This window comes from Camelus ferus, chromosome 29 (assembly GCF_009834535.1).
Source record: "Camelus ferus isolate YT-003-E chromosome 29, BCGSAC_Cfer_1.0, whole genome shotgun sequence".
Lineage (NCBI taxonomy): Eukaryota > Metazoa > Chordata > Mammalia > Artiodactyla > Camelidae > Camelus > Camelus ferus.
In genome coordinates this window covers 18352668-18641025 of record NC_045724.1, presented here as the reverse complement: position 1 = coordinate 18641025, position 288358 = coordinate 18352668, and the positions used below count along the sequence as shown (strand labels likewise).

The window sequence follows — 288358 nt, the reverse complement described above, 5'->3', positions numbered from 1 at the left end:
TGCTAGAGATTCTGAGTCAGTTTTGTGGTGTCAGAGGTGTGTATTGACTTCATTCTAGGAGAAATCTGCCCTCAACCAGAGCCCTTAATTAGGGAAAGCTGCTGTTACTTATCAGCTTGGTAATTAAAAATACGTGATCCCTTCCTTTCCTTAATAAACTACTCCATCCTCTAAAGATATTTACTCAATAGGCGTTGCCCAACTCATACCCTATTAGAAAGTGGGATCTACATCTTTTTCTAGAACCTATTTTTTTCCACCCCTTCTTGCCTATTTCCCTGTTCCTCTAGTTTAACTAAATGTGCATCTTGAGTAACAAGTTCTTAACCTCCCACTTGGGGAAATTCATTTATTCTCCCAGGATGCTCTGTTTCCTTTCAACAGGGAAAGGAATGCAGCCATGTAATCACAGTATATATCTCTGAAGTAGCCATGAGTCTGGTGGGGCTTGAATGGGTTGGGGGAAGGGAGAGCCAGCAATGTTTTAAGGTGACAGGAAGTCTGCTGTCTTGGGTCAAGCTGTTCCCACCACCACCATTACCCTCTCAGCTGTCTGACCAGAGAGGGAGTAGAGCCACCTGGGCCTTGGTGTTCCTGAGACCTGGTGTGGCTGCTCTCTGGACCTCTCAGGCCAGGTGTGTCCAGGTGTAGCAGCCTTTTTCCTTCTGTTCTTGGCCTGAAGTCAGGTCTCCTCTCCAAGGCAGTCTCTCCTCTGTATCCCAGAACATCACACCTGTAGCCTGACTGGACACTGGTGGGCCAGGCCTCCCCTTTCTGAAAGGAGGATCTGGAAATTGCTTCCCACTTCTCTCTTTCCTTCCCTCCTTAACTCTCCTCTCTCTGCCACCGCACCCCACTTTTTCCACTTGGTTATTGCCCATGTTTCAAGAGGACTCTGACATAGGGGCTACGGTCAGCAAGAGGCACAGATATGCTGTACACAGAGTAGAAACAATCTTTCATGGGCCCTTAAAATACATATAACTTAATTTTTGAAATTTGGCCCTCATGATATACCCATCTATGTAAAGTATTAAGATGCCTTATAATAGCACATATTTAAAATTTTTTAAATTGAGTGGTTTCAGAGCTTATCAGAAAATAAGGATGTTTAAAATCAGTTCTTATTTAGACCTCACATTGTTTTTAATGGCCCTCAGTTTTCAATGGCCATAAAAACAGAGACAAGTGATTTAAGTTCATCCCCAGACCTCCCCATAGACATACTTTTTGGTCCTGAGAGGGCAGAAATGCATGAGTTTCTTCAGTAACATTCATGTGCACAGGAAATGACTATTGACATAATCTTTAAGCCTAATAGTTAAGATTTTTCTTCAATTTATAATTTAAAAGCTTCTGACAGCTAAATGCTATGGTATAATTTATAATGAAAGAGTTTGAGTGATTGAGGTATATTTCACTGAGCTGGTTTCTCCTATGAGTTGAAACTAAGACTTGTGTAAACATAGGAAGGGAAGCCTTTCCCTGGTTTATGTAGTTAGGCGAGAATATTTAATGTCCCTCATTCCCAACTGTGTTGCGGTAACATCTGTGCTATACTCAAAGTTTATAGGAAGCAAATCTATAGGATTTAAGGGGCATTTATTTTTTTTTTCAGTAGAACAGTCACATATAAGACCACCAGCTACTAGTACGTAACAATATAGAAGTATATATTAATTTTTTGAGATAAACAATTTTATATTATTTCCCTAGTGTTCCCTTAAAAATTTTGGACTCTTAGCTTTTGTATATTTTTAAAGTTACAATAACAAGAAAAACAAAACTAAAAAATCAGAAGTGTGTACCATGGAGAAAGACAGCAATGGTATACTACTGGTTGTAAACCATCCGGGAAACTGTAGATACCACATCCTCCAGCAATGATTTAAAAAAAAAAATGTCACCAGACTAAAACAGAATCTGCCAGTGCGAGAAGAGTAAAAAATCATAGCTTTTCAAATAAAATACGTGATTGATATAATTTGCAATTACCTGTACACAGTTGGGTACAGGTATTTAGATTAAACCACCCTCTCAAAACAGGGTATCTAATATATGAATTTGGATCAGAAGCAATCTGTTTATCATTTCTTCTCCCTGCCAGCTAAGAATACCATTTTATAAAAGCCAGCAAGCAACTTGTCTTAAATGATGCCAAATACAATTCATGTGTTGATTTCTAAGGGAGTCATGTTGGCCACTGTGGACATGTTTTGTCTCTATTGGATTATTTCCTCAGAATGGCACTATGATACCAAGGACTAAAAAAATGATTAAAAAATGTGCTGAAAAAAATATATAAAATTACCTCTATACCCCACCGTGCCCTCCCCCACAAAAAAACCCACAACCAACCAAACAAAAACAAAAAACAAAAAAGAGACCTTACTAGAGCTTGAATACTTTCTTTGATAATGACTGGTTCGTTGCTTTCATGAATATAAAATGAAGCCCTTTGAGAGAAAGAAAAATTACTGAATAACTTAACCTAAAAAGCAATTTCACCTATAATAATTATGATGCATTTCAGTGAGGTCAATCAGCATTTATTTTCTTTTTGCACAGCTTCTTCTAAGTAAATAAAGTCTCCGTGAATAGATAAGAAAACTACTGTTTAGGGTATCTGTAACTGCACATTAAAGTAGTTGGGTCAAAAAGCCTTATAAACATGCAGAACCAGTCTTTTTATTACCAAGTAACATGTGGAACAGATACCCTCACCTTTATTCTCTCCTAGACACCCACCTCCACTGTGGGACTTTTACTTCCCATTTCATTCCTTTTTGTTAAGTTTATTTTTAAAAACAGGCACATATGTACTTTTTAATGTAGCTTTACTGATATATAATCATAGAAATAAACAATATAATCATAGAAATAAACAATACATTTTTAAAAGTCTGTTGGAACCATGGCGCTTCTAAAAATGTATTTCCTTATCCCCCCAAATTATCATGATAGAGGAATTTTAAATGTAATGCCTATTACTGAGAGAGTGAGTGAACTGACAGAAATTTAAGTGAGGATTTCCCTTGCAGATGATAGGATAACACCATGATCCAAATATACCCCCTTCCCTACCCATTTGTGTATTCCACTAAGGGCAGCATGGTGAAGCAGCTAATACCAAGCAGGTATCTGTCTTCTAGAAGAATTTTCAAGTGTACCTTCATTATTTGTTAAATAATCACAGAGACCGATGCAAATTTAACAGACTGAATTACTTTTCAAATCAGTGCTTTATTTTGTTTCAGGAATACCCCTTATATTGACCATGCACCATTTAAATAGCATGCGCCTTTGAACCTTTGGATGAAATTTGCCAACCTACCAAAAGCTGTTAGCAAATTTAGCAATTTAATTAAATGTTTTGAAAACCTATGACAGAAACATAGTTCTTTGGCATTAAAACATTTGTAACTGGACAAGAAGTAATAAAAAGTAATACCCTTCAAGGCAGTGATTAACAATTTAACAGGAAGATTTAGACAAGTCTGATAATTCAACAAAAGTCATAATTTTTCCCCAATTAATGCTTTAAAAACTGTAACCAGATAGATTCTTAGCAATAAAACCATTATTTTTCTGAAATGCTATCAAATTTAGCATTTACAGTTCAATTCCAGGTAACTTTAAAGAAGTTCTGATTTCGTTGCTTAAGATAAAAGATTATTCTTAGCACTTTTTATTCCAATAATTTATAACAGTGAATGGCTGAATCCATATCTCATTTTACTTTTTATTCCTTTCAATGGTACATGAATGGGTACATACACTCACAAATATTCAAATTCACAAATAATTTTTGCTACATATTAATATATAGAAAGCTTTATTATAAGCCTTTTCTTTTAAAGGCATGTTTTGGTCACATTACAAGGAGTATATTCACATTAAAATAATAAAAATGACAACCTATCAGATATGAGACAAAACATGGTCATGCTTGACTGAATCCAGTGAAAGACAGTTTCTGCCTTCAAATGATCTTTTACTTCATTTCATTGCCAAAAGCTGGAATTAAATGGAGGATAAAGTGAAATGGTGGTTCAGCTGCTATATTAATTCAACCAAGTCCATTCATAACACCTTTCTGTTTGCTAATCTTGGATCAAACTCAGCAGCTTTAAAACTCTGGGTTATTGGGAAATGAATGAACTTTACACTTGCACACTGGAATAGTAAAGACTGAGGAGAAAAACAAGAAAAGGAGACAAAAGGGAATCTAAATTAGCAAAGATATGACAAGAGACGGATGATTTTTTTCAGGTGTCTCTATTGCACCCTGTAGTTTTGAGATCAGTGTACTCCCTGACAATTCCCTGACAGTGTGCTCCATTTCATAGCTAGGACCCCCCAAGCTCCTTTTGAAACTGAAGCCTCTGGTGCAATCAGGCAGAATAGTTGTTCCCTGGGCACTTCATGTGCAGGGCAGTGGGAGAGACCCATAGCAGAGGGCCTTCCCGGGTTGTGGGTCCAAATCAGAGCAGACTCAGGAGTCTGCTCTGGCCTGATGCATCAGAAGTCCCAAATCTGACTGGATTTCTCCCATTTCATAATGGCCAAGTAGGTAGATTGTGAACAGCAACTGACAAGGAGAGAAGGAAGCTGGCCAAAGTTGTGACTGTGAAGGTCACGGGGGTTCCCTGGAGGCGCCCTGACAGGCCTGAATATGCAGCTGTCTCTAGGAGGCTGCAGCTGCACCTGTTCACCTAGTTCAGGACCTGAAAGAGTGGGGTGGATATGGAGTTACCAGGGAGGAGGGTGACACGCCCTGCTGCCCAGTGATACCCATCTCCTGTTCACTCAGAGCTGCAGGGATTCCCTTTGCCTTCCACAGCGTGGAAACATAAAGATATTTAATAATCCTCTAGGAAGGAGGCCAAGTCCTGTCCTATGAAACAAATCATTTCTAATACTCCAAATAAGTTTGCTAACGGGGAAAAATAACTAGTTATAGAAGTTGCTACATCGTCATACTACCTCAACAGTCTTTTCACACATATTCAGCTAAAACTGAATGAATGATTTCCTACCTTCCAGCTGGTTTTCAAAAACGAAATATTGGTGAATTACAAAAACATTTTATTTTTTTAAACCAGGAAGATTGTATAGATAGATACTAGATTTTTAGTTTGTTAAATAGATACGCTACAGAAAATGTGTACATTCTTTGGATAGAAACACAATTCTTTGCTTTTCTATGTCTTTTTCTTTTTTCCAATAGTTTCTTCTGCACTATATAGTAGTAATTCTCTCATACTGAATAGATAAGCTGTGTGTTTTGCACTAGACTGATTATTTCATTCCATATTTACTTAGATTAGACAGATAAATCTGAACACCCAACTATGGATTCATATGTAAACTTTCAGAAATGATGTTTGTTATGTCTGATGTAATAAATATAGAGCTATTTCACATCATTTAGAAACAACAGGCATCACTTTCTACCAGCCCCCACCAGGGGAGAGCCTAAGGCTGTGAGTCTGTTGGAAAACTGTCATGATTTGTTTTCTCTCCAGAGACAGAATGCTTCAGAAACTGGCCAGTAGCACCAATGTACAATCTTGATCGCATCGGCCATTTCTGAAAAAGAATATTTAAACAAGAATCCAAAAGTTAGTATTAATGACAGGTATAGTCTGTGATAATAATATTAAAAATTCCAAGTACCTCAATGCAAATGCAGTATTATGTAGCAAGTAACAACTGTAATCATGAAGTCTAAGCAGTGACATGAGAAAATGCTTATTAATGCTAACATTAAAAGTAAAAGCATACCCAGATTTTGATTATAACTGTATGAAATAATATGTGTGCATGTGGACCAGAAATGCAAGAAATCATGGAGAATGAATATATTTAAAGGAAGGAAAATATATCTACCCACAATTTTAAATTTCAAGCTAAACCTAAGACAAAATTAAGCCTAAAACAAGATCCCTAGCTTTAAAAATATTTTTAAAAGTTATATATGGTAAATATTATGTGTCTACACTTGTCAAAGAACTTCAATGAAAAGTGACCAATTCAATAATCTAAACATTTTATCTAGCTAAGAGCAATATCTAGAAGCTGCAAATATGAGAATGTTTGGTGTTACATAGCTGGAACAGCCAGATTAAATGTCTGCTTGTACTGGCATCTCACAGCCTCTAGCCTTTCAGCAATCATCACATTTGTATTCTGGTCGGGATTTTTCTAAATTCACCTTTAAAATGGTCAGCCTCTCAAACAATACAGTTCATTTGCAAATAGGTATGATGATGAAAAGATATGCTACATAAGTAGTATTTTCAGAATGAACTTATTTTTTAGGGGGTGGTCATATAATATGTTTAGTTCTAAGGTCCTTGGAATATTAATCAGAGAAATACTGCTGTTTTTTTTTTTTTAATACAAAGATAAGTCCTTAAGCTAAAAAAGTGCAACACCTAAAGGTCAGCAATGGGGTCCCACGCTCTCCAGAGAGTAAATCCTGCTGTGAGCAGGAGGCTGTTTTCACCAGCAAACATTCATGGGCAGACTGCCAGTTACACAGCACCATGAAATGTTCTTAAATGCCTGGCAGATAATCCACAGTGCTCAAATAGAGGTACAGTTATTAACAATTCAAAGTCCATAAGAGCTCTGGATTTTCAACACAAATTGCATATTAGAATCACAGGGTAGCTTTAAAAAAGACTGATGGCCAAGTCACACTCCAGGCCAATTAAATCAGAATGGACCTCTTTGGAGAAGTGTAAGGTAGAGTCAGTTCTTACCTGGAATAATATAAGCTTTCGTTGTACTTCTGAATATAGTTACTGTCACCTGCACTAGGATTCCAGATGTTTACATGTAGCCATAAGGAATAGGAAGTAGGCATGTGATTTTTATGCCTCCAGATGTGATAAGTGAATTTGCTCCTACGTAGTTTAGGTTACTTAAGAGTCTTAGATTCAGATTATTTTGCTGGGAATTTACACTTTAACACAGATAAAATATAACATTTGTTTTACTTGGATTTTAAAATGGTCCATTTAAAATGGATTCCTGCATAATCTTCCTATAAGTAAACTTGCATTTTGTTTGATACAGTAATAAGACTGACACAGTGCTACTCACTTTTGCAAATGCATTTCAGGTTTTGTGTTTTATTTATTTTTTATTTTGTTTAAAACTTTTTTCCAGGTTTTGCATTTTTAAATCACAGATGTGCATTCTTATATTTTCTGGGTGTATCATGTCACTGATCCTGTTCTTGGGATCCCTGTTACCAGTTGGTAACATGAAGTGTTTCAGAAACTAGCCTGGGATTTTTTTTTTATATGTATGCTTCTGGCATTGTTAGATCAGACTTAAGGCCTGCACTATACTGTAGAATCCAGTGTCATGGTACCGCACACTGGATGTTTGTGTCCCTCACAAACTCATTTGTTGATGCTCTGACTCTCACTGTGATAGTATTTGGGGAGGTGATTACGGTTAGATGAGGTCATGAGGGTGAGTAGCTCATGATAGGATTAGTGGCTTTTTAAGGAGAGCTCCTCTTCTTTGAGAAAGAGTGAAGTTGGCCAGCTGCAAGACAGAAAGAGAGCTCTCACCAGGAACAGAATTGGCCAATACCTTGATCTTGGACTTTTGAGCCTCTGGGACTGTGAGAAAATAAATTTCTGTTGTTATAATCCACCCAATCTATGGTATTTCATTATTGCAGCCTGAGCAGTCTAATATTAACATGTAGTGAACAGTGTAAGGCATAAATCATCAATTTCAAGTGGAAAATTTTAGGCATGTTATAAACCAGTGCTTTTTCATTTTTACACTCCTGCCCCATTTTCATGAGCATAAAAATCTCATGCTCAAACCTCAAATGTAATTTGAGACTTCTACGTTTGAGAATGTAGATAGTAATAATTTGACAATGTGAATTAAACACATCTAAAATAAAGTCAAAATACTACTGAATGCTCCCTGTTAGTTCTGATATGTGCTACCTGGGATGCACTGTTTTGAGAATCACTCTAAATCATGCAACCACGAGTGGAGACAAATGAAGGTATCTGTTTTTTGTTTTCTGGGTTTTTTGTTTTTTTCGGAAATGGTAAATTTTAATGTATCACATCAGATGACAAGAACATTCGTGATTTCTAGGTATGTCTTCCTCAGTCCAAGATCAATGTTTTGGATAAATCTTAGGCTCCCGGGCTTTTTGCCACTATAGCTTGTGCAGGGATGCTCTCAAATGCCTTCCTAAGCCAGAAGGCATCTGTTCTTTACCGCCTTGCTAGTATTTAAGTACTTTATGAAGCACTTAAAAATGTATATGTGGGGTTTTGCCTGATTTCTCATGGACTTAATTAAACTTCCCTTTTTTAATAACTTTGAATCCCTGAATTTTCAAAAAGGCTTCTAATGATTTTATTCAAATGAATTTAATATAGACACATAAATAGTTTTAAGAGTCAGAAATTAAAATATAAATAAAATGTTGGTTGGGTTGCATGTCAGCATCATGCCAAAAAGGCTGACTGATTTAGATCTCACTTTTCAATGGTCTGTTTTAGCATTGTGTAGATTAACACAATCTTGACCTCTACTTTACCTAATAGGGCATATTTAAAATTCTGTAGTTTCATTAGGTTCAGAACAATCTAGCAAACTCATACAAGTAACCAGAACTGAACCTGAAGACTTAAAAAAATGTATCGTTGATTTTTGGAGTTAAATGACTCCAAAATAACAAAATTTTGTATTAAAAAAATTATTGCACAACATTGTAAAATGACTATAACTCAATAAAAAAGGTTTAAAAAATTATTGTTTATCTGTGTTATTAACAATGATTCTCCAAGGGTAATGCAACTAATAAAGCCATCTGTGCTTTTATTCCAGTCTAAGAATCTGAAATATACTCCTGTTATCCTGGAGAATCACTGCTCTTTCACACACTGGTGCTGATCAGAATTGCTCACAACTCAAAGGGATAAAAACTGTTGCTTTAGGCTATGCCCCAGGATCTCAGTCCTCTAAACCTTCCAGTTTCATTTGAGGTACTCTTAATGTAAATTCCCAACAATGCTGACAATGCTGAATCCCCAGTCCTAATCATAAGAACTGAAGATTCAAAATTATAGCCATGAAATATTTGTTAACAGATCTTTTGATCATCAAAGTAAGACTTAGTAACATTATACTGCATGGTGGCAAAATAAAGTCATTTTGGAACACTATTTAACTAAGGGTTACAATACCTTTAGTAAACCAAAAAGTACAAAAATCAGAATATCTTTATTTCTTTGGCACTAGATTAATCAATGATAGACTTAATATTTAAGTCACCTTGGTAGTGTCTGTAAAATAATGTGTTACAGGCAGTTTTAATTATGTATAGAAAATCTTTTCCCTCTACACCTCCACAGCACATGGTTATAGCTCTCCTATGGCACATACAACATTCTCCTACTGTACCTACTCCTATTTGTATTTCTGTCTTTGTCTCTATTATATGTCTCATTTAGGGCAGAGACTGAGTCTCACCAGCAGTTGTATTCACTCTCCTAACACAGTGCTTTGCACACAGCAGGCACTCAGTAAATGATTTAAAAATAGACTAGACACTTGTTCAACCATCATCAATTTCATTTTAAAGAGGTATCTTTGGCCTTCTTTCATTATCCCCAGGATTGTCTTTTAAAATCAAAAGTTGATTCAGAGGATGAATGAGATTTAATTTTTCTTTAAGGAGTTATAAGACTACAAAAACATTTGACATGGGAATCAGGGCAAAAAAATCTTGGTAAGCTTATTGTTACATGAAAATTATGGTTCTAACACTACTCATTCAAAAAAGCACTGTAAGAAACTAAGGTGAAAAACAACTGGATTTCCCATCTGATTTACATCTCCCATAAAGAGGCATTTAATAGATGTTTTTTGTATTAAAGTCTATGTTAAAATAAACTTTCTTATAGTATCTGTCAAGTCAAAAGAAATCTAATGTTAATAATATATTTGACTAGCAATCTGATGTACCTAATAGTAATCTTCCATTAATAATAGATTAATGGCACCTGATAGTAATACAAAACCCCTTAATTAATAATGAATGACTTTTTGGCTGAAATATAACACACGAATGGAAGGGAGTAGTCTATAATAATTATAAATAAGTGATATTTGAAATTTTTATATTTAGTTTGAATTAGAGTCTGTCATCATGTTGATTAAATTTCCAAAGTAAATTTCTTAAACCTCACCACAGAATTTTAACTTCAGTTAACATTAGAGTGGGTACTTTACCACATTTCAATAATGATTATTCAATAATTTATTGAACATCGATATACTTAGGACAAAGTCCTAATTTTGTATTGGTGTGTCTGTCAAAATGCTTCAGAATGGTGGAATAAAAAAATGAATATTTAGGTCTAGATAATATAGGGAAGGAGATGCATTTTGAAAAGAAAGCCATATCAATGCAGGATATAAAAACAATCAAATTTAGGAGAAAGGATGATGAAAGTATAAATACTGCAATATAGGTAATAAATCATAATCATATATACCATATAAACAAAACCCCTGACCATTCTACCTATATATAATGTAAAAAAATATTATACAAGACGGAGTCTCTTGGCTAATTTTGTACATTACAGAATTTGAATGTAGTATTTAATCACTCAACATATATGCCAATTTACTATGAAAATTACATAAATTCATTAAAGTTTTTCTAACTTTCTTGGTAGTGGTCTATTCCGTGATTGTTAAGGTTTTTTTGAAACGGACTGAAAATTTGCTCCGTGGCGATGCAGAACGGTCTCATTTTATTCTTACCAGCTTTACAAAAAATGTGCAACATTGGTTTCCTAGGATTACTTAGGGTCAGATAACTGCATCACCCCATTTAATACGTGAAACTTTTCAAGTATCTGATAAAACCACAAAGGAAACATGGTTAAACGAGAAGATACTTCTCACCTAGGAAGGTCATCCTGTAGGCAGCAGCCTATATGGGGCATGGGACACTTCTACCCAAGCCACCAGGAGCTTAAACCCACACCTGCAAACCGTTTAGGAGTATCCTTTTGTGGTGGGGACCTCGCTACCGGTGCCTTCGCGGGCCAAGGTCACTCTTCGAATCTGTTCCCCGCCTCACCCAGGAGGATGAGAGTTCGGTGGCATCTGCCCAGGCGGTGGCCGACCCAGCGGGTCAAGTGCCTTGCTCCTGTCCCTGGGGCCGCAGTGCGCCCTGCCCGCCTACCTTGACAGGATGCAGGTAGCCATCGCCCCGTAGGGCGCCCAGCCCGGGGTCCACCGGCGCCTCGGCGTCGTCCTGCAAGCTGCGGGTAAGGTGTGCGATGTAGGTGGTGGCCAGCAGCAGCACGTCCAGCTTGGACAGCTTGGTGTCGGGTGGCACGGATGGCAGCGTGCGCTGCAGCTCCAGGAAAGCGTGCCGCAGAGTCTGCACACGGCTGCGCTCCCGAGCAGCATTAGCTGCCGCCGGCCGCCCGCCCCCGGAGCGTGCGCCGCCGCCTCCCGGTCCCGCCGGGCCCGACCCGGTCCGCCTGGGACTGGAGTCTCGGGTGGCGGCTGTCGGGGGCGTGGGTTCGTCGTTCAGGGGGCTGCCTGCGGGGCCGCTGCGGTCCATGGAGGCTTCCCGCGCCGCGCGCCCTGCAAAGGAGGGAAGGCGCGGTGAAGCCCGCGCGCGAGTAGACCTTAACCCGGGAAGGCGCAGGCCTCTCGCCCCGCCGCGCGCGGGGATCGGCCGTCCGACGTGGCTCGGGGCAATCTCAGAGTTGTGCTTGTTTTGACTGGGACACGTTTGCCTCCCGGAGTCTGGGAGAGTGGTGGGGTCTGAGGGTTCCTGGGCTGTTTAGAAGGCTGAGGACTGGCGCGGTGCCGGCTTTACTTTCCAACGACAAATTAATCGAAAGGGCTACGCTACCGGGGAAGGAAGATTTCGGAAGCACAGCTCCGGTTCGGAACTTGTTCGCACTTCTGGAACGTTACCCCGCCCGTCCAGCAGGAAAGATGGAGCGGGTCATCTCGTAGAGCGCGGCAGGAAGCCCTACCTCGCCACCGCCCACCTTGCCCACGCCGGCCGCCCTCGTACCATTGGCTCCCGAGACCTGGGACTCCGGGGCGGCAGCAGGAGCCCAGAGGAGTGGAGGACCCATGGCCTCACCTCGGACTAAGGCACCCGCTACTACTCCAAGCCCGAGAACGGCGCGGCGGGGCTCGGACCGGGGCCCTCACCTTTCCTGAAGTGGCCGTGCGGGGATCGGCTCCGCTGCGGGAGCAGGCGAGGAGCTTCGAGCCGGGTCTGCGAGGCCAGGATGGCTCGGGTCACTCCATCCTCGTCCAGCCGAAGGCTACAGGCGCTTCCAGCCCGGGCCGGCCGCGTCTTCTATTTGGGCGCCTCTGAGGCGAGGCGTGAGTGCGGGGCGAGCCCGGTGTGGGTTCACCGCAGCAGGACCCGCAGACGTCCGCGGGCACCTGAGAACCTGTGCTGGGGACAGCGTCCTGCCGGAGCCGCCCCTCGGCCCAGGGAGGGTCATTAATCAAACCATCCGGCGGGGCGGGGCCAGAGGCGGGGCGTCCTCATGGCCCCGCCCCCCGCGTCCAGGTTCCCCTCAGCGGGACTCCCAGAGCCGCACGTCAAGCGTCCGCGGTGTTGGCGACCGACTGGGCCAGAGCCGCTGTCTGGGCTCTAGGACCTCAGCGCGGCCTCGTGAGTTACCGCCTCGCCTCCACCCTTCTTCTTCGAGCCCTTTCTGAGCCCTGGCACCTTCCAGGCGGGCACCGAGCCGAGGCGGGAACGCGGCCGTTTTGTTGAGCGTGACTTAACTCTCTGAGGAAATGTGGAGTGTGCCGCCTCGATGCGCTCACCTTTTATTCTCCCACAAGGTAAATGTTTCCTGCTGTCCTAACTACTTGAAACGGTAGTCCCTCAACTCGGGACTCGGTGGCGCGTTAATTGAGCCGCCCGGAGATGAAGTGCACTTAGCTCGACCTCACCCGCCGTCTGCGGTCCTTTAGGAAGTTCCCCAAGTCGCAGTCGCTTCTCCTCGAGGCGCAGACCCTCGCCGGCCACCCCCGTTGCCCCCGCGGGGCCGTCGCTCTGTTTCTTCTTTTCGACCGATTTGAGTTTCCCTGTGGGGAACTCCGCTGAGGTTTTTACCTTCGTGGAGCCCGGGGAGCGCGGCTGGCGGCTGGGCTGGAGAGACCCTATCCCGGCTCCTTTCGAAAGGGGGCGCTGCCCCGCGAGGCCCGTTCCCAGACGCCCGGGAAGCCGGGCCCCGGACGCCCCGACCCTCCGAGGCTTCCGCTCGTTTGGACCCGTTGCCTTCCGGGGTGAAATCTGAGCGGACGCCCAATATTGCCTAGTAACATAGTTGGTACATCCTTGAAACAATGCGATAGGGAGAGCAGGACATTTAAAAATCTTCTTTGAGGTCAAGATGGCATACCACTTTTAAAATATCATTAATGAGCCGCTCTTGTTTATGGGACATAATTTCATCCTTTCCCATCCTCCATTTTTAAATTGGAGCTACCATCTAGTACATAATGATGGTGGCGGCACTTGATGTTGAGTATCTCGTTCCACACTTGTAGTATATTAGGGAGTCAGAATAATCCTCAGGCTTTCATCTCAATTCCCATTCAATAACAGTAGTTAGATTTGCACTTTAGAAAGAAGCCTACCAAAATACCATTGGTTCAAAGAAGGACTTTCTTTTGATGAATTGAAAAAGCACATCTTTTTTTCTCCAGTAAATTGTATGTAATGAGGAATAAAGTAGTTGGAAAGCAGTGTTTCAGATTCTGTAAATAATCAAATCAAACAAGAATTCAAAGGTTTTTCTTATATAATGAGATACCGTAAAGTACAAATCGCAAAAGATGATGATGTCTCGTACTATAGACGTAGAGTCAAACTTTTCGGATATTTAAGACTGAATTTACTCGTTTTTTACAGATTTTCTTTTACTTTTGAATTAAGAAGAGGGTGAGGTTCATGTACATCATTTTTTGTCAGCAAGCTTTCACATTCTTTCAAAGAGATTCCTGTATTAATAGAGAAAAAAAGGGTTTAAATTATTTCAGAAATGAAAGTTATCCAAAACAGGTAGCAAACATATACAAATCTAGGACACAATAATAGTGAAGGCTGATGATTACTAAACCGTGTGAATATCCTCACGCTTTAAAGGAAGCAGAAACAAAGACTTCCCCCTGAGTTAGGGAAGAATGTGGAAACTCTATGAGTTGGGAGAAGTATGGAAATAAGAATGGAGGGAATGTGGGCCAAGACTAGGGTGAGGCACATTAGGTGCCCAGGGCTCCTTATATTTTGCACTCTTGGCATCTCACATGCCTCACCCTAGCCTAGCCTGGTAGAGTCTCCTTTTACTTAAGGATGTGGATGAAGGTGGAGGCTCGAAGGAGACACTTCACTGCTGACAATGGCTGACCAATGGCCCGCTGTGTTACCTAACTGTCTGGTTGGAAAGAAAGGACTGATGTAACAAGATCGACCACTGCAGGTCACCCTCTTGTCCTATCTGCCGCCACTCTAAATAGCCTCTCTGAATCCTCTAAAGTAGTCCTAATTCCTGCAAGAAACCAGTATTTGCAGTAAAATTTAAAATGGAAGATGAAACTCTTCAAATCATAGTATTACATAAATTAGTAGCAGGTACCTTGTTTAGCTCTTTATATGTGCTAAGTGCTTTACAAAAAAGCACTTTATTTTCGCATTTAGTCTTTACAAAAACCCTTTGAGGCTTTTACATTTACAGTTGAGAAAATAGAGCTCAGAGGGTTGAAGCAGAGCTAGGATTCAAGCCAGGCACAGATAGATCCTAACACTTGGGCTTTTTACTATATTATTTTATATAATATTTGTAGGATTCTTCATTATTTGCAAAACATTTTTTTGTATCTATTAGTTCAATAAAGGGCATACTTAAACTTGGATCCCTATTAGCAATCCAAATACTATTTTCATAGTGTGTCATTCTTTAGAGTTCTTGTCTAATCTGGCTTTAGAGTGCTGTAGATTTTATTTCACTGAGTGTGATGTAGGTTTTAAAATCATATCGTCTTTTTTCTAAATGTGTCAAATAGTTTGCCATCTTATTGTCCTCATAATGTAAAATAATCACATGTCAGTGAAGAAAATATATTGCTATGTTACAGGTCTATGTATCAATAGGTTTTATATAGTTGGTGCTTTCTTTCACTTTTCAACTATTTCCCTTGTAATTTAATTAAAGTGTAATTTACATAAATTGACTTTTGCATATATAGTTCAGCAAGTTTTGATAAACATATATAGTCATGTAATTACTACCATGATAAAGATATGCAACATTTCATCACTCTCCCTCCCCCACGTTCCCTTACTCTCCCTCCCCCACATTCCCTTGTGCTGACCCTTTGTAGTCAACCCCTAGTCCTTGGCAACTACTGATGTTTTCATCTCCGTAGTTTTGCCTTTTCCAGAATGTCATGGAATCGTATGGTAGGTAGCCTTTTAAGTCTGGCTTCTTTCGTTTAGCATAATGCTTTTGAGATCTATCCATGTTGTTTCATATATTGCTAGTTCATTCCTTTTTAATGCTGAATAATATTCCATTGTATGGATGTATTACAGTTTGTTTATCCAGTTGAGAGACTTTTGGGTTGTTTTCAATTTTTGGTGATTATGAATATACCACTAAAAACATTTGGGTTCAGATATTTGTGTGTGAGTATAGGTTTTCATTTCACCTGGGAAAATATCTAGGGGTGGGACTGCTAAATGTAGTAAGTATATGTTCAACTTTGTAAGAATATGTCAAACTATTTTCCAAAGTGGCTGAACATTTTTTGCATTCCCATCAGTAGTACATGAGAGTTCCATTTGCTCCATTTTCTTGCTAGCATTGATTTTTTTTCTTTTTATCCACTTTAATATTTCTAAAGAAATAAATGGATCCAATATTTTAAAATCAGACAATTTCACAATCTAGATATTGCTTGCCAGCTAGTCTGATTTCTCCAGTTCAGCATGTCTGCCTGGCTATACTGTTTTGGAGCTGCGTAGCTGCAGTTGTCTTTAGTTGGACATGTGCTCTAAATTCACCTCAGTCACATTCTCACCTGCTTCCCTTACTTAATTTACTGGCCTGCACCTTAGGGCGTTTTTGAGACCCCCTTTGCAGAGTAGTTAAGAGCTTGGCCTTGGGAGTCAGTGACCTGGATTCAATTTCTAGCTCTGCCTCATGGCAATCCTGTGGCTTTGGGGCCCTCTGACTGGGCCTCTCCAATGCTCATCTTCCCCATCTGTAAAATGGGGCTGATAGTATTCTTATCTCAAAGGGTCCTACTGCTTTTATAAAATTTGTTTGTGTAATGAAGACTAAGCTTTCAAATTGACATTTTAATATGGAAAATAACTAATATAATTCATATAACTTAGATCTTACATAACTGTTGTTCACAGAGTAAGCCATTGACAGAGTTGAGACTAGAAGTCACAAAAGCTAGCTTAGACTGCTAAAAAACTTTGCTGCTTATCACTATTGATTTTTTTTTGAGGGAGAGGGCTTGTCCTAATTTCAAAAGAGTTCTTTGAGAATTTCAAATAAAAATCCTAATATTATATCTACATTATTAATACATATGTTTATTTTGCATATAAAAATTAGACTGAGGTTAGGTTTAATACAGCAAAATTAAGGCATTTAGAGCTTTGCAAATGAGTTTATATAAGATCATCCCAGAATTTCATGACTAAAAATATTATCTAAGTTTTAAAAAATTCTTCTTGAAGCACATAGGAGAACTGTTGTTGTTACAACTGTTCAAACATAACCTTAACAGTGGTGAAAGCAAATTATTTTTACTGTTCTTAATGTTCGCCTTTTAACTTAAATAAACCTAATGCTTCCATATTCTAACTAAAGATAATAGGTATTTTATAAATAGTTAAATAACACACAGTGAATTATGGGTCCCAGAGAGTCATATCCCTTAAAGGTATCTGAAGCTAAGGGTATGCTAACCCAGCTAGAAAGTTATTATTTTTGCATTAACAAATGAGATGGATTGACTCTATTGACATTGCTTAGGCTTGAAAGATAGTTAATCAAGTAACAGTTTGTTTTTTTTCATTGTATAGTGCTGTACAGCATTCTCAGTGGATATTATTATCAATATGTAAATGCATTTAATGTCTGTTTTTAAATTACTAAGGCTCAAGTACCTCCTAGCATGTTTGAAAAGAGAGGAAACATCTGTCAGAAGTATTTACTGTGACAAACATAGAAAGAAGCAATAATGTGTACGTTTTTGTTTAATACCATGTATTATTTTTAATTAAATAGTGAAGGCATTTGTTCAGAATCAGCCTTTAAATAAAAAATAGTGCTGAACTAAACTTTAATTAAAGTGTACATTGATAGTATCAAGTTCAGTTTGAGGGTCAAAAGCAACGTCAATGAGTCTGACTTTTTCCTCCCTGTAGGGAAAGCAGGCTTGTGTAAATATACATGAGCACAGACTGCACGCATTTATAAAAGAGGTGGAAAACATTCCCCTGTCATTGGACAGATGTTGCTTCACTGTGTTCCGCATAGGATACAGGCACAGCTCTCACTGTGCAGAACCTTAAAGGAGCGTGGGGCACATAGTTTCAGCGTTTTGAAATAAGCCTCTAAGCTCCTTTCCATCTCTAAGCAGGCTCCCCACCTCGAATTTTAAATGTAAACTGTAGGAGACTCCTCTGCTGATGCCAGCTCATTCTCCTCCTTAAAGTAATTAAGGGAAGAAGTTACTTTAATCAACTTTTCATGTAAAAAATCTGTTCTTTACATTTGGGCTGTATATTTTGATTTTAATACTTTACTTTCTAGGGTTTTTTTAAAATTGAAGTTTAGTTGATTTACAATGTTGTGTTAATTTTTGTTGTACAGCATAGTGATTTAGTCATACATTTATATTCTTTTTCATTATAAATTATTACAAGATATTGAATGTAGTTCCCTGTGTGATACATTAAGGACCTTGTTGTTTATCTATTTTATGTATATAGCAGTTTGTATCTGCTAATCCCAAAGTCTTAATTTATCCCTCCCCTCCTTTCCCCTTTGGTAACCAAAAGTTTATTTTCTATGTCTGTGGGTCTCTTTCTGTTTTGTAAATTAGTTCATTTATGTCATTTTTTAAAGATTCTACATATAAATTGTATCATATAATATTTGTCTTTCTCTGTCTAACTTACTTCACTTAATATGATAATCTATAGACTCTTCCATGTTGCTGCAAGTGGTATTTCATTTTTTATGGCTGAGTAGTGTTCCATTGTGTGTGTGTGTGTGTGTGTGTGTGTGTGTGTGTGTGTGTGTGTGGTGTGTGTTGGTAAATTCTGTACATTGCTACACACACCATTAGACCAGTTGTGAGCTGTGGCACATACCGCATATGCTACAGCCCCAAGCAAAACTCACTAGGGCTGCACTGATGAAACAGCAAGCAAGTCACTATATCCTCATTTTCCAAACTGGGAACACTAAACACAGAGCTAAATGCATTTTTAACTACTATGTGCTGTAAAGACAGGGTACCCTAAAGAAACCAGCAGAATAGAGGGTTCCTGTGAGAACATAATGTCCTCCTTCTGCCACAACTTCTTTATCCAGTCATCTGTCTACAGACATTTAGGTTGTTTGTATATCTTGGCTATTGTAAATAGTCTTGCTGTGAATATTAGGGTGCATGTCTCTTTTTGAATTAGTTTTCTTCAGATATACTTAGTAGTGGGATTGCTGGATCATATGGTAACTCTTATTTTTTTTTTTTAAAGGAATCTCCGTACTGTTTTCCATAGTGACTGCACCAAATTACATTCCTACCAACAGTGTAGGAGAGTTTCCTTTTATCCACACCCTCTCCAGCATTTATTGTTAGTTGACTTTTTAATGATGGCCATTCTAATCGGTGTGAGGTGATACCTCATTGTAGTTTTGATTTGTATTTCCTTAGTAATTAGCCATGTGGAGCAACTTCTCATGTGCCTGCTGGCCATCTGTATGTCTTCTTTGGAGAAATGTCTGTTTAGGTCTCCTGCCCATTTTGTTTTTATTGGTTTGACCTTCTAGCTTTATTTTCATTGTCTCTTAGCTTTATACTAAATTAAAGATGTAAGCAATAGGCACACCCTAAAAAATCTATTATCAAGAGCTTAATGAAATTCCATAATATATTTGGTCACCTTTTATTAAAGCGAGGTTAACTGATATTCGTATTTACTAAGACAAATCATTTGTGATACTAAAACATATTTTGGCATGACTTCAGTGAAATTACCTGAGAAAATAAAAAATGTTTAAAAGAGAAATATTTAATACTTTTTGACACTACAGAACTTCAGACTCAGGATTGAACATCAACTTCACTGATAGTGGCAGAAGCAGGACGTTCTTTATGTTCTCACAGGAACCCCTCTATTCTGCTGGTTTCTTTAGGGTACCGTGTCTGTGCACTATATAGTAGTTAAAAATGCATTTAGCTCTGTGTTTAGCGTTCTTAGTTTGGAAAGTGAGGATATAGTGACTTGTTTGCTGTTTCATCAGTACAGCCCTAATGAGTTTTGCTTGGGGCTGTAGCATATGTGGTGTGTGCCACAGCTCACAACTGATCTAACAGTGTGTGTGGTAATGTACAGAATTTACCAATATTGTTTTCTGAGGCTGTGTCCATTTTTATTGTTTTCCCTTTCACCTTGATGATATGCCATCAAGACCTTTTAAAATGCTTGGCAAAAAAACAAAACTCAAGAACACTCTTGTGGAACTGACACTAGTTACGTTCATCTTTAAGAGACTATTGGGGTGCTATGGATAAACTGGCTATGGCTTTGATGATAATGATAATGGACATAAGCAGTAAGACAAATTCTCACACAGCTTCTGTTTTGTTTTGTATGTGAATGGTAAGGAGGCAAGACCAGAAGTAGGACTCCTTACATATTCTATCTCCTCTCCCCAAATAAAACATTTTCCCGACTCATAGGACTCTCTCTTCTTTAAGCCTCCATCTCAACAAGCCTAAGCCACTCTTCAGGGAATGGGGGTAGGGCAATGCAGCGCTGTTGTTCTTGGGTTTTCTTCAGGTGGGCTGCATTAAGAAGTGCTAAGTTACTATCCCTACATTAGACCTTGTAAAGAGGGTCTCATGACAAACTCACCTGACCTTCACTAGGCAATTCTGGAAAAGGGAAATCTATTCCAAAGTACATTCACTGGCTCTGATTACTTTCCAGTGAAATATGCTATTGCCCTTCGTTATACTGTAGTGTCTACTATAATATGATTGGAAAGATCAATAAAGCAATCATTTTATTGATTATACATGAAAAAAGTTGAATGAATAATTTATAGGATATATCAGTATCTGGTTTATAATGCCCATAGCATTTATTACACTATACAGTAATGGTATCTCACATTTGACTCTCAAAATAGGTTTTTGCAAGATCTTTGAGATCAAGACAATCTCATTTCAGTTTTTATATTCAGTATTGACTGGCATATAGCAGGTGCCTATTAGTTTTATGAATAAAGGAAGTTATTTTCTGGTATGGTTTATCTTTACATAAAAAAGTAACATCTTTTTAAAACTGAAAAAGCAATTTTCTTCTCATCAGGAGACTTAGAGCTGGTTGATAATGAGCTAAATTATGTGTGTACTCAAGGTTTAGAATAGTGATTCTTAAACTGTTTTTTTTTAATCATAAGTCTCTTTGAGAATCTAATGAAGCTTCTAATGTCTCCTTCAGGGACACCAGATTAGGAACCTTTGGTTTGGAGAAGTGGTGAGAGTAGCCTGTCTCAGGTATTCTGGGCTTCCCCTCCTTTCTGCCACCAGATGCCCTTGCTGTAACCATTCATCGTCATCTGGGTCTGGGGCTCCTTTGATATGATCCCTGCTCATTCAGATATCTTTACCTGATGCTTCTGGGACTTTCCTGAGTCACCTGCCCTACCTCAGTGGGTGTATCTAGTCTGTGACTTCCAGATCTTCCTGAACCAACCCTCCCACTACAACTTTATGACTGAGCAGATGAACAATTAACTTTTGCGTGTGTGTGCTTCGCCAAGAACTGAGAACAGATAACTAGGAGCCAGATGGACAGTCTCTCTTCCTCTATGTTGTTGACAGTGAGGGTGTCTCATCCTACCCCCAAAAAGATGTTGCATAAATATTTGAAAGAACCTACCCCGACTCTTCAATAATTTTAGGGTTATCTTCTTGGGAGCCTTCTGGAAGTGCATTTCCATTTGCAAGGTATTTTGGTACATCAGAGAAAAAAACTAATTTTGGCTTACCCACCTGTGGGTAATAAACAGGAACTATGTGATGTGTTGTTTCAAAGTTACCTGTAGCGTGCAAAAAATTAAAAGCATTCTGCTTTGAAACTAATAACTTAATTGTGAACATGACATATAACAGCATTTAGACTGTCTAAAATTATATTTTATGAAATGGAATTAAATAAGGTTAAATAGATCCACATTAAAACCAATACAAATTAATATCACAGATAAAATATCACAGACTTTCATACATGAGAACCTACACAGGAAAGTTTATGGTCAACTCTCATGGACAAAGTGGGTATACCGACATTAATATAAATATTAACTGCCCTTACATTTTGCTGTTATCAGTTTAGTTTTTCAGAGTGTTCAATCTTTATGGTGTAGATTAGGCAAGCAAAGTTATTGTACTATGTTTATACCTTTATTTCCATACTTAACATTCCATATCATTTCTCTGGGCACATCCATGTTGCTCGACTAGTGTTTATTAAATGAATAAACTAATTTTTCCATCAAAACACTACAAAAGTAAATACTAAAAGATACTCAGATATTTTGAATTTTGTTAAAGTGTTTGATTCTGCTTCTAATTTTGAGCTATATAGTTGTGTGACTGTATTTTGGACAAGATTTTTAATTGTAAGATAAAGATTTTTTATTGAAGTCTTGAGGTCATAAACCCTATAATTTTACCATTATAGAGCTCCAAATTTACAGGGCTATCAAAAATATGTAAAAGGCATGAAATACAAAAAATGACTATCTTCCTAAGACTCTCTGTTCACTTACAATGTAATTTGATTGTACAGAGGTATCTTTAAATGGTTCATCTTAGCTCTTCAAAAGACCTGAAGGTATATTGTAGATTTTTAAAAATACACATTATAACTTCTAGACTTTAATTCATACTTTCCATTTTTCTTGATCAGCGATGACAGAGACTTTACATAAAGACCAAAGTGTAAGCTATTGACCACATACCTAAGGATAGAGTTATTGCATGTTACATACATGTATCGAGGATGTCACTGGTTGTGAGCCTGGGAGGCTCAGAACTACATAATTTGTTGGATGGGGATGGCAATGTGTGCAGGCTGCAAAAAAGAAGGATATCTACAAGTGGCCAAGAGAGAATAACTAAGTACTCCTGAGGAAAACTCAGATAATTTCTATTGCAACCAGTCAGCTTTAAATTTCAATTTTATCTTAATATAATGGACCTTAGAGTCTATTTTTCAATGTAATAAATCATATAATCTATTTGAATACTTCTAAAATTTCAAAGTTCTTTCATGGTATATTGTCTTATTTTCCTCCCTGCTTCCTTTTTATTTATAAAAATTATTTGTTTACATATCACATATTTACACATTTGCAGATTTTTCTAAATTCCCACCAAACTGAAGAAAATTTCTGAGTAGAGCAGACATTATTATGCTTACATCATGTACTTTTGCCAGATATAAAGTTATACATTTTCCCACCCTCACAGCTCTCTGTTTACATAGGTGACATAGTCATACTCAATATAAACGAAACAACTTTTTTTGGCAGTAGCTAACATTTTCATATACAAACATAATAGTTAAAATTTCCTAGGAATTGTAAATAAGTTTTTTTAAAAAGTACAAAAATCCTTAAACAAAAAATCTAAATGAAAATCTCCTTATTTTTGATATTTTTTGGTTGAGTAGAATATTCCATTCACTAAAGTAGAAGTGATCAACTAATGAATGACAGCTTGCTTACTTATGTATGAGTTACTTGTATCCTCGTTTTTACTGTTCCTTTTCTTGCTGATTTTCTTGGCATCTTTGGATGCTTTCCAATTCATTAGAAATTGTCTTTCCATATTTTTAATTGCTTTTCCATCAAGAAACTCTAGAGAAAAACATATACATTAAAAATATATACATATTATACATATAATACAACATATAAATGTTAAAATATAATATGTAAATATTATATATACACATAAAATATATATACTTCTGGTTTAGGGCACATGAACTTAAGTTACATCATAGGCTGAAATAAAATTTATTTTTAAAAATACCTTAATATCTTATTTATACAACTCCTATACTTTGCTGGGCTTTTATTTATTTTAAATCATTTTTTTCTGAACAACTGAAATATGATGAAAAGTATAAAAAGGTTCTCTATCCATATCTGTTTTTCCTATCACTGACAAACATAATCACTGTAAACAATTTGGTGTTATCCTTCTTGGGTCATAAATAAATTATATTGTTATTTTCAAAAACAAAAATGTCATACTCAACAAAAATTAAATATTACCTATTCATTTGAATAATATTATGGTTATTCTTAGGAAAAAGCAACATATATTTTAGGTTGCTGAGACTAAGAAGTTTTATATATGTAACATGTTATTTTAAAAGTACATATATTAATAATGCTTATTATATCCTAGGACATACAATATAATAGGAACAACCCACATAGCTATCCTTTTGGTTCTATGAAGTGAAACTGCAGCTATCTCTACATTCTGTTCCTTTTAAAAAAAGTTTTGAAGATTGAGCATCTTAAATTATGCAAATAATTTTTGTATGTTGTAAGATATTTGGAAAATACAAAGAAATGGAAGAAACAAAACCTTTCCTGTATTCCACAATCAGAAATAATTAATGAAAACCACTGTTAACACTTTAATATATTTCTTAGCATTTTTTTCTAGGTATGTATTGTGTATATATGTGTGTATTAAATAAATTAGAATTCCCTATTTATACAATATTACATCCTACATTGTACTGTAAGCATTTTACCATGTATTTCTTTGAACACAATTTTTAATGGCTAGTAGTATTCCAAGTACAAATATACAAGTAATTTATCTTTAGAAATATTCTTGACTGTTTTTCCTGTGTATTCCCTGTTTCCTACTCTTGGCTGGTGGGGGCAGGGTGTGACCCTCACATATGTGTTTTGAAAAATTGTCTTGGATATTTCTGATATGTCCTCTATCAGCCCCTCTTCCCCACAAGAGAACCAATGCACTAGCATTATAATTAACCAAGGTTTACTATAGCTATGAGCTTTGAAATGGTTTTGTCATACGTTAGTTTTTATACCCAAGTACAGCATGTCACAGAAACCCTCTCACAAATCTCCTTTGTGAGAGGGCAGTGCTTATCTCTCTGATGCTGTGTAACGTGGTCCCTGTTGCAGGGCGTTGGTCCATTTCACCTTATATTGTGCATGTTCAGGAATGTTATTATTTGTAGGGATCTCATAAAGGGACTCCCTACCTTGCTCCCCTTTCAAATGAAAAGAACTGCTGTATGCTCTTAGGGTGTCATTTGGCAAGTGTCAAGCAATGAAAACCTTGATCAGTTTTATCTACAAAGCCAAGAGTCTCTCAGGATCTTCAGAGAATTTGTGCCAATGAAAAGTTGGCAAGAGGTCAGCAAATTCTATACATTTATGACCAACCATTTTTGTTGCTAACAGACACATTTTCTTTTTAAAGAAGGAGCATCTGGTGTCCTAATTATTTCTGAACAGCAAGTATTTTTCATGTTTTATTTTTCAATTTTAACTTTTGCTTTTAGTAAAATATCAAATTTAAAGTTGACCATTTTTGTGGATCCAGGTGTTATATTTATATTTCTGAAGGCTTGCTGATTAGTTAACTAAAAAGTTAACCAGGTCTCTTTCTCTAAGAAAATTATACTAATATAAACGTGTACCCAGTGATTTGGACCCCAGTATCAGTCTATCTCTGTATTTTGGTTTGAGACAAACAGGATTTCTATTTAGATCCATTTTCCACAGCTTCGTCAACTTGTTCAGTAAAAACTCCAAATCCTATAATTAAAGAAGAAAAAAGCAAGACACAAGTATTTCATACTTATCAGTATTTATTTCATATCAGTTAACTGTTTCTAAAAGTAAATACTGTTTTTCGTGAGTTCTAGCTCAGTACCAGGTACTTAGAAAGTATACAATATATCTTTTTTTTTTTTTTAAATAGAATTGTCTATGCTAATAATAGAGGAGGCTAAAGATGAGGCAAAAAGTAAGGTCCTGAGTTGGGGACCACAGAACTGGTCTCTATCACACTCCCCTAAATGGACCCAATCTGCAGTTCAGAAAACACTGCCTCTCTGGCCATCTATGCTGTAGAAGATGCACTGATCTTAGTGGAGCTTATGGAAGTTTACAGATTAAGGCTATTATGGAGACTGAGTAAGCAGTCCCTTCACATTGCAAGAAATATATTCTGTTGCCTTTTATAAAGACTGCATATTCATTTTTAAAATCTATAAAAAAACATATCAAAGGGGAAAAGAAAGAAGAAAAAAATCACGTGTGCTTATCACCAACAGATCACATTTAATATGTTATATATCCTTCTGACCTTCTTTTTTGAGCATAGGCATTTCTTTTTTAATTGTCATCATACTGTGAGTATAGTTTTGTTTTATGTGTGCCATAAACATTTGCGTATTTTAATAGCTTACAAGAAAATCGGCTTATAGATATTTCAGGGAATAATTAAATTATTCCATGGTCTACAATCCAAGTGAATGTGAGAAAAACAGATTAATAGCCTTTAAGAACCAGATCTCTCAGTTTGCCGTCTTCTCCTCCTCTTTCTCTTTATTTGGGTTTTTTTTTTTCCATCCCATGTTCTATCTTTCTCCAGTGCCTTAACTTCTTTCTGTCATTCCTTTTCTTGCTTTCTCCCCTTCTGCATTTTTTATGTGTGTATTTTATTTTAGCTACTGTTTAATGGAAGTGAAATATACTTTATACTTTGATTATTTCTTATCTATGCTCCAAATTTATCTGGTAAAAATCAAATCTGTAATGAATTACTCAAAGCAAGTAATGGAAAAACTTTTTTTCTACTTTGTAGCCTGTGATTGATTTTTAAAAATTCGATGGCCATAGGCAAAAAAAATAATAATAATAATAACAAAGTACCTTCAATAGAGCAAAAGCATTCTTTTAAAGCATGTTTTGCTGATAATAGTAGTAAATACTGATAATGACTAATTCTGTGGAGAAAGAGCTTTCTGGTTTTCAGAGCACTGCCGTTTTTGTGATGTTGTACATATCTAGAGGGATTGCTTTTCTTTAGAATATGGGTATGAGGATTACAAAGTTAACTAACATTCCAAAGGATAACAGCAGGCAAACACCTATTATTATTCCATTTGTTTTCTTTAAAACAAGACCAAACTTATCATAGGATATAAGGGAAAATTAGGAAATACAAATTATAGATTGCAAACCCAAAAGTAATTGATAATGCATTTCCTGGTATTTTTAGTCCCTCTAGCATTTCCTCACCTTCACAGCTTGGTACCTTTCATCTTTGTATATCTACTTAATCTAACTATTTGTACCTTCCATCTTATTCTCTGCTTGACCCATATTTATTTTTGCTTAGACATTTCATTTTTTCATTTTTGGAAAAGTTTCTTATAATTAGACTGAGTTTATTTTTCAGGCTTTAGAAAAAAATTTTTACTATGAAGCTTTGATAAAACCTTTTACATATTAAATCCTCCCAAAACTGTCATATCAAGGAGGTAACAAACATGGGACATCCAAGTATATGCCTGCATTTTCATGAAGAAATGATGTCTTGGGGGAATAATCAGAAGGTGTCCAGGTGTCCAGAACCCACTATACAGCACCTTGTAGGTCCTTTAATCTTCCTGAGGCCACTGTCTTCCTACATAAAGTAGTATTTCGAGTTCTGCCTACTTCATTATTCACCAGATATTTATTGAATCATGAGCTAAGTTTTGTACTAGACTCTGATGTATTAAAAAATAATTTATGTGAAAAATATAAAGAATTATTTAAAATATATATAGGCAACCCTAAACTTCCTGACACTGCTACTTACTATTCGATCTTAGGCAAGTCTGTCCTCATTTATAAAGTAAGGATAATTAGGATTAGTTGTGGTGGCATATAAAGTACTTGGAACAAAGCACATAGGGAAAAAAATGTGTTAATTCTCTGCTTCTTTGCCTGTACTGTCACCCCTCAGCTTTTCTTTTAATTTTGGTCAACAGAGAGCAAAAATTGTTGTAAGTAAGAATAAGCTTCTGATCCACTGACAAGTAGTTGATTTCTTTATAAGAAAGCTCTCTTCAATAGTTATAACTTCACCCTTCAGTCCTGGGCCCTGGATTATGCCCTCTTCACAGCATTTGTTCAAAAGCTTTAACACAGCCATGGTTATTTTATGTGAGAGTTTCACTGTATTCCTCTTAGTTTAAAAACCTCTAAGAATGGAATTGGGCATTGCATTTTTGAATTTATATGATAAAGAGAGTCCTGTACAGTTTTGTTAATTGTTCCTCGCTTGATAAATGACCCTCAACATACTCCTTCCAGTGTATGTTTATTTAAGACTAAACTAATCCTGTGCTGAAATATGATTACCCTTTGGATACGCTCTGGTTGTTTATTGCCTTCCTGTCTTTAATAAAATGCTTTCACTTTCCTGCCCTTCAATAAATTCCTAAAGGGAGCAGACACTTTTCTGGACAGTCTCTGTATGATAAATGATCATGTCATGCTATCACTTAGATGAGCACTGCAAAACACTGAGGAGCCAAGTCTATTTCCCATGCAGGGCTGGTGCCTGAGCTCCCGCACAGGCGCCTGCTGCACTGGCAGGGCTCTCTCTACAATTAACGATGGCCGCTGATCAACCTGTATTTGACCAGTGTGCTCCAATCTTTATCGGAAACGTCTAGCCCAACTGTCCTAACTAAATCTAAAGACAGCCATTTGTCATCCCCTTGACTGCCTGTCATCATCTGCCTGAGAAAATCTATAATTTTTGGCTTGTTCCTGACTAAACTGTGGAGTGAATAAATTTATCTTTGGGTTACTCTGCTTGTCAGGATCAATATTGAGCAGAGGTTGAATACATTAGAAACTAGAGAAAACACAACAGGCCATAGTGGTTTGTTCTTTTGTGTCTTATAAATCAAATATTAGGTTATATAAGAGGCAGCAAGCACGTCAAATTTTTTATTTCCACCATTCATTCTAAGATGCTTTACTTCATGATAAATGGTCATCAGAAAACCAATGAAGTAAATCACTAATATATTTGACTGTGAGATGAACTTTTCAGATCACTTTATTGATTTAGCAAACTTTGCAGATATAAAAACTGTAGGTAAAGATTAAAATCTTTTGTTCTTTCAAGTTTTTATATGTTTTTGCAACCATGATATTTATTTGACTTAATAGTGTCAGTAAACTAATGTTGGCTGTAGTAAAGTTCGTGGCTTGTCGAGCTACTTGCAGAAATCCAAGTTTTATTATAAATGGTCTTCAAGAATTTAATATTTTAATACACTGCTGCATTCTTATTTAAAGGAGAAAAATACAAAGAAATATTAGTCAAAAGTAAATATCATTTAAACTAGAGCCTTATGAGATAGAGAAAGGAGTTTCTTAAGTATGGACTATTTTTAATTTAAAAGGTCTCTCCTCAGTGACTGATTTTGCTACCCGTTTTAGTGGGGAGAACTGGGTCATCAAGCAGAGAGTTTCCTCAGTTATCTGCCTTTGGTCTCATACTTCCTCTTCCATTCCCATTTCTGATTTTAATCAACAAAGGAAAAGACCCACCTCTCTTCCCAAATTAATCAGTTCTCTCGATCCCTTCCCCTCTCCACAGGCCTCCTTCTTTTGGGATCATCTTTCTCTTGCATTTCCAGTCTCTCCCTCTGCAGCCTTTATTCCTATCTCTTACTTAACCATTGCTACACTTCTTGAAAGAGTAGTCCAGACCAGTGCTTCTCAAACTTTTATGTGTTTACAAATCACCTAGGGATCTTGTTTAAATGCAGGTTCTGATTTATTAGGTCTGGGGCATAAACTGAGAGTCTGCATTTCTGATGCTGATGCTGCTGGTCCTAGGACCACATCTGGAGTTATAAGGGTCTAGGTCACTGCCTCTGTTCCTCAGTCACGGGGTACTCCTGAAGCCTGGTGCTTTTGAACAGGCAGTGCTAGCATTATCACTGAGCCATACACTGATAATTTCAGACTTAGTCTCAGTTCTTTGGAGCAGCTTATCCTGCTGACCTCACTGTTTAGGACTCTGTGATTCCACATTCTTGCAGGATCCCTGGATCCTGCATAAATCTTTGACCCCACAAATGAAAAACCTCTGACCACAGAAATCCCTGGTATATAAACAGACTGCTTTCTAAGACTGGCTTTTGAGAATGGAGAAAACATCTCATTAAAAAAAACAAACACTGCTATACCTGGTGGACTGTTGCATGAATTAGCCCATAACAATAATCTATCTAGTCAAGAAAAAGCCCAAAGCCCTGAGCACCCAACCCCTACATCTCATGACCTTTCTCTTGCCTTTTGAAACAGCCTACACTCTAAGCAGTGTGTATCTCTCTAAATAAATCTACCTTTACTCAAAAACAAAAACAAACAGAAAACAAACAAAAACAAAAACAAAAAGAAGAAGAAAAGAAAAGGAAAAAGCCCAAAGAATATCTGTGCAGTGTTAGTGCTATAAAACCTCTCTGTAATTCATCACCATGTTTCCCCAGCACTGGAGCTCCCTCTGGGGATCAGGAGCAGGTGTCCCTGCAGCAGACCATCAGGGATCAATTCTCTTGCTTCCTTTTCTATAATCTACATTTATTCCTTTCAGACAGGGTTCTCCTTCAGTAGATCACAGCAGAATGTAAAGCCATGGCTAGAAAAACTCTTTTTCTCCTGTAACCCACTACCTTCTCTATTTATACACAGACCCTTTACAGAAAAAGAATGGCTATGCTGATGGAAATAGTAAAACATCTGTTACACCAAGGAAGGAAAGGTCATCTGTATGTGAGAGGAAGAATCAGATATTGTGGGAAGCCACACTGAGCATTTTATCATACACTCTGTCCTCCCATATGTCTCACTATAGTGTAAATTCCTTGAGGGTAGAGACCTTTTCTGTCTTATTTATCATGGTATCTTCAGTGCCTAGAACATGTTTCTCCAACAGCCTAGAACACTGCCTGCCATACATAATATAATAAATATTTTTGAATAGATTAACTTGATGGTGAGGTTCAGGAAAAGCTACACAGAGGAGGTGACATCAAAGTCAGTCTTAAAAAATAAGGGTTTGATTATTTAGTCATTAATCGTTAGACTGAATAATCAACAGTAATGAAGTCATTTATTTTGGTTACACATTTATCCTGGTTGTGCATTGTTAACATGGCCTAAGAATAATCATTGTAGGCAAAATTGCTTGGTCTTAATGTCATCAGAAAACTTCCTTTGTGATCATTTAGAGGTTAACATTTTTGTCCTGTTAAACTCTCCTTTTCTATTCAGAGTTAAAAGCATAATAGAATAAGACTTTAAAAGTAATGATGATACTGAATTGAATCTTGGTAACTATGATAATTACCCAACAACCAGATCTTTCAAGATATATTCATATATTCCCCACTTGTTGCTGAACATTTATTTGCCAAGCACTGTGCTTAGAACCTGGGCTTCAAAAACATTTAGGAAAAATACTTATCTTGCCAATTTGGGAAGCTGAAATTCTTCACCATTCTCTTTCCAGAAAAGTGAGCTTCTGTGCTTAGCCACTCTGTTCCCATTTCCCATGGGGTGAATGTAGAACACTGTGCACATTCCAAGTCTTCTCTACTTACTTAAGGACCTAAGCTCCAGGCTTTGTCACATTGATAGGATCACATGTACAATATATCTTATATAAGACTACCCATCTATCACAAAATCATATTATTGATACAAATACTGAAAAATCATAGAAAAATTAAATAATTCTGATGAATAGAAAATGCCAAATGAAAAGAAATATAGAAAAGCAGTCTAAAATTTAAAATATTTTTGAATGCAGACGTTATCCCATGAACTTCTTAATTCCTTCATGTTGTAAATTGAAACTGCTGATGGAATCATGCTTCCTTATTTGTCTTTTTATTTTAAGCATCTACCATGATTATTCAATGGCACTTCAGATATTTGGGGGAATTCATTTGTAGTAGAATAATATTTCTTTTCATAATTATCTGCTGCTTACAGTAGTTATGAGACAAGCCAGGTAATAACTCTGAATTTGGAAACAAGGCCAGGGGTAAATTTTTAGGGTCAGCAGGTAGTTGTCTGGAAGTGCTTTTGCAACAAGAGCTCAGTTTATGGGGGAAAGAAGCCTATTCTTCCTCCTGCTGTCCTATGTAAAGAAATTATATCACAGCTCACCCCATTGCCAAAACAAAACTGGTCATGGCAACGGTTCAGCTCACGGATGTCTGTTTCTGGGAAGTCTTCACCAGGCTAAGTTAGCAATCCCACAATACTTAGGAAAACAAGATCATACTGTAGTCTCATCACTTGTTCACCACAGGTTTTTTGACCCCTGGGACTGTTTCTCTCTTCCTCTGTTCTACATGGAGTAGTATAGTGCCTGGCAAATATGGAAGTGCCAGATACATGTTTGAATGAATGAATAATTGAATGAATATGGCATGATATGGTGTAATATGACATGAATATAGCTAGTGCAAATCAGAATAAGTTAAAGATCCTTATTTGTGTTTCCCCAAGGACAAGCAGCCAGGAGAGAGTTCAGGTCTTGTCACGGTTACTAGAAGAAACTCATTCATCGAGAGATCAGAGTTAAGGGGCAAGAAATATAGCCTCTAGAGTGAAAAATTTGATGGAAACATTCTTCTCAGAGAAACATTTTTCTGTTGTGAGGGATGGAAGCATTGGGGTATGGAAGAGAAAAGCAGGTAAGACAGGAGAATTATGAAAGTAAATATATTAAGAAGTAAAGATTCATAAACTAGTTTTAGAACAAATTCAGAATAGTTTTAAAAGTAATGCATTTTATAGCTGTTTAGCAAAATAAGTATTTTTCAATCACAATTTCATGTAAAAATTTAAAATTAATTTTTTTATCTTACCTTCACATGCAGAAGTTGGTTGTCAACTGCTATGAGCTGATTAAGATTCTCCAGTATTTCCAAGTCTCTTATGTCATCAATATTATTATTGCTGATATTCAATATAGAGAGGGACTTCTGTAAGAAAAATAACTGAATTAGCATTAATAAATAGTTTAATTAAATATTGTGTAAATAAACCAGAAATCCTAATCTGTGAAAAATTTAAAATTTAGCAGTTCAGGCTGTTTTGCTCTTTAGGCAAGAAAATAAAAATCATTGGAGATTTTGTTTTTATGCCATATTTTTTTCAGATGGAACTTTTAGGACTATAGTAATTGTAATGTAACTTACTATTTTTGCCTAAAGTTCCTTCACAAATCTGATTTTCCTCTTCCAGGATATAAAAGAAATTTATAGGAAGAAGCCAAGAATCAAGAAGCAAAGAGAAAAAAGGTGTCCCAACAAACAAGTGATAATGTAATATAGAAAAAATGCTTATTTCAGTTTAAGCAAATTATCATTTTGTGTTAAGTATCAGTAAGATTAGTACTTACCTAGGAAGAAATAATTTTTATCTTTGTTTTTCTAAAGAGGAAACATGACCAACAATGAAAGAATATCTGGTTTTTATTTTTATCTCTATCTTTCCATATAGTTTTCTCTTAATAATCCATATGTTCAGAAACCACTTAAAATAATAATTATCTAATTAACAAGAAGTTCAACATCAGCTGTTAATGAGGACATAAATATACAATAGGCAACACTAAATCAAAGCCATCTTAAAATCGAAGGCCCAGGAATCTCAACCAAGATGGAGATTAGCCACCCAGGTGCCCACACACAACCAATCTTTAGAGAATATACTTCCTGATACTTTTTAAGACTTGAAGTACAGCTAAAAAAGTTCGCTTTATATTTAGAATTTCAGAATCTGCTTTAATCTATGCATAAATGAGCAAGCAAAAATGTTTTCAGTGGCATTTTGTAATAAAACTAGCCATCCCCACAGTGGGGTCAATCTGCTTGGATCAGTTGAGGTTGAGCTGAGAAACAGTTGATTCTATGGGATGGTAGAGAGGGTGGGATAGAAATCAGATCAATTCTTTCTTTTCTGATTTAAAGCACTACTCAGTTGTTACAAATTTGTTTTAAAAAAGTCTACTGCCCTCCATTTCTGGGCCCTCTGAAATAAAACCAATGAGATGTATTCCATTTACATCCATTGCCCCAGAATTGAAGGTAGCAAATCCTAACAAATCTTGGTTTTGAGGATTAGTAAAAGCTTCCATGGTACTCTCTGGCTCCCTGGCGTCTCAACTCATTGTGAAACCTCTCTTTTATGTAACTGGGTGATGTCAGGTGACAGCTGGAGCATCCAGTTGGTGCTCCCAGATCTGTGTGCTTCGGACCGGGCAGAGCTGTATGTAGCACAACCTACAAACATCAGAATCCCAGCAAGAAAACAACTTTTCATTGTAATGATTCTTTACGTTTTTAAAATTTTTTCCAAATAATTGTGCACTCCTCTTTCCTTAGGCTTTTTTTCCCTAAAATTTAAAATTTTGAGTCATGATAGTCACACCAAAGTCAAAATTTTGAATGAATTAACATCTGTATTAGAACTTCATACTCTACATACTCTACCTTTTTACACTTTTCTCTTGATCCTTCCAGTTACCCTAGAGGCAGGCATTATTATTTCTACCTTATAGCTGCTTAGTCTCCGAGAAATTATATAGGAAAAATTAGTTTTAGCTCTCAAATTCTCAACTGGCCGTATAAACATGCAGAATGTGTACAATATCCAAATATACCTTCACCACCTTCCTTTTTTCATTATAACTGTTAATCACTATATTCTTTGTCAGAATACTCCAATGTGGCCTTACTGCCAGAGAATGAAGAGTTCTTGGATCAAACAGGAGCTTTTCTCCAAGGGGAAGCCTCTGACTCTCAACATGAAGCTCTCTTAGTCCGTTTAATCCTTCTAAACCTTCTATGACAGCAATGTAATTGCCTCCCAGATACCTGCAGAATATAAAACGTATTTTTAAATAGGCATTCTGAGAATGTCATGGTCTGTAAATGTGATAAAAACGTAACAACTAAAAACATAACAACATGTGAAAATTATACAGTTGACCCTCAAACATTGTGGTGGGTGGTGTGGTTAGGGGCGCTAACCTCCATGTAATAGAAAAGCTGCATGTAACTTATAGTGGGCACTCTGTATTCCTGGTTACTCTGCATTCATTGATTCCACCAACCATGGATCCACCAACTATGGATCATGGATCATGTAATACTGTAGTATTCACTATTGAAAAAAAATCCATGTGTAAGTGGATCTGCACTGTTCAAACCCCTGTTGTTCAAGGGTCAACTGTACATGCAGAATATTCTCTTTATATTGAATCAATGAAAACTTTTTTTACATGATTCTAACACTGAATTAAATCTAAGAAATAAGTTTTTTTTTTTAAGTGAGAGAATTGGGATAGTTCTATCTGTCAGTGTTCCTCTTATGTTAAGAGTGCAGAAGAATCATCTGGGTTATGGGTTTTTATAATGAAGATTCCTGAGCCTAATCCCCAGAGATTCTGACTTGGTTACCTACGTTGGAACCCAGCAGTCTACACTTTTTATTGTTGATGTGTAGTTATTTACAATATTGTATTAGTTTCAGGTGTACAGTAAAGTGTTTCAGTTATATATATTTTTTTCCATTGTAGGTTATTATAAGATATTGAATATAATTTCCTGTGTTATACAGTAGATCCTTGAAGCTCTCTTGTTTATATAGCAATCTGCGATTTTAATAAGTATTTCCCACCCCACTGTTTCTCCCCATTCTGAGGCCCTTGGCCTACTTTTTGAAAAGCCTGACAGTTTCTTCCAGTCTGGGAAAATTAAATCCACTGGGCCTCACTGTTTAACTAAAATCATTATAGGCAGTAAATGCCTTTTACAGTCAAATCTACATCAACATTATCCATTCTATGACCCTGCCCTTTTGAGATGTGTGAATCTGAAAGGCATAGAACTCATCTGGGTTTCATGGAAACTTTTTTCACCAGTTGAGCCTACATAAGTATGCTTTAGGTATTCCTACAAGCCCTTAAGACAACTCACCCTCCTGCAAAATAAAAGTTTATCAGGGTTAATAAAACACAAATTGCTGAGTATTATAGGTATAATAATTTATTTAGTATTAATAATACTGCAAAAAAGAATAAAAATAAGGCCTGGTCCACAAAACTGCAGACAATGGAAATGCCTGCATACAAAAATATTACTGTAATGATGACAGACAATTACATTACTTAAAAATAAAAGCACTTACAGTTTTTCCAGTTTCTTTAATGACCTGAGGTTCTCTATACATGAAATACAATTGTTTTGTAGGTATAAATGGGTCAGATTTGTGGCATAATTCAAGTTAGTGATTTGACTAATACGGTTATCATACAAATATAAAACACTAAGATTTTTGCAAAGAGAGAGGTCTTCCTAAAAGGAAAACAAAAACAGGTCATACTTAGTTTCACCTGAAAACTTAGAGGTTTGTTTTTAATAAAGTTTTTCACTTAATTACTTTACACATTTTATTAAGGTAAATATAAAAAAACAGTATTTCTCTGTTCTTAGCACAGTCAAAACGAGACTAGAATTAATGGAAACTAATATTGTAAATCAACTATACTACAATAAAAATGTTTGTTGAATAATGAAAAAAAGACTAGAATGATTACAAAATTAGTTCTAGGTTTTAGTATTCTGTAACCGTATCAATAAAATTGTGTTTATTAAGAAAGATTTTCCCAGCGCAAGCCATTTTCCTTGGAAGCAATTAGGCTCCTCTGGAAGTTGAAGCATCTAACAAATTACTGCTTCAACACTGTGTAATCTTTCTGTAGGATTGGAATAAACCGTGGTTTATAAATCTGAAAATTGTAAGTCATCTGGATATTCAACAACACTGAATTAATAAAGAAACTATGATAATGCTGTTGAAGGGAATACCATATAACCATTAAATATCCTTTAATTTCTTTAGTAATAGCTTATAGATCTCATAATAAAATGAAAACAGTACATTCAACATGACCCATTATCATAAAACATGCCTAGAAAAAAGAATGAAAGGACATCACCTAAATGTTAATAGTGGTTTTCTCTGCATGGAAGGATTAGAAGTCAATTTCTTTTTTTTTATATGTATTTTATACAAATGAACATCACATGCTTTTGAGATAAGAAAATAAAGGTATTTATAGAAGTCATTTCTTGTTTGGTGGTATAGTTAGTCTAGAGTAAGTAGGCAAGAGGTAGAGTGAAATTCTGCTCAAAAATATCTCAGCTTTTATTAACAAGATCTTTGAAAATACAGCCACATCTTAAGAACTTTAAATCTACAAGTTATTCTTAGTGTGAATTACTTTAACCAGTTTGCTTTCCTCCTAACAAAAGTCATCCATACTGAAGGAGCACTGACTGAGGGGACAAAAGAACATTAAATGAAGAGTCTCTGGAGAAAGCAGTCTGTGATAGTATGATGCGGCAGAGAGTTCTCTGGGCAACAAAAGAGAAACATGAATTTTGGGCAGCTGGGGATAAGGCTAACCTGAAAACTGGAAAGGAATATAGAAGGGGGGCCGACTAGGGTCACTGTGAAAAAAGCCAGTTTGTCTCAACTGACAGTTTTGCTTGGGGCTTCGATGTTTTTTTTAATTCATTCATTCATTCATTCATTCATTGAATTAATATTTATTTAAGCACTTAATATGAGTTGTGCACTGTACTGGAGGGGGTTTTAGAGTGATGTGAACAAAACAGACATGATCCCTGCCCTCATGTACCTTATGCTTCCAAGAAAATTTCTCTCTTCTATAGACTTTAACATTTTGTTGTAGACAACGGATACTGTACAATGGCCTAAAAGGGTTATTGCTGCCTTAGAAGTTTCCAACGTTAAACTCAAGAATTAGCTTAGCAAAGAGAAAATTAGCTTTACACAGAGTACATACCCAAGTAAACATAATTTTGTCTGATATAACTGACATAGTATAACCTACATTTATGTAACTAGTCAAATTCTATGCAAAAACAGATTTCACTGTTAATGTTTTGAAATATGGTACTTACGTATTGATTCTTAACATTTTGTTATGTTAAAAAATTCATATTTAAAGACAGTGGAATTATACAAAAGTAATTATCTTTGAAATTATGGACATATACTTCCAAGTCTAGTATGCTACACTAAAAAGTATTTTAGGTGAACATACATATTTAACACATGTTTAACAGTCACAGTGGTATATTTTATAGAGACTTAATTTTTAAAGTTTAACATCACAAGCAGGAAATTAAAATAAAAACATAATATAAAGCTGTCTAATCAAAATACAGTTAATAAGTATAATCAAAATAAAGTTAATAAGAAGGTATGCCCTGACACCAGTTTTTAAACTTTACATTGTTAATTATATAAAAAATAGGAAATAATTTCAGCATTCTTACAATTGCATCTATATTTTTGTCTGAAAAGTTTATATGAGTTATTTTCTTCAAGTATTGTGAAGTGGTTTCTTCTTTCCGGAGTTTAAGATTGCTGTTTTTGGCAATTAGATCCAAGGTCAGTCGAACCATGGTTTCTCTATAAATCAGACTTTCAGCAATAGCTCTCTTCTGATAACCATGTTAAGAAGCAGATCTAGGTATTGTTTTATGCCCACTTTCTAAAAATTAAAGGAAAAAAGGAGTATTATGTATATAACAATTTAGGAAAAATTATTTTGACTAGCTCTTTAATTTTCTTATATAAAACTATTTGATAAACTAATTCATAGACATTTTTAGGGACATTTAGGTTTTTTCTAAGTTTTTCCCCTAATTCTTTTTATGAAAAGATTTAAAACACCAAAATTAATTAAATATACAATGCACATTCACTTTAATCTTTAAATCTTTTCCTCTCCCTAGTGTTACTGTGGATATCTTTTGAACGATTATTTTTCTCTCTTGGAGTTGCAAAGGACCTCGGTATCATCTAGTGTTCTCACGTGGAGAAATTAAGGCCCAGAGATTTGTCTCAAACTACTCCACTTAGTGACAGTTGAAAATGAGACCAGGTCTCCTGGCTCCATTCTCAATAATACCATGGTGATCATATTTATTAACCTCCCAAATCAGAACACATAGTGTGAAGACCTTAAGTGTATACACAAGAAGTGGTGCAAAATACTTGAAAATGGAGCTGGCCTTGGCATTTTATGTTACTACAACTGTAATCCAGAAAGAGGCAACATAATGCAGTATTTCTCAGCTCAAACTACCTGGGTTCATATTTTGGCTGCACTGCTCACTGGTTAGGGAATCTTGGGCATGTTACCTCAGTTTCTTACAAAATTAGAAAAATAATGATACCTACTTCTAAGGGATATCGTGAGGATTACATGAGATAATCAAGTGTAGACTACCTGGTATATAAATCAATAAACGTTTGCTGTCATCATTATGCTACTACTGTTGTGCTCACAGATCAGGCCAACACTGTTCAGTTTCACCTAGAATAATTAGGGCTGTTAAATAAGGAAAACATGCTATTATTAAAATATTGCTTTATATGAGATATCCATATGTGGTCCATAAGTTTGAGATAACCAATTTTTTAAAAGTCATCCAGAAAGTATAGCTATTTAAGTGATAAATATTCCAGTTTCTCCAGTTGTGTTTTATATTCTCTTCTTAAACCAAACACCTCAATTTTTGTGGTATTCTGGACATGAAATTAATGCTTAGGAGGGAAAAATGAATTCAGCGAAAGATAATTTGTGTTCTTACACATTGGCATATAACTACCCAGGCTATATATTTAAAATGACCACAATAAAATATTTGAAGATATATAATGTACCCTTAGATCTTCAGAATGCAAAATATAATCTACAGAATAAAATTATGAAATCTTCATATAATTTTTGAGATTTGCATAAATTCATCATTTTCATAACAAGAATTTAAGCTTATTACCTACAGATCAAATTTCAAACAAGACACAATAATATTCTGAACAAAGTTTATAGTTAAGTATAAGTAACTTTTCCTAATCTTAAAAATATTTCATAAAATATTTCATGATAAAAGTGTAAAGAATAACACCACACCCATGGATCCACAGGTCAGTTTAAAATATAAAACATTATAAGTACATTTGGAACCCTTCTGTACCTTTCTCTCTCTCTATTCTCTTAAATTTAGTGTATCCTAAATTTAGACATCCCTTTTCAGGTCTTTATACTGTTGCTACAGATATGTATCTAAACAATATATAGTATTTTTTTTACATTTTTAGATTCATAAATGCTATTATTTTGATTCCAACTTTTAAAAAATGTTTTGTTTGTGAGAATCATCAGAGTTGATGTGTGTAGCTCTAGAAAATTTGCACTGCTGTATAATATCCCATTGTAAGAAATTTAGTTCTGATGATGATAGTTTTTTTAGTGTTTTAATTTTTTGCTTTTATAGTGCTGCCTTTATGGTTCTTGCGTATATGACATTTTTAGCACATGTGCAAGCACTTCTTAGGTTTAAAACTAGGGATGGCTATTTCTGCATTGAACATTTTCAACTTTACCGTACATATATTCTAAATTGTTCTCCAAAAGAGTCACTGGTAGTTAAGAGAATTTCTACTGCTCTAGTGCCTTTTACACCATTGTCAACCTTGATACTGGTAATCTTTTAACTTTTTGCCAATCTGATGGATGTAAAATGATGTCTCATTGTTTTTGTTTACTTATTTCTCAGAGCTTTTCATTTATAAAAATGAAACAAAAAATGGATGAATATATCCAAATCAGTAGCCTTAACTCCCCATTGTGCTTTTTTAAAAAAATTATTTATTTATTGATTGATTGATTGATTGATTGATTGATGTACAGTTACAGTGTGTCAATTTCTGGTGTACAGCACAATGTTCCAGTCATGCATATACATATATATATTTGTTTCATGTTCTTTTTCACTAAAGATTATTACAAATATTGAATATAGTTACCTGTGCTATACAGAAGAAACTTTTTTAAAATCTATTTTTACATATAGTGGCTAACATCTTGTGTTTTTTGTTTATTTTAGGGGGGGAGGTAATTGGGTTTGTTTATTTATTTTTCAATGGAAGTACTGGGGATTGAACCCAGGACCTTGTGCATGCTAACTAAGCATGTGTTCTACCACTGAGCTATACCTTTCACCCCTTCCTCACTGTGTTTTAATTTGCCATTAGATGAGAGTCTTTTCCTGTTTATTGACCATGTGGAATTCCTTTTTTGTTAATTGTGGTTTCTTATATTTCTCCTATTTTTCCTTTTGGGTTCTGTTTTTATAAGCAATTTTTAGATACATGTGTATTTCTATCAGATACTAATATTTTGTTGATTATGTATGTAGCAAATATATATTTCCAGGCTGTAGCTTATCTTTTCTCCTTTATTTTCCAGTTTGTTTTTAATAGAATCTTATAAAAACTGTAGGCTATATTTTTTTAATGTAGTCAAATGTATCAAAAATGCTTTGCTCATGTTTTATGCTTTTTGTAGCTTTAGTAACACCTTCTCTATCCTAATTTTAAGGGAAAGACCTATATTTTCTTCTAAATATATTAAAGTTTTGCTTTGCAAATTATGGTCTTTATCTAGAATTGATTAATGTGCAAAAGGTGAGATAGAGATTTAATTTTATTTTTTCTTATAGAGAACCAGTTATCCCAGCACTGTATGCATGATTCTTTTCTCATCTATTCATTTATGTACCTACCCCCAGGTCAACACTGTCTAAGTTAGTACAGCTTAGTAATATCTCCCCACTTTGGTTATTCTTGGTTCTAAGTCTTTTTTACTTTCTAATTTTTTTATTATGGTAAAATATAAAATTTACCATCTTAATCACTTTATAACTCTACAGTTCAGTAGTACTAAATACATTTTATACAATGTATATAATATATTCATAATATTATAACAACATTCAGTGGTACTAAACATATTTATAATATTATACAACCAACATCTACTTCCAGTACTCTTTTCATCTTGCAAAACTGAAACTCTATCCCCATTAAACAATAACTCCCCAACCCTCTCCCTCCCACGCTGGCCCAGGCAACCACCATTCTATATTGTCTCTGATTTTGATGACTCTGAGAACCTCATATAAGTGGAATGACATTTTGTTTTTGTGACTGACTCACTTCACTTAGCATAATGTTGTCCTCAAGGTTCCTTCTTGTTGTAGCATAAGTCAGAATTTTCTTCCTTTTTAAGATTGAATAATATTCCATTGTATGTATATACCAGATTTTCCTGACCATTCACCCATCTATGGACTCTTGGGTTGCTCCCATGTTTTAGCTATTGTGAATAATGCTCATGTGAACATGGTGTACAAATATCTCTTTGAGACTCTGTTTTCACTTCTTTTGGGTATATATACAGAAGTAGAATTGCTGGATTATATGGTAATTCTACTTTTAACTTTTTAAGTAACTGCCATATTTTTTTCTATAGCAGCTTTACCATTGTACATTCCAACCAACAGTGCACAAGAGTTTCAATAACCCTACATCCTCGCTAACACTTGTTATCATCTGTATTTTTAATAGTAACCATCATAACGGGTGTGGTATCTCATTTTAGTTTTGATACATATTTCCCTAATGATTAGTGATATTGAGCATCTTTTCATGTGTTTATTAGCCATTTGTATATCTTCTTCAGAGAAATGTCTATTTAAGGTCCTTTGCCCATTTTTTAATCAAGTTGTTTCCACATTGTTGAATTGTAGACCCCTATCAGATATTTGTTTGCAAATATTTTCAAATTCTTTGCCCATTTGAGGTTTAAGAGTTCTCTGTATATTCTGGATATCAATCCCTTATCAGATATATGATTTGCAAATATTTCTTTCCATCCTCTGTGTTGTCTTTTTACTCTGCTGATGGTGCCTTTTGATGTGCAAATTAAAAAATTTTCATGAAATATCATTTACCCATTTTTAATTTTGTTGCCTGTGTAATTGGTGTCATTGCCAAATCCAATATTGTGAAGCTTTGGCTCTATGTTTTATTCTAAGTGCTTTATAGTTTTAGGTCTTACATTGACGCCTTTAATCCACTTTGAGTTAATCTTTATATATGGTGTTAAGGATCCAAATACATTCTTTATATATGGACATCCAACTTTCCCAGCCTCATTTGTTGAAGAAAAGACTATCCTTTCCTCCTTGAATGGTCTTGACACTGTTGTCAAAAATCATTTGACTATGTATGTGAAGGTCTATTTCTATGCTTTGTATTTTATTCCATTGGTCTATATGTCTGTCTTTGGGTTTGGTTTGTGTGTGTGTGTGAAGAGGGTAGATAACTAGGTTTATTCATTTATTTTTTTTAATGGAGGTACTGGGGATTGAACCCAAGACCTTGTGTGTGCATGGTCTGAATTTTGCTGAATTCATTTCTTAGTTCTGCAAACATATAATTTTACTTCTTCCTTTCCATTTTGGATGCTTTTTATTTCTTTTTCCTGGCAGATGTTTCTGGCTAGAACTTCCAGTGTGATGTTGAATAGAAGTGGTGGAAGTGAGCATTCCTGCCTTAGAGGAAAAGCTTTCAGTCTTTCACCATTAAGTCTGATGTTCAATTTGGGTTTTTCATCTATGGCTTTTATTATGTTGAGGTAGTTTCTTTCTATTACTAGTTAGTTGAGTATTTTATCATGAAAATTCAGGTTGTTGAGTTTTGTCAAATGTTTTTTTCTGCACTGTGTGTTTTTTCCCTTCATTCTGTTAATGTAGTGTGTTATATTGATCAGTTTTTCTATGAATAAATCCCACTTACTCAATGGTGTATAATCCTTTTAATATGCTGGTGAATTTGGGTTTTAGTATTTTGTGGAGGATTTTTGCATTAGTTTTCATTAGGGATATTTGTCTGTAGTTTTCTTGTAGTGTCTTTGTCTGATTTTGGTATCACAGTAATGCTGGCCTCACAGAATGAGTAAGGATGTGTTCCTTTCTCTTCAAGGTTTTGGAAAAGTTGAAGGATTGGTCTTTTACTTAAAATGTATGGTAGCACTGACCAGTGAAGCCACAGGAGCAGGGCTTTTCTTTGTTGGGATAGTCTTGATTACTGATTCAATTTCCTTCCTAGTTATATATCAGATTGTCTATTTCTTTATGATTTAGTATTGATAGAACCTGTGTTTCTAGAATTTTTTCATTTCATCTAGGTTATCCAATTTTTGGCCTACCATTCATCATACTCTCTTATAATCCTTTTCATTTCTGTACAACTGGTAGTAATGCCCACTTTCACTTCTCATTTTAGTTAATTGCATATTTTTTTCTTAGTCCATATAATAAAAATTTGTCAATTTTGTTGATCTTTTCAAAGAACCAGTTTTTGGTTTCATCGCTTTTCTCTATATTCAGAATATATTCTATATTCTCTCTTTCGTTTATCTATGCTCTAATCATTATTTTCCCTTCTTTCTGCTAGCCTTGGTTGAGTTATTTTTCTAGTTCCTTAAGCTGTGAAGTTAGCTTGTTGATTTGAGATCTTTCTTGTTTCTTCTGTCAGCATATATAGCTATAAATTTCCCTCTTAGTATTGCTTTTGGTGTGTCCCATAAGTTTTGGTGTATTTTGTTTTCATTTTCATTTATCTCTAAATATTTTCTAATTTCTCTTTTCTTTTTTGATCCAATGCTTATTAAGAGTGTGTTGCTTAAAGTTGGAATTTTACAATTTTATTTTTACTGATTTTTAACTTTATCTCATTGTGGTCAGAGAAAATATTTTGTATGATATCTATCTTTTAAAATCTGTTGATATTTGATTTGTGGCCTAACATATGATCTATTCTGGAAAATGTTCCATGTGCACTTTAGAAGGTGCTTGCTGTTGTTGGGTAGAATATTCTGTATATGTCTTAGATTTAGTTCTTCTATTATGTTATTTAAGACCACCTGTGTTTCTTTACTTTTGTCTGGTTGTTTTATCCAGTACTGAGAGTAGAATATTAAAGTCTACAATTATTATTGTATAACTGTTTCTTTCTTCAACTGTCAGTTTTTGCTTCATATATTTCGATGGTCTTTCATTAGGTGCATAAATGTTTATCAACTCATAACACACAATACTAAAGACTGTTAACTCAAAAGAATGTGCATTGTAGCAGTCAGATCCACAACAGAGGGCCTGGTTTCATCAAACCATCGCCATTTATCTTGTTAATATAAAATTAAACTTCATTGACATTGGTACTATAGTTTGTTTTAGAGAAATTATAAGCTTCAGGAGTTTAAACTGAACCTAATTCAGATTTGGCTACATTTTAGAACAGTATAATAAAAATAATTATGCCAACATTTGGGAGATATCCTTGATTTTCTTTAGAAGAGATTCATTATTTTCTAAAGTTTGAGAAATTGCTTTTTCTTAATTTTTCCCTGCTACATAGTTCTGTTATCGCAGGACTCCACTTGCTAGGATATCTCTGTCTCTCCAGATTGCCAGTGGGGACAGCTTAGAGCTGCTATACAGGCGCTTTGGGAATCAATTTTAGTAGACCCCTTGACTTTCATCATTTGGGGCTCCTACAGGCTAGACGCGGGAGCGTTTCCAAAGTCAGTTTGTATGTTTTCCTGAAGTAGCCCCACACTCAGGGCTTCCATATGCTCTAAATCGCCGGCTATGAGGCTTTCCCCTTTCCAAACTCGCAAATCCCGCTCCCTCAGCTTTCCGGCTACCCCTCCAGCCAGTGTCTCCTTCCTCTGGAGCTGTTTTCCAGCCTTGCCAGATTCTAGCCCTTTGTTTAAAATACAGACTTTCAGACTTTTCCTGGAAATTCTAGATGTCTGGAGATAAGGCTTAGGAATTTGCATTTAAACAAGTGCCCCAGGAAAGTTTTACTGGCAGGTATGTTTGAGAAACATAGCTCTAGGGATTCCTCGGTCCCTTCATTTCTCCCCTGAAGGCAACTCACCTTTCGCGGGATGAGCCGGGTCAGTAACTCAGGTTTGGTAGATTTCGCTGATGCTGGGCTCCTAAAGCAGCCCAGGTGCGGTTGCTGGGCGACCAGAAAGACGCTCTTGGTCGGCCGCGGCTCACGGTAAATCTCGCGAGGTCTCGGAAAGGGCTTTCTGTGGCCTCGCGTGGGTACAGCCTTATATGACGTGGCGGCTAGAGGCTGATGGTAGCCACTAGGCAGGGTCCCGGTGGAGGTCGGTTAGCTTGATGAGGCCTCAAGGCATCGGTCAGATTATCGTTTTAGGGGGCTAACCAGTAGCCAGAACAATTTTTGGCAGGCCACCATTTCCCCCTACTGGATTATCCTGCCATTATCCTTGCCATCAGCTTTGAACGTTTCAGTGCCCAGCTACCACGTTTTCCCAGTAGTAGATGTCTGAATCAAAGTACAGCCCATACTCCACCTTTTCTCGGATAAAATTAAAACTCCTTAGGTTGACATTCCAGTCCGTTTATAATGACCAGCCTCACTCCTTGCCTCTTGCCCTCTATACTTAAGTATTTCCAATCTGACACTTGACCCAGAATGCCGCTCTAAAAAAAATTTACCTTCTCTTCCCCGCTCCTCAAGGTGGCAAGAGGACTCGCCTTCTTTCCTCCTTAATTCTTATTTTTTATTTTAAGATTGAAGGACTCGTTTTGGATTTAGTGCATTTTCTTCTGAAGTCTTCCTAGGTTCTCAGTCTTGTTAAGTGATGCTCTTTTCTGCCCCCCAAACAACTCGGAAATGTAACTGCTTTAGCATAGCACTTAACACACTACTATGTTTGTTACTTACTCATATCTCTAATAAGAGGGTAAATTCTTGAAAGGCAAGGATTATATCTTACCTGGTTATTCCCAGGACCTAGCAAAGTGCCTCGTACATTAGCAGTCACTCCTAAGTTTTTTAGGAAATGCATAATTACAAATGAAGGAGAAGAACAATAGAACAAGGAACTGATATTTACACTGGAAAGACTAGGACTCATTAGGGATATGGTAAAGTGAACAATATGGATTAAGGTTCAGTACAAGCTGGAAAACAGTAATAGCTATGATCTTGAGGGTAGGGGCGTGCTGGAAAAGTCACTGCTGTTCCTTGTACAAAGAAATGTCAGAGTAGAAGAGTTACAAGGTGGCTTAGAGCCCATACGTCTAGGTGGCTTAGAGCCCACAGTCCAACTTGGCATTTTGCAGGTAAGAAAGTTTCCAGGCCTAGAGAGAGGAGAGAAATATGCTGAAGGTGACACCTGAGGTGGCAGAGAATTTACCCTTGGGCTCCTAATTTCAAGCATAGGCCCCCCTTCCTTTTATCTTCTGTCTGTTACAGTAAGAGTAGCCTAGAAAGAGGGACAGGGGGATGGGGACAGATGAATCCTAACCCAATTCAGAACATTGTTGCTGATGTCCAACTGTGAAGCAATGTTGGCCTGAGTTAGGGTGAAGGCAAATAAAGTGACAGGGAATAAACAGATTTAGGAGGCATCTTGAAGTATGATTTAATAGAGATTAGACAGGATAAAGGGGGGGAGAAGTTGAAGATAATTCCTGGGTATTGGCTAGGATAAAGGAACAATATTGGAGAAAGAGGAGAGCACAGCAAGTAATTTGAGGGGAAGTGAATGAGTTTCGTTTACACGTGTTAAGTGTGAAGTGAGATAGGCTTAATAGTTTCCAGAATAGAACTCATCATTGAAACCATGAGGTCATAAATGGTGGTGAGGGAGAAAGTGGAGAAAAGAGAAATAGCAAGTCACTGACTATGCCAATTAGTTTGGATGGAAGAGGCAAGAAAAGCTAGTTAAGACGTCAGAGAAAGAGCCATCAGAGGTGAGATTTGTTCTGAGAAGAACAAATAATTATTCAATGATTCAGAAACCAATAAATTAGATTCAGACACTGGGGAAAGAATTTGAGGAAGAGGGTACCTAACAGAATAAACAGCTACAGAAGGATTTAAAGAAGTAAAAGAATAATCAAAAAAATATGGCTTGACATGACAGCACAAATCAGATGCCCTTCTCATCTATTTTATAGGTCATTAATTTGGGAATGACAGATTCAGCTAAATATAAGCAGGGCCATCCCATTGCTCGGTGTATCCCTCACTTAACTTGCTGCTAACATTACCTTACTAGAAACGTGTTGAGCAATGCCACATTGAAAACCACTTGCTCTGTTAATCTTTGTCTTGTAACAGCTTCATATGTCATTATAAAAAGGAGTATGATCTCATTTGTGGTAAAATTATATACATATTTGTGTCTAAAAGGATATACCTGTGTCTATAGCTATACATGTATAGATTTAGATGTAGATCTTTACATATATCTATATCTCAAAATATTTAATGCTGGTTTTTTTTTTTGGTGGTGGGATTATGACTGTTTACTTTTCCTTCTTTTTTAGTAATCAACTTTTAAAAAAATGATAAAATATATTCTGAAAGTCCATTTTGGATTCTGTTTTCATAGAAGTGAAAATCTCTTTGTGACTGCTAGTATTTAAAATAGGCTAAAATGGTTGAATCACTAATTAGTTTTTTAATGCAACAAGTTAAGTTTAAGAGACAGTATTTTCTCATTAAGATGTGAAGTATAATTCCCGTCTAGTGACACGCAGTGTTAAACAATCAACTGAATTTTCTGATATGGCAGAAATTTGGCAGACTACAAGAAATACTTTCTTCAGTGCCACATTTGTAAGTTCAGCATAAAATACTGTAAAATTTACACTTTGATAGATATTGAGAAATTTGTATTTGTAAAAAGAAATTGTTGTGAGGTCTTGAGAATAATTTTAAAAGACACTCTTGGAAGAATATGCTAAATAGCATATTGAGAGTTTCATGGCTTTTTAATGACTTGGCATACATACTATGGGCCCCAATGATAATTTCTTAAAAACTTAGTAACTGATTTGTATCATTTATTACATACTGTATTCTATACATGTAAATGATGATTACATAGGTTCTGTATAAAACCAGTCGAAGGTATTTCTCCTGAGTTCCAGACCTATGCATCCAGTCAGCTGCTAGACATTCATTCCACCTAGCTGTGAATGTCCTAGAGGCAAAAAAACCCCTGAACCTGTCAAGAACCGAACTCATTTCTATTCTGCACAAATCTAATCTGCCTCCTCTAGTTCCTGTCTTGCCCACAGTCCAACCTGCTACGCAAAGTAGAACCTGAGGCCATCTCCACTACTCTCTCACATGCCCACATTCATTCTACTTAATCTCAGAAATGACTTTCAAATCCAGCAGTCTCACCATGCTCCCATCACCACTTAAGAATGGATGTGAAAAGATTTTGTCAAAGTCTATTTATTTTTTAAAAGTTCTATTAATTTTAATATACAAAGCTTTCTCAAGTTGTATTTTTAAAGTTATACCATGTTTAATACACAAAAACTCTTTCCTAAAATGGTTCACTTTCACCCTCCACTAGTGGGTCAAATTGTAATAAATATAGCAGGTATGAGATGTGACTAACTTAAGGGATCTAAGCTGGAAATCAGTTCATTATCTTAAAGTCACACTTATGTCATACAGCTAATATATTTTAGAGTAAAAGTGTTTTCTGAAAAGTACTTTTGTAAACATTGCCACAAATGTTCTAATTCAAGTAATGTTTTATCTTTATCCCTGAAACGTCTGTTGTCAATTGAGGCTAATACTTTGGTTTGAGTCTTTCAGGAAGCATTTGCAAGAAAAGGACTTAGAATTTTGGAAAATTTTTAGATTAGATTTCAGGAAAAGTTCATTGCTTATGATTTAGGAATTTAAAAAATTGTCTTTCCAACCAAGGGTGGGGAACCTCTGTCTTCTAACAGAGATCTAAGACACTGCTTAAGTTTATCAGGCCAATAATAAGTTCAGCAAAAGTTTAATTAGTTGGTGATGGATTAAGGCTAAGAGCCAAAATCACAGTGTAAATACACTGTATCTTTCAAAACAATTTGTTAAAATCAGTGAAAACATCTTGTATATTTGCATTTAATTGCTTAATTTTTTTGGCTCCTGTCTGCTTTTTTCAGTTAGCTTGTTTGAAAAGAGTTCCATTCCTTCATGCTTGTTTTTGAGAATGGCTGGTGCTTTTATAGTAATGTGTACGGCTGTTTGCATATTTCTGCAATAGTAACCCTTGATTGAAAAATTAAAAAAACTTTTTTCATTCTTGTTTTAAATATGTTAAGAAGTTTGGAGAAAGATTTTCATTTTATAATAATCTTATGGTGAAATAAGTCAGTTTCCCATAAAAAGGCATAAACAGTTAATTTTGTCATCCTAAAAACACATATTGTTAATGTTTCTTAAAAGCAAATTGAAATGTCCATCAGATTTATTTCTTCATTGAACAGGTATTTACCAGTTGCCTACCATGTGCCGTTGTTCAAGGTGCCAAGGAAGCAGGAGGTAGTTAGACCAAGTCCCCATCCCTGTGGTATTTACCTTCTGGTAAGGGAGACAGTGAAAACTAAGTAAATCAGTGGCCAGGATGATTTCAGGTTATAGTACATTCTGTGAAGGAAATAAATAGAATAAAATGAGTGTGTGGAAGGTAAAGAAGTTGGAGAGAAGGAGGGAGATGGAGAGGTGTTTTCTTGAGATGAGAGAGACAGGTTAGTCCTCTCTGTAGATGCAGAATTTGAGCTGAGACTTGAAAAATGAGGACCCTGAGGAGCCAGGACTGTGAGCGCCTGGGAGAAAATGTTCCAGGCCCAGGAAGCAGCCAGTGTGAGGGCTTGGATGGGGGAAAGAGCTGGATGAGCATAACATCCCAGGAAACAGTGGCTGGAGCATAGTGTGGAGGGAGGAGAACAGAAAGAGAGGAAAACAGGAACTAGATCAGCCTTTAGGCAACAGTGGGCAATTTGGATTTTGGTTTATAGCAGGATTTAAGCTCATAAGGCAGAATGCACATTTTCTTTTTCTTAGTGGGAAAAACTAACTTTATTATATTTAGAGTTCCACTTATAAGTTGAAATTCAAAATCTTGGTTGAAATGTAATGTTCTTATAGTGTGATATTAATGTGATGAATATAGTATTATCAAAGATGCTCTTAGAAATCTGGTAGCAGGAGCCTGAGAATTAGAAAATATACTTTCTACTTGTGCTCCCAAATCTCATATTTAATATAGCTTTTGTTTTAGTTTTGCTCTTTACTGAAAAGATAAAATACTTTTTTATTGAGTTATAGTTCATGTACAGTATTATGTAAGTTATGGGTGTATAACATAGTGATTCACAATTTTTAAAGATTACACGCCATTTATAGTTACTATAAAATATTGGCTGTATTCCTTATGTTGTACAATATATCTTGGTAGCTAATTTTATACATAATAGTTTATATGTCTTACTCCCCTATCACTAATTGCCCCTCCCCCTTCCCTCTCCCCACTGGTAACTGCTAGTTTGTTCTCTGTATCTGTGAGTCTGCTACTTCTTGTTTTATTCACTAGTTTGTTGTATTTTTTAGATTCTACATATAAGTGATATTTTACAGTATTTGTCTTTCTCTGTCTGACTTATTTCACTTAGCATAATACCCTCCAAGTCCAGCCATGTTGTTGCAAATGACAAAATTGCATTCTTTTTAATGGCTGAGTATCTTCTTTATCTATTTATTTACTGATGGACACTTAGGTTGCTTCCATACCTTGGCAATTATAAATAGTGCTGCTATGAACATTGGGGTGCATGTATCTTTTCTAATTAGTGTTTTGGTTTTTTTTTTTTTTTTTTTGGATATATAACCAGAAGTGGAATTGCTGCATCCTATAGTAGTTCTATTGTTAGTTTTTTGAGAAATCTCCATACTGTTTTCCACAGTGGGGTCAAGCACTGTTAGTGAACTATTTTTAGGTCTTGAGCTAACTAGAAGTCCATAATGTTTATGTCTGTCTAAATGCATTACCCTTCCAACAGTTCATAGTTCCCTAGTTTTAAGTAATGTGGTGTTTTACCTTAAATATTAAGACTAGTTAGAAAATTTAAAAACAATCCCCCCTGAAAAGTGGTGTTCATGTATAATTCTCACATTAGCAGCATATCAAATTCACTTCTTTGAAGCTATAGAGCTTTTCAGATGGTTTTAATTATTCACATGGTGTGCTCTCATATATAAGATCATAAATTAATTTCCTATTTATTCTAATTTGTGTAACTTTATTTAAGCCCAGAATCTTAATAGCCTTAAGTATATTGGAAACACATGAAGAAATGATAGAAGGATTACATAGAAGTTGTGGTAAAAGATGAAAGCTAAACACAGTCATGTTTTAAAGGACTGATTTAGTATCATCAATAATACAAATAATAAAATTGAAGTTTATTCAAATAAAAAATTGAGGTACAGTTGGTTACTGTACTTCAATTTAAAAAATTATACTTCAATTTAAAAAAAGAAATTAAAACATAATTATAAATTGAGAAGGGAGTATAAAGTAACAACTTCTAGGAACAAAAATGAATCATGTAAATAAAACATTTATTTGGAGATGAGCTTATACCAGCAAGTTTTTAGGAAGGTAAATAGTTTAAAGTTATGGCTTGTGATGTTAAACATATTCATAGTTATGTGATAGGTATTTATAATCCTCTTAAAAATCTAACATAAAGGTCACAGAGCTCTATTCTTGATGCATTCATCTCTTAGGTTATGAAAAGTACAACTGTAGTTCATCAAAATGTGCCCCAAGGCACAATACCATTTTACTCAGTCATTAGAAAGTTTAGCATAATTGCTTAGTATAATCCAAAGAAAATATGAGTACCGACATCAGGGACTCTCCAATTTGTTAGGCAATTGTTCCATAATTTTTGGCACCAGGATAATCCACATGTTGAAAAAGCAATTAATCATTGGTGTTAGTTATCAAGCTGTGATTTTAGCTGTTTCCTCCCAAATTTGACCTGAAGTGACAGAGTTCCTTATTTTATTTTTATAATATTCTGATTCCTGAGATCAAAAGTTTAAATACGCCAATCTGGTTACAGTTGACCTGAGTTTTGTGTTACTAGTTTCCTAAAGTAAGTAGATCATAACTTTATATTTACAAAGATAAATGGCATTTCTTCCAGTAATATTTGGATAAAAGGTTTAGAAATTTGTAGAAACTTACAGACTGATTACCTCAGAACAAATTACTTGAAGTCCTTAAATTAGCATTTGGCTCCAAGAAGGTAAATGTATTTGATGTTAAAAGTTATATTGAAAATAGACCATAATGAGAGAACACACAATTAGATTTTCAATTTTCTAACTAACAAATGCAATGACATAAACACATCAATTATTAAACAATGAATGAAATAATTACCCCATCATAATTTGAACATGATCAACTTTTACTTATATCATATGGATGAGCAAAAATAAGAGGCATCATTCTATGTAGTATGCTTCTCTCTTAAAAAAAATAAACTAAAAAACAAAAAACCACATTGCTCACCCATGTGTGTGTGTTTGGAGTTTATAGTTAAAACAACCCAGAAATTTAGAAAGAAACCTTGGAAACTCAGCAGTCTATGTTCAGTTCAGATTAGTCAGCTACATGTGGATACAGTGCAGGCTTAGCAATATAAATGAACTCTTCTCTGCATGCATGACTTATGCATCTGTACCTCATCACTCACAGAACAGTTTTTGGAAAGTCTGAACCTCTGCAGTATGCAGCACTCCAACTCCCAAACAGTTCCTCCGATTCATTGTAAAGTTACTTATGCTCCTGCTCTTCTGTGTTTATTTTCAAGTGGCTGTACTATAGGGTAGTTTATTATTCTATTGTGCAATGCAGTGATTTTTCAAAATCCTGAATACCAGGTCGTCACACTAATTTGTGACGACAATCTTCAGACTTGATCCCTCAAATGGAGCATGTGATGTTTGGTCTCAGAGCTTATTTTCCAGTTTCAGAAACAATGGAGCACAAATGATTTCTCTGCCCCTGTTGGCTCTCTGTTCTTGGCAGTACTACTGATTTCAAAATAACTTGTGTGGTGTCTTAGCATTAATCAATGAATAAAGTGTGTAGAAAGGAGTACTCATATAACTGGACAGTGTAACCTAAAAGTGGTACTAAATGCATACATTCTCAACTATATATATATATATAGAGAGAGAAGTTAATGTTGAATTGTTTGGAACTAGGACCTTAAAACAATCTGGAAAATTTGGAACACCCTTGATTCTGGGATCTCACTGTATCCTTAACTGGTCCCAATCCCTATTCCGTATGCATTGACTTCTTTCCATCTCTGCTCCAGTCTGTGCTTCTGGCTCCAGTTTTATTACTTGGACATTGGGATTTAGTTTTTGATGATGACTGACATTTCCTGTATATTATCACCAAAGAACTTGAGAAATTATCTCTGAAAAAATTTGAAGCTGAACAAAAAACAGACTTCACTTAGAAAACGGCCTTTTTAGCTCCTGAATAGCTCAAGGCTGTAAGATAATATTCTGCTGGAAAAGGCAACCCCAATTCATGATTTAGTTTCTGAATAATGGCTGAAAATTGAACCTTGATTTACTAAAAATCTCAATATTATGAATTGGAGCACTTATACCAAAAGCAATCATGACAATATATTAACATTTAATATACTTTAGAAATATTTGTAAAGGAGCTTGCTTTTAATAAAGTTACTGCATATATAGTATAATGCAAATGCTCTTTTCTGGGGCTATTTTTGCCTGGGCTGGACCATTGAGCAGAGGGGAGGGACATTGTTGTCCCTGTAGTATCCATTTAGCCTTAGTGTGTAGCAGTCATGCATTTTGGGTGTCATTGGCCCCACTCCCAGCTCCAGGAGTTGCCCTTAATTGGTCTACACCAGTCACTATATATATATATAATCCCAGGGTTGGGCTCATGACCCCAAGTTAGACCTATCAGAGTGAAATCAGAACCTTATTTTGAAAATTGTGAGTAGCTTTTCCCTGTAACTGGATGGTGTGGTGTGCAGCTATTTCGGAGGGATCCAACTTGAGGTTTACATCAACATGTGGAGGGCAGAGCTGAGAACCATTACAGGAAGCCTAATCCAACTATACCTAAGCCAAGTATGATTTTGGACTCTGAAGTTAGGTCAGCCAACAGTTGTTTTTAATTGTTTAAATTTGTTGTCCTTCTTGTTGTTACTGCAACCAAGGCATCATAACTGACATACTGAGTCCAATGATGTTAGGACTGACAAGTCTTTTTCTGGCAGTTCCGTCAGTTATTAGCATAGGCATTTCCATCACACCAAGAATGCAATTGATTAGCTCACCAATGTCAGATTAAACATGGGTAGCAGTATTCATGTCTTGGAATGAAAACTCCTAGTATGTTTTCATGGTGACTTCAGTGACTCCTTACTCTTTCATGTTAAAACCTTAACCATTCAGCCATGTCTGAGAAACCTCAAGGAGTTTGTCATTGTTCCTAATTGAATGGCTCCGTATGTGTTGGTGTTGCTGAAGGGTGTGGCAGTAAATACAGATTTTGGCTGCTCATTGGGGACAGTCATTTTTTAAGAATGGAGGTCTTTTTTTTTAATGGCCTAAAAATGGAGGTCAGCCATCTAAATGAGCCATCTCAAACTGGGATGCCTGCTTTTATTTAAAAGGATATAAAGTGAGATAAAAAATAGTTCATTATCAACTGAGAAAGTATTTGGATACAATGTTAATTGGCTTCCTTATCTTACCAAAGAACACCTCATTGGTAAAAATAATAAAATTTTAGGCTTTGTTTTCCTTGTCTTCAGGACAGCATGTGAAGTCACTCATAAAGTAATTCTTTTAACTTTTCTTACCTCTCTGCTCTTGTGGTCTCCTCCTCCTCTGACCATTCTTAAATTTGATGTTTGCCATGGTTCATCTTGGGCCCTCTTCTCACTCTTGGACAGATCATCTCATCTGATCTCACCAGCCCTTGCCCACAACTTTCTTAACCAGAGTGCTCTTAGAAACATTTAGTACATTTCTGTTGTTTAAAACTCTTTAACTCCTTATTGCTGTTAGGATAAAGCCCAAAAGGCCCCTGCAGGATCTATGCTCATCCTGCCCACTAAAGTGGTCTCTTCTCACTCCTGAAGTCCTACTTGACACTCTTAAGTCTAACTGAAATCTCAAGTTTTTGCAGGTTCTAGGTTCTTGCTCTCTGCTTTAGGCCTTCCACACATTGCTGTTCTCTATGCCTATAAAAGTAATTGCCTCCCCATTATGCTTTTTCTGGCTAGTCTTTCTATCTTTCAAATTTCAGCTTAATGTCAGGTCACTTCCTTCAGGAAGCCTACCTGGGTAACTCTTCTCTGGGGTAAGTGTTCCTCTTGAGTGTTTCCCAGCACACTTATTTCCCCCTTCGTAGCAGTATACTGAGATTCTTGTTAACTTAGCTTTTTCCTTCATTGTAAGTTCTGTGAGGACAGTGGCCAGGTCTATCTTGTTCAGAATATCCCCAGAGAGTAAAACTGGGCTGGTTCAGTAAAGGTATTTGGTGAATATCTGAATGACTAGATACCTTGTGGCAGGCTCTGTCTGAAATAGGGTATTTGATTTTCATGAAAATAAGTTATGGTGTGATTTGGTTAATGTTTCATAGGAATATAAAATATTATATTAAATTGTATTTTTACCAATAGATTGTTCAAAAGAAGGTTTAGGCAAATTGAAAAGTGGCTCTTACAGTATGGCAAGTGAAATGATGACATCTTTTGACTGATTTAGATAGGCAAGAATTCTTTAAAAAGGGAAAGGTTCTAATAAATATTTATTTCCCTCATTTTTTTTTCACATTTTATTTTATTATTATTTTTTTAATTTCCCTCATATTTAAGAACATTAAAGGATACTAGAAAAATAATGTAACCCCTCCCACAAAACAATGAAGGAACAATTTCATTTTAAAGAATTTTATTATAGGATGTTAATATTCAGGACACTTCAGAGCACCTTATTCTTCTAATTAGATTTTTGGTAACTGGTTTTAAACTGTTATTTGAGTATTTTCTCATACTGGCTTTCAGGCAAAAATACTACTTAGTGATTGTTTAAGAGATGTTAATTTGATTAAACAGTTTATCCTTAATAACCTGAGACATCAATCCATGGATAGCTTCTATGGTAGTTTTACAGCTGGAAAGAAAAAACACATCACATAATATCATAAGAACTGAAAACTGTTTCAAACGTGCAAGTCCCCTCCCCCTCATTTCCATCCTTTGCACCCCCAATAATGATTTTTGGTTCTATTCATACTCCCCAAACCACACCAATTTATAGTTTATGCTAAAGTTTACTATTGTAACTTTCAGCCTCCTACATTTCTTTTGACCATTTCACTACTTACTAGCATCTTCACAAGAGAATGACAATGTAAAATTTGATATAATTCATAATAGTTAATTTTGTTACTTGTCACAAGGTTTGGGAAAAGTTATGTTTTAGAAGGTTACTGAAGTTGTGTATAATTCAGAATTATAGATGAATTCCAATATTACATTAAAATCTGCTATTCCTTATTGTTCATTACTTAGAATAATTTTAAAAATCTTACGCTTTTTTTCCCTGAAATAATCACAAACACCCTTCAAACAATTCAAAGTCAAAATTAGGCTAGTGAGTGAAGGACTTTGATTTTAGAATTGATAAAGGAAAAACAAAACAAAACAAAAAAATGATAAAAACCCTACCAATATTCAGAAGAGATGCAATTCTTGTAAAGTTACCCCAAAAAAGGAAAATTCTGCTTTTGTATTACTACTTTTAGCCTTCCTACTTCTCTTCTTATATAACTACACATTCCCACAGTGAAATTTTTTGCTTCATAAGAAACTGAGATGTAAAGGCAGATAAAATTATAAATCAGACATACAAAGACAGATGAGCAAAATGACACACTTAGAGCAAGTATCAAAAGTAAGACCTGCTGTCAAATAAAAATTTAATTCTTATTCAGGCTACTAGCCCTGTGCCTTTTAAAAACCCACGGAGAAGAAAGGAATGAGATAATTCTAACTCAGCATAGCTGCTACTCCTAATACACTTCACCTTCCCTTCTCTCTCCTCTTTCCTAGTCTAGTTTTCCTTCACGTGGATACCAAGGTATCTGTTTACATAGATGTCCACATAGTTTTCCCTTCCTCTTTACCTCTATCACATTCAAATGCAAATTTTTGTGAAAGTAAATGTTATTTAGTAGTCTTCCCAATCCTGTGTGCATCTGAAGGACCACGTAATTATTTCATAAGTTATCAGAGAATGTATTCCAAGTTTGTTCCTAAAAATTCTTGGTAGTGAAATTTGAGATACTAAATTACTGTATAGTGTAAAGGATTTTTAGTATAAATGATTATTTCAGACAAATACTTTAAGAGAGATACAACTATTTCTCTGATATTTAGGGGTTTAAAACTTTATAAAAATTTGAAATTGGTTAATTTAAGAAATCCTAATTTAATCCTCCTAAAGATGACTAAGTCAGAGTAGATTAGGACATCCTTTTGAATTCTTTTTTTTTTTAAAAGATCCAGCAGTGGACCTGTTTTGTTAGTTATACTTTCTAGCTGAACCTAGAAAAGGTGATGAAAATTTTCATATTACCTAGACCTTTAAGCATTTAATATTCTTACCTAATATGCCCTAAATTTTCAAAGTTAAAACTTGCATTTGACAACTCTTAAAGGTCCAAAGAAGTAATATTCAGATACCACCTAAGTTATAAGTAAATTGAACTATATGGAATTTGAATCCTGTTATTTGCAAATCTTGAAAGAAAAAGAGGAGCAGGAATAGGTTTGTTCTCACCTGTCTCGCGTAGCTTTGGCAAGTTTGTCTTCTGATTTTCGGTCATGTGTTTCTAAACCCAACATGAAACTCCCCCGTCCCAGCTGGGCTTCTGACTGTTCTAATTTTTCAGACAGATCAAAGACCTGACCAGTGGTATAGTCTGCATTCTGTGGGGAAAATGATATTATGTCAATATACAAAGTCTATCACTTGAAAAATATACATGTATGTAGATTCTCTTCTGTATAGAACATTTCATTTACAAAGTTCCACTATGAAATCTAAGTGGACAGTCAGTGAAGAAGTCAAATTGTACTTGTAAAGACTGATTCCAAAGCTCAGGCAATTCAAGTGTAGAGTTTTTCCCCTTTTATAATTTCAAGATTAAATTTGGAATTTTTCTTTCTGACTGCTTAAATCTAATATTTGTTATTATGAGAGGCTTTGAAGTACACAGATCTGAGTCCAGGTTCTGGCCCTGCTGTAGATTAGGTGGGAGGCCTTGGGAGAACTCCTTTACTTTTCTGAGCCTTCAAGTCTTCTTGTGAAAATGGGGGAGGAAGGTGATACTTTCTACCTTAAAGCTATTCTGAAGATTAAATTAAGTAATGTATATAAAGTTCTTAGGACTGTCCATGGCACCCGGTAAAGGGTTAATAATTGTTAGCTAATTTTGTTATTTTTTGTTGTTGAACTCCTAGAATTAGTATTTATGACAATATTTAAAATATTATATTTGTTTTAGCTTTTCTGATTATAAAACTAAGTTATATACAAAATTTGGAACATGTAGAATATAAAGAAAAAAGGAAATACCTAGAACCCCTCCACTTAGCGATAACTAAAGTTATACTTTGGAGCATTTCTATATGCTCACACACACACTCACATGTAGTAAGCTGGAACATGATATATACTGTTAATATTTCATACATTTAAAAGAATTTTAATAATTACATATGTACACTTAACTGTAATATTTTAAAAAGATTTTTATGGATCTTTACGTTATTCTATTTGCAGTTTATAAGACTGTACAGGAAATATATTTCGACTACAAGACACTTTAAAAAAGTTATTTGCTGTCATCATAGTTACTACAAAGAGCCCTTTAAAATGCTACCGATGACTTTACAAACTCGGGATATTTTTAAACGATGCAATTATATTCACTTTGTCTGAATCTACATGGTTTAGGTCACCAATACATTCCCTCCCAACAGATTTGGAGACAACCCTAAGGTTTGTAGACCACTTCGCATTTGGAAGATTTAGCTCAAGCTGTAAAAATGTAAGATGGGAGAAACAGTCATACTATTAAAATGGGAAAAAAAAACCAGTTACAGTTCAAACACACAGAGAATTAACATAAATCAGAAAATAACTTTTTTTCTGGTAGCTTTTAGATTACATGCCTTAGCTGGGGAAAGAGATGAAATGAACATGTATTTATATATTTTTTCTTAAAATGCTGCAATGTACTAGGTATAGAATCACAAAAAGAGGAAATATAATTTGACATTTTCTTTATTATTGTCTTCAATATATGCAGTGCTGGAATACAGGGACAGCCATAGGTTGAGTAAGTAGAGCTGTACATGCTTTTATACGAAAGTCAAGACTGCTCTGGTCTTAAGTCCTCCCCTTGCCACCATGTGTTACTTCTGGCTGCTATTAGTAAACTTGCCTCTAAGGAACTACCACATATAAGGCATTTAGCAGTGTCTGATACATAGAAAGCATTTAATAAATGTTTGCTATTATGATCATTCACCTTCCTTCTAATTTGCTACTTTTGACTGTTGAGGATAAGAAATAGGAACAGAAAGCTTGTCAGAACTGTATTTAAAATCATAGTAAATATGCTCAAGTGAGGTCTTTTCCCATGAATACAATGACCCAAAGAAACAAAAAAATAATTTATTGAGGCTTTATTGTATGCCAAGCACTTTGCTAACTGTTTAATTTATAGAGTATTTCATGTAATTCTCAGTGTACTTAACAATGTAGGTACTATTATCATTGAGCCCAAGAAAGACTCAGTCACATTAAGTTAAGTTCTGAAGGTCACACACAGCTAGTAAAGGGGCAGGTATTTCTGAACTGAGTTTATTTTATTCTAAATTTTGTGGTTCTAACCACTATACTATACTGCTGTACTATATAAAGTGACTTACTTAAAAAAAAAAAGGTAAAACAAAATAAAAAAACGGTTCCTTGCTAAGCTCTAGATAGAAGCTTGTTAAATAAATATCCTTCTAAATGTTAGAATCATTGCCTTTTTTCCTTCCCACCTGTTCAGCTTTAAGGTAGTGATATTCTGATTTCCTTCTGCGGACATTCTTAGTCCACATGCTCCTGAAGGAGTTTCTTCTACCCCAGCCCAGCACTGAAGCTCTTGCCCTGGCCCATTGTGTGTGTGTGTGTGTGTGTGTGTGTGTGTGTGTGTGTGTGTGTGTGTGTGTGTGTGTGTGTGTGTGTGTGTGTGTGTGTGTGTGTGTGTGTGTGTGTGTGTGTGTGTGTGTGTGTGTGTGTGTGTGTGTGTGTGTGTGTGTGTGTGTGTGTGTGTGTGTGTGTGTGTGTGTGTGTGTGTGTGTGCGCGCGTGTGTGTGCGTGCGTGCGTGTGTGCGTGTGCGTGCGTGCGTGCGTGCGCGTGTGCGCGTGCGCGCCCGCGCCTGGAAACATGCAGGCAGGCAGGTAGGTAGGTAGGCGTGTGTGTGTGCGTGCGTGCGTGCGTGCCTGTGTGTATGAAGTTTGAAACTTAAGCTAACTGACCTGAAATTAAAGCTGACAGAGAAAGACTGAGACCTCATAATATTGTTTGCATGCAAACTTAGGCTGTGGCTGAAGTAAGCCCTACTCCTGGACTTTTCAGTTTACAGGATTCTCTTTTCTGTTTAAGCCAGTTTGGTTGGGTCTCTTGTCACTTGTAATCAGAGTCCTACCTGAGACACACAACAAAAAACATTACCTATATTTTTCTCTCTCTAAGTCTGTTTAAGGCAGGGGCAGATATTACCCTCATCTGGCCACTGTATTTGTCATCTAGACTTGGTCTCATTGGTATATGACACAGATTTTGGCTTGGCCTAGTACCCCAATCCACCTCTGGTTATGTAGTCTATGACCCCACCTGCTACCTTGGCCAGAGCAGATATAGCCTTTCCATAAAAAAGGAACTTATATAGATTAGATAAAATTCAAACACATTTCTTGCAAGCACAGTACTTACAGTAAGCAAGCTAGAGGAACTCAGCGTATTCACCCAGTATTTATTCCACAAAAGCTCAAGCAATTTGCGATCCAAAGAAGATTTGAAATATGAGACTTCTAAGGCATAATATCTATGAAACAAAAGCACATATTTAGTAGGTAAAAAAAATTCAACAGCATCATATAAAAGTTAAATATAAGTGAATTACATTTAAATCCAAATAGTCATGTTTTAATTTTTAGTCCAATAGAACAATAGGTAAACATGGTTTCCTTACTCTTCAGGGGTGTAGTTTCAAATCTTCCATTAACTATAAACAATCTTGTGTTACATTTCTTCCCTCTGTAGAGTCCAGTAATTCCTAAGGAGTTATCAAGAACTAATCAAAACTTCTCAGTGATACATGTTTATCCATGTCATTGAGTTCATAAATTCCAGCCAATAGCACATAAACTTAATGAACTGCCTCTCTAGGGTCTACTGTAACTTTTGTTAGGCTTTTAAAAATACTGAAAATGACACGTTGATTCCCCATTCCTCACTTTCTAATCCCAATTAGGGCCTACTGCTTTTTGGAAAAGTAAACTTCAAAATAGGTCCTTAAAGCATGAAAAATAATTTCTGCTTCCAAAGGTGCCTAATTTATAATAAGGGGTAGCAAGAAAAATTTGGTTAAATGTATGAAAAACATATATATTTTTTAAAGTAATAAATATTTGAATATCTCACTATGTTCTGTAAATCAATGGATACAAAGAAACACAAGGGACTTCTTTACCTTAAGGAGCTTACCATTTTTATGGGAAATTTGGAATGAATCTACAAAAAGTGAAATATTAATGATGTATGTTGAATAACAATAAGTGATGCTATAGTGCACATTTAATCACCCACCAATTAAATGGTAGAAATGAGTACTCATGTATAGACAGAACTACCTGAGAAGTCCCAGGACTTAAGAGTAACTCTTGCATGAGTCTACAGTGTGGTTATGTTTAGAGCACGAAGGGCATTACGCAGAGAGCTCTGACTCACAAAAAGGAAAGTCATGAAAGGGCTAATACGTTAACCAGTTTGCCTGGACAGTTTGGCAGTAGCAGAATTATGTGAGGGAAACCTAGAAAGCTATGTTGGGGTCGAGTTGGCAGAGGACATTACAAAAAAGGCTAAGAAATTATCTTCTAGGTACTTGGGACTCATGGAAGGTGTCTGAGCAGGTCAAGGATATAGCCAAAGAAGTGTTTTAGAAAGCTGCCTGTGGTAGAATGTGTTAAAGGAGAGAAAGTGGAGGCAAAGATAACTCAAAGGATGGCGCCGCAGTGGGGCAGATGTAAGGAGAAAAGGCTGACTCAGGTTAGTGATGCAAAAGATAAAGACACATGGATACAACCAAAAAATGCTTGTTGATTCAATTAAAGAGTGAAGAAATTGGAATATGAATTTAAAGACATCAGAATTAAGTAATAGCCTTTTCAATATTAAGATACTCATGCGTATGTGTAGATAAAAAGGACATAGCTAGTGAAATGTAGAAGTGGAATAAAATATTTCTTGAGCACCTATTATGTCCTAGTGCTTTGCATACATTCTCATTTAATCTTCCCCGCAATTATACAAGGAAGGATTTATTATTCCCATTCTACAGACAAAGAAATAGCTCTAGAGAGTAAAGGCCTTGTTCAAAGCCTCACAGAAAGTGGCAGCAAAAGGATGTAAGTTATGTCTGTTACGAAAACTTTAGTCTTTACTGTTACATCCAGAGTGTAGACATTTAAGACATTATTTAAGAAGTGAGGCCCTAGGAGTTGAATGGGTTAGGCATGGGGAAGGGGGGCAGGGGCTCCAGTGGACAGATTAGCTTTAGAAAGGAGGGGTTGTACCTGACAATTTAGAAAAAAGAGGTGAGAGGATGAGCACAGCAGCAGATATTTAGATCTACAGAGGATGGAAAATAAGGGAACTCAAACTTGAGGGTCTAGAATAGACTTTTATGTTTTAAAACTTATGGATCACCTTAATGTAATTACTGTTTTAATTCCATAGGTTGATGCAATGAAATTTTTTGGTCTAATATGTAGTGATTAGCTGCAAATCTCAGTAGCAGAGTTGAAAACAAGAAGAATATTCAAAATTACTCGTGGAGCTAAATCCTCATCTTCTTTACAGGATGTCAATAATAGATACTGCCTAGAACTGAAAATCAAGAAGTAGCACTATCAGCATGCTGTCTGAAGTTATGGGGGTAAATACTTAAATGGAATAACTATCACAGTTTAAGGGACTGTCTCTGGGGAATGGGAAAGGGAACGGTACAAGATTGTTGTTTATTTTATAATAAATTTCATAGAACCATTTGACTCTATAACACTGATAATATACAAGCTAATTTACAAAATAGTTTGTGTCCTATTTTCTCTCTTCAAAGTTAAGTATATTTAATATCTACATTATATTTTATGTTTAAAACAAACTTTGGACTATGATCTGGGGTTTAAGGTAGGAAAGAAAAAAGAAAGGTCAATATAAATTGCAAATAATAGCTCACTGTCAAATAATTTCGGAAATGGCTCTGTAACCAGCCTGCACAAAACCCCTGATCTTTCAACTTGGCACTATGTTTCATTAAAGATTTGAAATAAAAATAAATTAAGCCATTTATTTGCCCTTTGAAAAAGTTTACTCTTTATTTAGGAACTCGTCCTAAGTAAGGAAGTATCTGTGAATATCCTGTAACTGCAGGTTCAAAATTCTAGGCTCTAGCAATGCAGTAGCTAGAAAGCACTACTCCTCTTGGATAGGCTCATATTTCAGGAAAACAGGAAATGCAGGCTTGTTTGGATACAGAAAGCATAGACTGCCTCAGTTTTTTTTTGTTTGTCTCAAAAGTTGCTGCTGCTGGTGAAAAAAGGCAGAGTAGATATTAAAGGTATAAGCTTTTGATACCGTAACTCAATATAAATGAAAAAAAAAGGATTGTTAACTCTGAAAATTGAAGAATCACAGCAAAGGTGTTTCCATGCTTAGAAGCAATTCTCTCAAAGAGAAATGGCTTAAATTCTTTTCAGTAGGACCGATTAAGTGATTTAATCCCAAACCTCTAATTGAAAAATAAAATAGAATCTTTTTTTTCCAGACGTATGTCAGGGATGACTGAAAACCAGAAGTATTTAAAAACTCATTTTTAGAAATTCTGGAATTTTCTAAGAATTTTGAAACAGAAAAATAAGAGCAGTAGTAGCATAGGCGATATGGCGAAAAGGGACACTATATAGTCATTTAGGCCACATTTTTTTTGAGGGGGTGCCCACCCTACTGTGTGCCATACCCCGTTTTAAATGATAGGACAGAGCAGTGAATTGATTCTACCCTCATGAAGTTCACACTCTAACGTGGTCAATAACAAGGAAGCAAAAACACAGCAGATGGTGACAGGTGCTAAGAAGAAAAATAAAGCCTGGAAAGGGAACACTGAGTGACAGGAAGGTGCTATTTTAAATAGCATGACCAATGAACATTCTCTGTTAAGGTATCCTTTAAAGAGACACTCACTGATTAAAATAGTGAGTCACATGGAAATAAGGAATAATGTTCCAGGCAGAGGGACTAGCAAGTGCAAAGGCCCTGAGGCAGGAGCCTGCCTAGTACATCTGACAAACTATAAAAAGGCTACTATGGCTGGAGTGGAGACAGCAAAAGCTCAGTGACAGGAGATAGTGTCAGAGAGGTTTTAGGGGCCAGACTACAAAGGGTTGGTAAGGTAAGGTATGGTTGGTTCATGGTAAGGACTATGGATCTTATTCTTTGTGAGACGGGATGTCACTCTGAGAAGGAGGAACATGATCTGACTTACATTTTGACAGAATCTGTTTGGCTAACAAAAGACCTTTAAGGGGTGAAGGGCAGAAGCAGGAAGACTAGCTAGAAGGCTAGTGCTTTGATTTAGGTTTCAGATGGCTGTGACTTGGGTCAAGGTGATAATTAAGAGAGGTGGCAAGATATATTTAGAAGGTGGAGAAAACTGTCTTCATTGGTTTCTTTACCAATTTAAAAAACTGAGACATAATTCACATACCATAAAATTCACTATTTTAAAGGAATATGCAATTAAGTAGTTTTTAGTATGGCTTCTTTAACTTTTGGAGTGAAAATGTTTAGGAAGAATTTCTACTATGTGGAAGTTGGGTACATTGAGGGCTGCAGAAACGCTAGTGTCAGGCTGGTGCTGAATACTTCCCTTGACTGTTAATTTCATTAATGGGCCAAATACCTTATACATTCATAAAATGTTTATGGTTGTATGAAAGGCAAATAACATGTTAGATTAAAACAATTATTAATAAAAATTGAAACATTATCCTAAATTTTTATAGTTTTACAATTATTTTAAAAGGTATTATGAAATACATTTCATCTGAACTTTTTTTCTCATCTATAAAATTAGGCACTTGGTCTGGATGATCTCTAAGGTTTCTTATGCTTATTTCAGCATCAGATACATTTTAAAATTACTTACTGTTTGCAGTGTACACCAAAGTCTTCTATTTTATTAAGTGGGATAGTCTGGTACTCAGAAGGTCCTTCATCAGGAGGTTTGTAGCCCTAAACAAAAATGAAGAAAATAGAAGATTTAAATAAAACAGAGGAAAAAATGTATGTTTCTCTATGCAGCTTTCTATTTATAGAAACATTAATTTGGGGGAGCCAAATACTGAACAGAAACATTCTAATTAAAAAAAAGTATATTGCTTACACCCTTCCTCAATATCACTGGTGGCTGAAGGCTGGATTTGGCTTACAGATTCATTTTTCTTGTCCTTAGATGCTGTACACTTGTGCTCGTATCTATTCTAGATTGTAGGGAAGGAAGTAGATGTATTTAATTTGTTTCTCTAGTACTTGTCAGAATGCCATGGGCATACAGATAATTATTAACAAATGAAGACTGTTTTTCTAGTAAAATTAACAATATGCAGCACAAATGTACTGTCTTGTGCTAAGGACAATTTGTGGTAGTTTGACTGCCATTTTGAAAATATTAAATTGTTTTAGAACAGAATGAGACACTAACCATAACACACCTCTAAAAGTAAATTAAATATTTGGAATTTAAAAAATTATAGGGGCTTATAATTTTTAAAATTACCTTTGGGTATGTCCTAAGGCTCCAAGATTCACTTTCCCTGCAGATATTGTTCTTGTTGGGTCAATCTACAAGAAAAGTATATTTAATATCTGCTGATTATAAAATCATTATATACTTCCATTTGTCTAAACATTGTAAGCCTAGAAATACATATGTATGTATAACACTATATGCACACACACAATTAAAATAAACAAATAATAGGGAAAAAATAACCAAATGGAAAAAAATTAAAGTGGTTAAATGTAGAATTCTCATAGTTAATTTAGGGATTAGATCTTATTATTATACTATTTAAAAATACCAGTGGAAGATCTGCCCCACTCTGAGCATAGCAAGAGATGCTCTAGCAATTTCAGACTTAGTCAAATCAGTCAACACTGACCGAATGCCTACTGTGTGCAGGGAACTGAGACACAGGTGCTGTAAACACCCTCATCTTACAGAGTGGGGGAAGGCTGAGTAAGCTGTTCAAAGTTTCAGCTTCAAAGAGGTAGAATTAAGATTCAAACCTAAACAGATTGACACCAGAGCCTTGCTTTTTACCACACAGTTTTTTCCTCTGTATACTTGCTTTAGTAAATCTTCATGAAAAATTAATTAAAACTGGTTGTAAAAATACTTACTACCACTGCTACGAATGGTTCCTGGAACTGCTGATTGAGCATCTGAGTACTAACATCAATCCCAGAAAGCCAGCAGCCATAGCCAGGGTGGCTGTGATACCAGCCAATTGCATTTTCAAGGCGGCCAACCTAACAAATGATGAGAGCAAAGGAGCTTGAGGTTCCTGTTTAATCTTTCAGAGATGCTTGTCATTTACTTGTTTACACAGCCTTATGGTAAAATAACAGTATGCAGAGCAGTCAAAGCATATGCTGCTTTCAGGGAAAAAAAAAAGGGTATTTTAGATAACACATGCCCAAAGCACAAAATAATAATGTACAATAAGGGCATTCAGTTTCCTTCCCACCTCTTTCCCCTCAACTAGTTTCTAAGCCCAGAAGTTACCACTATAGCCAGCTGCTTACATATGTCTTCCAGAAATATTCTTTGCATATATGTAGATTAATAAAAACACACACAATGGCATACCACATATGGCATTCTACAGTTTGCTTTTTCACTTAACAAAATATTCTGGGGTTTGTTTCATATAAATAAATACATAAAGGCTGACTAGCCTTTCATTATATGGATGACTACTTCATTATATTAGATATACCATAATTTAATCAGTTTTATATTCAGGGACATTTAGGTTGTTTCCAAATTTTTGGTTTTAAACACATACAACTAATGTGTCAGAATTTTTTAAAAAATTTAATTGAGATATAATTGACACATATTAATTCAGGTGTACAACATAATGATTTGTTATCTGTATATACTGTGAAATGATCACCACCATAAGTGTAGTTAACAACCATCACCACACAGAGTTACGTATTTTTCTTCTTTTAAGATCTACTCTTGAGTGAGAATTTATTTTAAAAAAATCCATGCTAATCTCATATACATTTTATATAGCAATCGTTGAAAACAAGTTAAGATACAAACTTTAATGTAAAAAGGATAACTTTAAGTTTAGAAAAGTCACAATGAGACTCTTAACTTGCAGTTACCAAATTTTAAGGAACAGCATTTTTACCTGTTTGGCGTTTTCTATGTATGCGGCCATGTACTCATATGCAGCAGCCTGAGCATTTACTCGGGTTTCAGTGCCCTCTACAGGCAAAGCAAAACTGTCCATAATGATCATGGTTTCACCATCCACCTTTCCCAGCATCAAGCCCATCACTTCCAAGTTGCCTCCTGATCTGGCATGCATCACCATTTTCAGTAGAGCCAATGCTGAGATTTTGCAGTACTTAAAGTAATGGTGACTACAAAACAAAAGCATGGTGTAATTAACTTTCTTACATAAGGTACAATTTCAAGACAGTTTTTGCAGAGATTAAGTATTGAAGGAGTTTACACTGGTAGATTGGGGAGAATGTAAAATGTGGGAAATAAAAAGGAAGTATAAAAGGACAGTTTCTGAAGGGGGATGGAAATGATACACATGTAAAAAGACTACGGGGTATTTCCCACTGGGGGAAGGGAAAAGGAGGAAATAGTTTTTTAATATGATACTTAAGTAGAAAGGAAGAAAATATGTGACCAGTTCAATAGACTTCTCCATTAATTTTGGAACCACCAAATCTTGGTTTCTAACTCTGGATGGATGGTTGTGCCTCAGTATTCTCAGCCTCAACCTTCTGGACTAACCATAAAGAATGTGGGCTCTGACATCCATCTACCTAGGTTTGAATCCTTGCACTGCTATGTCCTAGCTGCGGCCTTGAGACAACCACTTAATGTCTGTGCCTGTTTCCTTACCTATAAATAGGGATAGTTCATAGAGTTGTTGTTAGGAAGAAATAAAGTAAATGAAATAATGAGTGCCTGACAATATTAAAACTTTTTAAGTGCTAGCTGTTATTAGCATCATTAACCTATATTTTACAGTACTCTCAAAGAACAGTGTGTTGATGGTTGAGGCTTCTCTGTGGTATCAGCCTCAAAATTGAAAATGTAGCCCTAAAATCTTCAGTTCTACTATGATAACTATTTCAGTTTGTCATCTGTGGTTGTGACTAAACTATTGTTGAATAAAATTACATTTCAGTCTCACTGATGCAGCCCAAGACAGCTAGGATGCATATAATCAAAGACACAGACAGTGAGGCAAGCTGATAGTTTCCAAATATTTAATAGGCTGCATCAACCTAAAATGCACAGTCCTCTGTGGAAATAGGAGATGGCCAGGCAAACTAACCAGTCTGTAATGAATGGTCAGTTAGTGTCTTTGAGAAGCTTTTTAAAGATGTCTGCTCACAGATTTAGATCACAACTGAAAAATATGGAGACCTGGTCTTGGAAGTCAAGATAGAAATTACAATCTTTGCTTCTCTATCTACTGGGAAAAGAAAAGACAGTTATTGTGCTTCTATTACATATGTTCTAGACCATTTTTTATACATGATTTCATCTAATCTTTATGACATCACCAAGAGATAGGTCTTTTTTTCTGTTTTATAAATAAAAAAAGAAGATAAGTAATTTTCCTAGAGTCAGTGACAGTTGTGAGATTTGTTCCTAGGTCTATTGCTCACTTCAGAGTTCACTGCCTCAGTGTAAACATGAAACAAGTTATTCACTATATTTGCTTGTTTTCATATATGCAAAGAAGGAATAAAAATATAGTACTAGTTGTCATGAAGATTGAATGACATATGGGAACTCCTAGCTCAGTAGTAAGTACTCAATAAGCATTGCTGAATCTGAATACTGACAGTTAAAGCTTGCCTTGTAAAAACCGTGAGACAGATGAAGTACGGTTTTTGCTGTTGACCATCCTTTTCCTGTCTATCTCTCCATTAGAGAGACTGAGTAACAGTATCTGCTCTCAGGAAAGGATAAATGCTGAGAATTTATTGCAAAGAATCCTTGACCTGTCATCACTCCCAGGGACACAAGGGTTTTGCTAAGGGGCAAAGGGCCTTAAGCTCTACTGATATAATTTCCAGATTATGTGAAATGGTGGAGTAACATTTTGGAAGACTGAGTAGAGCCTCGTTGTGTTTCTGAAATAATTACCAGCAACCAAAATTAGTTATAGATCTAAAAGTTGGCTCAATTATTTTAGAGACCCTTGGGCTGACTCAATTTCTGAAGATAGCTGTAGTCTTCAGTCTGAGATGAGCTGAAGGTCCCAACAAAGTGTATATCGACAACAGGGTTCAAGGCAGAGTGTGTAGCATATATGACAATACTGGATGTTGAAAAGTGGAAACCCAAATCATGGCCTGTTATTTTCCTCTTCCATTCTCCCGAAACAAACGGGTTAGAGACATAATGGGGAGTCAAGCAAGCCCCTGTGGAGGGGCTTCGCTCTACTTAAGGGGGTAAAAAGGTAAAGGAAAATTTCTCAGCCACTTATTCTTTCTCCTCCCTGCCCATGGTAAGACAAGCTCTATATTCCCTTCACTCCTACTCCCACTACCCCTGGGTCTCCCGCCACCCCTCCCCTCCCCTGCGTTTCGCCAGGGACCTCCTCACTCCTTAGTCCAGGGCTTCGCCGCCAGGATTTCTTGCTGCTGTTTCTTGTCGTATTTGTAGATTTCATCGATACTCTGGGCTTCCTGCATGTTGTTGGCTAATTCCCACGTTTTCTGGGCCATACCACTCCCGGAAGCCGCCATCGCCGAGGAATCGGAGAGGTTGTCGCCTCCACAACCAAGACGCAACTTTACCTCGCTAGGTTTCCGGGTGTGGGCTTCGGACCCACCCCACCACAGGTGCAAACTCGTACTAGACCCCCGAGGCAGCCATGACACCTAGAACCGGAGATGAAGTTGGTTCAGACCATTCGAGGATGGCGGGGGTCCTTCGCGGACGCGACCATATAAACAGCAGTTACACAATAGTTTGAGACAGAGAAATCTTCTTATGGCTGAAATACTATCTTGGGAACATATTATCTTGGAAAATCATCGGTGTGAGTTAGGACAAACACAAGGATCACGTAGGGAATGGTATAGCCTTCCGCACCGGAAGAAGGGCATGTAACGTTATGCCAGGAACTGTAATGACCTTCTTTGTTCATACTGCGCAGGCCCGGCCTCCGCCATATTGAAAACGGGTAAGATCTTAAGCTCGGATGGGTGGGGAAGTTTTTACGCGGCTGTTAGTACTTTGAAGTAAGTTTGCTGAAAGACTTAAAAAAAATAAGGATATCTGTCAAAAAACTGAGATATAACTAGTTCTGGATGCTGGTTTTGAGAGACTAGTAACATGGCATCCTAGTTTACGTCCAGAAGAATCACTGCACATGCGTAAAATCTTACGGTCTCGTGGGGGTTTGGCACTAAGCTGCTCTAGAGGGGTGTTCTCTAGCTTTCAGAGGAGGGTGTGGAAACTCGTGAATGGCTACGGTCATGCCTTTTGGGTGTTTCTAAAAATTAATGTCTAGATGAGCTGTGAGTGTCCTGAAAATGTCCAGTATCTAGTTCTTATAATGGTTTACAGTTTAATCTTCTGCAGTGCTCTGTGAAATCACCTATCCCGAAGCCGAATTAATCTCAAGGAGACTATTTGTTTTCTTCCAAGAGTTAATATAGTGTTTAATTATTTCTTTTATTTGCGTGTTTGGGTATTCTTCCGTCTCCTCCCCAACTCCACACTAGATTTTAAATTCCAAAACAGGGACCAGTTCTGTATTGTTTTACCCCTAATACCTACCATAACTATTCAATAATGTTTTTGCTGGGACAAAGGGAAAAAAAAGCATCACAGCTCCCCTCTCCAGCCTCATCTTTCTTTAGTTACCCTGAAACTTTGCATGAGTAGTCAGCATTGCCTAAAATGCTCTCCCTTAACTTTTCTGTGAGCTTATATTAATATTTAAAAACACAGCTCAGAGATCTCTACCATGCACTCTTTCTTAACTTCCTCCTCTCTCCAGTAATCTTGTTTCCACGGTGTCTTTAAATGTCTGCCGGTGCTTCTGTAACTGTTACATTGCATTGGAATAATGTATTTGTTTACTTGAAAGTTTTTCTTTTCACTGTAAGCCTCAGAATGCAAGACACTCCACTCTGAGATGTATCCTCCACTTTTAGAAAGGTGACATATAGCTAAAACAAAAACGTTAGGGCTATGGAATCCACACCTCCGCCTGTGGTTTTGACTTTAACTTCCATTTGAAGAAAATCTGTCTTTCAAACCCTCTTACAAAGTAACTTAAGATGAAGAACTCTTAGTTCCACTGTCCTGGGAAGCTAGAGATCTCTTTTCTAGTGGTAGCACATGGCCGCTAAGTATTGGGGTGAACCGAATCTGTTGATTAGTAATAGAAGCCTAGGACAAAACGTAGACCAGGCTTCTGGGAGAGCATTAATGCCCCGAAGAGGTGTGCCAACAGTTTTTCTATCACTGCCAACCCCCGTCCCCCGCCTTTTTTTCCCCCCAGGCTCTGACCCAGGCCGGCTAGAGCTTTGAGAGCTTGGAGGCGACGGAGTTAATTTATCCTGGGAAGTGGCTCCTACGGTTTAATACCTCCCAGGCGGAGCAGGGGAACCAGGTGGCCGTGTACCCAGCCCAGGTACTTAAAAGCCCTGCGAACCGCCTGGCTTCCGTGCGGCCTCCGGGGCGGCAGGGGGCGCCGCAGGCCGCAAGGCCTTGCCCCGCGGCCGTAGAGGGGGCGGGGCCGCGCTGGGCCGTTGGCGAAGGGCGGGCAGAGGACTTGAAAGGTGGAGCCCGGGCCGGGCGGACCGTCACACTGTTCCCGCGCCAGGCGACGGCTGCCACCTCTTCGGGCCGCGAAGAGCCTGGCTAGAGCTTAGTGCGTCTCCCCCGACGCGAGGCCGTTTTCCTGAGTAAGCGTCCGCCGGCGGCGTGTGGGGAGCGGGCCTGGCGGGGTGTGGCCGTGGCTGGGGGGCGTCCCAGAGCTGGGTTCGCGGCCCCGGGGCGAGGGCAGGGGCTCCCTGAGGGCGGAGGTCTCGCGGCGGCCAGGCTGGCCGAGGTGCCGGGGTTCCCGGCGTCGGGGGCAGGGGTCCCCTGCCAACTGAGGTCTCGCGGCCGCCCGGCTAAGGGCGGTGCCCCAGTTACGGGCTTGCGGTCTAGCGGCAGCAGGGACGGGGGGCGGTGCGGGGTCTCTCAGTGGGTGAGGGTCTCGCCGTTGCGGGGCCAGCCTGGCGGCGATGCCTTGGTTACGCGGTCTGGACTCCGGGCCGCAGGTCCCGCCGCCGCCGCGGGTGCTGTTGAGACCCGGTTGCCTGACGACGCGTTGACGCTTCCTAACGGCGCCGCCGCCCGCAGCGCCCGGAGACCAGCTGTGCCTCCGCTCTCGTCCCTGCCCTCCCCATCGGCCGCTCTCTGCTGCTCGGCTAAGCCAGCCGAAGCACCTTTTCCTCGGAGCTGGTTAATGGTTAACGTTTTTTGAGTGCATGTGCGCTCAACGTTGTTCTCAGTGTTTTGCTTTGCCAAGTAAAATGTATTTGATTACCCCAGCGCTGTGAGTTCGGTGCTGCTGTTGTCCTGTTTCCCTTTGGCCCCTTGAGCTTGAGCCTCTTCTTTCTAATTGCCTTGATTTTAGAATTGTTATCTGGGATTTGGATACAGTTTTCAGTAAATGTTAGCAATGGGACTTATCTTTTGAGAGAGGCTGATTCTCGAGATTATAGGATTGAGAAGTATAGCTTGGATTTTCGGGGAGGCTAATTTCTAAAGTAAGCCACTACCTAGTTTCCAGACGCCTCGGGAAATGCACAAGCCTAAGATTAACCAATATGAGTTTGTAGAAAGTCATACATGTAGAGAGGTTCAACTTTATATGAAAGGATGGCTTTTCATATTGACAAGCAAAAAGGAATCCCATGGTAACCAGTGAGATGCTGCTTGCTTTTCTGCGTATTTCTTCTTAGTAGGCGTACACTGACTTTTTGCCTGTTAAGTATATGCTGAAATGCTCCCCAGGGATGAAATTTGGGGTCCGCTGCAGTACAGATGATCTTCTGGTAGGGTGCAAGTGGTTTTAGATAGGATAAATTGAAACAGGATGCTTTCAGTACAGTATTTCTCAAATGAAGTTTTTAGACATGTGATTTAACTATTACAAACTTTGAGCAGATTATCTTTTAACATCATTCGACTTAAGTTCTGATTGCTTTCCCGAGTGGGAGACAAATGTTTGAATAAACACTTTGGAAATTTTGCATAACCAAAAGGTTATCTAATTTATGCTACTGTCCTTCGTCATCATTAATGATGTATTATGAACAGCTGCTAACAGACTTAGTGCCTTTATATATTTGTACTCTCTGTGTTGTGACCCCCAGCCTCCTTTCTACCCCCAGTAATATTTGCTTCTTAGCAACGTTTAGAGGCATTTGTCAAAATTTGGATGTGCTTTTGGAAGTTGCTCATGTGGATGTCATCTACCAAGAGAAAAAGACTGAGCACCTTTTATTTGGTGGAAAGGTTTCCAGAGCAATGGGAAATGAGGAACATTTTCCTGGTTCATGTCATCCCACCCTCTTTCTTCTAAGGCTTTTTCACAGGCTTCCCTCAGCATCTCACACCCGTATGTAATCACTCTCTGCTAGTCTGTCCTCAGTCCTGTTCTCCTACGCTAGGGTCTTTTTTCCCTAACAGCCTCTTCTTTACCTTTAAGGATCATTTTTAAAACTGCTAACCCTTTTTCCTCCTGCTCTATTCTAAGCTCCAGACATAATCAAATTATTTTCTTGATACAGCCACTGGATCCTTTATGGGTGGGCCCCTCACATCAATTACCTAACCCCCATTCTGGCTAGACTGAGCCACTGTGGCAGGGGGCATAATCTTGAGGCCAAGGATTGTATTTTAAACTTTTCATCTCCCTAGCATCTAGAACAGTGTCCTTTGGGAAGGGAGTTGTTTTCCATTCCTCATGCTTCCATAGAGGGAGAAAATTTTCACTTCACTGAAGAGGGAAAAGGATGGGAGCCACATTTTCCCTTCTCTTTGTGATTGATGAAATTGGGGGAAGGAATTGGGCATACTCAGTTCTTTTTGGAGCCTCTCTTTTTTAGATTCGCTTAAGGTTTGCAGAATAAGTATATTTGGGTCTGTTTATATTTCTATCTACGTGATAAACATAGAGGACCTAAGTTTAAGATTTAAAAATGTTGCTTTGGATTATGATAAACAAGTATCAGTTATTGGTAATTTGAATGCAGTGTACTTTGGAAGCTTTAAAAAAAACAAAAAAAATGAGTAGTGATGTATACAAAGACTATGAAAAAACAATGAGGACTAATAAAATAGCTCTGATTTATTGATTTTTAAGCGTCAGCTGTGCCGTACATTTGTGTGTATCATTTCATATTTTTCTTCATAGCAGCTGGGAAGTAGATATTTCCATTTTACAGGTGAGGAAACAGAGATAGAGAGGTTAAGGAACATACTGAGGTCAGTCACATAGAGTCAATTAGTGATGGAATTGGGTTTCAAATCCATGTCTTTCAGTTAAATTGATTTTCTGAAAACTATCATCTACATGCTATGTACACAGCAACTAGGAGTGAAAAACCTGGTAATAATACCTAGGAAAAAGTGTGACTGGTGTTACATTGTAGAGCGAAGGAAGACTGAAGAATCCCATTTAGGTTGATTTAAGCTGATCTTTCTTGTAACTTACTCTTTAAATTGTAAATATTCTTATTCTATTTTGTACTTAGGCTATATCCATTAATTCAGTCTCTGTGATTCATTAAGTAATTCTTGAATAATTTTGTTGTTGAAATATGTTTTATATAAGTTGTCACATGCTTTTAGGACTGAGAGGGAGAAAAATGGCTGTGACAGCAGGAAGCTGGCCTTTACTATCACCAGGGCCCTGGTGTTGCTAGGAACTGGCCTGACAATACTGCTTGGGCTTGGTGTTCTTCTGTTGAATTGTTTAATTCCATAGAATATCAACATCAGACAAAGCAGCTCTGTGTTCATGGTGGATCAAGAGAAAAACAATACCACTCCACAGTCATGTCCAAACACAGATGAAACATGTTGTCCCGGCCACAAAATGCCAGACGTCTCTCCCAGCTGATTATGACTGCTGCCTCTTCACTAGTTGCCTCTTTAGCCTCTCTGTGGATAAGACTCACTAAGATGTCCAATCACAGAATTACCCTCACTTCCTGACAGTATCTAATCCTGGGCAAGGCTCTGCTTCCTTAAACCCTCCCCCAAATCATCTCAAATCCTGTAATTCTTTTTCTGACACCTTCTTAATAAGATATTCCAGGGTACCCCTTGGTGGGTGGGCACTGAGAATATATCTCTCCATGCAATGAGTAATAAACCCAACTAGTTTAACTATAGCAGTGTTCCTGGTGTACTTTGTCTGGAGGGCATTGCCAGGAGAATGCTTATTAGTATCTCTGACTCTTTGATTTAGTATTAAACATACTATATTCTAATCAGGTTAGATAGTAGGACAGAATTAGAATTAAACATATACTTACATCTGATAAATCTTATGTTTTAGCTATGACGTATTTTATGCTCACTACCATTGTTTTAAAATGTTTAATTTCTGTGATTGCTGTTGTATAAAATCAATTCTAGAGTTTATAATTTATGTTAAATTATTATAGCAAAGGGAAATTCAAGTATCTGTAAATTCAAGTGAGAGCTTTCAAAGCCTAATTAAAATAAGTGAACATGTTAAACTAATGTTAACAGATCTTAGGTAGCTCAGAGTGAAAGAGGTTTGTTACTTTTTTTTTTTTAATTAATGACATTTCTGCTTAAATTCTTTATAAAATCCTATAGCAAATTATATTATAACATATGTATTATCCCATCATTATCTTCTATTTCTTTCAGACAAAAAGGGAATTTAGCAGATTTTAAGAACTGATTTTTTTTAACTTGAAAACTACTGTTTACTATTGAACTGTTTTGAATTTTTACTAGGAAAAAAATCTCTTGTGACAAATTGGACTTTAAAAGTGGCTAAAATAAGTTAACTTTTGTTGGTTTTCAGTATGTTTTGCTAGGGCCGTATTTTAAAATCAGTGTTCTTTTTGGAAGTAAATAATGGAATGAAATTCATGTTATGTACTACTCAACTGATACAAGTTTCAACATATTTCTTTTAGGTAAAGCTTGCTTTTCTATGTTTTTACAAATTATCATTGTCCCCCAAACATTCAAGTCAGTGGATGGTTTTTTTCTTTAGCTCTCTTGTATTTCATATTGCTTACCACTTTTTTTCTCATATTTTTCTTTTCCTCTACAAAATATGTTGACTGGGTTTTCTTTATATTCTCTTTTAATTATTCCTTCTTTGTGTTTTTTTTTTTTTCCTAGCTTCTATTCTTCTGTCACCCCCTCAAGTGAACACTGTCCATTATTTTAGTTCTGGGTCATCTTTTTTCCCTGTCTGAGCTCATTTACCACAGCTTCAATTATTATCTTTAAAATTGTTTATTTTAAAATAAACATTTCTCATCTGGTCCTCTTGACTACTGAGTCTTGAATCTGCTGGAAATTTCTGTTATCGTATCTTACTAGCTCCAACTTAACATAGCTAAACCAAACCTTTCCAATCCAGCCACCTTATTCTGACTTATTTCTGTATAGGATTCCATTCACGTTTAGTTTCCAGGACTTAAAACTGTGGTCATCACTGGCTCCTTTCTTGCCAGATGTTGAAATTGTCATTAAGTTTTATGGGTTTTTGAAAAATGTATTACAAAAATTAACTTCGATGAGGAAAAGGATAGTCTTTTCAAGAAATGGTGCTGGAATAATTTTGTATCCATCTATAAATAATTTATAAACTTGATGACCCTTACATTGTTTGCAAAAATTAACTCAAAATGGATCATAGATATAAGATATAAGAAATAATAGGTGTAATAGAGAAAATGATAAAATTTCTAAAAGAAAACAGAAGAAAATATTTGTGATTTTAGGCTAGGCAAAACATTACGTGTGACACAAAAAGCATAATTGATTAAAAATTGATGAAAAATGGTTGAATTGGACTTCATAAAAATTAAAAACTTTTGCTTTTAAGAAGACATCACCACACATGTTTATAGCAACTCCATTTATAATTGCCAAAACCCGAAAACTACCAAGTTAACCTTCAGTAGGGCAAAAGATTGGATAAATTGTGGTACATCCAGACAATGGAGTATTATTTAGTGCTAAAAAGAAATGAGCTATCAAGCCATGAAAAGACAATGAGAAACCTTAGTAGTACATATTAGTAAGTGAAAGAAGCCAGTCTGAATAGGCTACATATTGTATGATTATAACCATACTACATTCTGGAAAGGGCAAAACTATGGAGACAGTAGAAAGATAAGTGATTGCCAGAGGTTAGAGGGGAGGGAGGAATGAATAGGTGGAACACACAGTACTATTAGGGCAATGAAACTACTCTATATGATACTTTAAAAGTGGATACATATTGTTATACATATGTCCAAACCCGCAGAATGTACAACACCAAGAGTGAGCCTTGATATAAACTATGGACTTAAGGTGATAATGTGTCAGTGTAGGTTCATTAATTGTAATAAGTGGACCAGGAGGGTAGAGGGTGTTGATAATGGAGAAGACCATGCATGGGTCAGGGCAAGGGATTTATGGGAAACCTGTACCTTAGGCTCAGTTTTGCTGTGAACCTAAAACTGCTCTAAAAAATAAATTATTGAAAAAAGACATTATTAGGGAAATTTAAAAGCAAACCACAGACTGTGAGGAAATATGTACAAAACATGTTCAGTGAAGGACAGGTATCCAGCATGTATAAAAGTTTTTTACAACTCAAGAAGAAAACAATTTAATTTTAAAAATGGACAGAAAATTTGAAGACAGTGTGCCAGTGGTTATATATATGGATATATGAATGGCAAATAAGGACATTAAAAGATGCTCAACAACATAGTCAGTAGAGAAGTGCAAATTAAAAACCACAATGAGATTCTTCTACACACCCTGACTATCAAAAAGACCAAAAATACCAAGTATTGGTGAAGATATATAGAAATTGCAATCCTCATACACAGCTGGTTGGAATGAAAGAGTTTGGCAGTTCCTTAAAATGTTAAACATAGTTACAGATGAGTCAGCAATTCTACCCCTAGGTATTATCACAGAGAACTGAAAACACACTGAATCTACACAAATATTCACAGCAGCAGCATTCTTAAATAAGCCAAACAACGGAAACAACCCAGATGTCTAGCAGTGTGTGACTAGATAAACAAAATATGGTAGTTCCATATAATTGAGTACTATTTGGCAATTTAAAAAAAACCAACTAATTTTACAACTACTTACTGATAGATGTAACTATAAGGATGAATCTCAGAAATGTTATGTTAAGTGAAAGAAGCCAGACATGAAAGACACATATCGTATGATCCATTTATATGACATTTCCAGATTAGGCAAAATGATAGACACAGAAAACAGATCTATGGTTGCCTGAGTGAGAGGTGGGAGTGAGTGAGGATTGAATACAAAGGGGCATGAGAGAGTTTTTTGGGTGATGGAAGCATTATAAAGTGTAATTGTGATAATTGCACAACTGTGTAAATTTACTAAAATTTATGGAACTGGTCACCAAAATGGGTGATTTTATGGTGTATAAGTTATTCCTCCAAAAATCAACAACATTTTAAAAACAATCTCAGGACTTACTGAAAAAAATTTAAAATTCATGAGTTCATACTGATAATAAGCCGAAAAGTAAAAATAAGCAAAAGCAGGCTCTTAGAATAGAATGATAAATGTATATGCAGGGAGTTGTGGAATTGGAAAATTAGCATTTTGCAGGCATCTAAAATCAAAGATTGGATCAATTGAGAATCACCAATTGATACTTCATCTTGGAAATTTTGATCAGGAGCAGGGTGTTTGCATGATCTAAAAATATCTTTTTATAGACTACTTATTAGTTATAAGGAAACAGTAGTGCAGAAATCAGTCTTGACCACCACATGATAGAAAATAACATCAGTAGTAAAGAGCAGGTGGACGTGTGTGCAAGTATTGACACCTTTAGAACACATCGTCACCTATGTAATAGTTCTCCTGAGAATGCATAATCTGAATTTAGTCATGAAGAAACATCAGGCAAACTCCACATGAGGACTAATCTATTAAAAAGAGTAGGTGATGGGTGGCCTATGTTAAAAAAAAAACAACTCAGTATTACAAAAGACAAAGTAAGGTTGTAGAAATATTCCAAATTGAAGAAGGCTAAAGAGACAACGTTGAAATGCTGTACCTAAGCTAGACTGCATCCTGAACTGGAGAGAGAAAAATATGCTATAGAGGACACTAGTAGGTCAGGTGATAACAATGAAACATGGACGTAGATTAAAAAGTCAGTGTTACTGAACCTGGTAATTATATTGAGATTATGTAAGAAAATAAATCTAATTCTAAATACACAATGGAATGTTTAAGAGTAAAGGGCTATGTTATATGTATTTCACCCTCTGAATAACTTTAGAAAAGATTGTGTAAAGAGAACAAACTTGTGTGCACGAAAGCAAAGCAAGTGGTGCAAAATCATAACAGTAGGGAATAGATGAAGAGTATACAGGTGTTCTTGTACTATTCATGTTGTAACTTGTTATTTCCAAATTTTGTCCAAATAGTTAAAAAAAAAACAACTTTAAAGTGCTTTGACTTTAAGGTTTAAGGGGTTTTTTTGGTGTGTATGTGTGGATGGTGGTGGTTGCTCATTTTCTTTTTTATTTCTTTTCAGATATTTTAAGATATGTTGTAGGTTTTGGGGGGGAGTTGGGATTAAAAGCAGGTAGAGAAATTTTACTCGTTTAAGTTCTCAGTTTGATAATAGTGATTGAATACTAAGTGTAGAATGAGCCTGCATGTTAATAATTAGCCTAAAGATACTCTGATATGGCTGCACTCATTGAAGGGTTTTAAAAATCTTATTTAAAAAATTTTTTTTTAGTATCTGCAAAATGGCTGATAATTTGGATGAATTTATTGAAGAACGAAAAGCCAAATTGGCTGAAGACAAAGCGGAATTGGAAAGTGATCCACCTTACATGGAAATGAAGGTAAAGTTAATCACTTTCTTCTAACATGTTTTACTAAAATTGTCTCTGAAGATTAGCCCTCTTTAAATGCAAAACATTCTCTTCTATGAGTGAGAAATCTTTTGTTTCCTACTTTAGGTTAGCTGTGCTGTCATTCTAACTCTGTGAGTCTGCCTGTGGACAAGATTCAGTAATTTTGGATGCAGTTTTTCTTTTGTGGTGTTTTGTATCTCGCAGTTTCTCCTCTCTCTTACTAGAGTTTTAATTAATAATTTATGTGCTTCCTAAAATAATTAGGAGACTAGTTCTAGTACAAGGAACTTTCAGAATATAAACAGAATAGATATAAAAGCAAGTTCTCATATTCTGTGTGAAAAGGTTCAATTTTTAAATGAATCAATATCTTAAACATTTTTGAAATCTGCAAAAGTGAATTTGTTACAGTAGCTTCCTTTGTTTTGTGTATTTACTTTCCAGAATATAAATTTATTAAAATGTTTCTGAAAGCAGTGTCTAAAAAAGCTTTTTTAAAGCTTTCCTAATTTTAATTGAAGAGTCATTCATTCATTTAGCAAATACTTACTGAGACTGTGCTGGGTACTGTGCTAGGGTCTGAGAATATAGCACTGATCTAGACAGATGTGGCACTTTGTCTCATGGGTTCAGTGTATGTAATAAGATACAGGATGTAGATTAATCTGTCCCATATGGTCCATCCTAATTAGAGTAACCGTATATATTGGTTTGCCCAAGACAGTTCTGCTTTGCTTGTCCCAGTGTCTCATCTGGTTTAGCATTTGTCCTGGACAAGGTGTTCTGATTGAAATGATAAGTAATATGGACATCCTAATTATAAAGGAATTTTACTTATATAGCTAACATTTATTGTATGCTAACTGTGGATGAGATTGCATTGATACTTTGTATGAATCTGTGAGATAAGTACTGTTACTATTGTCATTTTTCAAATGAGTAAACTGAGACATGGTGAAGTAAAGTAATGAGACCTAGGTGATAGAGTCAGTAGAACTAGGCTTTGATCCCTGACAACCTGAATCTAGTGCTTATTCTCTTAACCATCACTCTAGTTTGCCTTCCTTCCATAATATCTGCCATGTAAAAGGAGTTGTGCCAATGACTTTACATGTATTATCTCATTTAATCATAATATCCCTATTAAGTAGGCCAAATTTTTGTTGTTGTTGTTATACAGATCCAGAAAATGAAGCTTACAGGGGTTAAGTAATTTGTCCAGGTACAGACAGTCTTGGATTCCAGGTTGGAACCTTCATGTGTCAACTCTACAGTTTATGCTCTTAACCATTCTCCAGTGGTTAGGACTGACTGACAGTGTTCGGTGAAAGTTATTAAATAGCTTTAAATACAGCTTTATTGTAATTTCTAATATTAAATAGTAGATAGATAATAATCTTAGTTCAAGTATCACCCACTCAGTGAGATCTTGCAATCCCTCCCCCATCATTTCTTGGCTTCCTTACACTGTTCTACTTTTTTCTATCACTACACATTACATAATCTACATATTATGTAACCTAATTACACATTATATTTATTGTTTGTCTCCATTGTAGTTTATAAGTTATATGATGGCAGAGATTTTTGTGTATTTTTTTCACTCATGTTTCCAGTGTCTGGGACAGTGCCTGGTAGGAACTCAGTGACTATCTGTTGACAAAGAAATGAGCTAAATGATAGAACACTGCAGTGTTAAATACCTTTGGTTGACTCCTCAAGCCTTACACTTATTCTTCTATGGAGCACTGTGTAATTTCATCAAGTTTAATACAAGTGCTGAGGTTAATTGTACATTTTGTAGGGTTTTTTCCCCCCTCTGCTTTGGTAAATATTATGTCTCTTTCAGGGAAAGCCATCAGAGAAGCTTTCTGAAAACAGTAAAATACTAATCTCCATGGCTAAGGAAAACATACCACCAAACAGTCAACAGACCAGGGGTTCCTTAGGTATGTCATTAGGTATGCTAAACTGATTTTAAGATATTCTTAGAACGCTGTCGTGAAAAAGCTTTGTCTTGTCAGAAAAAAAGATAATTTTGGAATCCTGGTAATTCCTTTCTGGAATCTTAGATGTGACAGTATGGTCTACATATGAAATATAATGTATACTGAGAACCTTGCACCCATTTTAGCTGTTATTGCCTTGGTTATGATTTGTGGAAATCATAGCAGTAAGTATATATCAAAGTTGAAAATTTTGAGTGGAATTTGTGTGTGTGTGAGAAAGTGTGTTAATTGTTGAATAAAAATGCTAGACTTGATTTATCAAAGAAATGTGCTTAAAGGATGCAGAGTGCTATATAGTAAAAGACCATTTTAATTATTGATGACTGTACTGGAATTATAAAGAAGTTAGTACTTAGCTGTATTGATTCTTTGATTATGGTTTGGTATGAAAATATTTGAAAACTTTTTACCTCATTTTGGTTTATTGGTAGGTATACTTTTTTTAAAAGAAAATATGTGAATATTTAAAAGGTATATCGTGAATTATTGATGACATCAAACTTTTTCACATTAGGAAGTCAAATATGATGAGTTCATTTGGTTAAAACATTGTTCTCATGTGGACTGTTTTTCATGGCTGTGGATTTACTTCTAAATTGTTGGCTACTTTGGGTTGGTATTCCATTGGAAATGCAATGGGATGTTGGCCAAGAGACTGAATAGTTAGTGGGCTCTCTGTCTTTACTATAAAAACAGTAACAATTTCAGAGGCAAAGTTTACCCATTTTTCAGGGAAAGAGCATTTCAATTTTGTACACTTCCAAAAAATAGATAAAAATAAATACTGTTTCACTAATTAATCCAGAATAATCTTGCTACAACATTGATAAAACACAATATAAGAAAGAAAAAGTTCTGAATATATGTGTGTGTGTGTGTGTGTGTGTGTGTGCATGACTGGAACATTGTGCTGTACACCAGAAATTGACACATTGTAACTGATGGTACTTAAATAAAAAAAATTAAAAAATAAGAAAAAAGAAAGAAAGAAAAAAACCCAGCTCAAAGTGAATGCCATACTTTCAGTATCAGGTATATAAATAACACTTGTTCTGATTCTGTTACAAATTGCTGTGTAATATACAGCTTTAGTGAATTTAAACATTATATTTTGGTTAAGTGCCCTACTCTCTAAGGCCCTCAATTTCTTTATCTGTCAGGTGAGAATTCTACCACTGAACTACCAATGCCAAGCATTCAGTTTCTTTATCTGTAACATAAAGAAGCTAGATTATCTTCTGGCTCTAAATTTTTATGGTAAAAGTAATAAAAGGGTAAAATTGTCCTACAGAAAACAAGAAGCCTTTTTAGCTCCCTCACTTCTAAACTTTTGGTACTCCCGGAATCTGTCTATAACATTTGCAGTCCCTAGGTGTTTTTATCCACTCACCATTTCCAGGCAATATCTCTCACTCATATCAAAATGCCATTTGGTCAGCGTTTCAGCATTCCAGGCTCTAGAATGCACTAGATTTATTTTAGCTTTCATGCTCTGAAGTCATATTTTGGAAATCTGCAAGCAAAGATTACAGATTAAAAAAGTAAGGTAAAGAGATTTTATTCTTGTTACTAGAAATTATTTGGTACCATTTTGAAAAATTCATTTAAAATACAATATGCTTATGGAAATTTGGAAAAGAATTTTAAGAAAGGAAAATTATATTGTTTTAATTTAAAAATATCAGAAAGGAAGCAACAGAAGAATTTCACATTGCAGAGTTGCTCTAGAGTTTAGACTAAGCTAAAAAGTGAGTTAATTTAAAGATTTTGGAAAATAGACAAAAGGAAGTTGATTTGTTTATTAATTTTTAATTGTGCTTTTAATTGTCCATCCTTTTAGTCTTAGTTTTCTCTTACTACAAACTAAATTAGACATTTTACCTCTTTTGTTCAGTTTGTACAAGTCAAATGAGTCCTTTGTAATAATATCTTCATAGCTAAAATTTGAACAATGTTCTCAGTTAAAGTAGCCACATCTCTTGACAAGTCACCTGCTTATGGAAAGGCTTATGATTATTTCCTATAATTTGTCCTTTGATTATTTTTACATAATACTCCCTCCTGGTAATATAATAATGAAAAGGAGAAACTAAGTGTTCCATGGTAATTTGTTTTGTAAAATATTTATTATGAGTACTATGCTAGAAGATACATTTTTAAAAAATGATACACTATAGTTTAAAATATTTAACCCACAGTCACTGTAGAAACCAAATACTTCCAATTGATGTAGTTCTGAAGCATAATGTTAACTGTCTTAGAGTCACTGATGTTGTACTTGGTGAAGTGACATCACTTCAAATGACCCTAAGATGACACTAATGCTTTACTTGCCACTAGAACCATCAGAAGACAGCTGCTCTGAAAAAGTAAGTCTCACCATGTTTCTCAGCTCATTTTTAGTTAGGATGCCATTGTTAATGCATAGTTTAAAGTGAACAGAATATTTAAATAGTTCCATACAGTTCTTAATTTTATTTCTATGACCTACCTCTAATACCATACAATATTGGTACCAGATGACAAAAATAATTAAAAAGTTAGTATTTTCTGTTGATTAAACCTTAATAAAGGGTTAAGTACTTCTGAAGGCATTATGTATTCTTATTTGTCTTTTAAGACAGTTATTACAAATACTATTTGAATCTCTAGTTAAAAGCAGATAACTCTTGATAAATAAAATTGAACTTCATATGAACAGTAATTATAAATGAAAATGAACCAGATTTTCGTTTCTTTTCTTCCACATAAACCCACCAAGCAGAGTTGAAAATCAGCAGTAAAAGCCACACATGGCTTTTCAAGAAGCTGTAAATAACTTGTTCCCTGAGCGGGATAGCTGAGCATATTGGGAGGCATCAGACTTGTAGCATTGTTTTCTTTTCCTCCTTGACACAATAGAGCATCCATTGTGACTCTGTGTAGCTAGAGATACATAACTCTGGTTACTAGTTATTATGCCTGCTCTTTCTATGCAATCAGACCGCTAAAAGCAGAAATGAAATACTAAGAATAGTGTTTTCTCCCGATCCTTCCTCTTACTCAGGCATTCATTCATATGCTCATTTACACATTTATTCAGTGGACATTTTTTGGCTATCAGTTTTGTGCCAGGCATTATAAAATTGAATAAAGCATGGACCTTGCCTTCATTGATTTTATAGTTTAATTTCATATGTGATATTCCATTCTGTGTGTGAGAATCAACACTATTTTTCTCCATAGGCTTAAATTCTGCATCTTTAAAAATAAGATTTTTAACTTCCTTTGTGAGGAAAGAATGCCTTTCTAGGATGATTTAAAGTCCCAAGCATATAGAATGCTTTAGATTCTTTTGAAGGAGAGTTGGGAGCATGAGTGAGAGGTGTCCCTGAGGAACCCTCTGTTGTACTCTCTGTCATTAGGGGTTAAGTAGGCCAGAAGTGTTATCAGGAGAATTCAGGTGTTCATGGTGGAAAAGGGAATTTATTATTACACAAAAATCAGTAGCCACCCATTTATATTTATACTTTCTGAAATATTTTAGTGATGTAATAAAGCAGTGATATGGCACTTTCATAAGTTCCCATCATTTAGGTACATTGTGAGGAATAAGGCTCAAAAAATGGTGATATCCTTATTGGTTTATTACCTATAGTCAGTTGTTTCATCTATATTTTTTGTAGCTGACTCTCTAAGGAAACTTTATTTTGTTTAGAAATAATTTTTTATACTGTAGTATTGCACAGTAGGACTGAAAAAAGGAAGAGGGGCTTCAGAAGTCGAAATACTTACCTCTGTGCTTCTTGACATAGTATTTTACTATTAAAATATTCAAAAAGTATATACTTTGATTTTAACAGTTTTATTGAGATATAATTTACATACCATAAAATTTACCCATTTAAATTGTACAACTCAGTGGTTTTCAGTATATTTACAAGTTGTGCAGCCATCACTGTTGTCATCACCCGAAAATGTGATTTGATTTGTGGAGTCTTGAGTAAGGAAACCTTACCCAAAATGGAAGTTTTTCTTAAAAAATTAAGATTATTTTACATAGTTTCTGTTTGGGATGATGCAAAAACTCTGGAAATGGATAGTGGCGGTGGTTGCACAACATTTTGAATGTCCTTAATGCCAGTGAATTGTATGCTTAAAAATGGTTAAAATAGGAAATTTAATATTTGTATATTTTATCACAATAAAAATTAATATTCATTTATATGACATCAGAATTGGTAGCTTAACTTTAAAAGTTTTTGGAAATTTCAGCCTATAAGCCATGCATGGCCCTGATAATTTTTTTTAAAACATGTTATGACAAGATAGATATTAAAAAAATCACATTATTTTCACAGATTTAAAAACAGACATTAAAATTGTTTTAGGTATTTTAAGAGAAATTTTAGTAGAACTAAGTGAAGAAGTAAAGGTAATTGACTTTAATTTTACTTTCTTTCAAAACGCAAAATGCCAAACAATGCAGAACCATTTATCGAAAGGGAGAAGTAAATATAATACACGCCTATCTGTTTATACATGTATAAAAAGTCTCTGTAAGAAGACACAGATACAGTAATGTTGGTTGTTCTGGGCAGGAGAACTGGGTGGCTGGGATTCATGGGTGGGGGGGGATATTTTCCATTATGTGAATATATTACATGTTGAAACAGTTCAAATAAAAAATTTATTGCCCTGATCCAAGTCTCAGAATCAACATGACTGTGTTCCTTCCTACTGTGGTTCGTTACAGGAGATTGTACTGAAATTGAGATTGGTTTGAAAATGAGCTATGTTGCTTAAGAAGTTGTTTTCTTTGTAGGAATTGATTATGGATTAAGTTTACCACTTGGGGAAGACTATGAACGGAAGAAACATAAACTGAAAGAAGAATTGCGGCAAGATTATAGACGCTATCTTACTCAGGTAATGAGTTCTACTAATTAGTTTGGTTTTATGCTTCAGAATTTACCTCCTGAGTTTGTTTTCCTAAGGTTTTAGTCATATGCATTAGGTTTTAGGCTTTTAATGGTATCTAGCAATGGGGTATTGTAATTAATTGACATATATGGCATCTATCAATGCCATATAGATAGAGAAAAAAATGATGCTGAGAGTCGGTGCCAGGGAATAACACAGACTCTTGACCTTTGAAGTGGGGCAGTGGGTTCTAATTTCAAATGAGATTTTAACTTCTGGTGGTTTGTGTTTTCTATAAAGTTGTCATGGTTTAAAATAGCCCAGTTATGATTTCTTACTACTCTACTCCCCTCAGCCGTATATTAAAAGGACATGTGGAGTTCTAGTTGCTAATTATTTTCCTGTGAGCTAAGTTTATAAAACTTCATTTAGCGTATTTACATAACCACCAAAGTCTTTGCTTTATGATTTAATGTGGTTACTTAGAGAAACTCTTGTTTTAAGTATATTTTTAAAATTATAATAGTTAAGCTAATGATTTATTGTAAATTTTAAAATGCAGTTTACTTATTAGGTTATAAATTTATTTTAAACAGTCATCATGTTTCTAGTCACCCCAAGATATTCTATAGTTATTTTACTACTTTATAATGTTTATTCCAAATGTTTAAATGGTCTCTAATTCTGATTTGCACATGGAAAGAAAGAACTTCGAATACATTTTATCAATGATTTGTTTCCCTTGACTTTTAGGGTATTACACAAGCAAAAAAAAAGGTAGGGTTGCCTGCAAACTGTTCTTCTTTAATTTTTTTTGTTTGTTTTAGGTGTAGTGGCTTGTAATCATTTGCATTTTTGATTGTTACTCTCAAACTAATAAGAAAAGTAGCTTCATTTTATGGTTCAGAGACTTTTGAATGGTACCGTTTTGTATCCTTGCTTTTAGCAAAATGACCATCTATATGAGTTTCCATAGATACAGTCAAGCATTCTTTTTGATTCCTGCTTTGCATTTGTTTTTGTTACTTTCTTATGCATCCTTCAGAAATATTCTGCAGCTGTTGTAAATCCATTTGTTTTCACCATGCCAGCTTTTGTTCTTTAAAATAATTATAATTATGCTAATCACAGTAAGATTAGTAAAATACTAGAATATTCAAGATATTCTAAGATATTTTTGCACTGTGTGTTGTCAGTTTGGATTACTTGATATTTTTGCACCCAAACCTGTGGATTACATTTGTAAATTTATATTGGAGAACAAAGAGAAACAGTTAAAATTATAAAACTGTTTCTAAAAAGAATCCCACACATCCATTCATCATTCAACCAACACTTTTTTAAACACTTATCATGAAGATGAATCCAGTATGAATCCTGTCTTCAAGGGGCTTAGAATTGAGAATCTAGTTGTAGAAATAACATTCATACAATTCAGAAAGTGATAACTCTAACAGGACAGACATAATGCTCTGGAAAGACCTCAGGGTCTAATTTTGTAAGACATAGGATAGGTAGAATTTGGATATTCTGGAATGTGAATTGGGGAGAGGAGGCTTTTCAGATAGAGAGCAGTAGAATGAAGAAGGATTTGGAGGGCAGACCAGCTGTGTATGAATGAGATAGATTAGGTTTACCAGCCTAACTGAGTTACAGTAGATTTTTTTGAGAGTAGTAAGAAATAATGTAGATAGGTAGGATAGGATCAGATTAGAAGGCAGCAGATTTTTAACTTGATATGTGTAATCAGCATTGGTGACCCATTATACCCCCTTACACAGCTTGTGAGGAGCTTGATAAATTTGCTTTAGGCCAGCTGGTTCTGTGTGTTAGACACTCTTATCTTTTTGTCTTAAATTAATGCTACGGATTTTTAAGGGATCTCCTTGTACTAACTCTCAGTCCATTCCAATGCTGCTTTCCAGAATGATCCTGTCCCTTACCAATTTAAATACTTCAGTGTCTTCTCAGTGCCTTCAGGGTAAAAATCCAAATCCCTTAGCATGACGCATGAAGCCTTTCATAGTCCAGACCGCTTCGCTGGCCTTGTACTTCATTACCACCCCTTCCCCGCTGCTCATTACTGGGTGGGGTTTTCCTCTAGGATCTGTCATGTTCACTTATGGACTTCACAGTACTTTATAGATACAAGGTTTTAGAAAAGAATGGAGGTGGCAGGTATAAGAAGAAATTGCCTTTTATGAAAGAGAAAGAATCAAGGAGCACAAATCTTTAAATACAAAGGGATGTGAAAGAGTTTTTGGTGTTGGATTATCAAGAATATAGTTGTGGTGGAGGAACAAAAGTTCCTTAATATGAAAAAGACAATTTTTGAGAAGGTGGGAGTGAACAGGAGAGCAGGCGAAAAAGAAAATTATGTAGGATATTGGGAGGTGGCTGCAGTGGCTTCTTTGACCCCTGGAATATATAGTTTCCAAGTTCCATTCTTTCTGGATTTCTTGTGACTTCCAGACTTTTGGGTTGTATGGACATTTAAATAAAAAAATAATCAAATCTTAGAATTTTGCCAAGGAGAGCTACTAAAACAAACAACTACTATCTTCTTTCTAGTTTTTAAAATAAAAGACACTTGACCATCTAACACAAAAAGGACATATTCTCAGAACTGATTCTTTTTAAGGAGTCAGTAAATTTGTATTTCCAGCCCAGACCTCTCTCCTGAATCTCAAACTCTTCTAGTTGGCAGCCTGTTTGACATTTTCACTTAGAAATCATGTGGGTATCCTGTGTTAAACATGTATAAAGGGAACTCCAGGTTTCTGTTCTTCCCACTCCCATTTCCCAGAAGCTATACTGCCTGTAGTCTGGTCTTTTCTTTTTTTTTTGTCACAGCACTTACCACCTTTTAACATACCATATAATTACTCTTCATTATGTTTATTATTTCCTGTCAGTTTCCCCTGTTGGAATATAAGCTTCAGGAAGGCAAGGATATTTTATTTTCTTCACTGATGAGTCCCAGGTGTACCAATCTGTTTGGATGTACTAGGCACTCTATATTTATTAAATGAATGAATGAATGACTGAAATTCAGCTTTTTGAAAAACTATATTGTCTTTTTTTTTTTTTTCCCCATTTTGTTGAAACTTACAAACATCTTCCTGGACCTGCGTTGGGAGTGAGGAATTGTCCGACGGAGTTAGGATGTTGTATCTCTGTCTTCCTAGGGTTGAAACTCTGTTTTTTGGTACATATATAACTCTAAAAAATGACTAGGTTTATAGTTTACGTTGGTATATGGGGGTTATTAATCAGTTTTATTAATTACTTTGTTCCTATAAGGTTTTGAGTGTAACTCTTTTATAGTACATTATATTGTAGCTGTTTCCATGTTTATTTCTCTAACTGAATTGTAAATCTCTCAGATATAGGGAATATATGCTGACTTTATCTCCCTACCACCTATAAAAGTAACTAGAAAGCATTAGATGAATGATAATTACTTGTTTCATGAATAAATAAAAGGCATGGAACTAGACAGGCTAATAAGTATTGATTGATTTAATCCTCGGAACCTAATGCTGCAGGTGTGATTATTCCTGTTTTGCAAAGAAACAGAGGCAGAGAAGTATATAATTCTCCAGATTATATAACTGCTACGTAACAGTACCAGAAAGTTGGATGTTATGTGTATTTTTTACAAATCCCTTGTGTTTGTTTTATAGTGTTCAAAGAGATTTTTACATTTTTTTTAGCCTCCTTGATCCTTATTCCGGCTTTGATAAGGCAGAGCAGATACCATTCTCATTTTATGGAAGAAGAAAAGTCTGAGTCAGGAAGGTTAAGTGACTAGCTTAATGTTGTGTAACTGAGAAGTGTTGGGACTGGTTCTAGAGCCTAGGTCTTTTAATTCCTGGTCTAATGCTCTGTCTGCTACACTGCATTACCTAAATGCTTAATGAACAAGAACGGAGAGACACATAAAGAAACAGTGTTCATAGTTTATATTTTCTGGCATTTAAATAGTTATCCACTTGTATAATTGCAAGGAAATTAGAAAATTCTGTTTTTTCCAGTTACTTTCTGTATGGTCTCTATACATTTGTGGTTTCTATCTTCATCTCCATTTCATTCTTTTGCTTTGCATAATGTAATAATTTAGAATGGAATGTAAGGACACATTTATGAAACATTTTATAAAAGCAATTAGGTAATATATTTTTTTAATGTGTATATATACAGAAAAATTTTCTATCCACGAGTGAAACAGATCCATCTGCTCTGGGAGTTTCTCTTCCTATTGGTGAGAGATTATCTGCCAAGGTAGGTGGATAGGAGTAGTTATTGTGAGTAGTTTAATGAGGCATTAAAATCATGAAAGAGCATACTCTTTATTGCAGTGCAAACAGAATAGTACATCATTTCACATACTCGATTTTTTTCAAAATCTGTGGAGTCTCTAGTGCTGTTTAAAAAATATTTGTAACCATATAATACGATATATATCTTTAATGTAATGATTAACTGAATATTCAGAATTCATTTTTTCATCATTGGTTTCTAAACTATAAAGCTCATGATATATGACACAATTAATTATCAGTGAGATGAGTGGATGAGAGAGTATACTGAGCTTTTATGTAGGGTGAGAGCTGAGGCTAATGTGTGTTGCTGTCACTCCACATATACATGTACATACTCTTAAGAGGTGGTAGTAATTAAACACTGTACACCTCTTATGGAGAATTAATTCCCAAGCTAGATCAGACATCATGACATAGTATATAAGACAAATGGACAGTAAGTTTCAAAAGACAACCTAGCTTCTTTTAATATTTTTTTAGATTGTGTCATTGTCATTGAAGGTATTAGATCTCAAGAGTGTTTCCTAATGCAACATTTGTGTTTCAACAGAACATTTACTTTATATTTTTAGTTCCTATGATAATTTTACCTTCTTGTGTTTAAAATATAACAGGGATCCTTCTTTAAACTTGGGAAAGAAATGGTTAGAAGCAGGTCTTTTGGGAGTGAGGTAGAGGGATGGGGGTTGAAGGCAAGAGATGTCCCTGAGAAAGAAAGTAGGAAAGTAAGCTGGTCAGACATCCTTGGAAACATGCTAATGACAGACCTTCTGGCAAATACGTTCATATACTTACTAGTGGGAGAGATTTATCTATGAATACTTTTGGCAGAATGCACCTGGATTGTCTAGGATTGCTTCTGGTGAACAAACAGAATCCAGGGACTTACAGGGCGTGGCTTCTAGGAAAGTGTCATCTAAACCAATTAAATACTGGAGTATAAAATGGAGGTGTTTCCTAACCAAAGCAGCTCCCTTACACTAGAGACCTGATGTATTAATCTGGACCTAAGCATGTAGTAAGTCATGTTTTAATGTGGCAAGAATGGACATGGGGAATTGCATCGGTGGTCTCAGACCTCTTCCTGCTTCTCACGGCCTTACAGCTACTTCTATTCTTGAAATTATTGGAACGCTTGATTCTGGGTAAGATCTCTGATTTGTATTATTAGTCTGATGAGACATTAGGTATTTTTTCCTGACACTGAAGTTAACGTTGCTTTTTGGTTTTCTATTTTAAGGAAAGATTGAAACTTGAACGCAACAAAGAATACAATCAATTTCTCAGGGATAAGGAAGAATCTACTGAAAAGTTCAGACAGGTAGAAAAGAGTACTGAGGTAGGTTCTTCTTTTAAAGTAAATCTTTAATATCGCCAGTTGAATATTTTGTACTTACTTGAAAATATTTTTATATTATTAGACTTGGTTTTATATAAATATTTAAAAAGTTAAGCCAAATCGAACCAAACATAGAACATTTAAATACTTAATTTTGTAAATTGTTTTATCTCATATTGAAGAACTTACCCTGCTTTTTAAATTTAACTTCATGAAGGAGATTTAATTTTAGAGATTGGTTTTAAGTGATGTTCGTTTATTTTCTTTTTTTAAGTGTTTTTTTTTAATATTGACAGTTTCTAGCTATATGTATATATATTTATCTTTTTTTATTTCAAATTTAAGAGTGTTACTACTAGGTTACACTAGCCTATGTTACTATTAGGGCAAAATTTACTACCTTCTTTATTCTTTGTGCTGAGAAGTAATTTAATTTGAAATATTTTGAAGCAATATTTAACTGCCAAAATATGCTTAATATCTCCCTAAGATAGTTTATCCTCTTTTTGTAGCAATCCATCCATGTTACTATTGCCTGTTTATTTGGTATATTAAGTTTTATTAAAGGTAGCATTTCCTTGAGGGTTTTTTCCTGAAAATAAGGTATTTCTTATGGGTGATTAAGTCTTAAAGTTGAGATGATAAATAGACTATCATTTGAGAGTTTACTTACCTTTTAAGAAATAGCATCTCTTAAAGGTCTTTCTCTTCTTCTTCTTCTTTTAATTGACCAGCAGAAGAATCAGAGAAATAAGATACCTATTAGCCAGGTTAAACCTGATTTACCTTCACAAATACAGTCATCTCGTGAAAATTCAGAGGGTCCTAGGAAAGATGTCTTAACTCCTTCGGAGGCATATGAAGAGCTGCTAAACCAAAGACGACTGGAAGAGGACAAATATCGACAACTAGATGATGAAATTGAATTAAGGAATAGAAGAATCATTAAAAAAACTAATGAGGAAGTGGGCATTTCCAGTAAAAAACATCAAGGGTTTGCCAGCAAGACTGACATTCCAGATAGAAGATTTCGCAGGTTTAATGAGGATCGTGTTTTTGATAAACAGTTTTATAGCCCAGACCAAGATCCTGAAGTAGGTGAAGAAATGGACGAGAGGTTTAGATATGAAAGTGATTTTGATAGAAGACTTTTGAGAGTGTATACAAATGACAGGTATTTACAACTTCATTTTTATTTTCTTTATTTGCTTAATATTGCTCTTGTTACTCTTTATCATTATGTTAGGGAGAAGCAGTTTCATTTGATTTACGTATTTGATTAATTCTAATATGCTGTCAGTTTTAAGTTGAACCATTTTATGTGCCACTGATGGAACAAAGAAAACACCCAATGGGAAGAAAGGGACCCCATTAAAAGGCTGGGACACTGAAAAGCCACAACCATTATTTAAGAATCAATGGGAAGTAAACTTTCCCACAGAAAAGAAACTTCCATGTCTCAACCTTGGCACTGAGTGGAGGGAGTAAAAAAGAACTTCCCTGAGAATTTGAACTGTAAGCCAGGTCTGATTCAGGTTTTCAGGCTGAATTCATGCTGCCAGTATTGTCCAAAACAACCCTGAGGCGAGAATTCAGAGCTGTCTCAGATTCATAATGCTCCTAGGTGACTGGCAAGAGAAAAATAGCTTCTCTCTGTAATACTTGATTTAAAACCAGGTCGACGGCTATCCCCGTTTCAAATGTTCAAATGTGGGGGAGAAAAACACCTTAAATAGGTGAAATACAGTTTATTCCTTTAATGTTTCTGTGCTCTAAGTATTTTTTTTTATCATTTTTTTTGTTTGTTTTTAAGCTTCTTACTGAGTATTTAAGTGAAATGGCACTACATTTTTTTGATCAGATTTTTAGATGCTTGTCAGTTCCTTTCGATGATAGTTTCTATGAGACTTTTTGTAATTTCTTAACTGCTACAATTGAGTCTTATTTTATTAAGTCGTTTGTCTTAATACTGTAACTGGAGATAGAAATGATTTAGAGACAGGAATATTGTCATTATCTAGTTAACCTGTAGGAGTTAAATCTAAATTTTGAGCAGTTCATGAGACCTGTTTCACTCATTAGTCCAAATAGATTACTTTTTTAGTATTTTAGAAAATTTTCTGAGATGTAATGCTGCATCTTTATTTTTCTAATTATTAATAATCTAAAGCCTTTCAGTTCTTTGTCATCTGCTCTTTATTCTGTAGTTATTATGTCCAGCTCATCCAATCTTTTTAATATTTAGCCTGATCTAGGTAGTTTGAGTGAAGAATTAGAATTTTGCAATGCCAATTGTAGTTTCTCTCTGATTTGGATCTAACTGTACTTCAGAAAATGCTCCAAATTCTATACTGTGTTATATTTGGAAACGTTTAAATCTGAAGGTAGTCAAAGGCTGCCTAAACCAAAAGAAGTCTCAGTTGGGGAAATGCAGGTGTTCTTGAGCTCTTGGTGTACTACCTTATTTGGACATGAAACTTTTTCTTATAATGTCAATTTAACTTTAATGTAATGCATATCTTTTAAGTTTGGAATTTCAGGAAACTTACTATGATGGTTGTTGCTTTGTTTTAATGTATCTTAATCTATTATATTTATAATTAGTCTCTGATAATTTTATATATGAACCTACAAGTGAATTTCAGCCTAATTATTTGAGAACAATCTTATTTTCTTATGTATCCCATAAATGAAATGAACTTTCTATATAACCTTCCCCAAGTAGTAGTTTAAGTATAAAAGATGCAGATGAGTGACAATGATTTCTGTTATATAGTTTAAAGCTTCTTTTATGTGTATAGTTTAAAGTTTTTAACCGTATGTCTTAAAAATGTAAATCATTATTATATATTACTTCCATTTTGTTAATGTGTAAACTCTTACATCTCTAAATGTAAGGTTTTTCACATGTCTATGGCAATGTGAGGTTAAAATTAGATTTCTGTATTTCAGATTTATAGATTTCTTATTTCCAGCAAAAAAAAGATTTCACACTGATCATTAGTTTTTATTTAGCAGGCAGAGTGATTGGTATGAAAAATGACTCTATTTGTTAGTGAAATTTTTGAGACTAAAGAAATACGTAACTTAATTTGGTCTCTTGCTTTAACTATTTATTCTTAAAACAGTTGTGTCTTGGTATCCAAGGGGGATCAATTCCAGGACCCCTCATGGATATCAAAATCTTCTGATGCTCAAGTTTCTTATGTAAAATGGTGTAGTGTTTGCATATAACCTATGCACAACCTCCCTTATACTTTAAAACATCTCTAGTTTACTTATAATATCTAATACAATGTAAGTGCTATATAAATAGTTGGCTTGTGTGTGGCAAATTCAAGTTTTGCTTTTTGGAACTTTCTTGAAATTTTTTCCCCAAATATTTTTGATACGAGATTGGTAGAGTCCATGGATGCAGAACCCCAGATACAGAGACCTGACTATAAGCTATAGTCTTAACCAGAAGTTCTTGACAAAAACATAATTGTAAGTGATTGTGAGGAGTGCAAAATTAATTCTCCTCCAGTCTTCTAAGTTTCCCTTGTTCTCTTTTTTCTTTTAATAGCAAATAATAAATTCTAGTTTTGATTTTTAATAATTTTTTATTTTTACATTTTTGGTCTTAGTTCTTTTCTAATTACCCTATAAACTTTTCCATATACCATTATGTATTTATTAATGAAATATTTTCCCCACCTTAATAATGGGAAAGATACAGCCCAGGAATGATTTTACTTAAACTATCGTTAATCACTGGCATTTTTTTTAAATAGTTAACAAAATGGTTAGTACTTTGCTTGACAGTTGCATTCTGCATGTGTGTAGTTTATTGGTACATATTTACCAATTTAAGTAAATTTATGTTTTAGGAGCTTTCTAAAGTTGAATGTAATAGTGTCTTATAATACTTTGAGATTTATGTGCTTTCAAAAAATATAGTCATCCTAGTTTTTATTATTTATTAACTTGAGCTGTAGGAGTTAATATGTTACCTTATGTTTCACTTTATAACCAGTGTTAATGAGTAAAAGAAGTTTTTAGTCTTAAAAAATGCTGTTTTTTAGTTTTTAATGTGATTAATGCAGTTAGCACTTACATTTTGTTTAACTCTTCATATTTGTTAGTTTGTAATCTTAGTAGTCATCTGACAAAATTCTGAAATTAGAATCTGAGATAGACTGACTCAATAAATTGAGTGCTTGCTCACTTAGTGTAGGACATTTTAATAAGTGTGTGCTTAATCTATAAGATATAAATGAGGAGAAATGGCTTGTTAGAACATGAGCTTCTTAATTTGGCATTACTTTTTTTTCTGACAGTAGTTACTTTTCATTTCTCTTTGGAAGAGCTATTTTCATATTATTTTCCCCACTTTTAAGATGGGATCAATATTAGAAAAACACTGTTACTGAATTAAATATAAAAATCAGGAAAGACCTGAAAATGGTGACCCATAGTTATCAGCTCAGTATTTTTCTTCTAACTTCTATAGTCGAGAATACCCTTAATAGCAGAATTCATTCACATTAGAGAAATTTTTGATAGAAAAACAGATGATGTAACCATTATGAATTAGGTGATTTCTTTTAAGAAAGGAGAAATTTGATTCTCCCTGTGAGTTGTATCAATTGAGGACCAACAGATGGTAAATATTTTATTTTTATAATGCATCATTCTTGATAACATAAATATTGTAAATTTATTCTGAAGTAGTTTTTTTATTCTGTAGTTTAAGGAAAAAGATAAGTTATTTAATATCATTTAGGAGTTGTTCATTCGCATTCAAATTAACTGAAGATACCTGTGGTTTTAAACAACTTGCTTTTCTTCTATAAGAGTAATTTTTTTTTTTTAAGGTAAACACTTGTTAATTTTTAGAGTAAACTTGGCCTCTAGCCTATACCTGGTTTCTTTGGGCATTGAGATTTCAACCTAATTAACTAGAATTATTGACCCGTGTCTTCAAGAAAATAGAGAAAAAAACATTTTCCATTTAACTTAGCTTTAACTCCTTTTTTTGATGGTAGAATGGTAAAACTATTTTACAATTATTTTATTCCCTCAATCAAATTTGATTTGATATATCAAAGGAAATAAATTCTGTCTTTTATGAGGTCTGTCCCTTTCTGAAAGAAAAAAAACAACAACAGTGGATTGAGGTGTTGTAAGTGAACCTTGAGAGCCATAGTATGTTTCGATAGATTTGTTCGGAATCACAGGGATTGTTTTAATGTGCTTCTGGCTCTCAAGCTTTGGTTAAACAGAATGGGCTTCTCAAGACAAATTGGCTCTAAACTGAACTGTTGGACTTTGACCAGAATCAGGCTGTTCTTAGATGCTTAGTGAATTCATTACTTGTGAGTATTATCATCTGTCAGTCGCCCCTTAATGCTGAGAGGACTGAAGAGGGAGATAGAAATGGTAAAACCACTGCTGGCTCTCAGCAGTTCCTGTCTTCAGAGAGGACTTCATTTGCTTCAGTAAAATTTCTAAAATGAATTCTAAGACCAGCATAAAAGGAGTTAAAATGAACTAACCAGGACAGTTAAGAGTGATTAAATGCTAAAATTATTAGAAATATGAAAGAAAGTTCAATAGATGAAGGAAATTCCATTACAATTATAGGGACATTTTAATAGAAAACAAGATCGTTAACTTTCCAAACTACAGTTTGACTTCACAGCTTGTTAGGTTCCCTTCTAGGTTTTTTTGTTTGTTTGCTGTTGTTTTTTAAGGTATTAAATTAGTAACTTAAAAATATTTATGAATCTCTATTTGTAAGTAGTAATTTTTTCCTTGATTTAACAAAATCATATCAGTCATTTCATAAAATTAAATAGGATGTCTTAAGATTTTATTTCATCCTTTTTAGTGAAATGCATGTTTTTTGGTTTTGTTCTTTTTTGGCTTTTTAAACATTTCTGTCTTGATTTTATTGTGAACGTAAGTGACAGAGGGGGCTTTTATAATTTTATTAATGACTTTTTTCTTTACTGAAAGGGTATATACCTTAAAGTATCTTTTGTATGATGTATTCATTAGGAAATTTTGTGATTTTACTATAGAATTTAGCAAAGAGATCTTGACTTTATAAATACATAAAATCATTTCTTAAATTTCTTTAATTTAGAATGAACTTTGAAAATGACCTTCTGTGCTTATAATGCTTCCTTTATTAAGATATATCTATATATACTGAAGAACCTATAAAACATGTGTAGATTCTTTGGGTATAGCATACTTTGGGTACAGCTGTATGAAGGTAAGTTAGAATTGCAAGTCCAAATGTTGTCTTTAGATAACTGAAAATATAAGAAGCCACAAACTCTTCGATAAATTTTAGAATTTTTGTTTGAGTAAGCTTTAATTCTGGTTAGTTCTGATTTAATCCCAAGTTATGTTTTTAAAAATGTATAACTTTAAATGTGTCTGTATTTGAAAACTTTCATTGGTATAAGCACCACTTTATCATATTAACAAATTCACTTTTGTCTGTTGTGTCATGGGTTTGCAAGACCATCCCCAGTTTTGGTGATTTGCTGGGACTCATAGGACTTTGTTCAGATAGTTATGTTCATAGCTGTGATTTATTAACATTGAAAAAATACAAAGTAAAATCAGCAAAGAAAAAAGGTGCATGGGACAAAGTCTGAAGAAAACCAGGCACAAGCTTCTAAGAGTCCCCTGCCTGTGGGGTAGCACAGGAAATGCTTAATTCCTCTAGTATTGAATTGTGACAAAATGGGTGAAGTGTTGTCTACCAGAAAAGCACGTTAGAAACTCAGGGTCCACTGCTTTTGTTGGCTGTTTTATTGGGCTGGTCACATAGGCACCCTTTTCCTGTGTGTACCAAAATTCTGGACTCCCTGAAGGAGAGCAGGTGTTCAGCAGAAACTATATTGTTTGTACAGTTTAGGCACAGTGGACCACTTTTATCAGTTCTGAGAATGGTAGACTCTTCCCAAAATCCATGTTCCCAGGTGCCAGCTAAGGGCCAACCTTGCAAACAGGTCTTCCTAAGGGTAAACAGTCTCAGGCTTGCTCTGTTTACTCTTTTCTGCAAATGTGTTTTTATATAGATCCAGTATAATGAACTCTGGTTGCCTGGAATTTTTAATTACAAATTTGAATTTGAGTTTATATTTACCTGTTCCTTAAGTGATAGAAATAAGGAATGTCACTAAACTGATATGTCATTTTAAAGGAGAGATTTGAGCATTTAGGTGTTAGATATAAAAATCAGCTGTGTTTTGATAAGTTGAAATAAATTTGAAATTCTTTTTTGAAAGGGACTGGGGAGAGTTCTGTAATTTTAGATACGGGTAAAAAATGGAAGCCATTTATTTGCTATGCTGCAGGTCATACATTATTATTTATTTGTCGTGCTGCAGGTCATACATTATTAAGGTTACAGTTTCAGGTAGTCTTTTGTCTGCAGATGATATTGACAACGTATGATGAAGACAGAGAAAATTTTATATGCTGGATCTGTGGAGAGTGATAAGTTCCTTTTCTTCTAAAAATTGCCATTTTTCCTGTGATAATGAAATTCACCTAAAATATTGAATAATACTTTAACAGCCTTTTTTTGTTCAACTAACGATCCTCATGAGAGACAATATAGTTTGTTAACTCAATAGCCATGCAAAGAAATATGAGTTAGGAAATGCTGATTTTCATGAGTAGTGATAAATGTTGGTATAAAAAGTTCATGTTGGTTTCTCTGGTATGAGAAATTAAGCTTAAAGAAATCTATGTTTGCCAAGTGGAAAAAAGAGATTAATTGAAAAACATTTTAAAAATATTTTCTGAAAAGGATTCTTAAGAAGAAAATAAAAAACATTCTAATCTTTCTTTTTGTTGTTCATGACCTTTTGAATAAAGTGAACTAATTATTTGCTACCCGTGCATCAGCCTATTTGTGTATAATGTTTTCTGTTTGCCTATTGCTAATGTTTAGTATTTCATGTGATTTACAGTGTTAGCAAATGTTGTGCCTTGCTCCATTTGATTTAATTTAATGGTAAGATTGCTGCTGTATTTTTAAGTTAAAAAGATTTGTATATGTACTGAAATAATTCCCACAATCTATGAATTTTGATTAAAATTGATCTCATTTTGAAATTTGACTATTATCTTTGTGAGCGTATGTAGACATGGTCCTTGCCAAGTACCTAGAATAGTAGTTGGCACGTAGTAGGTACTCAGTAAATATTCTTTGAATAAATGAACAATAAAAAGTCTTGGTATTTGCATAATTTTGATACTAAAAAATTCTTGAAGTTATATTGAAATAATTTATAATAACCACCTTTTGTTTTAATGACTATTGAATCTAAACTCTTGGTGTCTCTAATTAACCAGCAGGTCATACTTGAGTCAAATCTCATTTGAATTAATTTTAGAATGTATTTACTGTAAAACTGCATTATAACACTTTGTTCCCTTTAATATTTCCAACATCAAATGTAAAAATACCAAAGAGAGATCAGAGAAGTCCACTGTATGTGGAACAAGCTCTATAAGCTAATGTGTTTTTAAGGATGTACGGGAACAGACGAGGGAATGTGCCTCCTAAGGAGTATGGTGGTGATGTCAGAGAACAGTCAAACATACGAATTTCATCTGCTGGAAACCAAAGGTATCGTACATAATAAACTTCTGCCCTTCAGTCATTGTACTGTAAAACAGCAACTGCTAAAACAGGCTTGCTGAAAAGTAGAAGGGTATAGTATATTAACACCTCCCTTGTTTAGTGAGAAAGGCATTAAAGAGGATGTAGGGGAAGGGGAGAATTGTGTTAAAACTTTTTGATACTTTACAGCATTCTTTTGAAGAGCAAATTTAAGTGCGCCAAGGTGTTCTGATTCCCTATCATTATAAAATATATAAATTTGAACTAATGAAAGGAGAAATAAGCATATACTTTAATGGACTAAAAATCAATTTAAAATATTTTGGAGTTATAGAGGTGATGTAACTTGAAATAAATTGAAAATATTCTTGTAATGTGAGTTTTCCTTTCAAAACTTTGTTTTTGGTTTTTAGCGTACTGAGTAGATAACTTTTATGCTTACTTTGTGAAATTAGTGCTCATACATAATTGTGTCATGGTTCAAAAAAGGGAATTATATGTATTTTATATTCATGTTCTCTATAGAAATTTTATCATTTTGGTAGCTTTCTTGTACATAAGGATAAATAGTTTTGAATTTGTAGTGCATAATGAAGATCATATTGTCATGTGTCAGGAGTCTATTTTCTTGGAAGAAAGAAACATAAAAATGCTTGAGATAGAGAATTTGCTATTTGAGTCTAATTAATTAAATTTTCTTTGAGAAAGTTGTCTTTTTTTCCTTGTTCCTGTCTTTCAAAGGAGTTTTTTAGAGATGATCTTCTTTTCCAAATTTGGGTATAGGTATTACCTTGCTCTTCTTTTTTAGAATTTATTTATGTGTACTTCCGTTCATTTTCTTTACTGGGTAACTTTTCTTATGAAAAATGGTTTTATTGGGAATCTGTAGAGTCAATGAAGCTGGCTGAAGAAAAAGGTCACGTATTTAGAGAGCCTCAATACGGTGGGGTCCCACTATATAAAGAGAGAAAATGCCATGATTTTACCTTAACTTTAAAAATATGTATCTATTGTAATGTCCATAGTACTTTGAAAGGCCAATAACTCATACCTACATTTTACCCTAAATTTTTGTTTCCTGAAAATTATTTGGGTTCTAATTCTTTCTGGCTTTTTGTTTTTAGCACTCGAGACAACATACCATCAAAACCTGCTAACCGAGAGATCTGTAGCCCTTTTGCAGGGATGCTCTTTGGTATGTACAAACCCTCCAATTGATTAGACTTTTGTGGAGTGTTTTATGAAAGGTGTTTATGAGAACTCAGCATTGTAATTAATACTGCTTTTACTACTAATAAAAAACATTTCTCTAGTGTTTACTTTGTGCTAGGCACTATGCTAAGCATTTATAAACATTTAACATGTTTTATATAGCTCTATATATAATTTTAAAGCTAAATAACTTATTTAGTGATGAACTTTCTATTGATGATAAATGAAATTTTAATTTCAGTAAATTTTTAATTTCATATTTTATTAGCACCTTGTTGAGTGTGGCTATTTCTTATATTCTGTTTCATATGTGATAGTTTTTTTTTTCTTCATTCCTTTTCTTAGCTAGCACAGAACTGCCTTGCATTTTAGTTCAGTTTCCCTGAACTAAATCTTTTTATCCTTTGATAAACATCCTTTCCCATTTTTTTTCATGTAGTTTCTAGGAAGTGTTTTGTTCAAATCATGACTATAATCCAAATTTTCTAATGTATCAGAAATGAAGATCATTGCTCAAGATAAGCACGTTGATTTGCTATTTTAACTTGTCACAATTTAATTTCAGAAACAGTGTGAAGAGAGTGTATTTCCTGTGTGTAACTTCAAGTAGAAAAGTGATCTGTTCTTTGTGTAAAAGAAACTATTAGAAAAAATAACTTGAAATTTGGTTTCAGTGAAGTATATGAAGAAATTGGATAATAGTTCAGATACATTCAACCTAAAAGCAGTCAGTAATTTAAACTTTTGCTTAGAGATACATAATTGCGTGATATTTTTCAGACCTTTCTTTCCTTGAAATGGCTATTATGAGAAAAATGGCATAACACCTAGAATTTTATTCTAGTGTAATATCGTTAAATGAGAATTGACCAGTTAAACCTATCAGTACAGAGTAATGACTTCAATCTTATGATGTATGTTGTTAAACATGGTAAAAGTTTGAGAAATGGCTTTCTATGTTGAGAAACCACTGACAAATAATTTTACCAATAAATAGATTACTTTACCTTGAAATTGAATGAGATGAATTTATCATTAATGCAATCCAGGAATTATAGATTAGTATTTGATAGTAGTCCTAATGTTTGGAACAAATTATTAAACTAATTTAATAGAAAGGTCATTTAAAGCTCTCTCTTTCAGAGGCCTTATTTTAAACCTAACTAGAGACATGTAGAGTAGCCTTCCCTCTGGGGAGATTGTTGGTCTTACTGCTACAGAGTGACCTTTCTGGGACTCTTCCCTTAATCCCTTTAGAGGTGCACCAAGAACTCCACTCTGACTGGCTGGAGTTTGAATTTCTTTCCACTTTGTTTAAGGAGGTCTGAGAATTCAGTTTGTGTGTCCTCCATAATTTTTGGCCCAGACAAATGGAATTTCACTCTGCATACACAGGCTAGTGCATAGTAAAGTCTGAAAGAAACCCTTTATGCATTTCTAAAGCCCTTTTTATGCTTTTTTTGAATCTTTGCCCTAAACTTCTAGCTACTGCAGCTCTCCTGAATGTTGATCTTTATCTGCTCAATTTAACATAGTTTCATGACTTTTGTTTGGGGTTTCCCTTTCTATATTCATGGAAATTGCATGCAGGCAGAAACAGGGGTGCCTAAAGGGCTCACTTCATTTATGTACCTTCTCTCAGGTATTACAGTTGTGTGCTGTCTGTTGTCCAGTGTCTGAAAAATAGTTATTTCATATATTTTGCCTAGTTCAGTTATTTTTTTTAATGGAGGGAGGTTAAATTCTGTGCTTATTACTCCATCATGATCAGAAGCAGAATGACTTTATCTACTTCAATTGTAAAACGTTATTAATCTTAACATAACTTATGTTACTCCTACGGGAGCTTCAGTGTTGCTGACATCTATGCTTAATGGACAAACTCAGATGCTGTATGTCCACGATGGGTGGAAGACTCATATTTCAAGTGGTAAAGAAATTGCTGATTCAGTTGCATTTTTGATATCCTGTGATTCGTGTAGTGTTCCAGATTATACGTATCCAGATTAAGAGGTTATTTTGTGTCATTAACATGTATAATAATAATAATAATAATAATAATAATAATAATAATAATAATAATAATAATAATAATCTCTTGTGGATCCAAAATGTTTGCACGACTGGACTTTGATGTAAGTGATACCAGCATGAGAGGTTTATATATTTTTTTCTATAGACTTGAGGTGTAACCATTGAAGTTCGTTGAGCATGGCGTCATTGTGATTAATACTGTATTTTAAGACAGCTAATTCTTAAGACAGTTAATTTTAAATGTGTTGAATGTATTGGAGTAAGGAGGGAAGGAGTTCTGGAGACCTGTTAAAAGGTTATTGCTGCAATTCAGGTAAAACGTAAAGAGGTCCTATCCAAGGTAGATGGCTATGAGAATAGAGAAGAGGGTCCCCACATGAAGTAAAGAAGAAAGGATGAACCATCAAAGTTAAAGTGAGGTTTTGATGCTCGATTATTGGGCCATTAACAGAAAACAAAGAGGGACAGTTGCTTTTGGGATGTTCATTTTGGACACACTAATTAAATTTAAGGGGCTTGTGAGAGATATTAGGGAAGATATTATCCTGATTATTGGATAAGTGGATATAGAGATTAGAGTATTCTCTTATTTAAGAAGGTTTTTGACTAATGTAGAAGTTTGGGAAGAATTAATGTGTCTTGTGTTTGACACATAGTGGATACTCATAAACTATGAAATTAATTGAATAGGGAATGATACATTATGATTTTACCTTCTATGTTTGCTGCATATGCAGTAATTACTCTTTGATATAATTTAAAATGGAGATTTTTTTAAAAATGGGCTTTCCAGTTACATATGTTGCTTAAGAGTTAAGACTGCATTTTTTTCTTACCACTTTCTAGGAGGTGAAGATCGAGAACTTATTCAGAGAAGGAAAGAGAAATATAGACAAGAACTATTAGAACAAATGGCTGAACAACAGAAGAACAAGAGACGGTAATGAAAGGTTTGCATTTAAAATGCATTTGTTTAAAATGATATGGTGGTAATTATTACATAGTAAAATAAGGAGATATTTTTCTGTATTTTTAAATCATTCTGTTTCAGTCTCCACATTGTAAATCAGCCAGGCTAATGAATACTGAGATCATTAATTTTCTTTGTCAAAAGCAATAAGAGACTATATATATATCCTATAACAGACCTGTACATATCTTCATTAATTTCTTCAATTCTGGGGGGAGGGTAAATTAGGTTTGTTTATTTATTTAACTGGAAGTACTGGGAATTGAACCAAGGACCTCGTGTATACTACCCATGCACTCTACCACTGAGCTATGCCCTCCCCTAATTTCTTCAATTTTTAATTTAAGATAGCATGTAATGTTACCTACATGCCCACTGTATTATCCCATATATAGTAACAAATATAAAATGAATAGTTTGTCTTTTAGCAATGAAACAGTAAGCACACACATACTTGCTATATAAAAGTAATCATGATAGATCCACAATACTTATATTGTATACACGTCTCAGAATTTGTAATCTTTCATGTAGAGATACCTGTGAAATACTAACTCCAGTTTAAAATTAGGGATATGTATCTTGGTTCTAGAGAATTTCATACCTGTCATCTTTTAGTTTTGCTTTTTTTCTTCTATCTTAGAGGAAGCCAGTGTATACTGTCTGATACTACCCATCTCTAACATCATTTGCTTAAAAACTCTTACTGGAAAGTATGGTATTAATTTTTAATTTTTTAACCTTTTTTTTTTGTGAACTAAAGATATACATGTACCCTAAAAGAAATTTTTTTCCCCACAAATTAAAGATTTTACTTTATTTCTGTGCTTTATTCTCTGTGAATTGCTTAGGCTTTGAAGTATCCCATGCACACTTATTCTACGTCAGCTTACATGTGAATACTAGTGTACTTTGCACCAAATCAGAAAGTTTAGATTTCAGAATTATTTACTTTATTGTCAGTTAAAGGAATTGTTTGTTTTTGGAGATGTTATTGCATGGAGTTTGTAAGTTTGTTTCAGTAATGATTATGATTTTGATAGTGTTTATTATAACTTTTTAATGCATTAAACTTTAATTTTGTTTAGAGAAAAAGATTTGGACCTCAGAGTTGCAGCTTCTGGAGCACAAGACCCCGAGAAATCGGTAAGGGTTCTTGTCTCCTTTTAATTAATCTTTCATTCAAATAAGCCTCAAATGTAGTGGCAGGTAGAGACAGAAGATATTGGGGAAAATGTAAGAGTGGACCAATTTGAACAGTAATAAACTAAATTCAATTCTCATAAAACAGTAAATCCTAACTCTCACTTGTTTATTTCTCTAAGATAACTTTTCCTTTTTCATGTGTGCGTTTTTAAGGTTTCTTATAAATTAATTGTTTTCCATTTTGTTTACATGCACTATTCCATGGGAAAGTTATTTTGGTTTAATTTATAATATATGTTAATATTTTCCTTGATTGTATCGTGACCATTTTTCTTATGCTAGAGGGATTTCCAAAGGAACTGAAATCTAATTCTAGTCTTTAAGCATTTTAGTAATTTTCATTTAATGTAAATCTAGAGGTAATAATTTATTTTTACTTTAATTTTTCAATTCTCATAATTGGAATGAATTACACACATCACTGCAGTTAAGTAAGGAGGACGTAATAATTTACTCTTCTCGAAAGGTACTTTTTTTTAGTTGGATGTGCAGAATTTATTTGGTAAGGCAAGTTTTTGTTTCATCTTTAATGATAAAGGAACTTTAATTTTATTAAAATTTTCATTAAAAAGTTCATTCTTAAGAAGAATACAGCAGCTTAAATTTATTCAGCTGTAGGCAACTTTTTTCATACTTTTTCTTATGCTATATATATATATCCTGTGAATTATCCATTCTAAAAAGTTTAATATTCTACTAGCATCACTCCCAGTGTGCTTTTTGACTACTCATAGAATAAAACTTTTAGATTTTAGAAATCATTCCTGGGAAATTAAACATGCTGGGAAAAAAGGATTAAATTCCAAAGCTGAATATATTTTCCCCTATCGGTAAATACCTTTGAAATAGTTCTGACAATCAAAAATTTCCTTTTAAAATTTTGAACTTTTTAATGTAATTTAGTGGCATGTTAAACCTTGCATTTATAGTTACCTTAGTGTTTGATGGATCTTCTTATTTATATTTGAATGAAACAACCTTTAGATTGTCAAGTTGCTTTATGAGAATAAATAAATAAAAATATTAGATGTAGTAGTTGATTACTTTTGGGCTTACTTTTGATTCACAAACCTTAGAGAAGGACACATAAATGATGTTCTGGAGCAGGGGTTAGCAAACTGTATCCTGTGGCCAAATCCTGTTGCTGCCTGTTTTTATAAATAAAGTTGTATTGCAGCACACTGTTACTCATTTGCTTACATGTTATTTTGGGCTACTTTAGTAGTTATGAAGAGACCACATGGCCTGCAAGGCCTTATATATTTACTAGCTGGCTCTTTACAGAAAACGTTTGCTGACTCCGTTCTAGAGAATATTTTGGTGTTGGAATGCTTTGATGGCAATTGGGTAGTGAAGCAGCATACTGTTGTAGTATAATAGAGTTTTATATTTGGAATTAATACCTGGCTCTTGTCTTTGCTTGATTATTTATTAATGGTGGGCCGTTAGGTGATTTATCTACTTTTAGGGAGCCTCAGTTACCATTTTTATAAAATAAGAATTGGATCTTTGAAATCTTTTATAGCTGTAAAATTGTTATTCTATGTCTAACTTAAGTGCCTTCTGGCAGTCTGGGATAGAGGGTCTTTTGAGGCCCCTTCTACCTTTAAATTTATGGTCATATGTAACAAACAGATTTTTTTCTTTATTTTAGCCTGATAGACTAAAGCAGTTTAGTGTGGCACCAAGACACTTTGAAGAGATGATACCACCTGAAAGACCCAGAGTAGCTTTCCAGACACCTCTCCCTCCTTTATCTGCCCCATCTGTCCCACCCATCCCATCAATTTACTCCATCCCATCTCAAAATGAAGATTTGCACAATGGACTCAGCAGCACCCTTGGTGAAATGGTGCCTCCCAGGTGCTTTTTTTAAAATGTTTTGTGTTTGGGAATTAGGTAAGGTATCGTTATGCTTTATATTTGGAAGGATTTGCTGAAGCAGATAAATGTTATCCTTCAGAGATTTTTGTACAATTAATGGCTTTTGTCAAATAATTTCTGTTGAAATTATTTTCATTGTTGATCTTTTCTTCGTTATAAAAACAAGGGAAATCTTACAACATTCTTTTATTGTTTAAAGATGCTTCAGTATTTTAAAAATGAATAAGTACGTTTAGTATTTAGCTTTAGATTACATTTTTAAATAATCTATTTTTAATATCTTCTTACATATAAAAGCTGTACATTTTTAATTTTGTCATTTCCACTTGGCAAACATTGACTACTTCCTTCAGTTAATGCAGAAAAAGTTTCTAATGTGACTTTATATATATTACTTAATTTTAGTTTCTGTTTCCTTCAACTCTTTCTCTGATTACTTACAGGCTATGCAACTTAAATACTGGAAATAATGTGTTGAGATCATAAAACCTATAATTTAGGTATTAGGGTAAAGATTTGATTTCCATAGGTAAAAGGCATTGTGCTATACTGTACTAAACATAAAGAAAACCCTGTAAACATTGATGTTTTCTGGGCCTTACTTTCTTGGTAGGATTTTAGCTTATTTGTTTGCTTACTATTAATGTATTAATTGTAGGAATGTATTTAATTAGGTGTTTTTCCTTTTTAACATTCAGATATTTTCTGGGCTATGCATTCTCTCAGTAGGACTTGGTCTTTTATTTACTGCTAACAAATTGTAGAACCATGTTTACTGTATTTATTAGACGTTTGTTTCATCTAATGGCTTCCTGACTCAAAAGACTAGGCAGGTTTGAAATTACAGAGTATGGTATGATGGTCTCAGCATTGATTTAAGGATTAAAATGGTTGGCTTCACTGCCTGGATTTTGGGCAAACCACACTTTTATTGAACTTCAATTTTCTCATTTGTAGAAGTGGAATATATATGTATATATTTTTTAATCTACAGTTACAGGGTTAAATCTTGTATAAATCTCTATAAAAATTTAAGATTTAATGTTATTGACAGTCCCTTTTTATAGTAATTTTTCAATTGCTTTGTTGATATATCTATGGAGTGAGAATAGTAAGGTTGGACATATTGAATGATCAGTAAATGTGAAAAATATTAATGACTGAAGAGAACTTTAATGCCTTTGCAGCTCTTCAGAATTATTTTGCAGCATTTAACAAGGGAGAACCTAAGATACACTCAAGAGTGAAAACATTCTGTGATGCCTCCTGTCTCATCCTGTTCATTTAAAGGAATTTGCCTTTTCCATTTTAACTATTGGAAAATATTGCCTTGGTGGAAGTAGAGATACCTTCCTAATTATTAATGAAGTGCTGATATAGAGGTTTTCAGACGTGTAACTTAATGAAATGCTGAAAATAATGTCAAAAATTTACTGTTGATATTTAAGTAGTTTCTTCTTCACATTATAGTTTACTTCCTTTGAAAGAACACTACATTTTTAGTTTAAAACATACACCTTTTCCCCAGTCAAATGGAACCATTTGTAATCCCATTTTGTACCTCTTTTGCTTTTTTTCCTGTGCTATCCTTCTCCCTGTAACTAACTCCCTTTAGCTTCCTTATGCTTTCCTCTTCTCCCTCCATGATCTAAGTGCTCCTGCTCCACGTTCCTGTAGCACCCTGCGTCTACTTGTATTGTTTCATCTAATATACTCTGCTGTGATGTCTCTTTATTTCTGTATTATTCTTGAGGGATAGGGACCACGTTTGTTCAATACTGGCAGATAGTGACTAATTAGATATTCATTGAATATTATCCAAACTTTTGTCTTACGTAAGTGTGCTGTACCTTAAATTCTGAAATTTTACCTTTTTTGCCTTTTGAGTCATAATTTTTTATAAGAGATTAAAGCAACATGGTGGCTTTTCCTAAAGCAGCAATTAGACTTTCAGTAAGACTTTTGCAAAATAATAATATCTTGATTTAAAAAAAAATTTGCAATGAACTATGAGAAGAATTTCCCAATTTTCTTTTTATATAGGATTGCACCTTTGCCTCCACCTCCGCTACTGCCACCTTTGCCTACCAACTATCGAACTCCTTATGATGATGCATACTATTTTTATGGGGCCAGGAATACTTTGGACCCTAGTCTTGCTTACTGTAAGTTATCTGTGGGGTAAACATTAATTTCCAGTGGTTCAGTTAGGAAAATTGGTTTTTGTGCGAGCAAAAATACATGAATGAGAAAAAGCACAGCTTTACTTAATTCAAATATTACATATTTATTGATTTCATAAATGTCCTATTTTTAAACTCACTTATGTTTTATAGTTATTTCCTTTTTATCTAGATATAAGAAATAACTATTTTTATGGGGTTTTGTGTTTGGTTTGGTTTTGTTTTTTTGCATTATTTTTTGCTAACTCCTCACTCAGAAGGGAATGTGGATTTTTTTCCTTAAGTAACATTATCCTTTAGTGATAGAGTGTTATTAAGTGGGTACTCTGAAACAAATGTATTTGTTTTCTTTTAAGATGGTTCAGGAATGATGGGAGTGCAGCCTGCAGCTTATGTTAGCGCTCCTGTCACCCACCAGCCAGCGCCGCCTGTTGTGTAAGTTGTTAGTTAAAACTATAATTTCTTTCAAGATAAATTTATCTTCCATAGAACCTCTTGTTCAGTGCAGTTTTTTCTTCAGAACAGATATAACTTATTTTAATTTCCAATTATTGCATAACCAGTATGTTCAGAGTATTTTAAGTCAGATGTACTAGCAGAATATGAATTAAAATAAAATTTGTTAGCTATAGTAATATCAGATTAAATGGATTTTTCAGTCATAAAGGTTTGTTTGAGACCAGCATCCCTTTATAAAGCATAGAGGTTCACTTTAGCAGGATAATGTAACAAAAAAATTTATACATGTAAAAACATGATTTCAAAATACCTAAAGCAGAAATCTGAAGAACTGCAGGTAAAAGTTGACAAATACAGAATCCTAATGGAGACTTTATTACTTCTTTTTGTAAGTGTTAAAGCAGAAAATAATCAGTAAAGTTGTGGAAGAATTTACTTACCATAATTAACAAGCTGTTTTAATGGAAATGTATGAAATGCACCTCAGACTTTGTGAATATATATATATATATGTTTTTGCTAATCTCACAAGAATATTGATAAAACCACACATGCTAGTCCTTGAAGGAAGTCTCAGCACATTTCAGTGGACTCAAATCCTTTGGACCATCTAAGGTAGAAATCAGCTTTTAAAATAACAAACGCTCCATATATTGGAAATCAGAAAACAAGGAACAAATTAGAAAATACATAAAAAGGGAAGAAAATTTAAATAGTTATTAGGCATCTAAAAAGTAAGAAAAAGAACAGCAAAATAAACCCAAAGAAGCAAGTAAAGAAACAATAAAGAACAGAAATTAATGAAATAAAAATATGTAATACAGAGGAACAACAGAGTCTAAAGTAGGCTCTTTGAAAAGACTAATGAAATAGATAATAATTCTCTACTGATGTTGATCAAGGGACCAAAAAAATGAGCTAGGGGTATAAATTAGAAATATTGGGAATGAAAAAATTGTCACTATAGTTGTAGTTAACCTTAAAGAGACAATAAAAAGAACAATTTTGTGCCAGTGAATTTGGAAATTTAAGTGTGAAGAAAGATTGCTATTAAAATTTAACTAAAAACTGGCAAAAAAAATAGAAAACATGAATAATATCAAAATTATTTTAAAATTTTTGAGACACAAGTTTCAAATCTTCCCACAAAGTAAACTCCAGGTCTAGAAGGACTGGTGGATTATGCTGAGCATTTAGGGGCAGAATTCATCTCACACCAACTAACACGGAATATGGAGCCCACAGCTGCTGTCGAGACTGTCATGCTCTGTTTTTGGAGGGAGGAGGTGATTAATTAGATTGATTCATTTATTAATGGAGGTACTGGGGATTAAACCCAGGACCTTGTGCAGTCTGCTGAGCTGTACCCTCCCCCCTGAAACTGTCATACTCTTGGTACTCAAACCCGACAAGGCCAATGTGAGAATGGGAAGTTATTAGCTACTTTCACTCATAGATAAAAGACTCCTAAAACTGAATGATGTAATGTAGAAAAGAATATTTCATCCCAAATTGGAATTACTCTGGAAAGTACGATGACTAAATGTAGTACTTCATATCAATTAAGAGTGTGGGCTTTGGAAGTTGAGTACCTCAGGTTTTACTAATTAGCCTGTGGCATGTTTCTCAACTTTTATTTTTTGTTTGTTAATTGGGATAATTAATGGTATCAATTCATAAGGTTATTCTGAGAATTGAATGAATTAAAATATGTAAAGCATCTAGAACCATGTCTAATATATACTAAATGCTAACTGGTTAGTGTTAGATACCAGTATTACCATAAAATCAGTTACTGTAATACACTGTATTAGGTGAATAAAGAAGAAAGTTATATGATTATCTCAATAGATCCAGAGAAAGCATTAATAAAATTCAGTATCCATTAGTGATTGAAAACTTAACAGAATAGGTTAGAGGGTGACCTACTTAACCTGAGAAAGTATAAACATGAAAAACCTATATCATATATTTTACTCAATGGTGAAATGTTCAAAATACTCTTTTTGAAATTGATAATATGACTATTGTAATTATTATCATCACTTCCTTTTAGGGCTCAATAATTGTACCAAGGTCAAAAATAAGAGAAAAAGGAAGATAGGTACAAAGATTAGAAAATAGGAGAAAAACTCATATTTGCAAAAGAATATACAGATAAAGTACTAGAAGTAATATGAAGTGTTAGCAGAATTACTGAACACAAAATCAATATATAAAAAGCAATTGCAGGAAATGGCAGTTTCTTAAAAAGTTAAATGTATACTTACCACACAACACTGCAGTTCCACTCCTAGGCATATACTAGAACATTTTGTAACACTGTGTACAAAAATAAACTCAAAATGGGTGAAAGAGCTAAATGTAAGACTAGAAACCATAAAACTCTTAGAAGAAAACCTAGGCAGAACACTCTTTGACATAACTTGTAGCAAAATTTTTTGAATCAGTCTCCTAAAGCAAAGTACGTAAAAGCAAAAGTAAGTAAGTCGGACCTAATTAAACTCAGTGTTTTTGCACAGCAAAGGAAATCATTGACAGAATGAAAAAGACAACCTACTGAATGGGAGAAAATATTTGCAAATGAAATGACTGATAAGGGGTTAATGTCCAAAATATATAAACAGCTCATACAACTCAACATCAAAAACACAAACAGCCTGATTAAAAAATGGGCAGAAGATCTGAACAGACATTTCTCCATCCATGCAGGTGGCCAATAGGCACCTGAAAAAAGTACTCAGCCTTTCTAATCATCAGGGAAATGCAAATCAAAACCACAATGAAATATCATCTCACACCTGCCAGGATGGCTATGATGAAAAAGAACACAAATAACAAATGTTGACAAGAATGTAGAGAAAAGAGAACCCTTATACACTGTCGTTGGAAATGCAAATTGGTGTAATCACTGTGGAAAACAGTATGGAGTTTTTCAAAAAATTAAAAATAGGACTACCATATGATCCAGGAGTTCCATTCCTGGGTATATATCCAAAAAAAAGCAAAACCACTAATTTGGAAAGATACATACACCCCAGTATTCATAGCAGCATAATTTACAATTGCCAAGTTATGGAAACAACCTAAATGTCCATCAAGAGATGAATGGATAAAGAAGATGTATATGTATACAACATATATACACACGCAGTGGAATACTACTTAGCCATAAAAAAGAATGAAAATTTGCCGTTGGCTGCAACATGGATTGATTTGGAGGGTGTTATCTAAGTGAAATAAGTCAGACAGAGAAAGATAAATACTGTAAGATATCACTTATATGTGGAATCTAAGAAAAAGAAGCAGACTTACAGATAAAGAGAACAAACTAGTGATTACCATTGGGGTGGGGAGCAAACTGTTGGGTATAAGATAGGATCAAGCATGTATTGTACAACACGGAGAATATATATTTTGTAATATCTGTAAATGGAAAGTAACCTTTAAAAATTGTATAAAAAATAAAAATAATTTTTTTAAAGTTAAAAACCCGTTTTATTTCTGCCACCAAAAAAAAAAAAATGAGAAGAGATGATATTTTTGGAAATCAGAGCCTTTTATAGTCTTTCATAATTCTTTAAAAATAATATTTGAATTTTTCTTTTATAATTAAGATATTTAAAATATATTGTTTTCTTCAGAGTGGCTACATTACTGTATTTTGACATGTATTTAAACAAATAGTGCTTTATTACTTGAGATTTATATTACCATAATATGTTTTAATTTTTTCTTTTTTCAAGTCCTAAGTTTTTCAAAATTTTTAATTTTATTTGGGATAGGCAGACTTTCTTTTTAACTGTAATTATATTTTATTCTTGAAATGGCTAAGAAGTTATTACTTATATTAGAGTACATTTTTTAAGTAAATCTTTAGTTATAGTATTGAGGGACTTCCACTGCATTCAGAAAAGTACATAAGTCACAAGTACATTACTTGATGAATTGTCAGAAAGTGTTTTCACTTGTATGTGAAAGTTTTACTTGCATGTAACTGCCACCTAGGTCAAGAAATGGGTTCAGTAAATTTGAAAGTTCCGTTAATTGTGAAGGCAGAGACAGAAGTCATTTATTTAAGGATTTCTCTTTGATCTATAGAGAAATTCTTCTCCTATTTTAAATGTACTTGTATGCCATGCTATTTCAAAGGAGTGTTACATTGTCTTCTTGCTTTGTCATAAATGGATTTAGATTATTAATTGTGTATTTAATAGGAATACGGTTGGACAGAATGAACTAAAAATTACAAGTGATCGAGCAATAAATTCAGGAATGTTTTTTGAAGATAAACCAAAGCCTTCAAAACAGTCACTTCAGTCTTACCAAGAAGCTTTGCAACAACAGGTATTCATTCATTTATTTATTCATTCATTCATCTAATGTTGAACATCTTATGTGTTAGTACAGTGGTTCCTTAAAACTCAGAGTATGGCAGAGGAGAAAAAAATACCAGTTATTTATAATTCAGTATGAAAAGTTTTGATGTAGATAGACTGGAATGCATGAGACAGGGAGAACAATTGCCAGGGCTATTAGGAGAGCTTCATGTGGTTGATGATATTTGAATTGCATGTTATACAGCGAATAAATATGAAATTCCTAGTGTATTCAGGGAGTGGAAATGATGTAGGAGAAGGGGCTGGAGTGTTAGATTGTGTTGAATTATAAAGGACTAGCTAATAAAGGGTTTTCAGTTTCATCTTGTTATATACAGCCAAAGGGAGGAATTTTAAGCCAAAGAATGAAAGAAAATTGGGTGTGAGCAAATTAGGCTTTAGGAAGATATTTGATTGTGATGTAGACGATTGGGAAAGAGATGTGGCAGAGAACTTTTTAGTAAACTATTGAGGTAGTCCAGCCAGGAGGTAACAAGGCCCTGCACCAGGTGGGGAAGATGGGAAGGACATTGAAGAGACACTTCTGGGATTTCATTGATTGGACTTAGATTTAGGGAATGAGGAAAGAGCAGGGGTCTTGAAGATGTTTCTGAGTGTTGTAATCTAAGAATAATGAGGCTATGAACTAAGGAGAGGGGAAAAAAGAGGTAGAATGCTTAGGAAGGAGGCTAGTGTTCTGTTGTGGTTTGTAACATTTGAAGAGAGTTAGTTACTTAAGAGTAACCTTATCAAATGTATGAGTTTTTTGGGGGCGAATACTCATATTTCCTCCAGAGAGGACCCTGCAACTCTAAGTAGTATGTTCACTTGAGGTATTTTTCTACAAAGTTTCACTTGGGTTTCTTCTAAAACTCTTTTTGTTCAGTTTTTACATTGGGCAACCTCCTTGAAAGATGGAATTAAAAAAAAAAATACAGAATTACCAACATTATTTTTTGTGTGTTAGGATTCTACAAAGACTGCATTTGTCTATTTTCAAATGATCATATTAAAAACACCACTGACAAAACTAGACTTCCTAACACTAGAATTTTATTTTATGTATGTGATGACTTCCTTGGCCTTCCTGGAGTAGTTACTTAAATTTTCCATGTATAGGTTATGATTTTAAAAGTAACTTTCCAAAATGTAAATATTTATTCATTGCCTGTCTATATGTCTTTAGAGACCAACCCTGTGCTTATGCTTGATGATGATAGATTGTATTTGTTTTGTATGCTTTCATGAAGTGTACTTAAAGTAGCCCAGCATTCTCCACAGAGCGCTGAACCTTCAATATCTTTGAATTCTGGGAGTGGCGTTTGCCTGGGGTAGGGTAGGTCTGATGGGGTGTAGGGAGTGTTTGGCCCAGGTCTCATGAGGTGTGGGGAGTAGTTTGTGGCTGGCCGGATTCCATGAAAGGTAGGTGAAAAAAGGAAAGTAGGGAGATCCTGTTAGTCCCCACGGAACTGGTGAGGTTAGGGAGGGAATGGCTCAGGTAGAAGCATTGGGTGGGAGGAAGGAGTTGGTTTAGTCCAAAGTGGCATCAGTGGCTGGAAAGGACTCAAATGACATGATATGAGGGAGTAGCAGCTGTATTTTTCAGCTATTAAAGTGTTTTTAGATTGGGTATTACATATATTTGTGCTATTAAATTTTATAGTGAAACATACTGAAAAAAAAACGTTTGGTTTTTTTTCTCTAATAAAAATAAAATAAAATCTGATATCAAAACTAACTTCTTGAATCAGAATACTTGTGAGCACTTATTATGAATGTTTCTTAATGTTGTCAAGATTCGGGAAAGAGAAGAAAGAAGAAAGCGAGAACGCGAAGAAAAAGAAGAATATGAAGCTAAATTAGAAGCTGAAATGAGAAGTTATAACCCCTGGGGGAAAGGTGGAGGTGGTGCTCCTCTTAGAGATGCAAAAGGAAATCTGATAAGTATGTTATTTCCATTGGTTTGTTTTTTCTGAAAGAAACCAAGTCTTACTTTTTAAAACAATGAGGAGTAGAAAGAAGTGGGAATCAGTCTGTAAGGCAAGGTCTCTTTTTATGCAACTTAATGCGAAAGAGATGTTTTAATAGTAAACATGATAGCAGGTTAAAAAGCCTTTTTTCTTCAGATTACTGTTCATTTATTTTTATTAACAAATTTTTCATCTCTGATGATAACTCAGTTGCAGAGAAAAGCTCATGTTATTTGGCAAGTTTTTACCCAAACTAGTCGTTAGAATTTTTTTAAATTTTCTAGTGAAAATAATACAAGTTTTTTATTGCAAGTTTTTTTTTTTTTTTAAGCTGGTAGACATCTTCAAAATACATGATCTGGTGTAGTGGTAGGATGTTACGTTTAATTTATATATGCCATATAGCTGCACAATGCAAGAACTCGTTTGAAAATAAAGACTTTGTCTCAGAAATTTTCTGGCAGGTTGCAGAATTATATTGATCTATCTTTCAGTATAGTCAAAATGTTTGACCTAGAAATCAAACAACAAGCACTTTGAAAAGAGTCTTTATACAACTTGCATGTATTGGGAGAGTCTCTGATTAGCTTTTAGCTAAGAATAAAAGCAGAGAAAGATAATGGGTATTTGAAAATTGTTTAATTAGAAATGAGAAATGAATAACTAGAAATCCATTAAAATGGTAAAAATGTAAATTTCACGTTCTTTAGTTTTATGTATTGTAAGGACAGTTGAATGATACAATCAGAAGATGTTTTGGGAGTATTGAATATTTAAAGTTCTTAAGTATTATGCCTTTGATTCTTTGTTAAAGATGGCTTTTTAAAAAAGATATATTTGAGGCCCACTTAAATTAATTAGATAACTCTTTTCTTTCCCAAAGGATTTGTTCCTTTCCTGTCTTCTCGTAAATACTTTCCTCATAGTTTGGCAGACTAGAACTCTTACTCTCTTTATAGATGAGGTGATTTTAGGTAATACATAGATAAACATTTAACCTTAGAAATAAATGTTTATTTGAATATATATTGGAAAAACACTGATTTTTCCATTTATGGATAGTGCTATAACATTTCCTTTGAAAGTAAAGGCATTTAACAAAAAGTACTATAACAGACAACTCTCAATTCTCAGACGCTTAAGGCTTGAGGCAGTATAAGTTTAATTTTCACTTAAGTTGCGTTCTGATGCTGTTTGGGTGGTTCTCCTCTAAGAGGTGACTGGGGAATCTAGGCCTCTTCCATTGTGTTACTCCTCCACTTTGGAGTCCTTCACTTTGGGCTGCACAGATGTGGTCCAGAGGGTGGGAGAGCAAGTTGAGAATTTTGTTGGGGCCTGGCCTAAAAGTTGAGGAGTATCACTTTTGTCTTTGTTCCATTATTCAGACCTAGTTATAAGGTTCTAACCTAACTGCCTGGGGGCCTGGAAAGTTTGTTTCTTTATACCCAGAAGGAGGACACGAGATTGATAAGCATCTACCTAGTCTTTGCTGTAATAAATTTAAATTGTGAATTGATAGAAACATAACAGTAACCATGAAGGAGATGCTTATATAACTTTGGGAAGCACTAGAATAAAATAATTTCTTAGAACTTTCCAGCTTTACAGTAAGATTATTTCTAGTTCAGACAACACAGTTACAGTGTTTTGTATGTGTTTAATTGGTAGAAGTGAGTAGAATAAGAATGGATTATTGAGTTATAAAATATTGTTTTAGAATTGCTTTTATCTAACAGGAATGGAGCAAACTTTTTTGAGATTTTTATTTTGAGTGGTAATGTTTAGTTTGCTTATTTAGTGCTATAGTCAAGCCATGAAATAGAAAAGGTGTACTATTTTATCAAATGCAGGAACTCTTTTTTAATGGTATTTTCAAAGCATGTAAACTCATTACTTAAAGAATATCAGTTTGTTTTGAATGTGACTGTTGTATTTTAGAGAGAGAGGGAACATAATTTGTCCATTATATTTGAAATATGTAGTAAAAGTCAGTGTTTTGCTTCACTTCATGTGATGGCCGAGACCATATAACAGGTGGTGTGCTGGGTGACTTTAATTCAGCTGCTGGCTTTTCTAATTATTCCTATTTCATCTTTGATCTTTTATTGCAAAGAAATGAAAGAATTGAATGTTCACCATTATCTTAGCTCTCTAAGAAAGATCTCTTTATAAGGTAAACTAGTTATTAATAAAATATTAAAATCTGTTACCCATACAATTGTAACATATCATCAACCCTTTTAAAGTAAATAACTCTCATTTTTATTATTTGTACTACACTTAAAATCTGTTTCCTTTCTCAGTTCTTTATTCATTAAAATTCTTTATTCAAGTTCCCATAAAAAACTAAGTATATTCTAATGTCTTTCAGTGAGTGAATAGAAATAAACTGTGGTACATCCATACGATAGGATGCTGCTCAGCAGTAAAAAAGAATGAACTGTTGATGCATGAAACAATTTGGAAAACTCTCAAGGGAGGGCTTAAGGGAAAGAAGCCCCTCTGTAAAGGCTATATACACGTATCGTAGAAATGGAGAACAAATCACTGGTTACCAAAGGTTCTGGCTAAGGAGAGAAAGTAACTATCAACAGCATGATGCAGTTTTTGGAGGTGATGGAAGTGTTCTGTATTCTGATCATGGTGATGTTACATGACTCTATTGTATGTTAAAAATTTAAAAACTACACCAAGAGAAAAAAAAAGTTAAAAAAAAGTAAAAATACTTAGCCAATTTGGAAGATAGCAAAAGAATCTCATAGTTCTGATTAATAGCGAGATTAAACAAGCATTCTTAAGCAAGATTGATTAAGTATTTGTATTTCTTTTATGTATTTTATTTGCCCAGTTAGATTTATGTTTATTTTTATGCTGTTTGTTAAGATACAATGCATACAATACAATTCACTTTTTAAGTGTATTGTCAGTGAGTTTTGACAGCTGATTCTGGTAACCACTGCCACAATCAAGATACAGAACATTTCCAACTTACCTGACACTATACCCTTGTCAGCCTCTGATCTGCATTCTGGCACGATAGTATTGCCTTTTATGTATTTTTTAACCTAATGTGATGTTTTTGAGATTGATCTATGTTGTTTGTTTCAGTAATGTATTTCTTTTTATTACTGAATAGTATTCTCTTATGGGAAGGTACGACGACTGTTTATCCATTTGCCAGTTGATGGACCTTTGGATTGTTTACAGTTTGAGGCTATTATGAATAAAGCTGTTATAAATGTTTAGTTACAAATCTTCATGTGAACATAGGTTTTCATTTCTCTTGGGTAAACTCCTATGAATGGAATTGCTGGGATATATAGTAAGTGTATGTTGAACGTTGTAAGAAACTTGCCAAACATTTTTCCAAAGTGGTTGTGCCATTTTGCATTCCTACCAGCAAAACACGAGATTTGCCATTGCTCTAAATCCTCATCAGCACTTGAAATTGTTCATCTTAAAAACTTTAGTCACTCTACTAAATGTGTAGTGAGAGCTCATTGTAACTTTTTGTTTTGAAATAATTTGACTTACAGAAGAGTTGCAAAGATACTATAGAGAGTACTCTAATTTCCCTTAATGCTAACATCTTACATAATCTTGGCACAGTGATCAAAACTAGATATTAAAATTGTTATAATACTATCAATTAAATTATAAACTTTGTTTCTCACCAGTTTTCCCCCTAATGTTCTTACTCTGTTCCAGGCTCTAGTCCAGGATTCCAAATTGCATTTAGTTGTCATGTGTCTTTAGTCTCCTCCAGTCTGACGGGTTATCTATCTTTCTGTGTCTTTTTTGTTTTTGTATATATATAGCTTTGTTGATATAATTCCCATACCATGGAATTTATCCATTTAAAATATACAGTTCATTGGTTTTTACTGTATTCATAGAGTTGTGCTAAAACCACACAGTCAATTTTAGAACATTTTCCACATTGAATTGCCTTGATACCTTTGTTGAAAATCAGTTGAGCATAAAATTATTTCTTGACACCCAGTTCTGTTCCATTGATCTGGATGTCTGTCCATGTGCCTTTATTACTCTCTTCATTACTGTAGCTTTGTAGTAAGTTTTGAAATTGAGAGACCTAAGTCTTTTAACTTTGTTCTTCTTTTTCAGGATTGTTTTGGCAACTTGATTTCCTCTGTGTTTTCATATAAATTTTACTATCAGTTTGTCAACTTTAACAAAAAAAAGCAAGGTGGGATTTTTCATTGGGATTGCATTGGCTTTATAGATCAGTCTGGGGACAACCAGCATCTTAATTTAACAATACTGAGTCTTTTGATCCATGAATGTGAACTATTTATCCACTAACTAGTCTTAGTTATCTTTTCTTAGCCATATCTTACAGTTTTCATATCTTGTGGCATATTTTGTATACTTAAGTAGGTAATGTATTTTGATGCCATTTTAAAAGATAACATTTAAAAATTTCAATATCCATTTGCTCACTGCTAGTTTATTGAGATATAGTTAACTTTTGTACATTGCCCTTGCTTAACTCACTGTTTAGTTTTAGAAGTATTTTTATAGTTTCTTTGGGATTTTTTTCCATAGACAATCATGTTGTCTGCAAACAGTTTTACCTCTTCCTTTCTAATCTGAATGCCTTTTACTTATTTTACTTGGCTTTTCACTGATTAGAAACTCCAGTACAGTGTTTAGAAATCACGACAGCAGACAGCCTTGTCTCGTCCCTGATTTTAGGTGGAAAGCAGTATTTCACTGTTAAGACTAATGTTAGCTTGTAGGGGTTTTTTTTAATAGATTTTTTTTAATTAGATCTAGGATGTTCTCTTCCTACTCAGAGTTTTCCTCATGAACGTGTCTTGAATTTTGTTAACAAATTTGCTTTTCTACATTTAAAATAATAATAATTCGTCTTTTTTTATTCTCTTAATATATGGTGAATTACATTGACTTTTTGTAATATTGAACCACTCTTTCATCCTGGCATAAACACTGTTTAGTCATACTTTATTGCATTTTTTACATGTTGTAGAATTTGATATGCTAATATTTTATTAGGGATTTTTGCATCTAGGCTCATAAGGGATATTTGTCTTTTTCTTATACTGTTGTCTGGTTTTGGTATCAGATTAATGCTGGCCTCAGCATGAGCTGGGAAGAGTTGTTTCCTCTTCTATTGGAAGAATGCACCAGTGAAGCCATCTGGACTAGGCATTTTCTTTTGAGAAAGGTTTTAAATTATACATTCTGTTTCTTTAATAAAGAGATACTCAGTTTATCTATCCTTATGTGAAGTTTGGTGGTTTGAGTCATTTGAGGAATTTATCCATTTCATCTGAGTTTGTAAGTTTTTTGGCATACAGTTGTTCACGATATTTTATTTTATGTGTTGACAGTTCCTTCCTTTAAGTCCTGTGCATTCTCTGAGATGCAGTTCTCTCTCTTCAGCTGACATTTAGTGGATGTGTATTATGAACTAGGTTAAACTCTTCTAGGTCTGTGAGCACGAACTTTGTTCTAGGATTGTCTTCTGGCATTGTGTGTTCCTTGAGTTAGATATTCCGTCCATCCATTCTGTCCCACCTTGTCTCTTCTGCCCCTTTGTTTCTTTTTATGCCTTCTCTAAGGATGATCTTTGAGTCTCTTTCTTTGTCCCCGACAGTGTTAAAACTCTCCACTTCACTTCCAACCTGTCTTCTGAATCTTTGCACCTGATGTTTGGTGGATTATGTATACCTAGCACACAAAACCAACCTTCACTTTTAAAACCCAGCTCATCTTTGTTTTTTTTCTGTAAAAGCATCATCATTCTGATCATTCAAACTGAAAAATGCCAGAGTCCTTTTGATGCCCCATAGCCAGTCAGTTAATAAGCCTAAAGTATAGGTTCTCCCTCTTCAGTGTTCCTTGAATTCTCTCTTTGTTCACATTACCACCATAATAGAGATTCATTATGCCTTATTGGGCTATTGCCATTTCTTCATTACTTCTTCATTCTCCTCTGTGTTTCACATCCAAACTATATGTATTCAAAGTATAACCAACTGTATTATTCTATACTCAGAAATCATTGAGGACTCCAGAGTGTTACTGAGTTCACATCCTTGTTCAGACATTTACTGATGTTGTGGTCTTTCAACAAATTAATTTAATTTTCTTATCTATAATACTGGGGTGAAAATAATAGTACCGTATCATGTAAGTTTTTGTACAGAATGTAAAAATGACGAATATTAAATGTTAGCTGCCATTATTACTATTTCTACCTCTTTAACTACCAAAACTGTCTCCATTCTTGAACAGAACAGAGAATTGTCAGCTTGTCTTTTAGAATATTTCAGAATAGGCATCCAGCATGCATTTTCCTATCTAATCTCTCATTGCTGTGTTATGTCTGCTTTGAGCTCCAGTCAGGCTGGACTACTTTAATGTTGCCAGAACAATATTTATGTTTTACTCTCTTGGAGCTGTTTCTTTATTATGCTTTCCTACCCATTTTCACCTGCGAAACTCCTATCCAGTTTCTAAGTTGAGCCTGTCTTAAATGTTGCAGCAGGATGTGAACTTTACTGACTCTGAACTCTCTCTTTGGTAATGTTTCTGTGTTATTTTCCATGTTTTAGTTGTAATGTATATTAAAAAACACATCTTTCAACTTAACAGGCTTCCTGATAAGCACTTATACCCAGTTTAAGTTTACTTTCACTGCTAGAATACTATCTCAGTTGTTCTGTGGAGAAAAACTACTTCTTATCTTGTTAAAGCTTTGAGTTCTACAACCATTCAAGTTTGTTTATAAGATTGACTGGTTGTTTGACCTAGTCTTGTGTGCTCAGATTTTTGCCATGTGTATGTGGTCTCTATTGCTGTGTTTACCTAGCATGCAGTATTTTAAAATAACAGACACTTGTTATCTTGTAGTTCTTGAGTCAGTAATTTGTGAGTGTTTTAGCTGGGTGGTTCTGTCTCAGATCTCTCATGAGGTGGCAGTCCAAGATGTTAGTCATTTGAAGGTTTTGTTGGGACTGGAGAATCCATTTCCTATATGGCTCCCTCACATGGCTCAGGAGACCTCAGTTCCTCGCCCCGGGGGCCTCTCCACAGGGCTTCTTAGTGTCCTTATGACGTGGTAGCTGGCTTTCTTCAGAGTGAGCGAGCCGATAGGTCCAGCAAGGTGGAAACATAATGTCTTTTGTGAAGTAGCCTTGGAAGTCATATACCATCCTGCAGTATCCTTTTCATAAGAAGTGGCCCACACTCAAAGGGAGGGGAATCAAGCTCCATTTTGTAAGGGAGGATTGTCAGAAAATTTGTAGATACATTTCAGAACTACACTCCACATGATATTTTTTCATTAGGAACACTAATGGTGTTGGATAAATTTCACTATGACTAGTATTGAATTGTTGCTGTGTTTGTTCTATATTAAAGATATTCAGAATTCTGAAGTAATATAGATATGGATATGGTTTTTATGGATTGTCAAAGATCTGTGTACTCTTAAGTTCTCTACCAATTTTTAGTTTATTTTGTAAGATCATTTTTTGAAAATTTTCAAAAAGTTTTGATAATTTTGTTTGTTTTTAGGGCACCAAGATACCACTGAATCATTCCAGCTCTGTACTATTGTTTTTCTCTCCATTTCTCTACTTTAAAAAAATGTATTAAGCATACTAATTATAGAAGTGTACTTATTGAAATAAATGGCTTATTTTTCCCTCTCAGCTGATTTGAATAGGATGCACAGACAAAATATAGATGCCTACCATAACCCAGATGCAAGAACATATGAAGATAAAAGGGCTGTTGTATCTCTAGACCAAAATTTAGCCACTTCAAATGCTGAGAACCTAGAAGATTCTACAAATAAAAACTCAGGTTTTTAATCACATTCTTTTTTTTTTCTTTTTTTTCCCCCACATTTCTAAAGTTGTTCAGTAACATTTCTCTTCTGTTCTTTGACATAGTTCCTATTGTGATTTTGAGAATTTGGTTACTCTGAGTCAGGAAGCATAATATGTTATTCATGCTGTTTCCAATAACTTTTCTACATCAGTATTTTGAAAAAAGTGAATAAGGAAATATAGTTTGTTTTTTAATACTGTTTATTTTTTCTCAGCTTTATTACTTACTTATGTATACTTCAGCTGCTTCTAACACTTTTATTTGCTAGTGGACATTTCTTAAAATCAAATCGTCTTTTTACCCATACACAGTTATGCTTTTTATACCCATAAGAATTAGTTTGAATTAGTGAAAATGTATCAGATGTTGTATGATAAATTGTACAGTGAAATTCAGTATTCACTTTTTTTTTATAATCATTTGCTCTCCCTTGTAAAACCACAGTATACAAAGAAAATAAATGAAACAATTAAAAGTTTCTTTTGATGTCTGGTCACATCCCCCTTTCTTAAGCAAATATTTTTGATTTGCTGTTATACAAGGTCCTTTAATTAAAGGTTCTGTAAATTAAACATTATTCAGTAACTTTATGACTTGCTAGGAAAAGTTGTCATCATCTTTATCAAGTATATATGAAAATATGTTACATATTTAAAATTCAAAGGAAATTTAAAGAATACACCACCTTGCATTATATATATTTTTTAATTTTGGGGGGGGACGGGGAGGAAATTAGGTTTATTTATTTATTTAGAGCAGGTACTGGGGATTGAACCCAGGACCTCATGCATGCTAAGCATGCACTCTACCATGAGCTATACCCTCCCCCATATATTTTGATGACTATAAAAGTACCCATTTAGTTACTGCAGATTCTCTTTTGTGCTTTCACAAAAATTTTGACTTTACACTAGAGAAGAACTCTGTTAGGAAGTCCTTCTAAAGTATCCCTCACTGATCATACAGTCTTTTTACATTTTTAAAAATTTTCAACACATATGACTTATTGGCCACATAGGCAGATGAATGGGGAGCTGTGATTAAAATGACTAGCCTTGTATCTTTCAAACCTTTAATGGTGGCACTAATCTATGCAGCCTTTTTGAACATTTCGAGAGATATGTTTGTTGTTTCTATGGACAGCCTGACCACTGTTTGATCTCTAACTACAGGAAAATGCTTTCCTACTTTGATCCACAATAAATTTCTGCCCAGTGGATCCAGTTTTGATTTTTGGAGTACTAAAATTGAAACTTATGATTTTGTTGAAATTATTAATTTGGCTCTCACTCTGAGTCTGTAATAATTCACTGTGCAGCAGCAGCATCAAAACACCTTTTCATTTTACTGAAGACTTCTTTCTGATTATCATTATTTTTCTCTTCATTGGCTTCTTTTTCTGTACTGAGATCAATGGTACAGACCCCCTTCTCTACCCTTCTCTACCACACCCAGTATTGTTTGTAATTCCCTCTCAGCCCCTAACTTTCTATATTGTAGTAATAACATTTTAGGCATCTAGCTCTGCTTACCATGCAGAAACACTGGAAAAATCAAAATTTTCTATGTTCTCTTCCCAAGAAAGCGCACAAGCTTGATGATTGAATATGCACAGCAGAATTTACTGTCTATTGCCTTTCTTTACACCACCAGGGTTTTGGTGCTGGTGTTGTGGCCAGGATGCTGTAGTTTAAGAAGTCATGTAAAATCATATTTCCCTTTTTTGTGAATTGAAATTCCCTAAATTAACTTTCATTCCTTAAGAATTAGCCTAAAATAGGCTTTCTGAATGCAGGGAACTATTGAGAGTCACCTAATTTATTGCTTTGCCATTATGAGTGTATGTGTTTAATATATGTATATGTGTGTATCTATATACATGTGTATACACACATCCATATATGACATTTAATATTTTAAAGGCCTTAGGGAACTTGAATATATCTGAAAGTTGAATATTATACTGTGTACTTAAGGTTCATTGTTCTCTAATATTTTGTCTTCATTAGGCCTGTTTTTGAGGCTCTTTTTAATGTTTGTTGTTTTTTTCTTTTACTTTGATTCTTAGATGAAAAACCATGTTTATTAAGTCCATACTAATTTGACTTAAATTTAATTTTTGGCTTATTATGATACCTGGATACGTTTCCATTTTCTTTGTTTAGAACATGTGTTTTTCTTTGGTTTTATTTTTGTAATGTTTCTATTTTTAAAAGAACTTAGCTTTGCCTGTCTCTAATATTATTTCTTCAGACTCTTAATTGCCTCAAAGGTTTAAAATTCAAGTGATCATCAAGGTGAAACATACTACTCAGTTTTGTTTTGCTAATCGGATTTTCTATCATAACGTAAGATTTTAATGTTTAGCTATTGATTTGGCTTTCTGCTGATCTATTCAGATACGTATTAATAAATTTAAATACAAAGGCAAAATAGACCTAAAAGCTAAACTGCAAAGCAGTCAGCCTATACGTATTACATGAGTGAGAGAAATAAATGCTTTAGATTGATGGTATAAAGAGACTAAAAAATAATACTAAAAAGTTATATGAGGCTTAAATTTAAATATCAATTTTTTTTCCTGCACTCAAAAAGACCCCTGAGGTATAATTATTTTCCAGATTGATTTTATGGAATAATTTTTTTTCCTTTCCCAAAATGTTTAATACTATTTTTAGGTAATAAATAGCATATTTTTATTGTTCATGTTTATATCTCATTAACCCAATAGAATTTTAAGATAAAAATTATTGCAATGATTAAAACAGTCATTCTAATTTGTAGGAATGTTTAGAGCTGACTTGCTAATCTGTTGTTTAAACCATGGATGGGAATCAACTTTTGGAATTACTGATTTTTTAAAACAATTTTAGACAATTTTTATATGTGTATACCTAATACATTTTAGTATATAATTAGGCAATATTCTTAAGAAAAGGATATTTACATCCATGCATAAGAACTTAAACATGTACCTTTTTTCCCTCTGTAAATTTTACTCTAAATCTTTGCTGCAATGAGAGTTGTCTAGGCTATTAATGTTTATGTTTCCCCGGTGTCTTTCTGGTATAGATATGTTACGGTTTTTCAACTATCCATTAATTTTATTTTAGTTTCACCATTTTTCTTTCTCTCTTTACTTTTCATCTGGTCTTTAGATTCTAATCTCAGCCTTCTTTTTCTGATTTTAACCGTTGGACTACTGTATTTAGCACATTTTTTTCAAAATTTGAATTTATTAGTAGAGTCTTCGTTCTTTAACCTGTACGGTTTCTAAGCATTGGCTAATGGTATGTTTTTGCAAATTTCTCTTTCAAGGTCATATGCAAACACAGAACTCTCCTTTTGCTCGGGGAAATATATTTTGTGAGCCTCCAACTGAACTTCAAATTAAACAGCAGGAGTTATACAAGAACTTTCTTCGTTTTCAGGTAAAATGTTTATTTGACAATAATTTCAAAGTTTCATATGAATTTTAATAAACTAAACTTGCAAAGATTTTTTATGCAAGATAATAAATTCTAAAATGCCATTCAGTTACCTGAAATAATTTATATCAACTATAAATTATATTATCATTATTATTTCATTTATATTATTATTCTGTTCTTTTATCTGAAAAAGGAACAAGGAGACATATTAGATATACTGGTTGACTTAATCTTTAAGTTTTTAAGATTTAAAATTTAATCTTTAAATTTTACTAAATCATTGTTAAAAGAATGCTGAAATTTCTGAAACTGAAAGACTTAATAAAATGTTCACCTATTAGTCATAGAGTATCTTTCTAGATGCTTGTGTGTTAGTAGAAAATAATGAATTTTTTCCTAAATGATTTGATATTCTTGACTCAGTTGTATAATTTGTAAGTAAATAAATATTAAATGTAATCACATTTTGCAGTTATTTGCCCCATTTATGTATGTAAACAAATAGCATTTAAAATAGTAGAAATGACCAAAGGAAGACACTTGAACATCAGGTGTTTATTAAGCAAACGGATTTATTGAACTCTCATACTGTGTCCACCCTTGGGATGAAGCCGGAATGAGAGACCTGCCCATAGGGGGCTCAACAATATTTTTCTCCTTATCTTCCTCCCCTCCACACCCATGCTTAATCCCGAAGTCAGATTGATACTCTGTCCAGGTTAATCTTCCTTTGATATGACTTCTCATGTTATTCTTAATTCAAAACCTGATAGCAGCTTTTCTTTTCTACAGAAAATGTCCATATTCCTTGGTCTAATGTTTAATGCTATCCAGTCTAATCCCAACCTCTTAAACAATTCTTCTTAAAGACATTCTACTCAAACATGCCACCTTTCTAATCCTAATTATTGTGGATTCTTAAATAAGGCAGTGACATAGTGGATGTAGTCTTAATTAAGGATGATTGACCTGGCATTACTGTTGAGGATGTATTTTTGGAGGATTTAAAAGATTGGAAGGAGGGGTATTTTACTGGAGTGGTGACATTGGAAATGAATGGAAAGACCTTTCTAAGGATCAACAATGAATAGAGAAATTGAGTGTGAGAGAGTAGCAACAGAGATCCCAAGGGTGCTGGGCACTCATGTCAGGTTATCAGCAGATTGAGGGTCAGAGTTACCTGTTGAGCTTGAATCAGTACATGTATTGCCCATAATGACAGCAAGTCAAAATTACGTAGCTCCTATTATACTTAGCAACTGTTAGCATGGCCTAGGGTAGAATTTAGGGGAAAATAAATATATCTTGCAATTTTTTAGCCTTTTATTATTTGTAAGGTACTTTCACAAATAGTGTCTTATTAAACCTCAAAACCCTCTGAGGAAGTTATTACTATTTTTATTTTAAGACCTGCAATTAAAACATAGGCTGACGTTCACCTGTGTGGCAGAGCTAGCAAGTTGTGAGGCCAATGCTTGAACCGAAGCCTTCTGACTTTTAAGTTTCATGTCTGTACGTACTACACGTACGTTTGTAGAGAGCTCAAGAAAGTCTTTCCTCTGGAAAAAATACTAGTAGTAGGGGAAGCTGTGACTGTATTAGTTTCAGAGTAAGTTCAGCCTTCAGTTCTCCCACTGTCTAAAATGGTGATTTAGGTATTTTCTTTTAGCTGCCTTTTAAAACCCTCCTTCTTCCCCCAAACAAAATCTAACCCCAAACTCTAAGGAAACATAGAATAACTAAATGGTATTATTACTGTCAACAATATGGTGTCAGACAAGAAGTATCCCCAAACTTAAATGTGAGAAGAAATGTTATAAAATGTTCCAATCTGTGCACAAAGATGACAAAGGAAGCCTTAGCTTCATGTCTGCACAAATAAGTTATACCATGAAAATTAGTGCAGCAGAGGTCTTCATGTGGTTAAAATTTGGTAAATAACACATGTGGGTGTTTAGATGTCAGTTTTAATTACAATTTTAATTAACAAAACTAATAAAATATTTGCAGGACCCTGAAATACTTTTGTATTGTACAGTTTGAAAACCACTGACCTAGAAGATAGCTTTCCTCTTTCTCTTGAATTGCTGTTTAGTGTTTTTGTTGAAACGATACTTCTGCGGATTATTAGATATATGATCCATTTATGATTGTGACCCATTAATGGAGGAGTGGCCTTGTGGTTATGATTTTACTTTTTTCATGGAGTAGGAAAAGGGTGAACTGAGTGTTAAATGTGAGGTTTTGTTGTATGGATCATGAATGATGCTTTCTCTAGGGCTCCTGTAATTAAAGACGTGATGACATACACTGCTTAGTACTAAATATTAAGATTGTACATATTTAATAGTGTTGTGAGAAAGAAGTGTTGGAAAAAAAATCCTAGCATGTAAAATCATGGGACATGTAAGAAGATTAAAGTTATTATAGCTCAAAAGATTGACAGTATTCAATAGAACAACCCTGAAGCTAGAGGAGATTCAGACAAGAACAGTAAAAATAATATGAATAGTCATAATCAAGCCATACTTAAGAGTGATGAAAATCTGCTCATTACCTTAAACCAGCGTCATGAATACCCAGTATCCGTGCTGCCGTTCTTCTCTACCTCGTTCGTGAGGGATGTAGACCATCTCTCAGAGTCCTCTTCCTTTCAGATCTTTGACTCCGCCTTAGAATACTTCCCCAGAGTACTCAGCACTGCAGTCTCCAGGTGGTGTTTAAACAAAACTTAATTTTGAATCCTTGTGGCTAAAATCCTTGTTCACTTTGCAGCTTGCCAGTAGCTGGGAGAGAAGGAAGGCCATTCTAGGGAAGGGATTCTTATGCTAAAATGTTTCACTGTTGTTTTGGGATCCTGATCAAGCCAAGGGACATTGAGACATAATAGTAGCAGTCATTATAGACTAATATAATCATGAATTGTTTACTGAATACTTTGTATATAGGAGGAATTTTTTTGTTTTTTATGTACATTATTTCATTTCAGCTCTTAGAGCATCCCTTTGAGATGTTGACATTAATAACTTTTTTCTAGATGACAAAACTGAACAAGAAAGTTTCTTAAGGTCACACAGTCTGTTGGAGCTGGAATTTTACTCATAGCTCTTAACATTACATCATGTGGATTTTTAAAATATAGGAAACTGAAAAATTTAGGAACTTATGTTTACTTACAAAAAGAGGGTGCAGATGTTGAAGTCACAGGATACTAGGATGATTAAGTGATATTCTAACTTTTCAATAGTTTTACAAAAGAATAAGTAGGTTTAATTTTTTCAGATTGAGGAAAAGAAACAAAGAGAGGAAGCAGAGCGAGAGAGATTGAGAATTGCTGAAGAAAAAGAAGAAAAACGGCTTGCAGAACAGAGGGCACGAATTCAGCAAGAGTATGAAGAGGAACAGGAAAAGAAAAGGGAGAAAGAGGAGGAGGTGCATTTTTCCCCTGCTCTGTTTTTCTACTTAGTCTGAAAGTGAAATATTTATTTTGATTTGAAAAGATATTTATTACTTACAAAGGAGAAGTCTTGGAATACATTTAGGAAATATCAGATCAATATCCATTCATTGGATATTACTTTATTAAAATGAAAGACTAAATTTTAAATTAAGAAAAGAGGTAAATTTTGACTTTTTTAAAGCCAGAAAATAGTTTAGGCTGACTAAGATGTTATAAGCCTAACATTTTATTGTTAAGCGGACAGTTTCTTTATGTTAAAGACTACTGTATCCTCTATACCGTCAATTTTATCTCTTTATTTCAGACAAATAAGACAGCAGGTTTTTGAATGGACTATAGAATATGTATATGGAGTATATTTTTTTGCTTTATTTTAAAGCAAAGGCTGAAAAATGAAGAGCTTATTCGGCTAGCTGAAGAAAGACGAAAAGAAGCAGAAAGAAAGAAGAAAGAAGAAGAAGAAAAACATAACCTACAACTTCAGCACTACTATGAAAGAGAAAATATAGTTGGGGAAGAAACAAAGGTAAGTTTCAGACAAATGTCTATGAAACCCATAGTTTAACCACTTTCCCTGTGAGAGTGATGGAGCAGTTAGCAGGCGGGAGAACACGGAGGTGCTTTTCGTCTTTCCTTTCATCCTGCTGCTCTGTCTGGGTGCCGCGCACTGAACTTCCTGTGCTAGATGATGTCACTGCTGTGAACATAATGGGTTTACTTCCTGTCGCCATTCTTCGTCTTGTTCCCATGGTCTATAGACTAGCACTGTAGGAACTGTTCCTTCATGACGAGAGTAAGTGTAAAAATTGAGTGGGAACTTTTGTAGCAATTTGTCAACGTAAAGTTTTCATTTATCTAGTACAGCCGACCCTTGTACAGCGCGTGGTTGGCCCTCCACACCTGCGCTTCCTGCGCACCTGCGAATTCAGTCGACCGCTGGCTCTGCAGAATTGTAGTATTTGCCTTTGAAAAATGTCCTTGTGTAAGTTGACCCGTGCAGTTAAACCTGCACTGTTCAAGGGTAGCTGTAATTTATTCTTACTCTGCTTTACACATCTGTCCATGACAGATTGGAAATTAAAAAAGAAAGACTTGTGGCTCAGCAAAGACTGGTTTGAAGTTTACATCTCTGAGATGGGAGTTGATGTTCATGATTAGGTTCGTGAATCAGTTATTAGAAGTTTTCTCCCTAGAAAGCCAGTTTGCCCCTACAAGGATCCAGCTCATACCCTTGCTCATATTTCAAAACTATGTTTAAAATTTTGTATGCATAAATATCACTAGGGACTTACTAAAAATGCATCTTCTTGGGTCTCATCTACAAAGTACCTTATTTACTCAGTCTGGCTTTACTAACCCTTAGGGATTGGATGCAATTAGCCTGTAACCACACCTTGAAAAACCTTATGTCTTCTAAGTTTAGCCTAATTTAAAGAAAAATTGTTTTCAGAAATTTAGATATATACAGATATTATTTCTTGTAAATAGAACTGACAGAAAGATTACTTTTAACCAGTGGGCTCCTCTGGTGTATTTATGAGGTGGTTTGGTACATTGTTCAGTGTGTAACCTACTGTGGATAACATGATGCATTTCTGAGTGGTTCGAATACATTGATTTCTTACCCCAGAGTTTTATGGTGATAGAAATCTAAGCATTCACAATTTGAATTTTATGAAACATTGTTTAAAAGGGCATTTATAAGTCAGATCTGTATTTTTTATTTTCAGTGTTCCAGGAATGTTAGGCAGTACCTTCATTCTTAGGATATAAAGTTGAATCTATATATGCTCAGCCTTTTAAAGCATATCATCTAAGTATCATATGATTCATAATTTAATTAAAGTTTTTTTTTAAGTTTGTTTTTTAGAGTAGTGTTTGGTTTATAGCATAATTGTGTGGAAAGCAGAGAATATTTATTGTAAAGCTGATTATCTGAAAATGAATGTTATTAGTTTCACAGTTGTGTTTCTGCCACATTCTTAATTATGTTTAAGAAAAAAATGCTATTTCTTAGGAATATATAATTTTATGACTGTTATAGTTTAATTGTGAAGTATCATAAAGTTTTAGATCAGCTTTTTCTCATTTAATGCATTTTGCCCTCAATTCTGAAATTATCATTGCTGTCATTTTAAAATTTATGTAGGCCTGATATACATTTTTGTCTACTTTTAATTTTTACTTTTATGTCACTATTTTTTATTTAGTCTGTATATTTACCTAGTTCGTTAAATTTGTTTTTGTATCCTAACCTGAGTTAGTCTTTTAAATAGTGATATCTAAGTTCATTTGTTTATCATAACCAGTATATTTTGATTATATTAATTGAATTTCTGGCTTTTTTGTTTGTTTTTGCTTCCTTGACAGTTACTTGGTTTTTTTATCATGCAAACTATACTTTGTTTGCTTCATCCTCTACAGGCCTTTGGAAGGTTTAGATTGTCTTTATAATTCTGCTGGTGGTCACCTAGAGGGTTTTTTTTTTTTTTTTTTTCAACTTTGCCTCTCATGCATTTCTGACTTTAACAAAGTCACCAGTGAAAGTAGTATTTGATCTTGTACTGTGCAAAATAAGCAATTTAACATCCACACTTATACTCTGGTCTGGGTCTTTTTTTACCCAGATAATTATTGCATTTTGTTGGGAGTTTTTATGTTTTCAGCATTTTGATTTTAATATGAAGTTGGGAACTGTTGGCTTTATTACACTGTAACGTGGAACCCTGTTTTATTTTCTTATGGAGACATAGAACCCTGTCACGATTCATGATGCACTTGGTGAGAAGGGAGCTAGATTTTAGAGGTTGATTTCTGCTGTTTTCCAGAAAAGAGTTCTTGTTTTCTGTATTGTCCTATTTCTTTTTATTATTAAGACAGTTTTTACTTTGGCTTATTTTTTTGTTTTTGTTGCTTTCCCAACATTTGGCAGGCTGTTGCTTTACTTCAGTTGTTGAATTATTTTTAATCCTACTCTGAGAGTCATATTCTTTTAATAAGAGTATCTAAATCCATTTATGTTTATCATAACTGATTTTTAAAAAAATTGAAGTATAGTTGATTTACAATGTTATGTTAGTTTTTGGTGTACAGTATACTGATTTAGTCATACATATATATCCATATTCTTTTTCATTATAGACTATTACAAGATATTGAATATAGTTCCCTGTGTTATACCATAGGACCTTGTTGTTTATTTTATATATAGTATTTTGTATCTGATAACTGACGTATTTGATCTTAATAAAATTAAACTTCTGACTTTTTTTAGTAAATACATGTAGTTTTAATTGAAGTTAGTTGATTTACAATATTATGTTAGTTTTGGGTGTACAACATGGTGATCCTAGTATTTTTATAGACTTTTGGTAAATATTTTATTTAAAAAAAGCAATAGCATTCTGAACTTCTTGGATGGTCTTGTTAACTATTAGAGGTGTGTGTGTATGTGTTCATGTATATATATATATATTTTTTTCCCCCTCAGCACTTTAGACAGCCTTCTCCTGTAGTTCCTGCTCTTCAGAACAGGATTGCAAGCAAACTCCAAAGACCGCCTTCAGTTGACAGCATTATAACTTCCTTTGTGCAGGTGCGTACTTTTGACTCGTCTGTCTTATTAGCTAAGTTATTTGGATTGGGGGGATTGGATGATATTTTCTTATTTGTCATATTTAGCTTGTTTACATTTTCTCAGATTTGAAATACAGATAATGTTTCCATTAATTTGTCTGTGGCTGCAGTTGTAAGTGATAATGCTCAGGGCCCTAAAGTTAAATTCTTTTGACAAATCTTAATTTAGCAAATAGGCCTTTTCTTTGATAATATATCTTCTAGCTAGCTGTAATAAAGTTCCTTATACTTTAAACTGAGCTACAATCAAAAGAGAGCTACGAAAATGTTTCAGAAGGATTGATCCTTGAGTTGACTCTTGAAGATTGAGTAGGAATTTGCCAGAAGGAGGAGGAGGAGAAGGGGGGACTTTGAGCACACGCAAAATCCTGGAGGGGACTGTTCGCCACATGGCACACGTGGGGAATGCGTGGTTGAGTCTGGTCTGCTGATCCCAGCCAGGCGGCAGAGGAGGTGAAGTCAGGTGGATGCAGGGCATTGTGTGGAGCTAAGGGGTTTCACTTCATTCCTTAGGCCAGTGGATATCAAACAGGCTAATTACCAGAATAGGTAAAGAAACATATTAAAACATCTTCTTCAGTCCCACCCTCTGAGATTCTGATTTTAATAGGTCTGTGGTGGATAATTTATGGGAATTCATGTTAATACTTTAAGTAGGGGAGTGATATGGCCATGTTTTTCTTGCGTAGTGTTTTCTCAGGCAGTGGTGTGGAGATATACTGTGGAGGCCAATCAAGACTATAAACATGGAGACAAGTTAAGATGCTTTTGCGGAAGTCCAGATGTGAGACTTTGAGGACCTAAGCAGAGGCAGTGACGTGAAAAACTGAGAAGGGGTGACAACTTCAAGATATATTTAAGAGACACGGATAGTGGTATTTACTGACTGTGTGCTGGGTAGGAGTCAGTGACAACTTTCAAGTTTCTGGCGGGGGTTATATCTAGTCAGCGGCTGAAAAAACACCTTATGGCTAAGGAAAGAGCTCTGGACTGGATTTGTAGTTTTGGAAAACACTAGCATTATGGCTTGTCTAATTAGTATGATTGTCTGGGATACATTCAGGAGAAAAAAAGAGGGCTGAAGATGGAAAAATGGAATTACCAACATTTAAGAAGCAGAGCAAGGAAATAGAGACAGAGGAAGTGACAGCGAGTGGCAGTGATATCAGGTGCTACTGGCCAAGTTAAATAAGGGCCTAAAATGCCCATGGAATGTGTCACTTGGGGATCGCTTGGTGGCAGTATTAGTGGGAGTGATGTGTAGAGGCAAAGGCAGTTGAGGTGTGGTTAGGAGTGAATGGGAATAAGGAAGGAGGTACCATACTTCCCTGCACATACTGTTTTATAAAGAAGCATGGCTGTGAAGGAAGAAGAGAATGGATAGTAGATAGTGATGAAGGGTGAGGTTAAGTTTTTTAAAGAGGGGAGAGATTTTTAAGCATAAGCTGAAAGAAAGGTGGTTGAAGAGGGGAATAGGGTGGAGAAAAAAGAGTATTTGTTGGAGGAGCTGGGAGTCACTTCCCCGATATGGAGTATAGGTGAAGGGATTATCTGTTTGGGGCAGAGCCTCTTGCATTGAGATGGGAAGAAAAAACAGATGTAGGTAAGTTTATAGATAGAATGGTGGGGAGTTTGGTTTCTCTTACGTGTAGTTACTTTGAGAAATTCTTTTTTGTCAAGATTCTGAATAGGGGAGGACATACTGAGTTTATCTTTGTCATGATTGTTAAACAGGAAAGTTCCATGTCCAGAGCACAGTCTCCTCCAGTACCTGCCAGGAAAAATCAGCTTCGGGCCGAAGGTAGAGTTAACTATTAAACCTGTAATCTACTCTTTTTTAAAAAACTTTTTACTTTGAAAAATAGACTCACACAGAATGTTGCAAAATAGTGGAGAGAGATGCTCTGCACCCTCGCCCCAGCTTCCCGCAGTGGTGCAGATACCACAACCCGGAACTTGACGATGGCGTGCTCTGTTGACCTTCGTCAGGTTTTAACCTGCACCAATTTATGTGCGTTTGTGTGTGTAGTTCTATGCATTTTTATCATGTGTTAAGTGTTGTAATTACACGCAATCGAGGTACAGAACTCTCCATCACCAAAGAGATACTCGTTCCGCTACCCCTTTATAGTTGGACTCTCCCACCCCAAGAGTGTTTCTTAACTTTTGAAATTCCTGTATTATCAGAAATGTGTTTGTGGGTCTTAATGATGTTCATAGACATGACCTGTATATATAAAGCATTAAAATAACTTCCATAAAAATGTCTCTGGGCATTTTAGCTTTATGATAAGTCAGGTTATGTTTAATGTTTAATCTTTCATTCATATACCTGTCTTATTTTTCACCTTTGGGAATTTGCAGAGGAGAAAAAAAATGTAATTATGGAGTTATCAGAAATGAGAAAACAGCTTCGTAGTGAAGAGCGGCGTTTGCAAGGGCGGTTGCTACACATGGACAGTGATGATGAAGTTCACATAAGGCGAGTTTCAAAGTGCACTGTTTTGTCTGTTCTCGTGTTCTTTTCTTTCAGGAGAAGGAATCAGAACCTATCCAGTAATTCTACAGTTTTGGAATAGGAGTAATCCTTATAAAGCCACATCTATTAGAATGGATAGTTTGCCTGCTTAAAAAAATTTTTAAAGGGTAATTGGTGAAATTGTAATGACTAAAATAGCCTTTCCCCCCCCAAAAGAAATCTAGCTAAAAAATTATATTCTAGTGGAGGGACTCTGTGCAACTAATTCAAAATAGTGTATGTTTTTTCAGCTTAGTTTTTTGTTGTTGTTTTTGTTGTTTTGAAGTACGGTCAGTTTACAATGTTGTGTCAGTTTCTGGTGTACAGCATAGTGCTTCAGTCATACGTGAAAGTGCAGATAGTTTTCATGTTGTTTTTCAGTCTGTTTGTGTTTGTAGTATGTGGTAGGTTTTCCTTCTTTTCTTGCCAAGCAGCTCTTTCTCTAATTAGCTAATATGCTTCTTGATTCACATTCTTCAACTTTATGTAGGTAAAGTTGCCTTCATAAAACATTTCTCCATAACTTTGAATCTATTCACTGTGAAAATATGGGCTATTTAATGAATATTGATTTAACCTAATATAAAATACTTAAGTGAGCATTTTAACTGTCCCTCTGTACTGCCAGTAATATATTTATATTGGTGATGGGGTTGGGAGTGGAAAGGAAGAAAGAAAAAAAAAAAGAAGTAGCACCTTCTGAAAGGCAAACCAAAAGTATTATCCCTAACCATGCAATGTTTAATAGGATTAGATAGTGAGAAAAATCAGTATTGGGAGTAGGCCATTCTTCAAGCTCTATCTTTGGGACAGATTGTCTGTCTCACTATAGAGAAATCACCAAATGAAAAATAATTGACTAATCTGGGATTCAAACATACAGAAGGCAGACAGATGCAGAAGCTGCTTCATAAGCTCATCTAAGTGATAAGGAAGTCTAAGATAGGAAGGAGAGTCTAAACAAGACAGTTATAAAAACAACCTCCTTACTTTCCCTTTCTTGGTCTTCTGAAAAATCAGGCATAGAAAACTGGTCCTTGAGGGGAAGATAATAGGAACAGAGAACTTCGGAGGTGGGGTAGTCAAAGACAGTTACATTTTAACATTATTTTTAATATTTTCTTTTAACAATGAAGCTTTTTGAAATACTTAATTTCCAGCAAAATAGCTTACAGACTACCAAACGTTTCAGGTCATTTTTGCCGAAAGAACTCATAAATTTTCCAAAGTGATGTTCTTCAAACTGCAGGTTGCAGTCTTTTACTAGGTTGTAAAATCAGTGTAGTGGGTAACTATCATACTTTCTTTAAATGGTGTTTTTTTTAATGGTTTATTTTAGAATGATTTTATATTGTAGAAAAGTTGCAAACATAGTACAGAGAGTTCCCACATACCCTCATCCAATTCTCCCGTCTTGCGTTACGGGAATACGTTGTCACAACTAAGCTGACGTGGAACATTACATGAACTAAATTCCTGCCTTTATGGATTTCTCCAGTTTTTCCATTAATGTCCTCTTTATGTTCCAAGCTTTAGTCAGTACAGGGCACCACACTGCACTTAGTTGTCATGTCTCCCAGTCTCCTCTGGTCTGGGACAGTTTCTCAGTCTTTCCTTGTGTTTCATGACTGACAATCTAGCGGGTTATTGGCCAAATATCCTGGAGAATGTGCCCCAGTCTACATTTGTCTGGTGTTTTTGCATCATTAGGTTGGAGTTAAGGGGTTTTGGAAAGAATAGCACAGGGTAGGCTTCTCGTCACATCACAGGTAGGTACCTGACATCCACACGATAGCACTGGAATCATGCAGTCCAACATACTCACAGGGGTTGGGAGGTGGTGGGATTAAACCCCATCTCCTAGAGAATATTATTTAGAATTCTTCTGTAAGAAAGATTTGTTCCTTCTCTCTAGTTATTTAGCCATTTATTTGTATCACTGTTGTTCCATGTGTATTTCTTTTGTACTTGGAGTTATCATCCAGTAGTACAGCGTTCATGTTGTTGCTCACGTTGTTGCAGCTTTGGCCATCAGGAGCTCTTTCATGTTGGCTCCTGTGTCTCTTTGACATGTCTCAGCCTTTTGTGTTTTGAACACTTCCTTACTTTCTGGTACTGTAAGATGCTCCAGGATCATCTTGTGTATTCTCTGCCCTAGCCCTAGAATCAGCCTCTTCCTAAGGAGTCCTGATTCCTCTTGAAGAATGGTATTTAGAAACCAAGCTCTTAGTAGACAGAGATAATATAAATATATAACTAAGTCATAAATAGATGTGTAGTTGTTCCTGTGTCTGTCAATTTGTATGCACATTAAATTCATACTGCTGTTTCTGACTGAGCCAGGATGTGGTAGGATTTTAATGTATCATGTTAACCTAATTATGCTTTGCTTAGATTTTGTGGGCATTCTCTAGGCATGTGCTGGCTAAGTAAACAAGGTAAGGAAAATTCAAGACATAGACTGGCTGAATAAAGTATTGTTAACTCAAGTTGGTAATTTTCAACAATTCTTCCATAGTAGGTGAAGTACTTCTAAGGAATTGAGAGGTCAGTGTAGTTTTTCTGTATTTACTTTCCAGATGTTATAAATAACCTTATTTATTGCAGCTTTCCATATTCAGACATGCATATTTAAATGTAATGGATTATTGACATTTTATTTATTTCATTTTCATTCATAAATTTAAGACTGTGCTCTCTCTTGGCAAACCAAAATTAGAAAGAGAAACCAGGCAGCATTTCAGTTTTCTCATTTGCAAATCTTATGTGATAACTTGTCCTCCATGAGATTCTGGTGCTCGGCACCACCAGCCCACATGCAGAGAGCTAATAACTTAGTTTCTAACTGAGCAGCCTACTTAATTATTAGTGTTAATGGAAACTAGACAGGAGTCCAATTTAATGGCCTCCTAGAAGCCTTTTCAGTATTTATCTTGCATTTTAATGAATATCTGTTGCAGTTCCTGTCACCCTAGGTGGTTCACTATTGAAGGTCTTGGCAAGGTAGTTTTGTGGCGCTGGTGACTCCTTCCCCCCTCAAGGGAAACTCCAGGACAGTGGGGCACTGCCTGTGAGGATCCCGACTCCTCTGGCCTAGGTGCTTAGGAAAGATTTAGTGCATAAAGAAATGAAGGCAGCGATCTGGCCACTCTCTTACACCTATAGCATAGAGCCACATTTTGAAAAATAGAGGGGACCCATCTAGGGCCGAGGGAAGCAGCAGATACTTCATTTCATTTCCAGGGCTAGAGATTACCATCTCTTGTCCCTGTTCTTTTATCATCACTTCCCCAAAGTCCTAGCTGAAAACTCCCTTACTAAGCTACCTGCCTGTTATATTAACTTCCTAGGTCCCACAGGAATCGAGTATTATTTAACTAACTTGGTATCAGATTCCCTGAAAGTCCACTGTAAAATCAGTGTTGAGGACTGTGGACAATACCCATTGGGCAGCATATGAACACCATATTTCTCAGTATAATTTCTGTTCTAGGCTGAGGGGAAGGTGACATTTATTGAGACCTAGTGCATGTTAAGTACTATGCTGGGTACTTTACAATATATAATTTCACTTAATCTCATGCTCAGAAGACCAGCTCTGCTACTTACAAGCATTTGACTGTGCTAGACATTACCTACATCTTACAGATGATGGAATCACAGTCAAATGCTAGTAAGTAGCAGAGCTGGTCTTTGAATCTTGGTTTCTTTGACCAAAAACTCTAATATCTTTCTACTACATGAACATTTCAGGTAAAGCTAACTCATTTCTGTTCTTCTAAGAAGATACTTTGCATCCGAGCATTTTGAAAGATTACACTGACCTTATAAATAAGCTATTTTTTACTGTAAGGGATTGAAATAACAGCTGTTAGGATAAATTTTTATAATACACTGTGGTGAAAGATGCCAAATTTTTTGTACTGAGAGTTAAATGTCAACAAGATTTTCTTCCCATAAAACACTTTTATCACAGTTTGTCACATATCTATAGGAGAAGAGACAGGAATCCCATGGATGTGTTTGATATGGCTAGACATCGCTTACAGGCTCCTGTCAGAAGACCGTCACCTAAGGGCTTGGACGCTGCTACTTTTCAGAATATCCATGACTTTAATGAGCTGAAAGATCGAGGTGAGTAGAATATACTGCTGTCTTAAAGATACAGCAAGAGGGGTCTACCCATATTCAGGTGTCTTTGAAGACATTTGTATTGTTTTTCTAAAGTCAGGTTTCATTTATAGTAAAGAGGCCTTGAGAAGAAAAAGATTTAAACCATAAAATTGAGCAAATTGAGCCATTCATTTCCCTGTTGCAACGTCTTGTCCTCATTCACTGTGTGCCTTGGTTGTTGATGACTCTTGCCTGTAGAGAGGAAATTGAGTCTGGAAGCGGGGGAGTCAGGCTCCAATCCAAGTCCATGTGTCCACAGTCTCTTCTGTCACCTTTGCTCTTAACCATTTTCTAATTCTTAGCTACTCAGCATGCCTCCCATTTTCCACTATGGATCAAAAGGAATAACAGTTTTAAGACTTTTTAAATGAGTAGACCATGTTTTTATTCTCAAGATTTCAAAATTAAGGGTTGCAGGGAGGGTAGAGCTCAAGTGGTAGAGCGCTTGCTTAGCATGCATGAGGTCCGGGGTTCAATCCCCAGTGCCTCCTCTAAAAATAAATAAACCTAGTTACCTCCCCCCACCAAAATAAAAAACAATAATTTAAAAAAATTAAGGGTCAACATTTTCATCCTGATCAATTGATGATTTTTGAACTTGTGGCACAGGGGAGTTCTTAGACTGCCATTTCCTCCAGCAGTGACACCCTTCCAGAAGCTCTGGCCAGCCTGCATTTATCTCACTTTTTTTTTTTTTTTTGGCATGATGTTTACAAGGGCTAAAATATTCATTGGCCAGTAACACTATGTTTTAATTTTTCCAGTATATTTTAGGGATCAGTGTCTGGTAGGTGCCTGAGATCTGGCGTCTGACTAACCGCTTGGATGTACCTGCACATAGTTGCCCTGCTGCAGGCTCTGGGTGGCGTCTTGGGGGAGTGGGGAAGCTGGGATAGAGAAAGTGCAGGAAGCTGCTGCTTGTGCTGGGGGCTCCCTTATAATGTGAAGTCTGTGAAAAACCATTTATTTAAAGAACATTAATTTCGTGTTCATTAATTTTTTGATGATTTTTATGATGTCCTTTGACTTTGCTGAGGTCCAATTATTTATATTGTTCCTTGATTTTGAAATTAGGTTGTTATATGTCATTTTTAGTGAAGTTTTATGAAATCTCATTTGGAAACAAGATTTAACTTAGTTATGTAACTTAATTTTTGTTCCAGATTCAGAAACACGAGTTGATCTGAAATTTATGTACCCGGATCCTCCAAGAGACCATCACACCTTAGAGATTCAGCAGCAGGCCCTGCTGAGAGAGCAGCAGAAGAGACTGAACAGAATAAAAATGCAGGAAGGTGCTGAAGGTAAGAAGTAATCTTTGCTATTTCATACAGTTTCAATGGGTCATTTTTTTGGTTGGTTTTATTTCTCCATCTCTTGTGTGACTTCAGTCTCAGGCACTCCATGCTCACATGACCCTCTTTGGCCTACGGTCCCAGAAAAGATTAAGTCCCAGAGAGGGCCGTGATTGGCTTGGCTCGGGTACCTGCCCGTGCATGAGAGATGGAGTACCTTGCCTAGGCCAGGTGACAAGTGCACCAAGGGAAGGAATGTTGGGCAGACACATAGTGTCCTGTGGGACATTTCTCAACCATGTGTTTGTGTGTGCTTGTTTTGATATGGTGTCAAATCTTTAAAGCTTCAGACTGGGCTATGAGAGTATTTTTGTATAATCAGTCAAACAACAGATACTTAGGAAGTGCCTACTATGAGCTCAGGTGCTGACCCATGTCCACAGGATATGGTGATGAATGACATATGCTGCTGCTCTCACGGAGCTTATACTCTGTTCGAGAAGTTAGATGCTAAATAAGTGTGATGAATGCTGCAAAGAAAAAATCTAGGGTCCCTTGGGAGTGTGTGGCTGGGGTTGGGGTGGGCACCTGAGGCAGAGTGGGGCTGGTGGCCTCAGAAAACATCTCACCAGGTTCGCCTACCTTCAGGCCGTTGAGGGTCACCATGGAAGATGAGTCATAAAGATGCAGCAGTCAGGTAGCAAGATAGAAGGAGATGGTCCTACCAGTTACTTCTAGGAAAGTTTAGGACCCTCCCTTACCTTAGTAGGCTTCTCTGGCCTGCATAATCTGAGGATCCTTTTCTGACCACTTGAGAGTATCGCAGGAGTGAGTGATGTACTGCTTTAGGCCCAGGTGAAAGGTCAAGACTTGGACAAAGACTGATACAGGGAAAGTCTTCCCTCCATCTTGTATAGAGTGTGTAACAGTGGTCTCATTGATTGCCCTCTGACAGCAGGATAATCCAAATTCTGTGGTTAATAGTAGGCATATCAGGAGAGAAGAGAGAAGCAAGTACAGTCTTCAATCTTTCCACCATTTTGTAAGGAATTTTTCCTTAGGAGACCCAACTGACGATCTGATGCGATCTTGGCAACTTAGGCCGATAAACCCAAAAGTCATCCCCCTGTGGATACAGGTGCATTTTGGCACTGAGGGTATCCCCAGTTTCTACCAAACACTATAATCACTTAATTCATAAGAATATGGTTAAACTATGAAACAATAAAAAACATGGCTATAAAATATTTTAAGAAGGAATAGAGGTTATCGTTGGCAGCCTGTCTTTTCCCAAAGGCAGTATCTAAAAAGAAAAATGCACTATTCAGGGGAACGCATAGGAATGCTGGTGAAATCGGAGAGGGGCCTTTGGGATACCTGATCCAAAATCTCTGCCCCTGGAATTAGGTACCTGGAATTGAATTAGTTTCCTTCAGTTCCACATTAGGGAGCCCCCTGTTTAACTCCTCAACAATTTTCTACACAGACGTAGAACTATTGAGAGGAGATGGTTATTTTTCCATAGGCATCAGTTTTAAATTTCACAATGATTTAACTTTTTGTTAATGTGAATTGGAGAATTTTATCCAACTTGTTTAATAAACAAGTAGTATCTTAAAAACATTCAGAAATGTGATAGTTGAAAAGTAATTTCCAATAGAGAGCTAGTTACAAAAGATACTCTAAATTTATTTTTATTTTTAAAGTATTTTCTAACCCTTTAATTTGTTTCTGCTCTCCACTGACTTCAGTTGACTTACTAGATGCTGTCCCAGGTGCTACAGGACGAGACTACAGAAAGGTAAGAAACCAGTTATAATTTTTCAAGCTAGTTTTTGGGGATAGAAATTCTTAGGAATATGGTGAGTATTCCCATTTTGAATTCTTCAGGTGTATTGAGTTAAGAAAGAATTAAAATCTTGTCCCATCAGTATCGGGGGTAGCTAGGGATACATCAGTATAATATGAAGAGAAAGCATATTGTAATGGCTGAGAACAAGACTTTAGAGCTAGGCTGCTTAAGTTAGTCTGTTTTTAGCTGTGTGACTTCAGGCAAGGTATTTAATCTTTCTTTGCCTCTATTTCCTAATCTGTAAAATGGGATGATAGTACCTATCTGAGGGTAGCTATAGAATTAAAATCAATTATTTGCAAGCACTTAGGGACAGGCCTGGCATGTAGTAATTTCTATATAAATTTTGTTAACTAAAAAAATAGCTCAAAGCTTATTGTGAGGATTAAATGAGATTATATATTAAAAGCCCTTGTAGGGCCTGTCCCATAATGAGTTGTGGTCAGTTAGCAGCAGTTGGGCAAGTAGGAGTGTACAGTGCAAGTAGTGGTGAGGCCTGTAGAGAAATTCCCAGGGTAAGGGCATCACTCCTGTCTGAGGAAGCGACATCTATGAAAGACTGATCAAAGGGAGCCGATGAGCCATTTTCATTGAACAGATACTTAAGTGAGTACTTACTGTTGACCAGATACTATTCTAGTGCTTAGGGCAACAGGAGTGAACAAAAGGAACAAAAATCCTTGCCCTCTGAGGGTGTACTTTCTGGAAAGAGGGTGAGACAGTAAACAACTAAATAAAATACTTAGCATGTTAAGTCGTGGGGCTCTAGAGAAAGTGATAGCTGGGAAAGGGTGCACTGAGTGGGTGACACTCGAATAAGGTCACCAGGGAGGTGCCATGAAAAAAACCGAGACGTCCCTGCAGGAGGAACCTCCAGGCAGAGGCCCTGGGCAGGAGCCAGGAGGGGACGGCTGTGTGCAGAGCCTCGGGGGCCATCGGGTTTTGCCTTTTACACTGTGAATGTGATGAGAAGCTTCCGAAGATTTTGAGCAGAGGAGTGACATGATTTGTTTCATGTTTTAACACTGACGGGGACAGGAGGCCACTGCTGTCATCTAAGTCAGAGCTCTGGTGATTCAGCCTGGGTGGGAGCAGTGGAAGTCGGAAGTGGTTGCATTTATATTGAAAGGAGACCTACCTGGTAGGATTTTTGACATCCTGGATATGTGGTACGAGAGGAGTCAGGTGGACTTCAGGTTCTTTGGTTGGTGCTGCTATTTAGAGGTGAAGAAGCAGGGAAAACAGATTTCAGGGTGAGGGAGAAGGTCGGGAACTTAGATGAGTCACGGTGAGTGTGAGAGAACTACACGGCAAACAGGTGGAGCTGGTGAGTAGGTAAGAGATGGAGTTCGGGAAAAGTGTGAGGTTGGAAATAAATGTAATTTTCCCTCACGCCAATGATACAGGTAGTATTTTATCCCCATTTTCAGATTATAAAAGTAAGGCTCAGCTAGGCTGTTAGTTGCCCAGCATTACCAGTTGGTAGCTGTTGGTGCTGGGTTTGGAACTGATAATGATAACAAACTGTACCTGTGAAAGGTATTTGACCTTGATTTGCTCCAAAGTTGGCAGCAAGGTACGCTCACCTCCATCTCACATAAGAGGAAACTGCTAGCCGTAGTCACACGGCAGCAAGCAGCAAAGCCCGCGCTGGAACGCAGGCTGGACTCGAGTCCCTCCTCGTCCTTGCACCACGCTGCCTGAGACGTAGGGACACCTTGTCTGAGCACTCTGTAGGTTTCTCTGTATGTGGCAGCCACACTTCTCAGTGAAACGATAGTGAAATTTAACTTCTGGGATTTTGGTTAAAATCCTAGATTAATAACACTGTATTATACTGAGTAGAAACTGAGAATAAGCCAACAGTTTATCATGGCTGTTACCAAAAAAGCTAATAAATTTTGGGCTCACCTTCCTAGAAGCTGGATTATATGGAAAACACAAGGTAAAATGGGGGGACTGTCATGGAGAAGATAGAGCTGAGGTGGGCTTCGCACACTCCTCAGTTAGTGAAGGACGTCATCACCATTACTGTCCTGTTAGAAAGCAGTAGAGTCAGAATTTAAAACAATTAAATTCAGGATGTAGAAGAATTCTGTGAAAGAGAAGAACTTTCTGATTACCAATGCTGTGTGTTAGTGGAATGCATTTCCTTAGAAATTAATGGACAGCTCGTCGATGGGGTGTTCGGATCTAGCACAGCCCAAAAATTTGGTGGGGAGCTGCAGGGCGCTGGTGTTGGCCAACTTTAGGTTCCTTCCGATATATAAGGTGACATTGTTCTCTACGGTAGAACTCTCTGTATGTAAATTTCTCTCTCACTTCAGAGCTCATTACAGGTCCAACCCTAGCATTATTTTTCTCCCTCCTCTTATGTCCCTGTATGTCTGTGCTATGCCTTTGTGACCTGCTGTCACATGAGGCCGTGAGTATCTGAGGGGATGCCTTTCTGCCCCCATGGGGCTGTGGTCCACTCCACAGTAGAAACTCTTACTCATCTTTGTAGCTGCACTTCCTCGCCTGGAGGAATAGTAAACTAGTGCGTGGCACAGATCTGTTGAGAGAATGAATGAATTGCGACATCAGCAATTAAAGGGTCTTTCCTGTATTTTCTGGGCATCGGATTGTGGTGAAGGAGGGAAGCAGCCAGTCCTGTCTCTCCCTGTCCTCTTCTAATTTTGGGGAGAGTGTGTAGACTTGTGCCTCTTGGTACAAATTTGTTGTTTTTCCACACAGGACTAATAAAAACAGTCACTGATATATGATGTTTCTTTTAGCCCAGAGATGACACTAATGATTTCTTGAAAAATTCATTATTGGAATCTGATAGTGCTTTTATTGGTGAGTATATTTATGTTACCAATCTATTCGTTTAAATATTAAGCATTATTTATATTTCTTTTGTTTTTCTCCATATTTTAAAAATCAGTACTTTGTTGTGTAAGATGGTAAAAAAAAGGAATGTTTTGTTTTACTACCCTGATAATCATCAAGTATAACTTACCCAAACACACAGATGAGAACACAAGTAAAACTGGGGAAGTTTGAGTAAGTTCGGGGGATTGCAGCAGTATCAGTGCGTGGGTGTGGGACTCCTGCTCTTGTTCTGCAAAATGTCACCATTAGGGGGACTTGGCAAACTGTACAAGAGACCTTTATTATTTCTGACACCTGCATGTGAAACCACAACTATCTTAATAAGTATTTCAATTTTTAAAAGTCTTCAGAAGGTATGTGAAGGTACAGGAATATACCTATAATAGATGCTTGTAATTATGCCCCCTGATCGTAAGCACGTCTGTACTAGGGAATCCTCCCTTTTACATATTAATTGTATTTCATGCCAATTACTTTATATTTTCATGTGATCAAAAGTCCAAACCAGCCTATATTTCTTTCGTTTTTTTTTTAAAATTAATTTTTCTTTTCCAAGGAAGTCATATTGTAGAGAGTGAGTAAAGATAGAGAAATCAGTAGGAAATAGGGATGAGAAAATAGCTCATCAGGGAAATGTGACTACTAATCCTGCTAATAATGAGGACAGTCTGGGGCACTCAAGACAGTGTCTTGGAATATTTCATTCATTAACCTTACACTGGACCAGAGCTACACAGTGTGTCTTTTTGATTAACGGTAACGGTCACCACAAATAGCCTATAGTCATGACTGTGTTAACACTGTTTTAACGAATGTGGGCAAGGCTGGTGTGTCAATGCCTTTTTTTTTTTTTCCTGATAACCTAGATGAAATGGACCAGCTTGTTAAAAGTCATAATCTGGCAAAAACAATTTGAATAGGCCCAGATTTACTAAAGAATTTGAGAAGTGGGGGAACTGGTGACTTGTTGGTCACAGGGTAGTAGAAACTTTCAGTTTAAGATGAGTAAGTTCTGGGATCTAATGTACAGGATGGTGACTGTAGTTAATACTGTATTTTACACTTGAAAGTTGCTGTGAGAGTAGAGCTTTAATGTTATCTCACCATAACAACAACAAAATGGCAATCGTGTGAGGTGAAGGATGTGTCAACTAGCTTTAGTGTGGTAGACATTTCAGTTATCACATTGGGCACCTTAACCTTACACAGTGTTATATGTCAATTATATCTCAGTAAAGCTTGAAAAAACTCAAATTGATTGTGATAACAATAAATAAATTGAATTAATAACCTTCCAAAACAAAACAGCAAGCCCAGATGGGTTCCCTGATGAATTTTACCATTTAGGGAATAATTCTACCAGTTCTCTACAACCCCTTCTAAGAGACAGAAGTACTCCTAACTCATTCTGCGTGGCGAGCATCACTCCAGCACCAAAACCAAAGACGTCACACGCAGAGAAAACTACAGATCGACAGCCGATCGAATCCAGCGATGTATGGAGAAAACGAGACACCGTGACCAAGTGGGGTTTGTGCCAGTTACGCACAGCTGGTTTACATTCAGTTAAAACACCTCATCCAAATATACTCCGTTGCTTCAACAGGCTAGAGGAGAATAATCACATAATAGATGCAGAAGCTTTAAACAAAATCCAGCACCTTATTCGTGAGAACTGTCAGCAAACTAGGAATAGAGGGGGACTTCCTCAACTCACTAGACAACATCTGCAAACACCTGCAGCCAGCATCACGTTCAGTGACGAGAAGCTGGAAGCTTCCCTGCTAAGGTCAGAAACGACGCAGAGCTCTCCTCTCACCACTCCTCAGCATCACTGTGGAAGTCCTAGCTAACGCAGCAAGGAGATAAAAGGTGCACAGGCTGGGAAGGGATAAAACTGCCTTAGTGCATATGTGACATGATTGTAGAAAATGTGAAACAATCAGTAGAAAAAACCTACAGTAAGAAGCGGCTCTTGCAAGGCTGCAGGACACCAGGTCAATACACAGAAGCCAGCTGCTTTCCCATAGACTAGTCATGAACCAGTGGAATTTGAGATTTAAGTACAGTATCATTTACATTAGCACCTCCCCCCAAAAGAAATATTTAGATGTAAATCTTACAAATATGTACAAGATCTATCTCTATGAGGATAACTACAGAACTCTTATGAAATAAAATGCTAAATAAAAGGAAACTCAGTATTGTCAAGATGTCAGTTCTTCCCAACTTGATCTATAAATTCAATGCAATCCCAGTAAAAATCCCAGCAAGTTATTTTATGGATATCAGTAAACTGACTAAAAAGTTCATACGGAGCGGCAGAACGCCCAAATAGCCAGCACAACACTGAAGGAGAAAGAACAGTCAGAAGACTGACAGTACGTGACTTCAAGACTTTCTGTAAAGTTACAGTAATCAAGACAGTGTGGTATTGGCAAAAGGATAGACAAATAGATCAATGGAACAGAACAGAGTCTAGAAATAGACCCAAACAAGTATAGTTAACTTTCTTTGACAAAGGAATAAAGGCAGTAAAATGGAGAAAAAATACAGAACTGGGCATGCAGAAAAGTCAGTCTAGACACAGACCTTAACACCCTTCACAAAAATCAACTCAAAATGAACCACAGACCTCAATGTAAAACACAAAAACTATAAAACTCCTAGAAGATAACAGAAGAAAACCTAGAAGAACTTGGGCGTGGCAATGACTTCTTAGATGCAACACCAAAGGCACCAACCTGTGAGAGAAATAACTGGTAAACTAGACTTCATTGATATTAAACTTTAATGCTCTGTGAATGACAGTGTCAGGAGAGCAAGACAAGCCACAGACTGGAGGAAAATACTTGCAGAAGACACATCTAATAAAGGACTCTGACCCAAATACAAAGAACTCTCAAAACTCAATAATAAGAAAACCACCCAATTAGAAGATGAGCAAAAGATCCAGACACTTCACCAAAGCACAGACAGGTGGCAAATAAGCAAATGAAAAGGCATTCCACATCGTTCACTAGGGAAATACAAATCATGTGTCAGCAGGGAGATTCACATTAACACAACGAGGCACCACTGACATACCCGTTAGAAAGGCCAAAATCCAGAACACGGACGGCAGCAGTGCTGGCAGCACGGAGCAGGGGAACTCTCCCAGTGCTGGTGGGAACAGAACATGGTAACAGTCACTTTGGAAGACAGTTTGGTGGCTTCTAACAAAACTAAACCTACTCTTCCCGTATGATCCAGCATTCATACTTGGTGGTGTTTACCCAGAGGAGCTGAAACTTGATCACACAAAAACCTGCCCACAGATGTTTACAGCAGTTTTATCCGTAACTGCCAAGACCCGGAAGCAACCACGTTGTCCTTAGGTAGATGAATGGATATACTGTCACGGTAGATACATGTTAAAACCCATAGAACATACAGTATCAAGAAGGAACCCTAATGTAAACTCTGGACTTTGGGTGACAATGATGTGTCAGTGTAGGTTCATGAATTTTAACAAATGGACCATTCTTTGTGGGCTGTTGATAGATGGGGTAAGCCATGAGTGGTGGTGGGAGGTGTACAGGAATTCTGTTTTCCACTCAGTTTTATTGACCTTAAAAACTAGTAAAAATAAAGTGTTTAAAAAAGTGAGTCAATTGGTGGGGTATAATAAAAAAAAAAAGTCAGAAAACTATTTTTGGAGTTATAGAAAATCCCATATATCTCATTCAATAAAATATAGTTATTGCTGCTTAAAAAAAGCTATAGACTAAATTTTAGAAATTTGAGTGTCAGTTATATATATTAAATTACAGTATTGTATCAGTGTTACATTTCCTGAATGTGGTAATGAGATTGTGACTGTGTAGGAGACAGTCCTTGTTCTTAGATGGTACATGCTTAAGAATTTAGGGACAAAGTGTCAAGGTGTCTGCAACAAATAACCAACCACCCCCTCCCATATATACACAGAAATGTGGCAAAGTAAGAAATGGCGATATTAGGTATTCATTGCATTATATACTTTTCTTTAGGTTTTAATTTTTTCAAAATAGAGTTAGGGGAAAAAATTCTAAATGTTTTAAGCAATATATTCATCTCTATGGTCAAATAGTCTGTTGGCTCACTTAGAATGGCTGTGATCAAAACGAATGACAATGCTAAGTGTTGGTGAGGACGTGGGGAAACTAGAACCTTCTTACAATGTAAAATGGTTCTAATTCCTTAAAATGCTAAGCACAGAGTGACCGTAATACCCAGCAGTTTCACTCCTAGGAATACAGCCCAAAGAAAAGAAAACATACAGCCACAAAAAGACATGTATGTGAACATTCATAGCAGCATTATCAACAATCTCCAACTATAAACAGCTCCCATGTCCGTCAGCTGGTCAGCGCACAAAGTGCGACACAGCCATGTGCTAGTGCCACGCAGCGGGGCGGGGAGAAAAAACTACAGCTGACCCTTAACAACACAAGTCTGAATTGTGCAGGTCCCCGTCCGTGTGGAGTTTTTCAGTCAGTGCAGTACCTGTATTTTCATTTCACAGATGTGAAAGTGTGGGGGCAAGTTTGCGTTTGATTAGAGATCACAGTGTCTGGAATCTTAAGAAGTAGGGTGTGAGTCCTGATTCAGTCCAAACTGTTTCAGCTTCCTGCCCCGGGTGAGTCATGTGTAAACTGTTTTTGAGGCAGAGACGGCAGTGTGTGGGTTTTCGACTGCACAGCGGCTTTGGCACTGCTAATCCTTACTGCTGTTCAAGAGTCAACCGCACTGATACATGGCACAGCCCAGCTGAACTTCAAACACTATCATGCTAAGTGAAGGACACAAAGCAGCACATGTACAATTCCATTTATATAGAATCCCAGGAAAGGTGAATCTTTCGAGACTAAAGGCGGATCAGTGTTTACATGGTGTTGGGCAGGTGGGAGTGGGGAGTGATTTTGCCAGTGAGCACAAGGGAGCTTCTGAGATGATAGAGATGTTCTAAAACTAGAGTGTTGTGGTTGAGCAGCTGTATAAAAATCATTGAAGTGTGTACATACATAAATGTCTGAATTAAAAGTTTTCGTTTAGCTCTGAGTAAAAAGATGTGAAGTGGTGGCTCTCTGAGATGTCTCCTCTGTGTGCCCTCCAGGTGCGTACGGTGAGACGTACCCTGCCATCGAGGATGACGCCCTCCCGCCTCCGGCACAGCTGCCCTCTGCGAGGGAGCGCAGGAGGAGCAAGTTGAAAGGACTGGACTCTGTATGTATGAAACACTCTTTTCTTTTTTCGAGGTTAGGAATGAGAGGTCTGGGTTCTGACCCATGCTCGATTGGTGTGGTCCAGGAAAGAGAGGACGTGCTCTGGAGTAAGGTGGATGTGGGTCTGAACCCTGGCTCTGCCTCCAGATATGGGATGACCGTGAGCAGGTCATTGGACTCTGGTGTCTTAGCTTCTTGGCGGTAGCATTCTCCTCTCCCAAGGTGGCTGTAAGTGTCAGTCCCCTCCTTTCCCCTGCAGAGTATGTGAATTTCAGAGAAGGCACAAGAAGCAACTGACAGCCTCAGTCACCTAAGCGCATCATGCAGGCCATCTGCTCCATTTCGTTCAGATAACTTGCCCAAGGCCACACTGACAGGAGGGCTGGCATTCAGACCCCATGACCTTTTCTCAGAATACGGGTGAATGTTTACTCTCTGCCTGCACAGAGCACCGGCTTTGGCGCCCTTAGTCCATGTCCCCATGATGTCCTTTTGCTGGGTAAGCAACTCTGGGCAGTTTCTTAAACTCTGCATGTCACTGACGCTTAGCCCCTAAGGTTTGGATTTTTTTCCTTCTGTATTTTATAATTCCTCACCTTTACCCAGTGTGGCCACATTCATGTTACCACAAGTCCTGTACCTTCATCTGGGCCTGCGTGTGTACTCAACAGGAGTTAGAGTATAAATGCTAACATTTTCGTTTCCTTTGTTCATCACACTGTACATTTATCAAGGGCAAGAACATGTTTCAATTCACTGGCTTATTCTGAACTTATTTTATATCAATGAATTTCTGAAGTTGTTTTCTTAACTACAGGATGACAGTCACCCTAATGTACCACCAGATGGCCTCTCTTTAAAATCTGTATCCAGTGTAAATGTCGATCAGCTTAGAGTGAGAAATGAGGAACGAATGCGAAGACTGAATGAACTCCAGAATAAACCTATTAATACAGGTAAATGGACAAGCGTGTTGGCCGACTGCAAATTCTGTAAGAACTCGGAGGTTTTCACTGATGGCTGGCGGACAGAGGAAATGAGTTCCATAGCCGCTATCCAGCAAAACCAGAGTGAAGGATTCATTGTGCAACAGATTCTTGCTACCAGAGGGGGCACCCTGAACAGATGACGTTTCTGCCTATTAAGTAAATCCGGGCTGTGCTTGCAGCAGGGAAAACACTGATCAGTGTTGGCGTCTCACTTCCCCTACTGAAGTGGGGTTATCAGAAGTCAACTGTAAAACCTTGCGTTCTTTAGATTACACATCTATTATAAATTTGTAGTGCTACAAAGAAAAGTTTTTTACCTTTTTACTTGGCTTCCTTTACTATGGATAAAGCGAAACAGCCTCAGGTTAGTGTTTTCTTTGTATGATTCGCAGCAGAAGTCACAGTGGTCGGTAGTCGGCACATTGTGTTGGGTGTCGTGGCCTCACTGCTTCGGCGCACAGCAGGTTGTAGTTTAAGTGCCGAGCACGGGCTGGCAGGACGCTTCCTTAGGCAGCTACCGAGCTCCTCTGCGCCCCAGGCCACCTTCATGTCGGTGCTGTTAGTCATCCGCTTAGTGGAGCAGTGGGGCAGCGTTAAGCCCTGGTACTGGCTTTAGCAAATGTAGAGTGGTCTCTCTGCACAGGTCTCTGTAGTCTGTTAAGCTACAGTAATTTTCTAATAGCAATTTCTTAAGATATTTTTGTATCTAACCTTTAATACTGTGGGGTTTTTCTCTTTTTTTGGGGGGGGGCAGAATTAGGATTTATTTATTTTTAGAGAAGGCACTGGGGATTGAACCCAGGACTTCATGCATGCTAAGCATGCGCTCTACCACTGGGCTGTAGCCTCCCCTAATATTGTGTTAATTAAACCCTGTTCTTGTATACTCTCTAACAGTAAGACGTCATGAGTCCGGTGGGAATTTCATACCAAATGCCAGAAAACAGGGCACATTGATGGAACAGTACTTGGCATATCGTACCTGCAGAAATGTGGACAGTGGGAAAGCAGTGCTCTTTTTGGCTGAATGGCATTTTAATCTGAGTTACCTATTCCTCAATTTCTTTTAGAACCAATAAGGTGAACTAACATTTAACAGGGATATACTTAAACTGAGAGAAAATAGAGCATTTGAAGTATCTTCCAGAAGGCTTTCAACTTCTAAACCTTTTTTTCTTTTTTTTACATTGTCCTTTCAAACAGGAGCTTTTTGGTACGATGTGGATTGACTGCTCATGAAGTTGGTACCACTGTCCCTTTGCTGGGCTAATCCTTCACAGTCCAGGAGATGTAATTAAAAAAAAAAACCAAAAACTGACATCACAGGGTAGGAAGACAGATTTTCCTATTACATCTAATAATAAGTAAAATAAGGTATAGATGTTGAGTACAGCCAATTAAAGAACGAAACACAAGAGCTGCCTCTTAATGGGGTAGACAACCAGCTTTCAGACTAGGTGTAAGGAGGGAGGTAACTTCACCCCCTGTCTAGTGCTCTCCTAAAATGACCTGATTTCCTCAAAGCAGTATTAGAGGTTGGGCATATTTCCAAAACCCTTGCTAAAATAAAAACAAGTTTTGCGTGGCATCCTTCAGGTGACACAGAGTAAGACTGCCTCCCCTTCTACAGTCGGTGACACTGGGCGCCGTCTCCCTGCTGTCCCTGCAGTCCCTGTGGGGCCGGCACCGTGGACTCACCTTGTTCAGGTGCTCGTTTTCTGCTTTCTTGAACTGGCCTGTTCCGGGGTTTGCTTTCCTACCTCTTAAAGGAGGGGTCCGGACAAACCAGGACAGCTCAGAACCCAGTACTGCGGAGAAACGCCACGCTGTAACGGGTTAGACTAAGACCTCTGTTCGCATCACCTGCTGCCGCCACCTTACCTGAGTCGCGTCTGTCTTGCCTCCTTTAGATGACGAGAGATCACTGGTTGACCCTGACGACATCATGAAGCACACGGGTGACGATGGATCTAACTCTGTAGCCACTGAGCCCTGGCTCCGCCCAGGCACCTCGGAAACGCTGAAGCGGTTCATGGCGGAGCAGCTGAGGCAGGAGCAGCAGCAGGTTCCTGGAAAACCAGGCACTTTCACTTGGCAGGGCCTGTCAACGGCCCACGGTTGAATAAACCTGTGCTGGACCCAGTAGTGCCTTTTAAGGTGAAAGGAATGTGGAATCTGAACCGTAACAGTATGTGCCACCATTGGCCCATGCCTGGCAGTTCCATCTGTACATAAGGTGTGTTTTTTCCATGATAATGTATAGGATGTATATTATGTACATAAATAAAAGGCCATGATTATTAATTTATATAATGTAGGATTGTATAGAATTATTTTTGCACAGTTTTGCCATAAACTAAACTAGGGTGGTAATGAACTCTTGGAATCAACTACCGTATGTGCATTATTTTCAATTCTGCTTGTCAGTAAGATAAGATGAATAAAACACGAGTGTCTTAACAGTACTGTAAAACCAGAATACTGTTCTGTGTTCATCTGTTATCGCTGTTCTCAGTGATTTTTCACTTAGTAAGAGTAGCTGTGACTGTTCCAGCTGCTGTGTGATGAGAATCAGACGTGTGTGCTTCCATGTCATTTATGGCTGATTCAATATAAATGACTGATGGGAACTGTTTGTGATTTTATTCCCATGAGCCATGCACTAAATGTCACATCTTTCTGCCTCAATTTTTGTGCCAACAAAGGCATTAAGTTTGCTAATTTATGACTTAAATACTTCTTGACAGAAATAAATTATTTTTATTACCAATAATCAGTTTCTTATTTTACGTGGACTAGATAAGGTGTTCGGGAAGTGGAGCAGAGGCAGGGACACCCAGGGGTCACGGCCAGGGGCTGGAGCCTGTGCTGCACCACTGTGGACACGTGGACCGAGTGAGTCAAGTCTTTCTAGTCACTCTGTAAGAGGCACCTTTAAAAAAGGAAAGACTAATTCAAATTCCTGGAAATAATTCTTAATCTTTAGCACCACGACAGAACACTCCCAGGCACTGGGCTGCATCAGTTTCCTATTATACTGATGTGATTAATAGGACAAAAGATCATATAAGTCCACCTCGTGTGAAATTTCACTGATATTTTAAATTTTAGCTGCATGTGAATTTTAATGCTAATTTTTGTAATTAATCACTTAAAGAGTTTTCTTCTTAGGCTTCATCTTACTCTCAGATGAAGATATCTGTCTCTGCTAGAAAGAGCCTGATATTACACCATAAAATAACAAACCGCCAAGTCTTTTGAAAACACTTACCCCTCAGAAAGATCAGAAGGTCACAGTGGCTCCCAGCTCTGGCATCCAGCAGGGCTTGAGGGCTGTGTCTTGGGGGGATAAATATGGTGCACTTACAGATGCTCTGTTCAGTGAATGCTCATTGTCTAAGGTGTGAGAGCAAACACTGAACACTTCTAACACAACCCGCAAAATACACAGCCTTACCGCTGGAAAAAAAAATAAGAACTAAAAAAATACTGAATTTACATGTAGTTCTGGACGAGAATATCCTTTACCTAGCTGTTTGGCTTTTAACTACAACAACAAGAGAATTAATGAAACACGGGGCCATGGATTACACAGGTTTTGATTGCACTGATGAAATAATTCAAAAACTTTATTGACCTATAACCTGATTAGAATATGCCAGATGAGAATCAATATTGTACAGAAAGTTGTACAGAATTTTTTACATAGAAAACTTTACATCTGTACCATATACATTTTATCCATCTGAAAAAATTTTCTACATCCACTGTTAATATGGAATGCTTGACAATCTTGTCGTTTTTTTAACCATCAGAGCACAATTCACAGTATGAATACATTTCCAGTAAATCTAACCTCCTCAAACCATGCCAGATTTGTTATTTTAATATATTCAACATTAAATTCTGTACACAGAGTAAAATCTACATCAAGCCTCGCCACCCAAAAGAAAAGAAAGTGACAGGAGCAACCTAGATTCATTTTGCAGTAATTCAAGTTTCGGTCCATGAAGGATCATTCTATTTGAATGGCTCACCTTTAGAAGCCCTAGGAGAAGGATATTACCAGGTAGTTACATCAGCAGGGACATTTTCCACCTCTTCTGTTGTTGTTGATCATGACAAGTGTCAGCCACAACAGCTTCTGGGCATGTTCAACCCTCAAAACAGCCACCCCCTCTAGAAAGGGCAAAACCAAAATCCCCACGAAATAAAAAAAGACAAAGTTTAACCCAAACGTTTAGTGCATTTGACAAAACATTATAGATATTTAGCAAATGAATAAGAAAATAAAGAAATAAAACAGTGCAGGAAGAACTATATAATGTTTAAGATTTTTATATTACAGACCTGCATCTCTGTACATTTTTCACAGAAGGATGATTACCAGTATCTCAGATAGCCTGAGTGTGCAAAAATCTTCAGAATAAGAATACCATAGCTGCTAAATATCTTACCATGAACGATAATTTCTTCTCCCCAACCCCCAATTATAAACATTTTATCCTTCAAAATACAGCTCTCCTGAGTTGTACTTCTTGCAGAAGTTCAAATCTTTACATCTGTAGTTCTTTGGGTAAGTTTCACTTCCACACCTGCCAAAATATGTGGGGCTCCCCCTGCACCGAGGACAGGGAAGGACACGTGGGCTGACACTGTGGAAACAGGCTTTTTGCTCGTGAGCCCAACACGACAAACAGAATCCACCAGGTTACAAAAGGGACTGGAGACTGCAGGTTCGAGCTGAAGTTTTAAGCTTCTTTACCAGTAACCCTTAGACACTGCAATTCAGAGAAACCATTTTTCAGGTAGGAAAGCTCAGCTCCAGGGTTCTTTTAAAGAGCGGAGGGATGTAAACGCCAAAAGAAAAATGCTTAGTTCCATCATTGCTTGTTTATTCCAAATTCCTGTTCAGGTGGTTGTGATATCTGAAAAACTACTCCAATTCGCAGAAAAAATCTTCTAAGAACAGCACGAAGTTCAGGAATCAAGTCAAATTGCATAATTTCACATAAAAGAGGGTAGTAGAACGATGCATGAGCTTTAAACTGGAGAGAAACGAATTGCTCTGTTAGTAGTGCTCGCACTGCAAACCAGAACCTCAAAGTGCTTTAGAGGCAACCCACCCGGGGCACTGCCCTGACGGTGAAGGCAGGAGAGGTGTCCGGGGAACACAGTGATCACTGATCATGCCGCTCAAAGACTGAGAAGCACACACAACTTAATGCACACATTATTCACCTACTTATCTATCCTTATTTTGAAAAATATTTTTCCATTACATTTCCTTGACAAACTTGTGACGAACTTTTAGTATTTATCGTTCTTTTCCCTGGGTAGTAATAACGCCAAAGAAGCCAAGCAGGAACCACAGTTGAGTTTTTATAAGCTATGTTACTGAAACTGTGTTTCTTATTTGTTAAGTGAAATGTTAATTTTTAGGGAAAATATTGCCATATAAGATACGAGGTCTCCAGGCAAAGACTACCTTTCGTGTTTATAGTTCAATTGATATACTTTGTATTTTTGCTGTAGCTCCTTATTCTCTGCATCCTCGTCGCCTGCCTGTTTTCTCTCCTTTTCTGTTCTTCACATCCCACGAGGTGCAAGGACGCAGCATGCCATAACCGTGGCAAGAAAGCAAACTGCGGCGTGAGGCAGACTGGAGTGGAAGTCCTTCCCAGCCCCTTGGCTGCTGGTGCCTTTAGTTGCTTCTCCACGCTCTACCCGGCCCACCATGCAGAGGGACACGCATGGGGACCCACAGCACATGGCTTGGGGTGGGTGTCTGTGTGGCACCAAGCTGCATCACGCAGCCTCTACCGGCTCTCAATCACTACCATGGCCCAAAGTGCCCGACGTCAGGCCACCAGACTAGGCACTTTAAAACCTGTTCAGTAATCACAGTAACACCTGCTTTCATTTATGCGTGCTGTAAGTTGCTACGTTTAAGAGTGAAATGTGTATTTCTGAAAACTTTAAATATGTATTTATATATACGGCTATACATTTATATTTTATATTTATTTTTATGGTTTAAAATTCCAAACTGAGCTTAAGTCACATGCAATCACTGAATGTACCAAATGAAAGGCCGGGGCCTGGAGCACAGGCCTGGGGCCCAGACACAGCTGTGTTTGGGGGCAGAGCTCAAGGCTGGGTGGAGGGTGGGCAGGTCAGCAGTTGCAAATTGTAGGGGATCCCAAGTAGCCTGCCAGGGTGCCCTAGAGGACCCCGACTCCTCCTCCTGACCCCCCGCCCCCAGAACCACGGACTGGGGGACAAGGCGGGTGCGGAGAGAGGAGGCTCAGACACCCGGCACCTCTGCCCCCAACCCAGGCAGACGCCCGTCAGGCTGGGGCGCCGGGCTGGGCGCAGGGCCTCGAACTTACCCTGTTGTCGCTGATCTTCAGAACTTTAGTTAGAAACAGGAGCAGTAAGTTAGTCCAGGCTTCGCGATGACTTTCTGACGTCAGAGTGAGGAAGTAACTCAGCGCTTCACTGCAGACACTGCAACAGAAGAGGCTCACTTTTACATGTGCTCGCGTGCCTGTTGGGACGACGGTCACTGAGGACGAACCACCAAGGCGAGGAGGGCAGAGAGCACTATCAGGAACTTGCTAGACTGTCTGTTTACATGAACTAGTGTGTCAACATAAACACTTGCATGTTTTCCAAATAAAGACAGTAAAAGCAGCCATCACAGCTTATCAGGAAACCCACATGCCTCTCATTTCTAAAGTTCCAGTGACACGAAGCCCCTGGGCAGTGGCACACGCACCAGCTTGGTGTCCAGAGACGCGGGCTGAAAGCCGGGGCCCTCCCCCCGCGTAGTGAAGGAGGCGCTTCTGGGCCTGAACAGTCCCACCAATAACATGGGGAACGGAGACCAAGTGCTCTTAAAGCTCTCAAATGAGTTTAACTGGCCGTTGAGAACATCTGTTCCCCTAAGACGACACAAATATCCAATGCAAATACTACTATTCTCTCTGAATGGCATGTTTCTTTCTTAGCATAAGTTCAAATTTTCAAGGACAGACTTAAGCTGTCATGAAGTAAAAAGGGAGTGCAAAAAATAACACCAATAGAATTCCACATTTTTTCAAACTAAATGCAGGCAGGCAAGTTTTCACTTTCACAAATGGATGGGTTTGCAAAAATAGAGCGATCTATGGCACGAAAAAAGCCTAACAAGTATAGTATAAAGTTTTTGAATTTTAAGACAGAAAACTTCCTCCTTTCTCCTGTAACAGCAACACTGGACACGGTCTGTCTGTAAGACTGTATTTGACTCTCACGATCTCTTCCTTGGGCCCCAGCCTCTGCCTGGTCGGGCAGCCGGGCAGGGATGCACAGCCGGTGGCCTTTCCCAGCTCCGCACCGAGCAGCCACACAGGCCGACACTCAGCCCAGAGCCTTACTTTAAAAGCCTCTGCTGGACCTCCTCCCAGGCACTGGCCCGGCTCTCGTCCGTGTACATCCGGAAGAGAATGCGCAGCCCGCAAGCCAGGCTGCTGGTCTCCTGTTTCAGAAGGTTGGGTTTGGATTTGCCCTTGAAACCTGCAGAAAGGGAAGGTCCGCGTTAACTGACGAGGCATCTCACGGGGAGGCAGCCTGCGCGGAGCACACGCTGTGGGCAGCGGGGCACCTGCTGCGAGACAGCAGAGCGGCCTGGCCCTGTGCACTGGCGTCACACAGAGAAGGCACACTCTTGGCTACGCGGGGGTGCTAAGTTGGGCATTTCTATGTTTAGAATTTCCTCCCTTTTCAAGCTGGGGAGAAAAAACAACTATTGCCTGGGAAGGTGCAGTTTCTGTTTTAGGGCTGAGTGCCACGGGAGGAAAGAGCCAGTGACAGGAGATGCCTGGCACCATTGGAGTGAAGACATCGATGGCAATGCCGTCCAATAAAGACCCCGTGGCCCAATCGGGGCTGGACCTGTCTCGATCAGCTCCCTGGCTGACAGCTCCCCACCTGAGTGTTCCCTTTTTCCCTTCTCTCTAAGAAATAAAGCCGCTTCCTCTGTCCCTCTGCCTCTACTGAGAATTCTTTCCCTCTCGGTGAGCAAAACCCACACGCTGGGATGGGGCGTGATTTGCCCACACGTCTGGGCAAATTTCCGATTTGGGGGTCTCTCTCTCTCTGTTAACACAGTGACACACAGAGACCAGAGGGACACAAGCAGTCAACTCCCATCGTGTGAACACCGGCTGCACATCCACGAATGGTGAGCACTGAGGGCGCAGCGCACGGCTTACCTGCCTTCCACAGAGCCGTCCTCTGTTCATTGTTGGAGTTAAATGCTTTTGCAAATCGGTGTGACTCCAACAAGCAGTCCAGTAGCTTGAAGAGTTGTTGTGATGTTAAAAAGCGATACATTCCTTGGTCTTGAGTATCAACTCGAACGTCAAAGTCCACGGCATCTCTCTTTGGAAAACAAACCACCACAGCACATGCACACACAGCCACAGATGTTAGTCAATTTAGAAATCCACGCTCCCAAAGACTATAGAACTTAACCTGCTCTGTCTCAGCAGAAAAGATGCATCTTGTTATTAAATTTCCAGAATCTTCACTCCATGCATCCTAGTCACCAAGCACCACACCTCTAGTTCCCGACAGCCCCCCCCCCACAATTCCTGACTCCCAGAGCTCTGCCCTCGCCGGACCTTCAGGCTCCTGCCGTCACTTCTCTGCTCCCCTCCCTCCCCAGGTCCTCACTTCTCTTAGCCAGTCTGAGCCTATGGACTGTGATGACGGACACTCTCCTGCATAAGCCACCCCCCTACTGTTAGTAACTGGCTGGCAAACTGCCTGCTCTCCGTCTGCCACACAAAACACACGCCTGGAGGGAGAGGGATCTTCGCTTTAAATCCAGGGGCTCTGCGTGCTGCCCTGCAACCCCCTATGTGTCCGTGGTCCACTTTCCTGGAGACCAGCTCACATTTTCACTTGTCTCCTCAAGTATCAAGAACTTCCTCCCCAATCTCACTTGGGGGATGACTTTGCTTCCTATCTCAGGGAGAAAGCAGAAGCTCTCAGAAGAGATCTCCCACAGACGGCCACCACTAACCGACTAACCTCTGACATTTACAACCCTCAATTTGCTGGCCTTCCTGTTACCCTCATGAACTGGCTGCGCTTCTACGCACGACACGCCGGGTGCTGCCCCAGGCACCACTGCCATTCGCTCCTGAAGACTGCTCCAGCCCCCGCCCTCTCGTCTGCACCGTTTCTCTCTCTCCAGGAGAACTCTCACCCGGGAACGGGCTGCAATGCTGCCCATCTTACCGACAAAACAAAGCAAACGCTTCTCCTGAGCCCCTTCAAGCCCTTCAGCTACTACCCACTTCTCTGCACCCTGTTTTAGCAGCAGAACTCCTTGGCCGACTTACAGATGTCTGCTGTCTGCAAATGTCCTCTCTTCTCTTGTGCCCGTTTTAGCAATGCTTTTGCACCAACATTACAATTAAACACAACGTCAAGGTCAACTAACGTTCACCGAACTGCTAGAGCAACTCCCTAGGGCAACCGCTCACTCGACCCACTGAGCTTCTGACAGACCTGATCATACCCCTCTCCTTACAACCTTCTTCACCTGACTCGCTGGACACATGCCCTTGGTCTCCCGCCCGACCTCACCCCGATTCTTGTCCTCGGGCTCTTTAACCACTTGCCTGATCAACCACAGGGCCCAGGGTGCGGCCTTGACTCTCCCCTCAGCTCTGTCCACACTCACCGCCTCGGCCATGCCGTCAGTTCCACGGTTTAAAATGACATCTGTGTGGTGACTTCCCCAAATGCACCCTCTAGCTTGACCTCTGCTCTGAAGCCCAGACCGCGGAGCTAACGCCCTGCTCCACAGAAAGCTGCCCTCACGCCCACTCACCTGCGCCGCGGCTAAGTTTTCCGCGTCCTCCTTCTTACTTGTGGCGGGGAAGAACACGATGTTGTCGATAGTCTGGATGAGTTCCAGCTGCACAACACATTTAATCAACAGGGCGGCAAACAATTTTTGTTCTGGAAATTCTGTGAGGAAACCCACCCCAATGCACATGCAAACAAAAATTATTTTGAATCCTTTATAATTTCTATGACATTACAATGCTAAGGAAACACTAACATGTATGAAGGCAACTTGCACGTTTCACACTGAGGACAGCCTGCTTCTGCACATAAGCACTACTCAGTAAAAGCTTAACTTAACCATATTTAGAAAAGCCTTAGAAAATTGACTTTTTAAGTAAACAAATACATTCAAAATGACTTAGAAAAGTAAATATGTTCAAAGTCCACTACAAATTTACAAATAAGACTTAGGTTATTCCTTAATAAAATGGATCAAATGGAGTAAAAGCTACACCTTTAATAATAGCATTTACTACAAACCCAAGTTTGCCTTTTGACTCTGGGTAAAAGAAAAACCCAGACCAGAAACAGATGGCGGGGACTCGACCTGAGGCTGGAAGTGAGGGACAGCCAAGAACCCTGACCGATGGGACCATACTGGGGGGCAATCAGAGCACGTGTTCTATCTAGACCCAGGTTAGTAGTTGTAGCTAAGAGGCCCTTCTATTTCCAAAGGGACCCAGAAGCACAGACGGCTATAAAGTCACACCGAGCATATGACTATACGAGTGACGGCGGGGAAGGACCCAGTGCTCCCACACTGCCGGGGCTGGGACATGCGCTTCAACAACTGGCTGGAAATCTAGCAGCCGACAGGACCTGCTTCTTCACAGAACTTTCCCTTTCACTGGCCATCCAGTTAAGTAAATGGAGAAACCAAGGTTAGGTGAGACGCCTCAACCGCTGAAGCCCCGGGGTGCTGTGCCGGGCCTGCCGGGGGGCGGGTGCCCGGGGGGAGCCGTCTGCTCGGCGGCCTCAAGGCAACGGCTCCAGCTCCGCGTGACTGATTTGAGTCCTTCAGTTTTCTCCTACTTCGCTTCTGTTACAAATTCCCTTTTCCAGCACCAATTTCTGGAAGCGAAATTCATGTTTTCGGGATTGGGGGGAGATAGCAAAATAACTTGCTTAAATTTTTTCTTATTTAGGTCATTCATAAAGGCACATTCCCAGACAGTTTTCAGAAATGCTGCAGTACTGAGTATTTTGTGCTTGGTACCAGAGCTCAAGTCAAAAGACAAAGAATAAAAGACACCCCAAGTCCCATGGCTGTCTCCTCTTAGCCCTCCCTCATCCAAGTGGTAAGAGCACTTCTCGGCCCCGGGAGCAGGAGTCTGGGGCAGCACTCCCGGGCTCGGGGGCTCGGAGGAGGTAGATGTCCGAGGAGACACGTCTCATCAGCTCCAAAGGCAGCTGCTCAGGCGGTCAGAGCTGCCAGCGGGCAGCTGAGGGCCAATGAGGAAACTGCAGGATGAGGTCCTAACTTCAGTCTCACTGGCAAGACCAGTAGCACGCTTAGGGGACAATATCTATTTGTCCACAAGGGCTGACACTGCCAAGGGTCACACAGGCAAACCACTTCACCGGTCACAGAAGGAGAAGGAGCAGAGCCAAGTGAAGATGAACTCTGTGGGTCAGCAGGCACTGGACGAGACGCTGGAGCAGCGGTGAAACTGTGCAGAAGGAACGAGACGGCTGCCCCCTGGGAACAGGGCCAAAGGCCCTGCCTGCACTGGGGGTGTCCGAGCAGGAGGTCCTGGCGGATGCCTCCTCCCGGAGCAGAGCACCTACAACTGTCCACCACGTGGGGGGTCACGGGGACACGGTGAACGTGCCCTAAACAACCTGGCATGGTTGGAGCAGGTGTCTGGCAGAAGAAGGAAGCTGAGCCCTCGGTTCAGGGTGGCGGGGAGCAGCTCCCTTCACTCTAGTTAAAGCAATGTTCCCAGATCAACCAAGTGAAAACTCTACAATGTGTGACCATGTCCTTCCCTTTCAAAGTAAAGTGTATTTCAGTGTGGTCTTGGGGCTGAGAGAGCAAAGCCACGTCCTCACGGCATTTTCCAGTGCAGACTGAAGCTGTTAGGGATTCCTGTATGAGCCATGCTGCTCTCCAGAGAACAGGAATAAAAAATGAAAATGGGCCACTCATCACCACCCAACTCCCTTTTAAGAAGTTTAAGACTGAAGCCAGAGGCTTCTTTCAAGGAGGATACTACATCTGTCCTCTCTCAAGAACAAATGTAAGCGGCTAAGATTAACAAAAATTACCTGAAAAAAACTAACTGAAAATGGGTCAATTACCTAAATATAAGAGCCATAAACGTAAAACTCTTAGAAGAAAATACTGGGGAAAACCTTCTTGGCCTCAGACTTGGCTGTGGATTCCTAACTAGAACACCAAAAGCATGAGCAGCAACACAAAAACAGATAAATTAGACTTCATCAAAATTTAAACCTTTTGTACATCAGCAAACACTATCAGTAAGAAGTGACAAGACCTAAAGAATGGGAGAAAATAAATATTTGCAAATCATGTATGTGACATGGGTTCAGCATCCAGAGTATGTAACAAACTCTTCTAATTCAACAACAACAAAAACTCCAATTAAAAATGAGCAAAGGACATGAATCGATATTTCTCCAAAGATATACACATGGCCAACAACATGAGAAAGAAAAAATACTCAACATCATTAACCATTAGGGAAACACAGAGCAAAACCACAATGAGAGAACACTTTACACCCACCAGGATGCCTATTAGAGGGCACGGGAGGAGGGGAAGGAAAAAAGAAATGTTTGTAATCATGCGAAAAAACTGAAATTGCTGGTGGGTGGGAATATAAAATGGCACAGCCACCGTGGAACACATTTCAGGGATTCCTCAAAATGTTAAGCATAGAATTATCAAATGACCCAGCAATTTTACTCTAGGTATGTAACCAAAAGAATTAGAAACAGGTAGTTAAATAATACTTGCACACAGACGTTCAAAGCAGCAGTACTCATTCTAACTAAAAGGTGCAACAAACCCAAACGTCCATCAGCCGGGTACAGGATAAACAGAATGCGGCACATCCACCCCAGGGACAGTCAGCTACAAAAAGGAATGAAGGAACCACTGATCCACTTTACAATGTGGACGGACCTTGAAAATATCATGCTAAATAAAAGCCAAACACAAAAAACCACACTGTGTGATTCTGTTTATATGAAATGAGCAGAATAAGCAAATCTGCAGACAAAGAGCAGGCCTGTGGCTGCCAGGGGCCAGGGAAGGGGAGAACCAGGGCGACAGCATGATGGTTACAGAATGGTTACGGGGGTTCTCTGGGGTGTAAGACTGTTTTAGAACTAGACAGAGGCAGTGACTGCACACACTGTAAGTGTACTAAATGCCACTAAATTGTTCACTTCATGAACAGTTACTTTTGTTCTTTTCTCTGTTACAACTTTCCTTTAGTAAATGAAACTGAACCAAGTTAGTAAAAAAACAGAAGGAATTCCCCTTTGCGAGAAGAGCTGAATGAAGAAGGCGAGGGAGGCGCAGAGGAGACCTGGGCCGGGGTGGCCGAGGGCAGGGAAGGCTGGCCCCTCAGGAAGCCCAGGAGGAAGGCTTGTCGGGCCCCACTTTCGCAGAAGAACACGGGACCCGCAGGCAGAAGGGGATGCTGAGGAAGACCCACGTGCGTGTACTACCCCCGGGTGAAAGCGCGGCAGAGAAAGCTGGTCCTGCAGGTGCTGGCCGAGTCCCCGAGCATCCCCAGGGGAGCATCTGTCAGGGGACGCCCGAGCTGGAGCAAGTGTAGTAACAAAGCGACCACACGACCGACTACAGCACGTCTGCTAGCAAAGGCAGAAGCACGGATCTCACACCCTGCCTACACAGAACAAAACACACTATTTTTATTAAGAGAATAACTCACTTGCTGTGGGTTTGATTTTGCTGACTTCTTCACTCACAGTGGAGACAGAAGCCAATGGAGCTTGCTGTCTATTATCTGCAGATCTCGGCTGAATAGAATCATGAATATCTACAGATTTCTGCGATATTGTATCCTAGTAAAACAAACAAAAAATTCATTGTAAGTAAAATGAATAAAGCTTAATGAGGAAAAGGTTTCTATTACACTGTTTTTTTAAGAAAATTACATTGTGTCCCTATGAAAATGACACTGTACACACTGCAATTATGGACAGAATGAGAAAATTGTTTAATATTACCTAAACATGGGTAAGAGCTGATAATCTTTATGAGAAAAGCTTCCTTTCTGACCTTCGATGGGCGTGGGCCTGACACCACTCCAGACCAACAGATAAAAAAAGGTAAGCTTCACTGTGCGGAGAAACTAGTCAGCAGTCCCCATGAACTCTGACGAAATCTAAACAGAACACATACATGTGGGCGGGGGGGGGGGGGGGCGGATCTCTGCAAGCTTTGTAAGAGTGCGTTTAGGGAAGGATGCTCTGTCACCTAAGAAATCAGTGACCAGAAAGGTCAGTGAGAAGGTGACTAACTAGGAGAGTGGTGTCATAAGAGAAGCTAACATGCAAATCCAACAGAGCTGCACCAGAACTCAGACCCAGCCATGTGTGACCTTGGAAAAGCAATGACTCTTCCTGGGCTGAGGTTTTCTGACCTGAAATGGAGATGACGCTTTCCTTGCTAAGGACGTAGGTAACAAATGCAACGCACCAGCACAGTGTCGGACAACAGATGGCTGACGTGACTGCTCTTCTGGCCATACACTGTCCCAGCGTGCAGCACACTCAGAGAGGAGACAGAACTTGGTTTCAAGATGAACTGAAATTCTGACGTAACAGTCCCAGATACTGATGTAGGAATCGCCTACTGGCTCCATTTCTCTGGTACAACACTGACATACAGATTTTGGTACCATGAAGTGGATGCTGCTGTAACAAATACCTAAAAGTGTGGAAGTGGCTTTGGAACTGGGCAATGGTAGAGGCTAGAGGAATTTTGAGGCTTATGACAGAAAAAAACGTAAAGTGCCTTGAAGAGACCGTTGGTAGAAAAACACGTTAACCTCAACTCTGATAAGGATTCAGAAGGAATAAAACGCATGGTAGAGAAAGCTTCTATCATCCTGAAGAATATATGTACGGTTGTGAACAGAATGTCGATAGAAATATGAATTTTAGAGGCGCTTCCTCAGAAAGAAACCAGGAACATGTGACTGGATACCTGAAGAATGGTGGCCCTTGTCACAAGCAGCAGAAAACTTGGCTGAATTGTGCTGCACTACTGGGTGGAAAGCAGAACTTGTAAGTGAGGAACCTGGATAAGCAGCTGAGATCTCCAAGCTGCTGAAGGTGTGGCCTGGCTTCTCCTTAGTGATTACAGAAAAGCTTAAGTGAGGAGATGCATGAAGAAGGGACTGTTAAGCAAGAAGAAACTCGCATGTGATGGCTTGAGAGGCTCTTCACCTATCCAGATTGCAAAGGACGCTAAAATCGGGCAATTCACTGTTAGCAAGCATGCCCTGGAGAGCTGGACAACTGTCTGCGGAAGCGATTAGGTGTGTGACTAATGGATCCAAACAAGCAGAAGCCAGAAAAAGAGACAGGGTTATCCAGGAAGGATGTGCTGACAACCCTCCTGTTTAATGGTGTGGATTTTCTTGACATACACCAGGATTTTGAGAACAGTATACCAGCAGGAACATACCAACCTGTACTGAAAGGGACAGAAAAAACATGAAATGAAAGAAGGCTGTCAGGCTTCTGGGATTCCTCAGGCAAGAAATGGGTTGACAGAGCTCCTTAACTGCAAACATGTGCTAACCTTTAAGGAAAGGAGTACATTCAGAGGGCAGAGCTGCAGAGCTCCTTCTGGTCAGAGGGAGAAGCCACGGGCCCAGAAGGCAGAGCATCAAGCCCCAGAGATTATCCTCAGGCATTGAAACTTAATGAATTTTCCCTCCTGGGTTTTGAACTTGCTTAGGACCAGTGACCCTTTCATTCCTTCCAATTTTTCCCCTTTGGAATGAGAATATTTACCCTATGCTTGCCTATCACTGTATTTCACAAGCATGTAATCTGTTTGCTAGGTCCACAGATGCAGAGAAATCTTGTTCCAGAACAGACCACATACTTGATCTAGGTGACTTAGATGATGAGATTTAGATGAGATTTTGGACTTGGTACTGATGCTGTAGTAAGTTGAGACTTTTGGGGATATTGGGACAGAGTGAGTATCTTTGTCCAAAAGATAAGACATAAACCTTTGGGCACCAGAGGGCAGACTGTTAGTGGGCTAAATTGTGATGCCAGAAAGGTAAGTCCAAGTCCTAACCTTTGGTACCTGTGAAGGCTATATGGAACTAGGGTCTTTAAAGTTAAGGATCTTGAGATAAGTTCATTCTGAATTTAAGGTGGACTCTGAATCTAATGACCAGTGTCCTTATAAGAGAAAGGAGAGATAGATTTGACCTTACACATCTATGTAAAGATGGAGGCAGAGGATGGAGTGATGTGTGTATAAGCCACGGAATGCCAAGGGTTGTGAGCAGTCACTAGAAGCTAGAGGAAGCCAAGAAAGATCCTCCCTTAAGGCCTTGGGAGGGAATGTGGCCTTGCTGATATCTTGAGTTTGGACCTCTGGTCTCCAGAACTGTGAGAGAATAAACTTCTGTTGTTTGAAGCCACTAAGTTTATAGTAATTTATGGCAGACCTAGGAAACAAACAGGCTGGGTGAAGGGTATATTACAATTCTTTATACTGTTTTTGTAACTTTAAGGTGAAATTATATCAAAATGGAAAGTTTAAATAAAATAAAATTCAATAATATCTTGAGCCTGGTATGTGAATCAGTATGTAACCCGGTACCTGCGTCTTGCACTCTTGAAATCATTTTATTCCATATCTCACACCATCTATATTTTATGCCCCCTTTTTAGAAGAGTTGGGCTCATATACAAGAATTTACTCCATGGTAAAATTATTTACCACAGACAGTTAACTAATTTAAAATATGCTTTATTTATTAAAACTTACCAACTGTTTTTCACTCACAGGAGATGGAGGTGGGGGAGCAGTTTCTCCTGAAGAGGGACGCCAGGTCAAGAGCCTTTAAAACACCAAAGTCACACCAATCAGAGTGGGAAGCATGCCACATCCAGCATACTTTGAAATGACATGAGCTGGGAAGTAAGTTCAAGTTGTCCTACAAACAACCCAGGTGCCATCAACAGTCACTCAGCGAGGCTACGTCTTACCTTCCCCTCAGTAAAAATTCCCCTACAACTCAATTACAAACTTATCCCTTAGAAAAAGATGACAATTAACTGTAAAATACAACATTTACAAATAAATTTTCCTTAGATTATTAAATTTACAGAACTAAACTAAATGCTGAGGTTTTTTTTCCAATTCAGAACCACTGTTCGGTTTAAACTGTATGAATAAAATCTGATAAAATCACTTCATTATGACCCAAATTTTGGATGCTCAGACTAAAGGTTTTGGTTTACAAAAAATTTAATTCATGTATCTGTTATGGTTTATAGGAGTTTTATGAAATAAATACAAATTCATGGAACACTGAGATATTTTAAAAAGGATTTCCATTATGAGAAATCACTAGGTACTATCAAACCTTTTATATCCATCATTCAATATACAAACATCAAGTTGTATAAAATAGTCTTACGCATGTGGGATCGTGGTTTTGAAGATGTCCAGGGTGCAGTTGCAAGTTTTGTCCCAGATTTCTAGGGTAAATTTTTCACCATTCAGAATAACAACGTTCTCTAAGCAGTTTGTACCAGATCGTGCTAACTGCTCATTGTCTAGAAAAGAAAACAGCAATTCATTTGTGTATTACCAGGGTCACATTTAACACTTTGTGTCACTTATCTAGTAGAGACCTACCTTGCTGCACACACCAGTAGAGCTGGGAAAAAATGTCATCCAAAAGTACATCACTGAGTACTTCTAAATACTGGGTGAACACATCACAGATCGCGTAAAGCGCGTGGTTACAAGTTGTTGTCATCCACTCAGCCTTCTACAGGGGAAACAGTCATTAAACGAAGGTCAGACCATTCATCAACTACTAGAATTAGAAAAGAAATATGTTGCATACTTAAAACATAAGCCTGTCTGTGTTCCTTTCAGAGCACTTAATTCCCTCCAGAATATTACATTCATCTCAGAGACTTCGTATCAATCTGGTATCTATTTCTCTTCATTATCCCATAACCATCTATGTATAAAATGATTCAACTACTTTCTGTACTTTTTGTTTTAATCATAAAAAATAACCACTTAAGAGGGAAAAAACCACTACTGCTTTGTCTTGCTATTAATGTTACGATTTTTCAAACAAGGGGCACTAATAACAACTGGCCGTGCTCCAGAACACGACAGAACATAAAAGAAAAACAGGAAGGAAATAATAGGAACTTACCCAAGCGGGGTTAGCATAGGTTTAAAATGAAACTGGTGTAAGCAGTTTCTTTATTTTTCTCAAATACATAAATGATTAATCTGAATTGATGATTTTTATATATGGTTTTGTGCCAGTGCATAGACATGTCTACTTACTAAGACATTTTAAGCGTCTACCTGTAGGTCTAAAGCAGTTTTGTGCAGGTCAGTGAGGCCTTAAATCTGCACTTACTCCACTACATGGGCCGAAACACGAAGACCTGCTGTTCCCTCCCCACACGGACTGAAATGAGTACCTATCACTGTGTGCAGTGAAAGACACTGACACAAACAAATAAAACTTACCATGCGTTCTTTATTAACTCAGAATAAGAAGTCACTATGAATACGAAGGAAAGCTACTGATGTTTTAGTTGTGACAATATTAAAATGAGGAAGATACTGGAAGTTCAATTAAAAACAACAAAAGCAAAAACCCAATTCATTAACTCAGTTCTACCCCCAAATCGTATTGTTTATAAAGACGTACTATATTCTAATGCCTTAAAGAAAAACCTTCTAGTATTTTTTTTTCCTGTTCTCTACATTTAATTTGAAATACTAAAATGTATTAGAAAAAGAGAGCCTTTTGACTTGAGTGTTACATGAAAATTTCATATTCTCTTACCTCTGTCTGCTGTTCTGGCAATTTCATGTTGTCAAAGATTCTGAAAACAATTCTAAATAAATCTTGCCACCAGTGTTTTTCATAAGTGTGGCCATAAGTTTTCATTATTTCAAACATTACTGTTAAACCCCTAAAATGATAAAAAAAAAAAAAAGTTAAAAAAGCATATCACATCAAAATCCCCCTCCTAAAATAGTTTTTATAGTTCACAAAACTACTGAACACAAAGTTCAACAACCAGCTTTAAGCTTTGCTTTCAACAGCTTCGTGAGCTTTAGAGATTTAAGCTTTGAAACAGGCCTCCTTAGGGTGCATCATTTAGGGAAAAACTCCAAAGGCCTTCGTCTTAAAGATTTTTTTCTTTTCTTTTTCTTCCACTCCCATCCCATCATTCCAGCATTTTAAAATTGTAAATGAAATTACAGACTGAGGAAGATCATCATTTGGGTGAATATTAATTTTGTGGAAGAAAATATACTGACATTAGTCTAAGAACAAATTAAAATTAGATTTTGGAAAAACTTTTTCAAAGAGCTATATGAATTTTTAGCCAACACTCTAATTGTTCATATAATATCCTCAAACTAAAGGATATTATATGCGGGGGGGGGGGATATCATGTGGGCAGGGTGCCTGTTTCCTGCTGTATCCCAGGCACAGAGCAGCTCAATACATAGTGAAGTATTCGTTGAATGAAGAGTATTCCATTCATTTCTTCTGAGTAAGTATTAAAACTAAAACTCAAAATTGCCTTCCTGATTTCTTACTATCTTTCTTGAATAAAGTCTTCATTAAAAAGCTTGATCTTTTCTCTACACATTAATCTCTTCTAGTAAACTATAGGTACCCTTCCACTTAGGAAAGATTTGTATTTCCAAAAGTCTGATGGAAGTAAGCTGGAACAAAGTTTCTCCGGGTTAATTATTTAACTCTAAATCTACAGAATTTTGAGAGACTGAAATGAGAATACACATGGAAGCACTTTGTAATTAGCGTGTTACATAAATCACAGTGTTGCATTTTAAAATGTAATCCAAATAACTGCCCTTCCAAATCCTGGAACGAGATAAGAAAAAGCCATCACTGGACAAAGTTTACTCATATTTTCTCTCTTTTTTATCAACTAGAACACATATTTTCTCCTCTCTTTCACAACTCATCCATAATCTGGAACACAGGGTATGGTGAGAAGCAACGTAGCGTGGTCCCAGACAAGGACAGGCTAAGAGACTAAGAGAGCAGATAGGTCCTGAGTCTAACCGATTTCTATAAATAAACAAGGGCAGGGAGAGGGTGTTGAGTTTACAAGACTTTTCAGTTATGACATGGCAGTTGCTCTACTGAAGTGGCTGGACATTTGAAAGTTGGAAATCTAAATAATTTAGAGTTACATCAATTGGCGGCTGTCTTGAATTCTATCAAAGTTCCTAAAAGGTCCACCAACAAAAATTTCTCAATGCCTAAATGCAAAATAAAATGTTAGAGCCTTTCACCTAAGCCTGCCCGCTCTCATAAGGGAAGGAAAGGGAAGGGGAGGGAAGGGAAGGGGAGGGGAAGGGAAGGGAAGGGGAGGGGAGGGGAGGGGAGGGGAGGGGAGGGGAGGGGAGGGGAGGGGAGGGGAGGGGAGGGGAGGGAAGGGAAGGAAAGGAAAGGAAAGGAAAGGAAAGGAAAGGAAAGGAAAGGAAAGGAAAGGAAAGGAAGTCAGTCATATGTTCTTGTGATTACTAAATTCTATGACAAGTTCCTAAGGTTTGAGTCCTATTTTAGATTATTTTCTATTTCATAAAAATTTGTTGTAACAAATGATACTATAAAAATGAAAAATTTCTTAGGATATAAAACAAACTTAACCTTGGCTGGGGATGAGTGTGCTTCTGACATAAGGGGAGGAAGGAGAGATTCATTCTTTAATTACATTCTATCACTGATTTGTTACAAGTCTGTATTCTTTCTGACTTAAAAAAAATCCAATAAATCTAACTGTCCAAAGGACTAAAAAGGAGGCGGGAATATATAAAAGAGGGATTTTGTTTTACACAATACTGAACTCATGCCAAGCACTGCTGACAGATACCAAGACACACAAGTTGGTCACTTCAATCTGGCGGTCAAAAATACAGGGTGAGAAAAACTATACTATTGGATTGATATGGACTGTAAAAAGTTCATATAACAAGTTCTTATAAGAAGTGTGGGCTGAGCACTTGTCCGATTACATTACATTCATAATAGTTTCTTTACAAATGGACTATATATTCATACAGTTCTTTTATTGAGAATGTACTTTTGAGAGAGTTAAATTCCTTTTGAATAGGCCTAAGTTATTCAAAACTGTTACTGGACAGTCTTTAAAGAGAAATAGTTCTTTGCCTAAAATACACCAAAGACATGCATTTGGAAATTTTTATCATTCATCAGGAAATAAAATAAATTTTGCCACTAGCTTCAATTTCTGATTGGAAACAGATGTATGAAAAGACAGAATGTGTAAATTAACAAAGAATCTAAAACTCAAAGTAGGCCATAATCATATTTTAAGGAAAAGTAATTTATTTCCATTTTTATTGTTGCTCAATTTATTTTAAAATCTGCCTAATAATTACCTCATTTGATAAAACTGAACTTGTGTTCACATAAGTTAATTTGATTAACATCAAAATAAGCCTTTTAGAATTTTAATTACAAATACTGATTGTTACCTGGTTCTTACATCTAATTTGCATCTATTGATGATACAAGATAACTCAAAGAGAATTGGGAACCATCCTCTCACCCACACCCTGTCTTCAGGTGCCACATTCATGTCGTCACTTGTGTACTCCTTGAAAGCCTTCAAGAAGAAAGGCAGGTTTATCAAAGGCAAAACGTAACACCTATACATTAAGCATATTATTTTCTCCTAAAAAAATGTTTAAATGCTTTACAAATCAAAAGTGAGCAATCTGATAAACAACTTGTATAAAGGTGGAGACTACAACTGCCTGCAGGTCATGGACAGAATTCAAAAGCTGGTTTTAGCTGCAACTCCGTCACCAGCTTTCTGCATTATTCAGGTTTCCACATTTATCATTTAAGTGAGATGACACCACGCAGCCACCCCAAGCACACTGGGAGGCGTGACGATCACATGAGCAGATGTAAGAGGTATTAAGCACCCAAAGGTCCATGTCAGGATGCAGTAAAGATCTATGAAGCATCACTTCTCCTCGTGACAGTTACAAAGACAGATTCAGACACGCAGGTTAAAGCTGGCAGCCCGGCTGCCGATTCAACCTTTCACTTCAGTGCTTAAGCCCACACCCTCCCACAGAGAACTTCCGTATGCAGAGCACGATAGGTAAGACACAGTACATTAAGGTAATGGCTAAAAACACAGGCTTGAGTTCAAATCCTAGGTCTCCTTTACCATCCCAGGGGCATATTTTTTTTAACTTCTTTGTGCCTCAGATTCCTTATCTATATGGGACTACAACACATCTTATCCTAGAAAGCTATTATGGAAAATTAAACAAGTTAATAGAAGTGAAACACTCAGAAAAATACCTGATATCTTCAACAAATGTAACCGTAACTCAGAATCAAGCTCAAATAATTCTGAGGTTAACTGAAAAATAAATGCTTCATATACTCTCAATTTCCAAATAAACTTAGATTTCAGACTGGAAATAAATGTTCAGTAAAATTTTGTCACTAAATGATGCTATACCTGAGGTCTATCAGACACATATTTTGCACAATGGCGAATAAGTCGAATTGCTTCCATACTTGTGTCTGGGAAAGCCGCATTGCATGCAAATTCAGACAAACACTTCACTGCATCCTGGAAAGAATCAATGGTTGCTGGAAAGTGTTTTTCAAACACAAGGGCTATAAGAGAGAACAACATAACAAAAAATGATCATTTTCCAATTATTCTTATTTGCACCCCACACACCAACCTCTAGTTGTAACAGATCTTAAACCTAGAAATAACCTTCTTAGGTTATGGTTTTGATGTCCACCAGACATGGGCCTAAAAGTCTGTCTTGACCACTTACTTGACTGCCTTGAGCAGTGGAAACAGGGAAACTCTGTTAGAAGCCCAGCTTCTAACAGAGTGGTATACAGTAGTTACCAAAATCAATGGTTATTGAGTGACTATACAAAATTACACTCAATCTTTCTGTATCTGAGTTTCTTAATCTATAAAATGGGGATGAAATACCAATGGATAGTTGTAAGCACTAAATAAAATGTAAGTAAAGTGCTTAGCACAATACTTAATTCAAGCAAGCACTCAATAAATGACAACTATGATGATTTCATTATTCTTGGTGTGAATGATGATGATGGTCATCATAATCTAGATAAGCTTAATTTACATTCTTAGTATCTCATTCTCCCTTAAAGTCAAAAGAGGCTGTGCACTGCAGCCTACCAAAAACAAAGCCTATGTGCCTTAAGACTCTCTGGCTTTGCATCTCAACTCCATCACTCACTAGTTTTGTGCCCTTAGACAAATTACTTAACCTCAATGGGCCTGAGTTTCCTAATCTATAAAGAAAAAAAGAAAACAGGGGTAGGGATAATAAATCTATTTATCTCACAGAGGTCTTATGAAGATTGAAGAAAATACATGCAAAGGGCTTACAGTGCTTGCAAAATAGTAAACATTCAATGTTAACTATATTATAATAATGATAATACTATATCATTATTTACTCTGCTTCTGTAGGCAAAACTTGGTAAACTTACAGCCCATGACAGGCCCATAATTGTATACTTAAATTATCTTCTGAACACATTAAAGTTTGTCTTTTTAGCTTGAACAGAGCTAAGAGAATACTCACTGACAATATGCCCCGTTGTTTGGAACGCAAGTTCAACTATGCTTTCATCTTGATCGGATGCGGCTAGATGAAATACAGAAAAAATGTTCTTCCACCCGGACCGGATGTTAGCCGCTTGAGAATTAACCATCTGTGCTATACACCGTACAACCATATCTCGAATTGTTGGAGACCTAAAATATTAATATAATTGCTTGGATAAAACTCATCAGTTTTTTTTTTCCCTTTCTTCTGTTAGTCCCGCTGCTGTGGAAAATAATATGGTACTTTTCTGATTTTAAGCAATTCAACAGATATAATACCTGTTCCGTTTCATTATATGTTCAAAAGGTCTTAAGAAATCCTTCTGGAATCTGAAATTAGCAAGCTCCCCTTTCTCTAAGAACTTCATTGACAACTGCCTCAAGGAGTCTACTGCAAAAATAGCTACATCTTCATTAGGATTACAGCCAACCTGCAATGGCAACAGAAATATAGGGTGCTAATGTCAGCAGTGAAAGTATACGTCTTTATTTTTGTTTTAGAAAAATATTAAATTAACAGCATAGACAGGTAAATCCAAAGATTCTCCATAAGGCATTAAGTGTGCTAACAATATTTCTCAACAGGAAGAACAAATTTTAACTAAATTCTTAAAACCTAGAGTAATCCTTTCTAAAAGAAAAAACAGGACTCAAAGGGTTTTCTAAATTTAATCACAAAAATGTAATAAAAAATTGTTTGGAAAGTGAAAAGGTCTTAGATTATGATAAGAAAATTTTAAACAACAAAAAATATTACAAATTAAGCAAATCCTATAATTATTCAAATACCTTATTAAAATGATCTCCAATAACTTCCCAAATTCGAGACCACTGCAATCTTATTCTTCCCATGTTGTAATACGATATTTCTACTATTTTTTGTAGACTAAACATTCTTGGGTGTGTAGTGGAAAGTAATTCATCCATAGACACAGCACAGAGCCAACGGACAAAATCCACTATAATATAAACAGATTAACATTTTTTAACCTTAACTTTCAAGTCTTTTAGCCAATAAGTTAATTTATAAGTGGAGTAAATGTACCTACTTACCAATAGCATTGCCATCTAACCTTGTGGACCCTGTAAATATTCTAAAAAAAACCAAAAAACATAATTCAAAAGTCTCAAACATAATTTATAAAGTCTCAATTCAGATACATCAATTCAAAAGAAAGGGGATTGGGGTACTAGCTACTTTTATCTTTTTTAAAGGAACAAAAAAAATCAGATGAAATGATTTTTTATCATATAGTTTAGTAACAAGTGTAGCTGGATGTTTCTCCATCCCTCCTTTGCAATCAACAGTATATTAGAGTACAAATACATTGCTGTAATTGTATCAATAAATTTAAAAACACTAGGATAGGTATCTTATAAGAATCTAAGAACAAGAAAAATATTAATTTGTAAAACTAATAATTAGCATACACACGAGTAGATTTTTCAATTTTCCTGAGTATTCACTAGCTTTAAGCATGTTCTTAAAATGTAAAATTCTACCTTATTTTAACAATGTACGTTTGATTTAACAACTCATTTATGTTAAATTACAAGCAATTAACAAAACGTTGCAAATAGCCTCCAACAGTTTAACCAACAAGTGGCTAAACCACTTTTCTTAGGGTAGTCAAATGTTCAGAGTTAAGCTGTGCTGTCCAGCTTTGCCCTGCCTTCTTCACTGAGCTCTTTTCTTGTGTTTCAAAGTTTCATAAAAGATTTCCGCATAAACATAGTGGTCCTCTTATTTTCAAGTCTGCATTTTTATCCATGTTCTGTGTTTGTAACCAAGGGTTTGACGTGACTTTCAGGATGAACTGACACTCCTCAATTTAAAATGTACATCATAGGAGTTGTATGATAAAAAGGAAACCTTAAAGGCAGGAGCAGGTCACATATTAAACTTAGAAATAAAAGTAATCATAGTAACAGTAACAGATACCGCCAATCACAGGGTGGGTACTATCCTAAGTGCTCTCTATATAACATCATACAGTAATCACGAACACCCTCAGAAGTATGCAGTATTATACTCCCAATTTTATAAACATAGAAACTGAGGCACGAAGATATTTAACAACTTTCTGAAAGTCGCAGGACTAGTAAATGCTAGAGGCAAGATTCAAACCAGGACAGGCCAACACCAGAGTCCACTCTTGTCAACTGCTTTACTACACTGTCTCACACTTACCTGAGCAAAACATAATTTAAACATTTAAAATTTACCCTAGTTTTTTCTTACTACCTCAGTCTAAATGTTCTGAGTGTATCATGATTTTTCGACCTCAATGCCCTTGAATGTCTATATGACCTGCAATGAGTAACAAAAACAAGGTAGGAAAAAACAGCTTAAAAACTGACAAGGCAGTAACTCAGAATCTGACCTCTCGCTAAAGGGTATCTTCAGATTTTCTATATTGCTCTTGTGTGTAGAATAGGACAGCAATTCAGAAATCTAGCTGACCATACAATCGGGGGGGGGGGGGGGGCAGGGCGTGGAATAAGAGTAATAGGGTCCCATTCAACCCAGTGGTTAGACTGGATCCAGAAATTAAAGACATACAAGTCTGCAAACCTCTCATGAATAAAAATGAGACTCACTAGATTATGTATTATGAATGTTGTAAGCTGTTTCTCAAAAGAGGTATTCTCATGGAAGGCAATGGTTATAAAAAAACTATACCACAAAGAGTGTCAAACTACATAGTACAGGAGACAACAGGAAAAGGAACAAAAGAAACAAAAAAGACCTTTAAAAAAAAATAACAGAGAAGGAAGCAAGTGGCAAAGAGCAGAGGAGTGAGAACAGAAGCAGAGATGGGGATTATATGCAACTCCGGGGAAACAGGGTGGAACCCTCTAAAGGCGGTGGGTGAGCTGGTGGAGAACGAAGGCAGCAAGGACAGAGGATCATCAGCAAACAGACGGGGTCTGCAGACCCAGGTGACGGTGGAAGGTAGGGGGAACATGCATCCTGGGAAAGGGCATTCAAATTCCTACTCACTTTGGTAGCCTCTGAGGGTCACTCTATTTCTAGTAATGCTCCACTAAAGAAAAGCGTGGGTGGAGCACGGCATTCTGTGGAGGCATTTAGAGTTAAGCCTTAATGCACTAAGGCAGGAGGAGAGAGCTGTGTTTCATAAAAATCAGTCTATGACATGGGTTCTACATGCCCTGTACGACAAGCAGAGGACAGAAGCACGAGGATCTTGTGTGTTAATATTAAAAGACATGCCCTGAAAAGGAAAAGTACGAGTAGGGAAAAAAAAAAACCGCTACATTACTGATTCATCCACATGATAGCAATGCAACAATGAAAAAAAAAAAAAAAGATAAAAACTGCAGGTTTGGGATCAAATAAACTTTGAACTGTATGCAACACACAAGCAGACTAAATTACCGTATATGCAAAAAGGCTTCCTAGTGAAATAACAGAGGTAACATTTCTTAGAGCCAACTGGAAGGTATGCATGAGCAAACACAGTTGGGAAGGAGCTATACGTATTTTCTGACAGGTGACAGAGTGCTCCAAAGTGTGCGATGGGTCAGTATGAAGCTAGATCTGGTGTGCTTACAAACCAATAACAAAAACAAGAACTACGCTGCTAATTACTGGTTTTTAACTTTCAGAGGTAAGTCAGTCCTGGACAAAATCTACTGCTGCAGAGTTTAATAATACATACGAAACTGATCTAGTTTAACAATGTCTAGAAAATGCTACCATAGCAAATCCTAGAGGATCAGGTACTTCAGGTTAAAGTGCCCTATATTCTCCTAAATTCTAATAGTACAGAATTTCTAATACCAAAGTGGAGATAATTTTAAAAATTTACCATCTTAAAGCTTTTAATGGAACCATGAATTTTTTTTCTATTAAGAAACAGAAGCTACAAAAATAAACAAAGTTATTATTTTAATTTTTCATGTTTAGTTCCTATACTTGCCGTAACAGATTATTCAGAACAGGGAGAGAGAAATGACCTTTTTTTACTGGACAAGTGCAGAACTCACGAGGATGACGCCTGACAATGTTCTTACCACTGTCCCGAATACCAGGGTTACCTCACTGAGTTAGCTTAGGGACTAGAATCAGAGTATTGCAAGTGAAAATAAACTCAGATGCTCAGAAAGGAATTCAGAAGTTTAATGAGAAAGTGATATGCACCACGCAAGAATAATATAATCATATAATAGATCAAAGATGTAATTTTTGATGCTATCACTTTAAGGTGAAATTTAAATATTGAGGTTTTGTATAAAATTGGACATTGGATTTATGTTTGTATAAGTATTTGGTGACAATGAGTTTGAGACAATGAAGTACCAGCAGAATTTGTCCTAAGGCTCCTTAGAAATAGCATATTTTCTTAAAACGGAGAGGCATGTCATTTGTTCAAGTGAGTGACATGTCTCCCTGGGACAGTCAACAGTTAGATACATTAGAACTGGGTATGGTCATGTAAAGTGTATTATAGAAATAATAAGTCAAATGTTGACTCTTGCCTGAATAGATTCTCATAATGACAGTGAAAATGATTTTCTGGATGGCTAGAAGATCATGTGGAAAAAATCTACCATAGGAGCAGGACAGACGTTACACTGCTCTGGAGCTGCACACGCAGGCAGAGAGGCAGAGAAGTCAGAGTGCGCACTCAGAGACACGCTGCCTGCGTGTGCATCCTGGCCCTACTCCTCTGCATTCTCTACTGATGAAAGGGTTATCGCAGTAATCAAGACAAGATTTGCCTGGCTGTGCGAACGTGCAAGTGTCTAATTCCCTTCTCAGGTTCCTCATCTGTAAACTGAGGACACTACTACTTATCTCATGGGGCTACTGAAAGGATTAAATGAAGCAACACATGGGAAGCACTCTGAAAGGTGCCAAGCACATGTTAAGTCTTTGAGTTATATAGTAGGTATAAGATGATACACAATCTTTTTCCAAACTTTGTGAGAAAAAAGCAAATGACCTCCTTCCCCTAAAAACAAAAAAGGAGAAGAAATCAACTGGACATTAAAATTCTTTTCAATGAAAAAGTTTCAAGGAGTATTTCCAGAGGCAGCAGCCAGTGAACCCTAGTTCTGCCTATACTTAGAGCACAAAGTTTCATCTAAAGCAGAGTAAAATAATGTATCAGCACCAGTCTCTAGGCATCAGGAAAAGATTACATATGTTTTTGAAATTTTCTATCAGAAGTGGTAAAAAAAAAATTAAACGGCATTGCTGTAAAATGTTAAGCTTTAATTATCTGGGCATTCATCTGGAAAAAGCTGATCTTCAAAAAACACTAGCTATTGCTTTACACACTGAGAATTAAAATCTAGAATAAACTAAATATTCCCTAGTAAAATAAACCACAGTATATAGATTTTTCTTTTAGAAAACAAACTAAAGATGAATGCCTGATAATGGGTATAATATACAAATTCCAAAATCCTTCTCAAAGAAACGTGTAAGAATTACCAGCAAACCCCTCATTTCACCCATAGCACAGTCCTCCTGTATCATACACTCAGAACGACGAATTACATTCCATTTTCAAAAAGGGATAATAAGGAGAGGATATTTTCTATAAAGGAAATTTTTTTAAAATAAAGGAAAAAAATTGTGTTCTTTCTCACAGTAATCAAGGTTACCATTTCCCTAATGCTCATTAACATCTACTGTCACTTAAATTTTCATACTGTTATCTCCTTCCTATATTCTGTGATTTAAAAAGCAAAGTATAGCTACTTCATCATTGAAATCACGGTACATCACAATGTAGTCTTATATTACTTAAGGAAAGATATTTTGGCAATAATTTTTTTCTATTTACTGATGAGCAAGGTATCTACAGAACTGAAAGAGTACTCATCTGAAAAGGGAATAAAACAAATACCTTACCTATCCACAGCAACAACAACACTTTGAGAACTGGTTTCTCCAATGGATTCCTGAATACTTGCTATCTGCTTCCAATCCACATTTCCTCCAACTAGCACACATAAAAGAGAATCATTTCAGTTTGAAAATAATCCAGTGGAAGAATACACTTACAGTATTAAAACACATTTCTAAAATCAGTTATTTTCCTAATGAAAGGAATAAAGCTTTGGGTGAACAATCCTTTCGGCATCAGTGACCTTTATCAGAGCCAAACGTGCTTACTGAGCTATACTAAGTGGTATACAGACACAGTTAAGAGACACAAACTGCGTTTGGAAAGATCACACAAATTAGGGCCACTGAGAATTCTGATCACAAAATTACTGACATTAGGCATAATCTCCCCCAATGTTTAAGAAACACACAGCACTCACCCCAGTTCCAAAGATACCTACTTAGGAGGATTCCCAATTCCATATAATTAGACCTGCCTTGTCACTTAATCTCCAGTCCCCTGTTCACAACATTTACTGGAAATTCTATCTGTATGCTGTATATCCTCTTTTTCAAAAGAATCTTTTATCTTTTGACCCAGCACTGGTTCCATGTGTTAGCAGAACAACAATTTCCCCAGTTTTCAAACTCTTGACCTTACAGTCATCTTTGATATCATTCTCTTCCTCCACTATCGTGAAATCTTTCTTTTGACTTGTTTCTCATATCATTCATTCATTTTCATTCCTACTCAGTTTAGACCCTTATAAGTTCAGGCCCAGATTATGAAAACAAGTTTCCTGACTGCTCTCCCTGTCGCTTTCTTCCCCAGCTGAATTCAAATTCTATTCTAGGGAACTGAACAATGTGAACAACATGTGATCCCTGTCTTCACAGAGTTAATAATTCACCAGGATTACAAACAACTTTAATACAATATAATGATTACTTTGTGGCTGAAATGAATTACATGTAACACAAGTGCTGCTAAATGGAACAAATTTCGATTCAGGAAGGGAGAATGGTGGTGTCAGCTCACGTAAAGGCTTCACATATGATGAAATATTAATTCAAACTGGGCCTAGAAGGAGAATTATGTGGGAAAGGAAAAAAGAAAAAGCAATTCAGGTAGACAGAGCAGCACATATACAGTAATGGAAGTATGCATGGGGGTGTCCCGTTTTACCACACCTGGGTGTGGCCATAATGGAAGATTCTGGCAGGGGACCAGGAAGGAGAGAGAGAAGGGTAGCAGGAGATGAAGCCGGAAACACAGACTAGAAACAGAATGTGCAGAACCTGGACCGTCATGTAGAATGTACTACTTTTGAAAACAGGGGACCATTAAGACCTTTTAGAAGATAACATGATCCAATCTATTTTCTGAAAAATAATTCTGGTAATATCTGTGGAACACAGTGTAATAGGAAGAGCTATTGGAGCCATGGAGACAAACGAAGAGTCTACTTCTGTAACACAGGGAATAAGGATGGAAGTCTGAAATAAGTGCAGACAACCGGGCTGGCAGGGCACAGTGTCAAGCAACACGTGAAGTGTGCAGCACGTTACAGGAGTTTAAGGAAGAAAAATCTGTGAGAAAAAATCATGCCAGTCATCACACAACTTCCTTTGTGTATCAAATAAATGTCTTTCCTATGGAGTTTTCTATACGTTTTATATTTAAATATAATAATCTGTAATCATTAATAATAAACCTATTCATCAAAATCAAAGAATATTTAAAATATCTAACAATCCAAAGAAACTATTTCATAAATATGTGAAATCTTTGAAATATCGGTATCACAATGTACATAGTAGGCTAACAGTTTCAGTTTTACCAAAGAAATTACTCAAAAGCACAAATATTTAGGTTAAGTAAGAACAAAGACGTAGGTGTTGTGATATTCACTTAAGATTTACATGACCAAGCAACTGAAATTTTAAACTTTAGTATATACTATAAAAGAACAGTATGCATATAATTCAAATCTAATAATCATATGCTATATATTCTTAATAACTACAGGTTTCATGTTTCCAAAAAGTTCACGTACAGACTTGAATCATATCAGTAACAAAGTCAGATAAACATATACTCATGGATGCTGTTAACAAAGGAGGATATACAGACCACACCAGTTCAATCGTCTATACCACACCCTCTTCCAGCTTCAGCTCTGACTACAGCCCTGAACTTCAGTCCTGAAGAAAGCATCTGAGCAGGTGACAGGGAGCAGATGGACGAGGGGACATCTGCCACAGCTGGTAACCAATGAGAGAGCCCGAAAGGTGGGCTCTGCCCAACAGGGGCCACGCCAACAGACTGCTCTCTCTAGGATGTCGACTCAAAATGATCACTTGGGAGTGCGGGGAGAAAGGAGGGGGCCAAAAAGAGAAGTATGTGACATAAGAGAAAGCCTAGATAGTGCCTGAGAGACAGGTGGAAGAAGTGGCTGGCTGCCTGAAAGGCCTGGAAGGCTGAAATTTTTATTTCATTTCCAGATTCCAAGTGTGTATATTTTAATATAAATTCCCTTTTCCTGAAGGGAGAAGGCAGGTCATCTCATATTCTTGCAACTCAAGTAGCACAACAGCACAGTGATCAAATTAATTTTAATTCATTTTCAAGTATACCAATAAATACTATCAGCAAAGATTATTTCTCTCTTTTCCACTCACACTTATAAAAGATAAAATATTCCACTGGGATTTTATTTTCAGTATAACCTACTTCCGTTACTTGCCAAAATCGAGCCCTGGCAATTTCACCTGTCTTTATTTGGGCTTTCCTCTACTCCCTTGGCCAAAAAAAAAAGCTTTCAAAGGCTGAAAAACCTTTCAAAAGCTACTCAATCAATGCACATTCATTTCACTGGTCTGTAAATATTTTTCATCTGTATCTCATGCTACCTTCTGGAACAATTATAGTTCTAATGTCTGAGTCAGACTTCCAGGTTACATAAGTCATCAAGTTATGAGGTCTACACCTGGACCTCCCAGAACCACAGTTTCTAAGATACAAGTGAGGTACAGACTGCACTGCTGGCTGCCACAGCTGGATCACCACTGGGAACCCACACTGGGAATCACAACTGTTCCCAGTCTAACCTGAAGCCACAACATGGTCCTCATCTTTACTTCTTTCCCTATGGATCATTTTTCAGGCTTGAAATTCTGCTGAATTTCCTAAGAACTTTTACTGCAAGCAACAGAGAAATCACTAAATGATAAAGACAGAAAATGTCCAGAAGTATAATGTTACAAGTCAAAGTCTTGAAAGGTAAATGGTAACATTCTTAGGTCTCAGGTGAATTCCTTCCCATTCTCTTTAAGACACATCTCTAGGTTTCTCGGTTAGAAGTGGAAGGGAAGATGAATAGAGAATAATCCAAAAACCATTAATATACCAACCACTGTACTAAGTCCACGTATATGTATTTTTACCTAATCCTAACAACTCTGTAAGTAGATATTACCATTAGTTTGCAAAAGAGGAACCTGAAGCTCAGAAAAGAAAAGTAACTTTCACACATTAGGAAGAAATACAGAAGAATTCAAAGCCAGAAGTACAGCACTCAGAGTCAGAGACAATCTAAACTTTGCTTTTCCCCTAGTAGAACTCTTTCCATTTATGACTAAAAATACATTGTCTTTCGCTCTTCTGTATCTAATTTTGCTAATATTTTCCTCTGCTCTCCTGTGTTAAATCTGGAAGCTCCTGGCCACACTGAGTTCACAGACACCCACGGGAAGCTTTCCACACTGGCGGAGGAGTTTGGTTGTGATACACAGTGTCTTTTAAAACTCTGAGTGTGAATGCCTTCTCCAGTTGCCCAACTATTTATCATCTTACACAAGCCTTCACTCATTTAAGTTATCTGCTTAGTCTTAAAAGCAGGTAAATTTTAATATATATATTTTTTCAATTATTTTCCATTATAAGTTACTACAAATACTGAATATAGTTTCCTGTGCTATACAGTAAATCCTTGTTGCTTATCCATCTATTTTATATATAGTAGTTTGTACGTTAATCCCATACTTCTAATTTATCTCTCCCCTATCCCTCTCCCCTTAGGTAACCATAAATTTGTTTTCTATGTCTGTGAGTCTGTTTGTTTTGTACACAGATTCATTTGTATTATTTTTTAGATTCCACATATCAGTGATATCATATAATATTTGTCTTTGTTTGACTTATTGCATTAAGTGTAATATTCTCTAGGTCCATCCATGTTGCTGCAAATAGCAATATTTCATTCTTTTTTATGTAAAAGCAGGTAATTTTAAACTGCACCCTTCTCTCACCCCCAACTATGAGATTAAGACTAAGGGTCATTTAATGTTGCAAACTAGACCAGGCAAAAAAGACTAGGTTCTCTCCAGTGTTATCCCACTTTCCCCTCATAAGATTAGCCACAGAGCATTTTATCATATTCCTCTAATTCTATTTCACTGCTCCAAAAGAGTTACTTATACTGAGCAAGTTAAAAACAATTTGATATTTTATAAAAATAATTTTAGATATTCTCACCTAGCCCTAGACCCACAAATTCATCAGGAGCCTGATCTTTTGTTCCAGTAAGAGATCCTTCTCTGCCTCGTACCGTTCCAGAAATGTATCGAGGTTTCACTCCAGTTCCTATAAGTTGTGCAAGCTCCAACTGACTGATGCACTTCAGAATCTTAATTACAAAAAGGAAAAGTTTAATTCCATGTTAAAAACATTTGCAAAAATATTTACCTGTATGAAGCCACGATTTAAACATAGGCTACATTATAAACCATTATAAAAAGCTAAATATACTTACCCTGAATGTATTCAATTAATTTCCTCCCCCAAACACGTAAGCACGTCAGTGGCAGAGTATTTAGCATTAGCTCATAATAAACCAAATTGCAAAGTTGAAAATAAAGGAAGTGCTTATACCTCATGCCATGAATTTCCTAAATAATTGCCATCTGTATGAGCCACTGTGATAAGTGTTTTGATTGTGTCAATGTTCTTCTGTTTCATTTCAGTAATCCCAGAACTCACTGTAAGTAAGGTAAATCTTGCTAGCGCCTGGACATACGCATCTCTTTCCAGCTATGAAGAAGAGAAAAGTATACTAACATAGTTGTAAACACAACACAGTGATCTCTAATTCCTAATGACACACTGTTTATCTATTCAGCAAGTTTTTAACTTACAAGTCATGAATCACATACAATACCTCAAACTATAGTTTCTTAAATTTTAAGGTGATAAACAAAGCAGAAAAGGATGAATTTGCAAAACTGAAAGGCAATGGAGGTATCAAATCAAAATGAGATTTTAGTGACAATAATTCATTTAGTAAAAAAACACCCATTGAGCACTCATGTTTCAAGTGACTGTGTGGACTAGCAGAAACCTGATTTATAAATGTGCTCATTTTTTCTCTACAGCTATACTGTGCTTTTTAAGCTGTTAACATTCATAATTAAATGTGAAATGGGTTTTAAAAAGTAAGCAAGCAAGCAGTGGCTAAAATTTATTATCACATAAAGCATATAAATTACTAGAAGGGACTGTCCATGAAAATTATGTTCTAGATACTTGATCTCTAAAAAATAATTTGTTCTAGGGGGAGGATCTAGCTCAGCAGTAGAGCTCATGCTTAGTATAAGCACGAGGTCCTGGGTTCGATTCCCAGTACCTCCATTAAAGATACATAAACAAATAAACCTAATTACCTTTTCCCATAAAAAAATTAATAAAGAAATTAAACTGCAATTAAAAAATTTAAAAAAACTTGTTCTTAGGCTTAGGTAAAGTTATAAAGTAATATATATAAATACATAAAATATAAAAGATATGATTCAATAAATATGAACATGTACCATATTTAAATAAGATACTCAAATTACCATGTAGGAATTGAAATTCTTGGAAACACTGTACATACCTAATATTCTATAAAGAAAAAATTGCAAACCAAAGTTATGACAAATTTTTGACACATCAATAAAGAACCACCCTTTCTGTTATGGCTTTTTGGAAACTTAAACATTAATACTCATTTAAATTTCATTATAAACTTGAAATTAGTTTTTAATAACTGCAACACAAGAAATAACTTAAACTACAGTAATGACATAAGTAATTTATGTTTTCCAGACTGGCTACAAAGGTAAAATTCCTTGTTACCTGAATGCTGAAAATGCATGCAATTCTGATTGCACATCTTATACCTTCCAGGCAAAGAGAGGCTACTTCAGTATCATCACAATCTTGTAGACCCACACTGAACGCAGCCAGAAAAGGTGTCCAAGCCAACTAGATAAATTAAAATTTGAAATGTATTACAAACACCAAATTATAATTAAACTTTATGATAATACTACATTAACTTTTCTCAAAGCTTTCAGACAATAAATGATTTAAGAAGTTCTGAAAAAAAGCAATGAGTTCCTTGGCATAGTTATTTGGAAAGATTTCTCAGACAAAGGAGAAACTGTCTAATGCTGCCTGGGCTTAAGTAAGTGGGAGAGCAAGATTATAAATTCAGGAGAGCACACTAGGCATATTTTAAGCACCACAACTATAAATTATTCACAGTAATAAAAAATGGGAATAGTCAATACTCATAAATTATATTAATTTTACCCCCGACTGCAGAATTCATCTCTCTCTGCAAGCTTTGTCCCTTGCAGTATTTCAAAGATTTTTTATTTCCAAGAAAATTCCTTTAGCCATTTTCTACTTGTAACAGTTACATCACTCTCTTTTCTTTAAGACTGTTCCCTGGACATCATTTAGCTTTATTACTATTATTATTTTTTGTAGTCAAGTATTTAACCAGTGATATCTCTGGCTCCTAGTTGGACAATATTTTTAAAATATAGTTCAATAAAACACATCTTTATTATAGACTGTGAAAGCTAACAGACACTAAGTTTTATCAAAACTGAATGAATACCTAGTGAAATTGTAATATAAAACAAAAAGAGTTGCCTTTAATTAGTGAAAATCCTAATATCAAAACATATGTGTATATACTGGTGTGTGCATGTGTGTGTATAACTTTGGAGTATCTCATACAAGAGTATTTGCTGCTTTTTATAAGTCAAAATGAAGGAAAGCGATATATACATATAACCATACAGATGAAAAATGTTTATACCAGTGTGATACAGAAATGACAATTGGGATTTTTTTAAAGATCTAAAAAGTTGTTAGTATTAAGGAATACAGAACTACCCAAAGCTTTGCTTGTAACGTGACAAAGTTTAGAAGTAAAAGCGTATAATTTCTAAACAAAGGTACATAAGCCACAGTACCTAACTTCTAGTTCAAGCCTTCTGACTTATTTAAACTATTTCTTTTTTTTTTTAATTGAAGCAGTCGGTTACAAAGTGTTAATTTCTGCTGTACGGCACAATAAAAAAATTTTTATTTGCTATCTCCTAAGTAATACAGCTTTCGCTTCTGGGTCTACGCTAATGGACTATATCACTTCATTTTCTCAAACTAAAAATATGCTGAACAGCAATATATATAAATGAATATGCCGCAACCAAAAGTTACTAGCAACTCTTACCTTAAACATGGGTCGCACATGCTCCAAATGTGTTGCACTCGTGAAAGGTGCCTGAACGTGGCTCACGGCCTCCATGAGGGCTTTAGCTGTCTTGGCCATCTGTTCCATTTCTAAGTTATAGAGAAGTCTTCTTTGTTTTTCACTGGCTACATCTGAAACAACAAACACTATTACCATTAAAATATAAGACATTTAGGAATGCTATTTTGATGTTTTAGGATAAAACAGCAAACACCACCAATTAGCACTAACTAAAAGTAGTCCTAAGAAGTCAGACACAAAAGGTCACATAATGTATGACTCCACTTAGATGAAATACCCAGAATAGGTAAATCCATAGAAACAAAAAGCGTCCCGGGTGACAGCCAGGGGCCGGGGAAACGGAGGGGATGTGGAGTAACTGCTTAATGGATACAGGGTTATATTTTGGGATGTTGAAAATGTTTTGGAATTACATAGAGGCAGTGGTTACACAGCACTGTGAATGTACTAAATACCACTAATTGTTTACTTCAAAATGGTTAATTTTATATTATATCAATTTCACTCCAAAAATGAAAATTAAAAAACACCCTGAACTAGGAGTCAGGATGTGTGAAAAACCTATGAAAGGGAAGAGAGCAGGTACAAATCTTCCACAATGAAAATATTAGGGAAATAACCCAAATGCGGGCTAGGAGACTAGAAGAGAGGTACGACCCCTGCCTGAGTGGCATCCCGAGTTAACAAGGAAACAGTGGCCCTAATACTCTAGGATGGTTGTAACATCTCAGCACGGCACCACCTCTTTCCCTTATCCAGCCTCTCAGTGATTTCCCACCCTCACACACAAGCAGGCCACAGAAAGAGGGGTATGAAGATTTTATTATCTGGCTCTGAGGAAAAAGATAAAATCAGGTAACTGGCATCTACTTAGGTGCAAAAAAGATGTCCTGATCAATATACTTAACAATTTTTGAAGCAGAAGAAAACAACAAGACCAAGAAAACTGCTGACTGGTACTGGACTGCAGTAACAGTGAAGGATGCCAAGTTCGGGATTTGGCTTTGCCACCCTTTGGGTTTTAGGTATAGGGATTTAATAAAAGTTTTTACATTACACTCGGCTCATAGATTCTATGATTCTCAGTTTTCTAAACTCTCTGAACTTCTGTTTCCTCATCTATAAAGCGAGGGAGAACTTAACTAACATTTAGGGTATTTATACTCCACTATTTCTTCCACCATTATCTCAAAACCTCTGACTCTCACAGTTTTTCATCAACTTCTAGAAATACACAGAAGACACAAGTCTTTTTGATTCTCTCCTGTCAAATTTTGCTACTACAATCTGTTTTGTTAGGTGAAACTTGAGATTTCATTTACAAGTGGAAGTTGCTCGGAAAGGCAGAAGTTCCCTTTCCATGTTACTGTTATACTCTTGAGCCACTACCCTCACTTAATTCCTGTAGTTAGATTTTAGCTCTAATTTAATCACCACCATTTATATGTATGGAGTATTGAGAACGGAACCAGGCCTATGCAGTTGGCTCCTAAGACTGGTCAGATCTAGGAACTCCTCAGAGAGAGAATTTGTGGTGCATCTGTAGCAGTGATTTTCAACCCCACGAGCTCCCCCACGATCCTAACCTTCCCTATCTCCTTGAATCACCCCTGTATCTGGCTTCTGTTTATGTGTAATGACAGGTGAATCAACAGAAATAAGTTGCTTGTAGATGATAAAGAGGTAGAAAAAAAGAATGAGTTAAAGTCTGACTACCAATCTCTCTGATGTCTAAATCCATGACGAGTTTAACTCCTACAGGGACAATTACATGTTAAAAGCACACTAATCCACGTGTATTGCGTAGCATTTTCCATTTCTCATTGGTCAGTCCTATCCTTCTTCAGGATATGGGAAAAAAGACAATCAGATCAGCCAACTGTTCCTATAATACTTCTCATTAGAATAAATAATACTTGATTTATTCCAAGTGAAAACCTTTTGAAGAACCCGTTTTTCCTCCTAAACAATCAGGATTCGGTTGATTTGGATACTTACTTTGTTTACTTGATTTTGTAGGGATTGTTAGTTCTTTTGTTTCTTTCATTGATATCTTTTTTCCCGCTATTTCATTATAGATGGCTGATAGATACTCTTCAGGAAGATCTTTACTGTCATTAATACCCCTATTCATCTTAATGTACTGTTCCTTTGTCATTTTATTTTTAACCTAGGAATGAAAAACCATTATAATTTCTAAAATTTAACATAAAAATACTCATGTAAGAGAATTTATAAATGCTTTGAGGACAGGAAATAGAAAATATTCAACAAAGCAGACATTAAAATGAAAAAAGGAAGTCGCAGAAAAAGAGCAAAATGTAGCAAACACCCATCCTGGCATAAACTAATTCACCCTGCTCTGATATGAGCAGGAGTAATTTATAATAAGAAAACAGGGAGACTGAATAATAAAACTGTTTTTGCCAAGGTTTACGAGCTCTAGCCAGAGTCTTTAAAGAAGGACCATGACAATTATTAGAAATGCATGTAATCAAAAAGATCCAAATCTTAGTTCAGAAGAACATAAATGAGTTTGCCAATGATTTAAAAACTGATTTTCTGTAACAGTGGATGTAAGAATAACAAGAGCTGAAATTTACTTAAAATCAGGTAACAATCTCACTGACTCATCATGACAACTGAATATTAGGTGATCTGGGCAAAGTATTCTTGGAACATTTTGTTTTAAGAGTACCCTGAACAGGAACGTCCTACCGCGTAACTTGATAAATCTGTGGAGTACAAATCTGTGGTAATAAAAGATGGTAGCCCTGCCACCAAACTTGGAGCTAGCACAGCCAAAATGTTTATGTTTTATATCCCCCAAAACCCAGATGGACAAAACCCAAAAGTCTTATGATGTCTCTGAAGATATTTATTTAATTACATATATTCCTAGCACTTTTCATAAAGAATTTAAGGCACCTCTAAAGATAAGGCTCCTATAAATTTACAAGAGGGTACACAGAGTAACAATCAAGTCAGTCATCAGAAGTTTGCAAAAGTGACTATAGAGAAACCAGAATATCCAGAGGATATAATTAGGATACAAACATTTGTTTAGTTCTGATTACTCTGCAAAAAGGTCTTTCTAGAATGTCAAAAAGGGTGAGAAGAGCAGTTTTCCTACAAGAAAATAAGGTAAAAACATTACCATAAAATTTTTCAAGTGCAATTTATTATTACTCAAGGGAAAAAAGCTCTAACATTTGAAAACTTTAAGAACTTATCTTGAGTCACAGCACTTAAAAAACATTAAAAGAAACAAAGCCATTTTACCTAAGTTCTGGTGAATATTAAAAAAAAAAAAAACAAAAAAGACCCAGGGATACCAAAATAAAAGACCACACAAGTGCTGTCAATAAAAGGGTATAAAAGAAGATTAACATCATCTGGAAATTCTGAACATGCCATAGTGTTTATCATGCCATCAGAGACAAAGTCAAGTCTCAGCAAAAAATCTGAAGCAGCAATATATATTTGTTTGTGGATATGGGTTGGGAGGTTAGGGGTGGGAGCTCCCAGCAAGTGTAAGAAGGGAACACACTGATTTCATGCACTGCTCCAACAGAATATTTCTGCCACAGTGGGATTCTAGTAGTACAAAACAATCTAACTTTTGTTCACCTGCTTATCTTTTATGGAATACTTTACTCTTGACTTTTATTCTCATGTGCTTAAATTAAGCTGTGTCTAATTAAAATTTATGCTTAAATCACTTAAAATCAATTGTTACCACTGTGTTTAATGAAGATTAATAAACAAAAAATTAAACATATTCTAAATACATCTCAAATTTTTTAAAAAATTCATTGACTCACACTATATATAAAAGCTAGTCTAACTGTAAATATTCTAGATGAAAAAGGGACTAAAAAACTTGTTAAATTCACCAGTATTTTAACTCTGAAAACAACTAAGAGTGAGGAGAATCAGTTTTAAGAGATTCCTTTCAAGTTACCCGTGTTTTTTTTTTAAATGACGTCATTTGTTAGTTTACAGAGTCCTGAATCATGAATCATATGGGCTCATGATTATGGATTCACTTTTCTAACAGGCCACTTAGCTTCACAGGAACTCATCTGCTGTTCTGCAGCGCAGACTGCATCTGAGCACACGATGGTGGCCAGCAGCCCGACAGGGCATGTACGACCACAAGCAGCTACTCCTACCAGACTAGGACTTCAGGCACATGTTCTATGGACAGAACAGTGCCATTTCAAGATAACACTCCCTAACTGTTAAGTGCTCAGAAACTTAACAATCTGGGTACTGTCAAAGGACATTAAAGGATGTTTTAGGATTTTTTTCAAAACAACTTACACAAGGAAGTATATATATAAGAAGATATGATACAGATGCATGTAACATTGGTACAGAAAGAAATTTGTTAAAAAATACGACATTCTAAAAACGAAGGGAGACAGTGTAAAATGTAATTCTACTTTTGGTTTAAACTGAAAAACCAGACAGAAAACTCTTGATATGAAAATACCCAAGTAAGTCAGTATCTGTAGACTGCTTTATAAAACCAGGGGAAGTACCATGCCAGGTAACAGAAGCTCTGGAAGTGAGCTTGCTTCTACTATGCAGCCAGTAGGAAGCCAAAGGCAAATTTTAAATTATTGAAAGTCTTAAATGATTCTTTTTAAAAGGTCTGTATAAAATCAAAACCCTTGGTAAATGCAGTTGTTGAGTTCTGGGGCTTAAAACTAAGAGTAACCCTAGGTATACAGTCTTCTCATCATACATTTGGCATATCCTTTCCATATCAACCCTGCCTTAAACATCTCAAAACACACACCAAAAAACCCCCTATACTGCAAAATTTAATCTCAAACTTTATAATTTTTCCAATACATCTCAGATAGTAATAAGTATTAGTTTATTTCTCATCCTAAGAAGTATTAAGAAAATTCTTGCAAATAGATTTATAAAGATAATTTTCTTCAAGTTTTTTGAAACTAAGCATAAAATACCTAAACTTTAAAAATAATGTTTTTGTTAGAGGATACCAGAAATCAAGTGACAGTTCCTTAACATGGGCATTTAAGAAGGAATTATGAATTTCATGAAGCGAATGAAATTTAAACATTTCCTGGATATCTGATATTTTTAAATTATGGTAAATATTTAGGTGTGATGGTATTGTGATTATGTTTAAATACATTATTTCTCTTTCAGATATATATATGTATATATATAAACATAAATAAATACAGATGAAATGATATGATACCTGAGACTTGCTTCAAAATGATCTGAGGGAGAAAAGGGATATAAATGAACAAGACTGGCCATGAGCTGACAGCTGTGTAAGCTGGGTGATGGGCACATGAAGGACACCACTACTCTAAACACTGTGGTTTAAGTTTGAAATGTCAATAAAAAAAAAAAAGGATGGTTTATATATGTGTTTTTTCACGCTGTCATAAGCATAGGCTGAACTATAAGCATGCTCTTAGATTAAAATTTGCCTAAAGCTTTATAAAGCTATCAATCATGAGAAAGACAAATACAGACGTTACCAGTATCTGAAAGTCTAATTAGAAGTACTACCAGAAACTGCATTTGTAAAATGTACACCACACCAAATTAAATATCCCAGTTTGGTAACTGGTTTAATGAAATTAAAATTTCAACTATTACTTGTTGAATTCAAAATAATTTATACAATTTGTACTATTTACTGTAAAACTGGCTTGGAAGAAAACATACCTGTGGGCTGTGGAGATCAGTGGTCAGCATGATAATGGAATAAGCCAAAACGTAAGCAGTATCTGCACTAGCGAAAAGGGTTTGTCTGGAAAAATAAGTGTATCATGTTACAAACTTTTATTGTTTACAGTTATTTAAATAGTTCACCTCAAATCCCGTATCACTTTTAATTTTCTCTTTCAGGATTTCTATTCTACCTCATAATTTTTTATGGAACTATCTCATCCCTTCCAGATCACAGACAACTTGTTCCCTGGGGCAGGGATTATGAATCACCCGATGCTCCCCAGAAGAGTGTCTTGGATGTGGCTGGCCACCAATTAGCACTTGAATATGAATCTTGCTTACCCTTGGTTGCATTCTAGGTATCTTGCAGCAAATTTTTCCATCAATCGATCAATTTTCTGAGCTTCCCCTGGAAGACGGAATCCTTCCAGAAACATACGAAGGGCTGAAACAAAATCCTTTCCTGAAAAGTCATGTTGGTCCACATATGCATACATGACTTCTTTGTTAAATTTATCATTATCTCCCAGGAATTCACCCACTTGAGTCTAAAGAAGAAAAGATAGAAATTGATATCCTAACGAAATGTTACATTTTCTGCATAGCCATTTAAAAAGCAAAAAACCCCAGAAGATCCACAGGTTTTAACTACAGGATTAACTACTTCAAACATGAAGCTAGAAGTTAAACATACTAAATATGTTTATTAAAAACACAACAAGATACTCTTTTGAGTTTAGAAAATTAAGAAGCAAAACTAAGAATATCTAGGTTATTTTTATACACTTAGAAGGGCATTTTAAAGGGGCAATAATACACATTATTATTAATTTCAAAAAGGATTTTATAGAAAAGGCTAGACTGAAGTAACATGGTATTCTTACAGAGTCTAATCTTTCCTCTTGATGTAAGAATTGGGCAATATCTTCAGGTGTAGTACCAAGCATCCCTTGTTCTTGGAGGTACTGTATTCCCCTCTTTGGTTTCTTAGTAAATCTAGATGATGTTAAAAGTTAATAGGAACATTAGAAATAGAAAATGATTTGTATTCCTTGAAGAGATCTTAAACTACAGTAAGTTAACTTTCTAATAACACTTAGAAAACAGGAGTTTACTTAAAATATTCAACGCTTGAATGTACAAAAACTATTACATTATGCAAAGTTTTTTTTTTCTTAGAAAAGAATCTCAAATGGAAGGCGATCTGTATCCTTGCACAGACTGAGATAATGCCATGTAGTAGATAAACTTTGAGTAAGGATGTGAATATTAAATATCTCATACTTTCATTATCCTTGGTGCTCAAGTAACCTTGGCTTATTCTCCTTACATCCATTGATTAATTGTAAGTCTCCTGCTTTTAAAAGACAGAACTTGAATTTTGGTGACTGTTTTAACCACAATCTGAAATTATTTCCTTTATTAAAAAAATCTTTAGATACCCAGTGTCTTTGAGATAAAGTCCACACTGAACAGACTGACACACAAAACCTTTCTCAGTATAGCTTGTTTCTCTCTCATCCCCTCTCTTCCATCTCCTCCCATATACCTCTTTTCATTCCCTAAACATAAAGCATTTGCAGAGTCTGTCTCCTCTACACACCCTTTACCTGCCCTACTCATTGAGGAACTCTCCTTCATGCTTAAAGATCCAATTCAAATGTCACTTCTTTGTTTCCAAATCATTTCCTTTCCACTTTTATTGTTCCAACAATTACTTTGGTACCTCTCACTTGTCACCTGGATACTGCAAGAGTTCTTAACTGGTCTCCCTATCTCTTGTTTTGCTCACATTCTAATCCATCCTTCAGGCTGCTGGCAGAGCCATCCTTCCAAAACAGAAATCTGATGCTGCTGTTCCTCTGCTTAAAATCCTTCATCAGGCATATGCCAAGAGGAACAAGACAAAACCTTCTTCACATGGAGAACAAGGCCTCTGTAATCTGGATCCAACTCAATGCTCTCATCTCACCTCCTGCTACTACCGTCCACCCCCGCCCCTGTCACACTGAACAACAGTCCTCCAATGTCGTCCTTTCCTGTGTTGCTGCACATGCCATTTTTTGTCTGAAATGTCCTTCCCTGTCCTGTCCTCCTAACGATACCCCGTCAAGTTCTAATTAAACCACTGCCATGTACATAAATTAAAATCAAGAATTTTTCAATGAGATAAATACAATCTCTGCTCTCTAGAAACTCTCACTCTAATGGAAGAAACACAATTTTAAAAAATTGTAACAGTAAAATGCAACAAATAATGTATCCACAAGGTGAGGATATAGCACAGCAGACGAAGTGACTAATTAACAGGGATGATCGTGATCTATTTCCTGGGAAGGTGACTGTGAAACTGAGCTCTGAAGAATGATTACATCTTTCATTAACAGTAAGAAAAAAACATCCCAGAAGAGAGGAAGAGGTCATACTAATACATGAAAGCATAAAACAACATGATACTATAACAAATGGCTCTGCATTATTGAAAAAATGAGGTGAAATAAAGAAGTGGTGGACTCTAAAACGTTGCTTAGAGTCTAGCAGATTTTAATCATGAAGGGTATTATATGCTATTACAAGAAGCCGTGGCTTTATTCTCTAAGAGCAAGACAGCGGAGAAACAGAAGCAGATTTTCACTCAAGAAAGAGAACTCTAAGTGTAAGAAAAGACTAGAGAATAAATAAGACCAAAGAAAGGTAAGCCAATTAAAAGATTACAGACACACTGAGTGTGAGAAGCTATACAACGTCCAGGGTAGATGTCCAACAGACAATTACAGATGAGTCTGGCCTTCAGTAGAGTTGTTATGTTAGAAGTTAACATTTGGGAGTTGTGAGATGTTAGCACATCGCAGCTGAAATCATGGAAAAGAACATGGTCATCTAGAAGTCACAAAATAAGAAAATGGCTGAGGGACAGAGCCTGGAAATGCTAAGAGGTATGCCCAGGATAAGGAGCCCCTATCAAGACTGAGATAGTGTGCTCAGAAGGTAGCAGGACATAGTGGTGTCATGAAAGAAACAGCTGTGGAAGAGCATCCTGGAAGAGCAACCAACACAATACAAAGTGTGAAGCAGAAAGCAAGCCCAGTGGCCAGAGGAGCACTGGAGGTCAGGAGAGCCGCCCACGCTGAAGGCCTGTAACGACTCTTTCACTCCCAAGTACCTCCAACAAGAGATGGCCTACGTCGGCAGCATTCTGTACAACACTCCATCATGGACCTCACACAGCACTATTAAAAAGTGTATTAGGCTGTAATCTTGAATATAAGGACCAATCCTTTATGGTTCTTGGCACACAGTCTTAAGCATCAAATATGTGTTTGCCGAGTGACCAGCAGAATTTCAGTATGATATGTGTTTACACATACTAGACCTTGAGCCCCCAGAAACAAGGGCTATCTCATTCATCAAGTTTCCCCAGACTCTGCACGACATCTGGAACAGATGGGAGTTTTTAATACTGTCTGAAAAGTTAGTATAAATGGAGTATTGATGGCTATTTCCTGAGGCAATTTTTGAAATTTAATAATTTTATGACAAAGAATATATGTACATTTTATCAACATTTTTTCTTTTATGTTAACACTGAAGAAAGTACACTTGAACACTCACCAAAAGCCATTGCTTAAGATTCAGGAAGAAATGCTTTATAGCAGAAGTAGCAAACCAAGTAAACATACAAAGGAATTTTTTTTTTTTTTAAGTTTAGATTTGTGGAGCTAGACTCATGGGAAAACGCTAGCAAGTTCAGATGTCCTTATAGCATCTCTTTGAAAGAGATGGGCGCCAAGAGGTAGGAAAGCAGCATGGTACCATTCAGACAGGAAGTAGTCCAGGAGCAGGCTGACAGCACACAGCTTATCAGGAAAATTGATTTCACAAGATCAGGGTCTGGAGGAGCAGCCAAGTTGAAAAAGAGGCTACTGACATATGAAAATGGAATCAAAACAATAAATCAGCAACGAGCAGCACATTCGTAGCTGAAGGGAGAAAACATAAAACCTGTAAAGAAGCAACAGTAGCTGGAGAAATTACATACTCTAAATTTTTTGAGTTATCACTTGCTTGGGAAATATAATGGGGGGCGGTTTACACCCAAGCTGAATGAACAACGCAAACTCGCACAGATGACGTTCATCAACAGCACACAGAACATGGTGCAGAATTAGTGTGCATCACCAGGGTCTTTTTGGGCTAGACTACAATGAACAAGGGGAGGTGAATAAGGAGTCACTAGAAGCCTTGGATTCAGGAGAGCCACACCCCCCTTCTGTTCACTGAAGGGCGGTAATAGGAAGGGAATAAACATAACCCGAAGATGGAGAGAACCCAGAGAAAGGGCGGCACAGTACCGGCAGAGGGACACTCAGTAACACTCCTCCTTAAAATCAGGTACTCACAAATCTATCCCTTGTTCTATTATTTCTTTTTGCTGCTTTAGGACTTCAAACTGTTCCGGATTATCAGTGCCAGACATCTGTGTACTATAGCTGCCTATTCCTGATGATGACGTTGACTCCAGGGAATTCAAACTTCCGTATCTGTTTATTGTCTCAGGGTGTTTGATTTCACTTGTCTCTTGCTCTGGGGGCTTTTCCTGACCTGCAAGTAGAAAAACTGATTCAGTAAATTATTCTGTCAAAGGAAGAAAAGAAATTCTCAAGTAAGGCAAGAGATTTCAGTGTTGCTTAGATATCTATTTAGCACAAATAACATATAAGGTACCCTAACAGATAATACATATTTGGGTATTAAAACACACTGCAATTAATACGTGTACAATTTGCACCATTAGGAGTTCTTTTCACACCCGCAGTGCTGACTATCCACCTTGTTTCTGCTCTCAGCTCTTGTCTCACAAGGAATAGTTCTCCCTCAAAGGACACTGGACTAAGGTAACACCAGGGCAGCACTGTAGCTGTGAGCTTCTACCTGAGTAAGGGTAACTGTCAAACATAAATGAACAATTCAGTCTTCTTAAAGCATTCTTTCATGTTTCTTCTACAATTATCCTGTAACAAAGCTGTTATGAACATGCTTCACTTTACTATGATATTGAAAATACTTCTAGGAAGATTTAGAAAGAAAAAAGCTTTGATAGCTAAGCTGGGAAATTCACATGTGTTAAGTTTATTATTTAACTCCATCAGCTAAATGAATAAAGATGTCACAAAACTGGTTTAATGGCATCTGCAATTATTCTCCAAAGTATCATTTACTTGAACAATAAAGAACTATACTCAAATGTCACCTTACCAAGAGTTGTCTGCGAGTTGGGATTCACATACTGATCCTTACTCCATTCAACCATGCATTTCAAAATTGATACTAAGCATTCTAAACCTTTTTTCCTCAGGCTCAGTTCCTATAAAATAATTCATAAAAAGAATAAAAACAAAACAAAAAAATCTTTTAAGGACAACACATAGCTCCTCTTTGGCAAAGTTGAGATTTGAAAATGTTTTTAAAGCTCTTACCTGAACATTACTCATACCAAGTTCCTGACTGCCCCGTCCTTGAGCAATTTTTGATAGATCGTTTACTAGTCTTTCAAAGATGTTTGCTGCATTTAAGTCACAATCATAGTTTACATAAATATCCACTACACTCTGAGCATCTGTAACAATATAATGTTAATTTTAATAAAATGCACCTAGCATATGAATATATATTTGGCCTTTAAAATATCTCATAGTAAGAAAGAGATAATAAAGAAGGATAATTTCAAATACCTGCACAAATCCTTGTCAAAGTCTGAATAACCATCCATTTGTGGTCAAATGAGCTGGTAGAAGTTTCCAAAATATACAGGAAAATTTCTTTAAAGAACACCTGTGATTAGGGAAAGAAACTTCCATTTAAAATATTATTTATATGTCATATATGTGATCACCTTTTAAATATCCCAAAGCTATGGAGCAAAGATTAGGATCCAGGGTCCTGGAGTCCAGCTCCTTTGGAGTTCCATTTCTGAAACATTAGGACTTAAATAACTTGGTGGGTCACTCACGGTGACCCTTGCAGCAAAAGCACCGCACTTCACATTGCTGTATTCTGTTATCACACAGCCACTACAGAAGAAATCTGCAAAAATCTGAAGTCCCTCTGGGAGATCATTTCTTGAATATATTTACAAAACTAATATAACTCCTATTTCATTTTTAAATCCCTTGCCGAGCATAAACCATATTCTGTTCATCAGCTGTATTTTTCAGACATAATACTGTACAAGCCTAAGTGTTTTTAGATTTAAAAGTAACTGATGTAATCTACACAATAAAGAGGATCTAATTCTCATACACTTGTTTTTAATTACCCACACAAATGGAAAGCTCTACTGTCTGAAAACTACAAACTATTTCTCACTATTCTTTACACCAAATAATGTCGAGCACAAAGGAATTAATCAACCTAACTAAATAAATTTCAACTTAAGAGCTAAGAATTTTCAGATTCAAACTTATTTTGGAAAAATGACTATAACTTAAGAGGGGGTAAGTGAAAAAGAAAACCTAAAACAACATATTAACATTTATGGAACATATATATTATGAATCCCAAAATTCATATTTTTAATAAGACTACTAACATCTTCTCCACCCAAAATGGGTCAGGTACTCTTATAAAGGGTTTTTCTTTCACAAAATTCAACACATTTCTATTATTTGCCTATATAAAATGTCAATATTTCCTGTAAGACTGTAAACTCTAAGAGCGTAGAAACAAGATCCTTCTGGCTAAGCACTGTGTCTACACTGCATGGCATACAGTAGGCATTCAATATGTATTTATGGCCACAGTTTCCGAACACTGCATCAAGGCACCCCAGAATGCTGCAGCAAACTCAGAAGGATGCCATGAGCATTTCTGAGGGAAAAACATCTGTCAGATACCTCAAAAGATTGTTCACAGCTTCAACATCAATTAGATCACACTACACTCTTTTCAAAGACATCATTATTTTCACAAACCTGGGTTTTTAAGTGGTTGGTATGGTAAGAAGCAGGTACTGCATTAAAATTATTGGAGGAAATCAGGGTGGGCAGTGTCCACTTTGATTTCAAGTTCTAAGAGTAGAATCCTAGAGGCCCCCACGTTCCAGCAGTCAGTACCTGCTGACTATTTAAGACTGAAATAAAAACATTTTTCCTTTCAATTTACGTGTGCCTTTTTTTTTTTTAATGAAGACTTCATTGTTTAGACAGATACTTGTTAAGTTATTTGGATCTAACTGCTTAATAAATGGAACTGTTAGATATTTCCTTTGGAGTATGTGCACCATGAAAAGATTACAAATTCTAATTGTGCCACGGATCAAGAGAGTTTGAAATTCTCTGATCTATGGAATAATTAAAAAAAAAAACAACAAACCATAATTTAGAGAAAGACTGGGGAAAAAACTTTAGCTATTGTCTACGGGTTATCAAAATGCACTAATAAGCAAAAGCCTGTTATTGTAATCTACGACACCATGTCTATCAAAGGGGCTCTAAAATTTAAACACAAAGTTATAAAGATTTATAGAGCACCTATGATGTAATGTATGTAAAACCACAGTACTGTCACAAGCACTTTGTCTTCACAGAATAGATACTCTCTTGAAAACCTGTATAAACTGTATTTTCTGATCTAAGTTAATACCCAGGGGAAAATTGCATTATAAAAACTCTGCAGTGAGTATTCTCTTAAAATAGATCTTCATGTAACAACAATCTGTTTTGTTTTGTAAATTGAGGTTTTGTGTATTGGGTTTTCTCTAACGGGAACACAGCTCATCTTGTGTTTGAATATGTTCAGTACTTTCAAAAGTATATCTACATTTATCTTGTTTCACCCTCATGATCTTCCCATAAGCGACAATGGAGAGTAAAATAAACCTGATCTCTTTAAAAAAAAAAATCAGACCATTACTACAAGAATTTGAATGAGAATCTACCATCTACGAGCAGACAGAAAATTTCTTAGAAGTACTTCCTTTCAAACTCATGCTTAGAAAATTTTCATGTATCTAACTTACTTAACAGAAATAGTAATCCCAATTTAAATGACTGTTGTGATATTTGGTTCTACAAGAACTTTTATTTCACCTACACTCATCTAAATAGTGCTTTAAGAAGTAGAGTCTCAGAGAAGTAACTGGATGTACAAAATCTTCCAAAATTCTCTAGTGTTAATTTAAATGCCTCATCATCAAATGGAACACATTTGGCTTGTTACAGAAGCAAAAGTTCCAGAAGTTCCAGAAGTTTTTAGAAAGTCTCTTTTATTTGTAGTTCCTGAAGATAATGAGAAAAATCTAAAAATAGTAACTTCCTAGTTTTGCTTTGCACTATTTTAACAGACATATGGCAAGCTTCTAAAATTTGACAGCATATATACACCAGAAATTGTTTCCCATCCAAAAATAGGACCCAAATTCTGAAACTTTTCACTTAAAATACCAAAGCCTTACTCTGTCTCATTCCCATAATTTCCTATGAATTTTAATATATATTGTAGAACATTAATAATAAAGGATAATATCAAAAATTTTGGGAAAATAGTAATTTATTCTTTCTGTGAGCTAATGAATTATTAGTCTTCAGTTAGGATTAAACATAAAAATTAAAATGTAACCTGCATATTACAGCAAACATAATATGAAGGCAAAAGGTGACTAGCATTAAAGTGAGTATTTCTAAAATATACAATGTCCCAACCAAAACAATACTTTCACAAAGGACAAGTTGGGGAGAAAAAAATCCATTAAGTCAGTAAAACATAAAGTACTGTTTTTAAATACTGAATTGTTCTGAAGGTAAAAACAAAAGATTATGAATTGGTACATGTGAACAATACATGCATACATGGGTGGGAGAGTCCCTAATTTCATTTTGCTAAGTCTCTTGAAATACTTTTGAATGACATAATTGTTACTCTATTTCCAAAGACGCTGAGAGAAAACTTCAGGAATGTAATAGATACATTAGAAGAAAACAAATACAAAAGTTAAGTTTTCAAATGTCCTAAAATATAACCCCCCAATATAATTCTTCTAATCACCTCTTTAAAGTACCAAAGACTTAAATGGCTTAAAACCACATAGACAAAATATTTTTAGAGCTTTCTTTTAAGATAACCAAATTCTCTATTACATATCATATATACAATGGCAAAGTTATTTGTGAGGACCAAATTAATTCAAGACACTTAAAAATCATCCAATCAACTACTATAAATTCCTCTAAGGCAGGAGCTATGTCTTGATTTTGCATTCTTAGGCCTTACCCAGTGCTTCCTACTCTGTAGGCACACATTAGTTGAATGAAAAAAAGAAGTACATGGCAATACACACATATTATTTCACATTCTGAAAAACTTTCCCGTGTGTTAATTATATGGTTTAACAGGAAACAAATGCAATACCCAACAATGCCTAAATGCAGAACATACCTCAATCTGCATCTTCAGATGTGTCTTGAAGTTTGACAACAAAGTAAGAAATATGGAAAGAGAAAGCTCAAAAACCTCTGGAACAGATGAAACTCCATTTTTTGAGAGTGCAACACATAGATACTGCTTAATAGCATTAATAAACATCTCATTTGTCCTGAAAATAGGTCCTGCATTCTGCAGAATGGATAGAAGTAACTGCAATGAAAGAATCTTGGATCGTAACTCATGAGACCTAAAATATAAAAAAGAAGGCACAATATATGGACACGTTTAGCATTATGATAACAGGTTATTTCAAAGAAATTTTCTATCCCACCCAATTTCACAAACCTTTCAATGGAGAGGAACTGAAAACTCTATAACATAAAAATAAAGTACAGTACATGAAAAAGCTTAGCCAGTAATAATGGGCAGCCACGGACGCTCCCTTCCACCACCTAGCTTCATGAACTTGTTAAATGGAAAAACAATCACTCACACATATTTAACATCAACCTACTGTTCCTTTGGATGAGAAAAAAAATTTTTAAAGATTTATGCCTTGGTCTTTTCTTTCACAAGTATATTTCACTTTTTAGAAATCATCGAGAATTTCTCAGATTAAAGACTATTTATTATAAAATGGTTCCAAAGTACTTTTTTCCTAGTTATGCTGCTTAAAAATCCTAAACACTAATATTTTTTAAAGTTTTGGTGCATTAACAAGTTAAAGCATTGCTTCAAGCTTACTTTTTCAGTAACCATTTACAGCTTTTTGGAAAAAAATACATACAAAGAGGCTAAGTTTTAGAACACATATCTCTTAATAGCTTACCAATTTATTCTAAATATTTCTATAATGAAAAACTGGAAAACAATTTCAGCTTAAATTTAAAAATTATTTTCTGATCAATACTCCATGTCATATTTCTAATCACCATCTAGAATTTTAATGATCAGATCTCACAAATATAATTTTTCTCCCACTGAAACAGGATTCTTAAGTCCAAAAGAACAAGGAGATTGATTCCAGGCAACTTTTCAAATACAGGACACATTTAAATGTTCTAACAGTTGGTTCTTTTCTTGATTTATTCCAAACTTCACTCAGTCACATTTATACCATACAGTAAACTTAACTGCTCTTGATTCTTACCTCAAAAATTTTATGGTTAAGTGTCAAGTAATTCAAAAACCTAAGAAATTCTAGCAAGGAATATTTAATTTTATGTAAATTGGAATTACAAAAAGTACTGCCATCTTTGAAATGAAACTGGAACCAATTAATACCATGGCTCATTAATAAACAATCACGTTTCCAAGATGGCTATTCCTCTTAATCTAAGAATACATATGTGCAGCTAATATAGTATTACCCACCCCTTTCTCCCCAAAAAAGCTTAGATAAATCAAGTTAGAAAGAATGAGAGGTAAGACTCTAGGAATAGCTACAGGAAAATACAGACTGGGCCAAGTATTCCCCCTTCACACTGGGGCATTCCAAGGCTTATACATTACTACTACTTCCTACTCTAGCTCACATTTATCACCCCTTTTACTTAATTCCAATAGTAACTAAAACCTGCAGCCTATCATTCTTTAACACATGAGTTTTATTCTAACTATGTTTTGTCTTTGTATCTCCAGCATCTAACAAAATGCCTTGTTAATATGGGCTCAAAATAATTAATGGATTTATTCATGCAGTCATCTAAACATTAAGCATCTACTAAATATAAGATATCAATGAAGAAATGATCAAATGATTGTCTTATAACACAACAAAGTATACTCTTGACAGGCAAAAGAAGCTGGAAATTTGAGGTCTGCAGTTTTTCACGGGGTAGTTTCAAACTATGATTCAAGCTTACAGATTATTTCCTGGATTGTCATCTTAGCAAGGTCACAAAATATAAAGAGATGCAAAGACAAAAAAGAAAATTATATAACTAAAAACTCAATGATTTTGTCAAAAAGTCATTCAAGATAGAAAACCATATATTTTTGGAAAAGGGACAGTTTCTAGGGGTAGGAAATTTGATCTCTTTCAGAATTCAATTCCAATGTTTAATGACTCTGACAGTCAAGAAGGTCTTTTTAATGTTCAAACAAAATTTCCTAGTATCTGATTTAAGCTTGCTAAGTAGGAGGATAATTTACTACTCCTCAAAAGAATCTTTTGTTAATATTAATAATTGCAGCTCTCCAAAATGCACTTACTCTTTTTTCAGAGCTAGATGAACCCCTCCCCACCACTACAGTACTCCTCAAATCTCATATAATTCCTTTTCATCTTTGGCATGCTAAAGAATTCCCTCTTCTCTGTTTCTAGCACTTTTTTAAGTCAGTTTTAATATTTGATCTGGGAAAACTAAACATCTGAGGTTTTTAAAGGTCAATAACATTTTTAAATCATGGCAAAACTAGCCTTCAGCACTAAAATCAAATTCTTATTTTTTTCTTCAAGTAGGTCTTCATCATTTCCAAATAGAGATGTCAAGATTGTCATATTTTTCCCCTCATAATGAAAATAAGAAATTGAAAAAAATTTTAATATATTCTTATAAAGCATACAGGGTATAATCAAGTTTACACTATAATCTGAACAACCTTAATCCTTTTTCTGTAGAGTTTGTATTTTCAAAATACAGAAGAATCAATGAATTAAATGTTTGACTCAAGATTTGGGCCTACAAAGATTTTAGTTTTTGGCTTCTGGGCCTAAATTCTCACTGAATCAATACAATGTAACAAAATAAAACTATAGAAACTAAAACAAATGTGGTTTCTGAAAGCTTGCAAAGTTTTTATTGTAACTGTCTCCAGTCTTCCCTCTCAGTTGACACTGAGAAACTGAAATGCTCTATAGTTTTTAAAATGAATTTCCACCTATTTAAATATCCCTTTCTCAGGCCTTCTCCAAGGTTTCTCTCTCTAGAAAGTTCTCCTAAAATTGACATGCTATTTAATACATCTTGTGCAATATCAGCAGGGCAGGCCTCTCTAGTAACTCCCAAACTCAATCTTAAGCAGGAGTTAGTTGCACTGTAATCATTTAAATTGAAAGATACTTGACAATTTATGACTTAAATTGGCACTTCCCTACAGTTTAAACTAATATATTTGATGGGAATCATACAAGTGATTCCTATTTTTTTCCCTTTCCCTTAAGGGAGGCATTGGGGATTGAATCCAGGCCCTCACACATGCCAAGGGCATGCTCTACCACTGAGCTATATCCCCCATCCTAAGCGACTCTTATCTTGAAGTATTTCCTTCTCCCCATGGGAGAAAGTTATCTTAGGCATTTTCAGACCTTAATGAATATGCTATTATCTTTCATAGATTTACTTTTAAGATTTACTTCTCTTAGGTTTTATTAACTTTCAACTCTCAACTGGTAGCTTTCAGAAGCCTAGCATTAGACTACGTGTAACAGGAGTACATTAGTGCCAATGTTACTTACTATGTGGAAATAATAATTCATTCAATCATTCAAAACTTGGTGAAGACCTACTATGTACCAGGCACAATTCTCTAACGCCATTGGTGTGCTTTGGGAAATAGTGTAAGGTATCTATTTAGTAGTTTTGAAACTTTTTAATATATTGTTTTTTTAAAGTAAAGTATGTTTCTGAAGGTCCTAAAAGACAAAATGAACAAAAGAAAACCCAAGGACTATCTTACAGTAAGTAAATTTCAAGCTTAAAAAACTGCATTTGTCAGGCAGAACAGCTAAGGACTTACTTTGGATCTGGTGGTCCATCTGACAGTGGTTTCATTGACAGTTTACACAATGACCTGAATACTAGAAAGGCATCCTTTTGTAAAATGTGGGAAAACTTAGCACCAGGTGAAGGTCCTGAAGAATTTCCAGATTCCTAAACAAGTGAACACACCACATAAATAAAGACACTTGCCAGTGCAAAATCATTTCAGCCTTTCATATACTTTATTCAATTTAGTAATATGTGGTGTTCTATTAAAAGGGAGACCAGGTGAGAAATTTACATTTGTTTTCCGTTATTGTGACATACCACTCCCATCCCCAACAATAAATACCTTGAAAATGTATTCTTTTAAAATATTTTCTCATTTCCTCTTTGCCACCCAACTCTTAAAATTTACCCAGTTCATACTATTACTAACAAAAACCTGCACATCATGCCCTGGCAAGACACCTTGTCCATGGCTTAACCTATGCTTTCCACTACCTGTCACTGGTGTGTTTTATGCCTTTGTCCTACTATATTTTTCATCTACTCTTGTGCAGATAGACATAAGACAATAGAGACTGTCAAAGCCATGTTCAAAAGTTGTCAGCTGATCAATGTCAACAAGGCCAAGAATACTAACCCCTATGTATGGGAAGAGATTTAGGGTAGGATTCCCTTATTTAAAAAGATAAGGAAAAAAAGACAAAAGAACATAAGGTAGGAAGGATGAGGAGGACCTATCACCGCCATAGTATGGATTTCACTGCAGCCCTGAACAAAGATAACATGAAGGTCTCTAGATTTTTACAAGTTCTTTCTCCTCCTAGTACACTGGAACTATTCTATAAATATGCGACAAGAATGTTCTTTTTTAAACATAATGTCAATGGTTGGAGGGTTGCAGGGAAGATGTAAAAACATATGAGACATACCTTAGAGTTGGAAATTTAGCTATCAGTATTTTAAGGGAATAAACTACTCTGATTTATATCAATTAAAAAAAAAACCCCAAGTTTTTATTTCCCCAAACTGAAATCAGCCAGTATTATCAACTGGATATATTCACCACAAGGTGCTGGTAGCTTATCAGTTTATAAGATTAAGAGGACATCTTCCCCTCTTTATACCTGAGTATCATTGGAAGAGACAGACAATCTGTCATCGGGTAAGGACGGTGTATATGCAACAGAAATTGGTGTGCCGGGAATTCCATTTGCTTGAATATTTTCACTGTCGCTACCATCCTCTATGGTTCCAATGTTACCATCTGCACTTGCATTTACGGTAGTCCTTTCTCCCATATCTGAAACGGTAAGAATAAAAAACACACATACATATCTGACTTAACCAAGTGCACTGAAAAAGCATACGCTATTTAAAATGAAACAGAGGCAGAAAGCGGTGTGAAGTAAGATACACTGGCACCATTTAAAGGTCAGCGTACTTACTAGTAAGTATGCATTTGGAACACACCCAAATATGATCCTTAAGTAGTTCTAGCAATGAAACACATTCAGCTGACGAAAGACTAATCAGAACGTGCAAAAACAGAGCTTACTTTTAGTCTACATTAGCATTTACTAAACTGTTCTAATGAATGTTAATGCCTTAAGATGTTAAAAGAAATTCCTCAAGAAAAAAAAAATCCCCTTTTCAAGTAAGTTAAGGAAATGATGAAAACAGGTTTATTATAGCCTTTAATTTGCTAACGTGCACTGAGTACTCTAAAGGGGATACACAATATGCAGTGTTTCCAAAACTTATTTTACCATGAGGCCCTTCCCACTTTTTTAGAGTATCTACTATTACCTCTAATAACATATATTCTCTGGAACACAGCTATGGAAATAGTGGCCTAGACCCCTGTATTCTTGAGCATGTTACTCCGAGTAATCATACTTGTAATTAATATAAACAGAAATAAATGGCTTCTCATAGAACAAACATAGATAATGTAAATAATACTAAGTTTCAGAACTACTCTAGGTGTAATGTATATTACTTTAAAAAAGGAACACATACACGTCTATGGCCATAACTCAGCAGGTATCTGGCAGGAAACTGCTCCTTTCATGCTACCAATTAGAAGAAATTATAAGCTAGTATGAGGGAAATATAATGTCCTAGATTTTGGAATATGAGAGAACCCTGTTTCAATCATATCTTTACCATCTAACTGAATAAGTTATTTCATAATCTTCTGCCTCAGTTTCTACATAAACAACAAAGACAATAATGTCTATGAGAAACGACCAAAACACACATACACACAACATGTAAAGCACACAACTGGCTCTCAGTAAGCAGGAGCTATGAGGCTTTGCAGGCTGTATGATCTTTGCTGCTACTACTCAACTTTACTTTTGTAGCGCAATGCGGGTTTTTCTAAGATTATAAATGAAACTGCAGAAAAAGGGAGTACTCTTCTATAATCTAAGATATTTAAGTATTTTTTCTATGCACACACTCTAATTTGAGAAAGACCTTGTATTTTCGCCTTTTTTGTTCCACACATTATAAAAATAGTCTCCAGAGTCAAGTAATGTAAGGCAGAATAAACTAATTTCAAGCCAAATACACTACCTCCAACAACGATGTTCACCATTTCTTCTACAATGCTCTGTACAATGTCTTGTGGCTTTTCCTCACAGTCATGGTTTTCTCCATCATATAATATATCATTTTTAGATAACGCTTTAAAAAAAATTCAAAAAAACATTATTTTAGTTTTTTGGAAACTTTTACTGGGCATTTGTAATGAAAAGATCTCCTAAGAAATTAAGAATGAAAGAAAAAAAAATTAAATAGATACACGACACTAGAAGGAATTAGTTTAATATTCAACATTTATAACCAAACCATATTTTAAAATTTCATAATTTCAGCGATTCATTTGACAAGCTATTAAATGAGTATTCAACTTAAGTGAGTTTTCTAGATTTAAGAACCAAAACTTTTAAAAGTATCCTGAATAAACATTTCTAACATGTCCCACACACTTATCAGGTAATATTAAATGTCATTTAAGCTTGTTTTGATTAATCAGGTTCATCAATAATATCAAGCTCCTTGCTGCTCTAATATAGTGAGGTCCTGGATGAGGCAGAGATGGGGCCATCTGGGCCCTTCCTTACTATTTCTTCCCCAATCGAATCTACATATACAATGTAAAACTGAATTTAATAAGTAAAAAAGAATTCATTCCCCAATTTAACATTAATTGAAAACAGATATAACTGCCAAGTGGAACTTCTGAACAACACACAAGAAACTAATAAAATTTGACATTCTCAGTTAGCTTGTGTAGACCACTGCAGATAAAAATAGGATTTCCACTGGGTTTTTTGAAATGCTGAAAATACCTCAGGAAGGCTCAATTAGTACTTTAAGATGTTCTGGGATCTGGGACCCTATTCTGCGAGCCATTGCCCTAAAGCAAATAACATCAGACTGCATATGAGCTAACAGTGCTACTGTCTACAAACCCATCCCATCACACTACTATGAAGGACCACTGCTTATAACTCTGGCTTCCAGAAGTCTGTCCTCCCCATTGTTCACTGCTCCTAATCTACTACTTGTTGCAAAATTCTACAAAATACTGAATGTCACAGGAGAAATGTGATAAATAGGCATGTCAAATCAGTAGTTTTATTTTATAAAAATCCAAATACAATAGCATTTAGATTCTTCTGTGGAGTAAAAATATGTAAATGTCTTGACAATTTTTCCATCATTCTTAAGTTCTGTATTTCTGTGCTTTAGTTAGCTAAAATTACAAAGAATCTAAAAATTAAGTTTCAACATAACTATACAGTCACTAAAATGTGCACAAAATGATTAATGAAATGAGTCAATTCTCATATAAATTATCTGACAGAAATAGATTAGAGTAACAGTGAGTAATGTTTATTACACATGGGAAATGACTAGAGAAGTTAACTGTATGTTCAAAGTCACACAGCCAGTAAGTGACAAGAGATGTGACTCAGAGCAGATAATCTACTCCAGGGCAGGCACTCTTAGCCAAAGGCTCTCAGGCAGAATTTTCACTTATATGAACTGTCAGGAGGAAAATACCTTTGAAAAGCCAAAATAATCACAAATACACCACAGGGAGTTATGTCTTATTTACAATTCTGTATCCTAAAAGGTACCTACAGTGGTACCAAGTACACAGCATATCTTCCATTCCTTGGTTTTCAGCCTATGTTGTTTCTCCTGTTGGAAAACTTCCTAAACTTTCTAGCCAGCCAATTCCTACCCTTATCCAAACAAGATTCAGCTAAAACATCATCACTTTCTCAAACTCTCCTCCGCAGACTTACCCTGTGCATGCCACTTGCAGGTTTATCGCATTACACCTCATTTATACATGCCTGACCTTCCCGGCACACCACCAGCACCCTACGAGTGATGGCTAGATCATCATCAGCTGTTTAACCCCAAGTCCTAGCACCCTGCCTGGGACACAGTATGCCAAATGAATGTTTGCTGAGTGCATGGATGAAAAAATGGAGGAATAAATAAAGTTCCAGTTTTATCAGATATTAGCCCTTTGACTCATCCCCTTTAAAAGCATGCAGTGAAAGTAGGGAAATCTTGGCAAGGGCAGGTTAGGAAAATGTAAATCACGTAAGCAGTACAGATTCACTATTAGCCTGAGTACTAGGAATGCCAGGCTTTTCAAAATTGTCCCTTTTAAAATAAATACTAAAAAAAAATAAATAAATAAATACTAAAGTACCATCAAAGATAGTAAAAAGTAATTCATGGCACTGCTAATATTTACGCCACTATTATGTTATGAAAAAGATATGGTTAAAAAAAATCAAGAGCTGAAAAATACTATAAAAGTCTTTCCTCAAAGTAAAGTAAAAACAGAAGTCAGATGAATTGTAACTAAGTCCTAACCATCCTAGTTCTACAAAACCACACTGGAAAGACAACAGAATTTCTATCTTTTTTTTTTTTTTTTTTTTGACACCAAGCTAAGGAGAAGTAAAGGGAACAAACTTACTCCCTGGCAGTTTTATAGAACAGCAAAAACTGGAAATAATGTTTGGGGAAAAAAATGACTGCATGTGATTATTTTTAGAGAAATAAATTTGTAAAAGAAAGAAATGTAATTTAATTTTTGTAATCTTGTCAACTTTTTCTTATAAACAAATTTACTCAGAAAAATACTGTCAGAGAACATCTAAATTTTATTGATTACTAAACATTAGGCTATAAAAATAAACAAGATATTTTTGTATGCCAGGTAGTTACTCAGAGAATTTCTTTGCATATTTAATTTCAGCACTTTTTTTGACAATATCTTGTGAACTTACAATGATTTCTTAAAAGTTTCAGTCACATTCCAGAAAACCTTACTAAATGAACAGCCCTCTTGTTTGCTAGGAACTAACGTTCAGATAACTGAGGTTCCTATCTAACGTGCTAACAGACATTTATGACCCTCTTTTGTAACGTATCTCCTCCAAAGCAAGTCTATAACTCATACTGCTCATAAGATGCTAATGAATGCGTAATATCAACAGACGTTTTGTGGGCTTACGTGAAATCAACTTTACCACTTAGGATGGAAAAAGTCCACAACTACCACAATGTTTCTGATATCCATTAAACCATATTACCTTTTCCATATTTTGTTACTAAAAACATTTCTGGCATCCTTCCCTTACCACACCCCCCCAACCCCTACTCAAAAAGATTACTTTCGGCTGCAGTTGCCTGATCAGCTTCAGTCTGCTCATTTTCTGCACTGGAAATATCAGATCCATTTTCAGGCTCTGTATCATCCTGAAGGCTTTTATCCACATCATTTGTATGAGGATCAAGGTCCCCTTCATGTTCTTGGGATATATGATCAACAGTCTGCGGTGGCAAGTATCTGAGTTGAGGTGATTCAGGCTCATGATGGCTTACTGGAGACTGCAACAGATGATGATGCTGTCGATGCCTTTCTTTTTCCATTTGTTTGGCTTCCTGCAACTAGAAAAAAAGAGACCATAATTTCCAATATTAGCAAAGTAAGTTGTCTAAATTTGGAGGGGTAATGTTACACTCAACTATAAATCCTTCATATAAGGTGCCACCTTGTCTCTAGGTGTAGAAACTGCAGTCCATCAGAAATAAAAAACAAAACATATTAAAAACACAGTAACAAAAATAGTGGTTACTTCTTAGGGGGATAGAATTTGGCAAACAAGAACAGAGATGGAAGTCTTTCACTGTATGTTCTCTTTTCATTATTTTTGGTGTTTGACATGAATGTATTACTTAAAATAAAAAAACTAAAATAATTTTAATAACTTTAGAATGATAACTGGGTTGTTGCCAGTAGATTCACCTAAAATCAAAGTTTCACTAAGGGAGGAAAAAAGTGGGCAAAGGAATAAAATACACACTCATTCATTTTTACTTATATATAGGGAAACAAAGTCTAGACATAAACACAAGAAACTAGCAATAATGGTTACCTATAAGGGGTAGAAGTTAGGAAGTGACCAAATTACAAACAAGAATGGGTGGCAACTTTTCAGTGCATACCTTTCTGTACTATGTTTTTATGTTACCTCATCACGTGTCTTTTAATTAAAAAAATAAAATTACATTTAATAAATAAAATTGCAGTGAGTACCTAAATGCCTCTGCCCAATGAGTCATCTAATAAGAATGAAAAAACTGTACCTACAAATGCTCTAATTTTATTTTAGGAGACCTGTCATTATACATATAACACCATGGGTAAAACTGGCTCACTTACAAGATGCTAAAAACAGTAACAATCAAGAACACAGTGTTTCATTTTTTAGCACTTTATTGCTTTTAGACACATCTCTTGTGGTCTTCATGACCTAATAAGAATCATTCTCATGGAATTAATTTCCACAAAGATAAGTATTTTATAGCATCAAATATGAACGTTTCATATTCCTAGTAATATTCCAGGTTATGTAGAAATATCAGAATTAATTATATGAATGTAAAAATAAAGTTGAATTAAGATTTCAATGCCCCAAAGGTAGGAACAGACTTAACATCTACATGGTCTAAATCCCTTATTTTATAGGTAAGGAAATCAATGGGCAGGTCTAGTTGCATAGTTGGAATCAGAACAGAATTCCCAAACCAAAGCTCTGGCCCATTCATGAGAAAGTCAATGTCCAAATTAACAGTAAGGAGCCTATGACTTGCAGTCCAATCTCACCCCCAGCTCAACTTCAGCTAGTCTGCACCATGGTTTAGCAGGGCAAGTACATGCTTTGGAATCACAGACAAGCAAGGTGTTGAATTCTAGCTTTTTCTACTTTTTCCAGAGTTCTGTAACCTCTAGAAAGGTCTTTGAAAAATAGAGGAAATTAACTTAAAACATTTTCTGTACACTTTCACACTTTCTAGAGTAGGGTTTCTCAATATCAGTACTACTGACATTTGGATCAGGTAATTCTTTGCTGTGTTTGAGTGGGGGGATGTGAGTGAACTAGGATTGTCCAGTGTACTGCTGGGAGTTTAGCAACATCCTATCCCTATCCTTAATGGGCAGAAACCCATTATATGCCAATAACAGCCTCCTCACCCCAGTCATGACAATCAGAAGTGCAAATGTGGCTTTGGAGGCAAAACCATCTCCCACTGAAAACCACTGTTCTAGAGAAAGAAATCAGCATTTCCTCCTTTGAAATAATTTTAGAACTGAATACTTTATAGTGAATTTTATTTGGGGAGGAGAGGAAAAGTTATCAGTAGCATATACAAATGAATTAGACTTCTAGCTTAGAATATTTTAGCAAACTTGAAAAAATCAGTCTGTGTCCCACCTTTTTAATTTTCTCTCCCTCCCCTTTCCCACTTCTCTATAATTTTCTATAATTAAATATGCTTCATGACATGAAACATGTTCATAGGTTCTATCACAATTCAGTTACATATTTACTTTTGGGGTTATTGGTTCATCTTCCCCCTCTATGCCCCACAGTTCGTTAAGATCTTTCAAAGTAGTGGTCAAGCTGGTTTTGCCCAGCACTGTGTAACTGAGAACCAGAACAGTGCCAGGAACATACAGAGAATGTAATAAGAAGTTGCTGAACAAGTCAAACCAATAAAAATATTCTTTATATTTCTGCCATTAAAAAGTGATAAAATCATTATCATTCACTCCTTCAAAAAGGAGCAAAACTCTTATTTGTGGTTGCAAAATATGAGCAATAATCCAGTGTCAATATACAGGAGAGTGACTGAATAGATGTGAAAAAAACATGAGGAAGATCTCTAAGGAGTGATACAGAATGCTTTCCAGGACATACTACTAAGTGACAAGAGCAAAGTCCAAAAGAGTATCCGCAGGACGTGGTAGCCAGCCTTTTTAAGACAGCCACCCATGGATCTCCACCTCTTCACGTTCTCCTCTTTGTAGAGTCCCCTCCTTTACTGTGCCAGGGATGATCTGCGTGACCACTTCTGATCATAAGGTAGCTTCTGCCTTGTTTTTCTCTCTTTCTCTCTTTCTCTCTTTCTCTTTCTCTTTCTTTCTCTTTCTCTTTCTCTTTCTCTTTTTCCCTCTCCCTCTCCCTCTCTCTCTCTCTCTCTCTCATTCTCTAGCCCAATAAAGGCTTTAAGTGACAGCAGCCCCAGCTGATACTGTGATCCACACAGCCACCTGCAACCTCATGTGAAATCCAAGCCACAATCATCGAGCTAAGCCACGCTTGGATTCTGGACCTTTGGAAACTGTGAGATAAGCAGCTAAACCGTGAGTTTCAAGCAGCTAAACTATGAGTTTTAAGCAGCTGAAGTTTGGAGTAAGTTTGGAGTAAGTTTGTTATGCAGTGATGGATAACTAATATAGTATGTTACCTTTCATGTAAGAAAGGTGATACATGAAACCATACATATATCTATCTGCTCATTTGTGCTAAAGAAATGCAGAAGGATGAACTAGAAACAGTAGAGATTATCTACATCCATCCAAAAGAGATGGAAGAGGACTGACAGGAATGACAGGAGTATACCTTTTTTATAGCTCTAACTCTTAGCTTATAGTAGTGTTTAGCATACTCAGGAAATGTAAGTAAGCAATTAAACCAGAATGCAAGGGACACTGAAATGGAAAACAGGCAGTAATAAATGAACTTAATTGCGTTATAAAGTAATATTGTCCCTTAAGAGTACAGAGAAGAAAAGAACTAACCTAAGTAACTTTAGAAAATATTTTGAATGGATACTGTAAGACTAAAAACAAAAAAATAAGCCAAAAAATAAATGTTACAATTTACTTAGTAAATTTGCTTCTCACAGTGGTATGAGTTAGCAATTCTAAAATTATTTTCTGTGTGTTACAGTACAGGACTGAACAAATAATGTATCATAGAAAATGAAGGCCTTATTTCTCACGTTTAGGGAGAGGAAGTTATAAATAAAGGAAAAAGGTTGAAATGAACCCTATGGTACTGGACTGGAATCAAAAGTTATCAGTATGAACACATAGTTTTTAACATACATAGACAGTCACATACAGATATGGAAGAGAGAAGAAGTGGGAAAGTGGGGTGAGTATACACATATATATTCCCTAGTTCAATCTGCTGAGAGGGCTTCCAAGCAATAACATCCCAGCTACAACAAACACACCTAGCACTCAGATTCTAGCTTCTAATTACCATTCTCCAACCGAAGAAGTCAGGGCTCCCTGTTTAAGTGTCTACTACTCCAAAGCTGAAGCAGAGGAAATTCAAAATGAGCCTGGAAAATCTTGAAATTCCAGAAAGTAAGGAGGGACTCAAAAAAAAAAAAAAACAAAAAAAAACAATGGGAACTTGTCAAAAGGTCAGAAAGCCAAAGCTGGAATAACTGGGACAACAAAACAATGATAGAACTGGATTATAAACCACAGAATAATTACCCATGAATACAGACTGACATAAATAAAAAACTGAATAAATAAAAAGGGAAGGAGAATAATTCTGGTCAATAAACACAGAAGGAGAGAGAAACAGAAAATCACCACTAGGGAAACACCGCAGTAATAACTGTTGCCAACAATATTCACTGATGGACACTCAAACTGGGGGTGGGGGAGTGTGAGGGAAAAATCAGGATATTCGCATAGTATTAAAGTATCTCTCCCAAGATATTTATTAACTACAAAAGAGTAACTTTACAGTGTAAGAACCTGGCAGCTACCACCTTAACCGAGTAACCAGGGTTAACGTCGTCAGTATTAGGACATATCAACATCATGAATTACTGACGTGATGTATTGAAAAGGACACAACACTGCTTCAGAGGTACTCTTGCAAGACATGGACAACTTCATTTTAATCATGAGAAAACATCAGACAAAGCAAACTGAGGGATAATCAACAAAATAACTGATCATCACCCTTCAAGGTGATGAAAGCTGGACTGAGAAATTTTTACAAACTGGAGAAGAGTAAAACATACTAAATGCATATTAAATGCAACGTGGGATCCTGGATCAGATCTTAAAACAGAAAAGAAAAAAAAAGAAATTAATGGGAAAATTGGTGAAATTCAAGTAAGGCTAACAGTTTATTTAATAGTATCATACCAGTGTAATTTCCTGCTTCTGGACACTGTAATGTGGTTCTGTAAGATGCTGGTATTAAGGAAAGTAGCAGGGTAAAGGAGATATCTCTGTAAATTTTTTTGCAACTTTTCCATAAGGTTAAAATCAGTTCAAAAAAAAAGTTAGAGGTTGGTTTTTAATTATGAAGACTAAATAACTAAAAAAATTAATGATTTTCTAGCTGCTGATCTCTTACTTCCTCCCCAAATATATTTCATCAACATAGAACACATTTTGTTTATTTTTTAAAGGCTCAATGAATAATCTTATACCAGAACAGATCAAATAGGTAACTTATCTATATTACACTCATCTACTAAGCTTGAGAGCTTATTAAAAATATCAATTCATAAACACTTCCATAAGGATGATGGCAACTGATATCTTTCAATTTCTATTTGTGAGCAACTAGAGACGTATTTTATCCAAAGTCAAACAAGTCAGTAAGCCTCAGAACAAAACAAAACCACAGATCTCCGGTACACAAAACCTTAAAAACCATTCTCTCCACAGGCACAAAAGATTTCAGTGTAATTTCCATAAAATTTTTTCTATACTTGATGCTTGTGGTGTTCCATACAATCTCTCTCATTTTCTAATACTTACTGCTTGGTTTTCCATGCGTGCAAAGATAACATTTAGCATCTGAGTAAGAGTAGCTTTGGCTGTTGTCTGATTGATGAGATTTTTGCTTGCAAGATAGATATTGTAACATGTTCTCACAGCTTGCAGTACAGTTCCTTCATGAATTTCTATGTGTTGAGATGTTACTGCAGTAAGTAAAGCCTTAAAAAAAAAAAAAGTTAAAGCAATTTTTTGCATCCAGAGTTTCAGCATAAAAATATATATTTTTATATTAGAATCAAAATTTTCAGACATCATTACCACTTTAAGGTAATGTATAGAGTTTCTATCTGCCTTAAATATATCATGAACTGTTAAAATATCCTATGTTTTCCTCATTCTGGCAGCAGCTTCCATATAATCCTCTCAAACCCAAAACACTAGAAAACCATTCAACTGATTTGTTTCAGTCCACAATTTCAAAAGTACTAACAGTACAAGAAAATTTTACTGATAACCAAACACACCACAACTACTACTAGCAGTAACATTAAAAATTCAGTATTTGCAGCAGACTGAAAACACAACTGAGTGATTTTCCTTGGAAGGAGCTGATCACCCAGGTATATCACAGCACAAACCCAGGACGGGGTTTAGCTGAGCAGGTTCAGCAGACTGACAGGTGCAAGGGAATCAGGAAAGCTGGTGCACAAGTAGTTCATATGGTGAAACCCAGGACTAGAGGGCAGACTGCAAGGACTCTGATAGCAGTAGAAGAAACTAGAAGAGTCACAAGACCTTCTTCACATGGGACCTGAAAGCTTAATGACAGAACCATGCCAGAAACAGAAAAGCTCTGGAAGGCTCTGGGGCCCTAAACTGGGACCTTTAAATAACAGATTTGCAAATAAGTGTCTTGTAGCGAACTCTTGGCATTCAGCAATAAAATCTCCCGATGTGGAGTCTAAAAAGTACCCAAATGACCTCCATTATAGCTGGAAAGCACATAAAATGACCTTTCCAAATATTTTTCAAGGTAAAAGGCTTCTGATTTTTAAAAATATAGATTATGAATAACAAGTTCACTTTATCTCATAAATCACCTTTATTATCTGTAACTGAACTCCTTCATCTGTTTGAGGACCTTGGAAACAGCCACAAATTGTTTCAATAATTCTATCAATTAATTTTTTGCCTGGTGTTGTACTATCTGGAGCATTGCCAGTCAAGTGCCCATAAGCAATAAGTTTCTGAAATGGAGAAAAAAAAATAAAGATCCTAATTAAGCTAACAAATATATATACTAATTAAACATACATTAAAATTACAATATACAGGGGGAGGGTATAGCTCAAATAGCAGAGCGCATGCTTAGCATGCACAGCATGCACAAGGTCCTGGGTTCAATCCCCAGTACCTCTATTTGAAAAAAAAAAAAAAAGAAGAAGAGGAAGAAATAAATAAATAGATGTAATGACCCCCCCAAATTACAATATACAACTGAATATATATTAAACATTTTACATAGAACTATTAAAGAATACTCAAAGCCAAGGCTATACCAACTCTTCCTGAAGAAAGCTTTATTAGCTATATAAACGTGAAATTATTTATACTCATAATAACCACAAAAACAGAAAAATAACCACAGCAAAACCATCAGGCAATACCTTTAAGGAGGGCAGACCTAAGAACTTGTCTCTGATGAGTTAGAATGGCTTATTGCTTTCTGTCCAAACATTACTGATACTGCTTTTGCAAAAGCTATCGTAACACATTCAAATAACCCAAAATCACCTGCCAAATTAGATCTGCGAAAATGCAGAGAACCCAATTTCCATACACTGACTGCGATAAATCACAGATTTGTTTACTTATCATTACCATTATAGCCCTGGAAGGAAGGCCTTAGATACTTTAATTTTAATTTTTCAGGGAAAACAAGGTCACAAATCAAATGAACTTATCCTTAATCTATCTTAAGAACAAATCATATGGATATGGTCTTTTCCACTGAATTGCTAGTTAAAAGGTATAATCCCCAAACCATGAAAATATCTGAAAAGAAAAGGACCTCTCTATCTGAAGGTTTGTCTTATAAATATCTAAGAGGATGTGTGTGTGTGTGTGTGTGTCAAAGTAAAACAGGAAGATTTAAGAAATTTTTCTGACATAAATGAAGGTCAGAGCTGAAGTCCAATAGTAAATATAAATACTAAACTGTTAACATTAACCTATTACTTTATATAAAACAGCAAGCATCTGGTAAAAAAAACAAAAAACACTGAAATAATGATATATATAAAAATCAGCAGGTTAAAAGTACCATTTTTTTTTGCATTTCACTGATTAAAAAAAGAGCATGAATCAACAGTTTCATTACTGATGACCTCAGTAAAGATTCTGTGTCTCACTAAGCTCACTACTGACTTTTGTTACCCTTAACCTAGAAACATCTTTTTGCAACTATTGTTTCTCCTGAATGTTAAGCAACCACTTGGTTTCTTACCACAAAAATAATAATCAACTGCTCTCATGGAAAATGACTGACTCATCAATTGTGAGTAATGTTTAGAAACGCATTCAGATTAGATAGTTTTTAGACAGTGCCGTTTTATACATACCTGTAAACAATCTAGAGATGTACTAACTATGCGGGGACATTTGGACTGGCATGCCAATTCAAAAGGTAGGAAGTACTTGTCTGCTTCGATGAAATTTGTCTTTGATTTCACCGGTGGAAGGGTGCTTGATCCAGCTTTTGCTTCTCCATGAGGAGGACTAAAGAAAAAGGGAGAGCCTGATTAGAATATCACATTTTTCATGCTGATGATACACTCAAATAAAAACACAGAATTTCAGTTCTACAAGGCACTTTGCTAAACCAGACTTCCTCTTCCCATATTTCATGCAGAAAATAAAGTCCAGAGACGTTAAGTGATTTGTTGTAGGTCATAAGCTAGTGGCCAGAGCTGTAACTAAATGCAAGAAAAATTTTAAAAATCAATGCAGTTATCTAATTAAATAATTTAGGTTACTAAATATTTAGTAATCTTTCTAAATATGAATCAAACACTTTAAAGCATATCGTACAGCATTTCAGAAATACCCTTATTTATTTATTTACAAGCTCTTTCAGTATTTACAGGTATGATTACCATTCTATTTCTCAAAAATTATTTTCTAAAAAATTGATTTTGTTACAAAGGCCATATGTAGAAAATTTGCCACACTAAAATACAGATGATTGTATTACTATTTTGGCCAAGATTGACAAGTTTGCAAATTTTTTTTGCTGAAGAAAAAAAACAAAAACAAAAACAAACGACAAACCTCTGCTTTTCAGTTTCCGCTTTTATTTCCTCTGGTGGGAGGGAAAAAAAAAGCATACATTAGAAAACTTAACAACAGAAAGATCATTAAGTAATTTGATTACAGGTTTTATAAATTAATTTGTAACTTCTATAAGAAGTTGAGAAGAATGCAAATTCAAAAGAAAATTAGGTACTAATAATATTCTGTTGCAGACAAATGTATTAATTTACAGAATATAATTCTATAAAACTATATGTATAAACAACCATAAGGATAGGTACAATTGTGGGTTACTAATTCCCAAAGCATTTTCTTTCCTCAAAGTAGTTTTTTTCTTTTTTGTCAAGTAACTATTTACATTGACCAGCATTAATATTAAGAACAAAATAATAAGCACGCTGTATTCAAATCACAAAAGATAAGGTACATGTTGGTTGAGGAAAAAAGCTCAAGGTACCACCCTTGGGATTATTTCAAGGAGATTATCAGTCCAGGACTATAACTTCTTAACCATCTACATATTTGTTGATATTTTATCAATTTTTCTACCTGTGACTATACAAGGTGCTATAAAACACGTATTCTCAATTTAATGGGAAATTTCCCTTTTGCTGTTTACATCTATAAGAGATGAAGAAAATTAGGTACATTCCATCTGTAACAGAAAAATCTTAAATTTAATGATAGTTTTGGGAATCCAGTTAATTGATTAAATTTGAAATTTTTAAGAAAAGCATTCAAATATAACATTAATAATTAATATTACTGCAACCAACAATTTTTGGGAACTTACTATGTGCCAAGCACTGTTACATTTTACAGGTACTAACATAAGCCTTGTAACAACCCTATGAGGTTTGTACTATCGTATTTCCATTTTAAAGATTAGGAAACTGAGGCACAGAGAGGTTGAATAACTTGCTCAGGGTCTGTATGGCTTCGGTGTGGGGCTAATCTGGTTTCACTAGGTTTTAAAACTAGGTAATCTAACTCCAGATTCTGATTTTTCAACTACCCTACTACACAGGTGTATCATGAATACTAAGCAAAATGTATTAAATTTGGGTACTATGAACAACTTCTAGACTTCTAGATTTTATAGCAATTATTAAGAACTATCATGTATTAAGCACCCTCCATGTACCAGAGGTGACAGTAAGCCCTTTATAAAGTGACTTTGTCAAATCACTTCGTCATTGCACAATTTATGCATTCCTAGTCTGTGCTAAGCACTGTTATTTGGTATTTTGGTCTAGTTCTCTGTGGACCAAAGCTCTTTCCATTTTACCAGTAGGAGCAGAAGGGAGAGAATGTGAAAATATTATCTGGGGGTATTTAAAATACTACTTAGGAGGAGAGTATAGGTCAGTGGTAGACTGAGTGCTTAGCATGCACGAGGTCCTGGGGTCAATCCTCCGTACCGCCATTAAAAAAAAAACCTAATTACCCCCCCCCCAAATGTAATAAAGTTTAAAAAAGTTTTTAAAAAAACAAAAATAAAATAAAATACTACTTAATAAAAGTTCAAAGTCTGATCTTTAAGATCTGCATATGGCTACTAAGCTTGTACAGTTCACCGGTGCACATAATAATAATTTAAATCATTTCTAAAAATATAGTACAGATGAGAGGGAAATGATATATTAACTGTTTCAAATCTTCATAAAAATTTTAAAACAGTATTTTTTAATTTAAAAACATTATGGTTATTGTTAAAGAAGCTGAGATGTTGCTAAAAACCAGGTAAGGTAGAAAAAAGATGTGAGGAAGGGGGAGGTGGCAGTTTTTGTATAAGGTGAATTTCCATTTATAAAATAGTTAGGGAATAGGATATTCCTGTTTAAGAAAAAATATTTTAATTAAGAGTATCAGAGGTAGCATAACATTTTCAAGAGCCTTGTTTTGATAGCACCTGTCAATAAGATAACTAAGTAACTATGTAACCTTGGGAAACAACCCTCACTTCACCAATTAAGTAACTGCAAAGGTCCTTATATTCTAAAACATTGATCAACAATTACGGCTCACATCCCAAAGCCAACCCACCACTTCTTTCCCTACCGCCCATGAATTTAAGAATAGTTTTTACAGCTGAGTACCTGTGACCAATTTGATGATAGGGACACTAACTTTGTAGCCCAATGAAGAATGTTATCCTTGCAAAAAAGAATTTCACTCTTTTCATTAGTAGACCAAGGTAACAAAATTAATACTCAACTGCTACTATTTTGAATTTCAATAATAAAAAAGTCTGCATAAATTTGTTTCTCTTGTTAAGTCCTTACACAATATTGCTGACCTTTCCTTTTGGCCCACAAAGCTCTTTACAGAAAAAGTTTGCTGGCTTTTGCTCTAAAACACTAGGTTCAAAGGATCCTATAGGCTTTATGAACTATTTATTCTGTGATTTCATTATTTTTTAAGTGTCCATATTTAAATTGTCTAATAAAACATACCTAACATAAGCTACACTGAACATATTTCTCTGCCAATTTAGATGGCACTAAAATATTTATATACATCTATCTACCTACCCATCTCTTTATTGTAAATATACAAGGCAAGCACTGTCCAAACTAATCTCAGTAATTTTTTTTTACAAAGCAATAAAAAACACTTTAATTCTCAATGTTTCTAATGTTTGAAGTCAGTTTGCACTAAATATAAACTTCACTATTTTTTTATTTTCCTATACACTTATAACCCACAAAGAGTTTTTAATGTTTTGACAAAATCTTTAAAGGTCAAAGAACAATAACAATTTCTCCCACTGATTATTAACATAGCTTGCATGTTTTCAGCCTGCGGAGTTATCTTTATGGTCCTGCAAAATGCTTATATTTTTACAGTCTTCTTTAAGATCACTTGTATTCATTTTAATATATTTCCTTTCAAAGCCATTCAAGGCCACTTAAACAGAAAGACACTATCACTAAAAAGAAATTGAGATTAAGGGGGGGGGGTATAGCTCAGTCATAGATTACAAGCTTAGCATGTACAAGGTCATGGGTTCGACTCCCAGTAACTCTGTTAAATAAAACAAACAAACTTAGTTTTACCCCCAACTAAAAAAAAATTTTTTTAAGTAATCAAGATTAAAAGGACAAGCAGCAATAGGGGCGAGGTAGAGAGATTAAGTATTTACCAAAATACAAAAAGTAACATTATAAACCCACAGAACCATAAACAAATTGTAAAAAAATTATATATGCATATAATACTACTTTATATTTGTACGGCAACAGAGTTTAAAACACTCTTCTATACATTACCTAGTTGTACCCTTGATTCCTCACTCTGTGGATGAGGAAACTAGATCAGATTGGTTAAATAATGGTTTAAAAGTGATCCAGAAACTAGTTCCTGTAGTCTTAAGAGTATTACACACTACACATGGTGCTATATTTAAGCAACCCTCCATTAACTGATGTGAGTGAACTGAAAAATTCATTCAACAATGAGCTGAGTACATGGAAAGCAGTGGTTCTCAAAGTGTGGTCCCAGGACTGGCAGCATCACCAGGTGCCACACCAAACTTCTGAATCAGAAACTATGAGCATGGAGCCCTACAACCTGTCTTAATAAGATTTCAAGGGGATTCTAATATACAAACAAGTTTAAGAATCATTGCCATGAAGTGGTTAAAAGAAATGAGTGCAAAACAGTCTGGTTTCATCCACTGTGTCCACAACCATTTACTGGACCTGTAAGACTTCTTAAACTGGCGTTTGAATCCATGCTAAAAAGGAATTTCTTTTCAGTTTTTTTTTAACTTATAATAAATGTCTAGTAACAGTCTTTGAGGAAACTATTTCTCTAATGAATCAGGACTTGAAAATAGTTTGCTTCAGGCTGGCCTTCAATAGTAGAATCAAGACATACAACTGACTCTTGGAACAACGCGGGGGTTAAATTATCATCAGCCCTCCATTTCTGCTGTTCCTCTGCATCCCTGATTTAACCAATCACGACTGTGTAGTACTGTAGTGATTACTATTGAAAAATATCCATATATAAGTGGACCCATGCAGTTCAAACCCGTGCTGTTCCAAGGTCAACTATAAACTAATTAATTTCCTATTATTAAAGGAAAAACACCCAGAAGAAAAAAAATATTAAAGATTCAAATTAAGAAGTAGCACACTCAAACCAAAAACTACTTGGTGCTTAATTGTAAAATATTCTCCTGTTAAAGTCAGAATAATCATGACAAGGATGACCACAAATAGCAAAATATTTTTGACACTGTTCGGGAAAACACTAGAGAATGCAAATAGACAATAGTGAATGTGATAAGAAAAGTCATCACTCTTGAGCTGAAATAAGATAAAAATGAGATACTGGATTTGTTTATTTAGTGATATTTAAGCTTTTAAACTATATAGTCATAGCCCTTAAACTTTATTACTGAAATTCTTTCAGGAATTATTTCCTCTATAGCCATTAACTCCACCTATCCCTATTTTTATACAATTTTTTAAATCTTAGAAACATAACCACTGTATTATATATAGAAGGAAAGATTAAAATGAAAGGAAATGCATCATTGTAAACTAGCATAGAAAATACAGATTTTAAAGTATTTTGAAAGAAACGTAAGTTTTATTCCTTTCAAGAACATTAAGTTACTGGAACCAACCTGACACAGTTGATAAGGCACAGGACTTCTCTAATGAACAAGAAAGAATAATTTATTAAAAAAAAAAACCGATCAACTTGCTTAGCAGCTTTCTTTTCCCCCCCGACAGTAAAAATATAAACTTCAAAATAATATTTATATGGATTCAACAAATTCTATTATCTATATACTATGCAAGACTTAGACCATTTTGTCTTACAGTATAGCCTGAAGAGCCAACAGTTTTTACTCAATGCAAACTAAACTGGTAAACTAAGAATAAAGATTAAAAGTCAAATGAAGAGTTTTTAATCATCACATTAGAACTTACACATCCAATGTGTTGTCTCTGTCACAGCAGTGGGAGGTTATGCATCAATTATAATACTGCCAGTATTCAAAAATATTTGTGGAATTCATTGTTTGCAGTTCTTTCCTGCCTGCTTCCTTCTTTTAAATGAATAACCTCACAGAAGGAAAAATCTCTAGAAAGGGAATCAGATTCTAACCACCAATTAACCACAAGTGGCTTGGAGCCAAGTATCAAGAACGGTTATGTGACTACAAAACAAAAGTTCTTAACTTCAGTGCTTCTGTGAACTATGTCAAATTATACAAATTTTGGTCATGCTTCATTTTAAGCGACTGGGATGTTCAAGTGGCAGTATTTAGCAAGCACTAAGGCATATAAACGTGAAGATCAGGAGACAGTGTGGCAGACTGGATTTTCCAAAATGGTCACTATGTTATCTCTCACTCCACATGTCCTTCTGCAAAGTGACCTTGCCACACCCAACCAAAAGAGAGAGCCTAATTAATTCCAAACCCCTAGCCCCTTGAATACAGGCTGGCCTCAGAGACTCATTTTCAACCAATAGAATACAGTGGAAGTCACAACGAACAACTGCCAAGATTAGGTCAGAAAACGCCTACCAGCCCCTGCCGGATTCTCCTGGAATGCCGGGTCTCCAGACACCCACCCTTGGAACCCGAAGGCTGTGATGTGAGAAGCCCAAGCCACATGGAGGCCATATGCAAGTGCTTCAGTCAACAATCCCAGCTGAGCCCAGCTTTCAAGTCATCACAGCCCAGGCGCCAGACATGTGAGCAAGGAAGCCTCCAGAGGTTTCCGGTTCCCAGCCATCCACATCTCCCCCAGTCATTGGAGTCTTCCCAGCTGAGGCTCCAGACGTTGTGAAGCAGCAACATGCCTTTCCTGAATTCCTTGATACAGAGAATTTGTGAGCCAAAGAAAATGGTCACTGAGTTACACTACCAAGTCCTGGGTGGTTCATTACACAGCAATCGATAACTGGAACAAGAAAGGGTGGGTAAGGAGACTTGAGAATAGGGTTTGAAATAACTCCTTGGCAAACAGGAGAGACACCTAACTGAAGGGCATAAAAAAACTGCTAGGAACATGGAAAGTTCTAGCATGTTCTGAGCGTTTAGATAAGGAAATCAGATGGCTAAAAGCTATGGTGCTTAATAAAATGCAGCCAGAATTTGTCCCTTAAACCCTTCTAACATACCTATCAGGCTCCTTAGAATCTGGAGGTCATGTGCAAAATCAGTTTGCAAAATTATGACTAAACCATATACAAACAGTTGATATCTATTGAAGTACAAAGTAATTTAAAACAAAATACCAATTTAAGTTTCTTTTTTAGCACCCAGAAAACAGTCAAAAAGATAACTTTTCCTTATGCTACGACCATCACTGCCTCTACGTCCCATCCTATTTAGTAGAAGCAAAAAGATGCAATGGGAACATTCAGCTGGGATCAACTAGGAGTTGCTTGTACAATGAATATTCACTAATATGAATTAACAGATGTTCACAGGTACTAAAATGATGATTGCAGAACTGATAAAAGTACGTAAATTCTGATATTCTCAAAAAAACTTCTAAAAATTCTGGAAAAGGAAGGTGCAACGCACAGTAACGTGTGCTTTGACACCAGAGTGAAGGCTAAATGAATATTTCATATCATAAGATTTTACTTACTGCCTTGTTTTACAGTAAAAACTGTCACAGCCACTAATGCAATACTTAGTATTCTTTCATGCAACTTAGAAACTTTACTAACCATGTATTTGTAACCATTTTTCCCTGAGCTAAGCTAAATTCTACCTTATAGCATTCCATAAAAGGAAACAAGTACCATAAACCAAATTACAGAAAGTTTCCCTTAAGTGAATGCATTTTATATGTACTTTTAGTAGAATCCATTACTTCCAAAATTACTGGCAAACATAATGCTGATTCTTTTACCAAACTGAAAAAAAAAAAAAAAAACCTACATACACAAGCATGTATGATGTAAGAAGCTGAGCAGTCCTTTAGATTTCCAAATTTCCTGCTGAATTTCAAATAAATGTTATCTTATTATTGTCAGGGCTATACTGGCTTGGGTATTTTATGAAATATGAAAGGGAGAATAGATTTTCATTCAAAAGCCAATATTCCTGCCCTCCCTGACAGAAGCCAGAAGACCCCCAATTTGATAATATGGTCTTAGAGGATGTGTCAAAAAGGAATGCAAAATTATGACTGCAATCATTCTATTACAATTGTCCTCAATGGTCTGCATACCAGTAAAATTTCAGAATAAAGGTGAAAAGTGAAGTTTCCACCATAATACAGCAAAAGCCAACTAAAGGGGAGTGACTGGATTCAAATGAAAACTAGACACACGAATAGCATTTAGCTTACAAATAACTCAAACCTAGAATTTTCAAGTTTAATTTGACATTTAAAAAGACGTTTAACTACTTTTAACAGAAAGGCCCCGTACAACTTTTAGACCCTGATCTCTGGCCAAAGATAACGTGTACAGTACTCCTCCCTTATCCACGGTTTCACTTTAGCCACAGTCAAATGCAGCCTGAAAATATTAAATGGAAAATTTGAGAAATAAATGATCCTAAGTTCTAAGTTGCATGACTTTCTGAGTAGTGTGATGGAATCTTGTGCCATCCCACACCATCTTGCTCTGTCCCACTCAGGACATGAACCATCCCTCCAGTGTATCCTGCCCTTAGTCACTCAGTAGCCCTCCCATTATCAGGATGAACTGTCATAGACAGTATCGCAGTGCTCTGTTCAAGCAACCCTCATTTTACTACCAGTAAATGCCCAAGAGTGCAAGAGTAGTGACGCTGGCAATTTGGACATGCTAAAGAGAAGTTTTTTTTTAAGTGAAAGGTGTAAGTTCCTGACTTAATAAGGAAAGAAAAAAAAAAGAATGCTGTGGTTGCTAAGATCTATGGTAAAATGAATCTACTCAAACTGTGAAGAAAGAAAAAGAAATTCGTGCTAATTTTGCTGTTGCACCTCAAACTGCAAAAGTTACAGCCACAGTGTGTTAAATGCTTAGTTAAGATGGAAAATGTATTTGAGAGAGAGATCATATTTACATAATCTTATTACCTTATATTGTTTTAACTGTTCTATTTTATTATTAATTATTGTTGTTAATCTCTTACTATGCCTAATTTATAAATTAAACTGTATCATAGGTATGTTGCATCGGTAAAAACATAGCAGGCAGAGGGCTCAGTAGTACCCACCGTTTCAGGTATCCACTGGAGATCTCGGAACATGTGACCTGAAGATATGAGTTACTACTGTAAATTAAGTTCTCTAGTGCACTTAATTTTTCCATGATAAATAACTTAAAACTAGGAATAAAAAATTGCAACGGGCTGAAACGGCTCCTTCAATGTGTGGTAGGTACATCAACGATATTGAGATCCATGAGAAATGTCTTCTAAGATAATGACAGTTGTTGATTAGCTCACCAAAATCACATGAAAAGGAACAACTCTAATAAACAGCAAAACACCTTCTATTTGTGTAGCATTTTACAATTAAGAGCAGTTTACATATTAACTCTTAGAACAAGAGGCAGTATTACCAACATGCCTACTTTACAGATTAAAAAACCTGAAGTGACTTACTCAAGCTGACAAGAGTATGGAATGATTTAAGTGTGATTTTGGGAAGAAACAAGCCTAAATCAAATGGCTGAATTTCAATGACTTATTAATTAAAAATAATATTAATTTTAGAATGATGTTACTGTAGTTTTCCAATGTCCCCATAAAAGTTCTAAAAAACAAGAAGCCACTGTGCTGCCTATTAATTCAGAAACAGAAAAAAATCCTGCTATTTTGAAAACCAAAACTAGAAACATGATTTGAATAATAAATATTTCAAATCAATAATTTTCTTTCCATTCCAGACTATGTATAAAATATTTTTAATAAAATACAAAATAAAGACCTTAATAGCATTCAGATCAAGTCCCTGCCTAATGATACTAAAGAAATAAATATAGGTAAGCCAAACATAAAGAAAACTCACTAAGTGAAAAGAAAACATTTAGAGAAATTATGAATTATGAAAATGATCCTTTAATGGAACTTAATATTTGGACAGAAAAGAATGCAGGGGCTGTTCACTATCAACAACTTACAGTGACTACACTGAAAATCAACAAGAACAGTTATTGTTCTCAGTGTTCACACCCCTACTGGTACATAAACAACCAGACATTTCATAGATTCTGCTCAATGTCAGATATGCAGAAGCAGCAGCTATGGGATCATGGAAAGAATAATGCACTGTAAGTCAGGGCATTGGGTTCTATTTCACACTTAGCTGTACAAGTGACATACAGTAGAGAGAAATGAGTTAGAGGCCCTGAAAGACTGAGAGTCAAACCCCAGGTCTGCCATCATCTACCTTTCTACACCTCAGTTTACAAATTTTTCAAACAGGGATGGTAATATTTAGTTGTCTGTCTCATAAGAACATTAGGAGCATCAAAGAGGTGTTTACAGTGCTTTGTTTCGGGCTGAGTTTTTTTTTTTTTTTTTTTTTTTTTTTGAGAAAAGTTTTAAATGTGAAAAAGTACAAACAACAATATGATAAATATCCAGTAAGCAACCACTTCCAAGCTTGATTTTATGAAAGCATTTCACAAATGTATACAAGCATACCTCAGAGATCTTGCGGGTCATTATAAAGTCACATGAATCTTTGGCTTCCTCACGTATCTAAAAATTATGTTTATACTACATTGTAATCTATTAAGTGTGCAATAGCATTATGCTTAAAAAAACCATGTTCATACCCTTATTAAAAAACACTTGCTAAAAAAAAAATGCTATCAGTCATCAGAACCTTCACCTGGTGGAGGGTCTTGCCTCGATGTTATGGCTGCTGACTGATCAGGGTGGTGGTTGCTGCAGGGTGGGGTGGCTATGGCAACTTCTTAAAATAAGGTAACAATGAAGTGTGCCACGTTGATTGACTCTTCCTTTCAGGAATAATTTCTCAGTGGCATGCAATGCTGTTTCACAGTATTTCACTTATAGAAGAACTTTCAAAATTGGAGCCAATCCTCTCAAACCTTACCACTGCTTTATCAACAAAGTTTGTATTAAAATATATATCATTTGTTGTCCTTCCAACAATCTTCATAGCATCTTCACTCGGAACAGGTTCCATCTCAAGAAACTACTTTCTTTGCTCATCCCTAAGCAGCGGCTCCTCATCTGTTAAAGCTCTATCATGGGATTGCAGCAATTCAGTCACATCTTCAGGCTCCACTTCTAATTCTAGTTCTCTTGCTGTTTCCAGCACATCTGTAGCTACTTTATCTCCTGAAGCCTTGAACCCCTCAAAAGTCATCCATGAGGGTTGGAATCAACTTCTTTCCAATCTCCTGTTAATGGTGATATTTTGATCTCTTCCCATGAATCATGAATGTTCTTAATGGCATCTAGAATGGTGAATCCCTTCCAGAAGGTTTTCACTTACTTTGCCCAGATCCATCAGAGGATGGCAGGTACTACTATGGCAGGTATAGCCTCACAGAATGTATTTCTTTAGTAATAAGACTCAGAAGTGGAAATTACTTCTTGATTTGTGGGCTGCAGAACGGATGCTGTGTTATTAACAGACATGAAAACAACATTAATCTCACTGTACATCTCCATCAGAGCTCCTGGGTGACCAGGTACACTGTCAATGAGCAGTAATATCTTGAAAGGCATCTATTTTTCCCTGAGAAGCAGGTCTCAACAGTAGGCTTAAAATATTCGGCAAACCGTGCTGTAAACAGATGTGCTGTCATCTAGGCTTTGTCGCTACACTTACAGAGCACAGGCAGATTAGATTCATCGTGATTCTTAAGGGTCCTAGGATTTTGAGAATGGTAAATAAGCACTGGCTTCACCTTACAAGTCACCAGCTGCAGGAGCCCCTAACAAGAGGGCCAGCCTGTCCTTTGAAGCTTTGAAACCAGGCACTGACCTCTCCTCTCTAGTTATCAAAGTCCTAGCTGGCATCTTTTTCCAATATAAGGCCGTTACATCTACATTTTAGTGTAACCACCGTCATTCACAATCTGAGCTAGATCCTCTGGATGACTTGCTGCAGCTTCTACAGCAACACTTACTGCTTCACCTTGCACTTTTATATCATGGAGACAGCTTCTTTTCTTAAACCTCGTGAACCAACATTTGCTAACTTCAAACTTTTCTTCTGCGGCTTTCTCACCTCTCTCCGCCTTCAAAGAACTGAAAAAAGTTAGCACCCTGCTCTAGATTAGGCTCTGGCATAAGGGAATGTGGTGGCTGGTTTGATCTTCTATTCAGACCACTAAAATCTCCACATCAGCAATAAGGCTGTTTTGCTTTCCTGTCATTTGAGTTCACTGGAGTAGCACTTTTAATTTCCTTCAACTTTTCCTTTGCATTCACAACTTGGCTAACTGTTTGGTACAAAGGCATAGCTTACAGTCTATCTCAGCTTTCAACATGCCTTCCTCACTAAACTTAATCATTTCTGTGAATTTAAAGTGAGAGACATATGACTCTTCCTTTCACTTGAACACACAGAGGCCATTATAGGGATATTAACTGGCCTAATTTTAATAGGGAGGCCAGAGGAGAGGGAGAGACCAGAGAACGGCCAACTGGTGGAGCAGCTGAACACACACACACACACACACACACACACACACACACACATTATTAAGTTTGCTGTTTAATATGGGTATGATTCTTGGTGCCCCAAAACAATCACAAGAGTAACATCAAAGATCACTAATCAGAGATCACCACAACAAATACAATAATAATGAAGAAGTCTGAAATATTGCGAGAATTACCAAAATGTGACACAGTGACACGAAGTGAGCAAATGCTTTCGGAAAAATGGCACTGGTAGACTTGCTCAAAGCAGGGTTACCACAAACCTTCAATCTGTAGAAAATGCAATGTCTGCAAAGCACAATAAAGCAAACAGCAATAAAACAAGGTATCCCTGTATAATCTATTTAAGAAAATGGCCCTTCAGTTTTATGCACCAATGCATTTTTTGGTTCTTGTCACATGCTGCATGAAATAACAACACCTAATGTCTACTGAGCAGTTACCAAGTGCCAGGTTCCACTGCAAGTGCTTTAAAATACCTTAAGTCCTCCAGTAACTCTGAGACAGATGCTCTTATTGTTCTGACTGTATGCGTGAGAAAACTGACAGATACCTAAGTGGCACACCCGAGGTCACACAGTGATAGGGCCAATGCTACTAAAACTGTATTACCACACTGATAGCAGATAATAAATAACTGTTGAATAAATAAAAGAATGATCATAAAATTGAGTTAGAGGAAATAAGTTACACATGAAACAAAAAAATTCAAGCTACTTCCAGGCCACTGATATGGATAAAGGACAATCTACAGACCTTAAGAAAAATTTCTAAAATTCAGAAACAGGTCTATGACAAATATCCTTCAACAATGCAGGGATTAATTTGTTTATAACTTACAGTCAGCCCTCTGTATCTGCAGTTCCTCTGTGTCCACTGATTCAACCAACCATGGACCGTGTAGTACTGTAATATTTACTATTGAAAAATATGCATGTGTAAGTGGACCGGTGCAAACCTATGTTGTTCAAGGGTCAATTGTAATTTGCTTCACACGGAGAAAATGAGCTGCCATGTTCCTAGGCAACGGCTAACCTCTTTTATTAGGTAAGTGACTCACCTTCTCAGACCAGCCTTGAAAAGTAGTATACACCATATTTAAATTTGTGCCTCAAAAAAACCCCAAAATTATATATCTATATCAAAAGCTCAATAGTCCAAACTGCAAATTTTTAAGTCCATTAATGCCATGATCTTTCTACTTTTTAAAATAACTAAGCACTAAGTTTCAAAGGACAAGAGACCAAGAGAGTAGGAAGTAGTAAGTAACAGATAATCAGGAAAGTCCTCAAAAGAAGGTGGTATTTACGCTAAACCTTGAAGGACAAGAATTTAGGGAGATATAAGGTAGTGAAAAAGAAAGGAATGACAAAGAGCAAGCAAGAGAAGAGCTGAATGCTCACAGGGTATCATTAAGTCAGTAAAGACATATAGCCCTCAATAAATGAGGACAAACAACCCAATCAAAAAATGGAGCAAAAGATTTGAACAGGTAATACCAAATAAAATACATGAATGGTTAATGCTAATAGACACATAAAAAGATGCTTAACATCATTAGTCAAAGGAAATGCAACTCAAAAACACAATGAGATGCCATTTCATAGCACTACAATGACTATTCTGTGTTCTAGAGATACACAATAACAGATGTTGGTAAGGATAGGGAGAAATGGGAACCCTCAACATTGCTAGAGGGAAATGCTGCAGCCACTTTGGAAAACAGCTGGCAATTTCTTAAAAGGTTAAACATAAGTTTGCCATATAACCTAGTAATTGCAGTTTTAGGCACCTATCCAGAAGAAATCAAAATATACATCCATATAAAGACTTGCACATAAATCTACAGGATTATTCATAATCACCATAGAATAGAAATAATCTAAATGTTCACCAACAAGTAAATCAATAAACAGAATATCAAGTCCATACAACAGAATGCTATTCAGCAATAAAAAGGAACTAAATACAGACACATGGTAGAACATGGACAAAACTTAAAAACATACTAAGAAAAAAAGTCATATACAGAAGATTATATACTGTATGATTCAGTTTACATGAAATATCCTGAAAAGGCAAATCTAGAGACAGAAAGTAGGTAAGGGAAGGCATGGGGATTAACAGTTAATGGACATGAGGAATTTTATGAAAGTGATAGAAATGTTCTGAAACTGATTTATGATGATGGTTGCACAACACAGTAAATTTACTAAAAGAAAAAAACACTATTGAGTTGTACACTTAAAATGGGTGAACTATATATGTAATATATGTCTCAAAAAAGTTATATTAAAAAAGATATATAAGGATCTGTAACAGTTGAGAACAAATGATATTTTATGTATATTCTATAACTGAGTGGCTCAGCTAAAGCAACTTGGCTAAAGTGTAGGTTGTCTGCCAGCAAAGGCAAAAAAAAAAAAAAAAAAAAAAAAAGCCCCTACAACTCCAAAATGGTGCTATGCATGCTCCAGTCAATATTAGGAGGCAAATTTTTGTTATCCAAAAATTATTTTCTCCAAAAAAAAAAAGTCATCTTATTCTTGAGTCCTTTTTAAGTCTTCCATTTCGCAGTGTACTCTTTCATTCTATCAGCTTCTAGAAACTTTTTATTATGAAAAATTCCAAACACATTCAACAGTAGAGAAAAAAATTATATAATGAACCCTCATTTCCCATTAACCACCTTCAGTAATTACCTTGTTTCATTTATACCCTCCATCCACCTCATGCTCCCCCACCAATGAATTCAATTAAAGCAAACTCCAGACATATCATTTAACTTATAAATATTTCAGTATGAAGTTAACTTTTAAATTTCTTTTAAAAAATAATTACAAAAGTAACCATGATCAGTTCAGAAAATGGAAAATATAGAAATATGTAAAGGAGAAAAAAACCACCATCAATAATCCCACAATATAAAAATAAATCCAGCTAATACTATAACATACAGTATTTTTAGGGTAAACTTTTAATTAAAATATAATACACGTGGTAGAAGGCATACAAGTTACGTGCTCAGTTCGATAGATTTTCTTTTGCAAATATACCTGTGTAACTGTCACTTCACTCTGAAAAACCAAATGGCTTAAGCAACTATTTTAATACTATGTAGATACTTACAGGTTTTCTACATAAATTATATATACATCTCTTCGTCAACCACAATGTAAGGGAGAAGAACTTAACATTTAGTGACTATATATACTGTCTCATTTAACTCTATAAAAACCCTATGAAATAGGCATTACAGATGAAGAAAAGAGACCCAGAGACTTGATAACATTGTCTCAGATCTAATAAATAAAAGAATTCAGATTAGAACTTAAAACAGCCTATCAGGGGTTTTTCTACCATACCACGGCATCTACCTAAACACTACAAAGAAAACAAAAAGAGAACACTGGTCCTTCTCTCTTATTCTAAGACTGCTTGTTCTTTCTGCTTCTTATACAACACTAAAGGCCCCCATAGACAATTTAAACAGTAATGTAATTTTTATAAGAGTAGCATAAGTAAAAGAAGTACAATGTGTGCAATATTGCAGAAAGCCTAAGGAGGTCACCAAAGTGAAAAAAGAAGTCTAACAATCAAACAACTCAAATTTTTTTTAAGATGTTATCTGTTTATTAGCAACTTCTACTAACAAGTTTTCTTTATCTTTCTAAAACTAATATTAAAAGATGCAAATATATGGATTCTGACCTTACACCATTACACAATAATTAACTCACAATGGATTAAAGACTTAAATGTAAAAGCTTAAAACTCTTAGAAGAAAATATAAAGGAAAAGTTTTATGACACTGGATTTGGCAGTGATTTAATGGCTATGACACCAAAAGCACAGGAAACAAAAGGAAAAATAAATTAGACTACATCAAAATTTAAAAATGTGCATCAAAGGATGTAATCAACAGAGTGAAAGGCAATTTAAGGAATGGGAGAAAATATTTGTACGTCATATATCTGATAAGGAGTTAACATACACAGAATATATAAGGAACTCCTATAACTCAACAACAAAAAAAACAATTTGATTTCAAATTGGGCAAAGGACTTGAGCAGACATTTCTCCAAAGAAGACAAATGGCCAACGAACATATAGAAAGATGCTCAATATCACTAACCATCAGGGAAATGCAAATCAAAACCACAATGAGCTACTCTTCATAGCCATTAGAATGGCTACTGTCAAAAAACAAAACAAAATAGCAAATGGTGAGGATGTGGAGAAACTGGACCCCTTGTGCACTGTTTGGGGGAATATAAAATGATACAGCTGCTATTGAAAATACTACAAAAAATTTGTAAATATAATATGATCTATTGATTCCACTCCTGAGTACGTACTTAAAAGAAAGAAAAGCAACCTCAAATATTTGTACACCCATATTCATAGCATTATGCACAACAGCCAAAAAATGGAATCAACCCAAGTTTCCATTAACAGATGAATGGATAAATAAAATGTGGTACATACAGTTGACCCTTGGACAATGTAGGGGTTAAAGGCACCAACCCTCAGTGTAGTGGAAAATCTGCAACTTATAGTCAGACCTTTTTATACACAATTCTTCTGCATCTATGATTCCTCCACTTCTGCGATTCAACATTTACAGATTCAACCAACTGTGAACTGTGTAGCACTGCAGTATTGACTACTGAAAAAAATCCACATATAAATGGACCTAAACAGAGCTAGCTAAGGTTTCTACAAGTCATTCAAATTAGTAAAACGTTGACATCAGTATACTTTGACAAGTTACACATGGATAATGTAATATGAAGCACAACCACTAAAAAAATCAAATACAGAGATACACTCAAAACTCTAAAGAAAAACCAAAATAGAATTCTAAAAAACTGTTCAAGTAACCCATAAGAAGGCAGGAAAAGTAACACTAACACACTGGAGAAATAACAGAAAACAAAAGTAAAAGGCAGAATTAAGCTCTAACATAACAATATGACATTAAATGTAATGTTTGGCAGATCAGATTTTAAAAATGTGAACTAATCATGCTATCTACATCAAATTTAATGTAATAATCAAATATAACTTCAAAAATAGTGACAGAAGCACAATGGAAGTAAATGAATAAAAAAGATATACCACAAACAATCAAAAGAAAGCAGGAACAGTCATATCAATATCAAAGTTGCACAAAGAAAATGACCAGAAACAAAGGACATTACATAATGATAAAAAGGTCAATGCCAAAGAACACATAGCAATCCTACATGTGCATGCAACAAAAAAAGAGCTTCAAAACACACAAAGCAGAAAAGAATACAACTCAAAGAAGAAACAAACATATCGATAATTCTAGCTGAAGACTTCATCACCCCTCTCACAATTAATAAAACCAGAAAACATAAACTTCCCCAAAGATATAGAAGTAAACAACACCATCAAGCAACAGGATCTAAATGTATAAAGACACTCCATTCAATAACAGAAGAACACACATTCTTTTCAAATGCCCATGAATATTCACCAAGCTAGCCTGTATCCTAGGCCAATGAAATAAACTTCAACAAGTTTAAAAGAACTGAAATCATACAGAATGTATTCTCTGGCCACAATGGAATAAAACTAGAAATCAAGGAGTGTAATAGCAAAATTTTCAAACACCTGGAAATTAAATAATATTCTAAACAACCCAGAGATCAAGAGGAAGTCCTGAGTGAAATTTAAAAAATAAAAAAATATAAAACTACACGGAACAAATTTTGTGGGACACAGATAAAATGTGCTAAGAGGGAGATTTACAGCAGTGAATGCTTGTATTAGAAAAGATCAAGTGGGATTTATTCCTAAGGTGCAAGGATAGTTCAGCATATACAAATCAATGAGTAAGATACATCACATTAACAAAATGAAGGATAAAAACCATATATTTCAATATACGCAGAAAAAACATTTGATAACATTCAACATCCTTTCATGATAAAAACTCTCCAAAAAATTGGGTATAGAAATAATGTACCTCAACATAATAAAGACCATATATAACAAGCCTACAACTAACATCATACTCAATGGTTAAAAGTTGAAAGCTTTACCTATAAGCTCAGTAACAAGATAAGGATGCCCTCTCTTGCCAACTCCATTCAACACAGTACTGAACATTCTAGCCAGAATTATTAGGCAAGAAAAAGAAATAAAAGGCATCTAAAATGGAAAAGAAGTAAAACTGTCTCTGTTTGCTCTTAAAGAGACTCCACCCGAGACTGCACCCAAGAACTGCTAGAATAAAAGAATTCAGTAAAGTTGCAAGATACAAAATCAATATACAGAAATTAGTTGTGCTTCTATACATTAACAATGAACTATCAGAAAATTTTCTAAGAAACCAACCTCATTTATAATGACATCAAAAAGTAAAATATTTAGGAATAAATTTAACTAAGGAGGTGAAAGATCTGTACACTGAAAACTGTAAGACATTGATGGAAAAAACCACAGAAGACACAAACCAACAGAAATATATTCCATGTTCATGGATTGGAAGAATTAAATAGTGTTAAAATGTCCATACCACCCAAAGCAATCCACAGATTCAATGCAATGCCTATCAAAATTCCAATCGCATTTTTCACAGAAATAGAAAAGACAATCCTGAAATTTAAATGGAACCAAAAAGACCCTGAATAGTCAAAGCAATTTTGAGAAAGAAGAACAAAGCTGGAGTCATCATACTTCTTGATCTCAAACCATATTATAAAGCTATAGTAATCCAAAGCAGTCTGCTATTAGCAAACAACAAACAGATCAAAGAAGCAGATTTGAGAGGCCAGAAATAAACCCATGCATAAACCACAGCAATTAATCTTTGACGAAGAATCCAAGAATATGCAGTGAAGGAAGGATAGTCTCTTCAAGAAATTTGTGTTGAAAAAACTTAAGAGTCATATTCAGAAGAATGAAACTGAACCCCTATCTTACACTATACACAAAAATCAACTCAAAATAAAAATGGATTAAAGATGGAATGTAGACATGAAACTGTCAAACTCCTGGAAGAAAACATAGAGGGTAAGCTTCTTAACATTGGTCTTGTCAATGATTTTTTTTTAATTTGACATCAAAAGCAAAGGCAACAAAAGAAAAAATAAACAAGTGGGACTACAGCTTACTAAGAAGCTTCTGCACAGTAAAGGAAACCACCAATAAAATGAAGGCAATCTATGGAATGGGAGAAAATATTTGCAAACCACATATCTGATAAGGTGTTAATATCCAAAATATACAAGGAACTCATACAACTCAATAGCAAAAAAAAAAAAAAAAAAATCTGATTTAAAAATGGACAAAAGACCTAAATAGACATTTTTCCAAAGATGACACACAAATGGCCTACAGGTACATGAAAAGGTGCGTAACATCACTAATCAGTAGGGAAATGCACATCAAAACCACAATGAAATATCACCTCATACCTATTAGGATGCCTATTATCAAAAAAATAACTGATAACAAATGCTGGCAAGGATGTGGACAAAAGGGAACCTTGGTGTACTGTAGGTGGGAATATAAACTGGTACAGTCACTATGGAAAACTGTACAATGGTTCCTCAAGAAATTAAGAACAGAACTACCATATGATCCAGAAATTCTACTTATGCATATACATCCAAAGTAAACAAAATAATTATCTCAAAGAGATAGCTGTACTCCATATTATTTACAATAGCCAAGATTTAGAAACAACCTAAGTGTCCACCACAGATGAATGGATAACGATGTGGTACATAAATACAATAGGAATTTTTCAGCCTCACGACAACATGGATGAAGCTGAAGGGCACTGTGCTAAGTAAAATAAACCAGAGAGAGAAAGACAAATATTGCATGTTATCACTTATATATGTGGAATCTAAAAAAAAATTAAACTCACAGAAACAGACAATAGAATGGTGGTTGCTGGGGGCTGGGGTTGAGGAAAATCTGGAGGTGATGTTGGTGAAAGGGTACAAGCTTTCAGTTATAAGATGAATAAAGTATGAAGACCTAACATATAACGTGGTCACTATAGCTGATAACACTGTATTGTGTAACAGAAATTTGCCAAGAGAATAGAACTTAAGTGTTCTTGCCAATTTCAGCACTTTTTTTTTTTTAAAAGAGAGAGAAAAGTTCTCAAATCTAGACTCCCACCTTAAGAAAACAGAAGAGGCCGAATACACCTAAAGCAAACAGGTAAAATAAGATGTGAGAAGAAATCAATGAAACTGAAAACAGAAAAATAGAAAAAAATGATTGAAAAAAAGCTAGTTCTTTGAAAAAAATTTTTAAATTAACGAACTTCCAGCAAGATTGGTAAGACACAAATCACCAATATCTGAAATAAGAGGTATGACTACAAACACAAGTCATTAAAGAGATTAACACAAAAAACTCTATACGCATAAATTTGACAACTGAGGTGAAATGAACCAATTTTGCAAAAAAAGTACAAACTACCACAATTCACCCAATATGAAATAATTTAACTAGTTCTACAACTATTAAAGACATTAAATTCCTGGTTTAAACCAGAAATGAAATCTCCAGGACCAGGTGGTTTCACTGGAGAATTCTACCACATGTTTACAGAAAAACTTAACACCAATTCTATACAATCTCTTTCAGAAAATGGAGGAGGATAGAACACTTTTCAACTCATTTCCTGATGACAAAACTAGACTGTTGTTTAATCAAGAATTTGGTTGGTCTTTGTCCCTGGCACTGGGAGGGAGCCTCCAAACCCCTGAAATTTCCCAGTTAAAGGAGCATTTTTTTTAACTCATGGTGAGCCTCAAGGACAGTTTCAGGATAGGAGCTAGCCAGGCTGGAAAGACCAACTATGTGGCTTTGAGGCACATGATCTCAGCCTGACCTCCAGGGAGGGGAGGAGGGATCACAGATTGGGTTCAATCATGTAGCCAGTGATTTAATCAATCAGCCCTACATAGTGAAAACCCCAACAAAAACTCTGGACACCCAAAACTGGGGTGAGTTTCCCTGGTTGGTGATACACACTCATGTGGCAGAAAGGCGGTGCATCCTGAGAAAGCCTTGCATTTGGGGCTCTCCCAGATCTTGCCCTTGGGTCTCTTAGATGGTCCTGATTTGTACCCTTCATAATAAAAATATAATCCTAAGTACAGCACTGTTCTGAGTTCTGTGAGTTGTTCCAACAAAACTGCGGGGATAGTGGGAACCCTCAATTTGTAGCCAGTTGGCTAGAAGTGTGAGTGGCCTGGAAACTCTGAACCCTGGGGCTGGTGTCTGAAGCAAGGAGTTTTGGGTAGGCTGGAGAACTGTGTCCCTAACCTGTCAAATCTGACCTGACCCCAAGTAGCTAGTGTCAAATTACACTGCACAAAGTACAGAAAAAGAAAATACAGACCAAGATCACTCATGAATAAAGATATAAAAATCCTCAACAAAATATATCAAATAGAATCTAGCAATCTATAGAAAGAATTATACATCATGACCAAAATGAGATTTATTACAAGGATCCAAGGCTAATTTAGTATTAAAAAAAATCAACCACTGTAATCTACCATGTAAACAGGCAAAAGAAAAATCACATGATCATATCAACTGATTTAGAAAAAGCATCTAACAATATTCAACATCCATTCATGATAAACACTCCCAGCAACCTAGCAACAGAAAGGAATTTCCTCAACTTTTAAGAGTAGCTACAAAAAACCTACAGCTAAGACCAAATTTAATCGTAAAAAATGGAATGCTTTCCCCCAAGATCTGGAACAAGGTAAGAAAGGCTATTATTACCATTTCTATTTAACTTCGTACTGAACGTCCCAGTCAGGCCAATAGGCAAGAAAAAGAAATAAAAGTCATGCAGATTGCAAAGAAAGAGAGATAACTGTTCTTATTCACAAATGACGTACCTAAGTAAAATTTCAAGAAATCTAGAAGAAAAACACTTAGTATTTAAATCCATTTATTTTGCAAGGTCTTAACACACAGAAATAAATCAAATTTTTATATACCAGCAATAAACTGGAAACCAAAACTTAAAAAAAAAATACTATTTTTAATAGCTCCCCTCAAAGTGAAATTCTTGAGTATAAACCTAACAAAGCACGTACAGGATGTATACTGAAGGAAATCAAAGTACTAAAGAATAGGAGAGACATATAACATGCATTGACTGGAAGACTCAAAACAGTAAAGATATCAATTCTCTCCAAACTGATCTACATATTTAACCTATTGCCAATCACAATCCTGCAGAATTTTCTGTATATAGATACGGGGATTCTTAAATATAGAAGGAAAAGCAATGCAACTAGACTAGACAAAGCAATTCTGATAAAGAATAAAGTGGGAAGAAACAGTATCTGATTTTAAGACTTCAAAGTTACAATTACCAAAACGATGGACCTGGAGATTGTCATTCTAAGTGAAGTTAAGGCAGAAAGAGAAAGAAAAAAATACCATATGCTATCACTTATATGTGGAATCTTAAAAAGAAAAAATGCATAGAAAAATACACATGCATCTGCCTGACTTCTTAAGCAGAACACAGAATAAAGAGATCTTTTGCATGATGGACTCAAGATTGCCATTATGAACACAAAGTATAGAAACAGCCTCAAGATTCACAGAAATGTACTGAACAACATTTTCATATAGTGCTGTGCGTTGATGGTTTTGTTATACACGTTACCCTTTCTTTTCTTAGCAGTGCCTTTCTTTCTACGGATGTGCTCCGTTCCCATTTTGTAATTTGCTACTTGTGAACAGTTTTGTGACTAAGGGTGCAGTTCATTAAGCCAAAGGCGTTCATATTCCAAATCTTCCAAACACAACTCTAACAAGTTCTTCCTTTACAAAATACAAATAATAGCATCTAAGCACATAGGGTTTTCATGACTGAGATAAAGCAAACGAAGTATTTAATTGGCACAGAACTTGACATACAGTAAACATTCAATAAATGTTAGCTACTTCTTTTCCTATTACTGTCTTAAAAATTAAATAGCTCAATTTTTTGAAGAATACATCTGTTCATGTGTATGTACATGTATGTAGAATAAAGTCTAGAAAAAATACCTCAAAAAGCTAACTGTTTCAACGAAATAACAGTTCCTATCAACTAGGATGGCTAAAATCAAAAAGACAGACAGTAAGAAGTGCTGTCAAGGATGTATGCAGCCACTTTGGAAAACAAACTTAGTTTCTTAAAAAGTTAAACAAAGTTTTCATATGATCCAGCAATTCCACTCCTAGGTAGCAATAATAAATAAAAAATTAGGACTGCATAAAGACTTTTACACAAATATTCACAGCAGCATTATTCACTAAACTCAAATGCCCATCAACTGTGAACAGATAAACAAAATGTGGTATATCCACAGTATAGAATACTATTCAGCAGTAAAAAGACATAAAACATTGATACATGCCACAACATGATTGAACCTCAAAACATTATGCTGAGTGAAAGACACAGAAGAGCACATATATATGACTGATAGTCATATGAAATGTCCAGAAAAGGCAGACACAGAAAGCAGAATAGTGGATGCCTGGAGCTGGGGATGGCAACAGGGATTAACTGTAAATGGGCACTAGGGTTCTTACTGGGGTGATGGAAATGTTCTACAACTGGATTATGGTGATGCTGCAAAACATAATGAAATTTACTAAAGATCATTACATTTAAAATGGGCATACTTTATAGACTGTAGATTTTAATCTCCATGAAGTTTTTTTTGTAAAGGTAACAATGGTTATCTCCATTGATGTGGGTGATTTTTTCCCCCCAGTTTTACCTGTGAAAATGGTTTGAAGAAAATAATTAGTTCATTAAAAAAAAAACTGCCAAATGTATTAGATTTATGTGCAATTACAAGTAAACTGAGTAGTATGGAGATGCCTTAAAACACTAAAAACAGAGTTACCATATGATCCAACAAACCCACTCCTGGGCATATATGGGGAGAAAACACTAATTCAAAAAGACACATGCACCCCAACATTCATAGTAGCACTATTTACAATAGCCACGACATGGAAGCAACCTAAATGTCCATCAACAGATGACTAGATAAAGAAGTTGTGACACATACACAGAAACACACACACACACACACACACACACACACACACACACACACAGGAATACTACTCAGCCATAAAAAAGAATGAAATAATGCCATTTGCAGCAACATGGACGGACCTAAAGATTATCATACTAAGTGAAGTAAGTCAGAGAAAGACAAGTATCATATCATTTACATGTGGAATCTTAAAAAATTACACTAATGAACTTATTTACAAAGCAGGAACAGACTCACAGACATAGAAAACAAACTTGTAGTTACCAAAGTGGGGAAGGGATAAATCAGGAGTTTGGGATTAGCCAATACAAACTGCTATATATAGAATAAACAAGGTCCTACTGTATAGCACAGGGAACTACATGCAATAGCTTGTAATAATCTATAATGAAAAATATGTATGTATAACTGAATACCAGCTACATACCAGAAACTAACACAACACCATAAATCAACTATACTTCAATTAAAAAAAGAAAAAAGTAAACTGAGTAAAGGACAAGGACTCTCCTCTGAATAAAGTGCTTGGCCTTAATGATACCTACTTTGTCTGCTTGTATTTTTATTGATCACTTGATTTCTTACCAAGGTATAAATAGATGAGGGTTATGGAACAGCTCATTAAGTGAAGTCTCACTGTATACCTTTTTGGATTCAAAGTTGAGAAAAAAATTAACTACTCCACATGCACTTTTCTAAATATAATTCCAGAGGTAATTCTGTGATATGAAATGCTTTAAAACCTGTCCTTTACAATCTTGCCTAAATGAGGAGATAACACAGGCCCTGTAGACTAATGTGGTTATATCAAGCCCAAGTCTAAGCAAAACAAAAAATATCACAAGTAGAAAACACAAACCTTTCAAATATTTGGGCCGAAGACTATTTTTTAGGTTTCTCAAGACTCGTGAACCCTAAAGCTTCAAAATAAATCCTTTCTACATTTATGAGGCCAGCCAAAGACAGCGTCTGATTGTTCAAACATACACAGTTGACCCTTGAACAACATGGGCTTGAAATGCACAGGTCCACATGCATAGATTTTTTTTTTTCTTTTAAACACACACTGCAGTACTACATGACCCAATCCAAGGATGCGGAACCATGGTATATGGAGGGCCAGCTGTAAAGTTACGCTGATTTTCAACTGCTTGGAGGGTGGGTGCCACTAACCCCACACTGTTCAAGTACGTGCTATACTAAAACTGGAAGCTCAAATAAATCAAACTGGGTCTGAAAAGTTAGGTTAAAGGATTATTAAGTTTCCTAGGGCTGCTTCAACAAATTACCACTAATTTGGTGGTTTAAAACAACAGAAATGCCTTCTCTCACAGTTCTGGAGGCCATAGGCTGAATTCAAGGTATTAGCAGAGCCATTCTTCAGTTGAGGCTCCAGGGAAGAATCCCTTCTTGTCCCTTCCTAGCTTTTGGTAACACCTGGTGCTCCTTGGCTTATGACAGCGTAACTCCAATCTCTGCCTGCCTCCCTTCTCACATGGCTTTCTTCCTTTGTGTGTCTCTGTGTGTCCCTTCCTCTACATATAAGGGCGCCAGTCACTGGATTTAGGACCACCCTTAAATCCAAGATAATTTCACCTGGAGATCCCTCATTAACTACAACTCAAAGATCCTGTCCCAGAAAGGAACCAGATCAATTATTTATTGTAATTAAAACTATGTAAAAGGCTAATTCTCTTGGGGGAAAAAAAACCCCCACTGAAAAAAAAAAAAACAAAAAAACTCCTTAAATTTGAAATTGTTTTGTGCCTTCTCAGTAGAAAATGTCCAATTAATTTAATTGTGTCCTTTTCTCAGTAGAAAGTATCCTATTACATCATCAAGAAATTCAATCATTTAAAAATTCTAAAATGCATGTAAAGAGTTCAATGAAAATGTTTTACTATATAAACTGTTTTCCCAAAGGCTGTTTCTCTCCTAGTGTTCCTCATCACGGTGAATGCCTGCTCCGACAACCGTGTAGCTCTGGCTACAATTGTTGTCACATAACCAACCAACCCATCATCAAGTCCTGTTGGCTCCTTTAGAATATACTCCAAATGCAACCAATTCTCATTCCCTCCACCACCAACAGCCTAGTTTAAATCACCATCATCTCTGGCCAAAGTGAGCCTTTTAAAATGTAAATCTGCTTTGTCACTCCTGTAAAACTCTCCAGTGACTTCCATCACAGATGCGACAGAACCCAAAGTTGTCCTCTTCTCCTGGCTCCCCTCCTTCTCCCCCTCCCTCAACCACACAAACTCCCTTTCATCCTGGAAGGTACCAGGCACACGCATCTTGCTGTTCCCTCTATTTGTTTCAGGTATTTCAAAGGCTGCACCTCTCTCTTTCATCCTTTCTCTGCTGAAATGTCATCTCAAGGAAAGGCCTCTCCTGACAACCCTACCTAAAGTTGCACTTCTGGCCATTCGCCCTTTACCTTTCTGAACTATTCCTTCAGATAATAAGAATCTGACAATATATTAGCTTGTTTTTTTATTTTTTCCTAGTGTCAGCCTCAACGCACTAGAAAGTAAGTTCCATGAAAGCATATTGGTTCACTGTCATACGCCCAGCACTGAAACAGTATCTGGCACATATCTGAATGAAGAATATACCTAATTTTAAATGACAACAATAATTTGTTCATATATTCTCCCTTTTCGAATATCCCCTCCTCCACTTTGTGAGGAATATTTTGACAAATATTTCCCCCAATTATTTCCCATTCGTAATGCATTTTTTATTCTGGTTGAAAAAAACAATTCCCAACAGAAGTTTCTCTACAAGTTAAACACTATCAATAGAGACAAGCAGTTGCCTGCCATTAAATGGGATGGGAAAGAAAGAACCAGAAAGCAAAGAGTCCTCCGATCTTGACACCATTCTTTCCAACTACTCATTTCTGACTTTCTCCTTCCCACACTGTCAACAGGACTCCTGCTTTACAAAAACACAATGACTCTTCTCAAGAATGGTTTCATCAGTCGTTAGGGCTATTCTGTCTGCTTTGCCCATCTTTCCCTTGAACACTGTCCCAAAGTAAATCCTAAGGAACAATGTTTCCTAGAGATGCTAAGAGACACTGAAAAGGGTCAAACAGATTTAGGAAAATCTTCATAAAGCAAAATTGAGCAAGTTTTTTTTCCCGTAGAGGACTCTTCAGAATCTTAACTATGCTAATGTGCACTATAAATCTCTGTAACGGAAAGAGTATCCACTATAACACAAACTTATTTTTTAAACTCAAACCTAACAAAATTTTTCTTTCAGTCATTTCATTCATTACACCCTTTGCTCCTGGCTATCTCAAAAATTCTGGCAGCCTGGCTTACGGAAAACACCTTTTATTTTGGATACCAAAGAAGGCTTAAAAGGAGACTTGTTAATGGATTTAAATTATAATTAAGATGTTCACTGACTACAGGCTATTATTTGGGAGTCATTTTTTTGTAAATGGTCAAGAGTAACAAAAGTTAGTAAAATTACCAAAAATAGCATAAAACTGGGGTCAAAAGTATTCAAGTAATTTTCCCTCCATCCATATATCCCTTTTTATAACACCACTAGCCAAAACAAGGGTAAGATTAGAGGGACAGAGGAAACAAGTTTTGTTTTTAGCCTAAATATCATGTTTACATTTCTGAAGACTAATTATAGATATCAGATTCATAAGAAAACTGTATCAGCAGGATCACTTTAGAACATGATGAACACAAATTCACACCTTGTCTGATGCAGAAATTTCTTTCCTAACAATTCCTCTTTTCCTCCATCATTCTCCCGTGTCTCTGCTGCCTCCCTCGCCTCTAGCCTTTTATTGGTCACCTTTTTCACTCCTATCCTGTCGGTGCCAGCTTCCAACCTTGAAATTCATTCATCCTAAAGTTTGCAGAATATCTTCATAGATACCTGATGTTAGAGGCAGAAGTTGAACTAGTCATAGCCCTAACATCAAAGGAACTCTTGAAACTTAAGGGCCTGCTTGGAATACCGCCCAACTGCACCCTCCCTGTGAGACAATCAGTGCTACCTTCAAGCCCAATCCCTCAAGAATCCTAAATTCTTTGAAACTAAAAATAGCTCAGCTGTTGTCTCATCTGCCAGCAGATGGCCAGACTATTTTTAATTCAGGATTCTAGAGAGCAGGAATGGATCAAGCTAAGCTAGGGCAGCCTGGAGGCCCTCACTCTGCAGAGTTCTGTGTTTGCTGCAGAAAGCTGTAGTGGGGCAGGTACCAAGAGAGGGCAACCTGGAGCTGTTCTTGGGCTTGTGGGCGTCACACTGATGCTAACAAAATAGGTGTGAGGAGGTTTCCATCTTTTGTTTTTGAACCATTCTTTACTTCAAAATAAAGTCTGAAATGTAATAAAAGTCTGATAATTCAATAAAAGTTTTAAATAATATGCTTTAAAGGTTTATTTTTCTTTTTGTTAAAATAAAAGTTCCTTTATGTAGTATGTTCAAGACTGGATTTTGTTTTAATAAGGTAAAATCTCCCTTAATCTAGGTAAGGCTTCCTAAAAGCTATACTTTATCAAAAAAAATACAGTTTCCTTAAGAACGTGAGATGAACTATAATTTTATGAGTATTAGTTACAGAAAACCTATTTGTAATGAACCATTATGTTAAAAGGTAACTGAATTAATTTCGAATGCCGGTGCTCTGATATCTACTCACACACCAATAAAATGACTTTAAAACACAAAAGGATTAAAAGTCTGGATATAAAAATACTATATAGTTTCTTGTTTATTGTCCATTTCCCTTCAACTCCATGGTATAAGTGCTCAGTAAAAATGGAAGGGGGTGGTGTGGGGAATGAATGCAGGCAGGTGTGTTTAGAAAGGTAATTTACAAACCAGATTTGTAAGGGTTTTAACAACCCCCACCTTTCTACCACTACCAGCCAATTTCCACCCACTCACAACCTGCAGATTAGGGATGACCAAACTAGGCCATTCCAGTTAACTTTCTATTCAGATTATCAAGAGACTGAAGTGGGCCTGGCCCAGGTCTTAATAATGAAGAGGAAAAGGGAGGTCTATAAAAGTTTCCAGGAATATATCTGGGGATACCACCTACTCCAAGCCATCACACTCTCTGCAAAGATAAAACGGGTTATTCCCATCAACTTATGTTTGGGTGATAATGTAGGCGAATAACTAGAAGGGAAGAAACAAAGATCATCAGGGATTAACTACCATTAACTATCAAGGAGATTTTGTAGAAGACTAAATGTAACCCATGAAATATGAGGAAAAAGCCCTACATCTCAAGTAAAGAAAGTACTCTGGTGCCTAGTCCCTGCCTGAGTAGTCACATTACTCTTAATAAACTTCTGCTAACTATATGAAAGGAGCAAAAAAGTAAAAACTGGCAAAATCTGAATTAGACAATTTTGGTACAGCTGGCACACACACTACAAGTCGTCCCAGAGTCTAGAAATAGCAATGACCAAACTATATCCCTCTAAAGATGCCAATCAAGATTGGCAGGAATACTCTCAATGCACAAGTTAACAGAACAGCGTGTCCACGTTCGTAGCACATTAGAGAGCACATTACTATCAATTCAGTTCAACATCCTAGTTTCACAGAGGAAACTAAGGTCCAGGGACTTGACTGCACTGCACTGTAACAGAACTGGGATTTAAATCCACGATCCCAGATTCCCCTTCCAGTGAGCTCTCTGTTAAAACATAACTTATATTAGCATTTTGGAGAGGAAATATGTGTGTGTGTGTATATATATATATATATATATATATATAAAAATAAATATAATCTATCTATATCTATATCTCTCTACACAACACACTCCGTTTCTTCAGTCTAATCCATACTATTTAGTATATTAAAAGTATGTTTTAACACAGAAAATCTGTTCTCAAAAACTAAAACTTTAGTTTGAACTCTTAAGTTCTTTAACCTGCAAGTTATTCATAAACCTACACATAACAATTCTTTTAAAATTTTCAAGAATCATTTCTTCCCTCATCCCACCCCGATTTAGTAATTATTCCTTTCAGGACCCAGATATAAATTCAATTTTTACCACCATACAACGTCTTCTCATACACCAGAAACAGTCTTTCACTTGCTACAGGAATAACAAAAGGTGAACTTCTAATCCACGAAGGGTAAAAAAAGCTAAACTTAAACTCCTGATATATAAAATTCAAAAAATTTTAATCAAATTTCTTCGATAATGTCTTTCATATCACTCTAAAGGATCCCTAAAAGGAAAAAACAGTACAGCTTATTATATCAAGTTAAAGACTTCTATTTATTTTAGTAATTAAAAGGCAAAGTTGTTTTTAAGCTATCCTGACCCTTTACTTTAGCACACATCTAAGTTATCCTGGAATGTTTTCTCCTTCCAGAATGCTTTTTTTCCCCCAAAGCGCACTTAACAAGCTTCGTTTTCTCGTCGATTGCATGTAATCTATTTCCAGTGCTATGAAATAAAGCGCAAGCATTAGAATTCATCTTTGTTTTTAATATCCTGGTATCTCCTAAACGATTTCATCCTTGGTGGATGCAAGAGATTTATCAGTGGTCCCTCTTTAACAATGCCTCATCTGCCTGCTATCGCTGTAGGTATTGTTTGGATTTAACCCTGCTATGGGCTTCATCACATTAAATCTCTTTCATCTGAACTATAAATCACAATTCAAGCTTGAGAGCAGCTGCCACTGTCTGGACATGTGGCTGGTGGGTGTCATTGTCCTTCTCATTTTCCCCATTTCAAACCCTCCCTTCCTCGTCACTAAAGCCACTTATCTAAAGGTCCTTTCCTTCCCCGCTTTTATCTCGCCACCCCCACCCCTTAACCTCAGGTCTTGTTCTTCCAGGTCAGCCCAGTTGGATACAACATTACTCTATGTTTTTCCTGTGGCGGAGGCGGAGAGATGTCAGAACAGGCTGCACCTCTTGCAAACCCCTTCTCTAGACTGTCAACAAGGGAACAACTTCAGCCTATCTTCCCAAAGTGCCACGCCAAACGACAAAGTTACTGAAATTACCATACGGCACCCTTCCCATGCCTAATTTTGACAAATCAGCTCCACCTCAATTTTCCAAGCTAATAAACAACAGCTCATCTTCTGCCTCATCACAAAGGGTGATACCCTGTCAGCACCGCACGATCCACCAACAAAATCTCCTCTTACTCTCAAGTCGATCCCCAGCCCTGCCGCGTTCCCGGAGCCCAGCTAACCGCCCTTCCTTCTCCACCCTGTCTCTGCCCCACATCCAGCCGAGTTACTGTCAACTCCAGCCGGATGGCCCAAAGCTTCGCGAGGGGCTCCCCGAGGTCAGCGGCGCCGGCCGGGGACAGCCCCCAGCGCCCGCCACCCAGAGCCGGCCGCCCCCCCGTACCCTCCCCCACCCCCACCCTCAGGCCTCCTCCCGGCTCACCTAACGCCACCTCGCACGCCTTGCGCAGCTGGGAGTGATGCGCCTTCTTCACTTCCTTGTCGGCCAAAATCTTTTCCAGGGCCCGGGTCAGGAACATGTTCTTCGTCTTCTTCCCCTCATACATGGACGCAGAGAAGGAGGCGGCGGCTCGTCCGACCCGCGACTCCCAGCGGCTGGAGGGGAGGAGGAGGTGGGGGAGGAAGAGTGGAGAGAAAGGAGAGAGGGTGGAGGTGGGGGAGAGGAGGCGTGGAGGGCAGCGGCAGGATCAGGAAGGGGCGGGCGAGTGCGGCCAGCTGCGGTGCGGACGGAGGGCCGCGGAGGTCTTCACCGCGCCCCGAGGGGCCGCCCCGAAGGGCCGCGCCTGTGGGAACTCCGCTTCTCCCGGCCCGGGGCTCCCTTCCTGGCCACCCCCCTCACTCGCCCCTCCAGCCCGGGGGAGGCGAGGGAGCCCAGCCCGACGGCCGTCAGCCAGGGGCCGAGGGACAAGGCGGCGGCTCAGAGGCCCGGCGAGAGCAGGGCTGCCCTGGCTACTGAGGGGATTAGCACCCGCCGTGGCCGCGGACTGGCCTCCATCACCGCCGACCTGCCCCGGCCGCCATGTTGGGAGGAAACGACGCGTCACGCAGCGGCCGAACGGCTGCAGAGGAGGAAGCGGCGGCGGCGGCGGTGGCGGCGGCGGCGTTGGCTGCCCAGAGCTGCCGCGGCGCCGGGGGGCGGGGGGCGGAGGGCGGTGCGGGAGGAGAGGCCCGAGCCGCAGCGCTACGGCGGCCCGGCGGGGCCTCGCCGCCTCCCGCGTTCGCCTGTAGGGCGGCGTGGGGCGTGGCGGGCGTCCTGCGGCGCCGCGCCGAGCGCTTCGGGCTCCTCCCGGCAGCCCAGCTTTGGCTCCGAGGATCCCCCGTCCCACCCGGGACCTCTGCCCCCCGCCGAGTGAACGGGAGTCCTGGCTCAGCTGCATCCACTTCTCCGACTTTCTGGAGATCGCGTCGGTGGGCACGCAGTCCCTGCCGCTCAAGGGGTCACGGAAACACCTGCATCGCCCATGCTCAGCTGCACTGTTTTCACCTGCCGCGCTCGACTATAAATTTCGTTACTGGCTTCAAGAAACTGCTATCCAGGACCGTGCCCTCCGACTACCTCAGGGAGAATTCTCTCTTGGGAAGAGTAGAACCAATGTGACAGGGACTCAGGAATGTTTCACTTTTTTCTTTTTTAATCTCTGTAGGATAAATCGGTAAACTCTGGATTTCAGATCCCTTCTGAACTGAGTCTAAAGTTAAGGGAACAGGTGAATTGATGAGGTCCTTTAGAGCTCTGTTTCTGCGCCTTTAATACTAAGACTCGTTTCAGGACGTGAAAACCAGTTTCAGAATATAAAAGCTTTAAGTACAGATAACCGCAGACACACATGTGACCGTGTCTTGCTTTAATACCAAAGAATAATTCAGATTTCTACGGTGTTTTGTTCAGAGTAGAAAATTATAAAGATTACCATTAAACTATACGTAAAGAATTTATTTACATAATCTAGGTGCACATCTCCGAGTTTAAAGGCTCTACTCACACTTGGTCCCAAATTGTTAGAATATGCCTCTCACAGTTCTGATCTATTTGATTACCTTGACTATGGACTTGTCCTAATGCAACCATCCAAACTCAAGAATGGACAGGCTGTGAAGTGACAAGATTTGGGTCAGGCTAAAAACCATGGAAACCTTGAAGGTGATCCTGAATTGAAGTGGACAAGTAGATAAATGTTTGAAACTTTCTTGTCCTGAGAAACATATCTATAAATTAATTTAACTCTAAAGACTATGTCTAGTTTCCTGGAAGTTATAGATTCAGTATACTAGATCAGACATAGTATTGATTTCTGTGTACACTCTCATGGATTGTAAACATTTTTAGAACAATCTCCATTTTTAATTGATCCTTGTTTCTTCATAATGCCGGTGTTGTGCCAGGTACTGTTCCAAGTGCTGGCTGATCACCAAATCTAGTTTACTCTTCTTCCTCAGTACAGAGGAAGTGTTGTGTTCCCTAGCCTCCCTAGCAGTTAAGTGTAGCCATCTAGATTTAGCTCATTAAAAGAAAAAAAAAAAAAAAAGAAAAATCTCCCATAAGCAATCTTCCATGCTTTTCCCCTTCAATGGCCACATGCTGAAGATGGCAGAGCTACAAGTAAAAGGAGCCTGGGTCCCTGAATTACCACTTGATGGAGAGTCATCTGATCAAGAAACTTTGTTTTGAACTTTACATGTGCAAAGTAAACTCGAGTTATGCTTAGCAGCTAGCTTTAGCCTAAGCAATACACTTGGCATTCATTAATGAATAACACAGACATAAATCTCAGCTCTTAAACAGAGTCTACTGCCTAGCACATATCACAGGCTTGTCTGCTTACTTGTTTATTGATTGGTTATCTGTTCCCTAGTGAGAGCAAGGACCTCACTGTCTACTCATTTCTGTATACCTAACATCTAGTATAGTCCCTGGCAGAGAGAAGGCCTTTGGTATAAACTTGTTGAATAGAAACTTGGATGAAAATGAAAGACACTGGACTAAGTCCGGTGCGAACCTTGCCCTCGTGGAGTGTACTGTATATAGGAGGGGAAAAGATAATAAATAAGTAAATCACAAGTGAATAGATAATTCCAAATGTGTTAAGTATGATTAAAGTGCAATGAGGAGATCTACTTTAGATTTTGGATTCAGGAAATAACATTTAAACTGAGGCCTGAAGGTAGAGTAGAAACTAGTCAAACTAAGTCAGGAAAGAACTCTCCTGGCAGTCCCTTGGGGTAGGGGGAAAGCTTGGCAAGTTTCAGGAACCAAAACAAGGTCACATGGCTGAACATTATCAAGGGGAAATGGTGCCAGTAAAGATAAAGAGGGAAGAAGGAACCAGATCATACAGAAACTTGTAGGTCATGTTAAGGGTTTGGGATTTCATCCCAGTAGCAAGAGAAATCTATGGAAGGGTGAAGTAGTGTGTGAAATGATCAAATTGGTGATTTATAAGTCATCCCTCTACTTTGTAGAATACATTGGAAGGGGACAAGAATGGATGTAGGCAGAACAGTGAGAAGATGATTACAGCAGTGCAGCGTGGCTTGGCCTACGGCCCAGGATCGTCATGCAAGGTTTGGGAGACCATGCCCCGCACAAAGGTAGCAAAGTAGGGCAGGGCTTCAGCTCCAGCGTCTGCCCAGAGAAAGGGGCTCCTTTTTCTAACTTGCATAAATGTTAGATAGACCAGTGGTATCTGAGTGATGGCCATGGACATGTTGCAAAGTGGACAGATTTGAGAGAGATATGCTTTGGTGGCAGAGTGGACAGAATTTAGCCATGAAGTGGAGTGAAGATAAGAGAAAGGAAGAGATCACAAATGAATGCCATGCTTCTGACCAGAGCCTTCGAATGAGTAGAAATGCACTTTGTGGGGACGGCCTAGACGAGGGTAGGAGTGTGTTTGAGGGTGAAGGTACAGTCTCCAGTTTTAAAAGAATCGACTCCTCTGAGACATGCTCTGACCCTCTCAGAAGGAATGGCCTGCACCCTCCTTTGTCCCAGAGGACAGTTCATCCTCCTCCTTTGCTGAGTCTAAGACTTCACCCAAAAGGTGGTGGTGATGGGGAGATTGGTGTGCAGTCTTAAGAGGTGGACATTCACCCAACTTGAAACTCACATGATTAACTCTTACCTCCCTGGAGCAAAAAATAGGGTAAGACTCTAAAATAAAGCTCATGTCCTTGGAAGATAAATAGACAATATTTTTAGTTGTTTATTCACAAGTATAGGAGAAGGGGGAAAGAGTGGGGTTGCCAGGCTCAGCCAATTTTTACACTAATATTTCTCTGTACATGTATTTCCTTTTATTTTTTTTATTATTGTTGCTTGGTGCTTATCCAATCTATTTAAATAAAAAATTCAATTTCAGTATTTACTTGCATTTGCCTCATTGTTCTCAAAACATTCAAATTCTATGTTTCTGAAATGCCTATCATCCTCTACATTTTAAAATATATGTCCCTTATACACAATTGCTTTGCTAAGTCCATTTTTGCCTCTGTCTGCAATCTCACCTTCCTATCACTTAATTACCCCTCTTCATTTTCCTTTTCGTCTATAACTTTGCTGTATGTTAGCTGCCTTGAGTTTTTCTCTTTGGATAATAGTCCCACTTTGGTTCCAAAGAGTTAAATAATATCAAACAATGAAAGACTTTGACCTGGGTTTTTTAGCATCTGGTTAGCGTACTTTATCATCATCCTTTAAAATACAGATAGAAGTTCAGTGTAAACATGAAAATTAAATAAAATCTGAATAAAATTAATTAATGCTGAGTATATCTGATTGATGGTAAAAGCCAAGATTAGTTAACATCAAAAATAGCATCATAATTCACTTGCCTAAAAAAAAAAACTGATGAGTCTTTCACATATCTCTAAATTCTATTACTTTCAAAACATTCTACAATCTGACCCTTCCCTGACTTTTCAATTAATGTCTCAATGGTAATGGCAATAATTATTAACATTTACATAGAGCTTGTTATGAGCCAGGCACAATAACTCAAGTGAAGAAGTTTCCATTATTATCCCTAATTTATCGATAAAGAAACTGAGACACAGAGAATTTAGATAACTTGCCCACATCATGCAATTAATATGCAGTGGAGCCAGTATTCCAATTTGGAAAGTCTGGCTCCAGAGCCCATACCCTAAACAGCTAAGCTATCCTGCTTCTCCAAACAGTCTTTTCTTATAAATTCCTTCCTTGCCCACTCCCTCCTCCACTGAAATATGGATGTCGCCACTCAAGTCCCAGCCCATTCCTCCTCCAAACCCACCCCTTTCCTTCCTTTCATCCCCATACTACATGTCCATCCAAACACCAAGATTTTCTGCACCTGTAAGCCTTTGTTCATCGTCCGGCAATCCAGAGCACCCACCACCACCTTTCCTTTGTTTGCTCTCCCCAAAGACCCCCAACCTTCAAAGCCTCGTTGAAATTCATCCTTTTATAAGTTTTTTCCTTTTACCTCCAACAGCACCTCCCTTTTCTACACTTTTATAGCTTTGTCTGTCTCATACCTTATACCTAATATATATCAATGGTAGTGCTTAATCAGACTGCAAATTTCTGAAGACCAGGAATGTAAGAAAAGATAAAGGAGGCAACTTAGTAAAAGATGGGAAACATTGATTAAACACAGAAACATACCAGTTCCTTCATCTTGGAAATGCAGGCTGGTTCAGTAATAGAAAATAAAGCAATGTAACTGACCACACTGACAGACTAAAAAGTAAAAACTGTATGATCATATCAATTGATGGGGAAAAAAGCACTTGGCAGTATTCAACACTTACTCATGATAAAAAAAAAAACTCTTTGTAAACATTCTCAATCCAATGAAGGACATCTTCAAAAGAAACCAATGTCATGCTTAATTGTAAAAAAAAATTCAACAATGAAAAACTGAATGCTAAGATTGGAAACAAGGCAAAGATATTCATTCTCACTACTCCAATTCAATCTCATACTGGAGGTCCTAGCCAGAACAATAAAGCAAAAGAATGAAAAAACACACAGTTGGAATGGAAGAAACAAACTGTCCTTATTGACAGTCAATGTAATTGTCTATGTAGAAAATCCCAAGGAATCTACCAAACTATGCCTAGAACTTATAATTGAGTTTAATGAGGTCAGGATTCAAAGTCAGCACATGAAAATCTATTTTATTTTTATTATTCACATGCATTTGGAAGCCAAAATTTAAGAAATAACATTTACAACAGAGGCAAAAAATGAAAGGCTTAATTATAACTCTAACAAAATATATATAGGATCTTATGATGAAAACAAACAAACAAAAAGTGCTGATGAAAGAACTCAAAGACCTAAGTAAATGGAGAGACATACCATGTTCTTGGACTGGAAGACACTGTAAAGATGTTAACTAATCCTTAAGTTTAGTATAATTCTAATTCTGTAGTTATAAAGAAGCTGATTCTAAAATTTGTATGGAGAGGCTATATAACTAGAAGTATCATAACAATTTTTAAAAAGAATGAAATTGGATGAATCATAACACCCAATATTAAGTCTCAAATAAAGTTGTGATAATCAAGACGTGCGATACTGGCTAAGGGATAGATATATAGATCACAGAACAGAACAGAAAGCCAGCTATAGACTCATAGAAACATAGCCAATTGACTTTTGACTAAGGTTCAAAGGCAACTCAGTGAAGAAAGGACAGTCTTTTCAAGAAATGGTGTTGAAAAAATTAGACATTCATATGTGGAAAAAAAAAAGCCTCAACCTAAATTTCATACTTTATACAAAAATGAACTCAAAATAAATCATAGATCTAAATGTAAAATGTAAAGCTATAAAGCTTTCAGAAATAAATATAGGCTAAGATCTTTATGAGCTGGGGTTAGGCAACAGTTTCTTAGATGTTACACCAAAAGCATGATTCATTAAAAAAAAAAAAAGGATAAATTAGACTTTATAAAATTTGAAACTTTTGCTCTGTGGAAGACACTGTTGAGAGAGTAAAAAGACAAGCTTCAAAATGGGAGAAAATATTTGAAAATCAGATACCTGACAAATAACTTGTATTCAAAAATACATATTTTTTAAATTCTCAAAACTCATTAAAAAAAACCCCCAGCTTTTTAAAGTATGTAAAAAACTTGAACAGACCTCTCACTAAAGAGGGTATACAATGACAAATAAGCATGGGAAAAGATGTTTAATATCATTAACCATTAAGAAAATACAATTTAAGACCAAAATGAGATACTACCACACACAAATTAGAATAGCTAAAATTAAAAATGTTGATGATATCAAGTGCCAGAAAGGATGTGAAACAATTTGAACCCACATTGCTGGCAGAAATGCAAAGTGGTACACAGCAACTCCTGGGAAACAGTTTAGTAGTTTCTTATAAAATTAAACACTTAGTGCGTGACCCAGCAATCCCACTCCTGGGTATTTACCCTAGGGGAATTAAAAGTTACATTCACACAAAAACTTGTAAATATATGTTTATCAAAATTCTATTCATACTCACTAAAAACTGGAAAGAACTCGTATCTCTTTCACTGAGTAAATAGATAAACAGTGGTACATCTATGTAATGGAATAGTATTCAGCAATACAAAAGAACAACTTATTGACATGTGCCACAACTTGGATGATTCTCAAAGACATTATGCTGAGTGAAAGAAGCCAGGCTCAAAAGGTTTCATACTGTTTGATTTCTTTTTATGACCTTCTCAAAAAGGCAAAACTCCCAGGACAAAAACTGTCAGTGTTTATCAGCTGTTGTACATGGAGATGGCGGTGTCTTTAGGGATAACACAAGGGTGATTTCTGTTTTATTTTGTTTTGTGGGGAGCTGGTAGAAATGTTCTGTATTCTGATTATGGTGATGGTTACATGAATCTATACATATATGTGTTCCAATTCATAGAACTGTTCACTGGAAAAAGCCAATTTTACTGTATGGTAATTTAAAAAACCCTCTACCTTTGGCACCACCAATTATCAATTTTACCTATATAAGACTAATAAATGAGAACCCAGGTAAGAGAGAGATGATTTATTCTAGACATTTTTAGGTAATTGAAAGAAACATGGGCTTAAATATCAAGCAGTAGAAAAATAGAAGTAGGATTGCAGGGAGTAGGATCTGGTTAGTAAAGAGCCTAAATCATCCGGATAGGTCATGATTGGAATTTTCTGGGTAATTACACAGGATGCCACTCACCTACAAGTAAGCAAGACTCTTGGAGTGCATAAATAATTCCACTGCAATAAATTACATTTTTTGAAACTCTCCACGAACACTTACATACTTTCAAAGCTCACTTTAGTGATTTACCACTGTTTCAAACTGAAAGAGTGTCTGTAATTTCCTAACACACCAGGCATCTGTAATCCCAAGGGAATTCCTTACACACCAGGCGGTAGCAAGGATTGTTTCATTTTTGAAATATCAGCACTGGTGTGTAGCTAAGTAGAATCTCTTAATTTTTTGAAACGTCTAAGAAAAATTTACATTTATTACAGGAATAATAACAATTTAGTCTTTATCGTGCATATAAATATGTTTCCTCTGTGGCTGGAAAACTGGATTATCATTTGTTTTCATTTGCGGTTTTTAGAGTTGTCAGTTCCAATTATATAAATTTAAGGCTACCTTTAGAGACTAGTTAAATAAACTGCGGTACATCCATCTAATGGCATACTCCGTAGCCATAATAAAGAGTGTGGATACTAAAAGCATCCTCGTTAAAAATGTACTGATATGAAATGATCTCTAATATTCATTAGGTGTAAAAAAAATGCAAACATCAGAATAGTTGGCATAATGTGCCAAAATTTGTGCAAAAATGGGGAAAAAGTTTATACACACACACACAAACACATACATGTGTATTCACTTATAGTATTTGCTAAGAATATTCCTGGAAGAATACAGAAGAAGTGGTGAATTAGGTGTTCAGGGATGAGAGCTGGGATATATCATTGATGATCATTTTATATCTTTTATATTTTGAACCCTGTATATGCAATGCTTATGAAAAAAATAAAAGTATTCCCTTTTTTTTTTGAAAGAGTGTGTATTTTATAAAAATGAATTGCCTAGAAAAAGAAGAAACAATAATTCAATTTCCTTCTTGGAGGCCAACATTCTCACTCAATAGATATGAATAAATTTCTCACTGTACATATTTGTCTGATTTGTTTTTCTTCTCAAAAAGAACATTTAAAGTGTGTAGAATCCTTTGAATACTCTAATATCTTGCTATTCAAAGTATTGTTCGAGGACTGGTAGCACTGAGAGCTGGCTGGAAATGCAGAATCCTCATGTACCACTCCAGACCTACCAACTCAGAATCAGCACTTAACAAGACCCCCCCAGGGGATTTATGTGCTCCTTAACGTGTGAGAAAATACTGCTCCAACTGGCTGGCCAGAGTTGGAGGAAGACAATACCAATTGCCCAGTAGGATATTAGGCAAGTTGATGGTCTATCAGGACAGAGAAAGGTCACTGAGCAGACCTTGTGAAGTTTATTGAAGAATCAAAGGAAATCTTAGAAAGATCCTGAAACCTAAGGTCAAAAGGGAAATCCCAGCTCCTGGGTGTAAATTAAAACACAATATATTGTCTAGTTAATTTGAATAACCCCAGATTCTTATAAAATTATCGTTGGAGTTCCCCAAAGAGTTGCAGCCATTAGCTACTTCAAAACCTTAACCACAGTAAACTAAAACTCTTGGCAGGCATCTGTCTGCTTTCAATCAAGTCTCCCAGCTTCTGGCCTCCCTCCCCACCCCATCCCACTACCATTTCTACAGCTGTAAGAATGATTCTTCTAAAATGGAAGTCAGAATCTGTCACTTCTACAATCGCACCCTTCAAGGGCTCCCCATTTTGCTCAGGAAGAGGCAGACCTAAGGCAAAGCTACAAGGCTCTAGGCAAAATGCACCTCCCCCATTGTCACTCAGCCACTCTCTCCTTGGTTGGCTCAGCTCCAGCCTCCTGGCCTCCTTGCTAGTCCCTGAACCTGTCAAGCATGCTCTGCTTCCAGATGTTTTTACCTGCTCCCTCTGTCTAGGCTCCTCTTCCTTCAGATCCTCCAAGGCTCACTTCAGGGCTCTGCTCAAGCATTATCTGAGAAGCGAGGGCTTCCCTGACCAGCTGCATTGTCTCCACTCCTCTGTCCCCCTCACTGCCTCATTTTCCCCTTAGCACTTACCAGGTCTCACACTATCTATTGCTTTGACTTTTGTTGGTGTGTTTGTTTTTCCCCTCTAGAATTTAAGCTCCTCAGAGGCTAGGACTTTATTTTGATTATGACCATATCTGCAGTGCCTAGAAGAGGGATAGTTGTTGAATGAATGAATGAATGAACAAATGATCCTGTCTCAGCCACGGCTGCCATAACACCATGGACTGGGTGGCTTAAACAACGGAAATTCATTTCTCACAGTTCTGGAAGCCAGAAGTCAGAGATCAGGTGCTAGCTGATTGGGTTTCAGGAGAGGACCCTCTTCCTGGCTCCCAGGTGGCTGCCTTCTCGTTGTGTCTTTATCTGGCTTTTCCTCAGTGTGTGACCATGAAGAGATCTCTCTCTTCTTACAAAGCTGCTGATCCTATTGGATAGGATCCCACCCTAACGACCTCATTTAACCTGAACTATCTCTTAAAAACTCTATCTCTAGACAGTCACATTGGGAGGTAGGGCTTCAACAGATGAACTGCAGGGGGAACACAGTTTAGTCCACAGCAGACCCCATAACCAGTTCACTCCCACTATCGTCCAAGAAGTTGATGACTCAGGCTGCATTTCCTTTTTATTTCTTATCCCATTCAAGGCTGCATTTGGTGTTTATTTTAACATAATTTGCCCTGAACAAAAATGCTGCGGCCAGGGGATGTGATTTGGCATGATTTCCCCTGGGTATGTGTAGGGGCGGCTCTGGACTTGGGAGAGATGGGAGCTTGGGCTAGGTCTCTCACAGCCAACAGTCAGGTGTCCTTGAATACATGTTTTTAAACATTGGGGGAAAAAAAAGAATTCAGAGTGTTCGTTGCAGTTACTTCTCAGTCCCTTATCTTCCTTAACTTGGAACTTAATGAAAGGTACTTTGTAAAACATTAGATAATTGCAGCTGCTCTGAAATGCTGTGTGTCCACACCATAGAGCAGTGCGGAAACCTTTCCTGTTTGCCAACTGCCTCTGCAATTGTTGTGTAAGTATTAAGAACAACTTATAAAAGAAATGTGTTTCTGCAAACTTTACGTCTCTTCTAGAACTGTAAACCTCCTTATTGTACGAGTTGGTTTTTGATCCCGGTCATTAGAATCACCTATGGACAAGTTTCAAAGTTTCAACATGCAGATGCCTAGAATGACAAAGAATCTCTCCTTGACCAAAGTCTAGTCAGACTCCTCTGAGTCCTCTTCTCAGCCAGGCCTCAACCTTGGGCTAGGAAACCCTCAGACTCCGTGGGAGTGACTTGCCTTTCCCTGCCCCGTCCACCCCACAGTCTAAGCGACTTGAAGAAACACCACATGGTTTCTAGCAACTCAAGGCCACATCCCTTTAAATTCCTGCCTGAGCAAGCTCAGCGTTGCCAGGAGAATTTACTGTTTGTTCCAACCCAACCCTGGTGGCAGGCAGATAAGCCCCCAAGCCCCCTCTTAGAGCAGTTACTTTAGAAAGTTTGCAATTATAAATTCTTTCCCTGCTCCTTTGAGATGTTAATCTCTATGACCCAGAACGGTCTTCTCAAGAATCTCAAGAATCTCTTTGCAATGCAATCTTTTAAGGAGCTAGGTCTCACTTTATTTCCGGTCCCCACGGGAGGGTGAGGGGCTAACTTTTGTGGGTACAATGCACTAACTTGCACCACTCTCCTATTTTAAAGATAGGAGAGGTTTGTTTCTCCTCCGGATAAGTGCCAATTCACCAACCTGGATGGCCTAGTCACACAGACCCTTAACACCTCTGAGTGCCTTTCCCTTTGCCTACCCCATCTTTAAAACCTCTCTTGCCTTTTCTTTGGACAAAGTTGATTTCAGTTCATGCTGGACTGTCTGCCCTATTGCAATAGTTCTGACTGAATAAAATCTACACTTACTGCTTTAACTAGTGTACAGATTTCTTTATCTTTGACAGGAGCACCCCCAAGTTTCTGTTTCAGTGGATCTAGGATGGGGCCTCAGTATCAGAATTTTATAAAATCTCCAAAAAGTGTCTTATGATGCAGAGTCAGGATTGCAAATAACTGCTATAGGACAGGGATTCTCAAAGTGCGGTCCCTGGACCAACAGCAGCAGCATCACCTAGGAACGTGTTAGAAAGGCAAATGCTGTGAGACAGGAAGGAAGGCGGCAGGGCACAGCTATTCAAAAAATAACAGCAATTAACACCAAGGTGGTGGCAAATTTCACTCCCAACAAGTCTTGAGGTCCAAGATGGCAGGAGATGTGACTTCCAGTAGACCTTGAGCTTCATTATATGTTCATTGTAATATATTAGCATGGTGACTGTCACACCCACAGGGGCCATGACAATTCCGAGGCTGACTATAAAAGGTCAAAAAGTGAGCGGTGGCCCAATTTCTAGAAATCTCAGCCCCTTCCCCCAAATAGTTGGAATAATCCTCCTACTTGTTAGCACATAAAGCTACCAAGCCCATAAAAACTGACAACCACCACACCTCACAGCTGCTCTCCTTTCTGAGTAAGACGGCCCGCACACTGTCTATGGAGTGTGTACCTACTTTTACTTTAAACTGAGCACCCAACCCCCACACCTTGTGGCCTTTCTCCTGCCTTCTGAAACAGCCAGCACTCTGTCTATAGAGATGTATCTCTCTAAATAAATCTACCTTTACTCGACTGTGGCTCACTCTTGAATTATTTCCTGCATGAAGTCAAGGACACACACTTGGCAGGGCATGTCCCAGGGATTCAACTGAGCCTGGGACATGGCCCTGCTTCTCACCCCACACTCATTTTCCTGTGTCACTTGGGCCCTGCTCCAAACATACCGAATCCGAGACTCTGAGGGGTAGGGCCGAGCAATCTGTGTTTTAACAAGAGCTTGAGGTGATTCTGATGGACAAAAGTTTGAGCACTAACTACTGCTGTAGGAGGTTAAATTTGCTCCAGGACAGAGAATTAGGACTTGGTTAGTTAACTGTGAGTTGGAACCTAGTTATGTCAATAAATATTAACCTGAAGAATGTGTCTGCAAAATTTCCTCCTCCTGCTCCAATCCAGTCCTTCCCCCCTCCTTTTTACCATTCCGTTCTCTTTAAAATGAGAGCTAGAAGGATCCTGGCCCACCAAGCACTCTTGGAAACCATTAATTTTTGAAACTGTAATGCAATTGCTTAACGACAATGATAAAATTGGCCGTTGGAAAGGGTGAGTAGAATCTAGAGTTCATATGATGGAGTCTCATGATCCTCTCCTTTAAAAATTCCCCAATAACCTAAAATGTGCCCTCGGCTAACATTTGTGTAACTGGTTCCATGTTTCAGAGAGAAAAACTGGGAAAGAAAAATGGTGGCAGTCATGTGTGATTGCCTTTCCTTTCCACTTTTATAGTTGAAGATTGTATGTTTGTTTCCAGAATACACAGTGCCAGGTATTTCTTAGCCTCTTCCTTCTCCTCAGCAGAGAGCAGAGAGATGCCACAGTGCTGACAGTCATGCCTTCCGGATGGAGAAGAGAAGGTCACTGAGAGTGTAGAGGAAAAATGAGGGTTTTTTTCCTACTTTCTGCTCTATCCAGCAACAGACAGTCATGGCTCTTTTAATTCATTCCTTCGTCTTATTTGCAAATGGGAAAATACATTCCACAAAAAGAAGTCTCTGTTTCCGGAAACACTTGTTTTGGGGGAAAAAATGGTATGAGGAAGCTTTATTTTGAGGAAATATATTCTCTTTTATTTCTAATTTAAATATTTATGTAGTTTTGCAAAATAAGTGATATGGCAAAATAAACTAAAAAATATTTACTTTTACACATACACCGAGAAAAAGAGAAAGAGAAATTCTTTCAAAGACTAGAAATTAATCCTAAACTTTGGAAACAAATAGATTTTTGGCAAAAGAGGTATCTCTTTGCATTTCTTATATTAGAATTTTTATTTTGTAAACATGTACTAGTTTCTAGAGTCTTGCCTCACTTAGCGGCAAATTAACAGTATAATTTGGAAGATGCAATTCCTGAAAGGCATCAACAATTTATTTCTGCTAAGAATTATCAGACCCACTTGCTCTTCAAATGACCGAGAGTATTTGTGTGAAATTTACTTAGTTTTCACTTATATATGCTTTTAACTGACTTTGAAACTCTTTAATAATTGCATGCAAAGAGTCTCAAATCTGGTTTGAACTACCATTGCTTTTATTTGAGTATTAGAGCCAAAAGCTTAAACCAATCTCCGCCAACTACCCGCCACCCAAACATGTTTTTATAAGAGAAAACTGAGTTCAGTGGGGAGGGTCAGGCGTGGTCTCCGCTCGACTGTTGAAGTTAATTTTGAAGTTAATTATTTCCCTATACTTCCTCCAGTGATATTATGCACTACTCCACCTTGAAATACTAAAGGCATTTCTACAAAGTTCATTACTCCACCTTCCTTAAGCAACAGGTCCTGCTAGTTGAAGGCTTTACAAAAAATAGTAGCAGCAAGCAATCATCTTGTAGCATTTCCTGACTCCAGTGTGTGACACATCTGTGAACTTTCCACATTAAGTTAAGTTGGTGGTAGTGCAGAGGGAAAATTCTAAACTTTCTGAAAACTTGTGACTGTCAAAATTCCTGGTAGGAGGAGAAGCTGGAGAAGAAATCCCATGTATGTTTTATTTGTACACATATATTGCCAGTGGGGTCAGAAGAGAGGATGCAAACATGTAAAACAGTAACTAATTGTGAAGCAGTATAAAATAAACAATAATATAGACATTCATGCCTGGAGCTGAGAGCAAAGAGGCAAAAGAGACCCACTGAAGGGAAATTTTTTCCAGCAGTGGACGGGTCCCAGGTTCAAATAAACACACTGTCGGATGAGAAAGCAAGACTCAAATGGAACGGATTCAATAATATAATGCATCTGAATATTCACTTATGATTGCAAGAAGCAGCTGGCATTTGAGTTAAGCAGTGCTGGAGGATAAACTAATTTTAATATGGGGAGAAGGGTATTCCAGGCTGAGGGAGACAGAGAGCTGACTGTGTGAAGCTCTAGGCATGAGGTGGGGGAAGTGAAGGGTGGATGGTGGGTGTGCTTCCAGCAAATGGTGCCTGGAGAGAGAAAACAGGACATGGAGAGTTATGTTAGACAAGGCCATGGGAGCTTTGTGTAAGGTACTGTGGAGTTTGCAGGAAATGAAGAAAAAGGTGGTTATTTTACCTCCCCCTTCAGCCATATCATTAGCTTCTCTCTGGTTCACCTGGCCTGGTCAAAAATTACCAAAGGACAGTAAAGGAATCAACATGTTGCAACAAACAGAACATCTTTGTGGTGCTCCAGTGGCCTGCCTAATTAACAAATTGTGAAATAGTCCATCACCTCTACTCTCCCCTCTCCTACCAGCCCCACCACCTCTTCCTCTGTCCCAACACCATTGACTCCACCTAGTGCCATATCTGACCACCCCCTCCCCGCCCCCGCCAGGAACACCAGCATCACCGCCGCAGCCACTGCACAGCAGAGGAAGCTCGTGTAGGGCAGATGTGTCCGTACATGGCAGCACACTGTCCTGCCGGGGAACGTTAGGCTTTGTCCTTTAAGGAATTCTGTGGAAGATACAAGCCAGCTGATGGATCCAGATGGTGCCTCGTACTCTGCAGGTCCTCAATAATTACCTAATACATTGGATTTTATTTATTTATGCGCTCTTGATTAAAATAAACTCTGCCACCTTTCTGTGAATCTTCCTAAGTCAGTTTTCTCAATAAATGACATTAAGAGCTTTAAGGATTAGGATGTTGTCAGTTTTGAGCCTAAACGCTTAAAATTTTCTACCACAGCTCTCATGACCATTTTAGTATTATTTGAAAAAATATTAGACATGGTATTTTTCTGATTATAAAAGTAATGCATGTACATCACAGGCAGACCTCAGAGACACTGCAGGTTCAGTTCCAGACCAACCCGATAAAGCAAATATTGCAATAAGGTAAATCCCGTACATTTTTTGGCTTCCCAGTACATCTATGTTTACATTAGCATTATGTCTAAAAAACAATGGACATACCTTAATTTAAAAATACTATATTGCTAAAAATTGCAAACCATCTGACAGTGCAGGGTTGCCACAAACTTTCAATTTGTTAAAAACACATCTATGAAGCACAATAAAATGAGGTATGCCTGTATATAAAATTTGGAAAATATCCAAGTTCAAGATTTGCAGATACTAACTACTATATATAAAATACATAAACAACAAATTTATACTGTATAGCACAGGGAAATATATTCAATATTTTATAGTTACCTATAGTGAAAAAGAATATGAAAAGGAATATATGTTTGTATATGTATGACTGACACATTATGCTGTACATCAGAAATTGACACAACACTGTCAACTGACTATACATTAATAAAAAAAAAATTTGGAAAATATAAAACTCCCTTGCTTTCAAAATTCCCCTAAAATGATAACCAGAATCACCCACTGTATTAGTTTCCTATTGCCATAACAAATTAACCACAGATTTTGTGCTTTAAAACACCTTAGTTACAATCAATAAAGCCGCTTTGAATATAATAAGTGGATACTAAAGAGTCAGCAAAGTTGCTTCCCCACCCGGTTCTCCTTCCCCGAATTCAGAGGCCAGTGGAAGTAGAGTGAATGTATTAGTGTGTGTTGTTGTGAGTTGACCAAGTTTGGCAAGAAAACTTGAAAACTCTCTCTCTGGGAAGAATCAAGTTTGTTCCAATGAAAACAGGAGCTGTTGGCAGTCGTGAAACCCGGATGTGTTTACATTTGTAACACAACCTTGTATTAATCATGGTTCAGCCTACCAGGTTCTCTGATAATGAAGAGGCCCTGTTTATACATATATTCAAATAATTTGTGTCTGACTGGGCAACTCTTTCCTTCTTCCTGCAGTGTTCTAAGATTACACAAATGTACAGAATAGAACTCTTGATATCAGATATTTTTCTCCTGGCAGGTCACTCATGAGTCATCATCAGAGATTTTTACAGGGTTGTCCTCACAGATGATTCTCCAGGTAGGGAGTTGAAAGCAGCAGAGCAAGTCATGCTCTGAAGAAATTTCAAAGTGACAAAATCTGAGCAATCAAGTAAAATCAAGGAAATCATTTGGCGTTTACTTTGAGTAACTTGATTATAACTGCAAAGGATATGCTGTTTATTTATGGAGCACTTTCCCCCAAAGACTTTAAATCACTAAACTACTACATTCTCTCTTAGAAGACAGGTAGGAAGAGACATTTCGGTCAAGTTTATCCTATCTGATGATGAGAGAGAAGGGTCTCTCATTCCTTCTTTTTCTTTTCCCATTTTTAGACTCCAAATTCCAAATTGGTGAAAGGATGAGCCCGAAGGCCAGAGCTAGGGTGACAAATAGGGGGAGTTTCTCATTGTTTTAACCCAGGTGTCACCTGGGGGGTCCCTGTGTCTGGAAGTCTAGGTAAGACGAAATCAGGTCCCCAGTTCCAAGGCCTGTGTCTGCTTTCCCGAAGTACCTAGGCAGTTTACGGTACTCAAAGTCACCTCTGGCTCCAGATTTTTATTTACTTACTTTACGGATTGATTCAGTGTCTCACATGTTTGGTTCTGTTCAGTGATGCATTGACTCAGATGATGTCACATTCAGGCTTTTCCCCAGTTTTCACTTTTCTCACACACACACACACACACACACACACTCCCACAAGGTGGTTTGCAGGGTGAGTGGACTTTATCGAAGATTTAGATTTAAGAAAGAGAGATGGAAACAGAGAATTCCAAAGGAATTTGTACTCCCTCTCAGCCTCTCTACCTTACCTGGTACCCCAGTTTCATGTCATTGTCAGCTCAGCTCCTCCTTCCATTCTGAGGCCAAATTCCTCGTGCTGTGTCGGGCAGAACCAGGAAGCCATTTCTTTGATGCCTCAGCACCTTCCTGCAGTCCTCAGGTGCTCACCTCCTTCAAATTGCTCATCAAAGTGTTTCCGAAGAATTCTGGTGCCAGCTGTTCAGAAAGTAAAAATGTCAACTCTTTATAATTTATTTTTAAATTCCAGTGTTTTCAGCCGTGAGAAGACTAATATTTCTTCTATTCCACAAGTAGAAGAAATTTTGCGTGCTTATTTTATGCCAGGCATTATTCCCGGAGCTGGGAACCTACCAGTCCTATTACAGAGTTTCAGTCTCCTGGAGGAGAAATGTTTTAAACAAATAAATATGTGAATAATTTATTAACAACTATGGTAAATATCACAGAGGAGGATTTCTGGGTGTTATCTGGAAGGGCGTGGCAGCGGCAGAAAGGGGTGAAGGGTAAGGAGTGAGGGAAAGTTTTTTTTCCCTGACGCATTTAATCTGCCCAGGATTAGAAAAGGCTGGTTGACTCCTAGGCCGATGTTCTCTTGTTGGCAATTGCTGCCTCTGAAGAGACAAGTAAAATAAGAATGACAACATCTGTTGAGTTTCTGTCCTGAATTAACTAATTAATTCAACGAACACTTACTGAGGGGCTTTGATGTGCCGGGTACAGTGCTAAGAGTACAAAGAGGTGGCTTGTGGGTGGTTAGGAAAGGCCTTCCTGGGTGAAGAGTCCTGGATGGTGAGGAGCTTGCTGAAGACGGTTTCTAGCTAAAGGAAAAGTGTATTCAAAGGTCCTGAGGCAGAATCAACACTGTTGGCTTCTTTGATCATAGAGAAAGGTTAGTGGGGCAAAAGTAAGTGAGAGGAGGAAGGGGAGGAGGTTCTTGGTGTGGAGCCAGGGTCCTGCTTAGGGAGGGTTTTGCAGGTCATGGGAGGAGTTAGAGTCTTTTTCTCAAGACAAAAATGAAGTGATCAGGAGGAGAGTAACTTATCTGATTTATGTTCTGGAAGATCACTCTGGGTGCAGGATGGAGAAGAGATTATCACAGTGTTTTATAATGAACAACCTAAACATCTCTTGATGCAGAATTGGTTAAATATATAATAGTATGGATGTTTCTCAAAAAACTAAAAATAGAACTACCATATGATCCAGCAATTCTACTTCTGGATCTGAAGTCAATGAAAACACTAATTTGAAAAGATACATACACCACTATGTTGGTAGCAGCATTATTTACAATAGCCAAGATATGGAAGCAAGCTAAGTGTCTATTGACAGATGAATGGGTGAAGAAGATGTGGCGTATACATACAATGGAATACTACTCAGCCACAAAAAAGAATGAAATTCTGCCATTTGCAAAAACATGGATGGACCTAGAGGGTATTATGCTTAGTGAAATACAAATACTTATAGTCTTAGAGAAAGACAAATACTGTGTGTTATCACTTATATATGGAATCTAAAAACAAAAACAAAAACAAATGAATGAATGTAACAAAACAGAAACAGACTCACAGATATAGAAAACAAGCCAGTGGTTACCAATGGGGAGAGGGACAGGTTAAAGAATTAAGAGATACAAACTACTATGCATAAAATAAATAAGAAACAAGGACATATTGCACAGCACAGGGAGTATAGCCATTATTTTATGATAAATTTAAATGGCATTTAATCTATAAAATATTAAATTATAATGTTGTATACCTGAAACTAATATAATTCTGTAAATCAACTATAGTTTAATTACAAAATTTTTTGAATGGTCTGTACATTGACATGGTAAGATGTTCCCATTGTAGTAATGGGGAAAAAAATCAAGATACAATATAATAAATGTATTGAGCTTTAATTAATCTGAAAAGACATAAACAAAAATGTTTATATTGTTAATCTCTGGGTGGTGACAATATAGAATTTGTTTTCTTCTTTTTTGATTACCATTTTTTTTTTAGTTTTTCACTTTATTAGTGAATAATAAAAGGGGCATATAAAAATAAGTTCATGAGCTGTAAGATTAGAATATAACCTGACAGAGAAAACACTGAAATATACTAATGTAGCATTTTCATTTACCAAGAATTATATTTATAGCTTACTTCAAAACATGAATACTTCACAGCACAAGGATTTCAAATGTTGATTCATAAAATTTGTAATAGAAGACTGAAAGTGTGCTCACATTAGATGTTATTTCCGTAAAATTAGAGTTCATAGTATTTGTCTTTTCCATGCATGTATCATTGACTTTGATCATAGATTTTCTCAAACCCAGTATGAAATTCTTTCCCACTTGAATGCTGACTTTTGGGAGTACTTCTGACTGTGTTGCATTGCTTCGTTTTTTTCAATTGGAATTAGAAAATATTTCTATTTCCACTTAAAAGTTCCAAGAAAAACAATTTGAAGAATGGGAAACTAAGTCTCAATGGGATGAATCTGAGCTCCTTCCTGAGAATTTTTATGAGTTGTTCCCCTCGTTTTGCTCTGAAAACATTGCATCATTTCAGACTTCCACTTAATTCTTTTTGTTCAAGGTGTTTGCCATTGGGTGGAGTTTTAAGTCCCTCAGATCTTAGCTGTTCAACAACAGTAGCACATCGGACCAAATGCCAATGGGTCAGCGCTTATGATTTTCTAACAGTAGCCATGTGGTTAAGTGCCCTACATGCCTGGTCTTTCTGACCTCCCTTTGTTGATTCCAAAGGGATCCTCTGAATTTTAAATTTCATGTCAAGTTTTACAACAGTAGGTTGCGGCAAATGTCATCAGGTTTTTGAGTTGGATGCTTGCAGAAACCGAAGAGGTTTTTCCCCTTGTTGTCCATTGCTGTCTTTTTGAAATGATTTTCAGTCACCGTGGTATAAAATAACATGGCCTTCCTAGATTCTCTGATAATCTGTGTCCATAACAATTTTAAGTAAACTGTGTAGAAGATTTACCCCTTACTAATCGTGTAGTAAGGAAAAGTGTGGATGAAAAGCTGTTTTTAAAGCTAGGCAGCTCTAGGGGGAAAGGGTATAGTTCAGTGGTAGAGCACGTGCCTGGCATGTAAGAGGTCCTGGGTTCAATCCCCAGTATCTCCATTAAAATAAATAAATAAATCTCCCCCCAAAACAAAAAACAAATTAGAAAAAAAAAAAAGAAAAAAAGCTAGGCAGCTCTAATACTCCCAGATGCAGTAGCCACAGAGACACCCCTCCTCCAGGCCAAGGTGTGGGCAAGGAGATGCCCTTGGTGCCTGTCTCTGTGCAGAAGAGTTTTTTTACAATACAACTATTGCCAACTATTGCTATATTACAATTTGTTTATGTAGGCTGTCAAACTCTTTGAAGACAGCTGGTTCCTTTTTTTTTGTGGCAAAACCATGTGCTATCAGTAGAGCAATGCATTTCAGATCATATGATGCTAAGGATGAGGTCCATTTATGGAAATAAAGAGGAGAGGACAATGAATGAATGAATGAATGAATTTTTAAATGTTATTTTATTGAATTATAGTCAGTTTGCAATGTTGTGTCAATTTCCAGTGTAGAGCACAATTTTTCAGTCATATATGACATACATATATTCATTGGAGGACAATGAATTTAGACAGGAAAGGCCAAGGAAAACTTTACAAAGATGTGGCCTTTGATCTAAGTCTTATTTAAAAAAAAAAAAAAAAAGCAAAAACCAAAACCAAAACCAACTACTAGAATCTACCAGAATGGTCCTTCAAAAATCTGCTTAGGAGATTACATTTTCATTCCAGTGGCTGGGCTGGTAATCAAAATATTTTAGAAATTGCTCCTTAATCCTGTTTCTGAGTCCCACAATAACCAATCCCATTTCATTTCATTGGAGTCACACTTTTGTATTTTCAGTTAGCTGCCCTCTCTTCAGCTCCAGAAGATAACATTTCTGCCTTCAGAGGAGTCATGCTTGTCTGGAGCCTGGGACACTCTGGCCTCTCTTCCCATTTCTTTGTGACTTGCAGAGAGACAGAGAAAGGAGGGAAGTTTCTGAGAATTTGCAGACCTTTATCTAAGCTTTTCTTGTCTATCATGGAGCCTAGACCACCTGCAGATATTCAGAAACAGTTGTTGCTGTGAAGGAGGCAGGCAGATCTTGAGTGGAACTATTTAGTCTCAGATCAAATAAGTTCTGGATCTTTACTAACATATAAATGGAGACTTCAGCCATTTCCACTAAACTTTGCTGCATTTAAAAGACAGAAGAAAGAGGATCTGCTGTTATTTTGTGTACAATTAAAACAAGCTAGTCTTCTGGGTGAAGTCCTTGTTGAAATCAGGAAACCTCTGACGGAGCATAAGCCTCCCAGCCTTGTTGGATGCTGCACATCTTACCATGCCCTCAGGGATGGGAAAGCACCCCCTTCCCCATTTGTGACTACTAATCCGTAAAGGCCAATCAAAGATAAAGGGCACATCTAACATAATTTGGAAGTACGCTTCAATTTCATGTGATGTCCAGTTAAAAGAGCATGGAAACGAGGTGGTAGGGAAAATAGAACAGGAAAGATGGAAGAGGAAGAAAAAATAAACAACTGGGTAAAGATAGTAGGAAGGATGAATTGGACAGTGGAGGCAGAGAAGAGAGAGAAACTATAGAAAATGCGGGAAGCCCAGGCTCCCACCAAGGATGCTACACTCTTATCACTGCTTTGAAAAGTAATTTATGCAGGACCTTCAAGTTTCCTTATACTATTCTGAATGGGATTCCAACAGAAACGTACAATGAGGGAAATTTATTTCCTGGGATGTGGATAGCGTTTGTTAAACTGGGTTTGGAACCCCATATTCTACAGGAAGTTGGGTCCCTGGGTCAAATTTGATGATAATCTTCTGAAATGTTAACATAAGCATATTACGAATTGCTAGGATGACCACTGTATGACAGAATACTGTCTCATCATTTCATGGGAGTGTTTACTTTTATATTTTCTACTGGGTAGGTGTAAAATAGCGCTGGGTTACTCTAATTCTCAGGGGCTAATGATTAAAAGAGAAGTGGTTAACTTAATAACTGATGTATTTGTTCCAAGTAGAGTCCAAATGAGTCACTCTGTGCCTGTAACAAGAATGGTATCTGGATAAAGAAGAGCAATGGGAGAATGGAGTGACCTCTGAAGGAAGACACATTTAGACAGTAGGGGCACAAGCAACTCAAGGGAGCCCATCTTAGACGTGGGTACCACCGTCTCATGGCAAATGGCAATATGGTTTCAGCAAAAGGGCATGATCCATCACATTAATGTTGTTAATTTGAGTTTTACGCATTTTTCTGTTTTGTTTAAATCTAATTTCTAAATTTATTGTGGATTTAAAATTTTACAAAGGCCATAAGCATGAGATGTTTAAATAATAATAATAATAAAATAATAAATACAATTAGGACAAGTCTATGAGTCTGGAGGATTCTTTTTTTAATTTGATTTTTCTTGGATTTATTTTTATTGAAATATAGTTGATTTACAATGCTGTGTTAGTTTCAGGTGTACATGACTCAATTATACATATACATATATTCTTTTTCAGATTCTTTTCCATTATAGGTTATTACAAGATATTGAATATAGTTCCCTGCACTATACAGTGGAGGATTCTTAATATTTAAAAAGGGGTCTATTCATTACCCAAATTTGAGAAACACTGCTCTAAATTGCAGTGGAAGATCAATATTACCCCAGTGGCTAAATAATATCAAATTATGGACCAATACTATTAAACTAGAAAGTTCTGTGAAAATGGAATCATGTTTGACTATTGGCTTTTATTATTACTTCATAGGTGTTTTGTATTGATTTTCAATGGCTATTTTGGGGCAATGAGTCTTAATATCTTTGCTTTAATTTTTTTCCTTCTAGCAGTTCTGAAAACAAATTGTTAGTGATAAACAGTGTTGACCATTTAAAATGTCTATTCATCCTCTCAATAGTTTTTATCAAATGGAGAGTATTGCCAGGGAAATTAGTTATGGAAATTTATACATACTTATCTATAAATATTAAATACATATTCATATTATGTTTATATATGTATATAAAGTAAATAAATATATATGTATATTATATATAAATTAATTATTTAGAATGATCAATAGAGAGACATAGATAGATAAAACATGGTTATTGGCTTTGAGAAGCTCAAAATTAAGCAGGAAAATAAATGTGAAAACATATAATTACAAAGCAATAGAAATGATTGCTATAATGGATATGTGAATTGAAGCAAAGAAGAGAGAGAAAAACCAGCTTTGCCTGCAAGTGGAAAAGAAATTTTCTTGTATTAGGGCTTATCACTACTCTTATCTGCATTATAAATCACAATTTCCACATTCGAGGGTAAGAGAACACCTGTGTAGGTTTTTTTTTTTTAGCTTTATTGAGGTATTATTGACATATATATAAGTTTAAGGTGTACAACATGATGATTTGATGCACATATATATTGTGAAATGATTACCGTGATAAAGTTTGTTAACACCTTCATCCTGTGTAGAATTTTAAAAATGTACCTCATTAAGCAAACAGACCTGCAATAAAAAGTGTTGATAGTATGAGGCAAGAATTGGCTCCCCATGATAACAGTTGCATAAAGTACCAAGGAAATGTTGCAATGGCTCCTATTGCGTAAACTATAACTTAATCGTATGATGGCGTGTGGAAATAGGATATAGGGGATGGTACGTTGCACCGGATATATGCATCACTTCATTCGTGCATTTGAAAAACTGTACCTTCTATAGACAAGATATTGCATAGGTACTAATGAGAAAACAAAGATTAATAAGGCATTTTCATGCTTCAAAGAGATTATAATCTAGTAAGGGAGGTAAATTTTACCTAAATGACGGCAATCCAGAGTGGTTTGTGCTAAGTGTTCTGAGAAGCATGTAACCAAAATATGAAAACGGTCAGAGAAAATACTTGGTTTGGGTAGATGGCTTCTCAGGAGAACATGGATTTGAGCTAGGTCATATGGGATAGGTAGAATTTTGTGGGTGGCTGTCACGGAGAGAGGGTGAGTGTCCCAACCGTAAGAATCCTTTGAATCATATGAGCACATTTGTTGAGGTGGGAAAGGAGAACTCATCTTTCAGGAGCACTCTGGCTGAGTTTGAGTATAAAGCACACGTAGCAGAGATGTGAGAGAGAATTTTCAAAAGATTAATTATCAACAAGTCATAGGTGGCCTGTGGAATCTCAGGAAAAACAATTCTATGTTTTTTGGGGCTTATAATATCACAAGAACTGGGAATTCAAAGATGAATGAAGTGAAGCCTACGCCCTTGGGTTCTCAGAGGCACAACATGTGATGCCTCGGGGATAGCATTGTGTGCTGATTACAAGAGGGGAGGGTACATGCTGTAATGAAGACACTCCAAGGATATGGGAACAATCTCCTCTCACTACGGGAGTCAGAGAAAATACAAGCGAGGAGATGCTGTCGTAACTGGGTCTTGGTGAATGAGTACAGAAAAAATAAGAACATGACATTTCTCCTGTATACAAAATCCCAGAGGCGTGCAAGAGCTGGCTTAGCTGGAGAGCAAAGTGTGGTCCTGTGTGACTCAAGGGGAAAGTATTGGGAGTTGAAGCTGAAAAGGAAGGTTGGGGTCAAAATGAGAAGCACCTCATACGTTGCAGTAAGGAATTTAGACTCAGTCTTCCTGGCCAGTGGTTTTCAGTCTTTCGGGTTGGTGGCACAGCTTCACGTACTAGAATTTGTAGCAGGACAATGGAAAGGATGAAAGGTCTGGAAATACTAAACAAGCCAGCAGCAACTACAGCACAAGTAACAGTATGGTACAATTATGGTCTCATAGTGTTTACAAAAGCATCCATCGTTACTGCACCACTCACTTGGTTGACATTCAGGATGTTTCTTTTGGAATAGAGCTGTTCACTCCTAGACAGTGCGCTCTTGAATACCTGGTGATGTTGTCACAAGTTCCATATGCACTAGATAGTTCCCTTGGCATAGACTTGATGTTGCTCTAAGGCTCTTCCCTCCTACTCAAGTGGTAGTCTATTTAACACCCCACAAGTTGCTTAGATCAGGCATTCCGTTTAACAGAAATTGCTGTTAAATGTTTGAATGCCGGCAAAACCAAATTCTACCTTATTGGTCAAAAGGCGATAGGACGTTTGCAAAGCCTACAAGGTATAGGGACAAAATGCTGTGTCCATCCAGATGAAAACCCTTGCTGTCGGCAATAGAAAGTCCTGAAAGACTTTTTAACAGGTGGATCCTATAACCAAAATGCTGATATGGGCAGATTAATCAAACTGCCACAAGTGCAAAAAGGAGGAAGGAGAATCTGGGCGTTTGGAGACCACTGAAGGCAGAACTAGGATCAGAACTAGGGTTTCGATAGAAAGGGAGACTAGAGGCCACTTTATTAAGGAAACAGGGAATCTGGCAATTGGTTGGGTGGGCAGGAGTGTCATGAAGAGGAGCTAAAGATGGTCTGACATTTTATGCCTCTGTGAACAGAAGAATATTGGTGCCATTAACATAAATAGGATAATCAGGAGTAACAGCTATTTAGAATTACATGAGAAATGTGGCTCAGGGTAATTGAGTTTTAAATGGTAGTTATAAATTAGCCAGGATTAGTGATGTCTTTTAAAATATTCTTATTGTTCTAGCAAATACCTGGAGAAAGTAAATATTCCAGTACAGCAATTCAGTGTATTTTGGCCTTTTACTCTTAGAATTTCAGAAATAACTCCCTTTAAATGCAATTTTGATTTTAAAAGGTGATTTACCCACAATTCTTGTGGAACCTATTCATATAAAAACATTCCCAACCCTTATACACCTTCAGAAGGAATGTTCTGGGGCCAATACCTCTTGGGAAGCGGGAATGGCTCTAGTCACTTGCCAGCCTAGGGATTCCAGTAGATCTACTTTTCCTGAGAAACATGTCTGTAAGGTTGTTTCTGTGGCCCCTACCTTTCCACCCTAGGGTGGGATGTGTGCAGATACCAACAGTCCTGAGCACAGAAAAGGACCAGCCCCAGCAGGCAACCTTTCAGCAGGGTGGTAATTGGGTGACTCTAATTTTTGAGCCCTATTATATGACCTCTTTCACTACAAATGAGGAAGTTAAAAATAACATTCACCTATTAGTTATTTCCCTACTTTGAAAAGGCAGACGCTAAACCTCCAGAATGCCTTACCTGGGTTATCCCAGTATTACCCAAACCCACAATTTAGTGGACCCAAGCACAAACTTGAGTGACTGGGTGAAAAAGGCTTTTCTCGTGATGCATAAACCAGAATCAGGAGCTCCAGATTTCCTTGGGGTGCCTGTGATGATGTCTTTGTCAGTGGTCCTCATCTTATTACCCAGTTTCCCAAGATGGCACAGGGGATCATTTCACTGGCATTCACACCACTGGATCAGTCTGCAGCACAAAACATATCAAAGCACGCATCCTTGATAGTCTGGAACCATCACCATATTCCCAGTAAGAGCTGTCAAGGGGAACCTGCAAGGTGATAGGTATTTGGAGTCTGAGGCAAAGGACCCCGACTTACAGAATAGGGAAGGTGGATGGGGGAGCGTGAATATTGAGAGGGGTGAGTTTCCTTTCTTTTTCCTGACTTATTTTTGTTTTCAACAGCATCCCCCCGCACCCTGTCATCCCCTGCTGAATCCAGAGTTCTCTAAATGAACGATCTAATTATTAAAGGCTAGTGGTTCAACACAATTTCATTTTTCCTGGCCCCAAGCTATCATGAAGGTGTTAGTGGAGTGAGAGTTATAATTGGCACATGAAACTTTAAAGTAGAAGGCAGCTTGTTGTCGCAGTTTCGCAGTAAAAAGGGCAGGTGTTTGACACTGGCAATGGCCAAAGTAAAGCCCTTACCTTGGTGATTTCTGCATTTCTTTTCCTCTGTGTGGGTAGTAGTAGCACTGAACTTCTGGGTAAATCTCATGGGGCTAATCTACCCTCCTCTTAGAGTCTCAAGATACAGATCAAGCATTCTGGTTTTAGGCACAGTAACGGGGGACAGCGCAGGTGACAAAATTATGAGGATATATTTTACCCTTTTCTCCAAATATTAGGAGACTCATCTCCTCTCTCTATTACTGTTAAATGCTTTAACAGTATTTCCGTGGTGTCTGTTTCCCACTTTCAAATGTAGGCTAAAATTAAGGAAAGCAGATTAATATTGAATAAAATGTCCAATGTTCTCTAAAGCCATTCCAAATTTTGGAATATTTTGGCATAACATCTTTTTTTTTTTAAACTTTCCATCTAGGCTGAGCCCTGGAACCAGGGTGTGGGGTGAATGGTGCTGCTTATAGTAAAAACCTGTAGTAAATTACTGTAACCTCAGGGTGACCTCACAGGTCACTGTGCCATCAGGGGCTGAGGGATTGGATCTACCTCCTTTGTTTAACAAGGGTCCATTTCCAGCAGGAACTCAGCCCTACCCACAGGCTATCTCAAAAATGAGATGCATATTTCAGCAACATAAATCTGATTTCAAATATTAATTAGAGCCTTTGAGTTCACTCTTTAATTTAAATAAAAAAGTTTGACTAATTTTGAGTTGAATAAAATAAGTTATTTCTTCTTTCCCTACCGCTTGGGCAGGAGGAAGTGTGTGTTTCTTGTGTAGCTCATTAGTGGGGTAACTCTGGCTTCCAACCTGCACACCAACCTGTTGCCTCTGGCTAGACAGATGTCTATTATTTTATGATATCCTCACTTCTGGGGCTTTCTAACAGCTGCTTCTGTTTGCTACTTTGCGTTTTCTCAGTTTCTCTTCATGATCTCATAACCAAGTAAAATTCTATTTATTCATTTATTTTTTTTTCCAGCTCATTAATGCCATGCCTCCTGGCTGCAAAAATATGATAAAACCACTGGGGGAAAAAAGTCAATAATTAATGAGAGTTTTATTCCCCCTAGCTTACAACATTGAGAAAAAAAAAATCACTCAAAATCTTGAAATGTGAACTTAACCTTCAATCTTTTAGGACAGAAAACATATACTGCAGACTAGAGAAAGAATGCTTTAAAAATGAATTTAAAAAAATAAATAAATCTAGGAATTGTTAGCAGGATCATGCTGGCCAAACGTAATTGGCATGAGGAAAGATTCAAAGAGCCCAATACTGTCACTCTGAGATTCTCCAAGGTCTTCAGAGCCAGTCAGTTCAGGAACACTCTCCTTTGACAATGAAAGAACAGTCTCATTTTGTCTGTACTATTTAAATGGGCCCAGTTTTAGAGGAAAATGAAGCAGTTCTCAGAGCACAGACCTTTCTGAACTGGAAATACTTTTATTTATTTGACAAATGTATTTTTGAACATCTCCTATGTGCCATAACGCATGCCCTCATATAAAACATTTTATTTGAGCAAATATTATTGAATCACAGATATAAGAGGCCATAAACCTGTCTGGAGAGATGGGGAGCCTTCAAGGTCTGTGAAGAATATGGTCTTTTATCCCACTTGGAACTAACAAGCTAGCCTGGTACCGTTTCATGGATGCTGGGGGAGGACATGAGACTCCTAGGATGGACACACATGACTTTATTAATCAGCACAGTGACCAGCATTGAGTATGATGTCGACACCAGGTCTTCATGTGCCCCAAATCCCCGGGGGCACGCAGGTGGGCTTAGATGGAAGCTTGCACAAGCCGTGTGTCGTGTGATAGGAGAGGAGCGCTGAGCTTTAGGAATTTACCATGTTTACAGTGAGCAGCAAGCAAGATGCTGCATCAGCCCGCAAGATTGCTCTCTGCAAGCACAACCCTGAGGACTGGCCAGGGAAAAGAGTAGTCAGGGCTTCATGTTCTTGGCATCCCTGGAAGGAAAGTGTAGGATGGATGCTCAGGGCCTGAGATGGAGTAATTCTTGCAGCAGAAACTTCACTGAGATGATATTTAGGGTGGGATGAGTAGACACTTGATGAGGACAAAAAGTACTCATTCCAGTAAGGGGGAAGAGTATTTGCAAAGGCCCTGAGGCATGAAAGACAATGAGATGTTTTGGGAACAATGGAGAGTCTTGTATGATTGGGACCCTCGTGATAAGTGATAACAGCTGAAAGGTAGGCTGGCATCCTCCAGGGCTTTGCATGCCATTAAGATTATGGAGTGTGTGGCTCTGTTGTTTTATTTTAATCTGATTTCAGAGCCTTTTTAAGCACAGGAATGACATGATTGAATTTCATTATATATTATCTGGTGAAAATGTGGGGAATAGATTGGAATCAGAGATATATTACATGGGCCTTTTATCAGGTGTCCCTGAAAACACTTCATTTCTTTTATGTCCTATAAACCCCCTGCCTTGTTTTCACCCTTGTATTTAAAAAAATTTTTTTTATTGAAGTGTAGATTATTTACAATGTTAGTTTCAAGTATATAGCAAAGTGATTCAGTTATATATACTCGTATGCTTTTTCTTTTCAGATTCTTTTCCATTATATATTATTACAAGAAATTAAATATAGTTTCCTGTGCTATACAGTAGATCCTTGTTGTTTATCTATTTTATTTATAGTACTGCGTGTCTCTTAATCCCAAACCCCTAATTTATCCCTCACTGCCCTTTCCCTTCGGTAACCATCGTTTGTTTTCAATGTCCCTGAGTCTGTTTTTGGTTTGTAAATAGAATTTGTATAATTTTTTTTTTAGATTCCACATACAAGTGATATCATATCATGTTTCTCTTTCTCTGACTTACTTTACTAAATATGATAATATCTAGGTCCATCGATGTTGCTGCAAATGGCATTATTTTGTTCTTTTTTATGGCTGAGTAATATTCCATTGTGTACGTACATATACTACGTCTTCTTTATCCAGTCATCTGTTGATGAACATTTA

General features: G+C 36.6%; 5 protein-coding genes and 1 long non-coding RNA gene across 20 annotated transcripts; 1 reads left to right on the top strand and 5 right to left on the bottom strand.

Moving 5' to 3' along the window:
- Positions 1-4023: 4023 nt before the first annotated feature.
- Positions 4024-12515, bottom strand: TCF24 (transcription factor 24). Its single transcript, XM_032470043.1, has 3 exons — positions 12253-12515; positions 11258-11667; positions 4024-5592 (listed from the first exon to the last, which is right to left on the bottom strand). The coding sequence occupies exons 2-3, from the start codon at positions 11642-11644 to the stop codon at positions 5479-5481; spliced, it is 501 nt and encodes a 166-aa protein (XP_032325934.1). The 5' UTR covers positions 11645-11667; positions 12253-12515; the 3' UTR covers positions 4024-5478.
- Positions 12516-13944: 1429 nt separating this feature from the next.
- Positions 13945-38032, bottom strand: PPP1R42 (protein phosphatase 1 regulatory subunit 42). Its single transcript, XM_032470039.1, has 8 exons — positions 37862-38032; positions 35682-35848; positions 34228-34366; positions 32354-32470; positions 25091-25208; positions 23118-23249; positions 21266-21425; positions 13945-14067 (listed from the first exon to the last, which is right to left on the bottom strand). Exons 1-8 carry the CDS (start codon positions 37988-37990, stop codon positions 14046-14048), a joined length of 984 nt encoding a protein of 327 aa, XP_032325930.1. The 5' UTR covers positions 37991-38032; the 3' UTR covers positions 13945-14045.
- An 18275-nt stretch (positions 38033-56307) lies between these two features.
- On the bottom strand, positions 56308-71112 carry COPS5 (COP9 signalosome subunit 5). Its single transcript, XM_006193738.3, is given in 9 exon segments — positions 56308-56546; positions 58218-58366; positions 61432-61543; positions 65927-66012; positions 66557-66573; positions 66576-66621; positions 67183-67311; positions 68208-68442; positions 70661-71112. Coding segments are annotated over 9 exon segments (1002 nt in total). The 5' UTR covers positions 70804-71112; the 3' UTR covers positions 56308-56461.
- A 1482-nt stretch (positions 71113-72594) lies between these two features.
- On the top strand, positions 72595-158854 carry CSPP1 (centrosome and spindle pole associated protein 1). 14 transcript variants are annotated; one of them, XM_032469944.1, is made up of 31 exons: positions 72595-72704; positions 81093-81201; positions 83063-83174; positions 88027-88130; positions 88878-88901; positions 92328-92408; positions 93690-93788; positions 94523-94962; positions 102331-102429; positions 103548-103618; positions 106516-106609; positions 107728-107785; positions 109500-109708; positions 111773-111894; positions 112269-112347; positions 116589-116718; positions 118547-118694; positions 126425-126577; positions 129923-130035; positions 133318-133467; positions 133875-134021; positions 136986-137090; positions 138866-138932; positions 139496-139613; positions 143644-143783; positions 144986-145126; positions 146869-146918; positions 149747-149810; positions 154984-155093; positions 155910-156048; positions 157992-158854. In XM_032469944.1, the coding sequence occupies exons 2-31, from the start codon at positions 81103-81105 to the stop codon at positions 158201-158203; spliced, it is 3678 nt and encodes a 1225-aa protein (XP_032325835.1). In that variant the 5' UTR covers positions 72595-72704; positions 81093-81102; the 3' UTR covers positions 158204-158854. The 14 variants fall into 14 exon arrangements, with proteins under 14 accessions (XP_032325835.1, XP_032325834.1, XP_032325843.1 ...); XM_032469943.1 differs by lacking the exon at positions 72595-72704 and adding an exon at positions 72814-72978; XM_032469946.1 differs by lacking the exon at positions 72595-72704 and adding an exon at positions 72815-72978 and having other exon boundaries at positions 83063-83162.
- Positions 158855-159677: 823 nt separating this feature from the next.
- On the bottom strand, positions 159678-258140 carry ARFGEF1 (ADP ribosylation factor guanine nucleotide exchange factor 1). 2 transcript variants are annotated; one of them, XM_032469941.1, is made up of 39 exons: positions 257869-258140; positions 226744-226774; positions 226035-226191; positions 224514-224660; positions 223453-223632; positions 217973-218249; positions 214836-214946; positions 213380-213555; positions 212284-212417; positions 208555-208789; positions 204855-204954; positions 204600-204739; positions 204379-204487; positions 203523-203724; positions 200007-200118; positions 199465-199670; positions 199117-199201; positions 195394-195565; positions 193354-193505; positions 191961-192089; positions 190719-190877; positions 190323-190473; positions 185810-185900; positions 180976-181016; positions 180712-180881; positions 180202-180353; positions 179900-180072; positions 178777-178937; positions 177770-177900; positions 175071-175200; positions 173885-174020; positions 173664-173802; positions 173009-173081; positions 169917-170049; positions 165971-166110; positions 164340-164508; positions 163503-163641; positions 162474-162591; positions 159678-161129 (listed from the first exon to the last, which is right to left on the bottom strand). In XM_032469941.1, the coding sequence occupies exons 1-39, from the start codon at positions 257990-257992 to the stop codon at positions 160965-160967; spliced, it is 5550 nt and encodes a 1849-aa protein (XP_032325832.1). In that variant the 5' UTR covers positions 257993-258140; the 3' UTR covers positions 159678-160964. The 2 variants fall into 2 exon arrangements, with proteins under 2 accessions (XP_032325832.1, XP_032325833.1); XM_032469942.1 differs by lacking the exons at positions 159678-161129; positions 162474-162591; positions 163503-163641 and having other exon boundaries at positions 164409-164508; positions 165971-166057; positions 257869-258031.
- Positions 226781-249845, bottom strand: LOC116660443. Its single transcript, XR_004315965.1, has 3 exons — positions 249835-249845; positions 249468-249472; positions 226781-227945 (listed from the first exon to the last, which is right to left on the bottom strand). It is a non-coding gene; the product is annotated as an uncharacterized LOC116660443 (long non-coding RNA).
- Positions 258141-288358: the final 30218 nt, after the last annotated feature.

What these genes read in the sequence shown, in the direction of transcription:
- TCF24 (XM_032470043.1), bottom strand. Translation starts at nt 11,644, where the DNA reads ATGGACCGCAGCGGCCCCGCAGGCAGCCCCCTGAACGACGAACCCACG. An exon ending in GCTACCTGCATCCTGTCAAG is followed by an intron (nt 5,593 to 11,257) that starts GTAGGCGGGCAG and finishes ATTCTTTTTCAG; the next exon opens with AAATGGCCGATGCGATCAAG.
- PPP1R42 (XM_032470039.1), bottom strand. Translation starts at nt 37,990, where the DNA reads ATGGTTCGACTGACCTTGGATCTAATTGCCAAAAACAGCAATCTTAAA. An exon ending in TTAAAGAAACTGGAAAAACT is followed by an intron (nt 34,367 to 35,681) that starts GTAAGTGCTTTT and finishes TATATTCTGCAG; the next exon opens with GTATCTGGGAGGCAATTACA. An exon ending in ACCAACTTCTGCATGTGAAG is followed by an intron (nt 25,209 to 32,353) that starts GTAAGATAAAAA and finishes CTTTAATTATAG; the next exon opens with GATTTGGAGTTTTTACTGAA.
- ARFGEF1 (XM_032469941.1), bottom strand. Translation starts at nt 257,992, where the DNA reads ATGTATGAGGGGAAGAAGACGAAGAACATGTTCCTGACCCGGGCCCTG. An exon ending in GATGGACCACCAGATCCAAA is followed by an intron (nt 208,790 to 212,283) that starts GTAAGTCCTTAG and finishes TTTATATTTTAG; the next exon opens with GTCTCATGAGTTACGATCCA. An exon ending in ATTTGTGGGTCTAGGGCTAG is followed by an intron (nt 185,901 to 190,322) that starts GTGAGAATATCT and finishes TATGTGTGCTAG; the next exon opens with TTGGAGGAAATGTGGATTGG.
- CSPP1 (XM_032469944.1), top strand. Translation starts at nt 81,103, where the DNA reads ATGGCTGATAATTTGGATGAATTTATTGAAGAACGAAAAGCCAAATTG. An exon ending in GGTGAAATGGTGCCTCCCAG is followed by an intron (nt 109,709 to 111,772) that starts GTGCTTTTTTTA and finishes CTTTTTATATAG; the next exon opens with GATTGCACCTTTGCCTCCAC. An exon ending in GAATAAACCTATTAATACAG is followed by an intron (nt 156,049 to 157,991) that starts GTAAATGGACAA and finishes TGCCTCCTTTAG; the next exon opens with ATGACGAGAGATCACTGGTT.